The sequence below is a fragment of the Ammospiza nelsoni genome, chromosome Z (assembly GCF_027579445.1).
Source record: "Ammospiza nelsoni isolate bAmmNel1 chromosome Z, bAmmNel1.pri, whole genome shotgun sequence".
In the NCBI taxonomy this organism is placed as follows: Eukaryota; Metazoa; Chordata; class Aves; order Passeriformes; family Passerellidae; genus Ammospiza; species Ammospiza nelsoni.
In genome coordinates, this window is record NC_080669.1 from 25127328 (window position 1) to 25415685 (window position 288358).

At 42.0% G+C, this 288358-nt stretch overlaps 2 protein-coding genes across 7 annotated transcripts; both read right to left on the reverse strand.

Annotated features, from left to right (window-relative positions):
* Positions 1 to 41929: 41929 nt before the first annotated feature.
* On the reverse strand, positions 41930 to 220990 carry NRG1 (neuregulin 1). Of its 6 annotated transcripts, XM_059492729.1 has the most exons (13): positions 220821 to 220990; positions 189840 to 190017; positions 180200 to 180324; positions 172454 to 172504; positions 169549 to 169599; positions 73419 to 73548; positions 66611 to 66669; positions 60784 to 60807; positions 56237 to 56339; positions 52472 to 52598; positions 51820 to 51950; positions 51127 to 51330; positions 41930 to 47211 (listed from the first exon to the last, which is right to left on the reverse strand). In XM_059492729.1, the coding sequence occupies exons 1-13, from the start codon at positions 220969 to 220971 to the stop codon at positions 46560 to 46562; spliced, it is 1986 nt and encodes a 661-aa protein (XP_059348712.1). In that variant the 5' UTR covers positions 220972 to 220990; the 3' UTR covers positions 41930 to 46559. The 6 variants fall into 6 exon arrangements, with proteins under 6 accessions (XP_059348712.1, XP_059348713.1, XP_059348709.1 ...); XM_059492730.1 differs by lacking the exons at positions 169549 to 169599; positions 172454 to 172504; XM_059492726.1 differs by lacking the exons at positions 169549 to 169599; positions 172454 to 172504; positions 180200 to 180324; positions 189840 to 190017; positions 220821 to 220990 and adding an exon at positions 142124 to 142751.
* Positions 143203 to 143364, reverse strand: LOC132086813 (uncharacterized). The gene has a single exon (XM_059492732.1). The coding sequence runs from the start codon at positions 143362 to 143364 to the stop codon at positions 143203 to 143205; it is 162 nt and encodes a 53-aa protein (XP_059348715.1).
* Positions 220991 to 288358: the final 67368 nt, after the last annotated feature.

Here is a 288358-nt window from a genome sequence, read left to right on the forward strand (position 1 = left end):
TGGAGCAGGCAGATGGGAAATGCAGTTCATTGTCAAGATGATAAAATAATGAGGCTGAGTTCAAGGAGACAATCTAGGGAATAACTGCTACATTCAGCAAACATCATAACTAGAAAAGAGATTAAGGCAAAATAATTGAATCCCTCAGTCTGTTACAAAGCTACAGTAAATAAAAAGGCCTGTGAGGTATGTGCTTAAGTGCTGTAGTAGAGGTAAAGAATATTAAAGAAGATGCACAATAGTCATAGTATCTATGGCACTGCCTAAGAAATTGTCTCTGCTGCCAATTATCAGTATACAGAAAAGCTACCCTACCATTTTTCTTCCTTTCCTGAGAAGGCCTAGCACTGATCTGGGCAATGCAAGTTAGGAGAAAGGACACCTTGGTGTGGTTTTGTCTCTGTCTTTTCTTCCCGTATAACTGTGAGATCCCAGTTAGCAGATGGAGGTGGAGAACGCCTCCGTGACACACAAGCATTGCATACCCTCACAAGAGAGGACTGGAAAATAGTAATTGTTGCTCCTAGTTTTAAAAAGGGGGAAAAGGAAGGAAAAGGAAAAAGGGGAAATACAGACTGGCAAGCCTCACCTCTATGCCTAGGAAGATCATGGAGTGTATACTCCTAGAAAGTATGCTATGGCACATTAAGAGATGATGGGGTGATTCAAGGCAGCCAGCAGAGCTTTATTAAGGGCAAAATGTGCCTGATCAATCTTGTGACCTCTGGAGTGATGGCAGTGGCCAACAGGGAAAGACTGAAAGATGTCATCTACTTAGACCTCTGCAAGGTTTTTGATATGGTCCCACATCACATCCTGATGTCCAAACTGGAGAGACATGGATTTAACAGATGGACTCTTCAGTGGATAAGGAATTGGCAGGATGGATGCCACCAGAGCGTTGTGCTCTCTGTCCAGGTGGAAGCCGTGACAAGTGATGTCCATCAGGGCTGGGACTGGTGCTCTGCAGTGTCCTCACCAATGGCACAGACAGTGGGATGGAGGGCATCCCCTGCAGGTTTGGAGATGACACAAAGCTGAGCAGTGCAACTGACACAACACAAAAATGGCATGTGTTCCAGAGAACAAATTGGAAAATTTCGCCTATGAACTTCATGAAGTTCAACAAATCCAAGTGCCAGGTGCTGCACCCAGATCAGCAATCCCAGACAGGAGTGAAAACTGGGGGAAGTCATTGAGAACAGCCCTGCTGAGAAGTGCCTGTGGACTCTTGTGGATGAAAGGTTGGACATGAGCTATGCACTTATGGCATGCATGAAAGGCTGGACATGAGCCATGCATAGAAAGCCAGCTGTATCCTCACTTCAGCAAAAGAAGAGTGGCCAGCAGGTAGAGGGATGTGATTTTCTGCCTATACTTGGCCTTTGCGAGACCCCGCCTGGAGTGCTCTGTCCAGGTCTGAGGTCCTTCACACAGGAAAGATATGAAACTGTTGGAGTGAGTCCAGAGGAGGCCACAAGGATGACTGAAGAGGTGGAGTACCTCTCTTATGGAGACAGGCTGGGAGAGCTGGTATGTGTCAGCCTGGAGAAGGTTTCAAGGAGACCTCATTGCTGCCTTCCAGGACCTTAAGGAGGCTTATAGAAATTAAGAATAAAGACTGTGAGAGCATGTAGAGACAGGACAAGGGACAATGGTTTTTAGGTGGAAGAAAGTAGTTTAGATTAGATGTTAGGAAGAAATTCTTTACTCAGAGGGTGCTCAAGCACTGGAACAGGTTTTCTATAGAGGTTGTGGGTGCTCCATTCCTGGAAATATTCAAGACTAGTTTGGATGGGGCCCTGAGAAACTGGATCTAGTGGAATGTGTCCCTGCCTGTGACAAGAGGTTGGAGCTATATGATCTTGAAGTACTTTGCAGTCCTTCTATGATTCTATGCATCTATTATGAGGAGGAATATTTTGAGGATTCAGGTTAATACAATGGGCACATATTGCACTGTCCCTCTTCATAGAACATACTCTCACATTAATTAACTTCCTTGACAGTTCCTATAAAATTTGGAGATGAAAGTAATATATTAATTGATGACTAGTTTTTTTTACTCCCACAAGGGAGTGACAGGACATTATTTCCTACACTATAAATTTGTGGTCTCAGTTCAACAGTTTACCTATCTTAATTTCATCATTCTGCCCTTTAATTCTTACTAGTCCTGCCAGGATCACTCTGGAGCCAAAAAACTGATATGTTGAACACTTTTTGTTACAATACTATTGATTTTGATTAAATGCGCAAGATACTGAGGCTAAAGGTTTGATTTAATTTTCTGCCTTTTTTTTTTTTTTTCCAAAATCAACCTCCCTGATAAAACAGCTTTTGGATGTTTTAGTGGACTCAAGTTTTCTAATTTAACTGTGGTTTTTTTCTGTCTCCTTTGATGTTTCCCCTGTGAGGGCAATTACAGGTTATACAGGACAACACTGGCTGTAGCTTTTCCAGCATTTTCCTAGCCAGTAATTGCCTCATTCTCACTTTGGCAAGCAGGTGAGCAGGTCTGAACGCTGCTCTACCTGCACAGCTCTGGCAGGGAAGGGTTTTAATGCCAACAAAAAGAGTAGGTGGGGAAAATGTGTGAGATAGCAGTGAACACAGCATACTTGCTGTGAATCAGCAGGTGTGTGCCAGCCACATCTCTAAGCCCTTGCACTTTATATGGAAGTGTCTTTGCTGTCACATCACTGACACCCTCCTCCTCCTCTGGCAAAAAAATTGTTCCTGTCAACCCTTCACAAGAAAAATCATAGGGGACATCCACCATTCAGAAACTGAAAAAGGATCTGGAAGTTACTCCTGAAGAACCAACCCCCCCTCTCCCCGCCCCCAACAAATGTAGCTTTTAATGTTGAAAAAGAAGCAGAAGTATTGGAGAAGACCAAAGATGTTCTGTGACCTAAATGAAGGATGTCCCTTTTGCAGATAATTCTGTGTGAAAATGTCTGCACCCTATGTTGTGATCCAGCCTAAAAATCAAACAGAAGAATTTCTATCAGAGAAGTCCGTAACCAAGCAGTCCAAGAGTCAGCATTTCATAGATTTAAAGGTCAGTAGGGACCATTATCTCATTTAGGACGACATCCGGTAAAGCACACAGGCTGTAGGCTTCATCCAATTACCTCTGCATCAGCCTATAGCTTTTATATGCCTGTGGCACATTTCACTCTGGAGAAATGGTTTTCCCTGTCAGCCAGCTTCACCACTGAAAGCATGTGGTTTCTTAGGCATTTGTATGCAAATCTGCTGGAAATGCAGCAGTTTGCAGCAGGTCACATCCCCTCTGAGATTGCAGCGCAATTTGCAGGTCACACAGCTCTGGCGTCTGCAGTGTAGTGAGTGCTGAATGAGCAGGGAACAGTGACAAGAGGGAGGTGACTGTTTTTCATGGTGACACTGGGATGAGGCTCACTTGGACACAGCTGTATCTCTCAGAGGAAAACATCATCTGAGTAATAAATTACAAGTCGTAGTTTGGTCTTTATAGTGGTATTTTCAGAGTTTTGACACGCCTTGTTTCTTTCTCTGTGTCAGACAAAAAATGCTCATGAGACAGCGAATAGATTTCTAAACAAAGGACACACTAGTTTTTCAATTATTTCTTCTATCTAACAATTTTCTTTCAATATTTTCACATTTAAGGAGAAGTATGGTTGTGTTTTCTGATTTAAACAGCTGATAGTGATCTCAAACTCAACTAAGAAACAGACATGTTTTAAAAGTCTTTTGAAACAAAGATGGTTAGAATTTGTTGTCTTTTTGTGCTTTGTCTATTTTCAATGTAGTTAAGAATAAAATTCTATTTCACATGAAAACTAATGATAAATTGTTAATCTTGGTTAATTCTTCCTAAACAAAGTGATGTTTTTATTTCATGTATATATTTAGAAAAAGACAAATAACTACAACAGTTTAAGTATACTTCCATTTATGCAAAAAAAGTCTGTTTTGTGTCTGTTGAAATACAAGTTCTGTACCAAAAGGTTGTGATTCCTCAGGTAATGTTAACAGTAACAATAAACCAAGAAATTTGCCGAAAAGTCCTGTCTGGGGTGCAGAAATAGAACTGAGTATCATAAAGGCATTCACATCACACTAGAACAAGTGCACAGGTCCAGGGATCACCGGAGGAAGGATCATTCAAAGTCCATGCACAGATTTTAGGATTGGGTGCCATCCCTACCTACAAACTCCCTGTGACATATCTGATCACAGCTACTCATCCCTGGTAAGACCTTCTATGCTCTACCTAGCCCTCAACAGACAGCTCTGCTGCCAGGGACTCACTCCCTGGCACAAGAAAACTCCAGCCCCTCCTGGTCAGGCTGGAGTTTTCTGAAGTGTTCTATGGCTAAGACATCGCTGGCTGCTGTATACCAGTGCTTGCCAGAAAATGTGCCAGACTCCGTACTAGCTCTAGTGGAAAGATTTGGAAAAAAGTACAGAAAAAGAGGTGAAATGAATGAGTACACAGCAGAGATTTTCAAGGAAGTCTGTCTCCCAAGGACAAATTTAGGATGTTTCTGTGGACTGGACCAGGAGGGTAGAAATGAGTTTGAAGGAAATGGATGCTGAACAGAATTAAACGCTTGGAGACGTAGCTCTTCCCAAGCTGGAAATCCCAACCCCGGCTCTGCCCCTTCTACCTAAGGAGCAACAGTCCTGAGACAGCAGTCTCAATCATTCCCTCACCCTCTCTGGAGCTTGGAGCTCTTCTGTGGTTTTGTGCTTGTGTGAGCAGTGCGTTGGATGAGCACACTCCATTCATGCTTGCTAGACTTCAGCACTATGTGCAGCTCCCTCTGTCATTCAGCACATACATCCTCTCTGCACTTTCCTCTTGGAAAGCAAGTCTGGTCTCGTTAAGCTCTGCTGTCCCAAGGCAGCCTCATTGTTTACATCAGAGCAGCAAATCTACCAAGGAGGCCAATTAATTGAGATGTGTCTGTGGCCAGTTTGAAGCATCGAGCAAAATTCTTAATAAAGAATAATAGGGGATGGTGCAGGCCACAGAGATTATTTGGTTTCCAGGAAACAGCCTGCAACTGGGAAACCAATATGTTCAGTGCTGGGTGCCAAATTGCCAGCACAATCCTCCTGTTCCGTCCTGCAGCAGCTAGCAATCGGCCTCTGGTGAGCTCAGCCGGCCTGAAAAGCAGTGGGAGGAGCTGCTGTGAGCTCCCCTACCTTGTCACATTTCCAGTAATATGTCAGAGCAGTTGACCCCTGGATGACTCAGCCACATCTCATAAGGGAAATGCCTGGCAAGAAGATCATGCTGGAGGAAAGGTTTTAACAGCTGGGAGAAGAAGCCCCGTCATTGTGGCAGAAGAGGAAAGTAAGACAGCATGAAAGCAAGACAGCCTACCTGGACACCAGCATGCAAGGGTCAGGAGAAAATGGATGCCCCTATTGATGGTGGACTGAAGTTTTTGTTGGTCAAAGTCATCACAAAAGCCAGAGGGATCAAGCTCTGGATATGCTACCCTGTAAATGTGAAGTGTTAGGTACTTACATACATGTTTACTTGCAAGGATTTCAGATTATGATTTCAGAAATCATTGGCTATCTCACCAGGAAGATCCATCTGCTATGTTGCTGCTTCACGGGATGAAAGACATCAAGTGACTTCTTTGATGAGAGAGTGTGTGCGCTGCTTTAGCCTCCAGAGCTAATAATTTAGCAGTAATGGGGGTGAAACATGCTAGGGACTCCAATCTCTTCATGTCTTTTCCTGGATGGGGCACATGGTCTGTCAGAGATGAAAAGGCAGCACTGGGAGAAGAACTACTCCTGTTACAGCTGGCAGTGACTGGGCCATGGACTGTTGCCTGTAGCTATGGAGCCCATGTTCCCATGGCTTCATGTCCCATAGCTAAAGCACGCCCATTTGACACAGTGTCCCAACACTTCACTGTTTCTTACACAGATACCCTCTATCATCAGCTTTGGCCTTTTGTTTTCTTGATCATTTAGCTTGCAAACCATCCTGAGACCTGAGCAGAGACCAGAACAATGGTAATCCCACTTGTGAACAGTGAGACATACTCAGTGAACACGTGGGCTTTTCATTACATGTGCATATCTGTTTCCAAATATTTCAGTCCTCTGTGCCATCTCTGGTGCCCTTAGGGCACATCTTGAGTTGCTGAAGTTCTCACACAGCAAATAAAGATCCTAGCCAAAGGTCCAGACCCTCCAAGAATGAAACCAAAAGTACCAAACTCTTTAAAAGGGCAAGTATCATGTCAGTGTAAGTAGTAGTATTTTCTAAAAATAAGTCATGGTGGTTTAAACATCTATGCATACATATTGTTTATATATATAAGCTCTCTTATAAGCTCTCTTAAACTCCTCAGGTGGGAGAAAATTCTCCTGTCCCGAAATGTAGCTCACTTAACTAGGCTTACTGATAGCAGGATTCTACAAAAGTAACAAGCATAACAAAACCTCTCTCTGAATGTTTGGATTTCAGTGGCCCTGAAAAATGTCTTATTTAACAGCAGTCTATATGCTGCTCTAGCATCTGTTTGGAGATAGTTGGAGGTTTTTAATGTCTCTGAGTAAAAAACCAAGTGCCCTTAACCATGGTGCAGATGTGTTCCATTCCAAGGTCTTCAAAACTCCCATATGGCACAAGACCTGTCCATTTCTCAGAGCAGTGTCATGATTTGTTAGCCATTTGTTAGACAGCTCACACCTGACTTTTTGGGGTGATTGGAACACAGACCACAGGAAAAATATTAGGAATGCAGAAAAGAAAAAACCAATTTCCTTAATACTAGCCATTTACATCTTATTAGTGCTGAATAGTTCTAAAGAGTTAGTGCTGAAGAGTTCCAAAAGACTTACATCTGTGTTTAATTTTCTAATCAGAAGTAATTGCACTGGGATTAATGGGATTGTTGACAGGATTCTGCTTACAAATGCATACATAACTTTGAAGGAACAGTATCATTAACTGTATAATCACCAGAGGTACAATCCACATGTTGTAAATTTGTGCATTTGTCTTCCTCATCCCAGACAGACATACCTAAGTGTCATTGTTTGTTCAGGCAATGAAATCTTGTATTTCTCTGTGCAGAAGTTCAGACAATATAAAAGACTGTGTTTATCCCCTTGATCTTCTCTAGGATTTCCCCTGTGACTCACTCCATGCTTCTGAAAAGTTTGTAGTTTAATCCCAAATGTTATTTCTGTCACTCTTCTGGGATTAAACATTTCCATTTACCTTTCCCTTCAGTCATGAGTTATAGAGTAGGTGGCCCATAAAGACTGTTTATCTCTTCACAGTGTTTGAAGGCTTTAATTTCTATTTTCTTCCACAGTTGAAAGAGAGAAACCATTGTTGCTTTGCAACCATTTAAGCCTCTAATGTCACATCAGAAGGATACACTGCTCAGTAGAAGCAGTGATAAATTCATACCCAACAGCCTCATATTACCCAAAGGTTCATCTATGTGTCCCATGTTTGTTGTTTTTTGATAATCATGGCCTGGATTGGAATGGACCTGAAATATCATCTAGTGCCAACATCCCTGCCATGGACAGGGAGACCTTTTTTTAGGCCAGTCTTCTCAACATTTTATCAAGCTGACCCTGCACACTGATGGGAGGGGTGATGCCGGGGGAGGGGGTAGTGATGGGCATCCACAGTCTCCCTGGGCAACCTGGTCCAGTGTCTCACCACCTTCATGGTGAAGAATTTGTTCCTAAATCTAGCCTAAATTTCCTTTCTTTCAGTTTGTACCCATTACTCCTTGCCCTATCACTACAATTTCTGACAGAATGTTCTTCCCTGACATCCTTGTAGGACCCTTCAGATATCAGAGGTTGCTATGAGGTCTCGATACAGCTTTCTCCTTCCCAGGATGAACAGACCCAACAGAGGGGCAGAATCCCCTCCCTCCCCTGCTGCCCACACTGCTCTGGATGCAGCCCAGGGTCCCATTGCATTCCTGGGCTGTGAGTGCTCATGGCTGGGTCATGTTAAAGTTTTCTTCAGTCATCACCCCCAAGTTCTCCTCAGCGCTGCTTTCAATCTCCACTCAACATGTGGCTGTGTCTGGGATTGCCACAACCCAGGGACAGGACCCTGCACTTTGCCTTGTTGGACTTCATGGGGTTTGCACAGACACACCTCTCCAGCCTGTCCAGGCCCCTCTGGATGGTATCACTTCCCTCCAGTGTGCTGACTGCTCCACAGAGCTTGGTGCTGGTGTCAAACTTGCTGAGGGTGCCCTTGATCCCCCCTGTCCATGTCACAGACAGAGGTGTTCAGCAGTATTGGTCCCAGAACTGACCCCAGAGAGACACCACTGGTCACTGGTCTCCAGGTGGACAGTGAGCTGATAACAGCAGCTCTGTGTGTGTGGCCATACAGGCAGTTTTCTTTATCCATGGAGTGGTGCCCATTGTACCCAGGCCTCTGCAGTCCTTCTTAATGCTTCCCAGACTGCTGTTCGTACATATTTCACCGGCAACCACAAGGCACACTACTTACTAGTGGATAATAATCCTTGGGTTTAACTACACTTGAGACTGTCTCAGTGCATCGCTGATCTGGACTCTCAGAAGACAACACATCTCCCTTGAAAGCAGGTCAGGTGTAATATCAAAGATTAGTTATATTTCCGTGTATTTCTTCTCAACAACAAATTGGTAACAGAAAACTGCATTAATACTGCAGTGCTTCCTAATGCTCTGGCTTTGCAGAGCAGAATTGCCTGCATTATCACACTAATGTAATATAATGGAGGAGCATTAGAAATGCTCCAGAGATCCAAACTGATAGTCAGTCTAGTCCAGGGACTGCCTAGAGCAGTGGCTGGCAACCAAATGTTTTGGAGTAAGCAATAAAACATGTGTAATGTTCCTTTTGTCGCAAGACTCTTCAGCACAAGGGAACTCCTGTCCTAAGCCCTGCTGCAGATCATTATATTCCCCAAACAACAAGGCTAAGTACCTCACAGAAAAGTTATCCTAAGCAGTGTAATTATAAATGCAGATTGTATATAATGCCATTTAAGACATCTAATCCCTTTCTGGAAGTCTTACTGACAAATCTGCTTCTCTGCATGGCAGCACAAATTTAATTAGTCTCTGTTCAAGGGAAATTCCTCATCAGCCCGTGGTTGTTTTCTTTTTGACTCCTCCACCTGCCCTCTTCTCCCAGGGTGCGCAGGTAAATACCCATGGGTGCACAGCTTGCTTTTTCCCTTGCAGAATGAATCTCAAGGCTTTCATCCTGGAGATGCACACTCAGAACACATTCCCTGTGAGATTTGCATCCAGTGCCCCATCCAACCTCTTCAATGTTCCTTTCAATATTTTCAGAAGAAAAGTGGCTATTCAGGAGTTGCACACCTTCTCCTCCCACTGGGGCACACCCATTTTCCTGAGACTCTTTTCCTGAATTCCCCCTGGAGAAAAGCAGGTCTGGAGCAGATCCTTGGCAAGACCTGAGGACACCTGTCTGAAGGAGAGGCTTCTTGCTGGAAGGAAGCGAGGTCACGCAGTGGGGCAGGTGGGGAGCATGGCGGAAATGGGCTGCTGATGTGGGAAGGGAGGATAACAGGCTGTATTTGAAGAGCAGGTTGCTCAGCATCTGGGGCTTTTTTAGACAGGTAGCTTGAAAGTGTAAATTGTCTTTTTGATAAGCCTTGCTTTTATCAATTTTCCGCAAAGCTGTCCCCCACGCAGCCCCTTTTAAAATTAATTTTTTAAGTGTAATAAAAATAATTTTATCAAAATGCAACATCTCAGCAAAGGCTCCGATTTTTCACCTCAGTGTTGCCATTTTGCATATCATAATGCCATTCCAGTGAATGAAATTCATCATACCAAAAGCTCCAGCTTGGAAGAAACAAAATACCTCAATAATTTTCATAAAACCTCACATGTTCCTGTGGAATATTTCAATCTAATCAAAAGAGCATTTGCTGGATGGACAGGTGTCCAGTCAGAGCATTTCAACCAGCTCTGATAAGATACTTAGCAAGTAGCTTCCAACACACCCTAGAGAATTGGGCACTCAAGGCTCAATGCAACTTCAAAGAGGTTCTTGCTCCAAAACTGCTTGGTATTGATTTGTGTTAATACACTTCTTCCACTTAACACCAAAATAGTACAACAGATAAACAAAAAGCAATCAAGAAATTGAGGGAAAGAGTCTGAAATATCATCAGGGATTGGAGCTTCTCCACCCGAAGCAGAGCTGGCTGCTGTAACATATTTGGCCACATGGCTGCAAGAGCATGAAGGAAGAAAACAGCACTCAGCAGACAGCAGCACCAAAAAGAAATCATGGGAATTGGTAGTTATACTGGTTGGGAAAGTCTCAGTGAGGGACTCAGTGAGCCCTACCGTGAGCTCTTCTGGTGGCCAGGGAACTTTCACAAAAGACGTTGGAATGAGGAAACTATGAAACTGTCAAGACTCTGACAAAGCCCTGTAACATTGGAGCTCTCCCCTTCTAAACTGACATCCTCATGCAATGGACCTGAAGCCACTAAGCTGAGTGAACAAGGAAGGAGCCCACTGTTTGCACCTGAGGCTACGTGTCTGGGGCAGTTTATTTCATTTCTCATAACGCTCTATTTCTATACTCTTGCCATCTTATTTCTTTTTCTATCCCTCATCTTGAAGATTGTTCTGTACAGAGCTAAAAACTAAATGTATTCCAAAACACACTGTTAATTACATATAAGACCTTTGACTGCTCCAAGCAACACATGGGATTTAAATATATACTGTCATTCCCCTGTGGATTAGCAACACTTTTAAATCTGTCTCGAAATCAATATTTTGCATCAGTGACTAGAGAAAATTAGTCTGGAGCTGAAATTGAAACCTGCAGCTATCTTCATCACATCCTCACAGCTCCATCCCTCTAGGAGACTATGCCATCTGGTACATTGAGATCAGGCAACCAAATTGAGTTGAGAAGCTTTGGGTGCTAAGAATTCTTCCGTTCAGACTTTTACTGATATTAGCAATAGACCTTACACTTCATTAATTGCTGTAAAACCTTTCATGCATGCTCTTTCACACATCAGAACTTCTCAGGGAATCCGAAATGCCTTTGCACCCTGTTTCTGAGTTTGCCTCCCAAAAACGAAATTTTCCCACAGAAAGTAGCTCATCTGTAGTAGCTGCTAATGTCAAGTGAAGGTAGTACCTGAAATAAATTTCCTCAATGTGACCTTTCTGCAAGTCCACAGAGCACAGGCCCCAGAAGCATTTTAATTCTCAGTCAGGGAGATGCTGTGCCTGTTACGAGCCCTGTTACACCTCCATCTTCATTTGATCTGCTGCAGGCCACGTGTAGCTGGTAAGTTAGCTTGCCTCACTCTGCAGGAACACATGTAGCTTTCAATGAAACAATGATCCACTATTCCAGCAATTACTCTACCTGACAATCATTTCCATCCTCTTTTGTCTTTGCAGTTCTTGGATTTAGAAGGATTTTTCCCTCTAGTACTGTTTGCAAATAAAAACCCAATACTGTAGTATTGTTTTATTATTTGCAAACTTCTCTTTTCCAAGCTTTTAAATTTACGTACTTCTGAGCATTTTCCCCATACAAAAGCTGATTTCAGGCCAGCAAATTTTGAACTTCCAATTGTACTTTGTTATCTTGGATGGTCCCCTGTCAGTGTATCAGCAACCACAGGATGAAAACAACTGCTTTTAAAGAGATCAACATCCCATCCTTCTCCCTCTAAATAAACCAAGGTGCTTGAAGCTGTTACTTTAAGGCAGCATTTTCAGACCTTGCACCACTTATATATCTGTATTCTGAGTCCTCTGCTGTCCCATTTCATGTCGTTGCCTCCTCCAGCATCCTCCTCCTTGTACCAGTGATGCCCAGCTGACACAGTGGGGTAGGGGTGGTGCCACCACAGCTGAGGCCAACAGTCTGTACCTCCCTGTCTCTGCTCCTTGTTCACAGCCCCTGTACAGAGCGACTGGGCTAACCCTTACAGCTGGAGCCTCTCACCTAAAATTCACATTAAGGAAGCCTGCCAGAGGCACTTCTTTCCAAAACTGTCCTTTCCCTCACCAGAAGTTGCTTCTTACTGATTTTTACCATTAGCCAAACACAAAGGACTACATAACGGGCAGTACACAATTCAGTAATCTGGATTTCCCTGAGGAATGCTTCCTTAGCCATTCATTATTCCATGTATTCCTGTTTCTTCTGCAAATTTTATCAGCAATGATTTTCCTGTTTCCTTCCAGATTATTGATTAAAATATTGAACAGCCCTTGGACTGAAATCCGTCCTTCAGGGATACAACTAATATCATCTGCATTCACACACTGGTCCACTTGAACAATTACCTTTTGAGATCTATTTTTTGGTCCATTTTTAATCCATTTAACAGGACATTGATTCCTAGACCATGCTTATTTTAAGGAAGAGGTACTTTAGAACACAATGGAAACCTTATTCATTTGGGAAAGTGCATTCATTCTGGTCCTGGCAGCCTGGGGAATTGATGTTGACCATGGTGCTGACAACATAGCATTTCTTTGTGGGTTTTTTCCCCACTATTTCCTACCACAGTTTTTTGCTGTCCAGGAAAAGAGAGGTATGAAAATCACTGCTGTATTTCAGAGATGCTGTGCTTTACATCTTCTTCAAACCCCTGTTCTACAGAGGAACTTGCCTTCTTACTGGTAGGGGTTGTTGATTACCACTAGGGAGCAGCGTTTTATCCCTGGAGTCCAGAATTACGGCCAGAGAGTTTCAGGGCTATACCCAAATCTCTTTGTTTTTAAAAGGATGCTGGGAGGAAAATGTGTTATTCTACAGTTTGGTGCTTTTGAGATCATCCAGTTTTTCTTGACTGAGAAAATCTTTACGAACGCTATGTATGAGATAGCAGGCCAGTACACCTCTTACCAACAAATTATTTGTCTTTAGCTGCACTTAACTCCGGTTATGATCTTCATGCAGACAGAATTAGTTTTGTTGTGCTGTGGATAGGTCCTTTTTGGAGAGAAGGCAATTGAAATGGAATATTCCAAGCATGCTGAGGATCCAGGAAAAGCTTTCATTCTGAAAAAAAAGATTGGAAGGATATCTACTTTTAAGATTTGAGACACACAGAGTTTGTGTATGTAGGTTTTTGTAGTATTTGTAACCAAAACAAGCCCCAGCACCCAGGCAGCTGCGTAACAGAGAGCCTGTCCTGACCCTGTCAGAGAAATCAACCACAAATGGAAACCAAGTAACCTGTCTAAACCCAGGAAATAATTAATGGAATAGTAGCAAAGAAAATTCATTTTCCTCTCCAGGAATGCCTGCAAGGCACAGGAGCACAAGAGATGTAGCTGTCCATAGCTCATGCCATTGCTTGCCAGGTGGGGGGATCACTCCCCAGCTCTCACATGCTGACCCCTTACCCCAGAGACTGGTCTGGGCCTAATCAGTGGGAAAGAGGAGTTTATCCTGACATTTCTTGGACATGTCAGGGCAGTCCAATGCAGCTTTAGTCCTGCACTGCAGCTGTGAAAGGGATGAATCCAACTGAAAAATGAGAGAAATGGAGGGCACATATTGCACAAAGGACAATAGGTATCCCCACAGAGAGCAAGTTGCAGGCAGTTACAGTGCCTGCGTGTAAATAGCATGTGTCTGCTCAGGATATTGGAGAGGACTGCATGGAAACCTGCTTGGCAGATGATGCAAAGGTAGTAAACTGCTCCCTGTGTCTAGACAGGCCTTTTAGGGACTGCTGGAAAGGAGGTGATATTGATAGACAGTCAGTTGTGGTTGAAAAAGGGGTGGGAAAGAAAGCAGATTCTTTATGTGAAGTTTATGGCTTTAGACAGCATCATCTTTGGAAGTCCATTGGCCTATTCAAGGCCTGTCAGAGATGTGGAAAAGCAAAGCCTTAATGAATAGCTGAGCAGATGACAAATGGAAGGTGTGAGGGGGAGATATTCAGTTTCATCATAAACATTCAAATAATTGACTTTTGGCGTGGAATGTCTTCAGGTAATCCAGCATGGAAGTGGGCTGAGATGTCAAACAGCAAATCAGAAAATCAAAAAGCAGAAAAAGCAATGAAGTACAACAAAGATACTCTTTGGAATGTTGTGTCTGTAAGGGTGAAATGAGAGAAACTGCACCCTCAGAAAAAGAAGAGTGCAGTAGAAACTCATGGAAAAGAAAAGGAAAGGGGAAGGAGAAGATATCAATTCTCATTTAAGCAGACAATGGGCAATAGGAAATAAAATCATAGCATATAGATGCGTACATACATACACATATATAAATATACGTACATATGGTTGTCAAATATTGGTCATCCTAGAAATGTGTGGGACCTGAAAACATGGTTTTAAATGAAACTACTAATAAACAGACTGTAGCAGAAACTTAGTGATAATTAATAGAGTTCTGAAATGTCACAGCAGGTGACTATTCGCTGCTAGCAACATGCAAGACTCAGCTCAAAAGAGAAAGGCTGATAGGATTGAACAGCAGGGTAAAGATGCTATCAGGAAAAGGAAATAAGAGTTCCAATTGGGACCAAATGAGGACAGCAGGAATTCTTCTGGTTAGTCAGTTGTGAGCAGGCAGAACAAAAACCTTAGAGAAGCAACATGCCAAGGGCATATCATGTTACTCCACTCATCAGGAGAAGGATGCTCTTCACAGGCTGTGTAAAAGCTGTAGATGGTTGCAGAGGTCAAGGTGAGAAGATAAGGTCACAGCAGAAAACCAAATACATTCTTCGTGCCTGCATTAATTCAGAATGAGCTCTCTAAGGTTCACGGTTCATTTTCAGGCATATCTTTTGGAATATGCTCAAGGATTTGTATCTAAATAAACCTATAGAATAACCTCTTAAAATAAAGAACGAAAAAGTCTCCATGAATCTTGCCATTCATCCAAAACTTCAAAAGGAGCCCAAGTATGAAATTCCCACATCAGTTACTATGGTGTGAGAGCTACCATTTACAGCAGCCCCAGCGGAGGAATGGTGGGTGGCAGGTAAGGTATGTTTTAAAGACCTGTGGAAACAGATGTTGTGGGCCGTGCAGGTTAGAAATTCTGATGTCCATGCTGAGCAATACAAGGTAGAATTTATTGACATAACCAATAAGAGGAGCGTACTCGGTTTTTGTGGAAGGAAGTAATGTTTCACTTATTTGTGAGGGTTATTTTGGAGAACAACTGAATTTGTTTGTGAGAAAGATCCAGGTTTTCTTAGGACCTAAGGACTCTGCTTGACTGTATTTGTTGCATCCATACATTCTGTGATTCTCTACAGAATTTTGGAGACCTGAAGCTCTGATAGGCTACCAGCAAAAATGTATTGCCTAGGTAAAGAACAGGATAAAATAAAGGAAAAAAGTAAACGAATAAAAAGTCATAATTTACAGCATACAGATTGTAAATGAAACAGATCCAGACAGAAATGCATGTTGCACAGCTTGTTTACAGATGATTTTTAGAAGGGGCAGTTGCCTAATGAGGCAATCAACTTTGGCAAGCAAAGTTGGGGTAGTGAAACAAGTGGTACCGAGAAGGATTGTCAAAAAATCATAAGAAGCAAAATAACATAAGAAAAAGTTTTAGATTAAACTCTGGTATTTAATTCAAAGCAGTTACCATGTGGCAACAGCAGTGTCAATGCTGCATATAAAGTGATGAATTGTGAATTATACATTTTCCCTAAAAACCAGATTATTGTATTACTGTGGGTTGGTCTGCAGAAACATTTGCTCAGTAAATAGTAAAAATACAAAAAGGAACTAATCTAAAAGTTAGTAGATGGGAAGACAACAGAACAGGCTATATTACTATGTTAATCCATAAGGCCTGAGATATCCATATCCTGAACACCGACTCAAATTCATTCATCACAGAATTTCGTGCAGCCAAAGGAGCACCATAGGAATGACTGGGGTGTGGAGAGGCTGCAGCATGCAGGGTGATTAAATATAAGCAGGGTGCTTCTTCCTGAGAGTGAATATGCTGGAGCTCATGCTCACCATGACGTGTGATGTCCAAACCCCAGGGAAGCAGAGCTGCAGAGCTGGGAATGGATTCCATGAGAGGGAAATGTGTTTGGGATTTCTGAGCTGCCAGAACTTGTTTTGAATCTAAACTTTATTGTTGCAGAAGTTTGAGTTATTCGGCTCTGTATGGAGAACAGAGATGAGGGCAATGAAAGATTAGTGAAATAAGTTTTAAGGAATATACCTCCAGCTGCTGAAGAAAAACTATTCCCTGAAAGCCAACATGCACTGTTGCAGGACACACTCATTTCTCAGGAAATACAGTTCTGAGACTGACACATTCTTCAGCAGAGTTTTCTTATAAACTTTTCCTTTATTCTGAACAAGCACCAGGGCTGATATACAAAGGCCTTGAATGAATTGTGCTGAACTGCCAGATCTCACACTCATTACCATCTGAGGGGCAGCATTTGGAAGTGGCCTCTCACTGTGCCAGATGCTGCACAGCCGTAGAAAAGAAGGGCAGCCTCGCATTGCTCTACAGCAATTTCTCCTTGTTGTGGGTATCGAGGAGGCCAAGATGCTAAACATGAGTGACATTAAGGATGGGTACTGTCAAGAGTGAAGGAAGCCATTTACAATAATGAAATCACAGGCCCTCATTTTTGAAATTCATGAAATGTTTAACAATAAAGTTGCCCATGCAGCCCACAAATAATGTTTTCTACAGCCCTCTCTCCATATGTCCCCCCCCAGCCTCTTCCACCCTCTTATCCCCCAGTTCTCTTCTTTTTGAATTATTCAGTACAACTAAATGATCTTTTCTCTTTGCAGCAGGGTAGTCCTCATCCACATCACCCTAACTTTTCCACAAAACCTATCTTCTACTTCATCCACCTCAGTTTTGACTATGCCATGAAGCCCCTTGGATTGCCAGGTATCCTAACTGAGAAACACTTTATTTAGGGGTGCCTGAAATTCATGGCTTCCTCTTATTACTTCTGGACCTTCTGCTTTAGCACTCCTCAGTTTCATGTTTCTTTAACTAGATTGCTTTACCCCTGCACTCTTTTCCCATCATTAAAGCACCATGCTTATGTTATGAATCAATTCAGCTTTTGAAAGTAGAAGCAGCATTTCAATCTGAGTGTGTGAAAAATCCATAATGTGAAATAGAAAGGCCCTTTTTTCTGATGGTGTGAGCAATAAGAAAAATTGCAAAGTTCAGAAAAGAAAGAAATTGCAAAAGAGTAAGGAATTCTTTAAAAATTTGAAATTTTAGGACAAACACTCACGATGCAAAACCCACCAATGTGTTCCAAATATTTTTGTGCTAGCACAATTTGGATCTAGTGCTGTTTGTATGCCTGGTATCACTGCTGGACATGGAAAAGACTGTTGGGAGGGTGTTCCTGATGTTCACATAAACTTGCAAGATTATCAGTGTTAGGCTGGAGCTGGCCTGAATTTATTACTGATGCTAATTTTCATCAGGTGGACCACGGAATTATAGTATCATTTCAGCGTAATATTATTTGTACACACACACACACATTTACATATATGCAGTATAATACAATTTTATAATTAAAACCCCATTATTGTCCTTAATACATAGAGGAGCGCTGGACAAACTTCAAGAAGGAAATCTTGAAGGCACAGAAACAGGCTGTTCCTATGTGACAAAAGATTAGCCATTGGGGAGGAAGACTGGACTGGCTGAACAGGGAGCTTTTGTAGAGCTCATGGAAAAAGAGGGTTTATGACTTTTATGAAGAAGGGGCAGGGAAGAGTGAAAAAATGTTGTTAAGTCATGTAAAGAGAAAATTAGAAAGGCAAAAGCTCAACTAGAACTCAATCTGGTCACTGCTGCAAAAGATAATAAAAAGTGTTTTTTAATAGATCAGCAACAAAAGGAGTGTCAAGGACATCTCCACCCTTCTTGGACACAAAGAGGGGAATATTGTAGCTAAGGATAAGAAAAAGACTGAGGTACTTTGCCTTGGTCTTTAACAATAAGACATCCCTAGAGCAACCATTCCCCTCGGCTGCAGAGTAGTGGCTGAGAGTAGAGAGGGATAGGGAGCAGGATAGACCCCCTGCAATCCAGGAAAGAGCTGTTAGTGAACTGCTGGTAAGGCTGGACATCAGGAGGAATTTCTTCACGGAAAGGGTTATTAAGCACTGGGATGGACTAGCCAGGGAGGTGGTGGAGTCACCACCCCTGGAATGTTCAAGAAGCGCCTGCGTGTGGCAGACAGTGCCGTGGTCCGGTTGACAAGGTGGTGATTGGCCAAAGGTTGGACTCAATGATTTTGGTGGTCTTTTCCAACCTAAATGACCCTGTGATTGTAGCACCTTGAGGTTGGCAAGGCGTTTAAAATCATCAAGGGAAACCATGTACTCAACACCTCCAAGTCTATCACCAAACTATGTCCCTGAGTGCCACACTTCCAGGTCTTTTAATGACTCCACAGCCTATTCCAATGCTTAAGAATCTTTTTGCTGAAGAAATTTCTCCTACTATCCAGTCAAAACCCTAGTGCAACTTGAGGCCATTTCCTCTTGTCCTACTGCTTTTGAATTACAAGAGATTGACCCCAATGATGCTGTAACCTCCCTTCTGGCACCTGTAGAGAGTGATAAGGTTTTCCCGGAACCTCCTTTTCTCCAGGCTAAACAACTCCAGTTCCTTCAGCTGTCCCTCAGTCTCATAAGACTCGTGCTCTAGACCCTTCACCTTTTTTTGCTCTTCTCTGGACATGACCATCATGTCTTCAGCAGCACTTTGTTCTGACTTTAAACAGCCATGTCTTATGTTTCATTCAGTCTGCCAAATGGAAAGAGGCAATGTATAAACAGTAGCAGGAGAGGTTTAACAATCAAAACAATCTCAGCAAACGGGAGAAGCTCTTCACCGAATACTAAGAAGCCATACTTGAGTTGCACAGAGGGAATGGGCAAGTCCTGTCTCAAAGCCAGGTCTCCATAAGGGATCTGCATCTAAATAAAGGTTGTGTTACAGACTGACACCCTAAAAGACATTAATTCAGTTTAAAAAGGAGTGCCCAAGGTGGGAGGCCTTAAAAAGCTTCTTGGATTGGCACCTGACAGGGTATACAGGGCTAGAGCTGTGCTTGCTCTGAGGTGTGTGGCGACACAGTTGTGTGGACTGGCTGCACGACCAGTCTCTGAGGGGCCAGACTTACTGATAGCACAAATTCTTAGAATATGATCATAACTGCTATGACTCAGGATGAAAATGGCCAGAAAAATCCTCATGTGGAGTCTTGACCTTGTGTTTTCTGAGTATTTACATAAAGAAAGTGACTAAGGACTAAGTTGGAATCAATAGTGTTTCCCCTGTGCCTTCTCTCTATCCATAAACATACTGAAGAAAAGAAGGTATCAGAGGAAACCCGGAGAGATAAGAGCTATTTTCCCTTTACTCTAGTTGTTTTCACCAGACTGTGTAAGACTAGTCATGCAGCATGTGTGTTTTTCTTTTAGTTTTTGTGCTGTTCTGGGCTGCGACCTGTGCAAATGGAGGACATCACCTTTCCTCCCTTGGAAGCCAGAATTGCAGCTCTTCTCTTGGGACCCCAACTCCCAACATCTTCAGTCTCCCTACAGACCTATCTTTATGGACAGCATTCCATCCAGTCCGTGACCTTCCTTGCCATAGCGTGGGGAAGAGTCCAGCATTCAAAGGTCTCCAAAGAAAAAGAGGTAAAGCAGAAGTATGTTAAGTTTTGAAGAGGAGAAAAAAAGGCAAGGCAAGGGACTGAGGCAGTTTTCTTGCCGTGCCTTTCTCAGCCAGTAGACATCTGGGATAGGCCAAATCCCTTGTAAACAAAGGGACACAAAAACACCACACAAAGTCAGAGTTCAATCCGCTGTGAAAGCTCATAAATAACTTTCAGGTATTTTGTTTAGTAGGTAAACAAAATTCAGGAAGTCTGACTGTCTGTCTTCCCAGAGAGACTCATGAGATGGGAAAGTTGTAGGAAAAAGCCACTAAATTAATGAGAAAAACACAGCAAAACAAATTCATGAAGCAAGAAAAGGAAGTCTGGCACAAATAATAGTTTGGGTGTATCACCAGAATGACAAGGTTCAATTCCTCATCAGTTACAATTCCTCCACAAGGGTGTATTAGTATAGCACAAAATGCCATGGGTTAAAAGGGCTATGGATTCTTTATGGAAAACTCATCATTTAGGGTATGACCACACACAGTAAATTAGTTGAATGAGAGACAGTTCACATACCAGCCTCAGAATGGAGTTTGGAAAGGAAAAATAAGAATGAGAAACCCACTGTGTTTGAATTAAGTGGAGTAAATCCTCCACAATATAGGAACAGACACACTAGATAAATATGAAAGTTATCACCTTCTCTGGTAGCCTGGATTTCACATACATGTCTTGTTTCAGGAGGGATATGCACAGCAGACAACCATCTCATTAAAAATCTAATGACAAAAAAAAAAAAAAAGCCAGCTTGCTGGCCATTGTCTACCAGTTAATTCCTTGAGTATAACAAATGCAACTGAGATGTCCAGCCAGGAGATGGAAGAAAATCCAGTATCCAGTTATTACAGTGGTTGTTTTGGAGGGCATCCAATGTGCCAGCTGAAGTTCTCTGTCCTAGCTGAAGGAGACAAATAGTGCTGCAGTGGCCCTTTCTTGAGTTTGATCTCAAGAGATCCATGTCACTGAACACCTAGGAAAGGAATAGGGCAGCCTTTGACTCTTCACATCAGATGGAAGAGACTGAATTTTCCCAGACCCTTCCTTCCAGAGGGGGGTTAAGATGTTGGCACAACAAGTCTTATAGCCACGAACGAGCCCAGATATGTCTTGTTCACTTTTGGCCCATGAAACTCTGCCTGCAGTAACTGATAGGATGGCCAGACACCAGGTCAGGAGTTGGAATTGGTGATCCTTGTGTGTCCCTTCCAACTCAGCGTATTCTGTGATTCTGTGATATTTACTGGTGTTATGTACGGGCCAAGGTCATGCAATTTTTTGTGAACCTGAGATGGGCTGTCTGATAAAACAAATGGCCAGTACTTTGAATCAAACCTGGATAGTGATTTAGCATTTCAGGACCTTAGCATCTTCAGCATGCCCTTTGACATGCTTAGAAGAAAACCTAGAAATCAAATTTGGGCTACCTGTCCAAATGGCCCAGAGCCTGCTGACAGTTTCAGGTGGATTCATGTCACTGCACTGCTAAATAAGCCATATCCAGCCAATAGGAATTCACATAAGGCCAAAACTCTGGGCCAGTGGGGGGTCTTCCAGCTCCATGGCATATTTGACTGCTGAATTGACAAACCAGTCTTTGAAGGCCCAGTTGTGCCAAGCCATAGAGGCAATTCAGGCAGCAAACCTGAAAGCAGTATTTTGGAGAGTGTCTGTGCAGGGTCCCCCCCAGCAGAGTAACTCCCAGCCCATGAGCAGCAGGAGCTGCTGAGGAAAGGGGTTTTCTGCAGCTTGGCTTCTGCTGCTTACAACCCATCTCCCCTGCACTTCTAAGGGAACCAGTGTGATTGCTTCTGTTGTAGCAGCAGCAAAGACCAGGATCAAGGAATGTCCTAAAAATCCTTAAGCTGCTGTAGCTGACTCACTGTAATTCACCTGTCCTGGCTCTAAAAATATTTTTAAAAGCTTCCCCAGAGAAAATGGCTTATCCTGGGTTAACCTCAATTGATTGGTTTAGAGGGGCAAACCACAGAACTTAGTAAAAGCACTGACAGAGTTTTTACAAACAAATTTGCACAAAGGGTCAATTTCAGTTGACAATGGCTGCATACAGAAAAGGTCAAAGAACCAAACAAGAAAAGTGTCAGAACTTATTCACAAATCTAAGTATTTCTTTCATTCTGATAATTGCACTTGCCAGGTTCTATGTTTGTAGAGTCAAGAAAGAATTTAATTGCTCCATGAAAGGACAGATGGATTTCATGAAAGCTGGAAAAAAACAATTAAAACAGCCTCCTTATATTTTTGAGTTCCCAGTTTCAATGAAAGATCTTTTAAAATGAATCTGCAAACATTTTGATGGAAGTTGCACCATAGCATGATACATCTTTGTTTTCTTAAAAACTCACAGTTGTGCTATTGCAGATCACAGGCTGTCTTGAGAAAACTCCTGAGAAGTGGTGGAGCTTTAGATCACCACTGGCTACACGAGAGAGTGATGAGCTGATAGTCAAGGCAGAAAATTGTCATAAATCAATGGGAATACAGTTTCAGCTTTAATGCAGAGCAAGGCTCAAATCTCACCTGATTTGATCATTTTATAGCGACCTAGATGACTTAACTGCTCTTCCATCATCCTCTGTTAGCAGTCAGGGGAAAAAAAAAGGTTGTATGCCTGCAAGATTTGTGTTCTTAGCATGCTGTCACTCAAGTTCTCAATGGAAGTTTGCGATATTGCTAGGACCTTATAATTCCTTTTTGGGCTGAAACAGATATTTTTGTCTTTTGTCCCAAATGCCTAATTCAAGGTGACACCTCCATTTCCCACCAAGAGAGTTCCAGATGTGTCCTTCATCTTGGGACCACAGAGGCAGTGGGAACAGCTGGATTTCTGCATTTGTTTGCTCAGAGCGGTAATGAATTAGAGGAAAAAGGCAATTTGTCTGCTTGCTTTTCTTATCCTGGACAGGTGAATGAAGAGAATTAGGGTATTTAATTCCTCTCAGAAAGTCTATCAAACTAGCAGAACAACTAATGAAGGCATTTTTTTCACAACTCCAGTTCACTCTCCAAAGAAGATTCTACAGGATTTCACTCTACTAGACAGCACTGCTACTCTTCCCCACTTTGTCCCCATACACTACTTTGTCCCTACAGCTGGGCCTCAGCTGCCAGCTGGGAAGGTGACATTAGCCAATGAGGCAGACCAGGGGCCTCTGCTGAACTTAAATAACAGTCCTTTTTACAAAGGATTACCTACCCAAGTTTTGGCCTCCACAAAAAGTGGAAATATAATTCTCTGGTGAATACCTTCAATGACTATTATAGAACAGAGTGACTGATGGCAAGCAAGCTGCATGTTTTTATAGATCGATTCTTGACGAATATCAGATCAGGGTGTTTTTTGAGAAGGCAGTTCATCTTCATCAGAAGATCCATTTTCTGATACTTAAGGATTTTGACAAGTGAAAATAATTAAGAAAAGGGGAGAGATAAGCAAAAGTAAATTTCAGTGCTCTTAAAGGGCTCATGTCCACATTGCAAGAAATGCTATAAGTATTGAGAGTGAATGCAGAAATTTCTGAGTAAGGGTTTCTATTTATAATCTCTGCCATACCACTTTATGATTGGAACAAATCAATTTTCCAACTCACTCTACAAATAACCTCTTCTGCCTGCTGTCATCTTCGTTTGCCCTCCAAACTATAGAACTAGCTGGAAGTCCGCAGAGTTCCCAGCAGCAACAATGCATTACTTCTCAGTACTTGATTATTGTGAAGGTGAGCTGAATAGAAAGAGCTCTGCTCCAAGTGGCATTTGTCACTGTCAGCCCATTATGGGTGCAAAGCTTTGGAGAGGACTGTCACCTAGCTCCTGATGGGAACAGGCTCCTGGATGCTGTTGGATGCCAGTCATGATGTCATCCTTCATGGCTGATAACTCCCTTGTCACATCTTCCCTTGTACTTCAGGAAATCTGATACTGGATGGACAGACTTGTATTCTAGAAACACGTGGAAAATTATCAAAAATTGAGTTCCTTTCCAGAGAAAATGTTTTTCTCCACCACCAGCTGGCTTCCTTAGATGACTTCAAGGCTTTAACAACCACGGACCCCACAGCACATTGTCTTTTATTTTACAAATGTATCTACACCACATACTCTTGCAATACCCATGCTCTTAGAGTACGGGTAGGGAAGGGAAGTCTGCCTGCCTAAGGGGCTGAGTTGTTGCTCTATTCTTTTTTCCCTGAGAAAGGCTGTGCCTATCCAGGTATTCTGTTATTAAAAATGCCTCACCTGGGGACTGAAACCTACTCCTGAAAAGAACATGTACTGTGCTATTTCTTATAGCAAATGTCAAGCCACTCAGTGTTTCTTTGTAATACCCTCTAGGGCTGAAGTGTTGTTTTCTTTTTTCCAGAGATGGCAAATGCATCACAGTCCTTAGTTTCAGGGCTGTCATTGAGGGAGACAAGCAAAACACGGGAGCTGAGAAGAATGCTCCTTTTTCATACTCCCAGTGCACACATTGTTCTGTGCAGTGTGCTTCTCTGCCTACAAAGGGAGCAGTGCCAGATTGTTTATGTTTTACCTGGCGCTGTGGAACAAACCAGGCCTTTGCTTTGGCATAAAGAAATAAAGAATTCCATGGTGTAACGGAGGAGGACCTTCATGAATTCAGACAAGAGGGCCATGAGAGGAAGGTGGGGCATGAAGAAGGCAAAAGCAGGGACTGTATCCTTTAAGACAGTGGCACCTGGACAGTATACCTCTCCAATAACATGGTCTCCACCTGATGGAGGAGTTTTTAGGTTAGTTTTTCTGGAACCTTGACTGCCCAGGAAGTAACCAATAAAGGCAATTGCACATCACACAAATTTTTAACATGCTAGGGTTTTAAAACACATTACAACCTTTCTCAGTTCCCTTCCATACTCATTGCAGCCAGCTGAATCCGCAAAGGAGGGGACAGTGGCCCCTGGCAAATGATGTAAAGAACACATGATAGCAAAACTTAACAGAGACAGCTGCCTGTGTAAAAGATAGTGTACTCTGGAAAGGTGGAAGCCCTTCCTGGTTTTCCCTGAGTTTTCACCAGCACATTCAATCTCCAGATTGGCAGAGCATGGTAGCATAGCAGAGAAAGGCTCCCTGTGACTGCCCTGGCACACAGCAGACACAGGAGCCATCAGGACCAGCATGTCTGTGGATGCTGGTTTTGTTCCTAAGACTTCTGCAGTATGTGTGACACTCATTTCCACTGTCCTGGGTGGGGTCAGATATCTGTCACACTTGCCTGTCCAGAGGGCTCTTAGGGCACCAGCTATGAGGCATGGTTTCTTCTGGCTGCTGAAATGGCAACACAACTCCTCTGCAGTTTCTAGTGCCAGTCCTCTAGAGCATATCCGGCAACAAGTGAGCTCATATGACTTGAAAATCAGGATGAAATACCTCATCAATTTGAAATCCATTCTTCTGGGGTGCTTGTCTGGATGTAAGAAAAAAAATCCCTCAAAACCCCCCCTTTGTTTTTTTAAATCACTGACCTCAGAAAAACCAGTGGATAAATTATTTTTTTTCCTATGTCAACTGTTTGTTATCAGAGGAAATGTCCTCAGAGTCAGGACTAGCTGTTTTTTGTGTTTTATCTGTGCAGCAAATTCCATTAAGTGAAATCTAATGCCAAAGCTCTAAGATCTGCATTCCTGGGTAATGACTGTTTGGGGGGCATTGTCTTTGAATCAGGAGCAAACACAAGCTGATAAAACACTTGTTGGATTATTTAGTCATGCCATCTTGTGCTGGATAGCTAACACACACATACAAATCGCTAGAGTCAAAAATATTTCCTAAGTGGAACATTGATGATTCCTGAAAGATAAAGCAATGGTCTCAGGCAAGAAAGCAACCCTACTGGTGATTAAGCTGTTCCTGACATACATAACAGCCTGAACAAGATCGCCTTCTGCCCCCTCAGAGTGAAAAATCTTGTTTGTCCATGGCAGCATTGTGCAGCAACGCACAAGGGGAAAGAAAACATCACCCTATTACATCTTCTCAAAAATGTGGCTGTGGCTGATTCTTCATCGCTATGCATCATGTAATTTCGTAGCAACTATTTTGTTTGCCCTATCGCAAGAGACTTTTGCCCATCTGTAGAAAGAGGTGGCAGGGCAAGTTGGGGCAGAACATCTTTCTCTTCACAGGAACTAAAGGTCTGACATGATTATGAAGCCTAAGAGACTTCTTGTTAGGAAGGCGCTGCATTGCTTCCCTCCCTCAGACACTGCATCTTGCTGTACTTCTCAGACTGGAAACTCATCTATGGCACATTATTGACCAGAGGTGAAGGGCTTGTCTCTTTCTTCCCACTTCTCCCTTTTGTATCCTGTTATTTTGAGGATACAAAAGAATACACACACATAAGTATCGAATCTACTACTAACCTGGTAGAGCGACTCTCTAAAGACCCTCTTACAGAATTGCTATTTGTAACAGAAATAAAAGCTTTTGTTGTGTTTAGCTTAAGGTTGATGAGCTTTTAAAAATCAGCATCTTACCTGCTAGGCTGCAAAATATGGCTTGTTCACATGACTTGATTGCCCAAGTAACAAGAACTGCTGGATTTATTCACACCTAAGTGTTTGACCACTATTATTTTTTGCTCACGAATGGACACAATGACCAGAACTGTCTAATAACTGTTGAAATGCTACAGCAGCACAACTGCCATGATCATCCCAGGCCTATTGGTGTTCAGGTTACATGACTGATACTTACATGGTCTAGATCCAATTCTAAGACCACAAGCAGGCTGTTAAGTTTTGCTAGTGACTAAAGAGTTAACTGAAGCTCATACACAGAGGCAATAGAAAGACTTCTTTCAGAGTGTGACAATTTTATGCTTCTCAATCCAAGATTAGGCCAGACTTAGCCTTCTTCACCAGTCTGCCTTACTGAGGTACATGAGGTCACGAAGACAGAGAACTGCCCTACGGTTTCTTTTACAAACAAACTGTGTTTTCACAGACTATCTTCACTGAGTTGCCAGTGCTAAAACTGTTTCATATAAGGAGAGACAGAAAACCATGGATTGCAGCAAAGTTTTAGTCTGTAATATCCATTAATTTGCTACACTTTCCTGAAGGCCCCAATTTTCTCTTAAACAATTGCTCAAGTGCTATCATTTGGCTGAGGACATCTCTGCTCCGGTGGAGTGGCTGAGGACACTCCACATGGTGGAGTGATTGCTCGAGTCTGCAGAAAGAACTAAGTAACACACCTCCGACTCTCCTCTGCTTTCAGATCAGATGCAGAGACTTTTCAAAGCGATGAACAGAGAGACTTTAGCACCAGAAGAAAGAGGACAAGCTTACAGCTGTTTAAGCCTGGCACAAGCAAGCTGCAGAGGACTAGAGCAGAGCCGGAAAAGGTAACCTCTCTCTGGATCCCCAGCATAAACACTTGTCCAGCTCCCAAACAGAGTGCTCCTGTCTTTGCACAAGAGAGCACAGTCCTGTGCTGAGCAGACACAGACGCATGGCAGCAATATGGGTTGAGGAAGAGAGCAGCTCAGATCCCTGCATTGATGGTTCTATACCAGGTATGAGGCAGCAACTTTGGCCTTCCTTTCTCAAAGTGAAAAATAGCACTTCATGGACTGCCTTACTGATTACTCCAATGCAAGGCTTCTGCAATTTTCTCTGATTGCAGGGTACTGTAAGTGCCTTCACTCTTTTAAGGTCAAAGGCTTTTGCAGATAGACTTACTGCAAGTTGAAACTTGCAGCTGTGCAACCTGCCTTCTAATTGCAACTCAGTCCATTTACTCCCAAGGTGCTATCATTGTGTTTTGCAGATCCCCTGCTGGAGTGCTCTCTTTTTTGCTATTTTGCTGCCGTTCTCATGGTCTTGCAGCCTTGACTCTGTGCTGTGCAGGGCTCCTGCAGAAAGTGACTGCCACAAATCTGAGACTTATGCCTGCTTTCCCCATTTTTCCCTGCCTGTGGTTGCTTTGATTTATACTTGGGAGCCTGTTTTATGTAAGCACAAAGACGAATGTGCAGCATCCCATAAGCAGGGAGTACCAGGAGGGAGTCTGTGTGGCTAGTGAAAAACTCTGTGACTGTTGTGGTGAAGTGTTTCTGGGGATCATCTGCTGCCCTGGAGATAGAAACAGGAAAAGGACACTTGACTCTCCATTGCCTCTCTCCCAGCTGGCTGCCAGAGAGGTTTTTCTTACTTTTCCTTTCTTTTTGTCTCATTCAAATATTATTTTCCCCCCAGAGTTACATCTGCCATAACAGTTAATGCCTGTCAATAGGTACAGACCCTGCTAATAGGGACTGTGTCTCTGTCTCACCATGCTTTGTGCAGCATCTTCTATGCTGTGTGAATTTCAAAGCTAGGGAAATGCCAGTCCTTGGGAAAGGCCTTATCCAGGAGACACAGCACTCATTGTTGAACATGGGCATGAATTCAGGTTCTGCTCTGGGACTCCTCTGAGCTGCCTGCAGAGTAGCAGGTATAGTCTGTGAGACAGCAGGGAATCCTTGGGGGCCCTGGGGCTCCCACTGTGTGAGCAGCTGTGCTGGACACCTCAGTGCCTCATCATGAGAATGGCATGCCCAAATGTCCTTAGGAAATTGTGTGTGCTGGGCTGAAGGAGCACCAGGCAAGAAGCCTGATGGCCAGAAGTTCTAAGCAGCATTCTCATGCCCATGATAGAGTGGTAGTTGGTGTATGTTGCTACAGTAGATGCAGTAACACAAACCACTTGTGACTGCTTTTTAACCATGGCCCTGTAAACCTGCTAGAAAATCAGCAAGACAAAGATCATTGACTACAAGGGGTCCAAAAACCACTGCCTCTACCTCTGCTGTGTAGGGGCATCGCTTGCTCTCCTGTAAGGAAGGCTTGTGTTTGGGAATGTAAGTGTCCAGCTGGAAAGAGTGAGAGCTGCTGGGCAGCAGCTACTCTGTCTGATTGAATGAACACCACTGTTTTGATGAGCTCTGTTCCCAAGGTTACTGTGATCATGGTTGTTCATATTTTGTTGTAGGCATTTTTCATGGATTCGGCATTTGATTTCCACACTGTCATTAAACCCATGCTCAGGATCCAGAGTGCTTTGTCCTTCTGCTGACCTGGTGGCTTGCTGAGCCTACAGGGTTAAGGTGTTAGAAGAGACATGATTTTGGAAAAAATAGGCAGCTTGTTCCACAGTGGGTAGGAACCATCTGAGGCTTCATAAGAGTCAGACAAACACAGCAAACAGATGACATCAGCTCCAGATAATGAGACAAAAAGGACTCACATCTGTAAAGAAATGCTCAGGGCCAGCTTCTGACACCCTGTGAGCCTCCTGACTGCCTTACTTAGGCGCTGTGGACTTGGAAAAGATGCTGGCAGTAATTTCATCAGGAGGTACTCCTGTCAGGGGGGAGTGCAGTGCTCTGGGCTCAAGCGCTACTGAAGTGCTAATGCTCCGGAAGCGCCGGGAGCCAGCACTGTCCAAAGGATTAGTGCAGTAATTAACAGGCTCTCTAAACACCTCTGAGCTTCCACAAGTTCGGCTTTAATGACCTCACTCCAGAGGTCGAGGTTTCCTGGCTAGACTACAGCAAGTAGAGGTTATTTGAACTTTATGCAGTTTAGCTAGGTAGTACAATGATTTCAAAAACAGGAGTTTCCCTCACCACAGCATTACAGCACAGGATATGCCTCTATGTTCCAATGTGTATCTGCACTTTGTTACTGAGGCCAGCCTAGATTTACAAGGATCCAGAAAAGCATCGGGCTAGCTTTGGGAGTTGTTATGCCGGCACTGCCACTGGAACATGAAGATGGACTTCAGGAAGTCTCAGGATTCAATGCAACAATGGAGCTCTTCTTGATGGCACAGATCTCTCCTGTTTCTTCCACACCAAACCTCTCCCTGGCATCCTGGCAGGTCTGTGACCATTCTGGGGGCATCTTTTATTCCTCTCCCAGCGAATTATTTAAGCAGGAGCACGGCAGTGAGGCCACCTCATGGTTACCGCTGTGTGGCCACAGCCCTCTTTGATCAGGTGGTCGGTGCCAGCTGAAGCATCACCAGGGCATCCTGAAATCCTCAAATTGCCACTGAGCACCCCTTGCCAGCTCCCCAGAGCAGGCAGGGAGTTGTTGCCTGTGCTCCCCCTCTCAGGCCCCCTTTGAGCAGGCCTCCTCTCAGAAAGGAATCAAGTAATCATAGGTCAGACAGCACCAGGTTTTGGGTCTTAAGAGAAGTCGTCCCTGTTTTGACCAGGAGAGACAGCATTGCTAATGCTCCTGGCAGAGCTCAGGGCAGGCCTCTGCTTATTGCCTGAGCAAATTCTCCAGCTGTCCCCAGGAACGGTCCCTTTCCCCCTCCTGCTCTCTTGAACTCTGTTTGGTGGCTCTTTGTCCCAGACTATAATGGCCAGCAGTGCCCTTCTCTGCTTCATTCTCCCTGTCATTTTTCTGTCTCCTTTCCAAACCTCTTGGACTGCAGCAATAAACAAGCACAGTGGAGGCAGCAGGCAAAGCCCATCTCAGCCCTCTGGCTGTTAACAGAGGGTGCAGGGGCAGAAGGGCTGTCCTGTGTTCCCATGCTGTCCTGTCCTCTTCCACATGCTGTATCTGCCTTCTATCCATCCACAAGGCAATGATGACCAGGAAAAGTGCGACCAGTCTAGGGTTAAAGCAGTCTCTCATTCCTTCTTAACCCAGCTCCCTAGTCTTCTCCTCCCTGCCTTTCCGTCTCTCTCTCTTCTCCTCTCCCTAGGCTCATCTCTTTGGGATGCCCTTCCTACACGGCTGTGGGGCAGACTGGAGGAGCCCAGGGGGAGGGGAAATGAGGCTGCCAGCTCCCGCAGGTGCTGTCCTTCTGTCAGGCTGTTGGGGTCTGCCAGCAGGACAGCTGGTACCCTCAGCTGTACTGAGCAGCCTGAGATACTTAGCACAGAGTCTGTCATCTTTGGCCTGAGGGTGAATGCAAGAAGGGTGAAGGGGAGGGAATACCTCTCCCCACTGTGCACCTCTTAGAAAGAAAAACAGTTTGTTATGATGCCAGAGCACCAACCGTGTTATTGCTTAATTTGCCTTTCAGGCTTTTTGCAAGGCTTACATCATAGCCTTTCAGTTCAGAGCCATATGTTATCAGCTGCTAAAAGGACTAATCTGAAAAAAATCTGACACCATAACTCGCTGAGCTGCTGAAACAGTTTAAGCAGATACACCGTGCTTCTGTTAACACATATAGACACCTATAAAAATGGTAGTCACACAAGCAGACAGATATTTTTCTGCCCTGAAATCAAAGATTATGCCCAGTTTTGGGAGAGATGTCATCCTGAAACAAGGAAATAAATATACTTTTTTTAAAAAATAGGAATGGACAAAAATTACCTTTGAAAATCTAGGTCAACATTGACTCCCTTACCTACCTGATCATGTACTCTGTCTGATACTCTAGACAGTAGAAAACGGCCAATGTTTGATTCATGCCTTGCATACAAGTGCAAATCCAGCCCTTCAAGGTATTCACAGATAATCCCAAAGGCTGGGTAAAATTGTCTGGAATTTGTGGCCCTGTCAGACTCCACTTCCACTGAGTGTAATGTCATGGTGGATGAGATGTTTGCAATTTTGCTGTTTCTTTGCCCTTCTGTTTTGTCATGAGCACAGTAGATTTTTTGATCTTTATATATTTGGGCTTGTGTCTTTTCTCTGGTTAGTGCACTTGCTTTTTAACTCGTTCATTGTATGCTTTCCATCCCAAAGCCTCATTTGGGAGATGCCACCAACTTCTTTGCTGTATTTGTTTTCCAGGCATCAGCTCAGGATATTAGGGTGATTAATCCACAGAGTGAGCTTGAATTCAGACCACTGAGGTGAAAAGGAACCCTTCTGCTGGGGTTTCTGCATAAAATATGTCAGCCTGGGAGCCAGATGACATAGCATTTTCAGCTATAAACTGGTGGCCGAGTCCTGGAAGGGAAGAGCTGTGTAGCTGGCTATAGATACTCTGCTTTGAATAGACTGGGTTTGTTCAAGGCTGTAAGGGAATATTTCCATCCACTTGAAGCGCCTTATCCTAAAGTGCCTCAGTGAGACACCAGGAATGGGCAGATGCAAGGCAGCACAGTGCGTGCTGGAGAAAGCAGATCCATTTCTCCCACGCACTGGAGAAAGAAATTGTGCATTTGAAGAAGATAACTGAATTTAGTCCTTCCAGAAGGCTCATAGAGGAGATGCCTTGGCCAAAGCTGAGCCAGTGTCCTTGAAACAATTTTTTATTGTCTGCTATTAAACAGCCTGAGAAAGCTGACATGACTAAACAGACTAACACCTACCTTTCCAGTCTCTCTGCCTCCTTTTAGTATGTCCTTTCTATATGAGACTTTGCAGCAAACAGACCTTTGTCTGCTGGTCTCAGCATTACTGGGTTGAGTACTGAATCATTTGCACAATCCATATGTGCGCCGTCTGCATTTCTGCAGTCAGGACAGTGCCACTTGAGCAATACACCCAATAAAACATTTAATATAGCTGGTAAATAGGTTAAATACTGGAGAAGTAACAGATTTCTTTCTAAAGATCCCAATAATTTCAAAATTACTCATCTGGCACTGTTCAAAGACTGGATATCTCCCTGCATAAGACAGAATAAATACGCTACAGGGACTTGTTTGCAACTAAGACGATACCTTGGTTTTCCTTTTATTTTGTCCATAGCTTCTGGAAACCCTTTCCTACAGCATTCATTTAGCCTTCAGCACACTTAATCTGAAATTGACTTTGCCTGCCCTCTAGCAGAGTTTTTAAATGCATGAATAGCACTGGATAGGATAGGTCAGCATTAAAGCGAGACCAGCAATCTGATCAAATTTCTGACTTACTCTTATTGCCTCCAGCAACACTGTCTACACATCCTGAAAATTACTTTCTAAGGGGCTGCACTTCAATGCACAGTTAAAAAAAAATAAAATTAATTAACCTTCTTGACTTTTACCTTGCTTAGGCTATTTCCCACTTCTAGAAGGGTCTTTTATTTCTCTTGTAATTGAATGGAAACCAGAATTTAACTTAGCTCCTTCAACTGAAAAAGAAACCAGACAATACATTTCAACAGGATTAAGGCCTTTATGTTTCTTTTTCTAATTGCAGTTTCAAGTGAAAAATTCTTAGAATTGCAGATATGTTTTTGAGAGATGTTTTTAATGAAGAAGTTGGAACAAGGAAGCAAGGGACTTTCTGTTTCATTTCATGCAAATTAAGGTAGGGAAGCAATAGGGTATCAATGGTTTAGAGCAGCCTTCGCCATCATGTGACCTTGCGTGGGTCAAATTGTTGACAGAGATGCAGATTTTAGTAATTATAGCTACACAAATAGTATCAGATATAAATGCTGCTGGAGTCCTTCTTGTGAGACGGGGTTCAGAAACTGTGGGGAACAGAGGTTGTTAATGGTGAAAACAACAGGTATGGCCAAGGGGCAAGGCATGCCACTGAAGAACTGTCTGCGTGGGTCTATCTTCAGCTTTCACAGTGCCTGTCCCTGATTCAGCTTTCACAGTGCCTGTCCCTGTGCAGGTGGACCACTCTTTTCCTTGTGGCTAACATAGGAGCGCTTCTCTGGCCATATACACCAATTTGTTTTCCATCTATGAATACCTGCAGAGAGATGATGGTCTGTGAGAGCCTAGCTGAGCCTCTTGGCTGAGGCATGACCCATCCTATAGGCCATGTCACAGAAGTGACAAAACTGGCAGTGCCACAGTGCAACCTGATAATTACTGCCTATCCTTGCAAGACAGCCACAGCACACCTCGAAAAGCCCAGTTTTCCAACTCCCAGGGTCCTATGGGTCAGCAAGAAAATGTTACCTGGTCTGCTGCTAATCCCTCTGCAGGGACAAAATTGTTGTCCTCCACAGGGGAAAAGCTGCCTAGGTTGGGATTAAGTGTGGCAAAACAGGAACAACATTTTTCTCAGAAGGTGCTTTGGCTGTAGCCACCCTGAAGTGGAGCAGAGAAGTTAAGTGGAGATCACAGAGAAAAATTAATGGGCAAAAGATCAAAAGGCAAAACTTTGTCCCCATCTGAGTGTAAGGAACGGTTTGTTGTTTTCTAGTGTGCTTTTGTTGTCTGAGATCATCACTTAGGTGGTGTTTTGGAAGATGAGTGTGTTTCTACTCAGAAGCGGCAAGGATGCAGGAATGCTCTAGTGATCACCATTCAGATGTGGCACAGGCCTGCTGACTGGCCCACTGCCTGGGAGTCATTATTGGACAGCCATATAAACATGCCCCAGTCAATGAGTTAAGTCACTCTTTCTCCATTTGTAGAGTAAATGAGGAAAGTCTTCTGGAAGCCTACTGCTACCAATTGCTGAAATCCATTGTCATTTTTTTTCTGCTGTGGAGGGTCTCAGTGCCAGAAGGGAAGCAGACCTCTCCCTGCAGTGTGGCAGACTGCCTTACTGACCATTTAATTTCACATTTATTTTCCTCCATTTATTTTCCTGTGTGATGCTCCTGATCACACAGGGGTAACTTCTGTCATGCTGTTTCTGTGCATAATTGTTTGCAATGGACAAGAAACTGCTGCTTCTTCAACAGCAATCTTCTATCTAATGAAGCTGGATAATACAATAGTCCCACATGTTTTGTTCCTCCTTTTACTAGCCCTTGACATGCAGCAAATGTGCTCCTGTTAATGTAGGAGACAGAAGAGATGAGTACTTTGCACAGCCCCTCTAGAACTGGCTTTCTATTAAATAATCAAAGCACTTGTCCTGTCCTGGGCCACTGCACTCTGGCTGCTGCGTGTAGGTGTTAGGAAGATGAGCTCCATATGTGAGCTCAAAGCAGAGCTGCAAGTCCCACCTATTCAGCCCAAAGAACTGTGGTGCTGTCCCTAACAGCTGTGGGACATCCCTAAGTGTTAGAGCTATGCTGAATTTTTGCTCTCTCTCATCAGCAAGAAATTTATCTCACTCCAATTCAGTTACGCCTTCAGAACTGTTCCTGCCTTTCTTCCCCAAAGGTACTAAATACTGACTGCTGGTCAGCTTCTTGCCCTAGTCCACATGGAGAATTACTCCACGCAGAATTACTGGCAGTCAATAGAAAATGAGAGCAGCAGAGAGATGATTGCCTCCTTGCCTTTGAAGCTGGTCATGGCCTCTTTCACATGCACTCTAGAAAGTCATCTTCAGACATCATGGAACACAACCAGACTGTATTACTGAGCACTCCAAGCAGCTTTGTTGTCTTTCACCCACCAGCAGAAATATTTTCCTCTCTCTTTCTAGAAATGGCAATAGGGTCAGATAGATTTATTTTCTGGGGTAATTTCAAGTACTGCGACATTGCATGGGATTGGTATTTCATACTTCAAACAGGACATTTGCAGCTGAAACTTCCTGCAGATTAGCTGAGAGAGAACCCAAAAGCACGGTAACAAACTTCAGCTATATCAAGGTTATGTACTACATAGCACAGTGATATTATCACTGTCACTTATTAGTACAATTAGCAATCCTATTTTTAATACCAGGTGTTGAATTAGTGACTACTATTAGCATCACAGTCACTCACAAGCTGCCAGACCTTTGCAGCTTTGTGAATGAAGGCAGGGAATATACATTACATTTTGAGGGGCTTCAGAGTGCTCATCCGCACAACAAAACTGTGGTGCTACTGAGGCTAATCAGCACATGCAAATCAGGGCTACAATCCTTGTAGAAGGTTTTCTGCTCCAGGGCAAATTAATACTCTTCAAAGACCAAGAAAAGTAGTGAAGCTTCTCCTGGGAAGGGCAGAGGTGAAGACTGTATGCATTTAACCCAGTTCTTTTCATTTCTATGTCAAAAGCGAACAACTTTTTTTTTTCTTTAGGGATGAACAAAAGCTATGAGCATTAATGGCTCATAGGTAGGATTCTTTTTCCCCAGCTACTTGAGAGATTTTGCACTTTCCCAAGCCCCTCCTCCAGAATCTGACTTCAGGCATCTTGCTTGTTTAATGCAGTAGTGGAAAAGGCTGTTCCAGAGAGGCAGAATTCAGCATATACAATATAGGTAATTTTGTACTTGGACTGAGTAAAATATCTTGGTGAGAGAGATGGTGAGATAGCTATACTAGCCTCAGTACAAGACTGAGAGTTAGGACCACTATGTTTAGCCATAGAGATACTTCAGTAATTCCTAGAAATGTCATCTGTTGAGCACAAGTCTAGCCAAGTAGCCCTGTGGCCAGGGCATGCTTGGCTCTCTGCTGTCACTGCTATTTTCCTATCAGCAGCTAAGGGGATGTCCTGTCCAATTAGAGGGATACCAGCTTGCAAAATCTGGAGGACTCTCACAGAGAGATCAACTTTTGGAGTTACTAAGGAGTCCTCTGTGAGAGCCAGCAGTTGGACAAGTGCAGTTACGTGCTTTTGGCAAAATAAATATCTTGCATGTGCAGTGGATAATATCCTGCAAGTTCTTGCTACATAGGTACAATGTTTATCTATAGGTGAATGCAACAGCTGGTTACAAAACTGCAGTCACTGGACACTCATGTCATGATCAGATGTACAAGGTGTACAAGGGAGAGGTTCCATGTTGGTAGTGGGTGAGACCATCTGTTGCTGAGTGCTTTTTGTGTCCCCAGGCTTTGAAGGATGCTAACCCAGCCTGCAGGCTGCAGGTTTCCATTGCATTTCATCATCTCAGCTCCCACCCACCACCCCTCCAAGAAATCAGGGAAAACATTTGCTCTTTGGTGCAAGAGATTGTTCAGCTTCTAAGTCACCGGATGCCTGTGTTCTGAAGTAATTCTTGCTACCATAGCTGTCATAGCAGAGTATTGACACAGTGTCTGGTTTCAGGCCAACACACAGAAAGTCAAGCTGTGCATTTGTTTCCTCCCTTGGGCTGGAAGGAGCACTGCTGCTATCCTGAGTGTCTCAGCTTGCTTCAGGGAGAAAGCTCTGGCTAGGTGACTTCAAGCTGAGGGTCTTCCCTGCCAGAGTGGGAGCACTTAACACCCCTGAAAGCCAGCTGCAGCCAAGGATGGCTGACCTTTGGAACCTCCACACGTGCCAAGGGCTTGATGCACTTCAACGCACTCAGCCGTCTGTTTAGAGCAATGCTCTGAAATACTTCTGGAACTCCCGGGCACCCAGGCCTCTGGGTGACAGACTGCAAGGGGGGCCGAGCCTCTGCTCTGAAATTCAGCATCATCAGCTTCCAGAGGCAGTATGGTCCATTTCCCACCACTGCAGTTTGAGATGAAGAGTATCTTGCTCAGTGTATGTGAGGAAGCCAAATATGGACAATTTGGCAAAGCTGTTTGTCTTTTACTTGTCTTCTACGACACAGAATCTCAGAGCATCGGCTTTGTTATTCCCCCCAACCCTCCCCATCTCTTTTAATTTTTTAAAATCTAAACTATTTGGTGCATACATATGAAAATGAGGTGGGAAACAGACAAAATCAGCTCTTTTAGATCCTGAACCAAAAATCTTTTCTAAGAGCAGCCAGGAAGTTCGTGCTGACATTGATGATGTGATCCTGGTGTAATAACTAAGAAGGAGTGGAAAGCATGCAGTTCCCCTGCAGCTGAAGGCCTACTGCAATCACCTCGGGACCAAGCTGAGAGCTGCTCTGCTGCTGAGCCAGTACAGCTCTTGTCAGTCAAATGTAAGTAAGACAGAAAGTGAAGTTTGCTAAAATACCATGGTTTCCATCTTAAGCCCTAAAATGGCAATTTTAACTAATTTTGAGAGGCACAGAAATAATTAGATAAGCTCTGGACTGTATTGGACAGCAAAATAAAGAGCTGTGTGTAGAATCACTGTGATAATGATCCTCTTACCTGGACTTTATGTTACGTAAACTTCCATTCTGTTACATCAGTAATAAGAGTTTGTAAGTGGCCATGCAAGTTCTATTTGAAGGAAGCTGGCACTTGGAAATGAACCTAATAGGGTTACTACATAAGAGTTCCTTTCTGCTATTCCATTGATATGATCCAGAATTTGTGATTTAGTACCATGACAACTGAGAGGTTGATTATAAAAACAGACACAAGATAGCTGTAGTCTGCCAGTTCTTATTTGGAGTTTTATTATTTTCAGCTTTATTTCATAATCATTAGCCATCAGATAAATACTGCACGTTTTAGGTGTATATGATAAGATGGTGTGTGCAGATAGCTAACTAAGTTGACTGAATTACAGGGCATTTTTAATTATTAAAATGGTTCATGTATCACTAGGATTATTTTGTTTTCTGGAGCATTGATTAGGGGATGATTTTAAAACAGTATGCTGAATTTCTTGTTCCTGGATTTATACAGTGGCATTCATCTAAGTCATCTTTATTTCCTAATTGGCCTTTATTTTTGGATTACTGCTTTCACAGCACTAGTAGTTCTCTTTGCTTTTTCTAGGAATGCTGCTCTAGCCACAGGTCTTCCCATACACATGGAGCACAGGTCTTCTCATATACATTACTGTCTATTTCTGCGGAGGATCTGACTCACCTCACCCTCAGCTTTGGGCCCTTGAGGGTGAGGAAGGGGGCACAAAATGGGAACATCCTGAGAACCAGAATATGGGACAATAATTGCTCTTTGGATATTGTCTCTCTTTGCCACATATAGAAGGCCCAAGACACAATATTTGGGAATCTTTAGTGACTCTTTTTTTTTTTGTTTGGGATTGAATCCATTGTTCTAGGGTTATTTCAATGAAATGAGAGGCACATGGCCACCTCTTACCCTAGCTGGAGTCCCCTCAATCTTCCACCTTGCCAGTCCCTTCTCAGCTGTGTTCCTGTGAAAGCTCCTCTGCAATCAGTGACCCAGCCTGTCCAACTGGGGAAGAAAGAGGCATTCCCTTTCTGTATTTTCACAGCTGTGCAGGACAAATACCACCCTCGATTTTTTCCTCTCTGAGGTGAAAAATTGTTTTCTCTTGGATGCAGGCAGTTTTGCAGCTGCTGAATGGCCTTGTTGTGACATTTTTTCCTTTCCTGTCACCGAGCATGCACTGAACATCAGGAAATCATTACAGAAAATTGAGAGACTGTATGTGTGTGTGTACACATAGAGAATGCATAACCCAAACTGATGCAGTAATGTGCAGGATAAGTTAAAATACCTCCCACACAATATCTGGCTTCTGAAGAATGGCTCCAAATTGGCCATTACCAGAGTAATGACTTAATCAGTTGTTAACAATCGCTGTATTCCCTACCAACTGATGTGCATACAACCTTGCAAAGACTCCCTTGAAACCTCCTCTGCTGCTGTCATCAAATGAGCTGGCCTTATTTCAGGTGTTTGTTATGCACTGCTGCCAGGGTTCCTCTCTAGTTCCTAAGGCATTACATCCAGTGCAGGGAACTCCTGCTATCCCCAAGGGGGGAAAACCTAAGTGGAAACTTAGCAGCTGCCATTTACATTAGAAGTCCGGTTTCCAACTAAAGTTGGTGCTTGGCTACCTTCTGGAGTTAAAACCTTAGAGAGTAAGGTCCAGCTTTCAAGGAAATTATTCCATTCATGCTGAAGGCTTTGTCTCAGGTCTTGACAGTCCCTGCAATGCTTAGAAAGTGCAGCACTCTAAATACCTTCTGGAGTCACCATATTGTGCCACCCCCAATGACATGGCAACTTTTCCAGATGTGCATTGGTCTGATCTTGTTCCACCTCTTCTTTGCTGGAAGATGTTTAACTGCCCTTTAGTCCTTGTCTTCATGTGTGGAAATGGGGACATCAGGAGGACATCAGTGATTTATGACATTTCTACTGGCAGCTTTAGTCTGGAGACATGTGAAATAATTTTTGCAATCAGCAGAATTTTTCTAATGAGAGCTACTCTGAAATAACTCCAGCAAAAGGTCACAACATCAGAAATCCCTAAGGCTCCATTTTTATTTTTTTGGAAGGTAGAATGAGATTTAGCCCTGAAAGTGCCATTGTCAAGGATCTGTTGTCAGTAAAGAAGAGTTATCAGGCTCCTAACCTAGGCACAGTCCATGTTGCTTTGCTTCTGCTGCACAGGTTAATCATCACTGACAAACTGCAACCTCTCAAGGCATTTGAGATAGTTTTCTTCCCATCAGTTGTAACTGAGACAAGAGAGAATTAACTTTGGGAATGCATTCTCCAAATCATGTGCTCATAAGTGGGTGGAGTTGGCATGCTAAGAGCATACCCAGCTGTGGGCTGCAGAAATGAGAAGGGTTTGCCTGATTTTCCTGTAGCGCTCCCTGACGCCATCTGCTTCCAGACCTTGTGGAGAAGTGCAGAGGCAGAAGCTTGGCAGAGAAAGCCAATAGGATAAAGACAGCATGGACTGACAAACAACTTTTGCAAGGACAGACATTTGGGACACACAAGGATGTGTTCCCTAAAGCCCTATTGTGTGTATCAAATGTGTCATGAGGTCCTTGGCCCTGTTGACTCTGAGTGGTTCTTATGGTACTTAATTGCTTTGGAAATTGTCTACCTCCACTTCCATGTGTGAAAGGACAGTGGGAATGCCTGAGGACAGGTCTGTCCTCTCAAAGCAGTCCATTTCAACATCCTGCAATGGAAGGACCATCCTTTCCTCCATTGTAGCACTGTGCCATAATGTGCTAGCTTGGGGCTGACTGTGAGGTGACAAGGCCATATACAGCGAAGACATTCAGGTGAAGCAAATAGCCTAAGCATCCAGCCTTCCAGCCACAGGATCCCTCCACATGAAAAAGATAGCGAAGTCTGAGGGAAACTGAGATCAGACTGGACCACGAGGTCTTTACTCTCTGTGTTGAGAACCAGGGAAGAGGGAGAGTGACAGAAAACCCTTGCCAGTCATTTCCTACCTCCGTCCCTGTCTCTGTTTCTCCGTCCCTCCCTCCCTCCATCCCTCCCTCCCTGTCTCTGTTTCTCCGTCCCTCCGTCCCTCCGTCCCTCCATCCCTCCCTGTCTCTGTTTCTCTGTCCCTCCATCCCTCTGTCCCTCCATGCTCCCATTTCTCCCCATTTCTCCATCCATTCTCAGTTTGGCATCTCATTCTGCACCCACAGGTAGGCCTGGGAGCGCTAGCCCTGGGAACAAATGGATGTGAAACACATCCAAGACGTTTTTACTGCATTCCTCTCTCCTCTGCTCATGCCTAGATTTCCTTCTCTTGTTTAATGCTCGTTAAGAGCAAATGGCTTTACATGCTTATATCACGTAAGCACAGACAGATCAGATATCTGCCTTCCTTCTTTCCAAGTGTGGCAGAGTTGGAGAAGGGTAAGAGCAGCACTAGTATACACAATATTTCCAATTTATACAATCTCCACATGTTTTTAGTTCAGTTATTTCCCACATCTGATGTGTTTTTCATGGATTTAGTAGTCCTCATTGGATTAATGCCTAAGATCTGGCCCCCACCATGAACCCATGGAAACTTTTACAATCCACAGTCCCTTGCACCAAGTAATTCTCCAATTTTCTTCCCCTTACATGAAGAGCTTTCTGGGAATATGGTACCCAGGAGTTTTGATTGATAACTCCATTTCTTTTACTGGAACAGGTATTAAACATCCAGTCCTTTCTTACCTTCTACAAGATAAGTATGTTTCAACAGACCTGTAATATCTTCTCTCTGTGGTCCTTTCTTTCTGAATAATGATATTCAGCCTACCCAGTGCTCCCCAGACCTCACCAGCTCCAGATATTTTTTCACCTGGGTTGCCCTTCAAATCCTTCCCTGTAATACTATTTCTGTCTTGAAACAAGAAGACCAGGACCACTCATTATATTTACAACTGGCACAAATAATGATTTTATACAGTGGCATGGTGGTGTCATCTAAGAGTTCCCAGTATCTGCTTTGCTTTATTGACTGTTGCTGAACAGTGAGGTGACATATTTGTAGAGCAGCCTCCCACAGTCCCAAGACTGTGTCATTTCCGCTCCCCCAACTCCTCCCTCTCCCCAAACCCCATCCATCTTAAGTAGTAATGGTCAGGGTAGAGCTAATAATTCTAACTTAAGAAACTAAAAATGTTTGTAGGAGCAAGAGTGTCTGCCAGAGACCCCCACAGGGATGAGTCAGAAATCTCAAGGAACAGTGGTCCACAACAATAGAACAAGACCTTTACAACAGTGTTTGGATACAGAAAGATGGTAGCTAGTGACCTGGCACAGTCTGCTGAGCAGCTGGGCCAGGACCACACATAAGCAATTTAATCCAGCACCTCTTTTACTGAAAATGAATAACAAAACCTTAATAAATCGACAATTACTTATTGCTGTATTTGGGGTAATAAATTCTTTAGTTTATCAGTAGCTTGTGGCTTCCACAGCATGTTCTTTGAACAGTTTGCCTTTCAGTTACATCCCCTTTCTCTCCTGAACAATAAATTAGCATTCATTTTTTTTAAAGGAAAAGAGGGGAAAAAGAGGATATATTACAATTTTTTCAAAGCAAAAGGAAAAATGCAACATCTTTTTGACATATATCTTAAAATAATATGAGGATAACTTTCTCTGAGTGTTAGATGCCTATGCATAAATAATAAAGGATGTTATGTTATTTACAGTGTTACACAATAAACTAAGAGCGTCTCATTTAACACAATATCCATAAAGACAGTAAATAATGAAAACATCCACATATGTACAAGACATATTTACAATAGAATAGAGAATTACAAATGATGATAATTGGCCATGTTCTTTGTCTGCCCTTCTCTGCAGCATTTCATAGGTGCTTTTATGTTTCTTACTAGAAGTAAGACCCAGGTAATGGTAAGTAGCCACACTGCAGGGGCCAAGAAGTGCTCAACAGGCTGAGAGGTGTGTCCTTTGAGGAGACACCAGTTTGGTATCCTGGATGCTCGGGAAACTGCTTGCAGTGTGTGTGAGAGAAGCAGGGAGATGCAGCATTGTTGTTTTGGAGTACTGGAAAGAAGGAGCTTTCCTGTTTCCCTGATACAGGCAGTGATTGACCTCTTAAACCTGGGTGTGTTGGGGTGGCTCAAGTGAGGAAGGGAATAACTGGGCCAAAAGGAGGGAGCAGGCTTTTCTCTGTTGCATAAGAACCTGTATGGAGCTGTAATGATTTACACCCCTTAAATAGGCAGGCTGTACCAGGTTGTGCACAACATTATCTAGCTATACACTCTTGAAAGAAACCTTTCATGTTGGAACAATTCCTGCATATAAACACATACACAGGAAAAACTCATGGCTCAAACTAAATGACATGGAAATAAACCAGGACAATCTTAACAACTCTGCCACCACTGGAATATTTCCCCCCTCTTTAAAGTATGTTTCTTCTTGCCATGACTTTCAGCCAAAGAACTGGCAAGCATCACACAGTGATGGCTCAAGGGTGTTGGGACTGCCTGGCTCAAAGGTCTGGGAAACAAAGCAAAGATCCCCAGCAGGGGAGCTGGCCTTTTCTGTAGGCACTTGCTGGCTCTGCTCCATGCTGCTGCAGCCTCCAGCCCCTTGGCCAGCAGGAACTGGCTGCAGCCTGCCAGCAGCACCTGTGGCCAGGTAGACTCACTAACTTCTGGGCGTGGACCTGACTGGTGTGAAACACACTCACAGTGTGATAAACACAAGCTGAGAGGTGAGGGTCAGTGAACTCTTCCCGCTTCTGTGCGTGCCAAGCCAGGGCAATTCCCGAATTCACTGCTGCATGAATTGTGCCGTAAGGCTGGGTTCTTCACAAAGATCTAAGGGCTTAGGCAGCCATATCCCCAATTGTATTTTCTTGTTCTTAGGTCCATGTGAAGTCTCCAGCCTAATTTCATGCTTGCTCTATAACACACTGTTATATATTCCGAGGGGTAGGAATATCAGGAACTGCACAACAATTTGACTTTGAGGCACTGCAACACAAGAGGTGTGACATTTTCCCCTAGACCTATTCCAAACAAATCTCACATGTACAGCTCCCAAGTATGGAATTGCTCCTTCATTTTGTACTGTCCCTCCACAATAACAGTGTTAGTAGTCAAATAATCTACTCAACATCAAGGCTTGTTCCCTTTGCATCCTCATTAATCTGTCTGGGCTATTATAGATACTTAAACGAGAGCTGGCCTTGTGGTTGATATATGCTGGAGGAGTTTACAAAAGACCTGTCTTATAATCTCTATTCTGCCACTAAGATGGGTGATTTTGGGGCAAATCTCTTGTTTCTCTGCCATCCTTTTTCTGTCTCATCTGTCCTGCAAGGTCTTTGCAGTGTCAGAGGCCTTTCTGAAGGGAAGATATTCAAGTGCCCAAGGAAACTCAACAGTGCAAATCTTTTGGAAACTCGTGGCCTTCATTAGGAAAGCCCACCTGACCCTCTGTACTACTGAGTTGCAGAGTTACTGGAGAGATGGATATTCTGCTGTATGGGATTGCAGATAAATAGGCATGACTAAAGGGATGAAAATGAGAATATAGCGTATAGAATTTGTAGAGAGCTTTTGTTTCAGTCTGCAAAGGCAAAGTGTGTTCAAATACACACAGGGAAAAATGGCAAAGGGGACTTAAGTCCAGACAGTATGTATTTGCCATCTTCCACAGATTTCTCAAATAAGCAGTGCCATTTCAGCCACCACATAGCCCAAAGCTGTGCTAGTTTCCTAGCCTTTTGGTTCTACCACTGACATTCTAGTGGACAACTTGTTTCCTATACTAAGGTTTTTTTTTGTTATTTTTCTGCTGAATCTGGTGTTCAGGTAGACTCACTTGTGTTCTTACTAATGTGATATGGTTATTTATACAGTGAAGAACTCACTGATTTTTGTCATCCTGGCAAAGATCTTCTTTTGCTATACTTTGCTTTCAGCTTCAAATCAATAGGACACCTTGTTCAGCAAAACTCTTAGGCACATGCTTGACTTTTTGCATGTGCTGGATGTGTCAATGAGAGTCTAGCACATGCTGAAGGTAACTTTTGCTGGGATTAGCATAAGCATATGCTTGAACAATTTACTGAGTAGGGACTTTTTTGCAGGTTTGCATCTCACAAATTTTCCTTGATGTATTTCTCTTCATTTAACTAGGACCAGAATGTGGCCCAAAGGATGAGTGTAGTTTGGCTGAAATTATTTTTGTCTTGACAGGGCTCTTATTTAGAGCTCAGTAATACCTGTAAAACACATGTTCTCATTTTCAGAATCCCCAGAGTCTAGGAAAAACATTTGTTTTCCACATCAATCCTGAGTCAATGCTGTGCCAACTGAACACACAACAAAAAATCAAAAGTATAGAAGAGGCAGAGTGACCCTGACTAAACTGATAGGAATTCAGTGCAAAAGAGTCCATTTGTTTCTGTCTGGATGGATGCATCTACTCCAGCACTGACAGCATCCTTGTTCATTACTAGTCAATGACTTCAACACTGTCACTGGCTATATAAACACTGATATTAAATAGTCACACATGGGTTACTAGGGCTGTAACTCACATGGTGTGCTTGCCTTCATAAATGGGCTCTGCATCAGCCTTGCCTCTCTCAACCCAACTAATGGAGTCAGTAAAGGTGAGTGGAAATAAACTCCACACATCTGCTTTGTCCTTCCTACGTGCCTATACTTTTTAACCATTCAGCAAATCATGTTCTTCTTCCCTGAAAGGCCTTTCTTTGTCCAAGAGTAAGCCTTACTCCAACAGCAAATCTAACAAGGTATTGCTAGAAGCTTGTCAGGGTTCTTTCTGAGGAAGGAAAAAAGGGGAAGAAAATTGAGTGGAAACAAAAGAATAAGTAATGTATTAGAAATCAACATTAAGAAATAGAGGTGAAAACTGATTGCACTTTTATTAGTGGCATTTGTTTTCCAGCTAGATCTCTTCCTTGCTTGATTACAGATATCTATTATATTTGCCCCATTAACATAAACTAATATAAATGTTTTCTCTTTTTTTTTTTTTTTCTTTTTTCTTCTTTTTTTTTTCTTTTTTGTTTGAATAGAGTATTGGGTTCAAAGCCTCAGCTAACTTAAACCCATTTCCTAAGGGATAACTAGAACAATTAATATCTGGAAAATAATGAAATGGCAGCTCCTAGTGATTACAAGCTAACCTCTGATTAATAATATATTTGGTTTAAAATCACAGTATTACTTTCTTTCTATAAGTAACATTACTTAATGCAGGTTGGCTTTTTTTTGTTTGTATGTTTTTTGTTATCCTGCTGTAATTAATAGTAGCATGCTGTTGGACCTACTATTATCCCAGTGCTCAAAGAAGCAAACCTTTTGGCTGGCAGAGAGCAGACAAAACTCATCTCATATACGGAAAGCAAATAAAAGTTCTCATATAAGAAAATTTTTTTTTTTTACTTTTTTAAATATTTTTTTAAATCTTTTTTTTTCCTTTCTGACTCTGTGTGTGTGTATATGTGTGTTTTTCTGGTGGAATAGGGTGACAGTGCCATTACAGGGCTTTCTGATTTCGAGACTCTACAGCAAGCGACCAGAGGGACTTCTGCAATTCTTGCAAATCATACATCCAGTCATTATAATGCCGTGCACAAAAAAGCTAGGACAACTGAGGGCTAAAAGGTTTTGCAAAATACTATGGGACAGCCGTCATTGTAACTGTACAAAACTTGCTCTCAACTTAACATAACATAAAGGCACCATTGATATCTTTCCCCATTTTTGAAATACTGTAAAAAATTGCTACATATGGCACATAACACATTTGTACATACGTATATTTAATTTATAAAAGTTTTCTTCCCCTCCTGTTTTCTATCAGCGGAATTGCTAAAATAAAATAAATTGTTTAATTTAAAGGTGGAATACTTCATTATATAAAATAAAGTTTTACATGTGAATCTATGTGTTTTATGTTTTATACAGCAATAGGGTCTTGGTTAGCTATCACACTGGACAACCTTGCTTGTAACTCTTCAGGTGTGGAGAAGCGATTTGCCGGGTTAGTCCTGGTTTCAGCCAGCCGGAAGGCAGTGGCTGGCTCCAGACCGGCTGCCCCGGGGTTCGGTATGCTCAGGAATGGTGTATCCTCACCTATTCTTTCATCTTCCGTTTCGGTCTCAGAGCTGCTGCTCTCAGAGCTCGTGTCAGAGTCCACTTCCACCCTGCTGGAAATGTGGCCGTTGGGCTTTGTTCTTTTGACCCTCCGGCTGTTGGTGAGTTTCTTTGGAGGCTCCTGTGCTGGTTCGTACTCCTGCGTGGTCTCGTACTCCTCGTCCTCCACGATCCGCAGAGGACTTGGTGGCAGGCTGCTGCTCTCATGGGTGGCATTGTGGTGAAAGGAGTTGAATTGCTGAAGGTGGTGCTCATACTTCTCATGCAGCTGCAGCGGAGTCACCAGGAGCAGAGGTCGCTCTTCTTCTATGAAGGGACTCACCGCCACGGAAGGGATGGAGACGGTCAGGCTGGAAGCCGGGGGTGACATTGTGGAGGGGCGGGACTTGGGAGAAGTTGGAGTGTGAAAATCAACGGGTGACATGCGAGCTGGTGTGGTCATAGCTGAGACATACCTGAAGAAAAGAGATGGGGACAGGTTGTGAGCACAGGAGCAGTGGTGACCTGTAAAAACAGCAGCTCACGTGGACTGGGAGAGAAATGGCAAGGATTCCCTTAAGATCCCCAGCATCCTCACACAGGGCTACTAAGGAACCTTTCCTGTTCCTATTAATCCTATAAACTTCTGATTTCTGGGACTCTGGGCAAAGACATATGAAAGCAGGAGGAGCACAGCAAAACTCCCAGAGCCCAGCCATGGGGATGCTGTAAATTTTTTACCAGAATAACTTTTTGGAATGAATCCAAGAATGGGATTCAGAGACAGACAGGCTGCCAGAAACAAAACACATTTGCAAGTATTTTCTCAAAAGGAAAACAGCTGCTGCACTTCTGGAAAGACTTGACCAGAATCTGGGGTACATGCAAACAGACAGGGGGAAAGAAAGGAAGGGAACTGAAGGACAGTCCTCTTGGGGCTTCACCCTCTTCTGGCAACCAAACTGTCTCAGGCTAGGGAGGAAAGTAATGTTTGAATAAAACATAGAGCCAGATTCTGCTAATTTTAATCACCAAGAGTAGTCAGAGATGCATTTGTGCTGCTCCACTCCTGGGTGCTAGTTACCCTGGCTAGTAGATCTATCTGCAAAGAAGCACAGAGTATCATTTGTCCTCATATGGGAACAAATGCTGGAAGACAGGATTGTCTGGCCTAGTGCCCATGTCTTCTCTGCAAAACTTCTCCCTGTTCTTGTGGGAAGCATAGTGGTCACAAGCGATTTCTGAAAATGAAGCTCAGGTGCCATTGCAGGGTTTGTCCCAAAGAAAGAGAACAAAAAATGTGAAGCTCCCAACTAGTTTTAATCAGTAGACATGCTACGAGGTCATGTGGATTCATGCCAGGTGAGGATCTGCCTAAAACCACTCAATCAAAAGCACAGTGCCCAGCATGACACTTTGCATGGTTGGGCTTTGCTTTTATTCTTATCCTAAATTCACCAGCCTGAATTTCGTCTGTGTCTAAAGTTAAAATTGTTCTGAGCACCATCACAGGCCCATTGAGAAAAGCTGTATGTCTACGACTGATGTAGTTTAGTTTTCCATTAGTGGTTTATTTATCTGAGCCTGAAATTATCAAAATAAACCTGAATCCATCTTTCTTATCCAGCTATGACTCAGTTGCACATATTACACTTGACAAAAATGGAGTTACAGGAAAAGGGAGAAAAAGGGACGGATTCTGGACAGATGTGCAGCAGCATAAATTGATTTCACTAGAGCAAGAGAAAGGAAAAAACCAAACCTGGAGTTGTGCAAAGGAATTAATCAAGTTGGTTATAAAAAGGGCAATGAATAGGTCTGTGTATTGGATGAATTAAGTAATTTTTCTGCTTCCATGAGTGAGCCTTTCTATCCTTTCACATTTTTAATAGGCATTGTCTGAAAAACTGAAGCCTTTCTACTTTCCCAGTTGGTACACTGTTGGATATATGTGACACACTGGATTTTAGCTAAACTGTTCTGTTAACCCATTGAGTTGGTTAAATGTGTTCAATGTACTGTGCAGGCTTCCAACAGTGTCAACTTACACTGGAGTGTTGCGCATTCACACATTTCTGGTCTGTTCCCCCACTCCCTAACAGAGCAGTGCTAACTAGCTGCTGTCTGCAATCTGAGGCTCAGGAGCTGAACTTGTGCAGCTCTAGCCCATCCTGAAAGGAAGGTTAAAAGGTGATTGATTTATCCAGCCTCATGGCCAACTATGCTGGCTCAGTGAAAGGGGATCAGAGCGTACCCATGGCCATCCAGCACACATTAACTTGTTATATGCTGCCAGCTTCATCATATAGTCCAGCCTTTTGTGCAGAGATGGTGTTTTTTGATCTTCTCTCCTGTAAGACAGCTAAGGACATCCAAGACAAAACTGCTTGTGCCCTCTGCTTGTGTACACAGGTGGCAGGGCATGGGATCCAGCAAGTATATGGGTAATGCGAAACACCCCTTGTAATGTCAGTTCAATTTAATTTGAAAATTGAGGGAGTAGAGCCTTGGTCTACCAATTCTCAGTACAGCAACATGTGATGGCTTCAGGAAGTAATTTGTCAGCTCCTACATTCCTTTATGTTTCTGAGTAATTTTTAGTTCCAAATAACTCTCACTTTCTCCCTTATATGCACAAGCCATCTCAGGAACAATTGATGATGTATTTCTTGCTTGCTAAAAAACGATGAGGCCTGCCATTAATGCCCAGGGAACTATCATCTCCCATGTTCCAAATTTGTGATTGCTTCAGGCACAGGCAGGGATGTCAATGCCTGAGGAATTATCACAGAAATGTTGCTGTTATTGACCTATATAGTACAACCTTCAAGAGACAAAATAATTGATGAAATGCCTTCTTTCTTCTTAGAGAAACAAAAAGGAATATGGTCTCTCCTCTCCCCCAACTCCACCCCCCCAGTTAAATCTAAACAGTTTGTATTAGAATGATGCTTTGGGTGTCCCATGCAATGCAGGCAGACAGCAGGAATGGTCTTCACTTTCCACATGCAGATGCCCAAATATACTGAGCTGTACTACTCACCATTGGCAAGCGTGTGGCCGTGCATCCTGCTCGGTTCCCAGGCAGGAGACAACATGGTATTTACTGTTACAGGTCCTGATCCAGCAAAGCACTTAAGCACATGTTGAGCTCTACCCATGTGAGTAATCTTGCTGATTTCAGTGGGCCTACTTGCACAATTAAAAGATAATCTTGTCAAAGTGCTCTGCTGGATTGGAGCCATGGCTGTTTATGTCATGTGAGCCACGTATCTTCAAATTAAATTCCGTAGTAAATAACACAAAATTTTTAATGAGAGGGTAGCTTATTATCCTTGGTGGTACTACACTCAGGGTCCTTCCTCAGTGGTCCCTCTTCCTGCTGCTTAGCAGTTGTTTGTGTGGCAGAGGGAGCACCACAGAAATGACGTTTGCTGTATGTGCACATTCATTTTTATGAAAACCACAATTTGTCTCCTACACAACTCAGTCTCCTTGGGGATTGCCTGGCTGCATTTCTGGCATCATGGACACTCCACAAGGCCAAATCCCTTGTGATTTCGAAGTCCTCAGAGAATTGGTCCATAACCTTTTGTTTTCCTTTTATTCTGCCTATGATCCCAGGGATAAAAGCTCTTTTTAAATGTCTTGTTTCTTGTCAATATTTCTGTTGCAATTCTGGGGCCATCTTGAACTAAAATGCTAGTCTAAACCTGAGCAGGATTTTTTCAGTTAAAGTTTTTTTGTGACTGATGTACTTCTAGGCAGACCACAGCAGCTGAGGAACCAATCTTTTAAGAGAAAAAGAATTGGTTGGAAAAACTTGGTTGGAAAACTCCTGGCCAGGTTTATTTATAACTATTCCAGACTTAATAATGACCTGAGCCCTTCTGGCTTGCACTTTCTGTTTCTTCCTTTATTTAATAAAGGGTTAAGGGGAGTTCAGGAGCTGGAACAGTCCAGAAAGTGAGTGGTGGCATAAATTCTGTACTGCTTAGGAGTCCTTAGTGCCCTCCTCCTGTGGATCAAAACATTACTTTCTCACTGCAAAATCCGTCAGTCTTCTCACTTGCATCTTCTAAGAAATTGGTAAGTAGGCAAAGTTCTGTTAATAGTTTCCAATGGAAGTTTCTGACTAATTACTCCAATGGAGATTTTCCAAATGTGAACTGCTAGCTAATAGGACTAAATTCAGCAGAGGCAAGAAGGGAAGAAATGCTTTTGGTAGACTTTAAAACTGCTACTCAGCTCTCCACCTTTAAGAATAAGGAGATGCATGCCCTACATGAACAGCTGCACTGCCGCATTTTCTCCTGTGCTCCCAAGCTTTGAAACCACCTGAGAAAACACCAGGTCTTGCGAGCTGAAAGCAGTGGGGTGGTTCGTCCTACCTTTCACTGTGAGGAGAGTCTCGGTAGGAATCGGGGGTCTCCCTGGCGTGCCGGAGGAAGCAGTTCCCTTCCCGTGGCCCGCCAATGCCATTGAGACGGCCCCGGGGCCCTGCTGGGCTGGCGTGCCTGCTGTTCTCCATGGAGGAACTGACGAGCACCGAGTGGCTTTCAGAGAGGATGCTTTCAGTGTGGCCATTGCTCCAGCTGGAGAGCAGCAACCAGGGAAAGAGAAAGGGGGAGTGTGAGAGTGGGCTTTGGCGGTAACTGTGTATGAGCAGAAGTTTAGACAGGGAAAGGAGGGGCTCTGTTGCCACACAGGATATACCCTTCGGGTGGTTAACTGGAGCTGCAGAATTTAGAGAATCCACAGGAATCAAGGTGATTTTGCATGTATGGATCAAAGGAGAGGGAAGGAGGGCTTTGCAGTCATCAGAACTGTCACTGATTTAGCAATTTGCATATATTAAAATTCAGTGTGACAGTATTGGAATGACATTCAGAAAATAAAGGTCTTTGTCAATTCCTGGGAAGATAATTAGTTAGGTGATATGACATCAAATATTGTTAGCCTTAAAATGAAAACACTATGAAGGGAGCATATATCTCCCCTGCTTTGTTGTTTCACACATTTTTTGGTTTTACAACAGCAACAGATCAGACATTACAGCTGCTATTTGCCGTCCCCTCTAGTACCTGTGGCTAGATGTCTGGGTGACTGTCACAGAGTGATGTGTAGTTGAGGTGTAGTGGCTTGTAGAAAACGAGGTCTCTGTTTCTCGCTCGATGACATGCTCACTGGAGATTACATTTTTTGAAACGTACTGCTGAAAAAACCCAGACAAACCTCAGGTTTACAAACTGTAATTCACAGCACATTTGTAGACATAATTCCCAATCCCTCCTTCCCAGATTTCAACCTTTTACATGTGCCAAAGCACAAATTTTGTCATTTAAATACATGCAGAAACCATACTGACACACTTGAGGACATTCATGTACACCTCTGTGTACATAGCCCATTGAGACTCAAAATAGGAGGAGACAAATGATGAAAGTAGCAAAGGTCTGCATCACAAACAAGCTATAAAAACGTAGTTAACAAGGGAACGAGTCCCAGTAGACAGATGTGTGGAAAAGCAACCTCCCATTACCATCAGATACACCAAAAATACTATTCTCTGATGGAGAAGATGGCAGCAGTTTGTGATAGCAATTTTTTCTGTGTGGAGAAAGCCGAGAGAAATCAGTCACCAGCCTGCAGCAGCAGGTAGATGTTTAAAAGCTGTGGGGTGAGCTTTCCTGTGGCACTGGCAGCCTAGGCTGAAACAGGTACAGTGAAACCTACATTGACGAGCTGGACGTTATCAGGTGGTGGGTTGGGGTGGTGTGGCCCATTGGCCATGTTCATCACGTTGTTCCTTTCCGAGCGCAGGCTCTGACGAAGGCGATCATGCAGCTTTTTCCTCTGCTTCCTGTGCACGAACACAGAAACAATTTTAATAGAAAAAAGGAGAGCAGCTGCACCTCTCAGCATATTGATGTTGGTGATAATAATGTAACATCACTTTTTTTGCCAGAATTTTCTCCACTGCTGCTAGAGCTCAAAGTAACTCTGAAAACCACAGGCCTAATTGCAGCTGGAGCTGTGGGGACTTGCACAGGGGGAAAGATATTTGGGATCCCTTCCAGGAGTCAGCAGGACAAGGGGGGACAGGAATAAGTGAGAGGAAAAGGGAAGCCATTTCAAAGCAGTGCTCTGTCTTAGGAGGAGAACTTTTCTGCACTCAGAAGGGAGGGGGGAGATATTTTAACCCAGGCACTTTGACACCCTCACAAGGGCCAAGGCAGAGCTTCTGACAGCCCATCAAGTTACACCTCTCCGTTCACCACAGACAGCTGAGGTGTCTGTGCCTCAGGGCTTGCTTGCAGACACTGGAACATGGTCTTTGTGATGTGGCAGTTACACATTTTTTGGAGGGATTCATCACCTACATCAACAGTGTACTTCAAAGACATAAGTATGTTATAGAAGAGTGCAGACTAAGCCTCAGAAATCCAAAGTGAGAGTAAATGTCATAGGCCCGAGCCTACAGACCTCCTGGCAGCTCTGGAAGGTTTTTTGTTTCAGCAACATCAGATTTGCTCTGAAGCCTAATGATTACCAGGTGGATGCCATGGGTGCTAATGCATTTAGTAGAACTATCCATGTACTAATGACATGATCTCTGACTGACTTTGATGCTTCTACTGTCTCCTGTCCTTAGCTGCTGTTTCCCTGCTTGCTAACAACGTGCAAGTCCTATAAGGAGCGCCTGAGGGAGCTGGGGATGTTCAGCCTGAAGAAAAGGAGGCTCCTTCCTGCAGAAAAGGAGGGGTTACCTTCTCACTCTCTACAACTGCCTGAAAGGAGGCTGTACCCAGGTGAGGGTGGCCTCTTCTCCCAGGCCAGTAGCAACAGGAAAAGAGGAAATGGTCTCCTGGGCCAGGAGAAGTTCAGGTTGGACATCAGGAGGAATTTCTTCATGTAAAGGGTTATGAAGCATTGGAACGGACTGCTCAGTGGGGTGGTGGAGTCACCCACCCTGGGGTGTTCAAGAAATGACTGGTCACTTAGTGCCATAGTCCAGCTGATAAGGTGGCGGTCATTCAAAGACTGGACACAATCTCACAGGTTTTTTTTCCAACCTAAATGTTCCTGTGATTCTGTAATCCTTCCAGCTCTCCTCAGAAGAACTTTTCAGAATCATTACAAGCTGTCAGTAGCAAAACTTACAGCATAGTAAAACCTGGCTCTGCAGAACACATTAATTAAAACACCAAAATAAATAACCAGAGAAAGGGCTATTCAATTTCAGACTTAATTTATGAATGTTACCCAGTTTTCTCTCATTACACTGGAGAACTTCCACCACACTCTCACAGAATCCAGGGCAGTGAAGGGAGGATGCAGACTTCAACACACTCTGGAATGCATATGACTTTGGCTGTAGCAAAAGCTAAAATACTAAGCTGTATGCAGATAGCGATGGCAGGGTAGGACAGCGTAAGAGATAACTATTTTCAATCCTGTTTTGAACTCAAAGGGGACTATTTCAAGCTTTACAGAAAAGGAGGAATAAGGAAGTGCAATAAATATGTTGAAGCTTGACAGTAATGAAGCCTAAAGACAATGAAAACATGATTTGACATACAGCATTTCACATATTTTCTCTGTGTGTATGTGTCTGGATAGTGGAAGATGCTTAATTTATATCACATCACATGAATGGCATATGCAGATACATCTGTCTTGGAAATGCTCCTGTCTCAGAAGGATACACTCTGTGGTTCATGTGGACTTTATGCTTTGAGGATAACCAGGGATCATCTTGGGACATGTAAGCAGTTAAGGTGATAGAGATATTTGAGCAGTGCCAGGAGATATCTGAGCTACCCAAACACCTCCTGGGTTGAGAAGCAGCACTCAAGCAAGGTTTTAACTTGATTTAAAGCTCCCCTTCATGAGGCTCTGGAGACTGAGAACAATCTGAATTCCTGAATGTGGTAGAGAAAGCGAGTTCTAGAAGGAGTCTGAGTTAGTCATCCACAGGACTGAAATCCTGGCACATGTAATCTGGGAATCTGTCCCTAGAAATCTGCATTATTCTACCTTCAGCGACCAGTGTATTTGAATTTGCATGCTTTTATGTGTGCTGGTGGTCCTGTAGTAAAAGGACACTAACTAAAAAAATAAATTACTCTACAAAACTGAGATGAGAGAATAACAGGTAAGCTAGTGTGTACTTAAGAAGCTTATATATTCAATGTAAATGATGTGCCAATAAAGTACCTCTGAATTAAGACTTAGTATCTGAAGCTAATGCCTTGGCAATTTAGTAGCAGTATTTCTTGCAGGGAGACCAACAAAATGTAAGCTATTAAGATTATTACATTGGTTGTTCTAGCACCATTCCAAGATTTATCCTGGTTTCTGAGTTTTCCCCTATTTAGGGAAAAGAGCATATGCAAGTCACCTCACAGATACCAGTCTGGCATCACTGCTGCATTTGGAGGGCCATGTCCTGGCATGGGACGCTCATCAACTGTTTTTGAAAACAGTTAACTTTTGGTTCACAGTGATTGCTGATGTCTGGGACAAAAAAAACATCCAGACCCCTGATGGATTCTCTGGGCTCTTTATACAGAAAATCTTACTTCAGGATCTCAACTAAATGTTTGTTGAAATACATGGGGATGTGATTTCTAAAAAGCAGTAATTGATCTGATTTTTTATTACTGTTTCAGCTGCTCCCCACTGACCACTGGCACAAGGTTATGGGTAGGAGCAGCTGTGTGTATGTGTCTGGACTCTTGCTGAGCGGAACAAATCATCTCCCTCCTCCCCCACTTTTAACACATCCATTACTGGTGGGCCTTAAAACAAAAATGAACTGCCAATCAGGCCTTGAAACAGTAAATCAGGTTTATACAAATGTGGAATATTTATGATAAGGTCTTTCTGTGTTTTGGTGGGGAGATTTATAAAGGCAGCCAGTTTTGGCAGCAGAAATTCTGCTGATGTTCTGTGTAATTTATAGTCCAGAGCATCTCATGCATGTTTGAGAGTCACCCCCTGTAATTCAGAGACTCACAGAACACATTTAAATGCCTACTTTTGCACTGAGAGCGCTTTTGTGTTCAAATTTTTGGCCTTTGGTGTATAGTAACTTTTACCATCATTAATTGTGTCTCAAGTACAAACAAATTAGGCTTATACATAAAATTCACGGCTGGAAAGCAACGTGATTCCAGGGTTGGAGTTTGTTCCTTTTCAACAGGGGAAACCAGCTGAAATGGGTGATAGAAAAGAAAGAAAACAAAAAGAGACAAAAAATTTCAAATTATATTTGAAGACTGAGAATCTTTCAGATACCTCTCTTAATTTTGCTGTGCTGATGGACATGGAGACTCACATTCATCTGGCTTGGACCAGAGCACCCTGGTCACATGTTTGTCTCTTAAGCTCACCTCTAGAGAAACCCAGATACAACCTTATGCCCAGAGAAGCTACAGTCAACTGGGAAGGCCCTGACCAACAACCACAGATACAAAATAGAAGAGAAAAGTTTACTTGGTTTTGCAGTAGGCCACCACACACATGATGCCAACTACTAGAAGAGCAATGCAAATGCCAGTTATGGTCAGCACCCGTTTCTGGTACAGTTCCTCAGCTTCTAGAAAGGGACAAAAACAGAGAAAGTCACAACATGGAGGATGGCTAGGCAAGGAGCACACAGTCAACAGCTGTCATGCTACAAACCACCGCACAGATTCACACAGCCACACCAAGACACAGCCACCACACTTCAGGCAGACTCATTATTGACTGCAAGAACAGGACTACACCACAAACTATTAACACAATACTGGGGATGAGAACAATTACAGAATTACAGTCAAAAGTCACTTTTTTTTTTTTTTTAAAGCCAACAAGAATATTATCTAAGAAACAACTTCTTAGTTGAGAAACACAGCATTTGCTGGAAATAAAAATGAAGTGTGGTAAGGTAATAACAAAAATTTGCAAATGCTTTGAAAGTTTTGCAAAGACAGCTGGAATGAAAGCCATTTTTACAGGTTTTATGAGAAATTAATTTTCTTATTATCTTTTTTGGATTGTTTTCACATGCAATATCCCTCTGGTCCCACGTCAATTTATATCTCAGCTGTCTTTACAGGAGAAATTTTAAAATACTCTTGTACATTTGAGACATGAGCTTGGCTTGTAATTATATCACCAATGGAAATGAAGACAGGTTTTGAGCTCTGGTCATAAAATTCAGACTCTTTCTCCAGTGCTCCTCCTAAAACACAATATCCACAACCAGCAGTGCCTTGTGTGAGAGAAATGCAGAGTTTCAACTTGTTTGTGACCAACAAAGGAACTCTCTATCTAGGGTGGCAGCTTGCTCAGTGATGACAATTTGTTACCAATCTCATTCATCGGAGATATTTCACTTTTATAAAGGTGTTGGTAGCACTGCTAATGTTTGGGCTGGAGCTACTGATGCTTTCCAGCCTTGCTCGTGCTTGGCAGAGAGCAGTGCTGAGTGCTCTGCTGGGGAAATGTTACGTAAGGAGTTCTGAAACTCAGGTGCGTTCTGTGTTGACACTTTACAGATGAGGATTTGTGTTCCTGCTGTTAGGACAAAAATGGATGTCTAGTTTTACTCAAGTCTTGGTTTTGATTAAGCAGAGAGAACAATAGTGATCTGCCATATTAACCACAGTCAGAATACCAGCAGGTGATTAAAAATAAATGAATGAATTAGAACCGCACAGCTTTGCACTACCTTTGGGATAAATGTCAGCATTATTCCTGCTGGAAGGGACTTACATCTATCTGGTACAGAGGAGCACAGTGATCTCTCACATGTGCCATGTATCTCTCACATGTCCAAATGATGTGCTGTCATAAATGACACATCAGTTCAGGGGAAAATACTCCTTACTGAACAGGGAGTAGACTTCCCTTCTTTGTGTTTCCCGAGCTTGTCTAGTTTTATTTTAAAGTTGCTGGGGGTAAGTGGCAAATACTCCATGCAACAAACCAAAAAGCAAAAATAAATCTTAATTTCTCTGATACAATGCACCACAGCATGGAACAAATTTGTCTTACAAGCCAAACCCACTGTAAATCAAACACCAGCAAACAGGTCATGAGCACTGTCAGACAAAATTAATAGCACAAATTATTAACAAAGATGGGGGAAGAGGAAAGAAGAAGTGAGTGTGGTAAAACTAGGATGCTGCAAAAATTTATTAAAGAAAAATAAATATCACTCCAAGAACAGAAAGTCAAAGAAGAGAAGGAAGAAATGGCTGAAACTCCAACCATACCAAACTATGACAAAGAAAAAGAGGAAGGTGAAATAAAAGGAAAGACAGGAAAAAAGGATACAGAAGTAAACTATAGGCCTGGCACAGCATGCTTGGAAATGGAGAAAACCAGAGAGAAGAAATGCTTGGGGACAAAAAAAAAGGTTGAAGCAGAGTGTGAAGGGATTTCTCATACAGCATAACTCCTCACCTAGGCTAGTTAGTGGCACTGGATCCCCTTCCCTTTTTTGCCCCTTCTGAAAGCGCTTATTAGTTAGCCATGGAAATTAGACAAGGATGTCACAGGAAACAGAAGAATTGTGCTAAGCAATTCAGGGGCTAATTTGAAATGCTTTGAATTATTATTATTATTTTATTGTCATGCTGTCAGCTGTTAGCTTATGAAAGCAAAATGAATAATGATGTATCAACCTCTTTTTTTTTTGTTTTTGAGCACAAGGGAGAGGAAGTAGAAGATTAACAGTGGACACTCTGCTCAGTTTTTGTACTGAAGGAAAAATTGCACTGACTCTGGGGGGTTTGGTGCAGGCTGAGGCAGTTGCAAATGATCTGGGCAACTGGCTGGTGATGGCCTGAGTGAGTTTGCCAGTGGGCCGAGGCTGGTTTCATATGTGTGGGACTTTCTGGGTGCTCACTCACTGCAGGGGATGGGGGATGACGAGAGGGAGCAGGGCTGTGGGTGCAGCCCTGAGCAGTCCTCCCAGCACCAGCAATACTGCTGGGACTATAGGTCTTGATGGGCATGGGAAACTAAATCCCTGGATCTGCTTTCATAGCCTTACTTCCCTCCTGTGCCCTTTGAAACAAGGCCTGAAGGAAAAAGCAGCTTGGCATGGAGTGCATGAATGGTGGTGCTGCCATGCCCTCCCTCAAACTCCAGGAGCAAGGTCTGCCTAGGAAAGCACTTGGGCATGTCATGCCCAGCAAACCAGCAAGGTCTCATGTAAACAGGGCTGTGCTCCTGGCTGGCAGGGGACAGCCAGGGCCAAAGAGGGATGCCCAGGTATTTTGTGAGGCCAGTAAGGGTGACAGGATGCTGGCAGCTGGGACGTGACTGGGATCCTGGTCAAGGCTTTGCAGACGGCATGGTGCCTCAAAGACAAGCCTTGGACTCTGTTTAAGGGCAAGAAGAGTTTTGTGAAGAACTCCTGTGGGGCACTTGGGTTACACTACATCTTGTCCCAAAACTGACTTCTGTCTCTGACCAGCGTTAACGTTTATTGAGTCAGTTAATGGCACCCAGCTAAATTACCCATGCTGATTAAACTACCTTGAAAAAAATTTATAGCAACCTTGCAGGAAAATCTGTAAAGAATTTTATGTGCAGTGAGAATTTAGGAAAGATTTTACCCTGTTAAGTATTAAAAATAATTTCAATAATTTTTTTACCCTACAGAATGCTAGGAAAATCAAATCATAATAATACTTAAGTCAAGGTATTACATAAACAGCCTTTCAAATATTCATATTATGCAGTTAATTTCACATGACTCTAATTTATACATAACTGATGATATGTGAAGTCTTGAAGTTGCTCTGTTTTAAAGTTTTTCTTCTTACATATCTCTGGGGATTTTTAAAAGAATTTAATTCCAAGAGGTTGTTCTGCTAATGTAATTTCAAATATAAAGCATAATTTGCATGTCAGTCTTTTAAAGGACTTTAATTTAACTCCTCATATGCTAATGTAGCCATACGTCTTCCACTATAATCTAATACATGTGAGTGGGAATTACTGCTAACTTAGGATAATAATAACAACAACAAGAAGCTGGGTTGTGAATGATTTTTAAAATTTGGCCTTGTAATGGGTTTTCCACAGTTCACAGCTAAAGCTAATGACATTTTGTGGGGGCATTTTTAATAAGAACATGAATGAAAACTGCCTCACCATCTGTTTTTTTATATTTTTATTTACCAAAAATTATGGGAGATTCCAAAGTAAAAGTGACCTGAATTTCAAGTTAGCCTATTCAAGTAATGCATTATTTGTACCTCTGAATACAAATAGCTAGTCAGATAAGTACAGTCTATTCATGAATAAGACTTAAAAGATCTATTTCTATTATATTTAAAGCTGTGAAAACAGTATCCATTGCCAATGTTCCTGTTGAGCTTAGTTTTAGAAATATTCAATTTATTTGCTGACTTGAGGATCTGGAGTCTAGCTGTAAACTTCTACTTAAATTCCTAAATAACTTTCAGTCCACTTTGAATCTACAGACCTGGAAAGGAACGTATATATGCACCTAATTTACAGATATGTATAGGCAATTGGTTTACACATGATGTGTAACCACCAAGATGTGGGTTTAGACATGAAACTTGACTTGAAAATCAGAGCTCAACACTGCAAATTTGCATAATTTTAAGTGGCCAAAACAGTTTCTACCTTTTAATATGCTAGTTAGACATTTTGCTTAACACTTACAGTATTTCCAAAACCTGGCAACCCAAGAAAAACTCACCAAAAGCAGAGGTCAAAACTAGTCAAAACTATACATCAGAAAAAGGAATGTACACAATGTTATGATCACTCCGTAATTCCTAGAAACTCCTTAAGTCTATTAATATCCTATCAATATTTTGATGACCATTTTAGTGAACTGATCTCCACTAACACTTCGACAAGGGTTGTTGTTATAGCTGTATGATCCCTTTTAAAGCATAAAGAAATTGGTTAGGAATTGAAAAGGGGAAGTGGTGAAAAAAAAAATTAAAAGGGTTTATCTCTCAGGGTCTAGAATCTGCAGGCTAAAAGGAATGATTGTTCCATACCCATAAATTCAATCCCAAGATGCTCTGCCAATGCAGAAAGTTGTCAAAAAAAGAAAGAAAAAGGAAAAAGTTTCAGAAAAGAGCAATACACTGTACTTAAAAATAAATTACATATGAGAATTACAGCTATTCTGTGTCTGCACATGAAACAGGACAAAGGGCACATGGTTATGTGGACAGTGCTCAAGTGCACCTTTCTTAGCTATGTGACCAGACCTTCTGCAAGGCTTATACACAAAAATATGTATATATGGAGCATCTGAGCAGCCACAGTCCAGGGAACGCAACAGGAACCATTAACCCTTAAAGATCTTACTGAGATGAACAGGGCTAAGCATGCCATGTACAATGGCTGATTGTTTTGGGAACATGACAGGAAAGGGATGCTCTATGAAGGGCAGCATACCCCTGTAAATGGGTTGTGCATTGCTCTCCCTTCTGACCCTGCTTCTGTGCCCACAATGTGTACCCTTGCTCTTGAAGGCTGTGACCCAGAGGCGGCTGGCACTGATTACTCAGTAGTGGGAGTCTTCTGCTTTGCAAATGGACTGCAGCAGGCCTCTAGCTTCTGGAAAATGAGGAGCCAACCCCCTTTCCCTGTCTTTGGACTGTGCCGTGTTGGCAGAACAACTTGTTGACCAGCTGCATGGACCCCGGGGTGCAGGGGTCCTGATCCCTTACACAAATCACTGCCTAAATCAGCACACACAGGCCCCAGCACCTGTGGGTCAAGAGGAACACAGGTTTCCCCTCAGCAGGTACCTTAGGAGACCCTCCCCATGGGGCCAACACCACAGCCACAGTAGCTCTTGCCTTTTTTTGTTCTTGCATGCTGTGAAATTTACATCCAATGATAATTTTCACAGCAAATGGATTTTTTAATGTAGTTTGCACACATGGGGAATGTAAATTCTTTGTTGTCCATCAGTAACATTTTAAGGGTTAAGTACATTGGAATCCATCCAGGTCTCTTCCTAAAGGGCCAGTATCACATGCCTACCTGACCTCTGCTAATGATATACATTAGTTGTAGAGAAGGCTTGATTAAATCTTCAGTAAAATGAATGACATGCCCATGCACATATATTGCTGTAATTATGCTTGCTTATAGCTAAGACACCTAGTTTGAAGGTAATTTAATTTTAGGGGAGTCATTCATATCATGCAGTTTCTATTTCATATAATTCAATAGGGAGTTGGTATTTAAAATCAGAATATATTCTGTCTGGAAGGCCTAATAAGAAAACATGCTGAAGAAACATGCATTGCTTATTCAAACCTAGATGTTATGTAGCTCTGGCTTATCTATGGTATTCCCAGTTACATTCCTTAGATCTGATAAGCAGAACATCCCAACACTTCTCATTTTATAAACAGGTGATTATTTTCGATATTTTCCTACTTAGCCTGAAATTTTTGCACGCTTTTTACATGCAATGTGGCTTCTACTGAATATTTGTCTCTGGGTGCTTTAAGAATAAGTACAATTAATTATTTTTAACAACTCTGTTTTCATTCTGGTTGTGACTGGGTGGGGGATATGACAGACTTGCAGGAAAAATGCTTAGGAAGCAATTTCTTTTTCACCAGGGTAATTAAAAGCTACAACTCGTTGGATATATTGTAGCCTGCTGAGATGCAGGGTCTACAGAACAAGAGGATGGTGCTGGGAAACGCAGAACAGAATCCTTGAGCACGGCATGCTCTGTTCATGAGTGGTGCGCCACAGCTGCGGCTGAGGGGGCTGCTGGATTCAGGTGGGTGGGTAGCCAAGGGACACGGTGCTGCCCAGGGATGGGTGAGCACCACCTCAGGTGTTTGTAGAGAGCTTGCACCTGGCAAAGACAGGACCCATCTGGATCAACTGCAACAGCAGAGAGGTCCAGGAAGACCGATTCCAACTCTAAAGCACCAAAGTGTCATGTTTCTTTCCGTGGGTAATGAAAAATGCTAAAAATATAAGTTTTTCTTCATGCAATTTCAATTAAAAACAAACTCAAATCTCCTAAACTACCAAAGAGCAGACCCCCTGTCTGTCAACAATTTCTATTTAAGAGACTGGGATACAGTCTTTTTGTGACATTTAGATTCCCCTTGGATCCAAAATCTGGTTCATTTCAATAGTACTCAGGTTGCAAAACTGGTTTTGAACTTAATATATTAAGTTCAAAACCAATTTTTCAACCTGAGTTCTACTGAAATGAAGTCCTGTGGCTCCTGTAAAAGTGACCATTGGTTCAAATCTCAGGAGTGTGGAAAATTTGTCCTTTCATAAATGAAGTATCCTATCATAGCAATTTTATCACTTAGTGAATATTAACTGAGCAGTTTATAGTGAAAACCTGTTTTTTAAAATTCTGAGCAAAAGATGGACAATGGAATTTTTCAAACCTGCTCGTTCATTTAGGAGTCTTAGTCTCAGCACATAGAGAGTACAACTTAGGGTGCTGAAAGGCTTTAAAAAATGAAAATTTCAGGTGAGATTGTCTATTACCCTCATGCAAATGTGACTCCTTCTGCATGAGGGTAATAGAGAAATATGTAGAAAATGAGAAATACTGAAGTAGTAGAATAGCTAAAGGCAGACTTTTGAAGACCTGTACTTTATATGAAAAGGCTGAAAAATCAGGCCATCACACAGTAACTGCAGTTTTGATCATCCTTCTAGAACATCAGAGCTTTTCTCTTGCCCCCTTTAATGCCTCAGCCAGCTTCTCTGTGACAATATGAGACAAGGGCCATTATAATCTAAAAAGAAAATTCCTTCCACCCCTCTTGGTACTGTCCCTCTTGCTCATCAGGGATGGCAGAGCTGAAATGGACACTGTTTAAACTGGTGCCTCAAGCTGAAGGATGGCATGGACCATGTTCAGGTGACGCCCAAGAACGGCCACAGCCTGCCCCCGGCCAGTTCTAAATTCACAATTCATATATAATTGTTAACTAGTCAAGTAAGCAAGTGCATAGTCCCTTTGAGTGAGGTCCTTGGTCCATCTGGGGCATTTGAGAGGACAAAGGGTTCACCTGTGATTAAACTCTAGGGACGTTCCGTCAGCCTTCTATTAATTCATGGTTTTATCACTGTTTCTTATCCCAGGGACCATTCTGCACAGTGCTGCTGTAAGAGTTCTCTTGCCTAACTACATGAAAATTACCCAAAACTTTCAATGCTAAGTCATTACTTTTGCTCTCCTCCATTTGCTTTGATTCCTTGACTTCAAGGGGGAAAATGTGTGAATATTCATACGGAAAATGCATGGAATTGATGTATTTTTGCAACAATTTGTGGACTGCCTTCTGCTGTCTTATGGACCAGTGGTGGATTATGAGTCTCAAAGTCAAAGCAGTCACAGAAAAAGCTCAGGGCTGCACACCTGGTAGCAGCTGTGACTGCTATGCTCAAGGAAAGGACACTCACTACAAGGTCTGCCAGCCAGGCTTGTGAGATGAGTCAAGCTAGCCTTGCACTTTGTTGGGACAGGGCATTTCCAGAATGCCTAGTGGTGCCTTGTTCTCATCTGGCAAAAGGTCCTCAGCCCAGTAGCTTCAGGGCTCTCAAATACCAACTCCAGGGGAGATTTCTGAAGAAAAATTTTCTTTAACAGCCAAATTACGACAGTAACACCTCATCGGTAGGCACACTTGGCTTGGAACCCCACTGACTCTTTCTTTCCAAATGAAGAAAGACCCTTCTAAAAGCAAGTGAAATTAGATAGCTGTTTGGTTCACACATACACTTTTGTTTCCTACTACCACTTAAACTGTTTAGCTCCTCAGTTTACTCTGTACTTTGCAAAAGCTGCATCCACAGAACTAAGTTAATCATCCACAAAATTGGGTGCAAAATATGAGCTTGGCTTTAAGTCCCAGATGTAACATTTGCCTTTAGAGAACTAAGTCCTCTGTTAAATAACATGGTCTGGTTTGCCTTGGGTATGATAATAAAAGGTAATATAAATGCTTCTGCATTGATTTTTTTTTTTTGGTTAAGTATAAATGTGGCCTCAGTGGACCCTTTCCAAAAGTGTAATTTCAAGATCTTAAGCAGTATAAGAAATCAGATGTTGCAGTGCAGATGCAGGGCAGGCAGAAGTGCCAGACTCTCATAGCCATTGGCTGGGGCTCTCAGAGTGGCCTAAGGTAGGTAGAGGTGTGCTCTCTGCCTCTGGAGAGGAAGTGCTGACCAACTTAAGTACTAATAACTATGTGTAATTCTTGCAGCAAGGCAAGAGCATCTGTGCCTTTTCCATGGCGTCAACTTCAGAAAATCTCAACCTGGTGTTTTTAAACATCCCAACCAGGGTTAGGAAACTGAAAAAGAAAGGAAGGAAAACCTGCCTAAACTTTTTTTTTCTCCTAGGTTGGAAAATGAATTTATAGTCAACATACAATTCTTCTTTAGTTTTCAGATAAAATTCAGCAGCAAACAATGGATCTTATATTTTTTACACCACCTCCTTTTAAATTATTATTCTAAGATCAGAAAATCTGAACTGCACTTTCCACCACAATCCACAGAAAAGGCCACTGAAATCTAGCATTTGATAAACAAATACCATAACAGCATTAAAATTTTTAGTGCCATCATTACCAAAGGCATTTAACTATAACTCACATTAATAAAGCTTCTAAAGTAGGGCATAAAATGCACACTTGAATGCTGGAAGGTCCGGTCCCCAGTCAGCACTCTTGGGATTTATGTGGGTAGCTTCTTTGATGGAAAGTATGAATTATGTATGGATGTTTTTCATCCATCAGTATAAGAGAAAACCTGTGCACCTCTTCAGGCTCCAAAATGTCCAGCACATACTTACAGCTTTTTGTCCTATATACCAATGGAAATTAAACTAAGCTAGCCTATAGTCTTTCTGTGCTGGCAAGTAATCCATCAAAAAAACAGTTTCTATAATACTGCTTTTAGATCACAGTATATTCTGATGCCAGGAACAATCAAATGTAAGTAGTACACATGCATTTAAATGTAAGACCTAAGCAATTTTCTTGTATGTTACCTTTGATTTTGCTATAGCCAATAAGAGAAAATAAAGATATAGTGTACCTTCTGCTACATCCTTGTCAAATAATAATAATTAGCCCATTTCCCCATGGGAAACCTTATGGGATGTGACTACAGTGCTGGTTCTAGCAGTCTGTGTATATGTGTGTCTGACACTTTCATTTGGCCGATTAATCTTTGATCTCTTGCACCTGTTACTCACAATACCCAAAACATGTTAGACCTCATTGTTTAAGTAATGTCTTTTTTCTTTTTCTTTCTGTGCTCTCTCCACTGAAGCTTGGACAAGGAAGAGGAAGAAAATATTGATCCTGTTTGGCAAGTGCTCACTAGAAACAATGTAAGCACTTCAATTACATTTACCCTCTAGTTCCAAATGTCATATATAAGTAGAGGACTAGCTACCCATTCTTTGGTTGAGGGAGTGCTGGCCTGTATCGTGACTCTTAAGCTTTTTGTGGCAAATAAAAGGGGAGACTTTCAAAATTTCATTTTTGTACTTTTTCTGCTTGATGTCAGCAGGGAGTCCATATCACAAAGTCAGAATTAATTTCACAGCATTCTTGAGCCTTGCATTTCCCCCTACCCTCAATGCCCAACAATCTCAGGATTGCTTTCTGTTATAATTTGCAATTGCTTTTTGTTATCATTTTCATGCAACAGGCAGAGACAATCAATATTAGGCCTTAGGCAACAAATCTAGTTACAGATTAAAAAAAAAAAAAATTGGAGGAAAGATGCAGCGACAAGAAAGCAGCACCGACTGAGCATGCTTCTACTGTGGCACAGACAGAAAAGTAGTGGACGTACTGTAGAAGCTGGCCATTACGTAGTTTTGGCAGCGATCACCAGTAAATTCATTTGGGCACCTGAGAGGAAAAACAAACAAAAAAAATGGTAGAGAAAAAAACAGAGAAAAGAGAAGAGGTGAATATATGCTAAGAAAGAAGCTCCTTCAGTGTCAACTGATATGACTTGGTGAGTTCACTTTCAGAAACTGAATCTCGGTTTAGTGTGTTAAAATAGGTCAGGATGTTGAGAGCAAGTCATTTGCTCTGTGGAAATGTAAAGAAATACCCCCTGCAAAACCAGCCAAAACCAAACCAATCCAGATCAAAATGTGTTTCAAGATCTGAGACAGAAATTCACCATTCCAGAGACCAAGATTGGTTTTAGGATGCTCTTTCCACAAGGCAGCAAGACACAAGATCTGTACATAGTCATCTCCATGAGTTTGGTCTTTTAGGGTTGCACTTAGCTGCAGTCTCCCAAATAGGAAAACTGCCAGCGTGTGCAAAACAAATGCATCTGTGAATGAATGGAAAGATCAAAAATCACACAAACGAGAAATATTTTGGAGGTCAATAATGCCATGGTGTACAGATTGTACTTCAGAAAACCAGGTCACAAATTAGTGAGTAAAGAGGCCGGTTCCAGCTGAACTGTGAAAACACCAAGTACTATTGATTTTGTTGCTGTAGTTGGGGAAGAAAGCAAAGTTCAGATTATTTTAACATACTTTCTTGGTTTTGGATTTTCATGGGCAGAGTTTCAGTACATCTTGCTCCAGTGAATCCAGGTTGGCACCTAAAGGGCAAAAACGTGATAAGCAATAGTACACCAAAACCACTGCACTAACAGACTTACATCTGCTGGTCTATGGAGTGCAAGTGCATTAAGTGACCTCCTGGTTGGGTGTTACTGACAAATGATCAGAAGAGAGGCAAGAAAGTACAAGTTTTCCAGAAGATAAAACTTTGCAAAATTTACAGCAAAAATCCATCAGAGGAAAAAAAAAAGTATTTTCCCTTGTCTGTTTTGAAAAAGATAGAGAATCATGGCTAGCAAAAATGTGTACCAGCTCACTGCTTATTCCATCTCATGAAGGGCCCAGATTGAGTTCTTTTTAAAAACTTGCAATGCAGTGCATAACAACAATTTACACTGTTGCTTTCATTAGTCACATAAAATCTATGAAAATACCATGATTTTCTTATTTCTGTGGTGGCATGTTGTGTCTTCTGGTAATTTGCTTTGAGGAGGAATAGTTAGTACAGCGATCACCAAAAAGCTGCAAAAATCCAAAAGGTGAGAAGACAAAGTCAGACCCAAAGGGAAGTATATTCAATATGGCTCACAAGAAGGTAAAATAAGTCAGTCCAGAAAATAATAAAATGAGAGGGCAGAAGTGCTCCCAAGATTTGCGGCCCTGGAGTTATCTGTCCTTCCAGTTCATAAGCTCTTCTGCAAAAAACTTCAGGGCAGCTTTCTCCTTGATCATAGAGAAGGAATTTCTCTTCTATGATTTGCCCATCTTTTCTGCTGCTGCCTACCAATTCTTCCTTCACCTTCATTCTCCATGGTGGGGCAGGGCTCAGGCTCCCAAAATATCACCATAGACAGGCTTCCTATGCTTCAGACTTAAGTGTGAATGACTGTCCACATACTAAGGATCTACAGATTTCAATCTTTCCTGTTTCTGTTTCTTCTCTCCACTCTTACTCAGCATTAACCTGAAATTACCTGGTATCTGCTCCTGTGAAAACATTTCAGTTGTGTTGCCTGTCTTCGTGATGCTTTCCATGACTTCGCCATCATGCAAGAATCTCACACTCTTTTTCTCCTGCTGATGTCATAGGTGCTGGCCTCTTTTTCAAATTTCTTCATAAGTTGCTTGCCACATGCTAAAAAGTCTTACTATTTGCAAATACTTGTTGGTCAGAAGAATCCTCAATTTCTTTTATCCATCTGAGTTTCATGTGTGCTGAAAGCTGTCCCAATATTTTAAATTCTGCTTTTCCACAATTGCCTCTAGCCCTAAAAAACAGGGATGCTGCCCTCGCACAAGTGAGACTTTCAGAAAATCTCTTTGGGAAAGGATCAGTGTCAGGGATAAACACTAGCATCTTGTTCAAATAAACCATGCAGGAATGATATTTGCGTAATAAAGGTATATTTTGAGGATCTGAAGATGATTCTTTGAACCTGATTTGCTGCAACGATATATTTGTTTATTAAGGAAGAGAGTTTGGGTTCTTCAGAGCCAAAGTCACCTCTTTTGGTGAGTACCCAGTGTGGAGAGATCCCAGTCTCCACAGACATATTCAGATGAGAAAAAGCAACAAGGGTAATTCTGTCTTCAGAAGATGTTTTTGCTAGGCATGACAGAAGACTTTGCACATTTGAGAGAAGGTAAAGTGCTTTTGATAGAAAGAATTTTGATCTGTGTTAATGAATCAGCAATAAAAATATTCTGCACTTGTTAAATGGCTGTCCCTGGAAAGCTGGCATTTGCTCATGCTTGGCTTTCAATTCACAGGGTCCTTTACATTTTTGTCATCAGGCTAAATGCTATGAATTCCCAAGGAATGTGATTGAAAGCCTCATGTTTTCCTCCTGCCACTGGCTGCTGGTGGTTGCTTGCTTTGTCTGTACTAGTTTTCAGATGTTGGTGCAGCTGTGGAGGTGATGAAAACAACTTCAGCACTGGTATAGACAATGCAGAAATCACTTCCAGACCAAGCAGGGCCAGCCCTGTTGAGAAGGTGCCAAAAACAGTTCTAGTGTGTTTATACTGCTTTGAAACCATTGTCAGCAAATGGGCTGCAGCATCTGCCTCGAGAATGAGCCCAGGGCGGCACAGACGAGAGGAAAGCTGAGATGAGCCTGTCCACTTACGAGGATGAGTGAATGCTAAAGGTATTTCATTGCTCAGATGTGCACTGCAGCAGAGTTTCCACAGTTTCCAGTTTGAAAGGTTGTTTCCTGTAGACCGTACTTTTACAATCAGTTTGCTATGGTGTCCTTTCCCAAACACCTTTTCCTACTCAAAGTTTTCAGACATTATTTCTTGTTGTGGTTTTTTTTTTCTAGATCATTATCCATGTACCATTTTCCTTTAGGACAGCAGCAAAAGTTGAGGTCACACAACTTAGAGCAAAATGTATATGTTTGTGCTCTGAGAGCCTTGTAATTTTGTTTCTGCCTTAAAAAAAGGCTACTTGAACCATTTATTTCTTGTATTAACAGTGTAAAACCAAAATAACAAACCACATGTAACAGAATAATTGCTTTTTTCCTTCTACACACACTAGTTGCAAAGAGCAGCATTTGCACATGTTTGGTGGATGCTTCTCAGAACACTGAACACATATAATCAGACTGTTTTTCATCACAAGGGAAATGGCTGAATGGTTCATATTTCCATTTCATTCACTGCCTACAAACAAATGCATTGTGGGAGAGAATTTTTTTTTACCATGGGAAGTACTGTACTTAGTAATCCATTTCATGGCCTAAATAAGAACTAGTATTTCTATCCTGTCTCTTGAATGAATACTTCTCGAATCTCTGCTTGCAAACTTGCTGGTTTGAAGAAAATTCTGCCCATTTCTATTCTACAAAGGCCTTTACATGGAGACAGATGTAGAAAATGGCTATATCATTAAATAGTACATAATCCACTCCTTTGCTGTTAAGAAAAGCAGCAGCACACTTCTGTTAAGACAGTAGCATTTTTTTCACCCAATGAAATTCTGTTGTAAATTTCATTTCTTCAGTAATAACAAAACCACTAGAAAAGATGATGTCTGCAAGCTGGAAATCAATTGGTCAGATTATCAAGACCTTCATGGTATGAAGCAGAACACTCCAAAAGTGTAACAGATCTTATATTCACATAGATTTTTTTCAAGAAAGAAGGAAATGCTAGGAATTTTGCATTTATTGAAATCTTTTTTCTTCAGTGAACCTGGGGATGCATTTCCAACAGAATAAAAATTACTTAGGAATCCCAGTCTCACAGGAAGCCAGTAACATCCAGGCTTCTTAAGTCGATGATGTTTTAAAAATGGGACTCATGTTTTTACGAAGCTTCTGAAAATTTTATACACTAGTTTATTTAAATAGTCAAAGCTTCCTATTTCACCTGTCCTATTTTGAGAGTGTTTTACTCAGTCTTGGACTTAATTAAAATATGTGTGGGGAAAATACATGCTACCACAGATGCAGCTGTACATTGCTTTACTACGCCTTCACACATTTCTTGAGCATTTCACATGGTTACCTTGTGAAAGCAGGGAATTTTCTTGAAGTTAATACTAGTATCCAGAAGAGTAAGATCTGATCCTGTCCAGATCATCACTATGTATATAATAAAACTTTATTTTTTAATATGTAGCCAGATTTTAACTGAAGATGAATTTAGGATTTTTTTTTTTTTTAGTAGAATAGGGGATTTAAAAAACCAGAGATTACTTGGAAAATTCCATGGTTGTTTTGAATCTGAGTCATGTTTTTTTGGTTAGGGATAAAACCAATTTAGAATGATATGGCTCATGCTTTAGAAATTTTGTTTTTGCTCTTAACAGATGGACCATATGGAAAAATGTGAACTTGCTACTGAGGCAGAAATATGAAGAGCAAGTACCATATTTCAAGCATTCTGTTTCCACAAGCATGTTCTGGGAGTAGATTTGTTTTCTTAGAACAATGAAGACAATGTGTAGTAGTTAGATATCTATTTTAGATAACTGGGATGTTAGAATAAATAGGGGACATCTTTATTTTAAAGAAGTAAGAAGAAAACGGTATTTTTTCCCTTCATTTTTATCCACTTTCAAGTACTCACTTTTACTTCTTATGTAGCGGAATTGCATTGTACTACACAACATAAAATTTTTGTTCTGGCAAGTATTAGAGGGCATAGCAAGTGGCCCTGCAAAATAATGGTAGTCCTGACTGTTCTCAGGGTAAGAATTCTTCTCCACTGCCTTCTTGTAAATGAGATTCAGCCTGTCTAAGTTTACAGCTCTGATGCTTTTTCCAAATTGGTCTTGGACCACCCAGGCAGAGGCACATCTGCCAAATCTGGGAATCGTCTTTTCCTTAAAACACAGCCCCAGAATTAAAGGTTATTTCTTGTCCACAATAGGGAAAAACAGCCCCCACATTTTTCAAATGTCCCCAAGATATTTTATCAAAAAATTAGCCAGTCTATAACATCATTACAGAACATACACAGATGTCTGAATTAAAATGAAGAAGTCTTCATACCAGTGAAGATGGGATACCTCTGAAACTACCAAGACAATAGTCATGATTAGCAAGCCTGCTCAATGCTCAGCTCTGCCATTCACTGGAGTTTTCTGAACAGTGTTTGGATAGGAAGCTGAAACACACAGGCTCTTGCACATGCTTTGGAGAGTCATAGCAAACTGCTCATCTTGACTGCTGGCGTACAACAACCATGCAAATTTAACACAAATCTTTCTTTCTCTTTCTCAAAAAAGAATCCAACCCACAGCACATATAACTTTTCCAAATTCGCTTTAGTTAAAAATGATCCTAAAATTCAATTGAGCATTCATTGCTTTCAGCAGTACAGCAATCCATGAAAATCCATAGCAAAACAAAGCCCATGATGTGAAGGTAACATCTTTCTACAAAAAAAAAAAAAAAAAAAAAAAAAAAGAAAAAGAAAAAAGAAAAAAAAAGAAAAAAAAAAGAGAAACTTGCAGGTAAGCCAGCACATTGTGAGGTTTGGTGGGGTTTTGTTGGCTTTTGTTTGTTTGTTTTCCTTTAGAAAAATCTGAAGACAAAAACCCAAAAAAACTCAACGAAGACAAGCAGTCAATTTCTTCCTGGCCTAGGGAAAGCATCACAGACCTTCACCTAACTCACCTACCAAAGCTATCTTCAAAATTAGTGTTTTTTAGTTTTTAGTCCAAGAAGACTGAAAAATTAAGCAGTTTCAGCAAATGAGTGTCTTCACCAATCACTATCTCTTTGTCTGAAAACAGTAATATCCTCACAAAAGTGCACCCTTTTCACTCACCCCTCTTAGGTACCAAGCATGGTACCAAGGTTTAAGGGTTGAGTTTCCTCTCAAAATAGTGTGAAGAAGTCCCTATGACTAGTTCATCTTCAGGGGTAAAAGCTACATGACATGCTCTCAGACAGGAGATAAATTCCTGTCCTGCAGCTCTTCAAGGATGTTCTCTGATGCAAGGGACTATTGCAGCAGACAAACACAGCACAACCAGGACCTGAGAAAGGTGCACAAGCACCCCACTAAACAAAACTCATATGATTTCATGAATCAAGATCAGCACACAAAATAGTAACCTCCACCATGACCATGACATTCATTGACTTTATGCAATTAAATGCAACAACAGCTGTGAATCTGGTTTCACCAGAAATTGTTCAGTTACTACATCAGACAATTAAAAGAACAGCTTCTTCTATACAAAGTGTAATATTCAATGCAGTTTTCCACCCCCTTCCCTTTTTTTCCCCTAAATGTAGAATATTTAGTTTACAGTGTCTGTTTCACTTTTTTCTAACATAAGGATCAAGTTGTGTTACTTTGTGCCATATAAACACCAATAGAAGATGCTGTGCCATCACCATGTAGAAATATTTCCCAGTTAGCCTCTACTTTGTTTCATATGCCTCTGTAGAACACAGAGGTTATTCTTGGCATTCTTTCCACATCCACATGGTTAAAAAATGAAGAAATGCAAGTTCAGAAGAAGACATCTTTCAGGTGCTCCTCTAAAGAAAAAAATTTGTGAGACCTGATGGCTCTAACAAAGAAACAGATAGGATTTCTTACCTGCACAGGTATCTTGGGGGGTTTGGGAGGTCTTTAACCATGTAACACTCTCCCCCATTCACACAGAAGGCTTTCTGCTTTATGTCACATTTTGTGAGATGACTTGTCCCAGTTGTAGATGTGGAAGTGGCTGCAAAAGATAAGAATGAAAACACAGATCAGAGGCTGTTTTTCTTTCTGACTGGTAAGTGTACTTCTGTATGAGGGAAGAAGTAATGCTAGGGAGGATCTGTCAAGCCCTTTGAGCTCTCTATCTGCTGCTACCATAAGCACTAATGACTTGACCCTGTATTTTGCTGATTGCCAGAGAGAGTGGAGTTTAAATACATACATACAGAGACACACAACTCCATACTCAGCCTGGGAGGAAGTGAGGGTTTTCCTAGCCCTGTCCATGAAGTGGCCTAAAATTTTTGCAACACTCATAGGTGTTTCCTTGAAAATGTGTAATTTATGTGCAGTAATTTTTATTGCATTAATTGCATTCGAGTGATTTTGGGGTGTGACAGTCATTACCGATTGCTGATATACTGTCCAATGATAAGGTCCTGGATGATATTTCCTGCTGGTATTGCCTTGAAGCAGGTATTTTTCAGTGAAGCTTAACCTGAAGCCCCGTGCTTATTCAAGTCCAGCCACTTTGTTCTCCCCAAGGAGAGGGTGAATGGCTGAATTCTGACTGTCTCTTTTCTTGCTCATAAACGAGAGCTGTGACTTTTCTGGATTGACTCTCTAGGAGGAAGAGAGGCTTTGTTCCTTCCTGTGCATACACAATTGCTACCATTATGTCCACAGGAATCTTTGATCCAGAGGCCAGCCTAGCATCTCCTGCAGTTGGGCTCATCTGCTTGAGATGAGCATGAGGTTTTGGGACACCAATGCTGCTAAAAATCATTAGGAGTCTAAATTGCTATTAAATGAAAGGATCACCCTGATCCTTACAATACAGTGTTTTGTAGCTTACTCCCAGCTGGATTTAGGGAATATCTAGAGAAAGCAGGAGCATTGTTTATTTAGCAACCTTTAGGGAGGCTGCCAGGGAAGGATAAGCAATCACAGTCTTAGGATTTGCCAATGCAATTTCTGTCAAGGATATGCTTTTCATAAGCTCACAGAAAGCAACTCAACTTATCCCCCCAAGGAGAGGGATAAGCCCCTTTGGTGGTGATGGTCTGTCCACATTGATTGCAGGTGAAGCTTAAACTCTTGACAATATCCCCATTCGTTTTAAATGGCTAAAACTAACTGAAGTGACTACCTGCAAACTGTAAAACGTGGTGGAGATTCTTGCATGGTATTTGTTTATTTCCAGACATACAGAAGTTAGGAATTTTGCTACTATGATCAAAAAAATCTCAATATTTTTGTTTCTGACAGACAGTTTGTACCCTGAGGTGAAACAATGCTACTACCTATTGACTGATTTCACTGGAGTTGACTAGAAAGCTGCAAATACCTACAGAAAAGTTGTCTGATATTTGAAACCTTTTCTAACACAAAGGCACCCAAGGAGTATGCTTATAATAGGTGATGTGTGACATTCTACCATTTCCTGTGCACACTGAATCTGAAGGAAACATGGTTTTAGCAGATCAACTATGAACAAATACCACTTATGCATTTCAAACTATAGTATGATACAGTCCCTGTCACATTTCACTTACATGCATTTCATATTATCTTCCAAGTAAACGCATATTTAGCACTTGGGAGAATGCACTACCTTGCCTTCTCTCTCTTTCTTCCATGCTGCCTTGCTTGTATGGGGTGCTCTCCTTTAACAGGCCAGGAAAAACCCTCCATTGACCTCCAAAACTGAAGCTCCCTTCTGCTTCTCACTTGCATCCACACATTGTGTCACATCTCCACAGATCCTGGTCTTGACTGGGGCCTCTTAGTGTTAATGAAATGCAAACATGGAGTACAGATTCCTCTTAATAACACATTCCTTTTCCCTGGCCTCTCAAAGCATGATTTATATCCTCTCAGACCAGGATAAATTAATGTCTGGTCTAGGGGCAGGAAAAGGGGTCATGTTTTAAGAGTAGTCTGACACTCTTTCAGCTAGCACCAGTTCAAACAGGACTTTGCACCCAATGTTGACAAAAGGCTGGCCTACAGACTGCCATCCGTTCAGCAGTGAAGGGTCCTCTATATCTGATGCCAGAGCCTTGACCACCATCCTTGAGGATCTCCCCTCCCTTAGAATGGGGAGATTTGCCTTGTAGAAGAGACGTTCCTTCTCTGCTGGTTTGAAAGAAGCCTGGATTATTATCAGAAAGGAGATGCCTGACATGACAGGCTGTGTCATACCATGACCTAGGATGTAACAATGTGGGTGAACAAATTCCGTCTGCATAGCTAATGCATACTTTGAAGCCTTTGTGAGTCTCAACATGCACACAAATTAAGCTTATCATTGCTGATAAACTATCCACCTCTTAATGAAGGACACACTTCAAGCTGTGAGTCAAATACCTGAGAATATCCCTGAGCTCAGTGCTCAAATTAAAGCCAGTGCATTAATTTGAAAGGGGAAAACTAGCAATATTGTCCGCAACATTTTTGAAAAAAAAAAAAGAAACCCCACCATTTTGCCACCCTGCTGGCTAATGTAATGTTTTAAATTGAACATTGACGGTAGATACAGTAACAAGTGGACTTGTAGCTATCTGTAATTGCTCCATAATCTCACTTGCTTTTTCTTTACACAGAAGTTCAATCAAAACCAAAACACCATGGAGTTTCAAAGTTACCAGTGATTTCCCAACTGATATAAGTCAGATTTGGACAGCAGCAAGTGCTCCGAACTGATTATCAGAGACGGGAACAATCTGCAGCTCTCAGAGGAATCTCATGACACAAGAGCTTCATATATATTTGTGAGGAGTATCTTCACCCATGGTTTGGGTATCACATGTTCAAAACTGTTGTATAAATCTTGCACAAGAAGTTCCTCTGCATTACTGATCTTCTGGCACCATAGTCCCTGTCTGCCTGAGCTTTGTAATGAGTTGAGGGGAGGAAAAAGATCTACTGGGAATTAGTTCTGATATTAATTTTTCTTTGCAAAGAATGCATAGTTTTTATGGCATATGGCCAGTATTCAGTGCATGCACTGTAAGCCTACTTTGCCAATTAAATACAAGAAACACTAACTATGGGTTTGGGTTTCACTTAAAACCACATAACGGAAGAAATGTTGTGTTTGGGAGCAGGTGTTCATCAGAGCCATTTCATATAGTCCTTAACTAGACCCAAAATATGGCTTTTCAGTACAACTCTAGCAGACATGATCTTGGAAAATGTTAAGAGGGAATGACCAGCAGGGATGAGGTAAAGCACACAGCTGTAGAATGTGTATCTGTACACTGTTACTTCTCCACCTAGTCAAAATTTGTACCTACTTTCTTTTTTGAAATGTTTTCTTCAGCTATACAAGCACAAGAGAGAAAAGCTGTTTTTTTCTAACACAGCTTACTGCAAGAATTAAGTTACACACAGTACAGGTAAACCACAATTTGAAAATATCATGCATGAGAGAATATCTAAAAACACTGCATAGTTTACCTTCCCCTCTCCCCTCCCTGAAGGCAGAAACACCATATTTAAAAAAGCAGCTGCAGGCAGTGTGAACAAGGTCACTACTGGTAAAGCAAATATTCACACAGCACTGAAAAACAATGAGATTGGCTCCCATTCATGGGAATTGCCTAAAGACATTAACAAGAAGAAAAATAGAAGTTATTCCATTTTAAAAAAGCAGTTCTACAAAAGGTGAATTACTGTTGTAAAACTGCCTTAGGTTCATTTCATGTCAAACAGAAAAAAACTTCATGTAATTCTGTTCTTACCTGGGAAATCTCTGACCCTTTTTTTCTGGTCTGAAAAAGAAAAATGCATTCTCTTTCTCTCTCTTGTTTTCCAAAAAACCCTCTGATATTTAGTAGCTACAGCACCAAGACTCCCAGACCATGCACAGACTAGACGGTCCACTGAGAGGAGCCCTAAGGGATCTCTTAATTCAGACTAAGAGGGAAGAGCTTTGCAACCTAAACAGAATAGTATCCATGCCTCTTTGAATTGAGTTTCTGCAAAGGTGGTGTAAAATCAGAGGACACACTCAAAGTCATGCAAGGTAGCTAGTGAGATGCTTATGACTCAATGGAGGCAAAGTGGCATCTGCAGCACAAAGGAAAATTTGCCATTCTCACTGGAAAACCACTTACTGGAGCTAAATATGCCACCTTATTGAACTGCAGATGGACACCTTTCCAGTCCCCTTTTGTGACCATGGGGCTCATGCTGTTGGTGAGAAAGGGACCTGCATGGAGTGCAGGACGGACAGAGGGACAAAAAGAGGTACACACAAACATGCTTTGGTGTGGCAGAGTCTGCTCCCAGTTGAAAGCCAGTTTTACTAACTCATATTCCTACAATTGGAAGTTCATTCTTTCTTTGAAAGCACAGTCCAGCTCCCTCTTGACTTGCTGATATGCAGTTTAGAGATGCCCATCCCTGATCTGTAGGGTACGTTGATTCCCTGTGCAACCTTGGCTGTAGCACTTAATTCCTGTGTATCTCCATGAAAGCACCTACTTTCTTCCTGCTGAGTACTGAACCTCTTCAACTCACTCTGACTTCCCTGACGAATCCAACTTGCAAGGTACTTACAGTACAGAAAAGCTTGGCATTTCTTTTCTGCACTGAATGAAGAAAGCTGCTGGTCCCAGTGTAACTGTGGGCAGCAGAAGCTATATGCATACTTTCAAGGAGAAGAGAAGCCAAAACCTGAGAGCAATCAAAAGTTAGGCCCTTTCTGAAGAGACAACATCACAAGACTTTCCATTTTACCAGGTGTGTAAAAAGATGTATTTCATACAGTCCTTTACACTTAATTGCAAAGACCTCAAACTGCATTCATGTAGCTGTGAACATACCAAAGGTTTTAAACTACCAACACCAACAGATAAACACCAGAGGAAAAAACCCTCCAAAACAACCAAGTCTTTATATGAGACATTTACAGTATATTTCACGGGGCTGCTCCGAATTTTTCACATTGTTTTTGTGATTTAATACCCTAAACTGGCTGTTCAATCCAGTTAAAATTTGTTTCAGCTTCTCTCTTCACAAATAACATGCAGTGTAAGAGATTCCTGGGACCTCTACACGAGAGGAGGACTTGTTCAGCCAGCAGCTGGAATTGAGCGCTTGAAAGTTAGTGGAATTGTTCTCTGGCCCTAAGACAGTACTTTCTCACTTTGGCACTATCTCTATGAAGATCAGGGCCAGCAAGAAGGAAACAGGAAATCGCCGGGTCTGCAAGATAGAAACTTCAGGAAAGACTGAGAACATAAACTCTTGCTGAACCAAGGCGGCATGTCTCTCTTCCCCCTATGACACAGACTCAGTAGTGGTTTCCTTTCACAAATCCAACCTTAGCAAAGCAAAGCAAAAAAAAAAAAAAAAAATTAAAAAAAAGAAGAAAAACAAAGCACAGACGCTTCAGCTTGCTGCACCACCCGATCGCTTCCTCCCCGATAGGCCAACAGACTGACCCAGTTGGCAGGCGCGCGACGGCGAGACCTGCACAGCATCTGGCTCACCACAGAGGGTCAAGAGGTGACACATGCTAAACACTGCTGATCAAGAACAATTTTTGTTTGCTTCATTTAACTTTAAGATGGTAGATGGCATGGGCACAGACACATGAAGTTCACAAGTTGTTAGTGAGGAAATGCAATCACTGCTTGCAAAAGAAAGTTTTCAGAAGAAGGGTGGAAAACATAGGCTGTGGAAGAATACTAGTGAATAGAAAGACTTGGTTGAAACTGAGCTTTGAGACAAGGCATACTTTTTCACTACCATGAAAGATGGCAGCTTGCACTTGAGGGTGGTGTGATAAGTGAAAGGTTTGTAAGAGCATTTAGAAAACTTTCCCCACCTGGTGAAGGGAAACATGAATGGTGAAACACAAGGCAGTGACAGACCAGAGCATCCCTAGAGGAAAAAATGTGTGGGTGGTAGAAAGAGACAGAAGGTAAAGGAAAGAAAGGAGGCACAGAGGAAATATACATAGATTGGACCAATGCAGGAAAAACAGGTCTAAGCTCAGAAATGCTAAACTGACAGGAAGTGGTCAGACAAAGTGGTCAGACAAGCCAGACAAGGAAGTGCTTTCACTATTGGGAGACAACCTTGCAAGAGCCAGGAATGGGTGGGAGGGTCTGAAAATTTAGAGACCTTAGATTAAACAGACAGCAGACAAGTAGCTGAATCCAAATGTCATGAATGTTATTCAGTGAGGAGTCCTTTGCTGCACTGGAGAAGATCCTGTCATGCAGAAAAACCTGAGTGGCCAAATAAACTTTAGGAAAGTATTCCTGGCTCACCTTGTTTTGGAGGTCACAAGGCCTCTTTTCCATGTTCACGGCACATCAAGGTAAGGTACATAACTTATTGGTCTTGAAGTAATGGGCTAAATAATGGGCTGAGCCCAAACTAAACAACCATTAATACATTTGCTAGGAGATGCTTCATCATGTGTGTCTTATTCCTGTGTGTCTCACAGCTCTTCTACAGAGCTCTGAAAGGTCTCTTCAGGCTGCTGACCACCAGTGCAGATGCAGAGGAGACCATCAAAACTGAAAAGGGGACTTAGAGTGGAGGTGGAGCTTCACAAAGGAAGAACTGCCTTGGTTGTCCAGTTCCTCCCCTGTTAGCCCTGCTCCCAATGGAGCCATTTCACTTAGAAGGAAAAACAGCTGTTGGACAGGTGAGAAGCCATCTTCTGCTGAGTGCCAAGGCACAGACACCAACCTCAGGAGAACTGACTGCACCAAATCACTGGGCAGATCAAGTTTTCCAGTTGTTGTCATGACCCTGTCTAATCAATAAGAAAGGTGCTATTGCAACCATCTGCACCTGCATTGCAGCCTGGAGAGGTGACTGATTGGATCTATATGGAAATTAAACTGCTGGCAGGAGGTCTGGACTCAAGACAGTAAAGCAGAGAACTGAGGCTCTTTTCTCAAGTCCTAAATGTCCTGGTTCTGCAAGGCAGTGTGGGGGGCATCCTTATCCAAACAGCATTCTTTCTGTATGAACAAACCACCATACCCAAAGGTTTTAACCCAAGAAGAATTTTCACTTAAAAAGCAGGGAAGAACCTTGACAGAACTGAAAGGACAAGCACACAAAGGCTATGAAGATTATGAAGACAGATGGCTGTCCTTCAAGAAAATGTCCCAAGGGAATCTGAACATTATCTTAAGGCCCTGTCAGCTACCGAAATACAACCGCAGATTTGCATGGCAGGAAGCTTCCTGAGAAATGAGACAGCAAGTACAGCTGTATTACCACTGCTTCCCCTGTCTCGGGATGCAAACTCTGGATTTTTTTTCCCTATTACAGTCCACATATGATGTTTTCTGTGAGTGTTCATCATTTAGCTCACTTGTGCTGTAACCAATATTCAATTACTCAAATAAATCATGGTAGAAAATCTAGATCTGGTTAGCTGCAGTTAGATTCAGCTCAGATAGTTGTGCTGTCTTACTCCTCCTGAAAGTTACTGTGGCAGATTACAGATTCCATTTGGTACCATCAAGTTTGCCCTAATGGGTATGTAGTGATACTGACATAACTACCTCCTTATCACATTGAGTACTGAAATAATTTCATTCCATTATAACATAGTCAGTCAAAATCTATTCTTGTTCCTCTTTCCTCTGAAGGATTTTTGTTATTAATTCCAAGTCACCAATTATACTTGTGCAGATCAGTGCAAAATGGCTTTACCTCTTTAGCTCTATCAACTCACAGAGAAGCAGGGATAATAAAGAATATTTAGCAGCTTATGAAAGAAAGCCTGAAAGCTTTTTATTAGAAATTATGTTTCATATAAATTCATGATAATCCCTGTCATGAATCCTCTTTCAGAAAAGCACTGCAGCAAGAATATAATTAAAAATGAGCCAATAAGCCCACACAAATTTGAGATTGCACTCAAGCACCCACTTAATTTATTGTCACATTCACTTCCATGTTTCCCCCTGTGTCTTTATAAAGTTTTTCTGAAGGAGAATGATTTCAGCATGGTGCCTTAAGTGTTTAGTCTTGTTGAAAGCAAGATTTACCCACTGAAATATCTCATGTCAAATAAATTTGCAAGAAGAGGCTGTGTTGGCAATCTTTCCTTGAAAAATTTTAAATGTCCACTCCAGGATTCTTAGGCACCCATTAATTTGTCTCCTACAGCATACTCTGCAGTGAAAAACATATAGGTTACTAATTCCACAATGAAACAAGCTTTCATGAACTTAGAAGCACATCTTCAAAGTCATTAAGGACACGTTTCCTCCCCATGCCCCCATCCCCAAAGCACAGAAGGCTATTGGTTGCTTTCCTTTTTTGACATCTGCTTCAGGAAGGTGGTCATGAGAGGAAGCCTCTGGAAATGTGAGGCATGAAAGGGATGTGCTAATCATGAAGGGAATAGGAGCTTAATCTGTTCAACCAACCTGAGGACCCTGGGTGGTGGGGAAGAGCAGAGTAGCAGAGATTAGCTTTTAAGATTTAATTGTAGCCTTTTCATAAGCTCTGACACAGACTAGTGCAGAAATGTGCCTTCAGTTCTGAGTTGAAGATACAGCAAAGGCAACTTCTCTAGAAAACACAAAGGGCTGCTCACAGGGTGCCAAATATCTCCTTGATATCTTTGATAAGAAAGCATTACAATAAAAGATTCTCAATAGATAGACAGATATGAAGTTAAGCAAAGAACAAGAATGCTCATTAAAGACAGCTTCCTTTCTAATGCACTCAATTTATTTGTCAGTTTACCTGGATATTTGTATTACACCAGAGATTTCCACGACATTTATTTTTTACCTTTCCTTAGATTTAAAATTTCCTGTACAATTCAAAACAAAGTTTTGAAATATAACCTGTAGGCAAGAAGACAGGCTTTACTCTTTTGCTGTTAAAAATAATGCCTCAACTTGAAATGTGTCAGTTTCCTTGGAAAAAGGTATGATAAAATCTCAGACAGAGCTGTTAGGTCTCTTATGCAGGTTCTGCTAGAGAATCGAGTCTTCTGTCCGCCTTGGGAATTGCTCATTGAGACCACAGAGAAAAATTCTCTCAGGGTGGCTGCAGAGGGAAATTTTGACTGTGTTATCCACCAGCACAGCAATGGGACCTATTGTTTTGAAGAATACAGAGTTACCACCTCCCTGTTTGGAATTTCTCTCTCCAGAGAAGAGTGGTGGAGAGAGACATTATTAGGTTATGCCTTGCTTATACCAAGATCCTTTGGATTCTTTAAGCAGGGTCCTTTAATTGCAAACTGTCAAAGCCCTTAGAATTCCTATCAAAGAAAGAGCTTTCTGTAGCAAGGGAACATTTTCTCATTTCCCTCCCTAATTTCCTGCCTGGAGGTACGAAATTGTCACTGTTTATAGCGCTGCTTGAGCATGAGTGTGTGCGAAGTGGCACTCAGGGAAATTGTACTTGTGACAGTAAAAAGACATACAAGAATGGCCTAAAAAACATGAGCATTAGGGGAAAGTGGAAAGATTTCAGGTTGCCTAGCCTGAAAGAATTTTTTTTTCATAACTGTGTAGTGTAGTCCTGGTGGGACTGACTCCCACAGGCTTCAAAAGACTGCGTGATGTGTCAGGAGCAGTCACATTAGCAGGCAGCAGCCCGGTGTCCTCAGGGAACCCTGCCCAGGACCTCTGTGAACTGCTGCAGATGGCAGCTGTGACTGCAGAGGAGCAAATTCTTACACCCAGACCAGTCCTGACAGTCTGCTCTCTCTCCCCTGCCCTCACTCCTGCCACTTCTTCCACTGCCTGCATTAAAAGGTGTGCAGTAGTTCACCTTGGGCTCACTGACAAAGTTTTGCAGCAAAACTTCAGAAGTTCCTGCAAGAGCAGTGGAATGCTGTCTGTTACATCTGCTGTCAATTCAGGCTTTTTAAAAATGAATATAATGGTATATTTGTTGCAATAGAAAGGACTACCTTCATTCTATCAACAATACTGTTTGTTCTGACATGTATTTTTCACCTGCTAATTTTATTTTATTCAGCTGTTGTTTCTTCAGTTAAGCTGTATTTTAATGTGCTGGTACAGTAATGCCATTTAATCAGTTCCTGTTCTCAAGAAACATCAGAGAGGACTATGCAGTAAACATGTTACTGTACCAAACAGTTTTCAAATGTTTATGAAAAGATTGAAGTTTTTTTCACTTAAAAAGAAATACATGAAAACAAGCATAACATTATTTTTCTAGCCTCTAAAAAACAGTCTAGTAACAATCACTGCAGAAAAATAAAATGTGTTCTTGCTGAGAATAAATGGCACATTTTCTCCAGCAGCTGATTTCTACAATCTGGTTATAAATCTGTCAAAAAACAGATTTATAATGGAATGCTAACAGATTCTGGGCAGTTGCTCTGCTAATAGAGCCACTTTCATACTCATGTATTCATGCAGATACTGACGTGCAGAAAGGATAGATTTGCAGGAATGAGAAAATGGTTCAACAGTCTGATCAGGACAAGACAGGCTCTGAGTGAAGGAGAACATGCAGTGCAGATGAACATCATACTTTCTACAGAAAGCAAAGATTTTTGTCCACCTAAGGGAGGAAATGTGGCAACAATGCATGCAGCCACACAGCCAAAAGAACTGCCCTATGTACACCTAGCAATTGCCTTTCCAGCATAAAGCAAGTTGCTAAGGCAGTTGTTGGTGTCCTTGCTCTTCAGCTCTAAAAGGGATTCTTTGCTGGTATGGAGCATCTCATGTACAAGGAAAAGCTGAAAGAACTGAGTTTGCTCAGCCTGGAGAAGAGAAGGCTTCAGGGCGACCTAACTGTGGCCTTCCAGTACCTGAAGGGAGCTTACAAGAAAGATGGAGACTCAGCTTTTTTCTGCAGACTGAGCCTAATCTTTAAGGTTCCTTGCATGTGGTACCCTACCAATGACCTTCCAAGCACTCCATCTTCTCAGAATTTTTTGAGCCATTTGTTATCAAAATGAAAGTATATTTTCATTAGTTAATGTTAAGGTGAGTTTGTCTTTAAATCTTCTTTCAGTCTACAGCTGAACTGTTACGGTTTCTCAACTGACCCATCTGTTTTATAGTGCCACGAGGCATACATTTAAGAAAGAAATCTGTGCTAATGGGGACCTTGAGTATCAAATGTGTCACTGCCTCTTGCAGGTGACTCGGGAAACTGCTGTCCACCACCCTGCAAGACAGATCCTGGGGATTTCCCTCATCTCATTGCTTGTCAAACAGCATTATTCCATGGGTTTCAGCCAGCAATTTAACAAAGCCCAAAAGATAACCCAAAGACTGGAAGAAAATAGAACACCTGAGCCCAGCAAAACTCGGTGTTATTCACACCAAAAAGCAGAATGTGTTCCACATATTACAGTTATTGGGTAGATGTACCAATCTAAGGACAGAAAGAGAGAAGCTCCTGAAAGTCTTGAGGACAGGACAGAAATTTTGCACAAATCAGTGAAAAGGGAAGCTACCAAGTGTTCAGAGCCAACATCACAGGTGAATGCTTGATAAAGACAGCAGTGGAGCTCTCCTGAGCGTAGAGAGGACGCAGGTTTTTTCTTGAATAATAGTATCTTCTAATATGAGGTAAAACAAGAAGATCAAAAGTCGGAGCTCTTTTAAAATCCTGGGCCAATCTTAAAACACCCTGAGTTTAGTTTAGAACAGCAGGATATATATATATATATATATATATATATATATATATATATATATATATATATATATATATATAAAATAATTCACTAGATATTTTTATTGTTTTGTTGATAAGCCTTTGAGCTTATCTTGTATGGCAATCCAAACAGTTAGACTTTCCCTTTTTCCTTTGCAATCCATTGCAAACTGCCTGTAAATATTGCTTTCAAAGGTTCCTTGGCTGCTGTACCCAATAATGTTGCAGATTGAACTGCAAGGAGCACATTACCAGCCTGTGAAAGGATAAAGGATTTAGTAATGGCAAATTTTTTTATTCTTACAAATTTTGAGATAAGGTTGAGCCTTTTAACAGGGCAAAACTAGTAACTGGTTGGTTTTCTCCAGGGCTGGCAAGAGTGCAGGGGAAAGGACTAGGATGCCAGCCTGGCCTGTGTGGCAGTCTTGTGGCTGTGCCCAGACATCACATCCCTGTGCTGCTAGAGCTGCTGCTGTTGGCACAAGGCTGCACCTGAGACTGCGGGAGCTGCTTTTGGGGAGTGGTGCATCTTCCCTTTCTGCTGTCAGCCCTCTCCTGCAGCCTTCCTTACCAATCTGCAACCTGCAGAAACTCAGCAAGCTTCCTGGCACAAAGATCTCAGTAAACATAAGTTGAGAACATCACTTCTAGCCTAAACCTGTGTTTTAGAGGAATCATTTCCTTGCTGGAAAATGACTTCAAGGTCAGTGAAGACAAGTCAAATTTGAGTATGTCAGGGAAAAACAGAATGATTTTTCTTTCTTCGGGGTGATTTTCTTACAGCCAAGCAAAGCTGACTTCATGTCTTCTCCAACTTTCCTCTTGTATCAGAGGCCTATGTCAGCTGTCTATCTTATATAACCTTGGTCAGCAGGACACAGATAGTGCTGTGGCAGACATTGCTGTCTTCGTCCACTTACTCAACATCGCTTCGTTCCACCAAAGCCATACATTTTGTTAGTGGCAGCTGCCACATCGTGGAGGTAATGAAAGCCCTGGGTTGGCAATATGCCAATGGTGAGCTAAGTCACATGGCTTGTGCAATCTCTTACTCTCACAGTGCTGTAGATGTGACCTCTGGATGCCATTAATTTTCCATGGCCTTTATGAAACTCACTGAATGGGATGAAATTGCATTTTGCTGTGCAAGGAGTCTGCTTTGAGACAAAAGGGCAAACAGTCCAGGAGAATTTATCTGCCAAAGTCACTTATGACTTGAATGAAATAAGAAACTGATGCCACTGAGGGAGGGGGAAGGGAGACAGAGACATCTTCTCTCTGATGTTTTTGCATGATTCCTCTGCCTTTATTTACATGCACCAATGAAAATAAAGTGGAGAAGTTTCATTTAATGCCTTAATGCTAGAAGCAGCTCTTCAAAATAAATAGCTTGAGGCAGTGATGGCATGCAAACGAGTAAATTTGAGCATCTAGATGAAAATTTTCCTTTTTAGCTAGGGATGAAAACAAAGACTAAATTAGAACATGCACATGTGGGAAAGATAAGTCTAAATCAGTGGATGATAGCTCTGATTAAAGAGTTGACTAATGGAAAAATGAATTCACAGATAATAAACTAAGAATGATATGAAATACATTTGCTTAACTACTTTTTTTCCTCCTTGCTTTGGTCTGTTAGCTCTATGTGGTCTTGCATAAATTTACTGTGGCATAGGATCTTCCCTTCATTACTCATGCTGATCAGAAGAAATGTGGATATCAAAGAGATATCCATTAAGAGATGATGCTAGAAAAAAATAAATGAAAAAAACCCCTTTTTATATTTTGCAAAACTAGAAATAAGCTCAAGGAGTCCAATGAACATATTAAACAATTTTGTGCTTCCAAAATTGTGAGGAACAATTTTTCGGTTCTTGAGTTTTATTTTTAACTAGTAATCAAAGCAAAAAGAAAAGCTTCAAAAAATTAATGGACAGCAGTTATGAAGAAGGAGATCATGAGGAGAATGTTTAATATTTTAGAAGGTATTTGAAAATGAACAATTTGGAAAAGGAGTTGGATCAATATTTATTTTTCTACTTTCTTGAAAAAGAACAGGAAGACTGGCAGTCATAATTTTTGCTGCAAGGAAACAATTTTGTTTATGAATTTGCTCTAAATTATGGTGAAATACACTACATGAAATATTGTCAAAAAAGGAAGATATATATAGCTTTGAACTGAATAATTATAAAAATCTTTTAGGTATATTGTCAGGCACCTTTTTCTCTATCAGAGAGGTGCAGTATATGCTGCTTGTGTCATGAACATCATTACCTCTGTCTGAAAAGTAATACCAAATTTTCAAGAAATTCTATCAAAAATGCTTTCCCTCCTCTTCCCCCCCGACCTTGTTTTAGCATTCAGTAGTTGAGATAGTCAGAAAGTGGTTCTCCTAAAAAAAAAAGACAGAAGCATTTTGCTATGGCATCCTGCTGGTTTTGGTTAGACCAACTTGAGAAACTGAGCTGATCTTACCTTGAAGCTGCCTTGAATTAGGCAGTCCAAAACTGGAGGTACCTACAAAATCAGCAGCCTCTTCCTAAATTCTGAGTTTAAATGGCAACAGTATAAGCTCCTAGTAGAATTAGGAGTCTGTTGTCTTATAACTGAGATCAGTGTTTGGCCCAAAGTCAATAGCAGACACATTTTACTAATGAAGGAGAACAGGATGCCATTCATTAACTCCCATCTTTCACACATATTCAGTGTGATCTGGAAGAGTGTGTCCCATTGAAAAAGAAATGGAAGAAGCTATCACTTTGAGATAAATCAGGAAAAGCAATTTTCAGGGTTTCATCTATAACTGCTTGAAATTTGCTAACTAGACTGTTTCCAGTCTCAAAAAATTGTAATTCTGACTAAAATTGTACTTCTGACTCCACACAGAACTGAAGTCCAAGTCTGGCTCTCACTGTTGCAACACTGGACCTATGGAGCACATTTACCATTTCATTACCATTTAACACTTACCCTTTCAGTTTTCAGATCCTTTTACCCTCTACCCGATAGTTTATTTCAGGCTATGCCAAACCAGCAGTCCATTGTGTCTGTCTCTGTTTCTTGTCACAATTTTCCCTCTAGCCATCCCTACAGCCCTTCTCTTCACCAGCTGAAGCCACTTCCCTTTCTGCTCCCTGCCCCTCAGCATGCCCTTGGAGCAGTGGCCCTACAGGAGGCAAGGACAGGAGAGGTGTCTGTGGGGTGTCTCTGTCATTCGTCCACACCCTGACAAACGCTGACCTGCTCCTGCCCACGCCAGCCAGATGTGCAGCAGCCAGAGATGTGCTGGGATGGCAAAGGGACAACTTCTCTGCAGCCAACATGAACAGGGCTGTCCTCTTTCCCTACCTGCAGGTATGTGTCTGTCTGGAAGGAAGGAGAAGTGAGTAGTCAGGTCTAGAAGAGAGGCTGGGAGACAGTTTATGTGTGGGAGCAGGCTCGACACAGTAACCAGACCTATCAGTAATTGCATCCCCTGCATGTTCTGGTGTGCCTGGCTCCTCTCCTAGACTGACTGCTCTCTTGAGACAGGTCTGGTTATATCTTGATACAGAACATGCCCATGGTATTAAATAGAGAGTCACAAAGAAAAGCCTCAGTTCAGCTACTTAGTCAGAAAAAAAAGGTATTTTAGAGCTTATTGCTCTGGATTCACACTTGGAGATTCAGCTTTTCTGTGTATTTTTTTCCCTAGCACTTACCTAGGCCTTTCTGGATTTTCAGTAGAGAACAGAGAGTGACAGACCCATTATGAGAGGAAATGACCAAGCAATAGACCTCAAAAGAAGACAGGCAATTATCTGAGCTAATTCCAGCAATGAAGTAAGCAAACTGAAGAAAGAACCCCCCTTTCTCAGTCTGTTAAATAATAAACTTAATTAAATTTTGGGCTTCAACCCTATGCAAAACCTGGCACAGACAGCCGGCTTAAAGCACTACCTTGATGCAACATGCACACGTATCTTCCTTCCCAAAGGTGTACAAGGAATACCCACTGGTTTGCAAAGGGACCGAATATCAGTCTCATAGGCTTTCAATTGCCTTGAAAAGCCCTGCCCAGAGTCAAACTTCAGTGAGCAGATCTGGAGAAGCTCAGATCACCTGGTCCTGCTGTGTTCAGTGCCAAGCTACAGTCAGCAGAGCTGTGGGAGCATCCTCTGTGCGGTAATGCCAGCCCTGCTCATCAAGGACAGAAATTTCCCAGACATGCCAATCTTTCCTGCCCCTCCTGCTAAAACACAACCAGCTCAGTGCCAGGTTTTGTGCTCTGCTCCAGCTCTGCACCAGATACCCATGGAGCTGATTTTACTGTCTGATCAAATCATGTGCTGGTTCAGCCTATGCTTTCATACATTGCAGCCTACACAGTGCAGCTTAGTAATGCTCCTTCAGTCCCTCCCCAGTTATGATACAATGTCATTTTGTGAGATCATCTTCTCCAGAATTCTTTTAAATATTGAACAAAATTTACACTTACAGCAAACAAGCACGAATGCAGATCATGTCTGCCACCCACAATCATTTTACAGTGACCTCACAAGAAGTGGGATCTCAAAAAGTGGGATCTCATTCAGATCAAGCGAATCAAGCGAAATTTTCCAGCTGGTGGCATGCATAGAGGCAATGGTCTGTTGAGTGTGAGAGTCCAATGTAAATTAAAAACTACAAGAGATTATTAGCTCACAGAATTAAAGGCAAGATACTTATGTGAAAACATAAGGAAAAAAGTAGAAAATGTATCTCTGACCATTACAGTATGTCCACAATTATGGTTTTTTACTTTCTAAAGAGCATGTTCAGCCACTAAGCTTACAGCAGACTTCAGTGTTCTAAATATTTGTTTTGAAGGATCAGCAAACCCTGAAAAGGAAAAGACATATATGGGAAAGAGTGCTTATGGATCCCAAGACTTACAGATCTTCAGATCCTTTATGTATGACTATGATGCTATTTTTGTCCCTTGGAGTGCTTAAACTCATATGTTTGGTTTCCTGCCTTCTAAATATAATGTCTGCAAAACTTTTCTTAAATGAAAAATTGCACTTCCAGGTGGACATTTAAGCATATGGAAACACATATCACATGCAATTCCCAGTTCCCTGCTCATGAGTCTGGATCAATTCCCTCATTCCTTAGAATCAGCACATTACCACATTAAAAAAAAAAAAAAAAGGTTTGGCTAGATTTTATTGAGCATATTCCAGAATTCAGCTTTGCCCTTGACTCCGTCTCTATTTAAATATTTCTTCAATTAAATAATGATCTCATACAGTATATTTTTTCATAGGTTGAGTATGAACAGCTTTCACTGAAATCAAAGGCACTGGCAAGTGTTGATTACTTCTGTTTAATTAATCTTCTATGCTTTTTTTCAGACATACATGCACAACAGAAATCTCTCATGGCAGTAGTAGCTGGCAGCTCTCAGTGAAAGAACAATGATTTATGAGATGGATGGCATGTTGCCAAAGGCTTGCAGGCCCTTGACGTCAAGCACTGCTTTTGGATATCTGAGCTGATCAATGAATTTGAGCACCTGAGCATGCGAGTACACAGCTGGACTAACTGCAACTGCCCTCATCAGCCCTTTCTTAAAATGAGGCTGCATTACAGTGAGAAGCATCCTAACAGTTCTTCTATTTTCCTTCTCTTTCTTCTTATTTCCATGTAGCTCCCTGTGGTGACACTAAAAGTACATGAAGGTAAAGAATATAGGGACATTTTATAGTTACAGTACATCCAGACTCTCTAGCCTTTTCTAAGGTTTCTGTGAGGATACAAATGCTTATGCTGGGATTACTATCAGAATTTCTTCTTCCAACACATTAACAAGCCCACAAAAAACCCTCCTTGCAACTGCATGCAGCTATTTCAGAATAGATAAAATCTGGGCTTGATCTCCTCTACTGCACAAAACTCTAGGCTGTGTGCTCTCTTTGAAAGTACCGGAGTCTAAAGGGAAGAAGGAAATTTATCTGCCATACACGACAGATGAGATACTGCTAAAACCAGATGAAAAAGTGGCTGGGAAGAGACAACCTCATTTCTCTTGGGAAGCAGCAGAAGCAGATGAAACTGTATCTTTCCTCCACCTGCCTTCTTTTTTTCATAAGCCTCTGTGGAGGAGCCCTCAAAGTGATGAACAAATGTGGACAAGGATGGGGTGGAAGGGAAAATCCAATTAGACAAAAATCCTATTCCATCCATTGATGGTCCAAGGTGCTGTTGGGAGGGCATGGGACTTGCAAAATAGGTCTGGAGCCTTCCTCCTCCTCCTCCTCTTTCTCTTTCTCTTTCTCTTTCTCTTTCTCTTTCTCTTTCTCTTTCTCTTTCTCTTTCTCTTTCTCTTTCTCTTTCTCTTTCTCTTTCTCTTTCTCTTTCTCTTTCTCTTTCTCTTTCTCTTCCTCTTGCTAACCTATTCTTCCAGCCTTGCTATATCTCTCAGTGTGACCGACCAAGACCTCAAAAGCAGACGTGCAACAGGTACCCTCTCTGGCCATGGGCACCTTTGCATGATTTGCTAAGGCTCTGCATCAGGAGAAAGAGGAAAAGGACAGCCAGTTTCTTTATGGAGCATGGTAGATCTTTGTGCAAGGGTGCTGCCACCCAACAGCTCTGTGTATGCACCTGACACTTGTTCCTCAGAGATGGGTGAACAGGCAGAGCAGCAACAGAAGGCTCAGGCAGACAGGTCCATACAATCGGAAAGACTAGTGACACTCTGGTATGCTCCCCCTAAATCATATTCTGGGAATGTCCCCACCAGCTACAAGGAGTACTGAAAACAACTGGCTTCTTCATTAGCATGCTGAGAGTTAACATTGAGTAAACACATGCTTTTCTGCCCTTTCACCTCTAAACCAGGAAAGTAACTTTTCAGACTGCTTATAAAGGGCTATGAAGAGAATAAACCCTCTTATTTCAAGGGCTTCAGTCTGCCCCACAGGGGATGTGCAAAACATCTGAAAGACAGCAAATTGGTTAACACCAGCTGCGAAAGAGCCCTGTGCCCAGAGATTCAAGTTTCTGTATGCTGCACAGCCCTACCATGCAGGGACACAGGAAAAAACTGTCACATTCCAAAACTGTGTAGGCTCAAGCAGCTTTTGTTCCTGAAAAAACAACAAACATAGTTCGGCTGCAGGTGAGTATCAGCTCATGGACACCTGGACATCACTCTCCCACTGCCACGCTGGAGGAAGACCTCAACATGGGCAGCATCACATCAACTAACAGGGAACCCAATCACTGCCAGAAGATACAGGGGGCAAACAGCTGGTATCTGGTATCAGTCCCAAAACACTGAAGCAAAACAGCCTGTGCAGGGTCTTATTGCCTGATTGTTTTGTTTCTTCAAGCCTCTGAACAGCAAAAATGCAGGAAAGTAAAAACCTGCAGGGTAGATGAAGAAAGAAAAGGCTTTGCTTGCCTTCACCTGCGACAGTTGCTGATACGCGCTGGTACTAGTGTGGTTTGAGTCTCCCGGTTCCTCTGGCTGTTGGAGGCAAAAACTATCTCCTTCATTATATCTAAGTGTCTGTGCAATCACTGTTCTGTTTTGCTATTTTTCCCCCACCATGAGTACACATGTATTATTAAAGGAAAAAGATTCTTGAAAGGGCCAATGAATTTCAAGGCCGTAGAGAAGGCAGACCAAAAATTACAAATGTAAATTGGGATTGTACTTGGAGGGGTTTGTATTATTCCAACCAGAACTAAAATGTTACTGATTTCTTATGAGATTTATTCTATTAGTATTACAAAAAGTAAAAAAAAGTAATTGATTTTGCTTTGCAGCTATGGTTTGTAAGTGAAAACATATGTCAGCTCCTGTATCACACATTGATTGTACTTCTGTCTTACTGATTTTCAGCGTCCTAAGTCTGTTTACTTCAGAAAATTTGATCTGATAAGTTAGAAAACTTTATAATGTTTAGTTTTTTCTTCATAGTCTCTCTGCTTTACTTTTTGGGACCATATATTCTCTGAGTTAACAAAGCATACAGGAAGTTTTCTCTGCTCATCTGACAAATTATTTAAAACACACAAGCATGCTATTGAAAGAAATCTAATCTCTTGTTACAACATCCAAATTAGACTGTTTGATAAGGGCTACAGATGGTCTTGGTCTGCTAGTGCAGAGAAACAGTGAACATTTTTAATCCAAATCCACCTGTAAAGAATCAAGTTTCAAGTTTCAATGTGCTGTGTGTTTCTTTCTCTTTTTTTTTTTCCTTCTCTCTTTCTGGAGAGCAAAAGTCTAGTTAAATTTATTCCTAGCCCAGATCCACACAGAACTTGTTCATGGGAGCAAATCCATTCATTTTTTATCAGTCTGGGGCCACGACATAATCTTATAAAGAGAATTGTGTTTTCTGCAAATATCTACAAGAGCAGAGTGGAGTAACTGAAAGCAAACTCTGGGACTGCTCTCTGGAAGTCGTGAGATGTTCATCAGCTGTGACAGAGATCCCACAGCCTGAAGCAGGTTATTAGCTCAGCCTCTGCACTAGCCACAGCCCCACTGCTCACCTCTAGCTGTGCTGTCCCAGCTCCTTCATCTTGGATATGCAATTGCAAGGTGGTTGAAAGTGGAGGAAGACAAGTCTGTAAGGCTCAACCATCACCTGGCAGCAAAAGACAGACCCAGGAGAAAGGCCTGTAGGGAGAACTGCTGGTACATTTGCTGTTGTTACTCACCTCTGTACCATCCCTCTCTTGTTCAGTGGGTTGTCCTACAAGTTTCAGAAGACCTTCTCCTCTATGGGGATATGACAAACCTTGAGGCAGAAGATTCTTCTGCCTGTGTGCTTTGGGGCTGAAGGTGAAAGAGCTCTGCAGCACTGCCGTACATTCCTGTCTGCCCAGAAGCAGCTGGCTGGCTGCCCTTGGAAAGCTGCCATTTTTATCTCGTGATGCGGTTGACTGGCCTGAAGTACCCCAGCAAGCTTGGTTTCTGATAACCTGATAGATTTGCCAATGGCTCATTCCTTAGCTAAAGCATTTCCTTCTGCTGACCAGTCTCAACTGCATTGTTTCCTGGACTGAGCTAGTGCAATCTTCCTCTTCACTGCACATAACCTTGTCCTGAATTCCTATTTTGCTGCAGGATTTGAAATTGGCCAGATACTGCTATTTGTACCTTTACGAAACAAATGTTTCCAAGAAGAAAATGGCAGTTTCCACCAAGCAGTTCCAGTGCTTTTTAGACAATTCCATGATCAGGAACCCAGTTCAACAAATCATTGTTCTGGTTTCAAACTATGATTTTCTGTGGTGACAAGCTTCACATTTTAACTATAAGCAATATAGTATTGACTTTGATCAGCTTTTTAGTCCATCAAGCAATGTGTCTGAGAACATCCTTGCTTTTGTACTATTGGATAAAGAGAACAGAACCTCCTGTCAATCCTCTAAGGGCCAGTTTTAAAATCACCAGTCTCCCCAAGCTGTCCCCCAAGTACTTCAGCACAGAACTCCTCACACAGGAAACCCCCTTAGACTTATTCCAAGCCCACTGCTATTCCTCTAACTTCTTGCTGATTCCCTTTCTACTCTGCTATTTTAAATATGAAATGAAGCAGCAGGCAGCACTCCAGAGTACTGGACTCACCATTTTGTATTAAGGCATTATGACATTTTCTCTATAGCTTTCCTATTCTAATTTTTATGTTACCTAACAACTGCATGGGTCTTTGACCACAGTGATATGTGCAGAAGAGCCCTTTTTATGGCTTTAAAAATAACAACAACAACAACAATTACTGAACTACAGCTGTACTAAAATAGCAGAATAAACTTTGCATTTCAGAAACATCTGTAATGCAAATGAAGACTCATCCCTATGGTTCTTCCAACACAAAGTCAGCAGAGAGACAAAAGATAAGAGGCAATATGATAGACAGACGGTCAGTAGCAGAGACAGAGAAAACACTTGGTTATCCTGAGTAAAGACCAAGAGTGTGACTGAGTGCCGTGGTTCTGGCTTCCTCTTGGGAAATGGATAGTTGAGCTGATTACACCTATGTCCTTTATCACTTCAAGCAATCTAACCAAATGGGAGAGGAAGCATCACAAAGAACTGCTAGGAATACACCTGTTTCCCAAAGTCTGTTTTCTTGTATCCTGAGGCCTACCTCTCACACTGTCCCCCCAGAGGCTCTCTTCTTCCTCTTTTCTCCCTGTATCATGTATTATTTGCCAGATCTGTTTAATATGAATCAGGAGAAATAACTGTTTCACAAGCTCTGCTCTAACAGATCTGCACAGATACGGTCACCCAAGAGACAACGAAACTTTAACTGACCTACTTGTAGCCAAAGCTTAACTTTCAGCAAGGAAATAAGCAATGACTTTGATCCAAAGTTTTCAAGGAACAAAAAAAGAAGAAAACCAAAGAGAAAAGTCAGCCAGTTATTCCTGAAAGACATAAGACATTCTATAGTGTATTTTTCAGGGTAGAGGGGAAGGAGGAAATGGGGAGCTCTTAATTCATGTTCCTCATTCCACAGGTCTCAGGGGTTCTTTGAGTCTTACAGCTGGTCTGATTTATAAATAGGTATATCTCTCACTTTTTATTTCTTGCTTCTTTGTCATGTTCCTGCTGGCACATCTGGTCCAAGAATGGCCACTAGAGAGGAAATTATTGCAGACACTTTAATGAACTTTCTTATTAAAGTGACAGTTTTCCAGTTACCAGACTCATGTTGTTGAGACTGTGTGATGCTAAATGAAGAAGAAACCCTCTATTTCCTCCTTCACCCGTTTCCAAAATTGATTTTAGAATAGAAAAATTTCCAGTATTGATATCACTCTCTCTAGATTTAACAAAAGATTGCCTTGAAGTTTGGAAGAAGAAAATGAGCTCAATTTTGGCATCAAAATGTGCCAAATCTTGCAGCAATAAAGAATAACCTGATAACATGAGAAAGACTTTTCCAAAGACTGAAAAGCTGCCTGCTTCTACTACTAGTCTGATTTTCTCCAACTGTGGCTTTCTGTGGGGACTGTTTTCTGTCAGAGGTGACACTGAATGCTGTCTAGGGAAGTTCTCAAAACTGATTAGTGATGCTTTTGCTGGCTCTTTTGAGAAAACTTTCTGCCAACAGGTTTATCCAGATGAGTGGGAGCTGTTCTTTAAAACAGACATGCATTTTTTGTACATGCCTATTCAAAAGAAGAAGATGCATCTGAATGTTGGTTGAACTCCACCTTTTTTTTGGGCCAGTCTCCTCCTTGCCCACCTCTCCAGTACCTTCTCCAAACTCCTCTTTTCTTCTCTCCCTGCCCTCCCCATTGCATTGCTGCAGTTATACTCTCCCATCTGAAACAGAATCACAGAATCATAATGTTGGGAAAAAACCTCTAATGTCATGGAGCCCAATCTTTGACTTACCATCACCTTGTCAACTGGAGCAGCGCACTGAGTGCTATGTCCAGTCATTTCTTGAACATCTCCAAGGTTGGAAGCCATCTCATCCCTGGACAGTCCACTCCAATATTAAACAACCCTTTCCATTAAGAAATTCCTCCTGATGTCCAGCCTGAACTTTTCCTGCTGCAGGTTGAGGCTACGTCTTATCCTGTCTCTGGTCACCTGGGAGAAGAGGCCTATCCCCACCTGGCTACAGCCTCCTGTAGGGCACCTATAGAAAGTGATAAGGTCATCCCTGAGCCTCATTTTCTCCAGGCTAAACAACCCCTGCTCCCTCGGCTGGTCCTCACAGGACTCCAGACTCTTTCACCAGCAGCTCCAGTGCCCTTCTCTGGACACGCTCCAGCACCTCAGTATCCTTCTTGTAGTGAGTGGCCCAGAACCAGACACAGAACTTGAGGGGTGCCCTCACCAGTGCCCAGTGCGACAGTCACTGCCCTGGCCCTGCTGGCCACACTATTGCTGATACAGGCCAGGATGCCATTGGACTTCTTGGCCACCCAGGCAGAGCTGGCTCATGTTTATCTGCTGTTGACCAGCACCCACAGGTCCTTTTCCACTGTGCAGCTTTCCAGCCACTCTGTACCCTGCACTGCCTGAGGTTGTTGTGACATGAAGACAGGACCTGGGATTTGGATTCATTGTGTGTTTTAGCACTGGCCTTGGCCCATCAATCCAGCATGTCCAGATCCCTCTGCAGAGCTTTCTTACTCTACATGGGAACCCCTCCCTAACTCTTCACTAGGAACAATTAATGTCAACTGTGTTGATATGCTCTTCTTTCACAGGGGCTGTAGCTCAGTGACATTTTTCTGGAAGGTCCTAGGAGAAACCTAGTCTTGGCAAACCTCTTGCTGTGCTAGCAGAACTGGCACACCTCCTCTCCTGCACAGAACGTCCCACTGAGATTGCTTTAAAAATTAAAAAGCTGCATTAAAAATAAAAGAGGGTTTTGATTGGCTCCAGTGTTACAGTGGAAGAGGATGATGTGGCCTCTCGGACTCATACTGATGTTCATACAAAAAGATGTATGTGGTTAGGTCTCACTGAACTCGATAGATTACATCAGTATATGAGGCTAGGTATTAGGTTTCCTGCTATTGAGTATGGGGATAAGCTAATTTCTGTTCTTTGCTCACAGATTCTGAAGGGAGAAAACTCATTCTGCTTTCCCAAAACTTTTGCTTCATTTCTATTTAATTCTGAATTTATTTAAATAAAGGAAATTGTTTTTGCCAGACTCTGTCTGGATGTGGGCCAGTTCACCCAGTGTCTCCTCTCTGACAGTGGCCAGCATCAGTTGCTTCAAAGGAAGGTGCAAGGTACTCTGCTAAGACTCTGATACAGAAGAAGCAGGCCTGAGGGAAAATTTCTTCCTAAATCCTGCTAGCTAGAACTTGGCTTCTGTCCTGATGCCCGAGAATTCCTTCCAAGATGTCTTGTTTATTTTTAAGTATTAACTGTTATGAATCTGGATAATATTGCTTTTCATGTTATGCCTAACCCTGTTTTGAACAGGTCTGCAATCTTTGGCTTCAGTTGTATCCTTTGGCAGTGAGTTCCATAAGCTAATTGTGTATTATGTGAGAAAGTACTTCCTTGTACTAGCTTTCAATTTTTTGTCTGAATAAAAATTATTTCACCATTTTATCCCTCCTTCCCTTTTTCCTGTTTTCCTCACAAATATTCACCTCAGAGCTGGAGCAAAAGGGAGAGATATGTACTACTGGTCCAAGTTGTGCCTATGGCCCAAAACATAGGTGATGGGTTTGAGGGAACACATCTCCCAGTCAACCCCACACTTAGCCAACCCCAAGCAGTCTGCACTATGATGTGCCAGCACCCCAAAAGCAGAGCTTTTGTAAACAGCTTTTAGAGTCACAGATGTCTCTAGATCAAAAATTGTTTAAACTTTCTTGTAACAGCTTATAATTTTTGATATTTTAGTTCAGACATTTATTTATTTATTTATTTAATATATTCACTGCTTTATTACAGACCAGTATTCTTTAAGACCAGAATTGGCAATTGCAAGGGTAAAATTTGTTATTAGTCACCAGCCAGCATTCCTCCTCACTCACTAGATATACTTCCCCAGAAAGGAGACAGATGGCAGTGCCAGCAAAATACTTCCTTGGAGATTTTCCATCAAGGAAAACTTCCTTAAATTAAAAGCTGAGTTTTCTGAGAAATCAAGTAAAAAAGTCTGCATAAGTAACTTAGGACTTACTCTTCCATGTTCTTCATATCTCCTAGTATATGAAAAGTATATGAAAAAGTATATGAAAAGTATATGAAAAGAAAACTTTCCCACACTGCCTGTCACTGTGAAGGCTCTCTGTTGAAGGTGCAGAACTGCAAGTCTGCCAGTGGCCATCACTCACATTATCTCAGGCTGAATGGGCTCCACTGGCCTCCAAACAATAAAGATCTGTGAGTCAGAGATGTAAGTTTGCACTTATCCAAGGCTGCATGGATGGCTCTGCAGCAGCATCAGTGTGCTCCTCATGCAATGCAGAGGAGTATGCAATACAATGAGCATTGTAGCATTAACCTTTTGCCTTAAAAATCCTCAGAACTGCAATCTGTTCTGGTCACTGTTCTGACATTCAGATGTGTGTACCACAGCCTCTACTTTATACAGACTCTCTTCTCTGTCTTCTAGAAAAAACATATTTCAGTCCTCCAGGCACATTAATCACTAGCCAACCAAGCCATTTAACTAATCAAAATCTGGGTCTTATAGCTGATGCAATGTAATGAATCAATTTCAGTGCCACTGTGGACATACCAGGCCCCTCCATCATTGTCATCTTCTGGACTGGAGGAAGTGAAACTGCTTCATTTTCAGTAACCCCTTATTTAAAGGCAGAGTAGAAGTGGCATGGCAGTTTTATTCATGGATAGCCACTGGTCAGGGAATTTGAGGAAGCCAGCTGTACAGAAAGTGGAGGTGATTGCTAGGCATTCTATCTCATGAATGTGTTTTTGGGAGCTCCGGAAGATCACCCAAGCCAAAGTACAGGCAAGGTCCAGTGGTGGCCTCAAGGTTAACAGAGTACCTCAAAGAACAAGATGCTCATCAAATGACAATATAAACAGCTCAGTGAAGGATGGCACGGAAACAGGAATGACACTGAACTTTTCCTTTGCAGCTGCTCTCCATTCTTAGGCATTGCCTTGTGTCAAAGAACCAATGCTTCACAGCCCTTTTTCTAATAAGTGTCACAACGAAATAATTGCTTGAGATGTCTGGAGTCATGAACAGGTATAGCACCTCACTGCAAAACTGGGTGAAGTAGCAGAAGATATTTACCCAGTACTGGGTTCAAAGATAAAGATAAACAAAGATAAACAACACAAGCACAAGTAAAACAAAAGGCAGTGAAGAAGATGGGTCTTGCACAACTCAGGGTTAAGGGCAGCTGTGAACTGCAGAAAAGGAAGAACGTCTTTTGCACAACTCTCAAATGGTCTTTTGTGAGAAAGAGAGGTCTCCCTGTAGAGCCTGTAGAACTGTCTGCATTTGGTATCCTGTAGAGCCATAATGCTTTCTTGCAACCTTATTTTTTTTTATTTGGAAGAGAAATTGCAGTGGCTTTCATAAGCTAGTCAAGGACTGCAAAGAACATCCCAAAGAACCCATACAGTCCAGACATTGCAGTACCTGGGAGGAAGCTATGCATACCCCAAAGTCCAGCACCCAGCCATAGCTAGGGATCTGCCTACCTGTGTGATGTTGTGTTACTAAAAGGACAGCACTGAACTTCCTGAACACATTCTGCCTCTCCTGCTTTTCCACTTACACAGGTGCTTCCTGAATGGGGTATGGGCATGGAGTGGGTGGGAGGTGGCAGTAAGGGAGGGCACTGTGCAACATTCAGTCTCCAAGTGATAACAACATGAATGATGGCAGCAAAATCTGGAGAGGACACTCAATATTACAAGACTGCAAGGAGATACAGACGAACAAAGCAGGTAGCAACCTGCTTGCTGCAGCACCCTGATGAGTCACGTTGAACAGGTACGACAGCTTAGCAGGAGAGGGGGAGCTTCTACCATTGCCCGTTCCTCTGGAATGTCTCTTCTGAACATTGCTTTAGACTTTGAGTAACCCTCAGCTACTGTCTCCCAAAGGAGAATAAAGGACTGGAGCTGTGTTTGGCATAGTACACGACAAACAATTCCTGAATATCTCTCCCATTCACAGTCAGACTTCACTTGTTTCAGCTCTGAACACTCAAAGTTTTAGCTTTCACAAATACATAGTAAAAGGACAGTTTTCCATCTATTGCTGCATTGAAACACATCCCAAATCTCACACAGGAAAAGTGCACCAAGTAAGACTGCTCTTCATCTTAATTTTATTGTCATCAGAAAGACCTACATTGGGAAAATCGTGGAAGTACTTGTAATTTCCCGAGTGCACGCAGAGTGTCATGGGCACCCTGGTGACACAATTGGGTACAGAGTAATCTTGCCTGTATTGTACTTAGAACGTGATGGTGAACCACAGGAACCATCTGGAGAGAAAAGCAACTGCCAGTTGATTGGGCAGGAAGAAGTAACAAGATGTAGCAGTGCTGTAGGTGCAGCCAAGTCACTTGGAAAGGACTGACGCCTCACTCCAAAGGAGGAAGACTTAACAACTGCCTTAGCAAATGTCCCTAGCAGGTCTGAAGGCAGGCCCTAGCAAAATGCCACAGCTACCCTCTTGGATCTCCATGCTGCCCAACATTTTTTATGCATATTGAGCAGAGAAAGAAAGAGGATGACTGGCATTTTGAACTTAAAAAATTAAATGCTACCATGTTATTAGAAGAGGAGGTGCTTTCGTATGGGTTGATGCCTGGTTGTGCTTAAATGCTTTCAAAGGCAAATAAAGGATTGCTCTAATTCCAACATTGCCTGGACTACTAACTAGGAAGTCTGAAGCTGAAAGCAGTCATACTTTGCTATTGACACAATGCAGGATATTAAAAAAAAAAAAAATTCTAAGACAATTAAAAGACTGTAAATCAACCTCTATTAATATGAAGCAAGATTGTTACAATTTTTCATTCTCCTGACTTAGGGAAAAGCTATTTTCATGTTTCTACAAAACCCAAGCCAGAAATTTGGAAGAGTTTATTTGGTTTATCCATTCCTCTAGGGCTACTACACTTCACTCTTTACACAGACCAGTGCATTGGCTTTCAATTAAAACAACAGAAAAACATAAATCTAGGTCTCTTGCTGGAGTTGTTTCTGTAAAGCATCCTCCCCCTCTATCCCATCCAGTAGCCACCAGAGATATGAAAAAATTGTAATATTGAGTTTTTATGTATGACAACCTTCCTCCTCTCTCCTGTTCAATTATCCTTGACTTTCTAAAGCCGTTAGTACCTAGCAAGAATTACAAGTACATCACAGATGGACCAATTTCATTGAACCGTAGTAGGAGGGATTAATTCCAAGCTTAACATGGAAAGCTAATCCAACCTTAGCTACAGGGAGACCACCTTCTTTGTTCTGACATTGCAAAGCCTTCTTTTTACACTGACAGTGTCTACAGCTTACAGATTTTGAAACCATGGTGGTGGGGAAAAGAATCAGCTGCATGAATGCATCAGTTGCATCAAATGTAGTTTTGACAGAGCTGGCATTTCTGAGACTCTGCTTGTACACTTGCTTTTGTACCACGGTAGGGTACATTGAATGCCTTTGTTGTCATGATCTGTAACAGTGAAATGGAAGTGAGGAGAGGAAAACACAGAAAATTAGGGCTCTTTGGAGAAGAGCACTACAGTTTTTTTCATCAGAAGGCAAAATGTAAAAGTATTACAATAAATTATGACACTCTGACTTGATGAGGTTTCTCTGACAGAAGAGGATACAAAGAAATTCACCATCTCTATATTATGAGTTCTTAACTGTACTTCGAGATAACAGTTTTCACTTCAGAAGAAAATGCAATTAATTTAAAAAAACAAATGTGGGAATCTGAGGCCACCATCTACATACACTCTTCTTCCTGAACGAAGGCTGCAGTATTACCAAAATCTAACCACCACCTTAGACCATCTTTCTAAGCTCTTTCTTTCTTATATACAGGAAGTTGAAAAACTCCAGAACTATCAAGAACAATCACAAATTTAGCTATTCTGCAGAGGATTTCCAAAGGGCAGTTCAGGGCCAAAGACCAGAGTCATGAGAGACTCTCTTTCATATCAGGAAAGGGACATTTCAGCACCTTGGTGGACATGCTACTTTCACCCATTGACTGCCAATGTGACACTTTATTCCTCATGCCCATCTGTAGAAAATCCATTCTCAACTGATGAGCATTCATAACATGTGTGAGTCTACAAAAGATCTTTTGAAATCTGTGATTTCAAGATTTCAACAGCTCTGTCCGTCTAAACCAGTTGTTTGTTCCCAAAGACATTTCTTCCATCAGGGCCCATCCCTGCTGCTGCTAACTTCTGCTTGCATTGAGATTCCACTGGTCCTCAGCTTGGGCAGCCTTTGTAACTTCCCACGTCGCAAAGCCCTGATAGTCCCTTCTCCATAATTTTCAGGCTTATGGTGATGCCCCACGAGCACTACAGCCAGCTCCTGCCAACATGGGACTGCTGCTCCCTGACCAGTGCAGGGTTTGCAGAGCTGGTCTCCCAAGGCACCTGAACGTTTGCAGGTTTAGAGGTTGTTTGACCAACGGAGTTGGGTTTCCCAGGGCAGCAGTGTAAGGGTTACTATCTCTCATCTCTCAACAGAGGTTGTGAGGAACAGTAAAACCCCTTTCCTATTGACAGCACTACACAACTCCCAGATCTAATGCTGAACCTCCAGGCTGCTGGGATTGACATGAGAAGAAGACACAGGGTACACAGTGACGGACACCACGAGATAAGCAAGCCCTTAACAAAGCCCTGGGAGCTGCCTAAGAGCAGTTAGAGATACACTAACAAATGGTGCATTTTGCTTTTCATGCAGTCTTGCATGCCACACTGTTTGTAATTTTGAAGGCAACTTCATGCAATGGCCACAATGCAACTATATGAATCAAACACAACCCAGATCACATTGAATGTAAATCCGAGCTGTAATGCACAGCCCAACAGCAGTCTACCTTGTATGGCAGGCAGACAGAGTGACAAAGAAAATTAGCTAACTAATGACTAAAAGCCTCCACGCACACGCATGCGCCCACACACACACACACACACACACACACGTGCATGCAGTCACACAACCTTGGATGCAAAAGGCTAAACAACAGAATCATATCCAATGCCAGAAATATTGTATGCTCATTAAAATGCTGGCCAGACTGCTTTATGATTACTATCCCAGGATTTTAAATGATAGCTGAGTTTGAGACAAGCCCTTCAGAACAAAAACTGACAATGAATAGAGGAGGAAAGTGGAGACGAAGAGAGTGAAAGGGAGTTAGACATATAGGAGAGACTTTTCTCCTAGAGCAGCCAGAATTAGTTGACAAATAGCCACTGTTTCTAAGCCAATGTTCGTTCTTTTCTGTCTATTGGGGCATTATCTTAGATGACCAAAAAATTGTGGAAATGAATGAGAGAAGCATAGAAGCATAAGCTATTTAACATTGCTCAAAGTAACTCGTAGCAAATCAAAGGGGAAAACAGAAATGTGGTCTGTGCTACATCCTCTCAATGCAATTGGAAGGATCACTGATGATGCCAGCTCTTATCCTTGACTCTTTGGGGTGCTTTGCAGTTGTTAATTTTTAATTTGCTCTCCGTTTGCAGTTTAAGACTGCTCCAAATGAATGAGCTAGGATGTGTCTTTCAGCTGAAAGTAAAGCAGATCATTCATAAAATGAAAAAAAAAATATATAAGGAGATGAATAACAGTTAAAAAACCCAAAACCCATGCCTCAGGACAATGTGGTCTTTAGTCACAATTCCAGATATTTATTCTTCCAGATGATGAGTAACACCAAGCAAACTCTTCTCAACATTGCATACAATGCTGATTCACTCTGGGAGGCAGATCACCTTTATTTTCCCTTAATGGTGAATCTGTCAGCCATACCAAAAATGAAGTAAGATATTCTACTGTTTTCTCAGGGATCCTACTACTAGCTGGTACATACTTTCCCTCTAAATTGTCCCCTTATCCTCTCTCCACCCTTCTCTTTTGGGAAGAACATGGTTACCATAGTGAGCATAATCTCCATCATTTCCTATCAGGACCACACTAAATCAAATCAATCTGCTCTTGACATCTCTGTCCTCCCACTAATTCCCTGTTGTCTCCCCCTTTATAGTATTTGCGATCCACAGAGACAGAGGTATTTTAGACACACCTTGATCATAACAGCAACAAGTCAGCATCCCACATGGGTGCAAACTGGGTGTCACTAATAAGAAATGGCTGTGTGAAGCGGCTGAATGAAGCTGATGAACCACCAGGGAGCTGGCAGGCATCCAAAGGACTGGTAAAACTCTGCCTGGGGCAGACCTTCAGCCCCAGCACCAGTGACCAAGCCTGTAACCCTCACTGGGCTGGCAGTTTTGTACCTTGTCCAGATCCCACATGATTCAAACAACTTGCAAAACTAATAGGCAGAAAAGCAGAAAATGGAGGCAGGCAGATGTGAGTTAATGCTCACACAAAGACCTGAAAAGGAGTGACTTGCACATGCTAGATGCTGACTACAACCTGCTGCCAAAATACCTTCTCTCTTCCAAATGCTATCAAGGTTGATCTACCTTTCTGACAAGTGCACCGATAATGTAAATGAAACATAATTCTGCATATGGGTGCTTTGGAGTAGCGTCCCTGCTGCCACCATATAACTCAGTATCTAAAGAGCCAGCTTCACATGTGACTGTGAGCTCATCCCGTAGGCACTCACAAGATATTCTTTTGCACCACCAAACCTGTGCTGCAAAAATTTCCCTAGTCTGCCACTCAGAAAAACAGAAAACTTCTTTTCAGTGAAATTTTTCAAACAATGCTCTACCTACACCATGAGGAAAGGAAAATTTCCATTTGAATAGTGTGTAAAAGTTGGAAACAAACGACAGCATGGACCTGTCATGGCAAATTCCATAGACACCTAGCTACATGGCACTGGCTACTGAAATTTCAATATTTAAAAGAAAGTAATTTATTTTTGTTATGTAAGATTTCTAGGCAGTTGCTTTCTGTTTCTGCGCAGCACTGGATGGCCTCCTTTATGCTTAACACAGTGTAAGAGTGGCAGTGATGTCAATTCATTGCTGCAGAGGAAGTAAAAAGCTCTGAGCTTAGACCTTGGCAGGAAAAAACAGTTTTGCACTTAATCTCTAAACAAATGTTTATTTGAATAAAGTTTGTTTTACTTGAATGCTTTTCCTGTCAGAAAAGTCTGACAGGAGACTGGTAAACTTTCCCTAGGCACCCAGTCTCTGGACAGATGAAAAGTAAAGACAGAGCAGAGGGACTGAAAGCAGCCAGATGCTCTCAGCCCCATAATCAGGTTACAAACAAACCTCTCTTGACACCCTTATATCCTCCCCAGCACCTGTGCCTTTTCCAGGGCATTTTTAAAGAGGTGAACATTTCTGCAGCAGTGGCTTGTTGAGTTTTGCACCACGTTTACTTAGCAGTTTCTTACAGGACCACAAACTGCTGTGTACTTGAGTTGTCCTGGTCAGCTTCCTCCTCTGACCCTCAGCTCTACTGGTGGTGCACCAAAATATGCCTTTCTTTGGAAAATTTGGGCTGGAAACTCTTGCCTTATAACAGGCAAGATCTGTGACAGAGCTGAAGGTACTGCTGTAGTATGAGGCTTAGCAATGTAAAAGGACAAACCAGGCTAGCCTGTGTGACTATGATCTGTCTGAGATCTGAAACTGAAACATCACCTCATGGGAATGTGGCTGTGGCTGTGCTTCTTCACACCCAAAACAGTGACAGCACTAAGCACACATAAAATGCCTCTGGAGGCAACCTAGGAATCACAACATGCAGAAATAATTTGTGCCTGTAGCACAGTTAAAGGCAAATAGAATCAACAGGAAACATTGACTTTTTTGTTTATTTGGGTTATTTTCCTGGTAAGTGACATAGTTAACAAAGACCCATAATGAAAGTAATCTTAAATTTGGAGAATGACAGAAGTGAAAGAAAGTGGCACAACTCACTTTGATCACAGTTCACCTTTATTTTTTATTCTAATCAGGTTAAGTGATGAAAGCTCATTTGCCCACCATTGAGAAAGTGCACAGACACAAGGGGAGATGGGGGTCCTCAAACCATGCCCTGCCTGGCCCCTCCCAGAGCCATCACAGGAGCCTTCAGCCACACATCAAGGGATGAAACCTATCACTGTGATCCAATTCCTAACGCTTCCTGGTGCAGCTTTCAAACAGAGGGGTGTTGCTGCCTTTGGGTGTCTGTCCCACTCACTCATGGGATGTGAGGGAAGGACATGCTGGCATGGTACAAGGCTCAAGATGTTTAGTGAAGGAAGCAATGGCAGGGAAGGAGAGGGATCTCAGAGGCTTGACAGGGAATACATATGGGGAAACAGGGAAATATGAGGAAAATATGCATAAACAGGCACTGATCACTGTCGTTCTGTGGCTGCGCCTTGCATTTGATGAGAGCAGTCAGTCCAAGCTACCCATGAAACTCCATTTCCAACTCTTCTAATGGGGGAGTGATGTGCCTGTGTCTACAGATCATGTGTGTATGTACATGTGTCTGTGTGTGCACGCCTGCCATGAATGGGTGCCCAGTTTCACTGCTGCCTGGATCTAGGGCGCGGATCTGCTGCAGTCTCACTGCAGTGGGGCTATCAGATTTGTCCACTTACTAGCAAATAATATATTATATTGTCTTCAGGAGTTTGAAAGGTGGGCAGCATAGAGCAGAACAGTACTAAACAATTACGAAAAGCACGGTGCTTTGTATCATACACAACAACAAAACCAAGTTATTCTCTGTCCAGCTTCACAAGGTTCATACTTATCTAACCATTGCTCACTTTCGATACACATAGATACAATGTACATCTCCTTGGGATGAGGTAATTAAAGGAAAAAAATGAACATGCTCATCCTTTTTTTGTCCTATAAAAAGTTTTCCATAAAAAAATGACATAATACCTGTTTGAGAAAATAAGACTTTTAAACAATTTAGGGAATTAAAATATTTTTGTCATATAGAGAAACATTCTTAAAACTAGCTGGGTTGGTGGAAAATGCACTGACCATAATTGTAGAAGTAGAATGTTCATTTTTTCTGGTCAATTGTAAGGCTCACTGTGCAGATGTTCTTAGTAATAGGAGGTCTCTCAGTGAATACAAGATTTTTAAACTATTTTTTTAAACTATTTTTTTAAACTATTTTTTGGCTGCAAAACTTTTTTTGTTTTTGGAACACATCAGGGACAAAAAGCACACGTTTGAGAGGGGGGCGTTATGACTTAGGGATGCTGACTGCAACTTGAAGGCAGTAAACTTTAAATGAAATAAAAAGTAATAGAGGTTTCCTTTGGAGATGCTCAACTGAAAGATAGCCTGCAAACATGATGCTCACCTCAGATGAGGATGCAGTGAAGAAAAGAACCTTTGCAACACAGAAGGATAACAATCATTTTTAGGTAACCAAAATTCAGGGAAAATTGCATCAAACAGGTCACTCAGCATACCACCTTGTTACAGAAAATCCAGGGTAATGTCTCAGGTGACTATCACTCAAGTCACTTCTGCCAAATTCCTCATAGTCTGCCCTCTGACCTGTCTTCTATTCCAGTGCTCTTCAGGTTTGGAGGTTTGACATGTGACTGTTTGTGTTGGTGGAAGATAAGGGTGTCTTGGTGACAGGTTTTCCAGCACTCAGCTGGCCCATAGTCTTCACGTCTAGAATTCACAGAGGCTACTCACTGTGGTTATGGGAAAGCATCTGGAGAAGCAGGACAAGGAAAGACTGGTGGGGGTGGGCAAATCCATAGAAAGGAAACCCCACAGCAGCACTGGAGTTGGATCCTTTACCCTCCTGCTTGGCATTGTACTGCATATGAATTTGTTGGCAAAACCCCTACAGGGCTGCTAAGACTGTCCTGCATCCTCAGGTGGGAGAGGACACCTTGAAGATATTCTGCACTGAAGAAGGGGAGGTGCTATCCATCTGGCTGCTCTTCACTGGCACACAAACCCAGATATCTGGCAGATCTCCACTAGCCACCTTCCTGACTAGGGAAGGCTTACTTTTCTTCTCCTTTCCTCCCATTTTTAACAATTCCTTTTCATTTGTGCTTTGCTAAATATGGGCCAGGTGTAGACAGGGTCACTCCTTCAATAAGCTTTGTGGTATTTTGGATTCTTTTCCCTCCTGACTCCCTATAAACAATCAGTGAGTGCTGGGAGGGATCTCCTCCATCTCTGTTTTGGTGTCACAAGCTTTTCTGCTCTGACATTGCTGCCATGAACAAAGACTACCATCACACTCAGCAGTGTGGATTACTGTCTCTGTGCCTTCTAGTGGGGATAGATGCCTATGCTGTTTTCATGCGGGTGTTCAGCAAAAGATAAAATGTTGAATCCACTTTTCTCTGCATCAGCCTACTTTCAATTTGCCTTTGACTAAACATGAAGTATCCAGCTTCTTGCAAAGAGCATTAGTAACTAAAGTGTGTCTGGCTCCTCACTGTTACTGGTTTTGTACATTCCCTCTCTTTTCTTTCTGGTTTGCCTTGTTCTTGGCATTATTTGTCTCAAGAACACAGAGTACTATACACATTGCTCCTCAGGGACTTTCAGATTGGGCCATAAAACAGCAGACATACTCTCTGGTTTGGTTTTTTACATTGTGTTGTGGCCATGGCTGAGATAGACATGAAGATCTTGGGCACACTTTCATTCTCTTTCATTCTCTGAAGGTAATTCCCTGTCTTTTGAGGCTATTTGCTACTTTGGACATCTCTGGAATAGTACTCAGTTGACAGCAACCATGTCTTCCATTGAGAGGAAAGCTTTGATTCTTTCATTAGCATCTTAAAACAGAGGAGGATGTTTTTTGTAACCTATTTATGGATGTGAAACTTTCTTCGCTTTTCACATCTTTCCTTCCATTTTAAGCATGCTCCGCTAAATATAATGGGTGTATGCAATGCTTTTGATGTTTGCAGGAGATATCCCTGTCACACCACTGAAGATTTAATTGTACTTTTTGCAGTAACAGAGGTAAACAAGTAACCTTCTCCTGCCTTAGGGTAGAACCCTCTTCGTAACTCTTGTACACCTTAACTTTTAAATGAGTTAAGGTCTCTATTAGGCAGCAGTGTCTTTGGTAGACTGATGAACTGAATTGGAACAAGCTAGGCAAGCTTTTGAGCCCACCAACGTATTTTGAAGCCCCTACAGTTTCAACAAATGAATCTAATCCCAGTATTCTTATACTCCACAAGCATCACTTTCTGCTGGTGCTGAGACTTAACTTCACAAAGGTCAATGTGGCTTCCCACATCTGTGGTGGATATGGCTTGATGTATCTGTACATGTGCTGTATATATATTAGTGAGCCTCTCTTAATGAAACTGACTGAGCTAAGATGTCATGGACTTAGCTGTGGTCCCAATGTTGTGGATGCTGGGTTATCACCTACAGGTATTGTAAAACACAGTAACATGTAAGTGGCTAAGTTTGCTAAACTTGTCATATCTTTTGCCTTCAAACATTTCAAATGCTTCTGGACCACTTGCCCTCTGTCCTGATTTCTTTGTGCTGCAACCAAACCAAGAATATTTTTGAAAGCCTTACTGTTGTGTCCCGCCATCGCTCATAAGCCCAGCAATTCTGCTGCCAACACTCAGGAAACTGGGTACACTTAGTCTGAGGTTTGTGAATTGCCAGTCTGTCTCATCTGCACCTTGTGTCTCACCACCCTCAGGTAACGCGACCATACTATTTATCCATGGGCATTTGGTCAGAGTCAGCATCAGCCTACTGCCTGCAACATGGATGCTAACAAATAGCTTCTAAGATGCCTGTAGGTATGCAAGACCTCAGTTCAATGACGCTAACAGCTCTGCTTCATTCTTTGAGCTCTTTGCACACAGTTTCTCTTCTTTCCCTTCACTACTGCCAAGGATCACAGCAGTTGGTAGAAACAAGACACCCTGGGAAACCATGTCCTGTTTTCACTTTCTGGCCTGTTCTTGTGTGCAGGAATGGCAGGAACTACAACCGTGGTGACTTCAGACACTGCCCTGGGTGACTTCTGTGTACATCTCACAGCCTAGAAATCCACCCTGGGGCAGTCAGGGTAAGGAGCCTCATGCATGGAAATGGCTTTCCCAGTGAGTGCAGCACAACAAGTTTTAATATCTAGTTGAGTCTTCAGGGCTGGATCCTGTCCAGGCTCAGCAATGTGATTGTACATCACTGGCATTTCTTTCTGGCTGACTGGGGCAATGGGAATCTGCTGGGTCACTCCAGCTTTTCTGACACAGTCCCTCCATCTTCTGCACTGCTTGTGTTGAGTTGGAAATACAGACAGGTACAGTGCTTAGGAAAATACCTAAATGCCCTTAGTCGGCATGTTTCAGCTGTAAAGTACAGTTACAAACTTTAGAGCCATATTTTCCAGTTCTTGTATCCTCACCTCTCCTCATTTCCTGATGCTTTCCCTAAACTGTTCCATGCAGAAAAAGTTCTCAGACCCTCTGGGATCCCTGCAGAAGGTTTTGTGTATTTGACTGCTGGGACCTGAGGAGCAAGGCAGTGCTCATAAAGGAGGTGTCAGAGAAATTCCTCGAATGACAAAGTGAGCAAATAAGAACAAAAACAAACCCAGCATGTGCACCTTCCCTCCAGCCTGGGCTGACTCTTACCCATTCTGCAGTGCTTGTACTCCTCTATTAATGTGATGTTTCCCGGGAAGTTGTTCAGAAAGCCTCATGAGAAAGTTCTGCCTAGGAGAGATAGCTTTGCCTGGCCACTTTGACAAAAGCAGCTGCCCATACCCAGCACACTCTATTTGTAACATTATCTTAGGAAGATGCTCACAACTGATGTCTGCTCATAATAAGAGAAGAGTTTTCCTTTTCCTTAACTAGCACTTTGGTGGGGAGAGGAAAGCTTGCACATGCCTTAGAAGTGAACTGCTTGCCTGTGTGAATCTAAGACACAGGACTGGAGACAGAAGAGGGCAGAAGTCTCAGGAGGGCATTGCTTCTGGGCATGGGGAAGAAGTACAGCCAGGAACACTACAGGGAATTAGCAGTGCTGGCTGTGCTGAGAGTCACATGAGGCCTGGGAACAGCCGGGCTCTTGGCTTCAGTTACGGAGCAGCAGAACTGCACTTCAGAGACCACTTATCACTGCAATAAATCTTGCTTCTCACTGAGTACATGTGGAAGCTGAGACATTTGACAGCGAGGAGGGCTCCTGTAGGCAGGGGTTTGGCAGCACAGGCAGGCAGCAGTGTGTACAGAGCTACACACTATTGCCAGTAATGCGACAGAAGCAATACTCTGTGACTAAAGTTGCTGTTTATAAGTATTTTCTTTTCTTGTTCCTGGTGTGGGCAGTGAGAAGAGGGGGATTTAGATTAAGAAATCTCTTTATAAGCAAAGAACTGAAAACAAAATTTAAAACAAATCCACAGCCTCACAGCTTCTGTATAACACATCGTGCATCGTTTCACCCACCCAGTTACCCCCAATCCCCCTCACAGCCTCATCAGCAAGCTGCTGGCAGAGTGAGCCTTTCCTTCAGCATGCAGAGCTGGTCTTGCCATGCTCCCATATTTAATGCTGCTTTTGCTGCAGAGAGCATGAGATGTCAGTGCCTTCTTACACCATATCCACACCCTGCTGCACGCAGCAGTGAGTCAGCACCAGATGCTTGCAGGCCTGGGAGTCTCAGTTTCATCAACTGTAAATCCCTGCAGCTCCACTGGCTACAAGAGCTCCTCAGAGCAACACCAGCTGGAAACCTGCCCTGTAAATCTTGGGGGATGAGCTGCCCAAGCAGCTTCTCCTCAAGCTGGCCCTGCACAGGGGTCTCATTCTTCCTAGTTTCCAAGTCCATTTCCACTCCTCCTGAAACATGAAATGGCTAGGTGGAATTGGGAGCCAGGGTTCTTTGTTTAGACTAAGCATGCAGAGTTTGCTTCATCTGTAGTCTAAATAAGCACAAATGAAAGTCAGGAGCTTCTGTGCCTGTGTGCAGGGAAGCAGAAGGAGTGCAGCCTGCTTCTGGGTCTTCATGGGAAGAAAACGGGCATTTGTAAAGCCTACACACATCTAGTTTGGAGACTGAATATCCATTATGTGCGCACTATCAGCAGCCTATTTTTAGCCACTGGGCAGTCAGAGGGTATTTGTCAGTGTAGTGTTCAAATCTTATCCCATGCCTTCCATTTTCTTTCCCTCTCTCTTCAAGTCTTCACCCCTCCCCCAAACTTCCCCCTTCTTATGGAATCTGGGAGACATTTGGTGATGTAGGTAATGAGATTCCATCTCCACACAGACCACAATCAAGAAGGTTCATTCAATCATTCAAGAAGGTTTTACCTCCTTCCTCCATGAGTTTTCACAACAAACAGATCAACAGACAGTTCTATGATCACATAACAGGAATTTCCCCTTCCCTTCCCTTCCCTTCCCTTCCCTTCCCTTCCCTTCCCTTCCCTTCCCTTCCCTTCCCTTCCCTTCCCTTCCCTTCCCTTCCCTTCCCTTCCCTTCCCTTCCCTTCCCTTCCCTTCCCTTCCCTTCCCTTCCCTTCCCTTCCCTTCCCTTCCCTTCCCTTCCCTTCCCTTCCCTTCCCTTCCCTTCCCTTCCCTTCCCTTCCCTTCCCTTCCCTTCCCTTCCCTTCCCTTCCCTTCCCTTCCCTTCCCTTCCCTTGGCTGAAGCATGACCTTCTTCTCTGCATTGCGCCATGTGATACGCAGCAATCAGAATCTGAAACACTGACACTATTTTGTTACCACAATGACTTTGCAAGGGCATGTGCCTCCTGGTATCCCGAGTCAAAGTGAGATCATGGAGCCTGAGGGGTTAACAGGAGTGACACAGCCCTCACACGCATTGCTAGAGTCGGGGATGACAGAAGCAGCACACAATCTGCTAAGTGAAGGGCTCTTTTAAGGGCTTCATCAGCACACAGGGCCCGCAGTGTTGACATACAGGCACAATACATTTTTATTCTGCTATGTTTTATGCTATATCATATCCAAAAAACTACCTCAAATGGTCTGAGGCACCAGAAAGAAATTATAAGATTGGCAAAGCAATGAAAAAAAAAATGGATAGTGTTGCACTTACAAACAAAATCAGGTAAAGCGTTTCAAACAACAGCACAAAATAGGACTGTAACATGGTTACTACCCAGAAATGCTCAGATACACAAAACTGTTAACAGTCTAGTTATTTTAACAGCATAGCCTCTAAATAAGAACTGATTTTTCATATCAAATTCTCTTAAACTAGTATCTAAAAGAATTCCCCTCACTTAAGAATTCCCTTATTTCCCCTCATATTAGGATGGAGTCTGGACTACTTCCAACGTAACTCCATTATAACCAAGGCATCTTGTCCTCATCTGTATAGAGTTACCCCAAGTTAGTGCTGTACTTTCAGACTCAACTGTGAGTCCAGAAGGCTGGCAGTAAAAACATCCATAGGCAGTAATTTCCTCATCTACTCCAGCTCTGTCCCCAAAATATACAAGGCTTCACTGTCCCTGTGACTTAGAAGTAGGCAGACCCCAGCAGGCAAAAGCTGTTATACTGATGGAGAACTGAAAATATTCAAAGCTGTGAGTCTCCCCAGTCATTTACCTCTGAATTTCAATGAGTATCTCAACACTAAATCACTCTCTTCCAAAGTAAATTTATAACCTTTTTTTGTCTCTGTACTAGTACTCTAGAAACTTGTGGGCAGGCTAGTAGTTTTACAAGGCTGGTTCACATGTTTTGTCATCTAAAATACTACAAATAATCCTCCTATTCTTGTCTTGCAAGAGACAGGCAAGAGCTCCAGTGACAGCAGTCTTTCAGGGAGGGCATGTTACCAATCCCCTGAACTCAGTAAGTGATCAGAGGTACCTAGAGGCTTAAGAGTAATGCAGAATGAGGGTATTAAAACAGTCTCTGTAGGCCATGGACAGAGGAAGGTTACCCCAGAAGGGTGCCAGCATTCAAATGAGACTGCTGCACTCCTCCACTTCCTGAGAATCCAGCCTTTCTCATTCTGCTACATGGTGAGTTAGCAGGAACTGATGTGCTAACTGAGAAATGTCTTATAAATTACAGTCTGGAGATGCTACTGACTGAAAGCATGCTGGCGGTGGTGCCGGTGTGCTGCCTGCCTATTTGCTTGCTGTGTGAGAGCAGAGATTTTCTCTCATTTTGGAGATTTCACAATAGGACTTGTGTTTACCCAGAGGGCACCACCTGCCACCCCCACCACCCACCCCCTCCCGCTTCACACAGCTGTCTTTGGCCATGTCCACCTGGCATTCCTCACGTCTGGGGTAGGTATTTCTGCAATGGATCAGTTTTCATGCCAAACCCCAACACCCAAAAATCAAAAGCAGAGCTGTAGAAGCAGCAGGTTTGTACTCCTGGAAGAGGACATGTAGACAGTTCAGGGGGTGTTACAGAGGCTATTCACTCATGACTAAGCTATTTTTGATTTTTTGAGTCTTTTAATATTCAAACAACATTTCTTCCTTCACACTGTGAAGGATCACAATGTGAAAGATCACTATTTTTCAAACCACAGTGCCACAGACTCTGTCCAAGGGCATGAAGCACAAGAAAATCTGGATTTGTCTGTGTAGTATTTTGGCTTGTTTGCTTATTTAATGAGTTTTTGTTTGCTTATTTAATGAGTTTTACTGTTTGCATCTCCTCGATTTCTAGGGAAAAAAGCCTGTTCCAGTTGTGATGAAGATACTAACACCTTCCTAAAACAGGTGCTTTTCAGCAAACCTTCTGAGGGTCTTCATGATAGACCTGTTGGGCAGCTGGGATGAGGGCTGGCCCCTGGCAGAGCAGCCTGAAATCTTGGAACATATAGTGAGGAACAAATCACTGCACAATGGTTTATAAGCTGGTACACAGACCACTTTCAAAGGCAGATGCGCCCATTGCAGACCTGGGTGACGCTCTTTCTAATGGTGATACTACCATCTTGATACCCCAGAGTAGCAGCTTAAAAACTCATTAGAGGAGGAAACTCCTTGCTCAGCACTGGGCTGCAGCAATGAAACAGGACCCGATTTCTTGTGTATGACTGCAACTCAGTTGTTCATACTGTTGTCCTATCCTTGTAATAGAAAGGAACACACTGCAGAACAGTCCAAGACTAGTTCCTGCCAGACTGCATCCTAGAGGCAGAGTATGCCCCTTATTTCTAAAATTATCTCCTTCGCTGCATGGTTTTGGCCCAGGGTACTGCCCATGCATTCACATCACCTCCTGAGACCCACACACACACATCCTTGCTTGTGCATCCTGTTTCCATCAAATGCCAGGAAACATTACACATAATATATAATGTGCATAAAACCACAAGCATTGCGATAGGGCACAAAAGAAGATGAAAAATACATATCTATTTTGATTTGCTTGAATAAAATGGCCACAAATGAAGCTTAAAAACTAAAGAAACAAGACTCAAACTATGGAGAACGAGACAACAGGGATCTTATCCCTTCCAGTGTGGGGGTCAGGCAGATGTACTGGGGAGGTATGAACAGGAGGAGAGGGTGACAGATCTCTGATGCTGCCACAGCTACAAAGCAAGCTGTTCTCTCTGCCACACACTTCTCTTTTTCAGAGTAAGAGCTGTTAAGAATTACACTACTTGTTATGTCTTCCTCTCAAATCCTGTTCCTGCTTTGCATACTGCTTTTTCTGTATCCACAGCTATCCTTATTTTTCTCCCTGTAAATCTCTGGAGCATCTTTGCATTCTCCTCAGGTTGCCTTCCATCCTGGCTTAGGAAGTTAGTCCCTGCATTTCCAGAAATGTGTTTGCTGCTCAAGTTTGTTAACCCCTTGCTCACTTCCTCTGACTGCATACAACTTGTTCCACCTAACTTTCAGTTTTGGCCTGAAGGCCCTGTGTGTGGAAGGAGAATCAGTTCCAGCATCAGGGAAAGCAAGATACCAACAAGGCACAGGCCTTAGGGAGGGTGAGATGTGCATATCCAGCTGGCTGTCAATGTCATCTAAATAGCTGAAAAATCCCAGAGGGTGTGGATTAGCATGCGTAAGAGTTGAGGTGGGGTACTCTGCAGTGAAATTTTTTTAGGAAGCACTGACTTGTTGCAAACCAAAAGTCCTAATTCCTACAAAGTTTTCAGCTGGACTCGAGACAGCAGCCTTTTGAGAAAGGGATGGCTGGTGTGCTTAGCGAGGGCATAAGAGACATGGTATCAAGGCCCTTGTCCCCTGAAGTGGGAATGCATCTGCATTCCATGTACTGAACCAGATTATGTTCACTGTTGAGCTTCTAGTGCTCAGTGCACTGGAAAAGAATGAGTTTTGTTATGGTGCCCAACTGAAACACCTCAGCCAGAGTCCTGAGCAACCCAAGAGCACATCAGCATCTTAGGGCTTATATTCATGGGCGCTGCCTGTGCTTTTAGAAAGTGGAGGTGCAAATACTGCCACCTTGAGAGGGTGAGTCTGTGACACCAGCAGGAACACAGCAAGCCCACTTCTAACCCAAGTACAGAGGGGACAATAATCCTGGGCAGATGGTGTAACTCTTTTGTATGGTCTTGTGCAGGGCCAGGAGTTGGACTCAATGTTCCTTATGGGTCCCTTCCAATTCAGCATATTCTATGATTTTGTGGTTCAGTGACCTAGCCATTAACAACCTCCTTTCTCAATCCTCCTTCAAGTTTCATCCCCCACTGCCTGACTCCAAGAGCCACTCTCCATTCCAGGACTGGTCAGCTTTATAAGCAGTGCTGAACTGAGGGCAAGAGCAATGCTGGCTTATTTTTCTCACATGCAGATCCAGCACAATTGTTCCTGCAAAACTGCAGAGGGCTCTTTGCAGATGCAGCACAGGACTTCTCAGAGGACAAGCTAAAGGTAACTGTATGGAGCTGATGTACAAAAGTACTTTAATTGCTTTTGATGCTGCAGACTAACTTCATTAAGCCCTAGGCAGATGAGTCACAGTAGCAGGCTGTACTGGTGAAGGAAACACAATGGGACATAGGAAGAAAGTCAGCCTTTCCACAATAATTAGACAATTACTGTTGTAAGTGGAACTGCCTGCTATCTTGCCTTGAGCTGGACTTTAACAGCAGGTGATCAGAGATGTCCTCAAGGACCAAGATGTTAAACAGTGTCCAGCTTATCTGGCTTCTGTTGAAATTAATGAAGCAATGGTTTTCCCTCAAGGGGCCTAAGTGCCTTCAAAGCTCACACTTTCCTTACTTCTTTCCAGCAAAGAGAAAATTAGTACCACACAATCTACATCCACTGCCTTCACACAGTTAGATCTTGTTCACCTGGCTGAGCCTCATCAGTATGTGTAGGGGAAGAGAATGTCCTTGCTGCGAGATTGAACCTGGAAGACAAATCCTGCCACATTCACAACTCATCTGGCAGCAAAAAGGACACAGCACACTTTCTGCCATGATTGTGCCACGCTGAGGTCCAAGTTCTCTGTGCTATGGTCACTGATACACACCGTAACTAATGCAGGTGTGGGCCTTGTTCTTGAGATGCTGGTGCGATCTCCACTTGCCTGTCCAGAAATGCACCTGAGACAGACTCTTGGCAGGTGTCACCATGAGCTCATGTCACAAGAGCTCAGGCCTTGCTAAAACTGTGATGGCAAGAGAACTTAGAAGGAAGCAATCCAGAGTGAAGGCTTGCTTATGAATTTGGGTATCTGAAATTATTACTGTTACTTGTAGAAAGAAAAAGTTGTGATGAAGATCCTCCCGATGAGATCACACCATGAGACCTGCCTCACCAGCTACATGCACATGGGCAATGTGAGCTGACGGAAAGGGTCCCTTCAGCTTTTCCATCCACTGTGGTCAGCATGGGTCCAGCACTTAATAGACTCTGACTGCAAGAGGTGGTCCCCTCAGTGCACAACAAAGGGAAAACATGCTGCCGCCAAAAATGGGGCTGCAAAACGAACTGCAAGGTTTTGTACTTTTTTTCCCTTTTTTGGTCTGTTGACATAATACCTAGCCCTCAGGTGAGAGCGAATTACTTCTAGGCATTCATGCGCTAGAAAGCATTCAAACTCATAAGATACTCTTCTAGGACTCTGTTACCTATATTTTTGTATTGCAAACACATACTGTGAAGGCAAGAGCAAAAAAATTCAGTGAGTGCAGCTGAATTAGGACGGACCTACTCCTGACATAATGAGTTGTCTTACTGATATTGCAACAATGAACACTAATGTGAACATCTATTACTTCTTGTCCCCCCACTGTGAAGTAAATAGCTATATCCTGAAAATTACCAGGCTCTAAAATGTTATCAAATATTTGCATGAATGACACATTTTTCATGTCAATATTGTCCTGAGAAGAGTCATTACATAATACATTTGCAAAAAAAACTTTGCCAACAAACTGCAAAAGCTTTTTAATTTACCACTAAGTGCTGAAGTTTTTATAAAAATCTTGAAGTTTATATAAAAATCTATTTAAAATTCCATGGTATTGGAACTTTATGCTTCCCTATATCTTCAAGCAATTCATTAAAATAACCGTAATAACTAATGAATACATAGCAGTGGCTGTTGCTGTGCAGATCCAGTGGTAACTGCCGAAGCAAGCAGCTTTTTCAGAACCTGATTTTTATTAGAGTTTTTACTTTTTGCTGCAGAGACTATGTAGGAGCAGCTGTAGCTTCTTTGTGCAAGTCTATTTGGTTTCTCAAGGACTAAAATATACTTCTCCTCCTTTATGTTATAGTGTGTGGAGGCAGAGTGGGGATGGATTTTCAGCTAGCTATGTGTTTGTGCCCTGACTGTTCCCGGTGAAGCCTAGCTCAAACTCTGTTGGGGACAATCCCTGCATGTTTAACCATGAAAAATAACAAGTCTCATCATACATTTGGGAGAGAAGACAAATGTCAAATTTTGCTGAGTCAGTCTAAGTTATCTGTTCTCCCACACTGAGGACTTATTGCCATTATAATATCTGATTGTTGATGTTTTTGTAAGTGAGAATTACAAGAGACAGTATGGCTAGGGAATTTTTCCAGGTAACCAAACAGACATCTTTGAACTTCTTCCAAAATTCTTTACACTTCCCTTTTCCATTCTCACTGTTAGTTTATTCTCATAATCAATACATTTATGGAATGAGGGCACAGTGGTAGCAGCTTTCTAAAAACTACATAAAAAAAGCCAGTGCTTTCTTGTGGCATCCCATGAAAAGCAACGTTCACCAAGGCTCCCTCATTTCAATTGCAAATCTGGAATGTGGCAAATTTATAGAATGGGTGTGAGATTGCACATTTAAATGTGATCTGGGTTAAAGCTGCTATAAGACTGGTTCTATTATCCTGCCGACACATTCACTGGATTTGTGCTGGCATGGAAGAGGAGGGTGAAAGACTTTTTTGTGGGGCTCCCAGACTCCACTGTCACATTTATAATTGCACAGCTCCCAGGCCAGCAATACCAGTGGTCTCTTGTCCCTCTGCATAAGGGATGTCTTTCTGGCTCTCTCCCTGCCACAGGATGCATGCATTGTTTTCTGGCACTGTGCTGCTTTCTACCAGTTATCTCCAGAACCATCACTGAAGAAGCCACACGGATGGAGGAAGTGGTGGAACCCAATTAAGGTTTTGTGCTTTGCTGGAAGGGAAATAGAGCTTTATTCATGGCTCTGCTATATGCTTCCATTGCAATGTTAGCAAGTGAGGATGTTCTCAGACATGGACACTAATCTCATTTCACTCATTTTTCTGACAGCTGGGGCCTGATCTTTCCAAAAAATTGTGTCTTCTGAGAGCTGCTGGCAAGGGACTGAATGGGTAAGAGAAAAGCCTCAATGCTCAAACTCTGAGGGCATAAGGGAGAGGCTATATAAGACGGTAGCACATTTGCAAGTGGTAACACCTGGTCCAGTTCCTGTGGAGAGGAGCATGAACACCTGCAAAGCTACATAAGAGATCTCATATAAGAGCAAAATCAGTGGGGTAGTTCTCGTTTGGCCACTATCTCGTCCTTGAAGGTACCAACAAAGACTCTCAGCTGAGGATCTCTGACTTAGCCATCTGATAATTTGGCCACAGCCATCTGATTCCTCGGCCAAAGAGCCCATTTTGCAAATCACATGTAAACAAGTGAATGACCCAAACTGTTTTATGTGACTCATACTCTCTGGAAAGGCACTCTGTAAACAGTTTTTATGGCTAAAAACGATTATAATCTGTCAATTACAGCATGCTACGCAATGGGGCACAAGTGTTGCAAATTTTTGTCATTTGTCACACATTGCTATGGCTTGTGTCACACACTGGCAAAACTCTAAAGGTTGAGAAGTTTGGTTATGGTTTTGATAGTATGAGTACATAGCAGGCAGTCTCTTCATGAGAAAAGATTTTGAAAAACAGAAGAAGGATGCTGGGAACAGAAAGAACCAGCCACAAACACACAGGTAGGGATGAACAATTCTACAAAAGGATATCTGAGTCATTATGGATCACAAATAGTGGGAAACAACAAAGCCACAAAAAAATCATGTCCCATGGCATGCTGCATTAGTAAGCCTTTCATGGAAGACTGCAGTCCACTCTTTGAAGAAGGAAGATGTGGACAAACCAAGAAGAGTCCGGCAATAATCACCCCAAACACGAGCATGAACACATGAATACATGAATAGAAATGAGTGAATGACTTTAAGGTCAGAAATGCTGAAATGGGGCAACAGATACTATACACATTCAAGATGCAGACCTGGCCCTTAGCCACGTAACAACTTAATGCTACTGCTGCTGCAGATCATTGCAGACCAAAATATGACTTTGCCAGGATATGGAGGTTCCCTACTGATACCAGATACATGCTGTTTGCATTTGCCCTTTCAGAGCTCAAACTCTAATGCAGTTCAGTGCATAGGAGAGGCTAGCACCACAACAGGCCTTGTAATCCCTTGTAATTTTCAAGGAAGGTTTTTCAGATAACTTGCTCCATGCTTCTTCTGGTAGAAGCATATTAATTAAATGAGCCTTCAGCAAATTTCTTTCTGCAACCTTTAAACTCTTACGTTAAGAGCACTAGCACTAGACAACAGAGCTAAAGGACTTTAGTTTTTAGAGTAGGTTTACAATGCTTTTTTACAATTACAACACAAAAATTTCCAGTCTGCTTGGAGCAGCTGAGAAAAACATTTGTGTGGCTCAGAAGTTCTTTTTATACTCAAGAAGAGTTGTTATATTCCATGGACATGATTTTCTGAGCAACACAGGATATGCAAGTCTTGAGACAGTGAGGAGGAATTAGTAGGGAGTGAAAAAGATCCTGATACTTTGGCAAACATTTGGTGTTTGGATCACGGTGTGTTTGTGTGCATGTACATGTGCATATGAACACATGAAATTCTGTAAAGGGTTGAGTGGAAAGTAATATTTGCAATTCATCAGCTTAGTGTCATTTGGAGGATGCTTGATGTTTATTACTGGGAATATAATAGTCATTTCCTGTGGGAAAAAACTATTAATGGAGTAATTCCAAAAAGTTTAAAAGATTATCCAATGTGTTTCTGAAACATTCTAGAAGATTTTAAACATTTGTAACATCATGCAGATCTTCCACCAATAACATATATGGGCCTGTTTATTTTTTATTCAGCCAAAGTGGATACTTTTCAGAACAAGAAAAAGTAAACCAGAAGTCAGGCCTGAAGGAAAAAAAAATCTGTTGAAGTCTAGATTCCTGAAGTTGCCAAGATTTAAAGCCTGTGTTCTCAATAAAAGGTTATATAGTTCATCTTGCCAATCCCAAGTGCTGAAAAATCATGAAATTGGCATGAAATTTCTAAAATGATACACAAGGTTTGTCCTCTGGATTTTTGATCTTTAACTGTGCAGATTTTCAAACTTATTTTTGCAATCATCACAACTAGAAATTATGAAAAATAGTCTTACAGAGGAATGAAGTACAGATGCTCATGTAGTGTCAGAACTGAATAGGCTGATACTTTGTCAAGAAAGCTCTGAGTACCAAGAGTTTCGTGTCTGTATCTTAATGATACCACAAGCCATGCTCCATTGTTTATGTTTTAATTGCTACATCGGTGGAATATATCACTTGGTTACGAGCAACCTCTAAGCCAATTGTTCTGACAATCTATGTTTCTGAAGTGCTTTTTATTGCAAAACAGGTATCTCTAAAGAACTATTATCATAATTAACATTTGCAGATCTTTAGTCAATTGTCATTACTAATTTTTGACAACAGCTGACCAAATCAGGGCCTCGATCCAAGTAACAGATGACACCATCTACATTGGTTGAATTCACAAAAGCAGGAACTTTTATTGACAATCTAGGTAAATAATGACAGAACAGATGCTATGGGGCAAATGTGCTACTGCAGCAAGAGCCCCATATCACCTCCTTCTGCAGGCAGAAAGCCAATGGAAAGCAATGCTGGATTTCATTTTTGACAACAGCGAAATATTTATTGTGATGAAATAGACCAAGGCTAGAGATGCAGAAATTGTTTTTCCACTGGCAGAGCAACCTTTCTCTAATGCATGGACAAATCTTCAGAGGGATTTATATATGTAAATAAGGTGGTTGACACCTAAGGAGATTTACTAAAAGCATCAAGCTTTACCCTCGAGTAAAACACATCCATTCTTCCCTGTCTGTCTCCATCTCATAGAGTTTTTAAGAGGAAAAAGAGAGAGGAGAGCAAGGACATTTCATGCATTGTCCACAATTCCTTTTGCATATGGTAATTTCTATAATAACTTCATCTGCTACCAGTGGGTTCCAACAATTTGCCACAGAAGACACAGAAGACACATCCACCAGCAATAGCTGAGCATGTATCTTCCACAACTTTGAATGTCAGCCCCACTGCAATTCCCCCGGTGCCTTTCACTTCTCCTTTGGAGGAAGGTGGGGGGGTTGGGGTGGGTATTCTATATTAATTCCTCCCACAGGTCAGGATTTCACACCTGAGTATAGAGGGGTTACTTTGATCTATTCCCATGCATGAGTTGCTATGAGTCTGTGGGAGCAATATATGAACTTGCATGATCAAAGAAGGAAATAGCAAGAATTCTGACCATGTCCATGTGGCTTTTATGTAACAGAACAAAGCCTGTGCTGTGAGGCATTTTGCTCCTGTCCACTCATGTAAAGTCTGCCCTGATGTGTTTCTCATCTGGGGCAGGAGGGACAAGTTTTGAGCTTGGAGATGTGTCTGGTAGTGGGGAGGGAGGCCAAAGGAAGGAGGGACACAGTGGTCTTGGCAGAGAGCAGTTCTTATATTACACAGCATTAACTAAGTGCTGCCACACAAAATGAGCCAGCAGCTGCGACTTTGTTTTTGTAGGGCTTTTGCATAGAGTTACAGCCCAAACCAGCAGGCACTACAGACCAAGCCCTGCTGTTTCAGCTATTGTGCTCTTCCTTCTCATATGCCCATGAGGAGTAGTCACAAACTTTGCCCTTAGCTGGGCAGCACAGAGGACATCCAACATCCTTGGAAAGTGCTTTGTTTTTGGCCAGGCACTGGGGCTGGTATACTCTGCTTCTGCTGAGGCTCAAACCTGCAGCTTTCTGCACTGCTGCTCTGAATTCCTCCGACCTTTGTGCAGAGCAAAGCGAGGCTCTGTCACATCGAGATGCAGCCCTGAGAAAACAGGTCCTTGCTGTCCATGTTGCCCAGAACAGTGTGCCTCTCAAAACACCACTCTTGTGCTTGTGGAGAGAGCTGATTAGTTCTGTCCCCCATTCAGGTCATGTTCAGCCCCCGTGGCAGCACACAGATAATTTGTTGTACCTAAATGGGCTGGTCGATACAGAGTTGGGATGATTCCTGCCCTAGCAACTGCTGCACAATAACACACCCTTTTGTGATAATCTAGGTCCTGACTGGATTTCAGAACCTCTCCCCATGGCTGCATGGTCCAGATCTTGCAAGAACTCTATTAGTACCAGGAAGACCCTGTACTGCAGGAATGACATGGCAGCAGTTAGGCAGACAAATGCATTTTATGAGAAGCAATTACAGAACTAAGTGTATTTGCATGAGAGGAAGTGAGTAAAACATTACTAGAAAAGGTCTGGTACAATTGTCATCCCTAAGATTAGCAACACCCTGGAAAGGGGAGTGGGAGGCTGTACGAGAATCCTCATTTACTAGAGACCTCGCTATCATTTTCTGCAGATTTATGAACCTGGTAGCTTGCTCACAGTTAATGCCTTATACTCCTGAGAAGCCCTTTTTGGGCAGAATAAATTATGGCCTCCCCCACCATGGCAGGAACAGATTGTTATACAGTTCTCCAAAAGGACTTAACTGCACCATGAAAGATGAAACAGCATGACATTTCTTTTGAAGCAAAAGTAAAACTAGTTATACTCTTGGTGTATGGTCTTTCTTTTAGAGAAAAAAAGAGAGATGAATAATAGATGGCCCCCTGGAAAAACTGTCCCAGCAGCTCTTAGCTGGAATCAGGCAGTGCTAATATACTAGGGGCTTTCAGGATTATTCTATTTAATCTCTGTAACAATATAGTAATTTTAGCCCAGTGAGAAGCCATCGCAACTCTCCCATTTCCCCTATAAAGACCTTGAATTTCTAAGCAAAAGGAGTTTCCATGTCCCAAGGCAATAGATAAAGAGCCTTTAGCTTCCCTGTCACTCTCTAAAAGTGTCAGATAACCAGGACATACAAGGCATGCGAACAGGAAACCATATACCACTGAAATGCTTCAGAATGCAAGAGACCTCTTAAAAAAAAAAAAACTCAAAACTACCTTGGAAATAGAAAGTAGATGAAGGTGGCTGGGAGACAGTTAATCACAAGTATCACCTTAACACAACAGGACAATTAACCATGTTTACTACAGATGTTTTTGGTTTTGGGTTTTCAATTCTCTAAGAAAAGGTGAGAAGACACAGCTATAACATATAAGGCCACCATCTACAGCATGCTGAATCCATATTTCTCAATTATCTTCCAGATACTTAGATTTAATACCTGCAGAAGTCCACACAAGCCTCAGAGATCATCCCAACAAAGTAAATGAAAACAAGCACTTGACTGTTCCAGTGTGTTTGGTAAAAGCTTAACAGTCAGGCTTAAAATTACAGTTTCATTAATCAGGCATTAACACACACATGTACTCTATTGTACGACTAGCTATAAGAAAATTAATGACATTAATTCTCTCCTAATGATATTAACTCTCATGACAGATCTGCCCTCTGCCACATCCACCAACTCACTGGAAGAGTAAAAAATAGCCTACAGTGTGTTTGCTTTCTGCTCCAGTCTGAATGTGAAACAGGTCTATCACATGGCAGAGCATCACTCTGGCTGTTGGTAGTTTGTGAACCAAAGAGTTCTTCGGTGTCTAAGAGGCAGGCAGAATTTTACTTCATGCCTTGTGGACTGCAGCACTACACAAACTATGCAACCTTTCTCAGTAACAGAAGATACTGAGAAGTCTCAGAAATGTTGTTTCCCCACCTTACAATTGACTACTCATCTCATATTTACCAAAAAGCACTTGGGGTGCAAGAGTGCAAGATGGATATAAGCTGTGACCTGAGAAGGCGCAAAAGCCAGGAAAATATCTAAAAGAACTAATGGATCCTGACCCTCAAATTTTAACTATGTTGACATGATCATTCCCTGAAGAAGCACTGGGACCTCCTCACAGTCTGCAGTCCTGAAGAACAATCAACCAAGTATAGAGCCCTGTTCTGGAAGCTTAGCATCAGTCCTCACCTAAAGGGCAAAAGGTCAATTACTGTTCAGGCATCTCCAGGTTACTGTGTGAAACCACAATCTTGCTCTAGAAATGTCTCCTCTGGAAGGTGAATTTACAGCAGAGGGCTGCCACAAATGAGATGCTACGTAGCACATGGGAACTGGGGATATGGGAGCATGATGTAAGGCTCTGTACAGCACTCCTTGGTCATGGAACAGCATCACTCACCCCCTCTTGGGGCACCCTTCCAAACTAAGCATTCCCCCCGCTCTGCACAAATCTCCAATCTGACTGTAAGAATCTCCAATCTGACTGTAAGTAGACCCATTACAGCCACAGAATTTCCAAGTGGGTGCCCACTGCTCATGCAGCAACACTCATAAACTGAACTCCAAGGGCACTTTGAGATAAGACAGATGGAAACGGTTTGTTCATTCACTTGCACATCAGTCTCCAGAAAGTCAAGGACCACAGCCTCATGTAGGGGGTACACTGGTTGATAGTGTCAGTTTCTTCTCTGCTCTGTGGGCCACTGGAGAAGAGCTTCACAAAGCAAAGACAAAGTAAAGCTTGATCTCCTGACTCTGAAGCAAGGAAAAAGCCCTTAACCTCTCCATCATCACTGATGCTGGAGCAGAGGCCTGCTACCTTTTAGTTATCATGTGTTGTACCAAAAAAGTTGTGATCCATCCATTGCAGTGCACAAGGACCACATAGAGGCTTTTGTCCCTGCAGTAGACATCATGTGCTCTGCTCTGATTCCAGCAATTTCCCTGCAGTTCCAAGCCAGATGCTTTCCAGAAGACATGTTTCATTGTCAAGAGGGATTTAAACTGTTGTCATGGTGTCCTATCCTAATTGTGAAGCAGCAGAATAATTTGGATCATGGCTGAAAAAGTGTTTCAGTCTTCTGTAAACAGCATCATAGCAGAGCTGAACTCAGATATAAAGAGAATACAGCTCTGTGGGTTATCCCAACAAATGGTGACATGCTAAGTTTGGTACAGGAGATATCATCCCATGCAAACCTTCATTTGACCTCTCTTCTACAAGTCTGGCAGCGACCCAATCCCATGCATTTGTGCTCTGTACCAAGCTGTCTATCTGTAACAAAACCTATATTAACACTGGCATTTTCCACTCAGAAGCAACAGTATAAACCTGTTTTGGAGCTGATTTCATGCAGGACTCTGGGAATGAAGCGCATCTAATGTAATCAATCTTGCATTTCTAGCTGAGGCAATGCTTAGGTTGCTTTTTGCTAACAGCAGCATCTATATAGAACTGGTACATATTCCTGCTGCAGAGAAAAGAAAACTGGCAGGAGAAGAAAGGATTATTCCTGGCATCATTCTCCACCTACACAGCAGAAGACAGAGCTGTTTCAAACCAAGCAATTATCCTCAATTTATTATATTAATGACAATAGTGAAGGGCAAAGCTAAAAAATCTTTCTGGACAGGGCTGACAAGCAAGGAGGCAGTTTCTGCCAAAGAAATTGCACTTAGGCCTATAAGTGTCCCATGGGTATTCAGAGAATGCTTATGTCCCTTTTTCTCCTGCTCAAAGGGTCAGCCTTTTTGCTTGTTGAGCTGGAACTATCCTTGGGCTGTGTATCCATCAGACACCTGCAACCTCCCCAGTTAGTGCTGTAGGATTGCTGGCTCTTCTAGCCACAGGGCTGGCAACCTGTCACCACTGCAGCGGGGTGGTGATGCACAGCAGGCCCTTCACAGCTCCTCTTGCTCCCACAGCTGTGCTGCTCTATCTGGCAGAGTGTGGGTTCCTTCCTCCTCCAACCCAAGCAGGAGAAAAGGGGACATAAGCACTCTCATGGTGACTGTTGCCCAGGGAGAGATCCCTTGGCCAGTGACAGGAGGTGATGATGGTGTGGTCATGCCTGCAACCTTGCTTTGTGTGTGCACATCAAGGATGCTAAGTTTAATGGAGCTTCATGAGTGGCTGAGAAACTGAGGGCTGAGCCCATTCTATATATACAATGGACAAGCTCAAAAAACAGCCATTGGACCAGACAGTGCTCAATCAAATGATCATCCGATTTTGTGTATTTATGTACAAAAATTGAAACTAGCCAAGATTGGAAAGAAGCAATCAATTTCTATTTAAAACAAAAAAATAAACAAAACAAAATCACAAACCAGATACAAACACAAACAAACAGGCCATGCAGCTAGTTGAGGTTCAGATACAGGGTGAACAACTATTCTACAACACTCAAAGCTCTCAACCTAGGGAAATGTGATCAGCAGACCTTGGTTAACTAGTGCTTTGTCAGTTGTCAAAGAAGAGCAACATTGCTCCTTTTTTTTTCCCCTAAAGGGAGCCATTAGCCAACAGTCTATTATGTTCAGTGACAATGACACAAAAACAGTCTGACTTGAAATGTCAGGATCTTATTTTGTTTGCATTTATTTCATTCATTTTTAGTAATAAATGCTAGTAAGGCATTTTAACTGTGAAGACATATTGTCTTCCTATGTATTTTAGACAATATTTCTTTGCAGAAATGAAAAAGAAAAAAATCTTGCTAAGAGAAGGATTCCAGAATGATTTTTACTTTGTGGTGTCTTTATGCACATGCCTGTAAGTATAAGTCTACCCCTTATTTGTGAAATTTTCTTCCTGGATTTTCCTTAGTAGATGCTACTGCTTAAAGGGAGCACAGCTGCCTCTCAGTCTGGGGGACTTAATTTTTGGTGCTGCCAGAGGTGCTGCCAGATTTTCCTCTGTCGTACAGGGTAAATCACAGAGGCATCTGTAAGAGGGGCTGTTGGCACTCAGAGACTACGAATTCATCCAAGCAAGGCAAAACATTTGTAAACTGTCACCTACAATGTTATTATTGACTCATGCTGCGCAAAATGAGACTGGTATATTTCCTTAGCTCTCTCCCAGTCTTGTAATGGATATGAAAGTCAGCTGCTGTCAGAACGTGAGTTGAGTAGAGTTAAATGGAAAATAATTCTGGTTCTCTCCATTTCATGCTATGCAAGCTGGGGTCCCATCTGATCCTGGAGGATCCTTTGCCAATGCCAGCACTGATATTGCAGAGCTCATGGCACCAGTCCTGTAAAGATTACCAGGGCAAAAAAAGTCATCATTACCCCTGCAGCAACACCATTCTCCACTTGCTTGTCTGGATATTCCCACATGCGCTGCCCTGACACTTCCAAAGGAGGAGGTGATGTGCCTGCACAGCACAGCTTTGTGTAGTCCAGATAAGGAGCATCTCCCCTTATCTTTAACCTGAGCAGCTTCCAATCATTTCAGTTCAGCATGCAGCCTAGCTGAAAGGGCTGGCGTGAGCTGCAGTGACATTTCCACCACAGCCGCCATTTTCACATCAAACTGAAGCCCATTAGCTGCTAAACTGGCTACTTCCTGGCGCTCAGCTGAAGGAAGCACTTTGTTGGGAATATAATCAATCTTACCACAAAACTGGCTGGTGCTCTCTCAGGTGATTAAACAGTCACATGAGAGAAAAATGACACAATTCAAGGCTTGCTCTTAACTGAGCTAGGACATGAAAAATGAAAAGTGTCACTATAGTACTTACTATAACTATAACTCCCTTACATCACCACCCCCAAAAAGGAGCCATGAAATGCAGCCCTTCTGAAATGGACACATGCATAATTCAAAACATGAGATGCCTTAAGGAGCAGAACTCTGGGCCCAAGTCTGCTGAGAATTACAAACAGCACCAGCTTGAGAAGCAATGAGAAGGGCAGATCATTAACAGTGCAAGAAAAGGAAGCACAGGAAAGACTGAGGTTGAGATTATTGAGGTTGAAGTTGAGACGTCACAATCTGACAATTTTAAAAGCTCTCTTAACAAGTGAACATCCCCAGAAACTCTAATACTTTAAGAAATATCACTAGATTTGTAGCTCTTCTGCTACGCAGTCTTCTTATACTTCAGGAATATTCACCCTATGGGACCTCCATGAGGAAGGAATATAATGCTTTTTAAATAGGCAGAATTCAGAGCAGATTAAGTGTTAGATTTCAAAGCATTGTTCTAAGGTTTCAAATCATCATCCCAACATTTCTTCTATTTCTACATTTAAGCCAGGAGAGGTCAAACTACAACTGGAAAGGTAGACAGCATTTCCAATCCTGAATTCAACACAAGGTAAAACAAGGGTCAGTGTAGCTGAATTGCCCACTAGTTTTCAGTGAAAACTAGAGTCAGTGTGTAGGTAAAAAGTTGTTTCAAATAACTGTTGTAATCATGAAGAAATCTCCATCAACCCAAAGTTACCACAGGGAGAGATCTGAATTTGCCAAAGTTTTTCTCTTGATGAGATTGGGATATGAAACACTCACCTTAGGGTAGCAAGCTACTGTGGTACAACTGGTGACGTTGCTCTGGTTGATGGAGGTTAGTTAACCCCCAAAGGAAAAATTCCTGCAGTTTAACATGTTTATTCTTAAATGAACTGTGGTTAATTTCCAGTTTAGAAAATCTATCTTCAGCTCAGTCTTGCATGATGCAGATTTTCCTGCCACATCTGAACACTCCAGATTTTCTCTTATGTGATCAGGACACAGAAGTCCTGATCAAGTTGTTTGATTTTTCTCAATTGAATGACATGTTTAAGATCTCCTTTGAGTGGGTAGTACTTACATGACTTGACCAACATTTGCCAATAGTGCTTTTTGAACACTGTGTCTGAGTCATCATTTTTGATCAATTATCAGACAAAAAATGCCATTATGTCATCATCATTTGTAAAACAGAATAATGTATGAAAATCAAGATATGAATTAAATGTAAGTTAACATCAGACAGTAATGCTGGCGTACCCATTTGTTAAAAATCAATGTGTATTAGCATGCTGAAAGTATCAGTAACACCCCTGAGAAGACATTACAGATAATCTGAAAAAGTAAAAGCAAAGTATAGCCATGTATTATTCTGCAACTTGGGGAAGCTGCTAGATATGTTAAGGACAAGTAAATTTAGATTCTTCTCTGAATCCTGGTATATTGACATGCAATACACTCTGGATCTCAGTCCTGTTCAGGAAACGTCAGAATATTTTTCTGCCTTCATCTTCAGCCCCCTCCCCTGCAAGCTTCTGCCCAGCTAAGTGATTTTTGTGAACTGGTACTTTCTCTGATTCACAGCTAGCAAATCTGCTTCCCGGGCTTGTAATAGTTATCTGAATACACTTACAGAACATGTCATTTTAATCCTTCCTCCAAATTTGGAGAAGGAAAAGCTGCACACATTAAGCAATCTATTACCAACAATCAGGAAAATTACAGGGTTGCTTGAGAAGCTACTTATATGAAAGGCCTCTATGAATCTCTACAGTACAGCAAATTCAAATGCTTGGAGATAGCAAACAACAGAAAGGTTGTTAGCCACATTCTTAAACATTCACACGTTCAAATCCCATTTTGATGGCTTTACCTGCCAGATGCCATTTTATAAGCCAAAAGGAGAATTTTAAGGTGCCTTTCTGTTAACTGATTTTCAAGCAAATGTCTGTGTCCTAATGCATTCATTGGCCTTTTTATCCAGAAACTCAGCCTCTCTTTGCTCACAAAGAGAATGCATTAAAAGTTGCATGTCCCAAAAATTATGCAGTTGGAGGAATTTGCAAATATTGTCAGTAATGACATTCAAAATCTATTAACACTATACTAAATCAACACCTCCAAAAATAAGGGTAAGTTGACTAACCTCCATGAGGCAAAGGCTGGGGCACACTGAGGGGTTTTGAACAAAGTGATGGGAGGGAATTCAGTAACAGAGATATACTCTGCAGTGTCTGCAGAGGAAGCAGAGCAACTCCAGCCATTGGGGTGGCTGAAGAAAGCAGGGCAACTCCTTGGATCTCTCCATCAACAAAAAGTGTGCACTCAGCATGGCCAGATGGCAGGATGATCTGTCCTACAGAGGATCCCTTAGAATTGAAGGATGGACAGAGGGAATGATTGAATTCCTATATCAGATCCTAAGCAGGGTGAAAGCTGCTTTGCAATCTGCTGCAAGTTCCATGCAGGCTGTAAATACCTGGGGCACTGGAAAACAGATTCTTCCTGCTTTTATCCAGTCAAGAAAATATCAGACCTTCCCTGGTCTCCTGTTGCTTGACAGCTACAATCAATTCTTTGCAGTTTCCTGGCCCTTTCCTGGCTACTTAATTATGTTCTGCTCTTGCAAGTATGAGCTCAAGCTTATCCAAGATCCTGCATCAACACAGCAGGAAGCTTTTTGTCTTGCTTTTGATCCTGTACTCCTTAATTCCTAAAACCATAACACCATATTCAGTGGTTGGTTCCCTGATCAACTCAGGCTAGATACATAAATGATCATTCTTCTATTCCCCTATTCTTGTCCCTCTCACCCTGACACACTTTATTTCCCTTGCTAAGGCATTTTTACTGTCACACTGCTAACTGTCCTGCTGAACACACCCACAACCCAAGAAAACCTATTTTGAAAATATAAAAATGTCTTTAAAATACCAGATGTCTTGACATTATTACCCATTGCAACTTTCTTGGTCTATGATCATGCCCCATTATTCTCATGTCTTTTTATTATAAAAGATGCTCAGGCAAAATGAAACCCTATTATAAGTCCATTCAGCATATCCACTGTAGGACAGAAAGGAAAAAGAATCCATAAGCATCTTAAAGTATCTTTAAGCTGGGAAGACAGGAAAAAGGACCAAAATCCTGCATCCCACTAATTCATGCACTAGGACAGTTTCCACTTTTGGAAGGAAGAACTAAATGTTGGAGAATTTGAGATAATAAACTGAATGAAGGGCAAAGTAATGAATAATAAGCTGAATGAAGGGCAAAGTGATAAAATGGTCCTTGGGCCAACAGTGGGAGAAGTGTCAGTGGGGCATGGAGGGAGAAATCTCTGAAAGCATGAGCAGAAGTCAAGTGTAAGGGGAAGTCTGCACAGTTCAAATTATTGAGCTGGCCTCCTGTTTACCCAATGAGACTTGCTGAAGGCATCATTTGGAGTAGGACAGAATCAGATGTGGAATGAGGGAGATGAAACTCCTCCTAAAATGCACACAGCATTGCCACAGCTGGGCAATATTTGTCTTTTCTTCCCTTGACTGGCCCTTAGAATTATTATTCCAGTGAGAAGCGGTGTACAACCCTGGGAATTAAAGAAGAGGGTTGGTGAGGGTCCTTGCATGTGTGAGTCATTGGTCTTCTGCTCTGACTGGACTATTGATTTACTGCTTAAAATATTAAAAAGCCACTGATGATACTTTGCACATTTTGAGTACTTCTAAACAGTGATCAAGGCAATGAGCAGCAGGTTTTGTTGTCTTTGGCTGGGATTTTGCACTAGTCCATGTCTAAGTACCATCAAAATTATGTCTCTATTTATCTGAAAAATAAGAAAGTGTGAAGAGTGATGAAATAATTCATGGACTGAAAACGACTTCCTTCATGGGGAGAATCATAGAGTTCAGCCTACCTACCCTGTCAAAAAGGCTTACTAATGTAGAGCTGATTACAGTGTAAATGGATCTTCATGCGTGGGGAACACATGGCAGGAAGGAGTGAAAGGTGTAAATGAATGAGTGGCCAGAATGCAAACAAGTATTTTCAAAGTCAAAGTAAGTGGTTTTATCTAAAAAATATGCTAGAAAAAGGGAAAAGGCAGACAATGTCTTGCCCTCAGGTTTCACACCACAACTGGAAGACCCCTTAGTAGGGGTGACATTGTGTCATGTGCATTCCAGTGCTCTTACAGGTCTTACAGGGCTACAGATCTGAGAACCTTTACACCAGTGAAAATTCAGGCCATTTAATTCAAGCTGAAATACCAAATTAATTATCCAGATTAATTTAATATAGAGAAAAGCCCAAGTTTCTCTTCTCAATATGCTGTTCCAGTAGCCTTACACTGGCTTCCACTTACCTCCTTAGATGATTTAAGTAATCTTTTATGAGCTCAGAGATGTTTCATTTTTTTAATATGAGAAAAGCTTTTGAATGAGCTTGATACTCTTTTTTTCTACTTTGATCTGTCTAATCACATGAATTAATTGACTGTTAAAAATTGTAAAATTCAAACATCTTTCAGGAATTCCATACAAATACTGAACAATGTTACAAATCATGCTTAAGATCACAGCTTCATATACTTCCCCCAGTGCCATGTGACTACCAACCCAGTATTGATTTCCTTTCATCTCAAAAACGGAGACAATATTCATTGCCAAAATAAAAAGCTGTGTGAGTTATGAGAATGCACCGCCAGCAAGTTCCAGGATGAAGCAGATATATAAAAAAGTGGGGGAGGGGGTAGGGAAAGCATATGTGAAAAAGTTGAATTTACTCTTGTGAGAAGATATGCATTGAAATAAGGCTTTTGTAGCTAAACAAAACAGGACCAAATGTAACAGATGGATGCTGTAATACTACTGATCTTGTCCAGAGCTGAACAGACCTTGCCTCTGGTTTACCTTAGGGAAGCCTTTAGTGATAGCCAGCCACGTCCCACTGGATTTGTTCCTGCACATTCTTACTCAGCTGAAACCTTTTCTTTTGTCTCAGTGACTAAGACTTTAATGTGAATGGGGGAGAAAGATGAGACAAGTCAGGGTGTAAATAAGCAGAGTTCATATTACCTCAAAATAATGCATTTCTCCCTTGCTGCTCCCTAAATGCCAAACAGTGGTCATGCTCCAGCTCCTGAGTTTCATGTGTACCTCCTACTGTGTCTGGTACTTCACAAAATGTTTTAAAGTGAAGGATCAAGATGAGATTCACATTTCCAGCAAAGTGGTTGCCTTTCAGTATAAACTGCGAAGATAGCCAGTGTGCCTAATATAAAACCGTCCACAAAAGACAGGGCCTGTTCCTCTGTGTGGTCTGTCTGAGGAACAAGAGGGCAGAAGATTTTGGTAGAAGATACTCTAAACCCAACTATCCAGCTCCACAGTACACACCATGATTCAGTCCTTGATTTTATGTGGCTTGAACATGACCTGAAGCACCAAGATTTTTGTTGCCGCCCAACTTAGTACTGTGTAACAATAACCCAGCTTTGAGTCCAAACAGACCTGAATCCCTCAAAGAAAACAAATCTCTTCCTTTAGTCAGAAAAAGCCCTTTCTCCTAATTCCAGCCCATCCAAGGTGAAACAGGCATTTTCTTTTTAAAATTCTTTTATCACCTGCTATGGCATTTTTTTGGTCTGCCTCCCCTTTCCTGAAAAAGAGACAGCGCAATCTCTGCCCAGGTACTGTCTGCAGCAGATTGGCATCACATGTACTCCCCCTGAACCAGCTGCCTCATTGCATTGCTATTGATTCTGAGTTGGATTTCTGCAGCAAATCTATTGCACTTCCATTAGCAAGACTGCAAATGATGAAAACGCTCATTTATATCATCCCAGCTCTGCACCACAATTAACCTGCTACTTAGCCTCCAGCAAGCCAAATTGTGCTTTCTCATCTGATGCAGAGAAAGTTCCCCAAGGTTTCTCTGTAACCAGAAGTTAGGCACAGCAAATCTGAGGTAGGCTGCTGTGTGCTTTATTTGCTGTGCATTAACTGGAAATCAAACAGTGTAAAAAATACAACAGATACAGAAAGAGGATAATTTTAGTCCTCTGCAGTGAAAATCCAACCCTGAATTTTGTAATTACATCAATTATTAATCAGCTTTCCTTAGAAACTTTTGATGCAGAACAGTTGCAGATGTCATTTTTTAATAAAGAAATAATGGCCATATCTACTGTATTCTCTATACTCACATATCCATCTGTATATAATAAATGAGGAGGGAGAACATGCAAAAGGCTCCATGCAGAGTAATTACATTACTTACTCTCAGGGAAGTTTCAAAGCAAAATGAAGCTTTAAAAAACAAATACAAATGCAGACTACTGTTTTGTACTGAGAAATTCAGATTGTTATTAAGAAAAAACACTCCTATAAATGCTGCTTTTTCTCCATCATGTTCTGTGCACAATGAGTGGTTGATGAAAGGAAAACCACACCCATGAGGAAAATTTAAAAGCCATGAAATTGGGGTGCTTGTCCAAGAAAAAGAAACACAAGACCAATCCATACAGTTTGCTGCATGTCACACAGAAGAACTGTTTCCATGCAATCAATGAAAGCTAAAAAGGGGGGTGGTAGAGATACTGAAAGAAACAAAACAATAAATTTGTCTGAGTAAACTGTGCCTGCTAAGGACATTTTAAAGACAGTGCGAGCTAACTGGACTGGGGAGGGGAAGTCTCAATTATTGCTTTGCAAGGCTTAATGGACCTGAACTCCCTAAAAATTGCTCCATCTTATGCATCTCACCCCATCAGTCCCCATGAGTGCTCCTGTCACAAGTATATACCTCTAGGAGCCATCATGACCTTTAGAACAGCAGAGCAATACAGACTGGCTGGCTCAGTACAGTGGCACTTGCTTTATTGCTGCTTGTTAATGGAGGCCTGGTAGTGTCTCCTGGGCTTACTGAGATCAGCATCCCTTAACTACACTCCTGAGTTAGGCTCAAAACTTGTCTGGCATCTTAACCATGATTAACTGTAACTTCCCTGTGACAAGATGTTGTTAATCCACAAGACACATAAAGAAAAGTCATGGCTTTCAAAATTACTCCTCATATTGTGTAGTAGATATTTAACTTAGAAACTAAACTGCAAGGGTAGTCTCCCTATAGACCCATGGGGAAAGAGAGTGACTCCTGTTAAAGAGTCACTCTGGGAATTGTCTGGGGGAAGTCCCTCCCTTTATGCTGGATATGTAGCTGAAGGCTAACTAGCTTCCTAATGCACGCACTTAAGTGAGGTATCTGAAGCTAATCCAGTACTGTGTCAGAAAGGGACCAGCGTGTGCTTTAAGTTCCTGCATCATCAAGTTTTGGGGAAAAAACAATCTCTCCTGTGGCACTGCCCTGCAGAGCAACAGTGAGCACAGAAAAGGCTGAAGTAGAGCCTGTGCTGTATCATGTCCTCACCACTCCCCTGAGTACAGCCCCCTGCAGCTCTCTGAGACATCCCAGATCTTGCCACGTTCAGAGGTCGCCAGGCATGGACTCAGTCCTACTGTGTTGTGATAGGGATTTGAAATATAGCACATGGGTGGTTAGAATTAGTCTTTCAAGAATAAGAACAAACATTGCATGAAGATTCTATGAACAAACCCTCTGTCCTTAAATTGAAGTTAGAGGGCTGCAGCACTTCTAAGCAGAGGGAGAGGATCCCTCTAGCCTGCTATCAAGCTAAAGTACAGACCTTCTCAAATTACTGTGAATAGGAGAAATGACATCAAATGCAGAGCTGAGAAAGAATGAGTGGAAGTGAAAGAGGCAGGGAAAACATCTAATATTTACATTATGATACAAGGTACAGTACAATTTTTATTCAATTTTCCCCATCTCTAGCTCTAAAAGGACACAAGAAATTTAGCCATTGTGCCTCAACTTAAGACTAGTCTTGCTTCTTTTATTACACTACGCCTTTATCAATACAGAAATTTTCCTTTCCTTTGACTTACCTCTTGTATGTTAATATTATTTTTCCCTTGCTGAAAGAGAAAGGAAAGGTGAATGCTTTAAAGCATTTCCATAATTAGGGAGCTTGTTTGTCAAATTAGAAGGCGAGCTGAGACTACTTCCCAGGTAAATAGCCACTACCAGGCTTTAGAGGCAATCTTTTAACCTTTTTCCACTTAGGATGAGAAAGCAACATCCTTTGCTAATAATGACCCAGCACAGCTGAAGTGGAAGCAGAAATTAGAAACACTGGAAAGGAACTGTCCCTCAAGTAGTCAGAGGTAGTTGACAGTAATGTAGAACTCTTTTTCCACTTTGCCACATCCTCTAGGCGAGGCCCAGCAAAAGTGAGAAAGGAAGTACTGCCTGCCTCCCAAGGGACATGCACAGGTCCAGTGCTGTAATGAGATGACGATGTGCCTGTTGATTGTCTGCTGGCCACCAGCATGGCATGTGTGTTGCTGGCACATCAGCACATGGTACCTGAGCCGGCCAGGGAAGCCAGAAGGGAAATGGACGCAGGGGCTGCGTGGATGTGCCACCAGGCATGTGCATCCTCTGGGCCCTGCTCTCTGATGGTCCTCAAGCTCTGCTCTCAGGGAAATCCACTCCAGAAAACTCATGCTGTGGTCTGTCTCCTGCCCTGTCTCTTGTGTGCCCTGCGGCACCTGACAAAGCTATAAGAGTTGTGGTCCCAAAGCCAAGGCCTGCTTGGCCTGCCAGGGCCTACAGTGCCTCTGCGCGGGGGCAGAACCAAAGCACAGGAGTGCTGCACTGTTTTTGGCAGAGCCGTCACCCCAGAAAGGCAAGCTCTGCACAGGCCTTACTGGGAGTTTTGTGGGGAAGTCTTCTTAAATGGAAAGAGGAGGCTGTTGGAAGACCTTTAAAGAGTGGAATGGTTGGTTTGCAGATATATAAAAACTATTGTTACAGAAACACATTTTTTGTAGTACTACAGAACTGAATCTCTAACCAGCCTGGATAAAGGATGGAATTGTGTTTGAAGGTGATAGTGTTAGAAGAAGTGAAATTTAGCTCTTGAACTGAGTTAGTATTTTTACAATCTTCATGTCTTCTCAGAGGGAGGGAGATTGTAGGTTAGAGTGTATTATTATATCCTGCTTGTAATAATATCTTCTCTGGTGTAAATATGCTAAGATTGACAATCTCCCTGAATATGGGAATGCTTTAAAACATTCATCTTTCCTTTCTCTTTCAGCAAAGGAAAAATTACGTTAAAATACAAAAGGTAAGATAAATGGAAAGAAATATTTTTCTGTTGATAAATGGCAAAGAATAACCAAAGGAACAAGACCAGTCTTGAATCTAATACACCAGACACAACTATCAGGATTGTCTCTCTTCTCCTTTCTCTTCCAGGCTCCAGGAGAAAGAAGAATCAATTAGCCCTCTGCAGACTATGACCTTGAAGGATACAGCTTTAAGGGGAATATGCTGAGTAAGATGGAAAAGAGAGGAGAAGAGAAAAAGATTTGGAAACTCATGGAGGGGATAGGTTCAGAAACAGTACATCAAGCACAGAAGATGAACTGTGCTTTTTTTTTATTATTTCTGCACTGGAAAAAAAAATTTCAGCACATAAAGGACTTTCTGGGAACATATTACCTCATTCTGCCTGAAAAGAAAAAAAGGACACTGAAAGGAGAAGGGACAATCCAATTTGCAGATGCTACTTTTCAAGCCATGTCACTGAAAATTTTATAGCTGTCAAAGGCATTAAAAAAAAAGTTAGCAGTGATGCAATCTGTCAACCTCTTCAACAAATCTTGCTATACATAAAACACAATGATGTGTTTGAAATGCAGCTGTTTCAAAAACCCCAAGACAGTGCTTTAAGAGCTGTCCAAAAAAGTTCTTTTCATGCCTCTCGGAATTCTCAGGCAGACCTTCTGCTGTGTATTTTTCCAGCTAGATTTTCTGCTTTTTCTTTGTAGATAATCAGAGATGCTTGCCACAGTCAGAATTATGTACCACAGTTAGAAAAAATTCTGTCTATGCAACATTCTCCCCTAGAGCAAACCATCTTGATCTGCTACCAGTTCTCCCTCTCCTTTCAGTCTGTAGCTATGGAACTCCACAGTGCCTTAAAAACAAATTTATCTTTTAAAAATAAGGCCAAATTAAACAAAAACCCAAACCCCAAAAACTCCTACACACACAAAACCCCCAAATAAAAATATGAAAAAAACCCCTCTCAACCTAATCACCAAACTTCTGGACCACAATTTATTTCCCAGATGTAAGCAGCTCTGAATGCAGATAATGGCTGTTTGTCAGTGACAACTCCAAAGAATCTTTTCTGTGCCCCTCTGCCCTTTCCTTTACTTCAGAGATAAAGTAAGCATGTTTTTGAAAAAGGTTTGTCACATATGTGGAAATTCAAGAGGGGTTCTTGAGGCAATTATGACTGAATAATTTTTAACACATTTTACTTCAAAAAGTGACCAGACTGGTGTCTGGTCACTTTATGAAATAAAATGTGTTTAAAAAGTCATATATTTAATGTCAGAATGCTTGCACCACAAAAAAAAATTTATGCATCAGCAATATTTAAAAGAAAGCTCACTTAGAATAGTTCTATTTAATTGCAAAGGTGGTTAATTCAAGTAATACCACAGACAAAGCCCCCTGTCATTTAATGGTACAGCAGTATTTCTCTATTAGACTGTTTTCATCGGGCAAATTACTTTTGATCTGAAGGATGGCTGCCACACATTATCTAAGCAAGAGGCAGCAGGGTTTCTGCAGGAATACTCAGAACTTTCTTTCACTCATTCTGGAACTGCTGTTCAAGATTGACTCTCAGCTGAAAGCACCTCCTCTGAAATCACTGTAGTTATACTCATTTTCACTGGCAAGGGGGTTGGCCTAAAAAATTAGATTTAATCTAAACACCATATATCTATACTAAGTTCAGTCCCAGTCAGGCTAAACTTAGAAGTGAACTTCTAGTGACTTCAGAGCTCCAGGGTGAGGTCCAGAATGTGCCATCTTCAATGTGACAACCTGCGGCATTACAGGGAAGGCATGAGGGAGAATAAATTACATGGGGTCCTGCAAGAAAATTTGTGAGGAATGCATTTTTTCACTCTGATCATTGCAGCTTTCCACAGGGAGCCTCAGCCCTGTGCCCTCAGCAGAAAAGTGCGCTGTCTTCTTTGTTACTAGAGTTACACAGCTCAGAAATTGCAGGCTTGGTTTGATTTGAATTTGGTAGGTTAAAATCATGAATGTCAAAGAAATGACACTTCAGCAATGCAATATTTTGATTCTTTATGATTACCAAGAAAATAATATAAATACCTTTTTTTGTTTGTTTTTATGATGAGCAAGGACTAATTTGGAAATTGACTCTTCTCACAAGGCAAGAATGCTTTCCTGAAATGCCCCACAAAAGGCAGTAAGGCAATATATGAGAAACAAGTTAAACAAGAAGCAGCTCCTAGACATAGGGGAAGCCACAGAGAAATGTATGCTTTGCTCTTAAGAGAAAGGGAAAAACCATAAGCTAGATGCTAAATTAATAGTTCCCAGTTTCTAACTGCTTCAAAGCTGCTGTTGCTTTTTCTCACTGTTCTGAGAGTTTCATGAGGATGATAGGGATATCTGGCAGCCACAGACTTCAGGAAGGATGTACCAGAAATGCTCTGCAGGCAAGGCAAAGAACACACATGGAAGATCCAGCACATGAGACAAAGCCAATTTATAAGCAAAATACACTATGTGGAATAGCTATCAGATAAACCCTTGAAGCAAATCGTGTACTTCCCTGCAAGTGGATGCAGAGAAAAAGGTGGTACTAGCCCTTTACAGACATCCCAGATGAAGTACTGCACACTTCAGAATTAAGTTCTGAGGACTCTAGATGCTGTTCTCAGAAGGCAACCCATGCTATACCTTTCTTAACATGTTTAAGCTTCACAAGTCAATCACATGCCCTCCTTGTAGACAGTCACAGAACAGTTAAGTGCCTTTTTTTTTTTTTTTTAATGTGAAAGGGAAAAAAACCCAAAGAAACACATAGCTTTTACTTACAAAGTTTTGGAGTAGTTTGGAGATTGGTTTCTGTTGCTTGTGCCTGAGATGCTGTGGTAGGCTCCAGAGCGGGTGGTGACAGCGAAGGTGTGGCAGAGGACAACAACCCAACATCTAGGATGCGGTTATATAGAGAAGGCTGGAGGAATGGTTTGGAGGGTACAAGTGAGCTGTCACTGTGCACTGTCACTTCAGCCTTGCTCTTGGGGCTAGGTACGAGGAAGGGTGAGGCATACACCTCCGAAGGCACCCAGGCAGACAGAGCTGTAGGATCCACAGCACTCTTTGGGTCTTGTCCTATCCTCCCAGGGTCAAGATGGGTAGGAGAGTCATACTCAAAAATCTTGTCCACAAAGACCCACTTGAGACCAGCAATGCAGAGGCAAAGGCTAAGCAGGCAAGCCAAGATAGGGGCGATGCAGATCTTTTCAGAGTTGAGGCAGCCCTTCAGTCGCTCTGCCTCCAGGCACACACAGCAGGTTGCGGCAAGGCCTGCTATCCCCTGGACCCTCCTGTCCTCTCTTTGGGTCCCCGGCATGTTCTCCTCATCCGGGAGCCCGTTGAGGGACGCATCAGGGCTCAGCTGAGCTGAGGGGCTGGGGAAAGTGTCGGCAGCTACTTCAGACATGTTTAAGCATCAGCTCTCAAACAGCTCACCTCCAAAAGGCCTTAACTCTATCACAGTCCATTACTGTGAGACACAGACAAAAAGAGACGGTAGTAATAGTCACAGTGCTCCGCAAAAATCACAGAGTGGAAGTCAATAAAAGGTCGAAGCTCAGCAACATCATCCAAACTGAGAGAGGAGCAATGCACAGGAAAAATTAGATCCCCCCCCAGTCCCTGTGCCCCCAAGCCCTCTGTCACTGTCTCTGCTTCTCTGAACCGAGAATACCTTTGTAATTATTGAGCTCCTGTTTGCTAGACACTTTTATAATTCCTTAAACGCTTCTCAAGCAATTCCAGCTCTTCTGCAGAGGGAAGAAACATTCCCCCAAAAGCAAGCACAACAAAACAAAATAGGGATAAGGAGGGTCATGAGATAAAGAAAACCACAAACACTGAACAAACTGACCAGATTAAGTAAACCAGTAGCCCAGAGCGAAAGGCAAGACTCTCACCTTGAGCATCTGAGGCTGGTATCTGCTCAGACGAGGAAAACAATTGTCATGCGGTAGAAGGAGCAAAAGCAAAATCTCTAACAACAGCGGCAACGGTAGAAGTGACAGTAGCAGCAGCATCCTGTCGTGTTACAGCGGCGGCTGAAAGAGGCTGAATCATTACAGAGCAGCAGGTGCTCGCTGTCTGAGCATCACTGCAAACAATATCATTACAGAGAGGTTTGAAAGCAAGAGCGATGCCAAGACGGTGGTAACTCCCTTTATCTCCCCTCCCTCTTTGTCCTCCTGAGCGCTCATTCACTTTCCTCCGTTCCCCCCCCGCCCGCCCCGCTCCCCCAGCCCCCTCGCAGCCTGTTTCCCTGATGTACAGACTCGCTCCTTCCTCCCCTACCCCACCCCCCTCACTCTGCAGGGCTGCTCTGAGTGAAATCAGTACACCCAGCAATGCAGGACTGTCAGTGACTTCCTATTTTATCCAATTAGGAGGAATAAAGGCCATCAAATCAAAGGGAGGGAGCGGACAGGAGTTGCTCACCCACCCACTCCCTCTCTCCAGGCAAAGCGTGGCCAGAGGCAGCAGCGGCCATCCATGGTAAAGTCCTCCAGCAAGGACTGGGTGTCGGTTGGAGCTCTTTGGGTTGGACTGGGCTCGCCTAGGCTGATACTCGATCTCTCCCAGGGGGAAGACCTCTTTCCAGAAGCAGTTTCTCCCTGCCTGACACCTAGAGACAGCTTTTCTTTCCAAGCTCCTGAGTAAGTTTTATTTCCTAGGAATAAGGTTGGAATGTATCTTAGATCAAGCAGAGGAAATTAAAAACCCCAAGCCATTTCCACCTCTGATAAATTTTCATTCAAGCTATTGCAAAGAGGTTTGCTTTTTAAAAAATTCCATTTTCCAACCTCTTTCCAGACCCTTTTCCAAACACAAAAAACCCCAGACTTCACACTAAAGACAATTCCTGAATTCCTGAATGCACTCTTCAAGAGCTCACATATTGCCAGAACAGATCCTCATTCACCTTAGACTAAAAAAAAAAACAACTATTTTATTATTTTTTTATTATTATTAATTAAAGGCTTATACTTTGTTAAATTTGGCTGACATTTCTCACTGTCTCTAATATGTAGCACTACCATTGCCACCAATGCAGTATAATACAGGGGTAAATCAACAGTCCAGCTAACATAATGAAAGTAAGACTAGAATCAGATCTATTTCCAGTCTCTTTTGTCTCTTACAGAAAAATACACCTGTGCAACAATAAAGATGTGTATGAAAGGCAAGGCACTTAAAGCACAATTTCCAGGTCCTTGAACTTAATAAAAGCATTTGCATTGAAGTTTTGCTGGTGAGAATCCCCCTTTCTGCATAGTATGAATGGCTGCAGGATGCATAAGGAGACAAAGAATCAAGTGCTAAAAATTGCTCTGAACTAATTTTTGTTGGTGTCTTGTTTAGGCACATGAAAGGTAAATTCCTTTGTAGTTATCTATTTTTGATAGTGTCAAAAGAGGCATCTGATTCTATCCATGTTCTCTTTCTGCCTCCAACTCTACTCCCATCTCACCCCTCCTTCCATGGGAACATTAGTAACATTCACATGAAAAAGATTTATTAAAATCTGAATGAATCCCATAGTGTTTTTACGGACTGTCATGTCAAGGACTAATTGATGGATGTCTGATCACAAAGCTTCCTGTGAGGCGGCTGTAGCCCACTGAAGTAATCACAATGCTACTACAATCAAGTGCTTGGAGCATTTACCTTAAAGCACAGCTAGTGATAACACTCTCTGAAGGAATGTAAAAAGATAAATCATCTTACAATCTAGCCTACATTACCACTGAAGTGTCTGGTCCTTGGGTTAATGATGTGATCAGCAGCCTCAGACAGAACGAACAGCTTGCACTGCATATTTACATACATGGCTTCTCTTATTACAAAGCACATGTTCCCTTTTGCTGGTAATATCCTGCATCAGTGCAGTCTCTCTCGAGCATCTCAAAACCTATTTCAAACAGCACTGACAACACAACCTCTGTAGAAAGTGTAACAAAAAGCAGCATTGCCAGGACAGGTGCAGTGGTCTGTGGCTACAAGTAAGCACAGTTTCTAGAGAAAGGACACACCTTTCATTTGATCAACTGATAAATCTGGGAAAACCAGACACACTTTCACACACCCAAGTTGTTCCTCAACTATGAAGCTACAGCATCACTCTTTAAAGTGGAGTGCAAGTTGACAACCAGCTGGGAATATTCTATTCATTCATTGCACAGATGAGATACAGCATCTGAGTGCTTGGCAGAAATTTTTTAAAATTCCTTTTCTTCTTCATCCATGTCTAATTTTTCAACCTTCCTATTTCCAGTAAGAGAATTTTCCCTGCTGACACTTCTCTGAGCCTGTGTTTAATCTCCAGTCCTGTCCACATCTTTCCTGCACTGGTCTTCCTGGCAAACTGCCTGCATTCAATCTCCAGTAATCTTCGTGACCCTCCATCCTATCTACACTTATCTGCCCTCTTTATATCATGGTCCTCCTTTGCTCGCATCTTCCTGGTGCCAGGCTGAACAGAAAGTAACGTGGAGAACTTGCATCTTCCGTGTAAGGGCTGCCACGAAGTTAAACCAAACACGCAAAACACTGCACAGCTGGACAGAGGTGTGGCGGGCTACCTGCACGAGGGACGCATTCAGGGGCTCCTCTGCATGTGGGGGCATCGCCCTCTTTCATACCCGGCTGCCGCCAGGAGCCGTCAGCTCGCACGGACCGGGAATGGGCTCTTCCAAACGGCTCCTGCCCCAGCCCGGCTGGTTAAACTGAGGCTGGAGAGCATCTCTCCCCGCCTTTTTCTCCTCCACCGGCAGGCCCAGCCCGCCCGCAGCAGCTCCTCCCGGCAGGCAGGCAGGCAGGCAGGCAGGCAGGCAGGCAGGCAGGCAGGCAGACCCGCACCCCCGCCGGCTCCGCGGCCGCAGCGTGCCCGCGGTCCCTGGCTCCCGGCCAGGCTGCAGTGCCCTCCTCCGCTGCGGGTCCCTTCCCCCGCCGCACCTCCAGCCCTGGCGCGCTGCCTGCCTGCCTCAGCATCACGCAGCCGGCTGTGCCCAGACCTCCTCCCCCTCCTCCCCTCCGCAGGGAAGCCTGCAGAGCTGCTCCAGCCCCCCAGCTCCGCAGGGGCCACGGGGCCTGCGGCGAGGAGAGCGGGGCGGCACCCGGCGCTCTGTCCCCGCCTTCGGGGTGCCTGCCGGCTCCCGCTATTCCCCGACGAGAAGGGAGAAAAGAGGTGCTGAATCATCGCCCAGCCGGCTTCCCTGGCCCCGCTCCACAGGTGGCCAAAGCCAGGGCCAGAGCACAGCCTGCCCGCCATGCTGCAATCCTATTCCTTACGGGCTGCTTCCTCCTGGGACCTTTCGGACCAAAAAAACCTCGTACGCTCTACCACGTAGATGGGGTGGATACGGGAGCACATTACTCTCTGAGTCAGCTCTCGAGGCTGTAGTAAAAGCTCATTGATGATGTTCTCTCACTTCGGGTCTGAAAATAAAAGTATAAACTGAAGGTACAGGTCACTGACTTCAGGGGTCCTTTCCGTTCCTCTTGCCCCCAAAGCAATGCAGAAATGCTTTATCCTGCAGGCTTTAGCTTTTTACATTTCTGTAGAGACATGCTAGCAGTTGCATGTTGTGCTTAAACACGGACTCTGCCTGGCTGAAGGAGATGAGAGGCTGGGAAGAGTCAGGAACTGGCTCATTGGAAGGGAGGCCTGGAAAATCAAGTGGTGGCATGACCTTGAAGGTAATGAAGTTTTACTGGGGTAGCCCATTGGTGGTATATACAGCAGGATAAAGGAAGGAATTCACTTGCCTGTTTCAGTAAGGTCAGTTTCATGTGCAAAGCTTTATTCCTGATTCCCACGTAGCTTGGGTCTCTTTGGCTTAGAGGAAAATACAGTTTGACTCTACACTAATGAAGCTGATCTATGACTGAGCTTTGGGCTCCTGCCAAATAACAGGTTGAAACTAAGAGCCTTAGAAAACTGTAATTTTATTTCATGGAGTGTTTTTGCAAAGAATCAAGTGGGGTTTTTTTTGCAAAGTTTCACTCCCAAAAGGCTCAAGGAAATAACACAAAACAGCAGTTTTATAGGTGCTAAAAGGACGTGCACTTCAAACTGCAGAGGACTATTTTCTCTGGCCAGCCACAAAGATGTGAAGAGATGTGTGATTATGACCAACATCATCCTGCAAACTAGAGCACGAGTACCATTTAACTCAGCTTACCCTTCAGTCATACCATAATAAGACCCAAACCTGCTGAAAGTTCTGGAAAGTAAGCTTGGTGAGTCATTCTCATGGAAGCCATTGAATTTCAAATATCTATGTCCTTCAAATACAATCTCAATAGCCCACAAAAAGATTCCCTAAGAATTATCTAGTCTTGCAACTGCTGGGACATTAGGAAATTAAAATACCTCTTCACAAATGGTTATTCATGGCTCTGCTGTATAACAGCGTAAGAAAGAATACTCAGAAGACCATACATCAATATAGGACAAGTGATATGCACCCTGCCCCCCGCCCCCCTCCCGACTGGCTTCCTTTAAGAACATGTCTATTCTTCAGTAAGAAGCAACCAGCAACATGCAGCACCAACTGCTCCATCGTGTGTTTGATTGCACCCCTTTTTCTACCATATACTGAGAAATTAAAAGCATTGTAACTAAGAAACTAGGAAGAAAAAAAAAAAGTGCATGTTCATTAAGAAGAGATTGATGAGGAAGATAAAAGGATCACTTTTTATTGATTGCACTTTCTTCAAATTAAATAAGTGCACTATATAAAGATGGAGGAGTGACCCAAAGCAAGTGATCAGGCCCAATGAGCGACATTACTGCCAGCAGTCATGGTGTGGGAAGAGAGGCCATCACACACGGTAGAAAATGATTCATTTATTCATCCTTTCAGTGTTTCACCAATCTCCCTTCCATAATCCATTTCCCTTGGACTGATGCCAGCATTCTTTGAGTCCTTCCAAAAGCCCTTACTAGGAACCTCATCTCTCAGCTCAAATGGCGCAAAGAGAAAACTTCATTTTGCCTCTATACTGGTCCTGTCACTGAACTCAACATGTTCAAAGGGGACAAACTGTCACTTGCACACAGACATCCTATTTTTCACCTGATGTAAAGCAAATATAACATAGATGTTAGTGCTGCTTTTATGCTCCTGCCCATTTCCATCAACTTCTTTCCTTTATTGGTTTTAAACCCTCTGCCCATTTGTAGCCATATGTGAGTGAGGAGATGAAACATCAAGCCTCTAAGATAAGGCAAGAGAAGATGAACAATAAAAATAAGCACATATTCAGGCATAAACATGAGACTAAATGTGTCAATGTCAGCAGAATCATTAGTGTTAGCTTAATTTGGTTGGTATAAAGGATTGCTGTGGGAAGACCCCCTACTTTCAGACAACATAAAAGATGGGACATGGGGAAGCTATTCTAACCCTCTTTGTACCCTCAAGCCAAACCAACTACATTGGATGCTGGTGTTTCAGAAGCAGGTCCTCACACTAGTATGTTACTTGGAAATGTCTGAAGTACAGTATACAAACAAACAGCAGTGATTCTGAAAATGTTTGGGAGAGCTCATGTTGCCTCTGTAGCAGTATTTTCTGTATTGGCATCACATGTACACATTTACACCAAGCATTTACATACTGTAAGTCCAATAGTTGTGTCTTGCAGAGACAGTGATTTGAAAAAAAACAACACAACAACAATGGCTGTTCTAACAAGAGTTTATACTTTAAATAGCTACAGCCAGTAATTGAAACTGAAAACTGCCATAAAACGGGCTGTTATTTCAGGGGAACAAAAAAAGTGTTCTGAGTCTTTTCATCTTCAAGTGAAATGTAAGACACTGAGTTTCTTTCATCCTATTCTAAAGCAGAGCTAGTGGTACTATACCAGACACAGAAATAGGACACGAAACCATGAATATCAGGGTTTTTCATCAATGGCACTGACTCACTTCCCCAGCCTCTGCTAAGTCACAAAACGGGGATGGGCCCCACCACTGTTCAGGCTAATGGTAATTATCTCGACCATGTGGTAAAGGAACATTTAAGAGGTGCAAAGACAAGAAATGCACTCTGCTAGGCTCTTTTGCCTGAGGGCAGAAGCAGACAGAGAAAGTCTATGTGCAATTCAGATGTTTTTTACATTTGTTTGTTTGGGAATTGCTTTTTTTCCCAGATCTGATTTCTTCACTCTGTCATTGGCATCTCCAGCAAACCTGCTGGGGCCGTTGTGATTATTTATTTTCCCACTGAGGCAGTGAGCTGGAGCAGCAGTGAAGTCACAGGGCTCAGGCTTGGTCATTCACTCCCACCTACCTTAGTACTGCACTCCTGCTTTTGAACCACTTTATTCAGACAGAAAAAATTCCTCATGGTATTCATAGGACAGTTGCAATTGCACACACTGCTATTTTGCACAGGCTCAGCTATGCAGGATTTTGTGCTGTCAGCCTTTGTATTCACAGTGCTCCGACTGCTGGCAGAGTCACTGGACAATGATAATTTGATTGAAGGTCCTGAAAACCCTGAATCAAGGCATTACCCTTTCTTCACTGACACACAGTTAATAAAATACTTAAATGTGCATCTAGTTAAACAAGTTGGTGAAATGCCTTCCTGATTAGAGATGGGCTACATCATATATCTAAGTGCCTTTTTGAATCAGAGCCTAATCAGGAACTGAGAAGGCATTTTTGGAGCATAGTGCAGTGGTTTCATGATAAACAGTTTGGGTGGCAATATTATCCTTTTCTTTGCCACTCCTTTCTTTTTGCTCTTTCTGTTCTGTCACTTGCACTAATGCACTAACATTGTTCAGCCCTAATTCTCATGCTGATCCTGTAAATACCTATATATCTCCTAGGCTGGAAGAAAGAGAATAGGACCATGCTCCAGAGGCCTGAAGTCTTGATCTTGTCTTCTCACAAAAGACTTCACAGAGCGAAACCATGATCCAAAGCACTTCCTGAATCTGTGCATAATTTAGGTAGAGGCATGTACAAGATCCCAACAGGATACATATCACTCTGAAATATCTTGACTGTACTTACGGCATCTTTTGTTTTTGTTGTTGTTGTTTTGTTTGAATAAACAGAATTATTTTTGTACCTGCACATATTCTCAACAGCTGCTGTTTAAATCTTAAGGCACCATACTTTATTTCACTTTTTAATATTGTAACTGCTCATGGAGTTCTTAATAGAGTAACTCATTACTATATGTTCATTCAATAGTTTTGCTATTAGAAAAGCAAAGAGAAGTCAAAGGCATGGAGGCAGCCTACTGCATGGAGGAATTTCTGAATCATTAAATAAACATGTATTAATGATAGGACATTAACATATTTGTGGCTTGGACTTTTAAAGTACATCTTACAGTAAAGTAATACTTCAAGAATCTCCAAATTTCAGAATTCTGCTTGCACAAAATATTATGATTTCACCTCGAGACCTGGTTTGCTTAGCAACTTTCTACAAATACATCTAAATAATGAAATTAATCCACCTTATCCTAAATTGAGATATTAATTAAATTACACTTGTAAGGTTCAGTTCTGGTCATGTTTATATGTTGCCTGATTATGCACAAATTAGCAGAATTGATATGTCCACTGTTTGAAACAGATAATCAACAAGATATTTTTAAGTGCAAAAATTCAGCAATAACAAAAGCAACAGCTCTCACCATGCCTCAGAATCTTAGTACCTAGTACCATTTAATATTTAATATTCTTTCTTAGTGCATTCAGAAGGCCATAGAAGGCATGAATCACTCTGCTGAAATTGGCAGGAAAACTGTCAGTTTCCAGCAAATTAAGACTTATTCAAATAAGTATGACAAAGGATATTTCTTGTTTAGTAATGAGTTTGTAGTCTAACCAAATACACTTTTATTACATAGCCAAGTTTTAAATGCAAAGCCTAACGTGTCACATCTTTATCACTTCTGCACCTAGGCTCTTTTTTTGGTGCTCTGTATGGTCTAGCAGAAAAGCAAAACTCTCATCTCCCAGAAATCAATAGATTTAAGGTAGTTAACTTTTCTCACACACAGGACTTTAATATTTGTGCATCAGGCAGAGTCTTTTCAAGAGTAAGAGAGGAAACCAGCAAAGAAGAAACTCTGAAACCTTAAAGAAATGTTCATTTGCCTGATGCAGGTACAAAGCTACAGAGCAGACTCTGTGCTGCTCCAGACACTGAGCAGACCCCTACACCAGGGCAAAGCAGATTTATTACAAAAACTTGTTCATACTTAACACATGGACATACAACAGCGCTGCGCAATATTTGCTACTGAGTGATACAAGTCCTGTAATGTGGCTTTGGAAACATCCCCTTCTGCAGGACATTGAACAACCTAGAAATGGAGCATCAGAGGCAGTGACAGAGCTGATACACGTATACATATGTATCAGAATGAGTTTATAACTATAATTTCATTTGAAGGATTCATTATTCCTGCGGCATTTCCTGCATTCACACCGCAGGTCATGTCCACTGGGGGTGCATTATGTGTGCCTGTGTTTCACTGCAGAGGCTACAGAGTAGCAGTGAGACTTCAAAAACAGAATGGCGAGGACAGGCTGTCTTTTTCCTTCTTCTTGAGGATGTCTAAGGAATAAATGCATTTACTCTGAAAGGTTATTTGAAAAGGTGGTCCAGAGAGGCAGGGCTAAGATCATCCTGTATTCTGTGTTCCCAGCCAAGCTCATGCATATTAGCATCCAGAGAGAAAGTCAACTAAAATAGAGCTGTACTCATGTACATCATTGCAGGTATGCTAAGCCTGTGGAGAACAGTGGCTGCGAAGTGGAGAAGTGAAGTCTACAGGGCGACAACCAAAAGAAAAAGGCACTTTGTGTCTTTGGCCTATATGCACATAAATTAAATTGAGTCCCTAAATCCCCTCCTGACCAGGGCCACACTTTGAAGCCAGACCTTATAAAACTTTCTCTTTCCTTCAGAAATTTGCTTCTGCAGTGATGGGGTCAAATATCTTGCCAATGTGAGCAAGATTTCATCCTACTCAGCTATGGAAATAGTGAAGATCCAATACATTATTTCATCTGAGAGATGCTTTGTTCTTGCTTTAACTCTGCATATTGCTTAACTGTTGCTTAACTCCAATTAAATTAAAAGCTGCCAAAGGCCAGAAAAACCGCTCAGTGTTTGTAATTTCGCACTAAATCCTTTGTCCTTTCTTCTGGTTTCCAACAAAAGAACAACATTTTAACAACTTTGCACATGCTAGAGGACAAAACAAGGATGTGACCAAAATAGATTCCATTCTAAAGGCACTAGCTCCACAGGACAAAGATCAAGCTCCCAAGGATGGACCAGGCTGGCACCCATTCATAGGCAAAACATTTCTATGTATTCCAGAAGCCCTCAGCTTAGTTAAGGCATGAAATAACAGGGGGTCTTGAATTTTGAACTGCTTTTGCTCTGAAGAGTAGAGATTGTCCTCCTGCTTCACTGATGAATTTGAAATGATCCTCTGAATATTAGTAACATTCTCTTGTTACTAACACTTGAAAGATATGTGAAATTTGGTATACTGCATTCCTTTCCTTCATCAGGTATCAGTTCATGGTTTCATCAGGAAAGCAGCCCTGCGCAGCTGCATAGAGTTCACTCCTTGAGACTGCCTTGAAGAATACAATATGACTAAAATTCAAGTGAACCAAAAAGAATGATATCGTTTTGGCCTGCATTGCTGAGTATGTGCTAGTAACACTACACAGTGCAGGTGTAAGCAGACAATACACTTCCCTTTCTAAACTAGCCTGCTTAAGAAGTCCTAGTATTATCCCAGCAGTGACTATTAGGGTTAGACAAGGGCTAATTAAAAACCTATGCAGCTGGGTCTCATCAGCATTAATAATTACTTGTATCTGTTTCCACCACCTTTCACCCCCACTTCCATCTTCTTTCCTCCTCTAACAAAAAAAAAAAAAAAGGTAATCTCTGTGCATGTATGTAATTACAGGAAACATTATGCATTATTAATGCGGCTGCAGCAGACAGAAAATTCAGGTTTACTGCTTACCAGTGTAGAGGTAAGTTAGCTACTTACCTCTACTGGCAACAGTCATCTTGCCCATAATGAGACAGTTTCCAAGAGTTCCAACTGAAGAGGCTAAATAATATCAGCTATTTGGAAAATCACAGAAGTTGGAAGGCATGATGTATCTGAATCTACCATTGAGATGGACAACAAAGGACAACTGTAAGAATTAGTCCAGGAAAAATTAAGTTGCAACAATAAGATTGTGCATTTTCTTTGATCTATGAATGGGATTATGTTCAAAAGCAATTACACAAGCTACAGAGGCTGGGCAGAGAGGAAACAGGTACAGATAGTACCCCATGAAATGAAGCACCTCAAACAAAGACCTTTACGATGCCTTTTTCCTACCAAAACAACAGTATTCACAGTAAACTGGAAAAAGTATGCATACATGTCCTGTGATTTCAAGGAACATGGGACAGGTCAGGCCAGAAGTGCTCATTTCCTGGCACAACTGGTATCTGTACATTAATGCTGAAGAAATGCCTTTCAGATTTCATTTTCTGTTGCTCTGTACAACATATTATGGGGCACAGAACATGAATACAGAGCCAGAACTCCTGAAATGAAGGCTAAGAACAGCAGAAACATACTTTGTTTCTGCTGTGTGACTTGAACAAGCAATAAAGTTACAGATTAGATACACGGATTAAAGTCATGGACCTGCTTCCCCAGCAGGATGCTTTTGCGCAGTTTCAACCTGAATCACAATTTCTTTTTCCCCTCCTCAAGGGGTTCCTTTCTTTGTACAAAATTTGTAACTGCTCTTGATAAAGTGCCAAAAATATAAAAATTATAAAAAGCAGCAAGGAGCTGTCCTAAAGCTGAGGAGTCAGAAGCTTCTCCTACAGACTGCTGATGTATCTCACGGATTTAAGGGATCTGCCAAAAAAACTCACGTAGATTCCCTGCCCAGTAGGTCAGAGTGGAGGCCTCTGGTCTGCATTCAGAACCAAAGGGCTAGCTAGCATGAAATTTGGCACACATGCAATGTTAAAGCTTTGTTATCCCAGATCACTTGCGTGTTACTGAACAAGCGCTGCAAAGGATTGTCATGACACCTACCATTTGGGTTGTAGTCCCACACTTAACCCTGCTGTCTGACAGAACCTCCCTAGTGGCTTCAGGCCAAATGTTTATTCTTCCCACAATGGGAACAGTTGGGCATAATGGAGATTAGAGTAAAAAACTCCACAGTCTTGCCTTTGTAGATGACTTTCTCTGGTTTGAGTGGCAACAGTTAACTATGACCTTTTCAGCTACCCACGGCCATTGACTATTTCAGTACTGCAGACAGGCTTTTTAATACCACTGTGGGGAACAGCGCACAGATGACAGAAAAATCCTTTGGTAATTATTTGGGCTAATCCTATTAGGAAAGAAAGGCTTTCAATTGCAAAAATAACAAAAAAAACCTTCAAGAGAAGGAGCCCACCACTTCAAATTAAATCAATAGTCCAGGATAGCCTGATTATTATCATACATAAGAAAGGTTGTGTTAACTGAAATGAAAAAATATTTAACATTATAAGAAGTTTATTTAAAATTTTAAAAATGCATTTGAAATACTTACAAATTCAAGAGACTGCTTCCCTGCTTGTCTTTTATTTGCACTTTATTAGTCCACAGCTCTACTTGTACATTTTGCAAGACTTTTATAGAATGGCATAATTTTATAAGGATTTTGTTTAGGCTCCAAATTTATGCTACGAGAGAGGATACAATTTATGTTCCTAAAATTTTCTCTTATTTCAATGCTGTGGTACCATGACAGTGGTAGAATTAACTCTTTCATGTGCTCATCAGAAATTCAGCTAGAGTGTCTAAAATGACAGTAACTTGATTTACTGAGCAATAAGAGGAATTATTCTTCTATGGCCACCGGCCAAACAAGCAATCTTTTAATAAGGCATGTGCAGTCACTGCATTTCCTTTATGAGGGAGAAAAAAAAAAAAAGTGTACTCAGGCACTTAAAATGAACCTAACTTAATAAACAGGCAGATACAACCATGTGGTCTCAGGCATTATCATTTGCTTTCTCACACCTGCAGCTGTATGAACTGTATGTGTCTCCCCTCCATTCCTTACCCTAGAGGTTCCTTGATAAACCAGGATCCTGCTCAGATCCTTTTGTGATCATAGACTTCACCCAACACGTTAACAGAAGCTTTTGGTTGTATTTTAAAATAACCTAACATGGCTACCCTTTTCTCTCCCTTGAGAGTCTTCTTCCTCTCCTGAGATCACACTTTCAACACTGGCACGATAGACTGTTTTAGGAAGAAATTCCACATTCCTCCTGCTGAAGGAAGTCTCCTACTTTGCAGGAAATAATGACACATTTTTTACATCAGAGATGTGAATGTCACTGAAGCTTTTCTGAAGACTTAATGAACAGAGAAGACACATGGTGAACACTCTCACAGAAAAATAGTAGGTGCATTTAGATGATCACAGTTTAATGCTTTCCTTTTCTTTCTTTTTTTCTTTTTTATTTTTTTTCCCCTTCCTTAGAACTTCGAGGAAGCTCCTCAAAGGCAGGATCTAGGAGATAGACAGACGTGGAGACAACTTCCCATCTCCATCTCAGTAATCTTTAGCATGCTGGCTGTCTGCCTGGCTTCCCACTCAGCACATGATCATGGAACAGACTTTGGCAATTGTTTGGACTAATACTCACAAGAAATAATTTTAGTTTTGAGGCATCAAAAGTCTTCCTGGGCATCCATTGGGATTTCTGCACATGCATTTCAGAATTCACGGGTTGGTCCCTCAGGAGCCAACTGCTGGTCTGGGATTCCCAGCCTACATTCATACTAGTCCTAAGGCATCTGCCTAAGGCTGCTCAGGAAATTTTTCTTCTGACCAGTGTCTTGTTAACATCCTATTCCTAGACAGTCTTTTTTGAGAAGGAGAATATGTCACTGTGACTGTTGTCCCTGTGACAAGTTTTTGCATTTGCAGATGTACAACTTCCCTCAAGTTAGAAAAAATCTAATCAGGATTGCGTATCTGTTAAAGACTGGGAAAGAAAGACTGTTTGATGCCTGGGAAAGAAAGACTGTTTGACCAGCAGCACCAGTTGTCTTTACCCTGAGCATGAGTGTGAAAATGCAGGAGAAAGAGGCAGATGCTTTGTGGGACCTCTCTCCATTTATTTAGCAAATATACAAGTAACTGCAAGACTTCTTTACAGCCTTTCACATAGTGAAAATACAGCAAAATATTTTTCTAAGTGGAGGGAAATATTTTCCTAAGTGGTGAGAGAATGTGAGAATATTTAATAAAAGCTAGGGCCATCTGAAAAGTACATTGCTGCTGTCAGTAATTCATGCATGAGTTATAAAACTCAAGTAACTAATTTTGAGCCTGTCTTCTTTTGTAGAGCTGTCTTTCTAGCTGAGATCAAACACATTGTTTAGTGGATCAATCCCTTTCCCCTTCTCCTTCCCCACAAACAATCCTATTTAAACATCTACATTTTCTTATAGTAACATTATGCATTGTGTCTGAAATTGACATGATCATGGAAATTCCCAAAGGAATCTGGAGCATGGCTCATGTTGCTCTTGCTGCACAGGAAATGCAACCGTTCTTACTCATCCTTCCTCTATAATGAAGAGTCAGATTCATTGTCTTGCTGTGCTGAGGAGGAAATTGCTGCATAATCTCCTTTCACAGCTAGACAATCCCCTCTTTCCAAAGCAGGCTAAGCATGCAAATTCTCCAGACATATTTGATGAATTTCTAATCACAGTGGGTGAAACGACAGGGCAAAGGCGAGTGTCAGTGACAGAAGCCTTGTGCTAATGCCCTGCTGAAGACATTGTTTTCCTTGTATATTCACCCACATATTAATTGTGGGTGATACATATTAATTGTATCTGCTCTGGGACAACTAAACTATAATCAGGTCAAGCTGTGGCCAGTCTTAAGATCAGTTAGAAGCCTTGAAAAGACTGACATAGGGATATTTCTCAGCACTTCACAAAGTGAAGTGCAAAATGAAACCCCCCCAAGGCTTCCCAGTTTATGATATTACATCACCAGGGTAGTGAAGGGAGTGCTTTCAGAGAGGCAGAGTATACCCTTCCATCTCTTGAGCTAAGAGAAGAACTTTTGTGGACTGTGAGGAGCAGGCCAAATTACACCTCTGCAGCCTGTCAGGTGATTTTACAGTCCTCTGCAATCAGATTTTCCTGTAGGGGGAATACATTTATTTTTTCCAGACGGATATAGAAAAGAAAAAAATATTTGCCATCAAGAAGCACTTATTTGCTTAGGCCTCATTCAAGTAGAGTTCTTAGGGAAATTCTGAGAAAAGATTTGATAGTTGAACAGAAAATAGGAATATTACTCCTGCATTAACAAAACCAAATGCTTCTTATGCCCAGGCTAGTAAACCTCATGCTGTATCATATAGGCCAATAGTTAAGTGCAGGAGGACAAGGATGACATTTTCTAGGTAATGAAACAAGTCAACAGTTTTCCACAAGGACTGTTTTTGCACTTGTCTCTCCCTTTTTGACCTTGCCCATGGACAGTGGACAGTAATCAGTAAAGTATTGACATATAAATTGGAGAGGCCAAACAAGGCTACAGAAAGTAATATAAACAAGATTACAGAAGAGACAAGACTCCTCATAAACCTAACTAGAGAAAAATGGGAGTCAGAAAGGTTGAGTTCCCTCTCCTGGTCACAGTGTGGGAGAAAACTCATTTAGCAAAAGCATCATCTTTTTGCTGTGCCTTTCCCCGAGTCTTTGAGGCTTGTCCTTGAGCACCAGTTGCTACCTGTGCCTGAGACAAGAACACAGGGTTTGGTGGGCACTGGGGCTGGCCAGACTGTTTGCTGATGCATGTTTCTGGCTGTTCTGCTTCCCCACCATCTGTGAGCATGGGGTTGTGGCAGAAATTCTGCTCAGCATCAAATGCTGCCTTCCAGAACAGGTCAACTACCCTTTTGACTGGCTGACAGCTGGGGCTTTTGTTCAAGATACTTCAGTTTTGCAAGTTGGCATCGTGCGCAGAGATAGCGCTCAAATTTATTTGAAACAACTATTTTCTACTGAGGGTCAAGACATGATCCTTACTAGGACTGAGGAGTCATCAAAGATCAGAAAAGCATACAAAGCTCTTTAAAAACTCAGAAGGCCGTTATTAGTCGGTGTTTCTCACAAATGCTGTAATGTACTTTGTCACACTGACAATTTCTTATGGCAGTGTCTAAGAAGTCAGTGATGAGATTGACACAGAGGCTAAGCAGAAATGCCAGCTCATACTACCATGCTTTCCTCTCCTTTCTGCTTATACTATCTTTTCCTGTGATCCACTACCCCTTCAATACTAGCATACAGCAGATGAAATCTAGAGCAGAAGGTCAAAGATGTGTTAACCAATTCTCTGGTTGTTTCCCATTTCAGAGTTAGATGATGCCCATTTCTTCTTCCAAGTATTTTTAAATAATTCTTTTCTTCCTTAAGAAATCTCAAAATTTGCAACAATCCCATGTGAATCATCAGCTCTGGCTAATGTGTTTCTACTAAAGTTACTTGTGCCATATTGTGTTCTGAAAATTTGATGACAATAAAAATATTTGACTCTCTCTTTCTGACTTTGTTTTTCTCCACCCAGAGAAAATTTTTCATCCACTACTTCATGCATGATGCTCTCAGGTTGTTGTGAATGGCAATCTCATATTTTATAAGATATTTACAGATAATAAAAGCTATTCCTCAGGATGAAAGAACATCCACAGGAACAGATTCTTATCAAATTAAAAGGAAAGACTCCCTCCTCTGTACACAGCCTTCCTTACTGACCATCTGCTAATAGTGTCCATGTGTGTATGAAATTCATTTGCATATTTAAATTGAAAAGCTCCATTTGCTCAGCCTGCCTATAACTGAGCTTTCTTGCTGGGGTGAATATTAGGTCTCTGATGTATGCATATTATCTAGTGAACATATAATGAGCAAATGCAATCCATATCCAATTATCTAGAGTTTTACTGCTTATTTTCTACATGTAACTCAAGCTGTAAGTACAGCAGTACATTAGCTCTCCAGGTGTCGATTTAGCTGGAAGAATTAGTACGGTGCTGGCATTTAGCTCTTGACCTTGGATGTGTAATTCAGTCATGGTGTTGCTGCCAACATGAGAGGTCACTTACAGATTTGATGCAGGATGGAGACATTGTGGGTAAGACACAGAGAATTCTCTCCATCTAGCAAAAACATGCAATTGGTTAAAGTAAACAGTCCCTAACCAATGTCTAATTTCCTCTTGCCAGCCACCAGGAAGAAATTTCACCAGTGCACCGACCAAAAGCACTGGCTGATCACACAGGGAGAGGATTTCAAACTTGTGTTACCTCCCATGATGCTGGGGATTGATCTGCCACTCAGTGATCACAGCTACACTGGCATGACTACTAGTCCACCAAAAAAGATACAGAATCTGAATATGTTCACAGCATTCCTTCCCTGGATCTGTCTTAACCTGCTCCCTCCAAAGTGAGAAATATTTAAACGAGTTACAAGGATGTACTCTGCAGCTGCAGCTTGCCTGGTAGCCAAGAAGAGCATCTGACTTAGAGCTCATTACACTAGGGATCTGAAGCACGAGTTCTTCAAGACAGATCGACATGCATTTGAATGAGCTGCATCACTGCTCAAGGCAACTCTCCATCCTTCCTGCAAGATTAGTGTTTAAGATTCTTCTGGCCTCTCACAGTCTCTGAGACAACTGTTATCTCACTGTCTGTCAAGTATTAGTTGTCAATGTGTCAGCTAATGGGTTTTGCGTAGATTATTAAAATATTCAAGAACTATGCATAACCTTGCTAAGCCAAATATTTCCCCAGTGGGAAATGGAAGGAAAGAGCCATTCCAGGGAAATAATAAAAGTCATACTAACAGTATAAAAAGTACAGTGCAAGATCCAATCCTATTTCATCGTGTGCCCTGTGGAATCACTCCATATTTGTATTGTTTTAAATAACATAAAACATTTAGGAATGCAAAACAATCAGTGCAAGTTTTGGACTTTCTCAGAATGGAAAAAGGCGGGGGGGGGGTGGCATTTAATCAGGCAAAAGCACCAGACATTTAAAGCTACTGTTCTCTCAGAACAATAACTAAACTGTGGAACTAATGCCCCATGGCACTGGACGTCAGTGTTCGAAAGCTTACAACAGATGCTTAGCTACAACTGAAAGAACATTATCAGTTACTATATATAAAAATGTAGACATTTCAAACAAATAAAAGCATCATATGTGGTTAGCTTACTTCTAATTTGAAAAGACTAGAAAAAGCATTCTGCCACTGACAGTTTGTGCCACAACTGGCACCAATGAGTAGGTTTTTACAATGCAGGTAGCTGTGGCTTTCACAGCTGGCTATCTGCCTGCAAAATAGATATTATTAAAAAAAAAAACCACTCTAATATTTCTTTCCTGGATTATGGCTTATCCTTTTCTTTTAGAAACCAACCATTCCAGTAATACTCCTCATCAACTATGCTGACATTTTGGAAAGCTCATCTAAATACACTGTCAGACACCTGACTGTGTTACTAAGAGTCATATTTTGGATCATTGTGAATATTACCAGAAAGATATCAGTAACAGAGTTCAGATTCCACTTGATACACCTCAGAAAAATAATCACTGTTTTAAATTCTGAAGTGCTATTACTAGCCCATGTATAAATGGGAAACTTTTAGATAATCTCAATGGCACATGGTATTGGTAAAACTTTAGGCTGCAGAGCTGTGTCCAGTCAAATCCTTCCCTATTCAATATCAATTCTGGACATTAAATGCTCTGGAGCAAGGAGCTTTTCTGTGCTGAATAAATGAAACAGAAACAAATGGACAAAGAAAAGAGCCAAATGCTCAGGCTGGGGAGAAGCTGTCTCCTCTGTTGGCTTGGACTGCAGTAGGTGTTATCTCACATCTCTGCTCAAGAGCAGTGACCATGATTACTAAAGTTGGGAGGGCTGGGGTGTAATGCCAGGTGTTTTTTGCCCCACAAATACATGGTCATTGGGAAGGCCGGGATGGGATAGGCAGCCTGACTGCTCAGATGTTCCAACACTGCTCAGCAGGAAAGAAGACAGATCATGCTCTCAGTCTAAGGGCGAGCATGGCTAGGCTACATCTACATCACATAGCACTTCACTGTGGCTCTGCCCTTCATGAAAAATCATTTACATGTGTCTTCTTCCAGTTCTCAGTGTCTATATTGTGGAAAGAGTGAGTCTCAGCCCATCCAAGTGGTGTTTTCATGGCATTACTATAACTTTATGATTAATTCTCTCTGGCATAGTTAAAGACACCTGTGAGCCTTTGGGGGTTGCAATGTCTGTGGGGATGATATGGGAGAACTGCTCAGAGTGAAGGGAGCTGGGCTGGCAGGGTGGTACCCATACTGCCTCCTGGTAAAGCTCTCAGTGCACTCAATCCTTCTTATTGGCTTAGGTGTCCTGAAAATCCGTAGCTGGCATGGCCCGAAATGACACAAGAGAGCACCTTAATGATGAAATGGGCAAACACTGCTCCAGCACTCCATCTCGCTCCTCAGCCTCACTCCATATAGCACCCTAGGTTTAGCCTTTATGATCACCATAAATTAGAAATGCCCTACGCTATTTTAGCTTTCAACAGAATTGATAAAGTTTGGAAATTGGAAGGCTAAGAAAAAGTTTCCTCTTTTGCAAAAAGCAGATCCCTGCAGAAGGATAAACCTGGAATTTCTTTATTTACCAAAGGATCTCAGACAGCTGGATACACACTGTGATCAATATAAACTACCTGTAAGGCCTATGAGCTCTCTATATCCATAACGAAGCTGAAAGGACTAGAATGAAGTATAGGCAGCCAGGAAAAGAAAATCTTATGAGGAAATGCAAGAGCCTTTATATACATACATAGTCACTGAAAGAAGATACTGATGTCCATCAGACAAGAGTAAAAGGATAATTGCTCTAGGGCACAGCTAGCTTTTCAAAAAACCAGAGTGGGTGTTTTGTGATACTTGCCAGCTACAGTGGATGCAACTCAAAGTTACTGACTAGTTGGCTACTGCTAAATGTTTAGGAAGATGCAAACCTAGAAGGAAGATCACACTGTAAAAGGCTTCTCTTTAATAGCTGCAATGACTACAGCGATTCCTTCTCCTTTCTGTACAAGGGGAGAATGTCAAGAACAGCAGAAACCATTAAGAACCTCCGGGAACATTTTGATAATGAAAGTCACAGGAGATACAACTTTCCCATTTTGCAACCAATTAGAAGAGGTTACCAAAAGGCAATTTAGAAGAGATGTGGACATGAAGGATAGGATAATAATTTCTTCCCGAGGGTTTAGCTTGGCTCCCACGGCACTATTACAGCACTGCTAGATAGGAATGTGAAAGAAGACTATTCCTTTTAATTTACCTGATAGGAACTGCTGTAGTCTAAATTGAGTCTCAGCCAAGGAGTGACACTGTGTTTGTGGAGAAGCTAATGAGGGGACACAGTGATGGCTTTTCAAAGCCATGCATCTATGGAAAGCTCACATTTATGTGTTCAATACTCTCCCTATAGCTTTTGAAATACCATTTCTGTGATGCAGCCTACATTTTTTAAGAAGTAAATAGTGATTTATCTAGGGTTTTTTTTAAGTAAATGGAAACATTCAGAGCCATATACTTGACAAGTTATTCTGAAAAGTAACAGCTTACTTTTCTGTTCATCTTTTATCTACCACTGTGTTTTTCTTTGTTCCCTGTCCCTAGACATCACCATCTGCCTCTGTGGTTGACCAGAACTGCCCAAATTTGAAGCTCATCATGAAAACAAAGCAATAGATCCAGGCTCTTGACTCCCTTGTATTTCATTAAATTTGTATTTCTACTTCATGACAGACCTCCACTGCCAGTCCATGAACTTGAAACAACCCTTCATGGACCATGCTATGCTGCAGGGTGTCTGTTTACAGCTGAGGCAGCTTAAGATCCCTCCTGAAAGAATGTGGACTAGAAAGCCCAAAACACACCATCTAAGAAAGCCTGCTCTGTGTGCCTCCCTGTCAAAGGGAGCCAAGCAAGCTTTAGGTTTGATAGTAAAACTCAAATTTGCTAACTTAAATTCCCTTCAGCATTTTTATCTCTGTTGGACCTTTCCCTCTAAAACTGACACAAGAGAAACTCCACCTCTAAAAACAAGCAAGTGGGCTGTCATCATGTCTTTCTGAGGACAGAAGGGTCTCTCGAATAGCACAAAGCAACTTGCATAGCTTGTCTCTCCTGAGGTTAACTCAAGAGAGTGCCTCAGGGTTAACTCTTTGGGGGCAGTACACGGAAGATAAGGAGATGAACAGCATATCTGGACTACAGGAGTAAGTTGGGAATTCCTTATTGTATTAAAATACAAATACTATTTTGTACCCATGCACATGCTCATAATTTTTTGTTGGTTGAGAGTATCCATTGTTCATACTTATTCTGAGCTCTTTGTTTCTCTTATGCCTTCCAACAGAACACTGACAGTATTGACTACAGCATGGATAATAACATGAAAGAGATGCATGTTTCTGTCAAGGTTACAGATTCCATTTTATTCACAGATCGCTGTCCTACTTGCATGACCACCTGTTGTGTACCTTTACTCAGTGAGAACCACCCTGATGCCTCAGAAGAGGAAAGATTTTGAGAAGGCTGATCCAGTACCACAAAGTATGCTCACAGTTGCCACCCAGAAAGAGTATGGGAGGAACAGGAGGAGGCCAGGAGGAACAGGAGTCCTTGAGTACCTGTTTTTTTCACAGTGATAGTACCTGGGACTTTCTCAGAAGACACAGTGACCAAACAACTGCAATCAAAACACTGACACCTCCCTGTGCTACAAGCTCATATCCTCCAGTATAGCACAGGCTTTGCTGGCAGATCAGGAAGATGCTTATTTTGCTCTCAGGTGGGCAAATAGCATGTGTCATTTCAGCAAAGTATGAAGAAGTCTGAAAGACACAAAGTAATGCTCTCTTAGGAAAGAATTTGCCATGACTTGACTCTGTGAGAAGAACCTCAAGAGAAACCAGGCCTTACCAATAGACTGTTGAAGAAAAATTCCCATATGATCTCAGAAAAGAAAGTCCAGACATACTGAGGGTTCCTGAGGAAAGGCAGGGATGAAGCCCACACTTTCCAGCTAAGGACTCCACTGACAATGTGACTTTTGGACAGCTACCTTGGTGTGAGGGTCTCCCCTACTCCATCATGAAGGACACATACAGTCTTTAAAAATCCTTTTGCTGAAAGATGGGAGGAGTTTCTGGAGTTAGGATCTTGGAAAAGAGAGGATCCTTAACATGTTGAAGGCAATGTGATCGGGGCTTGAGAAATTCCTTTATAAATGCTACAGACAACAGAAATCTGTTACTTGTATTCCACCAGAGTAGACTGCCACATATTTGATAACACCTTTTATGGTGTAGTTCATGCTTTGGAAAGCACATCTTGAAATAAACAGACAGAAACCATTGCATTCACCAGCTGAGTGACAACACAAGCTCTCCTTCAGAGCAAGACTGAGGGACCAAGAATGCAACTACAGAAAACCCTGTGAGATTAAGTGGTTTGGGAGAAGGCATTTATTGTCACACCATCTTTAGACTGGGATCATACAAAAGATTGAAAGCTGTGTCTCTGGGAGATTTTACCTGTTTCCATGAGTTTGCCTTATCTGTAAAATATGACTATGGGAAGCAGGGTTTGTCATGCCACACAAAATCATAAAAGTACTGAAGTTACCACTGCATTGTCCATTATCACTGGTGCCCCCTATGAAGAATGAAACTGGAACATACTGCACACTGTGGTAGGTTATAACAAAGGACTGACACTTCATCACCGCTGCTCTTTCATTAGGATTTCACCTACTAGGAGGTCTAAACTCATTTCACATTAAATAAGAACTAGTTATCTAGTTCCCTTCCCTTAGTCACTCACCGTGTCCTTAGAACAAAGCAAAGTATTCTCTCCAGAGGCCATTATTAAGAGAAATAAACCCATAGAAAAATGCAAGAGGTGGTATTGTGTTTTCCTTTGACCCACTCTCCCACCATGGCCTTTCTGGAGAAGTAGCCTTTTAAGCTATGGCACAGATGAATTCAATTCTGATAGCTGAAGATGTCAGACTAATTTTTTACAAGAGCAGGAGCTGGGAGTCCTGCTGATAGCATAACTGCAACCTAAGTAATTGCCTTCCACATCTGAATTCCTTCAGCTGTATAAATTGGTTACAGTATTCTCCTCTTCTCATCCTGCCTCAACTGACTGTACACAGTTACTTACTATCTCATAAGAAAAATTTTGGTTTTTCACCCCAAAATAGCTGCATTTCAGAAGTTTCTCAGGTACTATCACTGTATTTAAATTTCATGACAAAGCAGCAGAAGTTTTTAGAGAAGAAGCTGAACATGTTTTAAAGAAGCTGAACATGCGTTTAATGGTTAGGCATTATCCCCTAGTTTTTTCTGATCCTTACAATGCGTGGCAGCAGTGTCAATCATATTATCGTCTTTGTCTCTCCATTGTAGAGGGAATACTATAAATTAAAATCTGTCAAACTCAGAATAAAACAAACAAAATACAGTAAATGGAATTCATGCAGAAAAAACCAGATATACTATATTTCACTATACTGCAAGATACCTAGTCATCAAGTCATGCTGTATCTTCAAGGAACTGCAATTCACATGGACCTCAGTAAGCAGCAAAGACTTTGCATCTCTGTTTCCTTGATTCCATAAGTTTTTGCCACACATGAAAGGCAAGTGCACTCCGGTTGGTAGGTAGGTATCTGTGCTTGAGCACCATTAAAAAATAAAATAAAGAAATCTAAACAAACTTTCAAAAATCAGACAGCAGGACAACTTAAATGGTCTGAGGACTTGATAGAAATCAAGGTTACCATTTAAAAAATTGCTTGAAATACCAAAAAAATTAGGTCTTTTCAGGTTTGGGTATTCCTAAGGCAGAAGAAAAAGCCACCTAAAAACTGTATCATTTAGGGTCCAAGCACTCTGTCTTCCAGAAGCTTTGGATAAAGTTTGTATGAGTTTTAGAAAATTCATGGTTTTTAAAAGTGGACTTCTGTCAGGTAAAGGGATAAGAATTGGGTTCACTTTAGCAGATGAAGGAAAGCAGAATTTATCAAAAACTTGACTTGCTTTTTAAGATTTTAGTATACACAGATGATTTATTGGCCAGGCTCTTTGCTTTGTATATGCAAAGATGCTCCTGTTAAAAATATACTGTAAACCAATGACCCTAGCAACACACCACAGAAGGTTTTATTGCTCAGCATTGACCATTTTTATCAGTATTGTACTAAAAAAAAGGTGACAGGCAAAAAGTTTTTTCAAACTTCCTTTCTATATGCTGTATCTGGTCATAATTTAATATACCTACTGGAATCTCTTACTGCATGACAAGAAGATGAAGTGTTAGGAAAGTGTTTTGCTGCGACAGGCCTGGAGCTTGTAAGTTAATAACTCCAGAGAGGAAGGATGAGCAATCCAAACTGGCACACTTCTTACCTAATTAATGTTTCTTTTTAAAATTTCTGTGCGGGTTTTAGAGGCCAACAAGAAAGTCTGTAAGAAAACAACTTTAAATTCATCTATGGGACAGATGATCAGCAATGAGTCTTTCTCTCCAGGAAAAAGCTAAACAAACCCATTCTGTATTCCTCTGAAAAAGAAGGCACAGGCAAGGTAGGATCAGCTTCCTACCTGTTCTTTATTCAAATTCTTGCCTACAGCTGGGAATCACATCAACCTGCTAGATGGAGGACAGGAGGAAGCACTCTGCAGAGAGTATGTTCCAAGTGATGGAGGGATGATGCTAGCTCACCATCTTGTTAAAACAGACAAATCTGAACTGAGAATCCCTGGATAAGACAATTACATCTGAAACAGGCAGACCGCATGGCATATCCAGTCTCTTTGCTCTTTGCTGGGGGAAGCGTCTCCACAGACATTTTGGGAGAAGCCCTTCATAAGTAGCACAAAAAAGTACGAGGGTAATGCTACAAGGTGCAGCTAAGCAAATGCTTCTATTTGACACATATTCCCATAGACTCTGTGCAATTTTCTCATTTCCTACTGCTATAAATGCTCAGCTTTTGATCCAGTATGGCTCTCAGAGCATGGGTGTCCAGACTGATGTTGCCCATAGACAGTACTGCTGGCAGCTTTAATACATGGTCTTTCTGAATGTGACAGCAAAATAATGAGTCAAGCCTTTCTCCTTTACTTAAGAATGGAGGTCCACACTCTCAAAGTGGACTTGATTTAGAGGAGTGTAGCAATATGTGAACATAAAAGGGATCTTCATGTTTGGGATGTTAGTTGTGGAGGGTCTTACAGAAGCGGGATTTTTTTCTAAACTTCTTCCTCTCTGAATATCTGTCACTGAAACTCCAAAAGAAGCAAAGCATGCCAAATGTCCGTTGTCTTGTGAAAGCCCTAGGGGAGAGAACCTACTGAGTCACTCTGCTGTTTTCAGGTCTTTCCCAGTGTCTGGCCAACAGTGACAGTGCTGGCATGTTGTCTAAACATCTGCTATTGTCTGAGAAGTGGAAGGACACAGTTTATTTTATCTCCTGTGGCCGCTACAAGATTGACAGGGACAAGTGTGAAATGGACATGTCACATGGAAATTCAGAAAAGAAAATCTCTAAAGAACTTTAAAATAAGTACATGGTCAACTCCCTCATCACTCTGTAGTGTGAGTAGACATTCACATCTGTTAGCAATAAATGTTGGATCCCTCCTGCTTTTCCTACCCAGCACAGGCAGCAATATCCAATATTGCCCTCTCTCCTCCATAACTTATTTTAGTGACTTGAATGGTACTAACTGCAGTATACATTAATGCTCCTGAGAACAGAATGGCGAGGATCTACTGTTTTAAGCAGCTCCAGAAATTATTCCTGCCTACTCTGCTGCTAGTCATCAAGGGGAAACAGAGGCCAAAATCCAACTCTTCTCACCTTGCTGTCAGAAATCTTCTTAAATAACCCATCAAATTTCTCTAATTCTTTCAACACACACTTAAAAATTATCAGCTTAGATGAAAATCTAGAAAAATACAGAGATATGGCTTTGACCTTTCCTTCTGGTGCTGCTACATTAGCTATTAAATGTGAGTTAAGGGCATTCATGTATAGTTTGCTATAAAACACATTTTTTAGCAGCCCTGAAACTGTCAGAGTAGATCAGACCATTGGTCTATCTCACCTGCCATCCTATTAGCAGCTGGTAACACTTACCGGTTTAGGGCAAGATTAATACCCCACCTCCCACAACCCCACTGTGTGAAGTGGCCTTCCAGACTGCTCAAAACCAGCCTGATAGATGGTAGATTTGGTTCTAGTAAAGAACTGGAAGGCTCTTCCTAAAGGTTCTCAATTGCACAGGATTATGGCTGATCCATAAACCATAATGCCCGGGAAGCATCACTTCAGAGGAAGAAAAGAGTCACTTTCCCCACTGGTACCTCTGCAGTTTCCAGTGTGCTCCTGAGAAAAGCAGAGAGATACTCTCTCCTTCCTAGGAAAGAACCATTTCTGGCTCTCTGTCCCAACTGAGGGAAGACGCACTAAATGATGTTGTCACCTTCCTCATTTTCTTCCCAAGGGTAGTGGGGCATAGAAGAAAGAGTGAAAGAACTCTAATAAGCACAGCTGGCATACAGACGGAGGGAAATGCACCCAGGTGGGCATGGCTGGACCTGAGAGTGCTCCAGCTACCCCAGGACCAGGGGATGTGGAGGCAGAGGAGACAGTATTTGAAGCAATACATTGTGTGGGGAGGGCAGGGACGGGAATTCCAAGCAGGAAACACTGGTGTAGTTTCCTCCTCCTTTGCCCTGCCCAAACCCACATTTGACCTTTCTGAAGGAAGGTGTTTGAGCCTCAATATACAAAAAGCATGTCTCTGAGAGTTCTAATAATACATAACAAATAACGATTGCACCGATGGTTCAGAAATCCCACTCAGTCATTCCTGATCTCTTAATGCACTTTTTTTTCCAGAGCTAGGAATAATTTAAAGGGTTTTGCCAGCAATAATTTAAACAACTTGCATATACTTACAGGAGGAAGTGTTTGTTCCTTCTGTTGAAGCTTGTATCCTAAGCATGGGTTCTGCAACACACAGAAGTAACAATAAAGTTGTAAGAATACAGCCACAGCTACAGCACTATACTGGAGGAGCCTGAACATCTTTCCCCCAGTAGAGATTTCTTTAATTTTTAGTTTTTTTCCTCAGTAGTCAGAAACCCAGCAGAGCAGAGATAAAAAATTAGATAGCTTGAGAAAGCAAAGAACTTCAAAGTTGGTTCAGCATGTCCCAGGCGCACTGTAAATAATCAATTATAGCAAAAATGCTCCACAGTCCTGGGAGGAAAGGCCGTGAGAAAACTGGCAAAGACAGAGTAAAATTTTCAGCTGTTTCTGACAGACAGCATCAGAGGAAAGTGGAAAGCAGTAGGTCTTGAAGCTCCATATGCTGACCCAGGAAGCACTAGTTTCTTATCTTCTTCTCACATAACTCCTATTAAACAGTAAGGAATTTCAGTCAATCACAACTATAATTTAGGACTTCTGTGGCTTGAAAGATAGGAGGGTCTATGAGTGTCATCACCTCAGCAGAGAGCTGTAGATAAAAGGGAAAACAGAACACATTCCAGACCAAAATGGGACATGGCACCAGCCCCAAAGTGGTTACAGGAACAGAAAAAGAATGGTAAATAATCTTGTAGGATAGTGGAAGGAAATGGACCTCAACACAAATCACACAAAGGAAGCAATCAGAAAAGTTTAGAGAAGAAGCAGGTAGCCTGAATCTAGGTCTGAACTATAGGAAACCTGAACCACACAGCAATTAAGAGCCATGTGTTTGGGTGGCTTCATGGGCTTTCACTATCTAACAAATCATATATGGTGTCATGCATGAAAAAAGAATTCCAGAGAAGGCTTGAGAAGTATTATCAACTGAAAGTAATAATTTGAAGAGAGAATACTTTGCCTAAGGTTGCAATGTAATGTGCTGGTGTGGAGTAGAGGTGGCTAACAGCCAGTCTGTGAATTCTAAGGAGCAGGTCAGGCATACTGCACGCTCTGTAGTGAAACATTTAACATTTCATGTCACACAGAAAAGATGAATCTGTTGCCTAACAAAGCCTGGTTTCAGGCAGAAAAAACCCACTCTAAAAACTAAGACTGCTCTGTAATTCCTCCTATCATCAAAACGTAACTGTAGCAATACTTCAACAGATCTACATCTTGGTGATTCGAACACCAGCACTTCAAAATAGTCTATCTTAAAGTAAAGAAACAACACACTAATTAATTATTTTCATTTGAAAGTCCTGGAAAAAAAACAGTGCCCAAAACCCCAGGCACTACGGGTCATCAGGAAACTCATGAAGTGTTAGAGAAAGACATGGTCTGGACAGCAGGAAAAACAGCATCTGTCTGGGTTTGGTCTCTGCTCCAGCCACATATCAAAGACCTCCTCAGAGCTCCATGTGGAGACCTCCACAAGCAGCCACTAAACATACTGCTTTTTGCTGTTCTGGGGACAATACCTTGATGTGCTGCTTGGCATGAAATCTGCCAGTGCAGAGATTCATCAGGAATGCAGCCAGCTTTTTGAACATCCCAGCTTCCTCCTCTCCAGCGGCACAATAGCAGTAAAGAGAAGGACAGTACTGTAACAGCAGGCACTTGAAGGGACATAAGCAGGGAAAGAGACCGCTCAAGAACAAGAACTTAAATCCATGGGAAAGGAGGCAGCAAAGTAGAGGGACTACATTCTTGCTGCACAAGGGAGAATGCAAGGCAAGCCCAGCGGAGTCAGTGACCAGCGTGTCACCTTCTTTGAACAAAAAATGGTTCCAATGGTTACAGGACACTTGCTATTAGCTATGTGGTCTCATATATTTCCAGTGAAGCACCAGTGACAGGCCCCACTGAGAACATGAAAGAATATGGGCACAGCCAACGTCTCTTCTGTCAGGCAGCAATGCCAAGATTTCAGAAGTAGGTCGCCACACACACAGATGCATCAAAGAAAAGGCTGCAGGCATGCTAAATGCAAAATCTGGCAATCACACTGTTTTCCTTGATCTAGCCTACAAACACTGTCATTTCACACTAAAACCTGTCCCTGCCAGACATAGCTTTCCCAAAAAAGCTAGCAGGACCCCAGCCTCTTTGCCAAGGAGGATACGTGCATCTTGTAAATCCTTGGGTTGCCCGGCTTACACACGGTTATCTACAATTGTCTCAGCCAAAGCCATCAGTAGTGACAAGTACTTGTATTGTGGCCATATATAAAGTAACTCTTTACAATTAAGGAATGAAAGCAGCTTCTCACTGGGGTTAATTCCAGCAGTATTGCTACTCTGGAAGTATGCAATCTGTAACTGCAGGAAGGATGCTGAAAGCAAATTCCATGAGCCTGAAAGGAAACCACCTGGAGAAGGCTCCTAGTATGCCAAGGCAGCTTCAAAAGTGGTTAAATTACTGACAGTGACCTGTCTACACTCACAGACCCTGCAGAGCTGCCAGGAATTGTATTTAGAGTCCTGAGGAACAGAGAAGTCTAGGCAACAGACTTTCCTGAGGGCACATCAATATGCCTGTACACTCAGCAAACTCACAAGCAGCTGCTAGGATTTATAGGAGAAGGAGGTAAGAGCTTTTTTAAAACATAGCTCCTAACAACACAAACACTTCTTCAATTGGGCTGCTGAGGCCTGACAACTGTAGATTTGCTTCCTCAATATAGCCCCAAAATAGTAAAATATATGCTTAATCCTTCTTCATTCATTTCTTGGTCCCTGAAGTAGCTCAAGGTGCAAGGTGATATGCAGAAACAGAGCTGCTGGATGTAGAAGAATCGTTCTCTGTTAAGGAGCTGTTTCAGAGCTGTAGAAACAATTTCAAGAAGAAATGAAAAGAAAGAGACAGAAAGACTGTTAATTCAACTTACGTGAAGAAGTTTTTGTCACTTCTGTTGATACTGGTATCTTGCTGGTACTCTCTGGAAAACACAAGAGGCAACAAGAAGTTATAATATGGTGTCAGATGATCCTCAAGCAGCATTCAGCTCCAGAATGCCCAAGGTAAAGAAGAAAAAGGTGTTCAAAGAAGGAAGTTTAAATTTTGCTCCAGTGGGCAGAGGCTTCAATCAGATATCAGCTTGCAGAAGTTTCTTTTCAGGGAAAAAAACAAAAAATGATGGTGCCTACTAGCAAAACTGAAGAAAAAAGCCTACTCCTGAAAGCAGCCAGTTGTTCAATCTCTCATTTTCCTCTGGAAGTAACTGATCAGTGGCAACAAGAGAAATCATGCAGATGGCTGTGTTTCTGGAAGACGTCAGTGTGAGTATTCACTCCTTATGCTTCTAGACAGTTAAATTTTGCAAAGACGTGTCTCTGTTCATATCACTTGAATTGCTGGTAAGTACACCCAATAGTGTCACTTGCTGCTTCAGGGAAATCTTCTGAGCCACACATGCAAACCCTGTCCCTCATCGTCTGCTGGGGGCTCAGTGATAGAAATCAAACAGTTGTTTTGCTGAAGAAATGCGAAAAGTTGTGCTTCCATACTGGTCCTCTGTAGATGTCCATACACTGCTGCTACTTACATACTGGCACGGACGGCTTGCACTCACTGGTTGAACCAGCTGATGGCTAAGGGGGATGATGTTGCCATATTCAGATCCTTGCTAATGCAAAACGCGCAGATGGGAGAACGCAAAATGTAGAAAGCCTTTGTTTAGGTTTCACAGACTTGCACAGAGACCTTGTTCCAATGACAGCATTGATTTGCAAGTGCTCTGCTGTCCCCACAAGCCACAACTGCAATTTTTTAGGTGTGAACGAATCACTCTTCAGCTGTATTCATCAACAGTCTTGGACTTTCCCAAGTTCTCAAAACACATTTCAGACATTAAGTGGTGCAGTTCAATGCAGCTGCACAAGTTTCAGCTCCACAGCTGGAGAAAGGCCCTGAATGCCAAGAGAAAAGTCTTGCCCTGAAACCTCAAAGCACACCAAGAATCCCCAAACAGGTCAAACACACAGAATTTTAAAAATACCTCATAAGAGATTTAGGAAAGAGAAACTCCAGAATGTTTTTATTCTGTTTTGTGAATCTGGATTCCAATGGTTCTCTGCTCATTGTCTCCAGAGTTCACAGAAACTTGACCAGAGACAAAACTAGTCCCAATGCCTTCCCTTCAACTTCCCTCTTGTTAAACTTTAATATTGGCTCTACATTTTAACTTCTTACTTGCTTGCTCTTATTTTGTATTTTTTTTCCATTTTGGTACAGCTTTCTTTGGCAAATGTACTATTTGCCTAGTTAGTACATCCCGGTTTCATCTCACTAATGGGAGAGAACATGTTATGCAGCATTTCCTTGGCAGCCAGCAATGCATGGCATGCAGTGTGTATCATAATTAAAATTTTTAAGATCAAAACCTTTGCATTAGGTCTTGGAACACAGTGGCCTGTAGCCAGGCAGCTTTCAGGACCATTTTTTGGGTATAGCGGCAATTTCTCTATTGTGCAGTTGGGTTGTCTGAGCAATTAACCTTTCTTAGTCACGTCAGGAGATGGAACAGGTCTGACAGCAGCATAGCTCAGCATCTGGCACTACTGGAGCAAACTTTTCTTTCACAATTAAAGCAACCATGTTCCATTTAGTGCCTGTGCGGAGCTTGATGAAGCATTTCTTACTGGCACCTCCCCAGCCCAGCTGTGTTAGTACAAACGCCGACGGGAAGCTGCCAGTGGAAAAAAAACCACAGCCAGAGCCTCCTACACCTGAAACGTGCTGAGAAACACATTTGGAAAACATGTGGCAAAGTCACACTTTACCAAGCCCCACTAATAACATTCGTGTTAGCAACAATAACAGTGGATGCTAAAATTTGGAAGACACAGCAATTGTGCGTATTACTGCACACAGTACACCACAACCATAAGAAATATGTTTTACAGTGCCTGGGAAGGCTAGCACAGATCCACATGGCAAGCTGTCTGAACACAAGAAACATACAAAAAAAGAGTCTTCTCATAGCAGACCATCAGTACTTGCCTGAGGTGAAAGAGCTGGGACCATTTTTCAATCATAATACTTTTACTGCTGCAGTCTGCTAGGGTATGGAGATGGCAGCCTGCAGCCCTGTCTTCATCATCACATTTAAGTTCCGAGGAGGAGCAGCTACCTCATTATAAACAGTTCTGTCTCCTGGCACTTAGGAATACTAAATCTTGGTGAAGTGCTTTGTCCTGAAACTGTATGCTTGTGCAGGGGCTAACTTATATAAAAATACTGAAGGATCCATGAGAGATCCTTGTCTGGGGATGTTGTAAATAGCAGGCCTCTGCAGCTTCTCAGTCCTATTTCCTTAGTACTCAGGCCATCATCTTCTGCTGTTTAGCCTGACATAACAGGGAAGAACTCCTTCATAACATACAAGACTCCCAGTAACCCCATGGCCTTGATATGTTTGTTGATCCATCTTTCCAGATAGGGAACTTAATTTGGGCTGCTGAGAGGACTTGTTGCATGGGCAACAAGCTCTGCTGTACAGCTGTCAGGCAAGAGGTCCTTCTCCTCCTCAGTCAAAACCTTTTCTCCAGGATATTTAATATTTATATATTTATATATTTAACCAAATATTTAAGAGCCTTACAGCTGCTGCTGTGAACAGCTCTATGCATGCCCTCACAGCTTTTTTGCCCCCAGTTAGTTTGTCAGAGGCCTAATGCAAAAAAGGCTGCTTGAGCAAGCTGAAGGAATTTTGGTTGAGCTCACAGGTTTTAGTTCAGCACTTGCAGGTCACTCTGAGAACCCTGACAGGAACAACAATCTGGGCTCTGAAAAGAATTCAGACACCATAGGTCATTGGAGCTGCAAACAAGCTTTCTGTCATCCTGAGATGTACTTTCTGACAGTGATGTAAGTTTTAAGTCTTTTGAATTGTTTGTGTTGTTAGGGTGATACCATCTGAATTATACAAACAATGACACAAACTAACATACACCTTGAGGAAAGGGGAGCACTTTCTCCATCTCTGTCACTTGGTCTATAGATGCCAGAGCAGAGACTTGTGTAGAAGGCTGGAAAGGCTGTAGTCAGGGGCCTCAGAGGCATGCAGGCATATGTGGTAAAAGACACAGGGTGATCCAGTGGCTAAACTAACTTTTAGGTTCTTAAAACTACCATACTTTTCCCCTTTTTTCCTCCGAGAAACTACTGACCAGAGTCAGATTAAAAGAACATTGCCCTCAGTCCGAGTATGTCAAACTGCAAGGAAAGGTTCAAGACTACTCTTAGGGGAGTTGCAATACCAAATTGAGTGATGGCCACATTTCTTTCTAAGACCAAATAAGTGGTCTAAGCATGCTGATTTACTCCAGGTGAGAATCTGACTCATTATGCCAGCCAGTCAAAAACAAACTATGTCCCAGATTGCCTGCAATTATGCTAGAGAGTACCCTGATCTATTTTAATCAAGTCTTGAACAGAAGAAGGGACTTTTTCTGCACTTGAAGTATTTCACCGTTTGTCACATGCTCCATGGGTACTAGATATAAGATGTTTTTACTTACTTATTTCTCAGTCATCTTCTTGAAGCTAAGCTACTGTCTGTCTTCAGAAGAGGAAGAGCAAATTAAAATTGAATGAATGATGAGTGTCAGATTCTTGTTTATTATTGTATGACTTGGAGCTGTTACTACTACTACAAGTCCTATGGATGCAAAATCAAAAGCCTGCATAGGCCACTGTGTAGCTAATGAATTTACCAAGGTTCACCTCTGCCTGCAATTGAGATACATGAACAGATCACCTGAGTTAACAGCACCATCAATTCAGGCAGAATTGCCCCAGCCATTCAAAATGATGAGTCAAACTACATCAACTCACTTCCCAACAGACAGCAAGGAATAGCGTTCACCCAAAACCCAGCACACAGCCCACCAGAACCAGCACTGCAGATTTCTGGCTTTTGAAATATCTCTGCATGAATCCACCCTTTTGTACCCTGAAACATGCTGGGCACAGAAAACATCCTCAGAGAGGCATAAGAATCAGGCCAACAGGTCTTAATGGAAAAGACTGACACCACGTGCAGATAGAGCATGCTTGACTCTTTATCAAAAAGATATCACTTAGCTAGTTGCCTAAATACAGAGTTTTGTGAGTAAGTTGAAAGCTTTGGGTGTGCTGTGAAGTATTCTGTCAGTGTTATTCATCAAGTATAATGAGGTCCTATGCTGATGAGAAAATCCCTGAAAAATTCACCGCAGAATTTCGCCTGGGTAAAGTAAGAAATGAGGATGCACAAAAAACCCAGTTACTATTGCATTAGCAAACTTGTGTACTATTTATACACCACCAGGAGAACTTCATGCCTCTCTTCTGACCTCAATTACAATCTTAGGTGAGCATATATGAGTATGAGTGAATGAAAATAAGAAGGCAGCTCATATCCTGTGGGCAAGTTACACTCATTATAAATTTAAAAGAGAATAGCTCCTATCACTTGCTATTAAGACTGGTAAAAATTGTGTTTGTCTAGCTATTTTTATATTTGTTACATTTTTAATCCACACACGTGGCTCTATCTACAAAGATTTATATATCTTTCAGTAAAACTGGAGAAATTTAAAAGTCTGTGTAGATTAAAACTGTTTGTGTGGGATGTATGTTCATGTTTATGTGTAGCAAAATCTTGCACAAAAGCAAATTTGGCATTTTTAAATAACAACAATGTTTATAATAGTAAGAAGGAAAGGAGTTACTATTGCACTGAATATTACTGTTTTAGACAGAAAAGTTTACCTGGGGAATGAGATCAGGAAAAAAAAAAAGTCTTTGCTCACTGAAAACAACAAAAAATATTTTACAACTGTTTTATCGAGAAATAATTAATTTTTCTATGCTTGGAGCAGAGAATTGAAAACAGCAACCTTAGTGGTAGAAAATGTATGGCTTTTTGTATTCTTGGGGAGAAAATACCGACACATTTGCCTTGTTCTTCCTATGTTTATTCCTAATGTCCAGTGGTTGGTGATATTAGAGACAAGGCCTTTGGTCTGGCTCTGGGGTTCTCTTTCATGGCATATGCCAGTAAAGAAAATTTCAGCTAAAATACTCCTAGTTTGACAAAATTCTAGGGAATTTAAATGCAGATTTTTATTTTTTAGATGCTGAAAAACACTAACCTTACAGTGGAAATAAAAATAACCCCATTCCTAGAAAGCCCATTACCTTGCCTACCCTCACTCTTAAAGCAACCAGCACAAAGGGAAAGGAAGATCTAGTTTGCAGACAGCAAGGCATACATAATAAATATGACCAGGTGAGTCACTAAATTAAAGGTCATAACTTAAGTTATGGTTCACACAGCAGACCAGACCAGTATCACCAGACCAGTATCATAAGAAAGTCAGGCCCTCTGGCGCATTTTTCTTTACCTCACTGTTACCCTACCTGCTGGAGTTAGAAGAAAGCAATCTCTCTGCTCACTTTGAGAGACTCAGCATTCACAGAAACCTACAGTTTAGTTTTCTACAGGGACTCCTGGACTACACTGGACCCCAAGAGCTCCCCCAAAAGCCCATTAACAGGTAATAACAAGAGTAAAATATACTGGATTTTTGTTTGCCATTTTGTTTTTTTTCTTTTAGTTTTAAATTCTTTCTTATGAATATTGCAGGACCTCCCAGCTATACAGGACCCAAGTAATGACTGCCCTTCAGGGCTCATTACCGAGTTTGGATCCCAAATCTGTCATTAAGCTAGCGAGGGGAAGAGGTCAGGGAATGCAGGGGAAGGAGGGGTGAGAAGGTCACCCATGCAGGGGGTCCATCCCTGTTTGCAAGGCAGATGTTGCCCTTTGAGGCCATAAGGATCTATTGCTCTTAAGTAACCAGATGTTGCCCATGCTGTTTCTCAAATCCAGGTGGAAAATTCCACCATTAGCAGGAAAATTATGAACAATTTTATTGGTAATTTATGAGGAACAGTAAGCAGAGGGGGCTCAGATGTATGTATAGCAACCAAATATGCATGATTGATTTATTCCACCAATGAATGCTGCCATGCCTGAGTCTAGATGATCAAATAACACTGAGATGTTCCAGTCCAGATATCATTGAGTTTCCAGTTCAGATCTTTACAGACAAGAGCCAGCTGGCAGGTTTGGACTGGATTCCAGTTGGCCCTGCGTTGGCATGCATGGCTGTATTTTAAACAACTTACACTTCATAACACAATTAGATAGATTTTAACATATATGTTATGGATGCACATAGCAGGGCTTGCCACAAATACTTTCTACTGGGACCAAGCTCCCACCCTCTAGCAGCAGGTGTGTTTTGCAGCCATTCAGCATAGCCCAAAAGGAAGTTCAAAAATCCATGTCACATAGCAAAGGAATGAGGTTCCTGCATGCACTCCCATGACACTGCTCCTTGTCTGAGAAAGCAATAGAAAATGGTCAAGCTAGCTTTTTTTTTTTTTTTTTTTTTTTGCATTTATCTGTAACACTACCTAGGCACAGTGCCTACAGTTGAGTTACGGAAACTGTATAGGAGCTTTCCATGTAAGCAGCTAATGAGCAACCAAAATTTGTATTCACGGAAACAGAAACACCTACCTATTTTCCCTCTTAACAACATTCCAGTAAATAACACTTGATCTTTTATATCAGTCTCCTGACATCTGCTTATGATTATAATACCATACAGCTAGAATGAAATTCTAGCACTTGAGATTCTTTAGTTGATGAAATAGAATAGCAAATACACAAAGTAAATACAGTCAAGCAATTGCTGTGTGATTACAAAACAACAGACAGACAAAGACAAATCCCACTGGAAAAGGTTTACATTTGGTTTTCTGTTTATGTAAATGCCTATCTCCCACTTAAGAGCACAGAAATGTGGAACAGAAAAGCACGCCTGGTAAATTCACATTGCTATAACATCTTTAACTCATATATGATATGTAGAGAACTTCAGCTTTGTTTGCTAATATGGATACGTTTTTTTCTTTTCATACTTCACAACTGGCTGGACACTGGTGTTTGAATTATGGGACCTGAATTAGCCAAAGCCACACTGGAAAAACATGATTTCAGTTTAAACCAACCTCAAATTACAATACCTGAATTAAAGCATCTGAATCACACTCAAGCCTTTGAATAATTTTCCTTCAGATACATTCATGCCTTTGTGTTTATTGTTTTAGAAATCAAAACAAAAACATATCAACATATGTGAAAGTAAAAATGGTGGCAATCAGAGCAATACAAATATTACTTAAAGTGAGAAGTGCTGGTTTAGCAGTTCAGACTGTGATATGTTTTAGGTTAAATGCAACTTCCCTCACTGTGCATAACAGGAATTAGAATAATATTCCTTTCATCATTTTTTAATCTTGACTAGACTGTGTCTTAGACCTGGTGTTACACAGAAAATGCTCATCTGTCCTGAAATGTGTAGGAGACAGCCCATTTGCCTATAAGGCAAATTGAACATCTCAACCACATAACAGACAAGTCAGGCTCAACTAGTTTTCTTAGTATATCTAAAAGATTTCAGTGCTTCCACGTCATGTGCCAAGCTTTGTCCTGCTTCCAAGCCCTTTGTCCAGTTGGCAGCTTAAACACATGGTCTTTCTGAATGTGACAATAAAATAATGAGTCAAGCCTTACCATTGGTGTCTGTGATGACAACACTGGCTTTAGTACTGTCATTTCCTAGCTTGCTGCTCACTCTGCACACGTATTCCCCAGCGTCGGCCAACGTGGCTCTGTAAATGTGAAGCTCAGAGTATTTCCTGTGAAATCAGAAAAAAACCATATAAACATCCTATACTGGAATAACAGTCACTGCATCAACCAAAGCACTTTTCTCCCCACCCCTTTCAACAGAGGGTCTTGTCTTCCATTCTTACTGACAGATAAACACTATCCAGGCTTGAAAGAAGGGAGGATAATAAAAAAAAATCTCCTGCAGGCTGCTGGAAAACAGGCATATTCATGAATCCAAATGAAGATACTTGCTTATGCTTTTCTGTATAAGAGAAGTCTTTGCTTTTAAAGAAAATCTGGAAAATAACCATCCAACAACCATCCTCTCTCAGACAAACTGTTGGCTGTCCAGAAGCCACCAAGATGGGTGTAAGACTAAAACAGATTACCCTTCCCTATAGGTTCATATTACCAGTAGTAGAGTTCTGGACAAGTACTGAAGTTCCTAGCATCTGACTAAATAATCATGAGATTAGAACACACTTTTAAACAGCCACTGAAGCCCCAAATCATTCTCCAGTGCTAACAAAAAGAAAAAAAAAGGGCAAGAGCACAATTTTCATGAAGCTACATTTTGTTCCTGGCTCAGAGATGTAATTTAATCAGTCTCCAAGGTTTTAAGATTAGATTTTCAAATGCAGAACTCCTGCCTACCCATTAATTTTGTAGGAACATGTTCTAGTGTCATTCATGGGGTCCCCAACTCACAGGATGGCAATAATCCCATTATCTAGACTGCACAGAATGACTAGCTTGGTGAAAATGGACACATTACTGCTGTTCCCAGTTACTATTTAAAAGAAGTGCTCTGGGGAAGTTTCTGCCTATCATAAAACCTGATCTATAGAACAGTCACTCAGAGTGCATGAACGTTGCCTTCCCTAAGCAGGCCCACCCTTACCTGAACGGCTGATCCCCAGGAGGCAGTGTTTGCTCACTCTAAAAGCTCATAGTAACCACCATGACTGCTGAGACAAACAATGTTTGGGGAGATGCTTTGCTTCAACACTGCCATGTCTCCTAACTCTCCATGCAGAAATCACAACTGGTTATCCCTTCTGCAAATCACTGAGCAGGGCTTGGTTCAGACCACAAACAGGTCTGTCGTAGCAATGTGGGCTTCTGAAGCAACCAAAATGTCCAATGTCATTTTTCAATACATCCTTGTGAGCCACCCCTACCTCCATCACAGGACATTATCCGATCCGCTATCTGCTGTCCACACCTCTGCCTACTGGCAGGTCAGTCTTCCCTGCCTCTATGTGAAACTCCTACTCTTTAGGAGTCCCCCATGGGATGAAAGCAGGGTGCTAGGTGGACCCCTCTCTGCCAGAAACCTGCATCACAAGAGTTGCCCCCCATGTCCTGAAAGAAGACTGATTCCTCAAGGCCACTGGGCTTGGAAGAGGGAGGAGGAACCAAGCTAGGATTATCAATTTACTCAAGTTTTCTCAAATGGTAATGAATAGCTGAGTATTTGGGCTCTCTTCTCAGGAAATGTTAGGAGTCCAGTTCCCAGTGCTGAATTAATTAACTGGGCTGCACTTCAGATGGCATACAAGAACAGATTCTAGCTCATGGCCACCATAAATATGTGAGAAAAAAGTGGTAAAGGCACTGGCAGAAACGTCCAAAAGTTAAATGCTACCGTATCTTTGTGTGAAAGTAAAAACTGACAATGGTCCTGCATATATATCTCAAAAATTGGCCACATTTCTAAAAGAATGGGGTGGTTGTCACATCTTTGGTATTCCTCACTTTCCCACAAGCCAAGCAATTATTGAAAGGGCACATCAGACATTAAAACTCATTCTAGATCAACAGAGAGGGGGAGTAGAGGTAACACCACAGATGAGGTTGAACAAAGCTTTGTATGTTTTTAATTTTTTAAACAGTTCGGTTGCAGAACATGATACAGTGATTTTTAGGCATTTTTCAAATAACACACAGGCAAAACTGAAAGAAAATCCTCCTGTTTTAATTAGAAACCCTGAGACTGGACAAATTGAAGGTCCTTTCCGATTAATCACTTGGGGCAAAGGGTATGCTTCTGTCTCTACAGGTGCAGGAATTAAGTGTGTCCGAGCCAAAAACGTCAAACCATATCGCACTCCAGAACATATTGGTGAGTCTGAAACCGAGGAAGCAAGTACACAGATGTGAGCCGAACAGAGGGATCCCAGGGCACGCCTGACGTTCCTTGTGCATCGGTGGAACCTGCAAACTCTGATTTTGTGTCTATGTTATTTATAAGTGCGTCAATTGTATGTCAAATGTTTGTTTCGTAGAGTTGATTTTTGGCAAAAGTGTGGGTTTTTTGTTTTTGTTAGGTTGTAGATCCCTTGTATTAGATGTTCAAAGTCAAATCTTATCTTAAGGTCAAAAGCAAAGTTCTTAAATTGATATATGTGTGAGGATTTTGCCAAAACTTAAGTAATGAACAGAATGGAGCAAAATCAAATTGTATGTTGATGTTGGTGGGTTTTAATTGTTTTCTGTTGTGCAGCTTTGCCTGTGGAACAACCAAAACCAAATGTTTGGGTGACCTTAGCCAAGGCAGCTGGCTCAGACACTATATGTTTGTCTACTTCAGAACCAGAAAAACCTTTCTCAACCTGTCTGGTTGGTGTGTCAGTAAAAGATTTGCCTTTGGTCAAAAAACAATCCAATGGTGAGCCAGATGAAATTGACAATGGGAACAATCCTGCATTGAATTGGAACGTTGGGGCCAAAAAACTTCCCAGAGCAGTATCTGAACCCCAAGAATTGGAAATCCTTAGTTCTTTAACAATGGATTTTTGCTTTACCTTACAGCTAGTGGTTGGCGAAAAGTGATCCTCCAAAGTACAATGTTACTCCCCATTATTTTGCATACAGAAACTTAAGGTTTTGGTGTAATTTTTCAAACAGTTCAGATGTGCTTTCTGAGGCTGACCAATATCCATGACAATTTCCCAAGGGATATTGGTTCATTTGTGGAAATAGGGCTTGGCAGGGCATTCCATCACACCTTGAAGGTGGCTCATGTCGCATTGGGATGCTCACTGTAACTACACCCACTGCCAAAGTGGTCATGAGAAAGAAACAAAGTGGAACAAGATCTGCTCGTCATTGTGATGAGAACTGTAAAAGTGATTTCATACCTTGGAATGCTGCAAAAAGGGTTTCAGCAGGTTTTTTTTTACCCCAATTGGGCTTCAGCACTGGCATTGAAACAATTAGATCGGGTTGGATGTTGGCTGAGTAAACAAAGTAATGCCACACCCACTGCAATTAGTGACATGTTGACCAATGTTGATAGTGTTAGACATGCTACCCTTCAAAACAGAGCAGCAATTGATTTTCTTTTACTGGCACAAGGACATGGTTGTGAGGAATTTGAAGGATTGTGTTGTATGAACCTGTCAGATTATTCTGAATCCATCCACAAAAGCATACAAAAACTGAAAGATTTGACAGCCCAAATTAAAGAAGATGGTGGGTCCTGGTTAGATGTTTTGTTCCAAGAATGGAGCTTTGAACCTTGGCTAAGGGAACTTTGCAAGATAGGTCTCTATGTATTGGGTGTTTTGGTAGTGATATTAATAGTAATACCCTGCATACTTCAGTGTGTGCGACGAATGATGAACAAAATGGTCAAAGAAGATTTATCATACAAGAGAGAGAAGTAGGAAGTGGATTCACAGAAAATGCTCAAATCTCACAGAGATGGTGGATGAAGGTACAGAAATGGAGGAAGGTTTTGAGTTAAGACCCTGGAATCAACAAGAGTTTTTTGAACAATGACTTGTAACTATTGTCAGGCATGATTTATGCCCTTTCCACTGACTGGACCTTCACAGCATTAAACTGCTGTGCTGTAATATAGCAATGCTTAGTGTCAACAAGAACAGGCTTTAAGCAGATAATAAGCAAAAATATTATAGTAAGGCTATGAAACACAAGTAATAAACGACACGATTATGAAGGTTTCTTTTTGGGTGAACAGAGAGGGGGAATTGTGGGAATCCATAAAATTCAGAGGGTTTTAGGAAAACTGCAGAAGGCAGGCCTCAGATGCAGCAGAATTGTCAGTGGAGCTAAAAGCAACAGTTATGAGATAAGTCAGCAGAAAAATTATTTAAGCTGTAGAAAAGACATGGGCAAATAGAACAATAAAGCTATGTATTAGTGCTTGTCTAGCTTTCTAAGTTGCAGAAAGTTTGTCTAGCAAGATATTAGGAAGGTTAAGCTTATGAATGGAGCTCTGTGCGTTGTCTCTTATAAACGGGTATTGTATTTGAAATAAGCAAGCATTGTTTTAACCAAAGCTACGTGTGCTTATGGTGATTGGATAGAATTACTGTCAATATGCTTTTGCTTTGTGTGATTGGTCTAGAAGGTTATAAAGTACGTTGTAACATTAAGTTTTCCGGCCTGCTGCCTGGGTTGTGAGCTGTTAGCATCATTCCCTTGTCATAACTATGTAAGGAGACTGATGCTGAAAAATAAACAGCTTGAGACACTCCCAGCAGCCCCGTCCTGTTCACGTCTGTAAATAAATTGCTGGCGTCATTGACTAACAGCTATGCTTATACAAGAGTAAAAGTGGCCTGCTTTTTAATTTTCCTGCCAGCGATTCACCTTCACAACAGCCTGTTGAGGGCCTGACCAGAACATGGTGCGGTGTTCTACACCACCTAACAGCTTGTGTGGACATGTGCTATTTCCTATATTGCAACAAGTTATCTCGCAACCATAATTGCAGACACTTGTCTAGATGGAGAGCAAGTTGTAACCTTAGGAAGCTTCAATTGGCAATGTAAACAGGCTTAGTGATTTTAAGAATTTGCTGTAACCCAGTGAAAAGGAAGGAAGCACAGCTGCAGCTACTTCACTTTAATGTGGGCACCCATTGTATACTTGCTGCAGTCCTCTCTATACATTGATATTGATGCAAAACACTTCCAGGGCCTGCTTGGCTTTATGAAGAAACTCTTTTCCCTGCACATTTATTTTTATTGTTTTTGTTTTCCTTGGTACATAAGGGAGAATACAAGGAATTGTGTCTTCCTTTTATGATTTTATTTTCATATTAAAATAGGTGAAGCATCAACATTTCTTAAAAATCCATTTCCAAAAAGCCAAATTTACTCTTGGTTTTAGGAAAAAACGCTGTATGGAGTCTCTGAGAGCAGGAGAAATAATATGAATATTTATAGCCTTAAAAATATCATTAAGAGGTATTGGGACAGATTTCAACAGTCAGAGCAGAAGATGACTCATTAATGGCTGTAAATGAAGCGGTTTCCTAGCAATGCAGTACTCCAACAGTACTGACTTAAAGCCCCTGATAAGGAATTTTATTTTCAAAGGCTTGTCCTTTTCTCAAACTGTACTATGCTACTTCAAAAAAATGCCACTCCCTGTAAGATTTGCTTCTGCTGAATCTTGAGCTCATTGCCACTGTGACACTGCTGAGGCTGTATTCATACATGAAGGCGAAAGAAACACGTCTGACGTTATCTGGTTGCTTGAATTCATTTTGCTTCCAGTCTCCATCTGTCATTCAGAATTGCCTGTCTGCAGGGAAATATCCAGGCTAAGCTTGGTACCAAAACCTCAAGGTACGGGGCACTTACACACGAAGTTTCCTTGTGCACTGCTGCACCCAAAGCCATCATCTAGAAGTGGCAAACACCTTGTCTCTGCCACAAAAGAGCCCAAACCTGATAAGGGAGTCTCTCTACATGTAATGAAGAGCGCCTGACTCATACAGCACACTGCCCAAACCAATAATATACAAGTCTCATCTGCATTTGAAATCAGAGAAGGAAAATGAAATGCTATCACAGTGAGAAGACAGCCATGGGAGAATTAGCTAGTAGGTGAAATGCTTTGTCTGAGACCTGCTTTTCTTTGAATGTCTACTGTCACGAAGAAATGGCTTAGAGCCTGGACACACAAATGAACCAATCATGGCCTCATCAATCATCAGCAATCATCAGTAGAAACTCACTGACTGCATGCTCTTACTCTGACAAATCTGAGGTAAAAGTGAGTGCTTTAAATGCATTACATTAAAATTTAAAGTCATTCAATTTCTCTCGACTCTCCAGTGTAATGAGAACAAATATAGCCATTTAGTGTGATTCACTTGCCATACTGTCATAGAAGTATAAAGTCAGAGTAGCTTGGGTTAGAAGGGTCTTTAAAGGTCATATAGCCCCAACCCACTTTCCATGGACAGGGACACCTTTCACTGGATCAGGTTACTCAGAAAGCTTCCAAGGATTTGGAATCCACCACCTTTCTGTGCAATGCGTCAGCGCCTTCCCACAGTCACAGTAAAAAATGTCTTCCTAATATCTAACCTAAAACTACCCTCCTTCAGTTCACAGAGACTCCCCCTTGTCATGTTACTCCACGCCACCATATAAAAATTCCTTCTCCAGCCTCCTTGCAGCCCCCTTTAGGCAGTGAAAGGTGCTGTAAAGATCTTCCCAAAGCCTCTTCTTCTCCAGGGTGAACAGTTCCCAGTCTCTCAGCCTGTCATCACAGGAGAGGTGCTCCAGCCCTGTGATCAACTGCTCTTCTCTGGGCTCACTCCAACAGATCCATGTCTGTCTTGCATTGGGGGTCCCAGAGCTGGATGCAGTAGTCCAGGCGGGGCCATCACATCTTGGGGCTCTGCATCCTCTGAATCAACCACCCTGAAACTATCCGAGGGAGCTGAGAGAAGTGAAGTCATTTGACATGCAAAGGAGTCTTTGGAGGCTTTAGGCTTTGAGGAAGCCTGCATTGCCACAGGGTCTTCTAAACTCTCAAAACACTAAAAAAAGTCAGCATGTGCTCCACTTTAGCAAATCCTTTGATCCAGTACTATTCACACTGGCTATTGTGCCCAAAACACCAAGCTGCTGTATTATCTTTTCCTTGACTACTTCAGGTGTAAAGCTAAGGTCTTCATTTCCAATTACTGAGATAGATACTTCATCATACTGCCAGCTATTTTGAAGTTTGTTAAAAAACATAAAGCTATTTATCTTTAGCTCTGGCTACATAGCCAAATAAAAGACCTTTAATTATTCCAACAATAAACATGTTTTATTCTGCCATCACACAAAAGGAAGGGTGATTTCTTGCAAATTGATAGAAATCAGTGGTCAATGAATAATAACACACAGAAATAAACTTTGTGAGCTTTTTGCAAATGTGTTAGAAAGTGTTATTTTCAAATGTTTGGATTGAAGGTGCCAGTAAGGCTGTGGTATTCTGCATGCTAACAGTTCTTCAGAAACATAGCCTACTTTTTATGTAGACATTTGAACTTTAAAACAAACATTAATCCTAGACAGCTTATCAACTACTCTAACCTTCGCAGCTGATGTTCCTCAACCTTGGTAATAGTAAAAAATTCACACTAAAATGCTTGTGTAACAATACAGAAGCATATGAACATGACAAACACTTATCAGCATGCTATCATGAAAAAAAACCCCAGAACATAAGTGGGGAAAAAAACTCCTTGATCTCTGATACTGCTCTAATTTGCAATGGGATCTTCTAAACGTGGTTTTGCTTACTGAAATGTGCGGGTCTTTTATGCGTTCATTTACACTGCATTTCCCCCACCTCTTTTTTAGCTTTACAACACCTTTTATCAAAATAAAATCTACTTTCTCTTAAGGTGTTCACTTCTACTCACTCCCAGATGCACACATTAACAGCAAAAGAAGAAATGGCAAAGCAGTGACGCATCCTCAAACTAAAATGTCAAAGTAGGAAGGCAAAGAATATCCTTCAGATGTCAGCAGACATCCCTTGTAGTTTCCTTTTTTGTACTCGACATCTAGTGACTTTCATGTCTCTAACTAGAAGTGCTTCTCCATTCCACACTGACATTTCTAAAACACAAGAGAGAAACTCCAACAGTGCACGGTATCATTGTGACTGGGGAGGCACAAACATGTGAAATACAGGTCAAAGCCTGCACCCTCTCCACTTACGGTGAGTGAAGATGACTTCGTATTTCTATCTTCCAGAAAAAGGCACAATTTTAATCTTTTTCATTATGTATCTTTTGGGGAAGTTTAAACACTTTTTGGCACATCAAGCTGAAAAAGAGTCTCACACTTCCACATGCATCAATATCAAATCAATGGCTATCAGTTTCCCTTCTGACAGCTCCTCAAAGATTTTTGTGGCAAAAAAACCACAAAGAAGGGATCTGGCAAAAGGCACTTCCTTGATTCAATGCTGAACTGGTGATGGTCAGCCCCACAAGGTAAAATCCTAGCCCCCTAGCTCCTAGTTTGGTCAATCAGCATCAGCCAAAATGCAAGTGGAGGAAATACTGATTGCCCCTCACAGGCAGCACCAGGTTGCTGGGAAAGCTGAGGGCTAGGCTCTGATCTGAACATTTTCTTTACAGAATAGACTGAAAATACAACTCTGACGGAGACATATGGCTCTGCAAATGAGTCCAGACAATTTGCCAGGCTATCTGCCACCTGGAACAGCTCCATTTTGCAGATACTGAAAAGAGACATCACAGGTTCCTTCTTGACATCTGTGCAACTGTGGCATGGGGGCTGTGGTGGTACTGCTCTGTCCCTCTTCATATTTCATCTTGTGCCCCAGGCTAGGGTATAAGAAACTGCCAAGGAGGGTAGGACTTCTGAATTTTAACCGGAATAACTCTAAATAGTCAAATATCTATTTGTTTATGGCTTGTTTCATCTAGTGAAGTGAGCCCTGACACAATGTATGGGGGCACTGAACACCTTTGAAAGAAAAACCTCTTGCATTCCAAAATTTCTGTGACTTGAATGAAGGGAAGGCATGGCATGGTGCACCAGAGAGCTGCTGGGCCTACTGAGAGCAGAAGTGAGAGTCAAAAGACTGTGTTCAAACAGATTTTCATAGCTGGTGACAATTACAACTTTCTAATGTAAACAACAAGGCAAGACAAAACAGCAAAAGCCTTCTCCTGTCTCAATGCAGTAAAAGCATTGTGTAGTTTTCCCCTGCAGTAAAAAGGCACCAGTCTATCTTCCAGCGCTGGTGGGGAGTCACATGTGGGGAGAACTTACCACCAGACAGGCAGATAGGATTAGCCTGCTTTGCTATTTGGCCGACATCTCCTACAGCTGTGCCCTGTTCTGCAAGTGCAGGAATGCCTCTGGTAAAGGACTACTGCATGCTTGCAAAGACATTCAGAGCTAATGAGGACAGCATTCAGCTGTTCTAAAGGATTAAACTGCTGGAAAAAAAAAATCACTAAAATATTTCAAAATCTGTGATCCTTTGATGAATTTAAGCATTTGATTTTAAACAATAAACAAAAAGTATCTCTATTCGTGTTAGCAGTTTAAAAATGGCCTGTCTCCAAGGTTTACTAGTTGAAATCACAGCCTTTGGCTATCAGAAAACACTTCCTCTGTAACTCATAGCTTTCAGCTTTGTGTTACTGCATTTAACAACCTCAATGCTTACGTTCTGGTGAACATCACTTCCCAGCCCTCCCAGCCCCACTTGAAAGATATTATTTTGTACTTACTTTTGTTTTTTTGGGATCTTGATATTTTCCGGTCTGTTTTTTTTGGTTATTTCCTTCCCATTCTTCAACCATTTGAATCTGAGCGCAGGATACTCTGAAGTGGTTTCACACCTTAGCACTAGCTTCTGACCCACAGCAGCCTCTTGGTTTTTCATTTCCTTCAATTTGAGGGGCACCGCTAAAGAAATAAAAGAATGTGGTGGTGATTAAGCCATCCTCAAAAGGGAAAACGCTTACTCAAGTTGAGCTAGGCAAACCATGGACAGTGAAACCCCAACCAGATGGCAATACTTCAGCAAAAACCCCTGAAAAATAAAGATCTGTATTGTCCTTAAAGCATAAGGGCACATTTAATGACAGCCCACTTCAATGCTTTGGAGATCTCCTATGACAGTCTTACAACTCACAAGCCACAGTGAGAACCAAAGTGCTGGTTCTGAATATAGCATGGAGCACTAACAACATTATTTGATTGTGTGCACCTAGGCACAAGACAGCACACTGTGGCAGGCACCTCTGACTGGTAACACGGAAAGGCAAAGGGAGGGTACCTTGCTGCTTTACTAATTTCAATTGCTATGAGTTAGGGACTACCCAAAGGCTCCAGGTGCAACTGATCTGACAGGCAGTTAAAAGCATAAATATAAGCTCTACAGCCTCCCTCATGTCAGGGAAAGGCTTTTGTCCCAGCCAAACATTACAACCCACATTATACGCCTACCTCAAACCTCAGCTTGGTCATATCCTTTCCCTGAGGCAAAAGACAACAGGCCTGGAAGCCCATCAACAGAATATCAATTAAGGGTATTTTGGACCCAGAAGGGGACACTGCATTGAAAAGGCTCAGCCAACACACTGTAGGGTTCCAGCTGAAGCGTCTCAATTTCTACCGTGTCGTAGCAATAACGTTTCTTCTATGTGTAAACCTCCAGCCATTTCAGACTTTCTAAGTTATAGACCTCTGAAATTCCACGTGGCTACTGGTCTTTGAGGAAAGGCTTCACAAGAAGATGCAGTCCTTCTGTGAGAGGCTACTCTTCATCTGACCCCCATGCATTAGCTGTAAATCAGCCACTACTGTGCTCCAGTGCATAGGTAAAACACCTATACCTGAACTTGCTTTCCCTGAGGCTTAACATAACACCTTTACTACACAACTGGGGAGGGCTAATATGGAGTACTGCAGCTGGTCAGCTGGTGGGCGATAGCCCCTAAGTCCACCCTTGCTCAGCTGTGCCCTGCCTGAGCCTCCAGGGAGTCACTATGGCCATGCAGTGCCTCCAGCTGCAGGGCATTTTGTGCCTTGAACAGCTGTAATATTGTTCAAGGACACAAATGGCCACTGTGGTCAAATAATTCTCCATAACATGCAGACTTAAAGAGACACAAAGGGTCTCCAACAGAGCCCTGTGCAAGAAAATATCCGAAGAAACTGGACACTCTTGACCATGTTTTGGTATCTGCTCCTTGTATATTTGCGGAGACTTACTGACATCAGTTGCCCCTAATTATTATTCCAGTAAGACAAAAAACAAGTAGCACCATCATAATCATAATTATGAGAAGCCCAAATAAAGGACTGATATGCACATGTCCAATAAGTGGGTGACTGCTGAAGGCAGCAGCATGGCCTATCCCTCATGTAAGGCAGCCTTTCTCACCCCAGGAAAGCAGAGGGAAACTTTTAATTTCCTGGAACTGAGCCCAGAGCAGCATAAACAGTGGTGTTTGGGAAAATGTGGTCTGCAGTGACTGACCAAATGAGGTGATACCTGCTGTGACATCAGCAGAGAACAGAAAATGGACAAGTCTTCCATAATTAAAAAACTCCTGATTAACAGGAAGGTGACAACTTTGTCCATGCACCTCTGCTGGTGTGGACAACAAGTTTCTGGCAGAAGGTGCTCTAGACATGAACAAAATGTCTGAGAGAGAGACTTCTCTAGCAATGGCATCCAAGGATGTGGTACACACAGGGCAGGCACATCTGTCAGGGTTTCACTGGGATGGATCAGGTAAAGGCCCAGCATTTCATGACAAGAAAATCTTCTCATATGTTGGTTTTCATTTTCTCCCACTGTCCTGAATAATTTTGGAAATTTCAGTGTGCTCTGAAAACACTATGAAAACAACTTTTGATTTCAGAAAAACAAGTGCCCACACACCATCCTGAAACCAATATGTTTAAATAAATACATACACTTTTATAAGTGTGTATTTATATATATATATATACACATTTATATAAGAACACATGTAAATATTGTCTGAACATAAAATTTTAGGTTAATAATGTTTAAAATTTCCAAGAAAAACAATTAGCATTAAGTAAGAGCCTTACTACTGAGGCTTGTGCTAATAGCTTCATTCTGTCATTGAAGAGTTAAATTTATAGTCTTTTGTCACTATGTAAGAAAAGGAGATGCAGAGGTTTGAAATACAAAGGCATTATTCCTTATTTTACCATCTTTCACTTGTAATAGTCCTAGTCTGTATCTTGCATAAATTAAAAGCATCACCACAACTGCAAGGAAGAAAATTTTTGTGCTAAGGACTTCAACTAGTTATTGCCTGTTCCTTCAACATAGCAATATGAAACTGGGAATAAAAGAGAGATGCCATTTTGTTCCTGATTTTTATTTTAATTCAGTATTATCTGCTCAAAATGACTTGCAGATTTTTTCCTCCATCAGAGCTGTCAGTGAAAAAAAAGAAAAGCGTTAAATTAATATGCTCAACTCTTGCCATAATTCAGGAGTTACCGGGAAACATAAAAGAGGATTTAATCAATGGCAGTGACCCTCACTAATTCACAGTAACTCGCTGTCCAAGCATGCAGGCTCTCCAGGGAAAATCGTAAAAGCTGTTCACAGACATGACAGAAAAGAGATTGTTTCTTGGAGTTTTTTTTTTTATTCTTTTCATTTACACGATGTTTGTTTCCTTTCAGTTACAGTTTTGCAAAAGTTAATCAGACCTGCCAGGCATATGAGAAAGCTTGTGCTGATAAAACTACAGCATTGTACACTTGGATCAAGATCAGCTACAGCTTCAACTGTTGCAAGAGGTAGCTGAGTTCCATCACAGTCTGTGCCAATTCTATGGTGCTGGCAAGACAGAACTTTGTCTGCAGGGCAAAAATGCTTTTAGAAGAGACAAAAATGCTTATAATTATAACTAGACATTGCTCTTCCTGATACCACCCTCCCCTTGCCTCTTCACCCCTTCCCTCTTTGTCCCCTCAGCATCTCCTGCCAGCTTGGCTCCCTTCCTCTTCTCCTTGCTGTGCCTGTCACGCAGCAGGACCGCTCCCGCCGCCAGCGAGGTTTCTGCCCATTGTGTGAGACTGCCCATGGCAGGCAGGAATGAGGCAGGAAGGGCAACAAAAACACTTACTGCATTTCCTACATGTTGAAGTGCCATTGGGGACACAAGGACTCAGTTAAAATGAAAATGGAAGGGAGCCTCACAGCATTTCCTAGAGATCACTATTTGAGCAGTGCCTTTGTGAGCAGCTCTGGTATGGCACCAGCAGAGGTGTTACACATGCCATCCATCACAGAATGACAAAGGAGCAAACAAGAACAGACAAATCCTGAAGAGAAACTGCATAAACTAAGTGTGGAAGTACCCAGAAAGAGGAACTGCTTGAATTAAAGATCTGGTGGGGCATCTACTTTATCTGTATTCCTTGTGCCAAAATGTAGTAGGGCCTCACATTTAAGAGTCAATTAGGCACACAGAAAGGCACCCAGGCTTCTCACACTACCCAGTCAAGATGTCTCTCTGTGACCCATGGACCTCCCCTGCTTTGACAGACTTTCTAAGAAAGCAGCAAGGGTGATAACAGCGAGAGAACACAAAGCAGTGGAGCAGTTGTGTCAGCAAAGCCACACACAGTTGGAAGGGTTTAACAGGCAAAAGCAAGCAAGGTGTTAGATCTTTCCTTATTAACATGGCTTGAATAGCTGTCATTTTGTTAGCAATTTTTTTCAGAAACCCATGTCTGCTGGCCTGCATAATATCATTGCAGATGAAGAACACAAATTTCCATATTCTCTCTGCAAAAGACTCACTGATAATGTATGAGTGCAGATAACTTCTTCTCCCTGGACTTGCGAGTTTGGCAAAGAATATCAATCTCCTCACTTTCAGTGCTTGATTGTATAGTTAATCTGCATGGAAGCTCAACACATTGAACAAATTAAACAGGAAACCTGCAAAATATTATCACACAACCACACTCAGCTGAAATTCCATGAGTGGTTGTTTTTATTTCCATGTCTTTTCTTTCCCTAGGAAGGCGCAAAGCCTTTAGAGAGCCTGAGCACAGGAATGTATTAGGCATGCTTGCCAGTAGGCACATGTGCAGAGTTTGCTGCACAGAATTGTGACAAACAGCTTGGTGAGGGGTAATAGAAGCCAAAGCAATAACATCCATTGCTTTGGCCTCAGACTTACTGTCTTTTTTTCTTTTCTGTTTTTTTAATTTTCTTTTTTTCCCCTGTATAATGCTCAAGGCAGGGAAGTAATGCAGGACAAATTACATTATTTCCAAAAGCCTTCTCCCCTTGCATATGAGATTATAATCAAGGTCAGACTTACCATCAGGTCAGAAAACCATCAGGTTTTCTAAACATATAAGCTGCACTTTAAAATGCACACTGCTCCCGCTCAGACAAAAAGCCTCACTGCAAAGCCCCCCAAACCTTAACCAAACAAATAAACAAAACCACCAAGCCACACAGGAACGAAAATCCACAAAAAAATAAATAATTAAAACCCACAAAAATTTGTGTTGCTTCTCTTGGTTTTAATTCTCCTATAATTCTCTCAGGCAACATTTGAATTCTTAACACTTTTCAAAATTGGACTTTTTCCTGCAAACATCTCTGCAGGAAGTCTCTGTGCAGATTACCTACAAGACAAAACTCTGTACGAAATGAGAGAACACCCAGCTCTCCAAAATACCAGAGTAACTGAACACCAGCTGAAGGACTCGTGTTCAGTGAAAATCCAAACAAATGATTTGGCTACTTAATGGGAAATTCTGAATTATTTTGAAAATACTGTCAGATGCATTTCAGGTCTGGGTCTTGATATTTGTATACTTGTGTCTGCACAGACAAGAGCAAAAAAGAAAAATGCAAACCTGACATTTATCTTGAACTACACATAAAATCAACATCCACAGAATATAATTCTTTCTAGTGATGCTAAAATGAAATCTTTACAGAAATTTCAGGTATTGCAAAAGCCAAAATAAAGGTGAGTACCAAAGGAATGCCTAGCAACATGGTCAGGAGCCAAGAAATAAGAGAAATAGAGAGAAATAGTGCTATAGCTGTGCTCTTTAAGCGCTGGAACAGCATGGAAGCAGCAAATGCCTCTATAAATCAAAGTAACTACTCCCAAAAGCCAGTCACAAAGACAGCTGCTAATCTGACAACCAGGTTTAGGTATGATGGTACTGAAGTCTCACTTGGTCCTGTCAAAGTAATGCTGCACCAACAAACCCACAGATCTCTACCAAACATATTTGTTATTTGGCATGAGATGCTTTCAAGTGCATGCTGTGTCATGCCAGTGTTCATGGATATTTATCCCTAGCCATGAAGCTGCTCTGGGAGCTTGCGTAAATCTCCTCTGCATTCTCTCTGTCACAAGCCCAGTAAACCCTGCCAATGAGAGTACCATGGGCCAATTCATAACATGGCCTCGGGAGGGCAAGATTTTCAACAGGACACTGAAAATGGGCACATGGAAGAATTACTATGCACAAAGAGTAGGTCTCTCTCCTGCCCCCACCCCCTCCTTCCACTCAACAAGCAAAAAGCATCTCCAGTAGAGTGAAAAAGGATGGTAGTGACAAAGCAGCATGTCTAGAAGTATTGTGTCCAGGAGGAAAGCCTGAGAGCATCCATTTATTCAGTGTAACATGATAATGACAGGCTGTCCATTCTCCTGCAGACACTCAAGATATCAGGTTCTGAACTTAGGCATCCTCAGAGACAGAGAATTGTGTTCAAAGCAAAATGTAGGTTTTGCAAGGGAAGCTGGGTGTGAGCAAGTGTCTAACCTAAAGATTATTATTTAAAGGTCAACACCTAATTTATTTACTGATGATCCTGTCTGCAGGAACACACTGCCTGATCACATTAAATACTCTCTCCTCTATTCTCAGTGCTTCAGCTACTCCAACTGGCTGCATCCCTGGTAAGCTTTGATTATCCTGTTAGACACTGTCAATACAAACACCTGATCACACAGACTGAAAATGTGGGACGGTGTAAAACAAATATAGTTGATATCCAAAAAGTGATTCAGTGAAAACAGCTTGTAAAGTTCATGGAAGAATCTGCAGGTCCATATTTTACATACCTAAGTGCATAAACGGGGACTCCAGAATCTTTACTTGAACACTAAAATTAAAGTAAGCCAAACACAGAAACTCTGGGCAGGGTAAGTCCCTTGGACTTCAAGGGGATTTGCAGGTACTTGGTATTTTTTTATTTTTTTCAAATGAAGCCACTTTCAATTTAGGAGCTGAATTTCAGGACTGCAGATTTAAAATAGTTTGACTCCGGTTGTGTGCCTTGAAGTGAGATGAAAGAAGGAATGATGTGGCAGTTTGCCATACCATACATATATCTCTTCTCTTGTTTGCTCTCCAGTGTAAGAATGTTAAGCACTAATTTCTACTTTTCCTTGAAAAAAAGTCATTCAGTGACTCATTAAACAGAGGGCAGTGCAGCTGATAGAACCACATAAAAGCAAAGGCTGCAACTACACTGTTAACTTGTCTGGGTCTCAGCCTTCACTTTATGGCCAGAGCTGTAAGGTTCAGCAGACCACTGGACTGAGGAGCATGGAAAATTTAAACTTTGGGACTCCGCTATGGTACTTGTAGCTACAATGGTATGCCCTAAGATAATGTTGGGAAGAAAAACCAAACAAATGGTATAAATTCAGAAGCTATTTCTCTGCATTAATGATGAAAATCCAGTTCTTTGGCAAATCCTTTTTTTTTTTTCCCTTTTTTTTTTCTCTTTTTGGTAGAATTTAATTTTTTAAAATAGCTTCCTTAGAGCTTCAGCCTCTCAGGCTTCAGGGTCTCAAAACTGCTGTGGCCATCTCTTCCTCTCCCTCTCACATTTCATATTCTCTGGTCTACTCCTGTTTTGACATCACCAGAAAACACAGAGATTTCTGTGTGTCAAATCCTGTAAGCTTTGCAAATCCTATGCACTATACTTTGTAACTCGTGTTTTTATCTCAGGCTGCCAGCTGCTTCTCCACCCTTTCAGCATTTGTCCACCATGCTCTTTCTCTTCACACTGTTCCAGCAAAGCTGGGATTCTCACATGCAAAGGACATGAGTGTGGAGAGTTTTGTGCAGACGTGGCTTGAGGGAAAAGGCTATGATCATATACAGCTGGTTAAGCAGTAAAAATGCAGCTGTAAGCAGTAAGTTCTCAGCCTTTTCTTTACAAGAAAACAACAACACCATGCTCTTGAGCGAGTAACTAGAAAACAACAACACTGTGCTCTTGAGCAGGTAGTAAGACAACAGCAAGATGTATAAACAGGTACTAGTCTCGACAGAAAACTACAAAGCATCTTGAGAATGTAGCTACAAAAAAGGAGTTGACATTTAATCTGTAGCTAATGATGAGCTTAGCTTTTGCAATATGTATGAGCTTAATTAACACTACTATAAAAGCATGTAAGCTGGATCAACAAATTTGAGACTTGCTGATCATCGGATGTGCTTGCCTCCCTTCGCTCCATCACATGAGTCATTGCTTTCTTCTGATCCTAGTCACCCATTTTTGCTTCTGGCTTACACTGTTCTCTTGGCTTTGCAGCATTTTCTGATTCTGCAATAGTTCCACTTCCCAAAGTGTACCATGACTCAGCCAATAAATGCCCAGTGTAAATCTACCCATGGCAGGCTTTCACATGTCTAAAAATCCTCCTCCTCCTCCTGAGGCTGTGGAAGACTTAAGAGAAGTAGTAACAATACACATCCAGCAACACGGCCAGCACACTTTTAAATCCCTGGTCAGAGGTCTTTCTCATTGAGTAAGGCACATTGTCCCTACTCCAACAGTGAGAGCTCAATCATATATGTATAGGAGAAACACCCAGCATCAAGCAGAATTTCAATAACATCAGACAATATTATGGCCACTGTATGCACATAAGCTTTCCCAGTATTAAAATAGTTTTCCATGTTGAACAAGAAAGCCAGAAGGACCTGCTGTCCACAAGGATATCGTAGTAAAAAATGAGAAAATACAGGGAGTAGGGAGTGCCAAGACAGGCGAAATACATGGAAATGGTGGTCAGAAGGCAATACCCAGAATGTGGAATGAAGGTTACCTTAATGGTCACCACTAACCAACTTCTCCTGTATGGGTTCACAGAGCTAGTCACTGCCACCCCTAATAAGGACACATGAGTAATCTGAGTTTAGGGATATAACCACTGGAATGAATAATTAGCATACAGGAAGAAACAAAATGGAATTCCCCAAAACAATTGACTCCCCAAAGACCAAAACAATCTCCCTCTCACTAAGTTCACACAGAGGCCAACACTTTTCACAAATTAATGAGAAAACGTCTGGATATCCCAAGACACAACTGGAAGTTTAGGATGTTCATTTGTCCGCCCTTGTTCCTCTACACAAAGAACCACTCATCTATATTGAAGTTTTGGGGTGGGAAGGTGGAAAACCTAAGCTGAAACCTGTCTGCTGGCTTGCTTGACACGAACAGAAAGAAAATAAAATCACAGAAATTAATTTGGGAAAACCAAGATTAATTGGAGCATCAAAATGAAGAAGTTGTTGCATTACTGGCTGCATAAAATATTTACAGCAGTGTGAAGAATTTTGAAACTTTCAAGACATTGATTTGCTTAAGCACAAGTCAAATTTAACACTGTGGGTGGGTATGGTTCCTCATTCGTCACTTTCCTTCCCCTCCTCTCCTTTAAATTCTTTGTGGTCAGCTCTCCTAGCAATACTCCCTTTCTAGGACTTGTGTGGGTGTTCAGCACAGGCTGTAGAAAGATATAGGCCTACAAAAACATCTGTATACTAGAAGACTGCACAGGCTGGAAAGCAACAGTAGTTCTTCCACTGCAATCTCAAAGATTTTCTAATAATTTTCTTCTGGTGTTGATCACAGATAGAGCAGATGACTTGCCAGCCCCACCCCAGCTATATAACAACTGAAAATTCAATGTTCCCTGCCCTCTACTCAATTTGAAATATGACTGCTTTTGTACCTGCACACTAAAGGAAAAATCATGAGGTCTGACAATTCCAGAAGCGACACACCCAAAGCAAAAGGATGTGTTTTTACCCAGGGACACAGCACAACTAGTCCAGGTCACTGAAGCTGACAAAGTGGCCATTGCTTGGAAGAACCTGTTGGAAATTTTTTTCCTGTTTTTTTTTTTAATTTTGTTTTGAGTTTTTTGTGGGTTTTTTGTTTGTTTGTTTGTTTGTTTTGTTATCAGGAGGAGTGCAAACCCTTTAGCCAATGAGACAGAAAGCCATTTGCCACATTTCAGGAGTCAGGGAACTGGATACACCTGGGCATTGGAAAAAAAATCATGAACTCAAACCCAGCTCAGCAAAAATTTAAACATGGAATTTAACATTATGGACTTGCACAGTAGGCAGAGAGATTTCATCATGTACCCCTCAATATAACTTACTTCCAACATACTTGAACTCCAATTTATACTCTGCAGTTGTGGCAAATCAGAAATGGAAACTGCAGTGAAAAGGAAGCATTTATGCCACAACTGTTTGAAAATGTACATGCTATCTTCAGACAAATGAGAACTTGAACAGAATTCTTACAAATGCTGTGAAATACTTGCAATTTGGAACAGCTTGCAAAAATACATAATTGGAAATCTCCCCATTAGCTAAATTATTCTACAAGATTAGACATCCTTTTAAAGGCCAACCTCCAAAAAATCCATAACCACATGATAAGTAAAGTGCAGATACATGCCATGGTACAGCCATCACTTGAGGAGGGACAAGACAAATTATGCACTCTGAAATGGTTTTGGACTCTAGGTAAAAGTTAAAAAATTATATTGGGAAAATTATATGGCTTTTTAAAGTATATTCCAGCACCAGGAGGTGCTGGAATTGCATATTGAGAAATGTGTGTGAATGGTAGGAAGTGATCCAAATAGGAGTGGAACCTTCACACAAATATAGAAAAACTGTGACACAGATCTCCAGGCCATCAAGTCCAGCCTGGGGCTTCTGTCCACAACAACGCAGTCCATGCTGCCAGTTCAGCCTTTCCTCAAGATCTCTCAACGGCCTCAAAATCTAGGAGTCCTTGAAAAAGACTAAAGCATGCAAGAAACAGTTGGTAATTAAGTAACACTCCAACCCCTGTGATCGTGGCCACCAGTAGATACTGTCAAGGAGGAATTACAGATTTTATTGTAGAACAATGATATTCCTTATGTAGAAGCTACCAGTGAACCTTGTGGACCAGCTCAAATATATGAAGGGCAGTAAGCAACATGTATCATTTGCCAAGCCTATTCCCCAGTCTAGAGGCTCCATCAGCAGAACAGCATTTATATGGTAAATTTTATTTAAAAAGGAGTTGGAGAATAAATTCCACATAAATTCTGAACAGCCTGCTAGCAAAAAGAATAAAGACATGGTAAACCAAGTAAAACTCACTTCCCCCACTACATTTTTTAAACTTAATAGTGGTTTCTGTGTGTTACTGTTTTGGATAAAATCACACCCAGAAAATTGATTATATCAATTTTCCGGTATCCAGGGCTTTACTTACTATATTATAAGAACTGAAGGCCCAGCACAGAACTAAGGTAAAATTCAGGCCCTGTGAAAATAAAATGCTTTGTCATTGATTCGTTACAGCTAGACTTTCACCCCAGAAGATGGAGGAATGTACTACAGTTTCACTGAAGGAAAATATAGAGACCTTATCTATATCCAAATTTGCAGCGATCTAATTAAAACATTAATCAATTATATTTAGGCTGATGCAAAGTCTCACTGTGAACACATTTAAACCGATTTAAAGCTGATCTATGATTAAACTCACATTAAAATCAATTCCTTAATAAATTAAGTTGAATCAGAAGCTTAGCTTCTGGATTAAATTAGTCCTAACAGGTCTTTCTAGAGGCAATGCTCTGTCTGCCTCAATAGCATTAAGAAATCTAACTTTAATGACAACAACTTTTGTGTGCCAACACTCTTGCATGCATTCAACATCCAGGGCAGAAAGACATTAATGTGATCATAAACTTCTGCACAAAAGGACTAATCAGAGCAATGTCCCAAACCTTTCTTAGCTTCCATTTTATTTAATTCTCAGAGAAAATAGCCTTGAGTACAATATGATAATTTTCCTACTGCTGAGTTGGAGATTTTTGTGTATCATCTTCTGCGATTTATCTGTTCCATATAATATCTACCAGAAGTTTCAGTTTGTTGTAATTTGTGCAACAGGAAACTTTTCCGTTTCTTTTACTTCCAATCCAAGGCACCAACTTCAGTCATAAACCATGTGGACTGCATACACAAAGCACGCAGCATAAAATGTGCTTTTTTTACTGCTGAGGAAATACTGAAGAGCACTAACAGAACCACTGCAAACCAATCTGCAGCAAAGCTGCTTTCACAGACTCACGCCAGACCTCAAGCCAGCTCTGTACACGTTTGCACAGGTGAGCTCCAAGGAAGGCAGCCATCTACATAATCCCTACTATATTAACAGAATAGAAAATCTCACACAAGAGTACCCTGAGACAACTGCTCAGGAAAAAGTCCAAGTTAGGAAAAGCCAAAGGCTCTCACCCTGTGGTGTTGGTGTCATGCTGCAGCAGCCTGGCAGATTGCTTACATCTTTCTTGGAGAATCAGAAATAAAATAAATTCACCAGCCTCATCAAATGTGGCCCCTGTGCCTCTCTGAAGCTCTCTGAAGTAAATAACTTCAAAATCTGTTAAGAGGAAGGGCTGTTCCTTATCAGGCACAGGAAGGATGCTTCCCTAGGCTAGATGAGATCAAGAATGGAAACAGGTTCAAATCTCTCTTAGGGACTATCTGCATAGTGTTCAAACCAATTTTTACACAGTGCCAGTCTTTTCTTTCTTTAACTAATCTTTAAAAATGCCAAAAGAAAAAAAGAGAAAAAAATAAAAAGGAAAAAGAGAAAAAGGAAAAATGGAAAAGATACAAAGGAAAAAGAAAAAATGATAAAGAGAAAAAGGAAAAAGGACAGGAAAAAGAGAAAGGAGAAAAAAGAGAACAGAGGAAAAAAAAGCAGAAAAATGCAACTCCCCGAGCAACGAACTAACAAACCCACAACAACAAAACAAAAAATCCCCCACAGACCAGTCTTTCATTAACCAAACAAAACCACTTTATCCTAAAAAGATGGTATCATGTCAAATTACAATCTAGATTTTCACTGGAAATAGCACACAACAGTTAGAATGCCTAACTTTCTCCCTAACTGTGCTGAACTCTAGGGGGTTGTCAGTCATCTCTTTTGTCCACATTTTCTAGAAGACATGAGAATGAAACTAATATTACATAAAAAAATCAGAGATAAAACTTTGATCCCAAAGGGGTTTCAAAACACAGGGGTTTATGAGGGAAACTTATGCAATCCCAGCAGGAGAACTACCAGGTGTATTAAGTTTCCTGTAAGACTCAGTCCAGTAAGGTGACATGACAACAGATAACAGGGCTGTCTCAGATAACAAGAAACCTGGTGGCAGGTAGGGTTCACTCTTTGCTATTGTGCAAAACTGAGTCTGCTGTTTACCTAAAATAATGTATGTACAAACTTTGTCTTTTCTACAGATTGTTTTGTTGTTGTTGTTATTTTTGGTTGGCTTTTTGGTTTGTTTTGTAATTTTTTTAAACTTCGGGCTATTCTCTCACAGCTTGTTCCACTGCACATGAAGCAACATGCACAGCTCTGCTTAAAGATGCTCATTTATTCTCTTTCGTCATGAGCTAGACTATGGTCTGAAATCCATAGAGCAGACCAGGACTCTCTTGGGTCCCACACACTCTTATGCTTGGATATCACAACAGCCAATAAAACACCCTTATTAATTACAGTCCAGGATCCTGCTGGCACACTGAAGGGAAGATGTACCCCTGGGGAGATGCAGCAACACATGGGCTGGAAACTCCTATGATAAACAGATGAAGAAGTGATACACCAAACCACCTCCTGATGGACTGGAACCTGATTACAGACATGTCCAAATGTCCATTTCAGTATTTCCTTCTGCAAGGTTTGTCCCACACTGCTAAGTACACAATAATGAAAGCTATGACAATGACAGCCATAAAGATTGATGGAAGAAGCCCAGGAAGAATCAGAACAGTATCAGAAAACAATGTTCAGAAAAAAAGAACATAAAGGACAAGTTCACCGCGTCTGCTGAAATTTAATATCCTGAGTCCCCCTTCTGGCTGCAAAGGGAATTCTATGTAGGAAGTAACCAAGCTGGACACCATTACTGTTAGGGGAAATGGAAACAATCAATAGAGCAAAATTCTTTGTAGATGATAAGCATTCTGTTTTCAGAGTATTAACTGATTCATAATCTGTATCTGGCTACTGAAAGATGTCATAAAACCCAATGGCTGAAAAACATGATAAAAAACCCCAGCAGTACAATTACACTGAAAGTCTACCATATTTTTCCATTTTAATCAGTGTTTCTGGAAAGAATTTAGGGCACGCTTTGAACTTTGCAAGACGGTATTCCCAGGTCTGATCTTTTTACATACTGCTTTTTCCAGGAGCTTCATGAATTTCCAGTAGTAAACTAACAGATCAAGGATTGAGGGAAAGCAGCATCAAATTAGTGTTTTCATGAAGCCCATAGAACAATATTTGCAATGGAGGAAGTGAGCACACACTGTGTGTTCAGGGATTCTCAGCAACAACTCTGACACGAGTTGAGAGAGAACAGAAGAGGACCTAAATCCAGGAAATCACCAACAAAGTGATTGTCTCGTCTGGCAGTGCAAGGCACCTCCATCTGTAGCCTCTGCAGGCCCATCCAGGGTAGACTGAACATGCACCAAACACTGAATGCAGTCATGGAAGCCAAGGTTTCCATACTGAGAAAGGCAAATAGCTCCAGAGCCAGGTACCCTCTTTCTCACAATATTTTCATCCTAGCCTTTCCCAGTAGATTAAAAAAAAAAAAAAGTTTTAAATTGAATTCCTTAATATTATCAGTGCTCAGGGGATGGCATTGGTTTTGACAGTACTGAGATGTTTGACAGCTGTTTATCCTCTTGACTTGTTTCCCCAATCAAAACATTCTTTAAGTAATCAGAGGAAGCACTGAATTTAAACAAGAGGTTTTAAACATCTTTTTCTTTTCTTATACATCATTCTTTCTCCAGAAAGAAGGAAAAAAAAAGAAAATTTGTCACTGGCTTCTAACTCTTATGACACCCTTATTCATAATTAAGCATAGACCTTAATTTCAATTTGATAACTCAGTTTCCCAAGTTCTGAGGATATTCTATGTCTACAAGAACAATATAAATTCTTACAGTTTTGATTTTAGGTAACAAAATAATATGTTATCTAATGTATTAGTTGTCTTACTGATTATTCTGCAGAGTGATAGATAAAGATCAAAATACAGAAAAAGACAAGGACTTGGCATTAGGGGAAACTAACAGACCCCTAGTGAGAGAGGAGAAAAGCAGAAATTTTATTAAAAAATGTTTTGAATTCAGACTCAACAGGATCACTAAACAAGCAAGTACTAGGAGTGACTTTATGAGTTACATTTGAGTAAATGGTCATCACATCCCAAAAAAGTCACCTCAGTTTTAGGCACAAATTGAGAGAGAAAAATACTTCCTTTTTTTCCTGTTTTAGCTCTTGTTCAGCAATTTCACTGTGACTTGGTCATCACGTGGAATTAGATGAAAAACAGTGCAAAAACTTTTCTGCAATCACCAAAACAGATAAGCCTAACAATCAAAAAAGATCTCAGGCAAATCTCTACACATTTGACTTTCCATGTGGGGAAGCTAGTTAGTAGGATGGGATGTGAATTCACAGAACTCTGGTCATTTTACACTCAGCCACCCCAGGCATTGAATTAATATTGACTGACGTGGCTTAACTGTTAAACTGTAGTATCATGTTAGAAACCACTGACATGAATGGTCCTTCACCCCTAATACAGAGTCCAAGTGAATCAGAGAAAGGTACAGAGGGTCCTTCACATCATCATGCAGGCACTCTGCCTAGCAGAATGCTTGTACTGCACCCCTTCTTATGAGGTGTGATGTGAAATACTGTAAAACTGGATGTCTAGGCAGGGAGTTGTCCATCAGGGCTAACATTCAAGAAAATCACTCTAAGGCAGGCACGTGGGATGTGGGAGGGCAATAGAGCTCAGGAAGAAAAGGCATTCCCCTTAATAGAAGTCACAGTAGACTTTTGATGGAATAGCTGCTCGGGGACTGTTTGGAGTAGGAACAGAAAAAAAGGGAGAAAAATGCAACAAAACCTCAAAATCAGCACTGTTTTCTCCCCAAGCCCCAAGATTCATTTCTATGCAGACCCAAACCCCATATCCAGACATGACAAATGCTGTGTAATGTGACCACTCCTCTCTCCCACATATCCCAGGTATCCTGGGCAAAACAGCGCAACACTGGTGCAGCTGGGTGAGGACTCAATTTCTGGCCATTTTCCATGCAAACTGTTACCTGATCTCCAGCAATGTTTTTGTACAACCTGTCTTAAAGCGCTTCTCTTCCACTCGTCTCAGTACACTCTGTGGTGAGGGGTCCAAACAAGTCCTTTTGTACCCCAAGTGCCCGCAAGATGCATGAATGTGGTCAGTGCAGACTGGTGGATATAGAAGTAAGGGCAGGCAGGGGACGTGTGTAAGGAACTACTAAGGATTTACCGAAGGCATGCATTTTTCTTGGATTGGTTAAATCCAAGAAAACATTGAAGTGAAAATGGCTCTTCCAAATTTGTGTGGCTTTGGTATAAGTCACTCAGAATGATTCATCTCTAAAATGGAGCCTCCACTCCTGGCCTTCCCACAGTTAAACTCATTCACTTCAAATGTTAATACTTTGAGTGCCTTGCCTGGACCATCTGTAGGACTGATCACCTGGAGGGTCTGTGCAAAGCAACCATTTGGCCCCAAACAAAGTTTAGCTGACTAATTTACTCTTATAGACAAGCAATTGTTTTGGCATAAAAGCCTGATCAGCTAAATCCTATCCCTCTCTTAAATGCTTATTCAAAGTTCTGCTCTGGCCCATGACATAACTCAAGGGTTCTGGCTCCCAGATCTAAAATAATTAGTCTGGGGAAATTAAACTGTGCTCTCTGCACACCTGTGGCTGGCTGGGCTCCCCTGCCTGACAGCAGTGCCTCTCCCACACCAACACAGGCCGGCTGTGAGCACAGCTCCCACGGCTGCCGTGCCCAGGATCCCCCATCACAGGAACCCGTCAGGAAGAGCCACGCTGCTCCTCATGACACCGAATGGAACCACTGGTTTGGCAAAGAAGCTGCTCACGAGGGTCTCTGCTTAGAAGATTTATATTTTAAACAGGCAACAGCTAATATCAAGGGGGAACAGATACATTACCAGCAAGTCATTTCCAAGCAGCTAATAACTGTTTCCTTACCCACCAGATCCTAGGATGCATTTTCAGGTTTAAACATAACATATACATTGTAAATAGCGGAAACATCTGGGGTTTATTATAACACCACTTTGCTAGCCTTGGGCATTGTACAACTCCCTCAGGCCACGGTTCACCCTTGACCTGCCAAAGACGATTACTGTACTCAAGCAACTTCCCCTGCTCCACAGCTGCTTGCCTGCCCCTCCCCTCTGTCAATACTCACCACCACTATCATTACAGCTACCATCCCAGGACAGCCAGTCAGAAACTTGGGTTGCCACGGTCACTGCATGGCAACAGCGTGGCTAAGCAGGCGAGGAGAAGATGATGAGGGTGGTCAGTGAAGTCACTCTGCTGGCTAACCCCAGGGGAAGTAGGGCTGCCCAACACCATCTGTATCGACAGCCTTTTTTCCTCTCCCACAAGGCCACCTTCCTTCTCTGTTCCACTCATTCCACCCTTGTTGTGGGTTCGGTCACATCTCAGTTTCCCCCCTTTCCCAACTTCCAGTCTCCCACTGAGCCAAAAATGACCATGTGCTTCTCCCCTGCTCTTCCTCCAGCCTTATCTCCCAGACACATCGTGCTCCCCAAGTTCTCTGCCCTCACTCTCCTCCCTCCTTTTTACGTCTCCACTGAGGACCTCTTATTCACTCATTTCCCCACTGCTCAATGTCCAGCCCCACAAATCCCAGCCCTGTCCCTTATTTTCCTACAATTTACCTGTTCCTTTGAATATGGTCCCAACATGACCTCTCCCTGGTCACACCTCTCCCTGGGAAACATCCCATATGCAATACCACAGCAACACTGCAGACTGGGCATCTGGTTTCCCCTGGCTAGAGCTAGAAACTTTTCTAGAAACTAGGGCTCATCAGCAAGGGGAAGGCATTTTAGGGCCGTTGGTGCAAGGGCAGACTGCAAAACTTTTGCTGAACTAATGCAAAGTGTGAATCTAAAGTACTTCCATTACACTTAGGTGAGAACACACCTTCAGAAAAATGTCACCTTAATTCTTTCTGCTTTATAGCTAAAAATAATAAAAAACCACAAATGATGATCCAATATGACTTAATGTATGCACTTTAAAGCTCATTTGGATGAGCTTTCCACGTGCCCCTGTATAAGCAGACCACTGACCACAGACTCTTCCCTTCCAAGCCGTTTTTGCCTGCATTCGATTCTCCCTGATGAATGCCTGAACAAGTGGGTAGAGTGGCAGCACTCAGTGGTTCTGTTTAGAAACACAGCAGCAATAAAATACAACCTCAGTTCCAGAAGTGCTCTCTACTGCAGAGCAGACCCAGCAGCCTCACAGCCAATCCATGACCAGCTGCACCCCTGTTTACAGCACACAGGAGAGTAATGCCCTTTCATAGCAACCTTCTGGTATAAGAAGCCTCCCTGAGAGGTAACAAGCATTCCAGCAACAGTACATACATTTGCAGAGTGGTACAAAGGCTCTCTGCCACCCCATCTTGAGCAAAGCCTACTGACTGATGCTATACCCATCCTGAACTCCTGAGAGTTCACATGCTAGTTACGGGAGCATTTCCTCTCCCCATTCTCTGCAACACAGAGGTAAATTTATGAAAATAAGCATCAGAAATTTAAGGTTTTATTACTCAGTAGTCTGGTAAAATCCTATTTCTTAGGAAAAATTATATGTAGCATTGTCTTACTATTTTTTTATTTCTTAATTTGTTAAGTTCAATCTACTGATCAATTTAAACATCATCCTAGAATTATGCTATAGTAAAACAAATGCACATTTAGAGAATAAGTGGAATTGATTATCTTCTGGAATAAAAGGCCTTACTAAATGACGTATTTAAATACAACCCCTCAATCCCTCACTGAAGAAGCACCTGGTAATTCACTTTTTGGATCAAATTGCAACTCCACAAAAACTTTATGACCTCATGTGGTCTTTCCACCCCCACATTCCTACCTAGAAACATTATATACAGTATGCTCCAGGCAAGAACTGAGCTAGAAATGTGGATGGTGGTTCTGGGGAAAGAGATATAGCAGACACAGGGCAGAAGCCCAGCACTGAGAACATGATAAACAGACAACTGCTTAGGGAAGATGCCCTGTAGACTCATTCCTGGTCAAGTGATTATCCTCCCCTCTTGTTTGAAAAACCCTCCACACCCAATAATTTCCCTTGTCAAGCAGGCCTACATCACTTCATCCTGAAGCATATTTTGTTATTTATAAAAATAACCATTTTGATCAGACAAAAAGCTAAACTATCCCACCTTCAGCTACAGCTGATTATGAGTGACAGGGGAAAAAAACCCCAGCAATCACTGGCTGTGATGCTCTTGGACATAGTAAAGCCCTACAGGTCAGCAAGCTGCAGTGGAAGCAGGTGAGATGCTTGGGAGCCTTTTTGGTGTGATGTAGATTCAAAAGCTGCCGCTTGTTCCTCTGGTGCTCTCTTGGCGGTGGACAGAAACCTCAACAGGCTCATAGGCAGGACATAGGTCTGGTGTCGTGGGGCTTTCCACTGTCATTCGTGACGCCAGCCCTTGAGCAGACTGGACAGACATGTGCCCTGTTGATGGTCAGGAGGAGATGTGCAAACACTGTGAGGGTAATCCTGTCTTGTGCTTTTTATCTTATCTACTCCCCGGTGTAGAGTCAGCAGTCACCATGGTTTTCTGCATGGAAATAGCCTCACAAACTAATTCCAGTTCTAAAAACCTCAAGTTGTTCCTTATCCCTCAACTCCAAAGTGATTTATAGCTCTTATTTGTACCTGGAGTCCTTGGCATTGATATGAAATGAACTAAGCTTTGCCATGAAACTGATAGCAAGAAACATCATGAAATTTGCCATAAAACAAAGCGATTCTGAGACTGCTTGGTATTTCTATAATCTGTTAAGGAAGCTGTTTACTAACTGCAGCTTTAAAAAAAAAAACAAAGTGAACTCACTACTTTGGACATTTCTACATTTCCCTGATGACCCATGGTGAGATTTTCTGGTTTTCCATGAAAAGTTGTTTCCCTGCATTATCAAAAGAAGATGCATCTTTTGCTCTCTATCACATTAATACAGAATTAAAAGGGTTACTTAGGAAAATACACTGCCTTCTCACAGAGGCTTTCAGTTCTATTCTTTAAGGACAGCAGTGTTTTCCAAATTTGTGCCATCTGGCTGTCAGCATATTTCACAGGACCGCTCCCCAAGGAGGTCTTTTCAGGAGCTCCATAATTTTTATGGAACCATGAGTTAAAAATGTCTTAGAAAATAAGTCTTTTCTTGACACTTCTCCAGTGGATAAATTCTGTGTTGCAATATAGCTCTAGGAGGTCTTGAAATTCAAATAAGCTCCTCTCTTGCTGCATTTCTGATGGACTGGAGTGCATGTGTATGCACAACTCCACATATATGTTTACACTAATATTGCTCTAACACGACTCTGGGAAAACAAAAAAGAGCTGGCCTTCTCTTTATGAAAGCTAAATATTTTAGAATAGAATGAGTAAAAGCTATCACCTTGCTGTTATAAAGAGGGTAAGATGAAAAAGATGCCAAAACAATCCCAAATGTACAGGTACCTGATTCCACACATCAGATGAGTTAACAGCAAATATTAGACGTAACAGCAAACCTCAACAGTAAACATTAGATGTTCAATTTAATCATCTTTCTCTGCCTGTTACCTCTTGGCCAGCAGACACGACACAGTGCATTATATAAACTTCTTCCATAAATGGTTCTTGTGGGTCCTTTCATTATTCTCAGTTTAAATAACTTGCAGTGTGACCAAAGAACACCTAGGATGGCCTGCTTAGAGTTTAAGATATATGGTTATCTGTGTAGGGCAAGAGAAGGGAAAACCTACACCTAGGCACACAGCCCCAGCTAGTTTAATTTGCCTTAGGAAAGTGCTTAAGCTTTAGTGTGCAAATACTTCCAGTGATGTTCAAGGAGTTTAAATGCATTCCTTAAAGGTCAAATTGTGTTTGTAAGTAAGATGGAAGATAATTTTCCTTTCAGGGTTTAGGTGTGGACACAACAGACGGATACACAAACATGGTGACCTCAAAACTGTGACCTTCATCACAGACTTAAGGGGTAAAAAAGCCATGAGCAAATCAATGACAGGATACCATCTGTAGCAAAATCACCTGTGCAGTTGAGAGGGAACATCAGGCAGAGCAGTGGACACCATCTCTCCTACCCATTAAATGTCCTCCTGCCATTTCATCTCATTTTCATGCTGATTCCCTCTTGTCAGTGCCATGGAGATACCTTCCCACAAGCTCACTGTGGCAGCAATCGCTCAGCACAACTTGCCACTGGAACAAGTCTGACCTTGACATCAAAATGGAAACAGACACGAATAACTCAAACTAAAGATCTATATAGCTCTTTTACACAGAAAAAGAGCTATATAGACCTAGCAGCTTACTTCAGCAGCTACTTCAGCAGCTACTTCAATGGCACTTGCATACAAAGTAAACCTGAGGAAAAATTATGGGAGCCTAGAGTGAACCATGAGAAGCATTTAAAAATCCAACTTGGGACTAAAGGACTAAGCAATCCTCATCCACCTTTGGTGCCCTGGGAATCTGTCTTTGCACCTCCCCTCAAGAGGAAGCAATGTCACTGACAGCAGCTGTGCAATCAATTCCATACCTTCAAAACAAAATGCCTAGATGAAGCTACTTCTCTCTCAACATCTCTTAGAAGTTATATCCCTTCCCTTGGTCTTTTCTTGTGGACTGAAGCGACAATCTCTCAACAACAAGCTCTGCCTTCATCCTGCTGTACAAGACGAAGGTACAACTCTTACTGCAGCCAAAGAATTGGTTCCCCTCATGCAATCTGCCTAGAAACTGGATTGTTCCATGCCTGAAACTGGCTGGATCATTGCTATCAGCTTATAAGAAGCAGGTGCGAGCTGGAGAAGGGATAAGAGAAGCTGGCAAATTTGGGGATGGAAGCAAGAACACTGACTGCTGAGACCAGCGGGTTCTGTTATCTAAGGAACTGACACAAGCCTCAAGAGAGACCTTGCAGCTATAATGAGGGATGATGGTAGGATGGTCCCTACACAGAGGCTTCTCCCCCAGGTGAGGTGGTCTTCACTCTATGTGTGAGGACAGAGTGGACAGATCTTCACTCACAGATGGGAAAAAAACCCAAGGCATATCAATGCCAAACAACCCAGGAATGTAGCTGAGTTAACAGGACAGTTATTTATTTTAAGTCCCTCTCTCTGACCTTGTTTGAAAAATCTTCCTGCTCTTGCTTCAGTTTGTTGTTATTGCTCTGAAATAGTTTTCCAATTTCTGACCTTGCTGGCACTTCATAACACCAGGAAAACCTGTGCTTAACATCAGTTTCAATCTGGTTGATAATAAATCTCTTTTTTTCCACAGTTCATCTTATCATCCAGCACTTACACTTAGCCTTTTGTACACTTGCTGTACCTTCTCACATGCCATGAGCAACATGCTTAAGTAAAACTTGCATTTAAATCAAAATGTACCAAGATAAAAAAGATTGTGCTAGGACTGCTGGAATCTAAAACACTAAGTCTGGCTCAGAACATCTGCCAGACTAGAAGCTTGTAACAGAAAAAAAATCTCACACACTGATTTCTGCATTCATCCCATACCTTTTGGTTGAACTATAGCCCATCTTTCAAAAATTATGCCAATCTTCATCTCAGATGCTGTGAGGGACGGAAATCCTTCACCTGCCCAGGCAAGCTCTTTCACTGCACAACTGCCTTGACTTTTTAAAGCACTAGCAGCTGCATTAGTCCTCCAGAGCTTGTCAGAGAACACACTCTTTATGGGGCAGTTTCTACTTCTGCATTTCCAGTCTACTCTTTCCAAGAATAGGGTCAACTAGCAGCTACCATGTTTTCAGGTTTGTTTTTCAAAGGCTTAGCTAACTTGTCCTAATGGGACTTCTCTTGAGATGATCAGATGATGATGCCCCAAAGCGGGCATGGATCACTGCAGAATGGGCAGAAACAAGAAGGAGGCACTGGCTGCCCTGGAACACCAGTTTTTGCAGGTCAGATTGTTCCCACTGGAACGGGGAAGTTCTGCATGGGAGGTTTCTCTTTCATTCTTGCAAAGGTACATACTGTCCTTGGAAGCAGCCTGCTGGAAAACTTTTAATAAAACCTTTTCTCTGAGGGTTTCTCACTCAGGGAGAGTCCTGCCAGTGACTCTCCCTGAACCTGCAGGTCTGGCACAACGGCACAGCTGACATCTTCTCTGATGCCCTTCATCCCCTATTCACCCTGTAGAAATAGCTCCTACCATAGGGCTGCACAGCTCCACTGGGACAGCAATGTGCCTGCTACCTAAAAAGACCCCTCCTCTTCCTATGTCTCCTGCAGCAGACATATCAACTATGCACAGCGTCCTCCAGAAAACTTGTTTTCACAAAGAGAAAGGAATCTTTTTGACAATTAAAAAAAAAAAAAAAAAGGGCAGGTGACAGGTTTGTGGTACACATATTTTATGGCCATGTGCTAGAAACCATGGTGGATAGAAGGGAGAGGTTAGACTGAGAGCCAGGAGACTGTGGTTTCTGTGATCAGACTGATCTGTTGTGATCCCAGGCAACAGGAGCTTCTTCCACACAGGGTGGTTTGAGGACAGAGATTTCAGCTAGACCTCAATGACTGTGATGACACAAACATTACCAGTTTATTTGGTGCAATTCAAGAGGACATGCAAAAATATATTCACAGAATAAAAGGGCCACCCATTCCAAACATAGTACAATAACTTGGAGCAGTTTTCAGTGCTGTTTTGTATACAGGTGCAATATGGCATTAATATGGCATTACAGGGGCAAATTATGGCCCCTTTTTCTCTCTTCTAAGTCCAATGGACTTCCCCAAAGGAAAACTGAATAGACTGTAACTGCAGAAGCCAACAGTCACACTAAAATATCACACCAACATGAGCTCACACGCATATACACACACAAATACATGCAAATTGGATTTATAATTTAACTCTTCCGGCAGTAATGGCAGTGATAACAAGCCCTATCTATCACCTCCACAACTGGATGTTACTAGGGACTCTGTTTAGCCACCTTAAGTATGCATTCATGCCTTGGTAACTGCCTTCAAAGGGATTAACCATTAGCCATAGGACATGGCATGGGGTTGACTCAAGGGTGAAATGGAAGCTGTTAATGCAGGAGAAAGGCATCGAGCAAAGCTCAGCCTGAGTCCATGACTGAATGCCAAGCCCAAACTCCCTGATCTGGATTCCCTCTGCTTACAGAGGTGGAAGGACAATCAGCTCATAAAACCTGAGGAAGAGATGCACCGAGCGAATGAGTAAAGGCTCCCAAGTGAACAGTCACAAGTGGATTAACATCTCCCTCTTCCTCCCTGGGCTGTAAAGCCTGTGGACTTGGTTGTCAGAGCTAGGATTCAAAAGGCCCACAGTGAACAAACTACATAACATGGTCAATTTCTCCCCAAATCTAATGCTCCCACAGAAAATTACACAACCAGAAACACAAAACCAGACACAAGTAGTATTCTACTTCACAAGTCCATAAATGAAAAACTAGCAGTTACTCCAGACAGGAGGTTACATTAAAGACCTCTATCAGTCCCTTATGAAATATCTTAGTCTACTTTCCTTTCATTGTTTTTTTTTTTCTTCATTAACAGAAATAGAGCACATGGGATAGGCAAGATGAAGAGGGAAAAAAAGAAGGAAAAGGATGGAGAAATAATAGAGAATAAAGAAAGATGGGAAAAGAAAGGAGGGAGAAAGAAAAGTATGGAAGAAGGACAAAAAGGGATGCATAAAAAAACAGCAGAACAGATGGATGGAAAGGAGAGGGGAAGAAAGAAGGGAAAGAGAGAAAGGACAAAGAAAGGGAAGAAGAGGGATAGAGGAAGTGTGGTAGGAAAGGAAGAAGATAATGAACAAGAAGCAGACCATTCCTGTGACCTCACACTAGGTGACTTCATGGTCATATTGCACGAAATCAGAGCAGAGTGTTTTTCAGGACCCAAGTCTCCCTCCCTCACAGCTTCTCTACCTGTTTACTGCACATCCACTGACCTTCAACACAACACAACACAACACAACACAACACAACACAACACAACACAACACAACACAACACCGCAGGCTGAAGAAGGCCCGCTCGGAGCACCCCCCCGGCGCTGGCGGCGCCCCTCAGGGCCCGAGGGCCGCGGTCGGTGCGGCCGGGCTCCGCCGCCGCGGGCAGAGCGCTCCCGCCGCGCCCCCTGGCGGCCGCCGCGGGCACCACAGCCCAACCCCCGGGCAGCCCGCTCCCGCCTTCCCCGCAGGCCACCGGCCGCTCTTCTCCCCCTTCACTGCTAGTTCGATTGTTTTCTTTATTTCTAAAGCAGCACGTCCATAGACGCCTCCGCACCGCAATCCGTCTCTTCTCTCGGCCGCGCTGTCCCTGCGGCGCCGCTGCCGCCGCAACCCCGGCTCCGGCACCGTAACTCTCCCGATGCAAGCCTGCCACTGTGGACTTTGCAGACCTGCAACAGGACCCCCTCCCGCGCCAAGCCCAGGGCTCCGGGCACCTGAGGTAGCAACTGAGGGTTAACTCAACCACCTCAAGCACACTCGAGCAGCACTTTGCACAACTAGAATGACTCATACAAAATACTGACACTTGGTTTGTTTTCTTGTATCATAACGGAACACGATAAACTATCAGTACTGTTAAAGGCACATTCACTCTTGTTACTTTGGAATGTTAGCAAAACACTGATTTGGTAAGAATTCATAGCATTTCCAGATCCTGACACCCTGAGACACAATTGTTCTCCACTGTTTTGCTTGTGGTTACAACCACCTGCCTCAAAGGGCTATCACATGCTTGTAGATAGATTGAAAGAGGGGAGGTAGGGAAAGGGAGATGCTTGGAAGAAAGTTTTCCACAGCTCTGCATTTAACTGGCCTTACTTTAAGAACAACAAATTGCCGCTTCGGTGCCTAAAGTCGAATGTGTTGTCAAAGATCCTCTATGGCAAGGCATTCACAAACCAGGCACCCAAAAAGTTTTTTGTGAAAACTAAGTGACTCTGATTCAGTAGAGAAGATGAAAAATGAGCTGCCCCAAATAGAGAGTGCTATACAGAGAACTATTCTGAAATATCAGCTGCATAGGATCTTTTTTCTTTTTTTCACTTATGAGTGCTCTTTCAAACTGCCTCCTTCAACCTTTTCCCCCTCCTTCTGCAGTTACTGCCTTTCCAGAAATCTGAGAAGCCCCCAACTACAAACAGACAAGCTTAGATTTAAGAGTTAGCTCACAAGCTTTGCCAGAGGTTAAAGTTTTTAAATCCATGCATATCTTAGCAGGCTTTGGCATTTCTACATGAAAGATAAAAATTTTGTCCAGCCTTCCCCAGCCATCAATATTTGCACAAAGCTCAGAACAGTTTCTGGAATTATTTCACAGGGGAATGTCTTTCTATACACATGCAGTATTTACTGGACAACGGTACTGGTATGTTCTCACCATTCTGTTTGCGTTCCCATGGCTGCAGTCAAGTAGTACTTCTAGTGTTAATTCAAAAAAGTTTGAATGGTGACTAATCTCGTTTATTCAAAAAAAAACATGAATGCACTCGCATGCTTTTTAAAGGATTCACTCTCAAAATTACTCTGAAGATTGTGTGGAATGTTTGGAGAATGCAGGCATTGCACACAGGTAGAGAGGCTTTCCTCACAGAAAAATGTACAAGCATACCGCAGCACATAAATATTTTGGATTGGAAACACCAAAAGAAATTGTCACTCCTTCTAAGCAATAGTTTATCTCTAGAAGTGGACTGGTTTTGTCAGAAATCACGGTTCCGTTCCATCTCCCAGACTCTAGTCTTCAATCCATGATGAAACAGTGATCAGTCTTCTGATATCTCTTTATGAATACTGAATATCAATTTAAATTTAGCAACTGTCAGACTGAGCTCTAATCCTCCCAGTCAAGCTCTCACCTGCAGCTTGGTCTTTAATATGATAAAAACCATTTCTTCCTCTGGCAACCAAGCCTGCTTCCAGGATACGGTCAAACACTCTGCTCAGCCACACTCATCTCATCTGAACTTCGTGCTGCTTACTCTGTCAAGCAGTATTCAGGCTCTGGCATTTTATCTAATTCTAAATTAAACCCACCAGGAGATACTTATTTTCTATATCAATGACCACAGTCTCTCTACTTTGGGCTCTGTTAGTGCAGATATGTTCAGAACAATGCTACTGAGGTCACTTCACTGAAATGGTAATTGAAGACCCATTTGATGGTCTTTCTTCTCTCTGTTTTGGCACCAGATGCTTGTGAAGCCTTGCTCTTCGTACCACTAGAGAGTAGCTGACAAAACCCTGGGCCAGAGTTTGCAGCACTACCAAGTCTTCACACACATCAAGGTGTTTTCCTCAGAAAGGCTTCACTTCTTCTCACACTTTGTCCTTTCAAGCCCAGCAACCTCACCCTGGTCTTCTCTGCTGAGCAGAACCACCTGAAAACTTACATTCCCCAAGCTGTCTGGAAAGAGCAAAGGGGCTGGGCTGATGTGCTGGTACCCCACCTTGCTGACACAAACACAGCTTCCACAGGGTGATTTTTCCAGGGCTGACCCCTCTCTCTCAGCACACAAGCCCCACGTTATGCAGTCCAGCACTAAAGCTGGGTACGCAGAAGGCTGGGCTGACACAGGGACAAGGGCCTATTTCCAGCCCCTGTGCTCCTGCTCTAACAGCACCTTAAATCAGGAGCAGTGCCTATGTGAGGGGCAGGTCTGGGGACCTTGGATGCCCAACCTCAGCCTTCCTGCACAAGCTTTCTCTGCCCAGGCTGGAGGCACTTTCTGTGCGCTGGCAATGCTCTAGGAAGCCCTGCTGGCAGATTTGTGGAGCTGGTCTGCACACTCACTTGGCAGGGCAGTTCACTGACATAACTTGGAGAAAAGCTGTAACCCTCTGTCCATTTATAACATTTATAACACTCTCTTCTTCAGTCTTCCATGCTTTGCATTTATCATGGTCCACAGTGCCCTGCTAAAGGAAGCCACAGTCACTCTGGTCTTGACACAAGCCAGACACTATCAGTTTATTCAAGAGCACTTGTAGCAAAGGTGAGCATACCTCCTTAAACTCTCTCTCTCTCTTTTTTTTTTTTTTTTTTTCTCTCTCCAATAACTAACTTTCTTGTCCAATAGTAGCTTTGGAGTTTCTGGGTAAGTTATGACAGAATAGGAAAGATTTTCTTATACCCTTTCTTCCCAATTAACAAAGCTGATTCTCAATCCATTGAGAAATTACCAAAACTTCCGGACCCAGGATTCAAGTGCATATGATATACTTTGACAGCCAGAAGCAAACTAAGTTGCAAGGAGCTTTGGTCAGAAAAAACTGCGCTAAGCAAAAAGCTGAACACCTCCTAAGATTTCTGTGCTAGTGCCAGATCTTAAAACTGAGGACTATCTGCAAGCCACTGCTCTTCAGGAAAACCCTAAGTGGATGAAAACTCTGTGTAGACAAGAACACAACAGAGAAGATGATAATTCCTGACATAATTCAACTAAAGAAAGCAGGTAACTAAAAGAAAAACTGTTTCATAACCTCTCTGCACATCCTAAATATACCAAATGACAACAGGTACGGTTGCAAACCTATATTAGCAAAAAGGAAAACTGCAGTCCTGTCAAAGTGAGAAGGCCTTCATAGAGTGCCCAGTCAATACTGTTAATCAATATGAGTAGACGAGTAATTAATTCAAGGTCTAATATGCTTGAACAGAGGGAATAAAAGCCCATGGCTTGAAATGCAAAATTGCTCTCTTGTTACTTTTTGCTTTAATCACTCTTTCTGCTCTTTCTCTTCTAAGTATCATTTCTAGTTCTAAATGCCCCTCCAACCAGGTAATACCCCTAAGTAACAGATTAGATAAAATCTGTACGACATTGCCAGTGTGACATTAACTGATTCAGAGTAAAATTTACAATCATGCATTATGCTGTATTTCATTTTCCCATTAGAGAGACTACATGGGTTAGCTACACATGTGAACAATCCTGCCACATACACTCATCTTGGAAGGAATGGGATTTTTATTACATAAGATAGAAGAATGTTCAGTTCTTGCCCACACAGGAAACTTTTGACTAGTAATGTCAGGTATGGATGAAGGCGGTACTCCTTCATACCTATAAAAACATACTGGTGCTTTGGAGACCTGAGGTAAGCACTTGCCAGAAAAGTGGTTCATTTCTGGTTCAAACACTGACATATTTTGGCTTAGTAAAGACTTAGCCTTCTGGAGTTTTAGCAAAGCCTTAGGAGCTGGCATGATCTGAGACCTGCCCTGATGAATCTCAATCTACATTTGCTACCCTTCATATTTGCAGGTAAAATACTCACCATGGCAGACATAATCAGACTGAGAATTAACCACACTTAAATACCTAAACTTAAGGTGCTATTTACCTACATGGATTTTTCTGCTCTTCTAGCTCCCTTCTACAGAGAAAGAACACCATCTTCCCAAAAATCTCTGCCTAGTTTAGAAGCTGACTTGGTTGGATTACTCAAAAAAATGCCCTCTGGTTCACAGCTCCTTTCATTACTCCCTCAGCACCCCGCTCCACTGCAAAAGGAAAACTGCACAACAGGACAAAGAAATATCTCCTACACGAATGGGATGGGATGCTATAAAACTCTGAGGTGCACAGTGAGAAAACGTGTGTCTCCTTGACAGATCTTTCCTATCACAAATTGTCCAACTTGTCACTGTCTTCCTGTTTTCTGTCAGCCACAAAAACAAACAAAAAGCCTTGCAAACACTTCAAACAGCCCAGCTGTCACAGATAAGTTTGCCAGAGGTTTTAATGTTTTAATGCCAGAGGTGGTTAGTTTTAGCAGGAGATGCTTACACAGTGTAACAGCATTATAAAATCTGTGAAAGAGAAAAAGAAGGCCAAAAGAAGTGTTTGTCTCTATCTTCGCATAACAATGGAAACCTCCTGTGCTGCACCTGAAACTTGTTTACAGCCACTGCTGAGCAGAAGCTGGGGGAGCTGCATCTCCAAACAACCTAGAGAAGAGGACGCAGTGGGCAGCGCTAGTTTGTAAAAATTAGTAGCCTAAAGGGATATCTGCTGCTGTTGAATCACACATATCCTCCCTGATGGCTGATGACTGAAGTCAAGGGCAGCACTATGTTGGCCATGATACACTGAGCAAAATTAATGTATGTATATTTAGAAAGTTTTACCCTACTGGGCTTTATGTTAATTTGTCTGTTGGGACAGGAAAACAACACAAAGGGGGAAAAAATACACAACCAAACAAAAAACCTAAAACCAAACCACAGGCAATTGACTGCTTTTCCCATGCTTCTTTCAAAACAATTTCTCACAAAACCCCAAAGAATTCAAAAGCAGCTATACATTGCTGTTGCAAAAATCTAGAAGTATCCATAGATAGTGCCAGGCTTTCTGATAAACTAGGTGGCATAACACAAGGTCTCTATGAAAACCATCATGCACTCATATGTATTTGTACTCTGCACTAGGAGTGGAGCTTTGGCTGACAGAGACAAGTAACTACGGCGGGTGGGGCAGCACTCTCACCTGAGACCACTCTTTTGGGTGCTGCTTCTGGACACCTATTGAGGAGGACAAGGGTATCACTGGCATGAATTCTTGTGCCTAATACTGAGAAGGCACGAGAGGAACAACACGTGCTGCTAAGTGAGCGAAATGTCCTCTCTGATCATCCCTGAGTAAATAGATGCAAGTTTAGACAAAATACCCCATATGAAAGTTGGCCATCTGTTCAACTACGCTAAGTGATTTCTGGGGAAAGGAAGGGACAGAAAACGTGTTTTGTAACAGGAGAGATAGCCTCACGCCCTCCAAAAAATGGAGGGAGGGGGGCAAAAATATGAAGAAAGCAACAGCTGACCGAGAGCCTCTCTGGAGTTCGGGGCCAGCGGGAGGGAAATAGGGCAGCAGACCGAACCGTGGTCGGACAGCCGAGGGGCTCCCGGCAACGCCGCCGCCTCCGCCGCTCCGGGAGCTCTGCGAGCAGCCGCGGCGGGGCGCGGAGGTTCCGCCGAGCCGGGCAGGCTCGGGTTAGCTGAACAATTGTTCAGCTGCCGCTGCCTGCGGATCCGCGGCCGCGGAAAGGGCGCGGAAGGTCCGCGCGAGGCAGCCCCCGCACCTGCCGACGGGCTTACCTGCGGCGGAGCCGGGCGCCTCGCCCTCCTCCGGCGGAGCGGGCTTCTTGCCGGGCCCCTTGCCTTTCCTGCCCTTCCTGCCGTTGCCGGCTTTTTTCTTCTCGGCCATCCCGGCTCCGGCCGGCACCGCGCTCCCCGCTGCCGCCGCCATCCCCGCGGTCACCCCCTCTGCCGCCGCCGCCGCCGCTGTCGGCTCCCGGAGCGCCCGAGGCTCCAGCATCGCTCTTGCCTGCCGCTGGGACTTGCAGCCGCGAGTTCCTTGGAAGTTTTCGGAAACTCCTCTTCGGGCCTTTTTTTTTTTTCCTTCACCCCCCTCCCTCCTTCTCCACCCCCTTTTTTTTTTTTTTCCTCCCCCCGCTTTCCTTTCTTCACTACTACTACTAACAAACTCCAGCCCACAAACACACCCCTCGGCACACGCCTCGCTAACGCCCGCCCCGGGCACCTCTCGCTCGCTCTCGGGAGGAGCCTGCACGGCCCCCAGGGTGCGGGGCGGCCCGGCCCGGCCCCAGCCCCGGGGAGGGCGCAGGCACCGCGGCCCCGGCGGGGCGGGGCGGGCAGGGGCCGGGCAGGGCAGCACGGGGCGGTGTCGCCGCCGGAGCCGCCCCGCCGGCCGGCGCTGCCCGGGGCGCGCCGAGGGGGCGAGGCCGGGGCCGGCCCCCCGGTCAGGGTGGCCCCGGCGCGGGGTCGCAGAGAGCGTGAGGCGGGTGCGGTGTGCATCAGGGTACTGACATGCTGCCGCTCAGGCACCTGCTTAAACTGAGGCTTCCGCTTAACCTGCGAGCTTACCGGCAGTGCCGCCTCCGCCCCGGCGGCGGGGATGCTCAAGGGATGGAGGGTCTGCGAAAATAGCGTGCGCTCCCGCACCTGGCGATTTGCAAGGAGGTCCTGTCCCGGGGAGGTCTCACTGTTCTCAGTGTGCCTCCCTTTCTGCTTTGGTACCTTCTCACGGGGCTGGTCCCGGAATCACCAGTTCTCACAGCCAACAGTTGGTCAGGTAAAGCCTTGGTGCAGTCCGCAGACGAAACTGCACCCAATACAGCCATACCCAAGACTACTGTGAAGCCGCTGATAACAGTGTAAAGGCACCAAACTGAATTCCACCATCAGCTGGAAAACTTCAGGACTCTGTATATAATTGTTCAGCTAACCTGAACCATAGTCCCTGATGGTGGAGATAACAGTTACCTATAGGACTTGCACTTACACATTATTGGGTGGAAAACAGAATTCTCAGAAGTTATAGAAAAGATCAATACAAAGTACTTGAAGTCTCACAATGGAGGGTCTTTCCTGGAAAAGTCATGCAATGTGGAAAAGCAGACTGAGTCATAATCTAAAACTAGGTTTGCTGCTTCACAGCCTCTGGTGATTCCTCCTCTTGAGGAGAGTTGTGCATGTGCCTTGGACATCAAACAATGACCATCATGCACAAAAGGTGCTTTAAAATTCTTCTTCGGTATTCTTGGACTGAAGACATTAAAAAGATCTTCCCAAATCAGGCCTAAAAAAGACAAAACACTGAAACCCTATATATACTGAGTTCCTCATCTTGGCTGAAATTTTTGAACCCAGTTTTTTCAACATACTCTCCTGGTGTGAGAAGGTTTTGAAGAAGCAGTGACTAGCCAGCATTTTGGTTTTTCAGCATTTGTACTTTGAAACAAACAGAAAAAAGCCCAATGTTGGTCTAAGTCCTTATCTGTTTGGTAAAAGAAGAGCAGCAAACAACATTGACTGCAAAACATCAAGGCAAAAAAATTATACCTCCTAAGTGGCCTGGTGATACAACTTTAGTGAAAAATCAAATCAAGATGGGACGGGGAGTAAGGGGAGAAGACATGCATACGATTCTTAACACGAAAAGTTACAGATGCATTTGTGTCACATTTTGGGTTTCTTGACAGAGAGCGTTACGATATCCTTCCTCAAGTGTGCTGAAATGAAGTTGGGGCAATAAGCTCCAGGCCGGGCGGGGAGGAAAAGCAAGCCGCACGGAGGAACAGCTGAAGATGGGGAGATAGCACTGGCGGCAGTAGCTCGGTTTTTCCTTAAGGGGTCACTACTTAGCAAGGAGGGAGCCTGCAGCGAAATGGAAGAGACTGTTGGCTAACGAAGTGTACTTTTAAATATTCTCCAAATAACCTGGTTTTCTGTACTCTGAAAAATCTAAATACTCAAGCATTATCTTCAGGCTGTGTTCATCAGTATTAAATCGTCATTCCAGGGAGTTATCAGCACTGAGGCACCATGAGCAAGACACAGGTTGCACCCCCACAAAAGATGCTGGTTTTGACGGCGAGATGCTGTGGAGAGACTCCAGCAGCCCAAGAATGCATTCAAACTGACAGGCTAAAAATGAAACTCCAGACGAATTCCTGCACCTTGTCTTTCAGAAGAGGGAAATTTCTCAGAAAAACATACCAGAATTTCTGTTCCAGAAATAAGCCTATTATTCCGAGAAGAAAGATCGTAATTCATTTTATACAATGTGTCATAGATCCACTGCGGAAGGGTGTGATTTACTTCTGTATACACCAATGCCAAAAAAGGTGGTGTTCTTACACAGGTGAGTCTGCTTCTCTTTCTCTGCTGTTGCCATCTGTGAGATGCTTGAGCAGAGTGGGTAGCAGCTGATCTAACACCACGTTAATGCAGCCATTCTAACCCCCTCAGTGGCAGAACTCTACAAAACAGCTAGCTTAGAGATCAGTCAGAAAATGCCCAGTGTACATCAATCTTCTGAGCTAGTACAGCTCAGTCCAACCTACTCTAGTATTTCCAAATCTTGAAATACTTTACCTTTTCCTACAGCTAAGGGCCACTTTGGACTTCTTGAACTAGAGAGATGGGACCATTTACATAATTTCAGTGGAAGGGAACCTAGCTCAGACGTGTTGCATAATCTCACAAAAATTGCACCGTTACTTTCAGAACAGCAGTCAAACATTCATGTGCATCAGTTCAGAATAGGACAGGTAAAAAGGAGTGCTGCCTGTCACCAATACACAGGTAGAGACTGTGTATGGAGTTTTACATCTCTTTCCTATTTCCATGTCAACTTCTTCAGTACAAAAATTAAGCTCTGCCTATTCCTAGGCTCATCTCATTGTTGTTAGTCTGGCTCTTCTGGACCTCTGCACTATGTGAACTTGCTTATTTGCTTGTGAAGTGAATGCAGAATGCTGTTAAGTCTAATATTTCACTCATATATACATCTCTGCAAACTGTAATGCAAGCTGGACAAGACAGATGAGTAAACAAAAATAAACAAAGCATGCTCCAGAGTAACAAACAGTTGAATATAATTTTAACAATCTGATTTTCTTTTGTTTCTAAGTCCATTTTTACAAATACGCTGACTGTAAAAGAGACCTAATTACAAATACTTTGGAATTCCAATGTATTACCAAGAGAGAAAAAAATTGTTTAAGACCTTTTTTTTCTGCATAGAATATGTACTCATTCAAAAAAATCACTTCCTAAATTGATAATTAAGTTCATGGTTTAATCCTGTTCTTATTCTTCTCTCAACTGAGGACTGGCATTTTCTTTTTCTTCATATTGTGCTCCTTAAAACCCATGAAGATGAGTAGAAAACTATTTGCATGAACTTCAAAACTGCCTGTTGCCCTCCACTGGTGGCTAGAAAACAGTAAGAACTGTCATCCTAAACAGACTGAAACGGGAACGATGTATTGTAAACATAACTGTGAATGAAACACATTCTTATCTTAAGTTTGACTTGAAATTTTGTCAGCAACTAAGCACCAGGTCTTTGACATCAACTCAGCTGAGTCAGGACAACAGTACCTTTTGTTCTACTGACATTTTGAAGATGCAAATCTTGATTACACAGAAGTGTCCTAGCAGTGGTTTAAAGGTCAAGGCAACATCTTTGGCAACAGCAGCAACTGTGACAGGTGATGACGTCTCATTAACGTCTCTTTTCAGGAAATGGCACATTTCGGAGTTGTTTGAACATGTATCTGTATATATCTTACTATAAAACAAGACCTGCCTCCAATTTGCCAACAAATCTTACCGACTCAATTTGTGAAACTTCAGGAGACTTTCACAGCAAAAGAAATGGGTACTTTAACATCTAATATTTCAGAACATTTTATGTCATTCAGTTCCCATGATAAATATATGCACACACACACACACACACACACACAGTGGTAGCCCCATTAATGTGTGAGACATTGATGCTGTTTGGTGTGGGCTGAATGTCTCTACAGACTACAACACTCCTGAAATACATCATTAGTTATAACCCAGGATATGGCCTCTGAAAATACCTAAGCAAAAAGGCATGGAAGGTGAAAATCTATTAATAGGAATAATTTGGCTTTCCCTGTTTGAATCCAAACTATTCCAGCTCTGGCAGTGAGGACTGCTCTGAAGATTGACAGCTCTCTCACTTCACTGATGTGACTCCACTGACTCATGTTTAGTCCAGACATTTTGTTCTCATGGAAGTAAATCCAAATTAATTTTTTAAATGTTTATTAAAGCTTCATTCAATTTGTGTGTGGGTATTCTAATTCAAGACTTTAAAAAATATGAAATTAGGTTCAGATCAATTCACTTGGTAAGGTAAAGAAGACCAATCACATTAAAAGAACCTTTGATTAAAAATGCTGAAACAGAGCTTTAATGTGGTTTAACAAATTCACATTAAAGGCATAGCTGTTTTGGATCCAGACTGATTTCCTTCTCTGTGGGCAAGAGTTTAGTGGCCAAGCATGATAATCCCCATTGTCCCAGTGCACGTGTGAGGGACCAAAAGGTCTTCCAAGTTAGACTGGCACACTGACTGGCATAAATCCGTGGTGAATTTGTACCCCGACAAAATCAGCCCCCAAATCTCAGAATGAATGTTGGTCCCAGCCCCTTCCCAGCCTGCTCTCTCATGGTCAGCGGTCTTGGAGTGTGCTCAGCCCAGTGGGGCTGGAAATGCTGTTCTGTCTGTGGGCCATCATGTCACACAGGTATGCTTTGTGTTGTCTTAACACCATGACTTCAGGGGAGTTCTGGCTTCTCTGATTTCCTGCAAGCCGCCTCTTCTGCAACCACAAGCTGGCCTGTCCTGCAGTAAGCTGGCTGAGAGAGCACAGGCACCAGCATGCATCCCTGCCATATTGCAGGAGCAAAATTTCTGCTCCTGGCAGGGTGCAATTTACTGAAGCATGTTTTTATCCCAGTGTCCCTGTTGAAATCAGTTGGCTGAGGGGTCTCCAAGGCTCCACTTTGTGCTACCTTTCCTCCACAGGCTCTGTGAAGAAAACAACTTCCTTTTGGAACCAGTCAGTGCAATACAACGCACTCTGGAGCATGTTCTGCCCACAGCATCATCCAAGGTGTTTACAGGAATCTCTATGAGATTATCTCAGTGGTATGCAATCTCCACCATATATCATCTTCAAAGTAACCCTGTGGGAGTGTGGCAAAGCTGCTGGCTTCTTTCCTTACAGAAGGGGAACAGGACTTAAAGAGTATTTAGACCAAGCAAAAAGCTCTCTGCTTCGGAGCTCCAAGCTCGTCATAGTCTGGTCATCAACACAGTCTCTTGAGTCAGGCACACAGGCTTCACATTCATCACCTGAGGAGTGTTCAGTGTCTGAGGGTGGGAATCACAACTGCCATGGCTGCTAAGCAAGAAACTAACAAAGTGTTAACAATAAAACAGGATTTTTCACTGAAGGTTTGGAGGCTTTCAGCTCCCTGTGGCAATGAGGTGCCTTCACAGCCCCAAAATGAAACAAAAACACCAGAGAAAGAGAAGATACTATTTGTAAAGGTTAACAAGGGACTGCTTTCCTCTTGCATGTGCTTACAGTTCAGTGGTGGCAAATGCCCTCTCCCCAAGGATTAGAAACCTGACCTCAATTTTTTCATGTGCCTGAAGAGATGCGAGTGTACATGTCTCATCTCTCAGGAGACCGTCAGGCTCTTAGGAAGCTTTGCCAGAAATTTTGGACTGGTAAAATACTTCGGAGAGCAGGAACTGGAATTGAAACCACCCTTTCTTTCACATAAGTTCTCAGACCAGTGCCATGCTTTCTCTTTTTGTCCCAGTACAGGATTGGACAACTTAGACTAGACTGACTAAGGATATTCTCTTGTTTAAACATACCAACAAATCTAGCACTATAGACCACACATGCAGATATACATTTCTTGTATGTATTTCACTGAGAGCTCAGCTAAAAGTCCTGCAGTTAAATGCAGGAATTGTTTGGATCCATTCCGTCATTAATATACAAAATGAAGGATGAGACTTCCCCTATGTACATACCTACTCACACACACTTGCTCCCAGCTACTGCAGAACTGCCCTGATTCAACTGGAGTTTCAACATTTTTGCTCATGAAAATCAGTTAGATGACCAGCTGTAAACAAAAATATATTGCTTATGGGGAGAGGGCTCTCTGTGTGGGCTTTATTTTCCCCATAACTCTTCTTACTTAAATCCCAAGCAAAAATTAATAAATAGAGTATTAGGGAGGATGTACAGTCACTGCAGTTTTGTTTTAAGATTTTTCATCCAGCAAGAAAATTAGGATGTGTCTAATCAAAGCCTGAAACTGTGGTAAGATTCCCTGCTGTGTCTTATCTATGTAAGAAATTTATATCGATAGCTAGCAAATCTTGACTCTTTGAAGCTCAGGCTTCAAAAAGTCATGTGATTAATTGCAGCATCCCTGGTAAAATCAATGGTTTATCAGGCATTATATCAGGCACAAGAGTATTTCTATAACAACTCCTTTGCTTAAAGCCAGAAACACACTTAGGTACCTTTTATAAATGGGATTTGGGAGAAATTGTTCGTTCAGAAAGTTTTCATGCCTTTTCCTTTCTAAATAAGTAGAACTTTGGGTAAAGTGTGTCTGATATGCCGTTCCTCCTATCAAAGTTTCTCAGCTGCAACCTTTACTGAGAATTTTCTATGAGCAATATGTTGTTTTCACTGAGTTGTTTCAGAAAGTTGCATTCATTTCCCATCACATCCAAGCAAAAGATAATTTTGGTAGACTTGCCTTAAAAAGAGAAATATGGTGTGCAGGGGTATCATTTCATGCTGTGAAATAAGGATTGAAGTGAAAGGTTAAATAGGAAACTAGTCAAGTGGTAAATTAAAGCCCAGGGAAATCCAGTTATTTCAAGCCTCAAAAAATAATGTTTTGAAATTGTGTTTAACACAGTGCACTGGTGGGTAGGGTGGAGGTGGGGTTTACCTGCAGACAGGCCAGTGCAAAACTGTGTATTTGTCTGTTTTGAACCCTGCCAAACATAGCAGGCAGGGAAGATGAGGGGGAGAGCAGTGGGCGGAGGGAGAAATGGACCCCAAATACATCTAGGGACTCAGTAGTTATCCCAAGAACAGAGCACTAGGCTGAAATATGGGAGTTGGGGGCACAAATCCAGAAAATTGCTCTCTACATGCCTAGTTCTTGTAATCTCCTTTAGGAGCCTGCTCCTGGCCAGTATTAGAAAATGGATATTAAGCTGGATGGGACTTTAGTTTGACCTTATATGACCAGTTCAGTATTCTTTAACTTTGCATTCAATTAAATAAATGTCTTAAGTTTCAGGTCTCTATGAGACTTCATAATACTTTTGAAAGCAAGTGGTGACTTTAGTGATCTGTGATCTGCTGGTTTAGAGTTCATAGGAACTTTTTACTTCTTCCCAGACTAATTACTTTCTTGGTCTTCCACAAATGCAGAGACATAATGCAAAGGCCTCTTGCCTTAGCCTTCTGTCACATTTGTGGTGAGTGGACCCTCACTGTCACTGTCTCATAGTTCCTAAGTTTGTGGCACCAGAAATTACAAAGCTGTACACCTAATAAAAGCTTGCCAAGGTGGAGTTAAAGCTACATATTAAATGCTACATATTGGTGGTTTGGGTCTTTCATAATTGTTTTTTGTTTGGTTTTGTTGTTGTTGTTGGTTGGTTGTTGTTTGGTTTTGGCTTTCTTTGGGTTTTTTGTTTGTTTGTTTGTTTTTACTGGCTTTGCAGAATCAAAAATTAAGGTAATATGGGTTGAATAATGGTGGTGGGAAATTTGAATTCAGCATAAAATATCAGACAAAAGGCTAAATACAACTTTGTTTGGCAAAAGATGTTGTAAGGAAGGTGGTGAGTCTAATGTGAAAGTCGAAGAAAAATCCAGACATCAGACGTCTGAGGATTGAAAATTAGTATGGCTCCTTTTAAGTCCATGGAAACAGTGATTTTCATGCCTGAAAATTTGTCCCTAATACATCGTGGCTACTTCTAGTTGACCCCTAGTTTAAAATATATAGATAACAAATAGTTTTCTGTTTGCTGACTAATTCCTCGCTTTCCAAAGGAAGTCTGAATATGGAGTCAGGTGGGAGAGCCTCAGCAGTGTTAGTGTTCTGATGTAATCAGACTGGTGTGATTTCCTCTGTGGATAAAACTTTTGTGAAGTATTCTTTAGACAGAACTCTTTCCAGATTTTTAGGCCATACACACACACACACACACACACACACAGAAATACAACTCAGAAGGTGCTGTGGGGCCACACAGATCCCAGTAAACACAATACTTCAGCATGCTTGAAGACCTAACTACATGTATATTTAGGATTCTTTTGGATCATTGAAAAATTCCTGCATGCTGTACTGCCAAGTTTCAGTGCTTAAAACCACAAATAACTGGAATCTGGGTACTTCCTTTTGGGGCAAAGTTTTTAAAAACCTTCTTTAATCCTACCCCTATGAAAACAATGCAGAACACAGTTGTCAGGGAATAAAATGTGTGGTGCCTCTGTCACTAATATCTTTCAAGTGGTTTTAATTGACTCATAAAACATTCAAAACTGAGCCAAGACAGGAATCCTATTACCCTAAAAGTACTGGTTCTATACAGCTTGCTAGTAAAGCACTGAAAGTTGTGGGAGCACCTCACTGAGCAGAGAAAGTATTTTAATGGCAATTCCTCCTGCAAGTTTACTCATGAGTTACAATTGACAATGAATATGCTATTCCACAAGCTCAGACCTTTGCCTGTTCATGATTAACCCACAGAAAGACTGCAAATATGTTGGTAATAGGGGAGCATATGAAAGTGGTATTTGTTAATTTGATTGCTATGTGTAGCTCTATGTGGGCTCATTATGCAAACCCATTTAATCCTGTAGTTTGCTCCTAAACTATTCCCCACAACTGCCACAGAGAATTCGGTAATCTAGAGTCACCACCTCAGCTATGGGACTAGTAACCAAGTTCTCATAATTTATATCTGGAGGTGGGAACGTAACATTTATAACAAAAACCAAGGTCTGAATCTAATCAGAGGGCAGAAAACAGCCACTGTTTCCACTTCATACTGACCTCTAGTCTCTGTCAAGGGGTATGAAATATTCTGTCTTCTGTTAGGTTTCATTCTGCAGGTAAATGGTGGTCAGCTTCTTATTAGCATTCATTCAGTTTGCCACTTTAGTTGTATGGTATTTCCAGAGGAAAAGACTGTATAGCAACAATTGACCACAGCCCGATGATTTAATAAGAGTCTGTCAGTGAAAGCTATTGCTTTGAAATATTCTGGGTTGTTCCAGTTCCCGATGTGTTCCCACTGAGTGATTGTAGGAGAGCACTCGTGATAGCAACATATTGAACAAAGAAAACTAAGAGAAGATATTTAGATCAAGTTTCTTCACAAGGGGTCAGTTGCCCAAGGACACTGACCAGAACGACCAACTCCAAAGTACCTTGAGAGACTATGCAAGTAAATCACCCGAGAAAATTACCACTGGGGAATGCACACTTCCAATACAGTACATTAAGAATTACCAAAACAATACCTGCAATTTGCTTCTCTCAGGTAAGAAGCTCTCTTCTTATACAGCGTAAAGAAATTAAAGACAATTGATTTGCAAGTACTAAACTCAGCTGTACAGTTCTCAGTGTTGCAGGATCATGGTAAGCAACAAAACAAACTGGAGGCATTCTACTCTCAGCCTGTACTGCAAGGAAATTATCAGGTGATTACAACATGACTTTTTCATGCCATTCCAGAAACATGAACAAAACCCAGAGCATGAGACAAAGGCAGGGAATGAAAAAGAAAATAGTCCGGAAAGGAATAAAAGCACTTCTGCACTCTGTGCAAGAGTTCTGAAAATCTAGGCTGTCTAGTGCTGCAGCGCTCACTTTCCCTGGCTGCAGGATGAGCAGCACTCAGCATGCCCCTCTGCCTTGCAGGCCTCCCCATGCACTGCTTTCAGCCTCTGGAGCCAGAACTGGAGTCCTCTAATGTTAACAGCAGAAAAAAATCAGGTTTAGCCTGTGTTTTTCAAACACCTTCTGAAAAACCTTACTACAGCCTCACTGTACAGACAGTTACCATTTAACAAAGTGCAAAGTAATGGATAAAGAAATCTCTTGTGTGCGTGGGTTGAATTGCAGTCTGCAATGGCAGATGGTCCAGCAGGTGCATGACTTGTCTACAGCAACAGGATGCAAAAGATATTAAAGAATCTGATGAAGTGTCTGATGGTCAGGGACACCTCAAGAAAATAAGTCACATTGATACAGATCCCAGTGTTCTGGCAAAAATGAGCAAGTAATGAGAGAACTATCCTGAGTAAAGTGCTGAGAGAGAGAGGATAAGCTGCACTAGTTTGGAGGAAATAATTAACTAGCAAGAGTTGCTGTAATAAAATCGAAATAGTTAAGGATCAGCAAATGCAAATGCTGTTCCCTGTGAACAACTGGAGAGGGCAGGCCTAGTTTTGAAAAGTCACTTTTCTGAACTTACTGTAGTTTCTCAGGTAAGCTAATGGTTTTGGCAGGCTGTAATGTGATGAAGAGAAAGAAACTGTGCTGTGACTTCCCTTGGAGCAGAAGAGTGCCCTAGCATCCAGGCTGACCCCACACTCTGCAGCCCAAGTTGCCTGAGGATCTGGATGGGGTGGATGCAGTGAGCAGGCTGAAAAAAGACAGAAGTATCAACATTCAGCAGCTTTTGGTGTCTGAAATGTTTGGGGAATAGTGTTTAATCTGCTGTGATTACAGTGTAGCTCTGTATAAATGCAAAATTTGCTCAAGAGGGGGAGAGCGTTCTCATTCCCTTGTGTTTACTGTCTTTCATTCATGTGTTCAGAAGGATAATTTAAAAACCTTTAATTATCTGCATTTTGGACTAGAGTCCACAATAAAAAGCCTTTTTCCTCACTTCTCCTGTGTTCTTAAAAAACCTAAACAGTCTTCCAGCAAAATTCCCCCTTGCATGTCCATTTCTTCCAGCTCATCAAGACACACCTTTGGCCTTAAGACAGCTGTTTTGCTCTTCTTCATTCTGCAGAAACCCTCGGGTTCTTTTCTTTTTCAGGCAGGAAATGCTCATGGCTTGGAAACTGCTGATCCGACCTCTCAGCCTCAGTCAGAGCTGCACCCATTCACCCAAAAGAAAATCCAACCCATGCTTCAGACATTGCATGTAGTGTTTACAGGTTGTGGTTACATTTAAAGCAGTTTATCTTTGTTCTTACTAATCAAAAATGTGAAGAATTTACAGCAAGTTTAAACAAAAAGGTGGGATGTGAGTCAGCTTCTTCAGTCATCTGTGGTTTTACATGGTCAATTAGCTACTGTTTACTCTAACATCCATAGATGCCTTCTGGTAATCAGTAAGGAAATGACAATGTTCACCTCCAAGAAATAGTAGCCCTGTGGAAAGCACCTGGGGGTCCAGGTGGACAACAAGCTGTCCATGAGCCAGCAGTGTGCCCTGGGGGCCAAGAAGGCCAGTGGGACCCTGGGGTGCATTTGGGAGAACATTGCCAGCAGGTTGAGGGAGGTGATCCTGTCCCTCTGCTCAGCCCTGGTGAGGCACATCTGGAGTGCTGTGTGCAGTTCTGGGCTCCTCAGGACAAGAGACATGTGGAGCTCCATTGGGTCCAAGGGAAGCAATGGAGATGATGGGCTGAGAGGAATACCTCACTTGTGAGGAAAGGCTAAGGGAGCTGGGCCTGTTCAGTCTTGAGAAGACATTGAGAAGGGACCTCAGAAATGTCTAATCTGAAGGAAAGGTGTCAGTGTATGGAGCCAGGCTCTTCTCAATGGTGCCCAGCAACAGGACAAGGGCTAGACAGAGCAAAGGACAGAGACTGATGCACAGGAAGTTCCGTCTGAACATGAGGAAGGACCTCTTTAGTGTGTGGGTAAACATGAATTGGAACAAACTGGTCAGAGAGGTGGTGAAGTCTTTCTCGCTGGAGATATTCAAGATCTGGGTGCGATCCTGTGCCCTGTGCTCCAGGGAGACTCTGCTTTAGCAGGGAAATTGGACCAGGAGACTGGGGTCCTTTCCAATCTGGCCCATTCTGTGATTCTGTGGTTCTGTGAAAGTGAGGTGCAAGGGGCAAAGTCCTGCACCTGGGCCAGGACAGTCCCAGAGACTCCTACAGGCTGGAGAAGTGATTGAGAGTAGCCCTGAGGAGAAGGACTTGGGGGTGATGGTGGATGAAAATTCAACATGACCCAGCCATGGACAATCCCTGCCCAGAATGCCAGTGGTTTCCTGGGCTGCATCCAGAGCAGCGTGGGCAGCAGGGGAGGGAGGGGATTCTGCCCCTCTGCTCTGCTCTGGTGAGACCCCACCTGGAACCCTGCAGCCAGCTCTGAGACCCCTGCATAGGACATGGAACTGTTGCAGTGAGTCCACTAACTGACCAGGAAGTTTATAAGAGCATATATAAGAGGACTACAGCCCCTTCCCTACAAAGACAGACTGAGGAAGATGGGTCTGTTCTTCCTGGAAAAGAGAAGGCTGTGTGGGGACCTCATAGCAGCCTTGCAGTATCTGAAAGGCTCTACAGGGAAGCTGGAGAGGGACTCTGCATCAGCAACTGTAGTGAAAAGACAAGGAGTAATGGGCACAAATTGAAAGAGGAGAGAAATATAGGTTAGATACTGGGAAGAAATTCTTTCCTGTGGGGTTAGTGAGACACTGGAACAGGTTGCCCATGGGGCTGTGGGTGCCCCGACCCTGGCACTGTTCAAAGCCAGGCTGGATAAGGCCTTGAGAAATCTGGTCTAGCGAGAGTTGTCCCTGCCTGTGGCACCAAGAGCTGGGACTAGATGATCTTTAAGGTCCATTCAAGCTCTTTAACATTCTATGATTCTGTGAAATAGTAACTGTTCTTGGAGATTGTCAGCAGCACCATTCCCTGGATTTAACTGAACTAAGTCTCTGCTATTAGGGCATTCTTTTAATGACTCCTATGGAAAAGATGTGAAAACTCAGACATGATACAATGGGTCCATTTTTTTTCAGGAAAGCACATGAAAACTATGGCAGAACCATAAAGATGCCAGATGTTCAAAATGTTTTTTCGTCAATCTACAGAGCTGTTTTATCTGATGTCTTTACTCAGGACACATGACGCTGTCTTTTTTATTTTTTTTTTTTTTTTTTCAGGCTGTGTTGCTGGTAAAATCAGGTGGTCCCACTCTGAGATAGGGTGTAGGACACATGAGACCTGCTCTGGCCTTTTTGCCAGCCTGTGAAGACAGGCTACTTCACACATGGCCTCACCCACAATGCACAACAGGCCAAAACCTTTTTGAAGATGGCTGGCAACTTCGATTTTATGGTAAAAGGTGATATCTGTTGTTCACAGAGAGAACAGTGACAGACTATTATTGCAGCCTTGCACCAGCCACAGAAAAAGTTGTTGATAGGGAGAAAAATATAACCAGAGCAGGGCCTTTATGCTTTGCTGGACTAACTATATGTCAGCTTTCAGAAATGTTGCTGCTCTCTGGGACAGGTAAAACAGTGAGAACTGGTTTTGTTCCCTACTCATGGACAAGGATTCAAGACAGCTCTGATTTGGCCCCACCAGTAGCACCCAGAGGGCCAGATTCTGCCCTGGGTGGCAGCAGGTGACTCCCAGCACAACAGGATTGCCAATATGTGGACTCACAGCTCCTGCTGGAGCCATTTTACTGGAGCCAACAGTATCCATAGAGGTTGGTCACCACCATAATGAAGGTTATAGATGACTCTGTGCACAGAGGGGATACTTCATTCCGTCTTTCTGTTCTTCATGTGCTCTCTCTCTCCACAGTTCTTCAATGCCTCTCAGTTTTCTTGGGAATGGACATGCTGAGGTAAGTTACTCCAGAAGCTGAGTTTTGGGTGTTTGGCTTAAATGTGAAGCCTAAAGTGATCAGTAGAGTTGCAGAAAAAAAGGATTACAAAGATGCCATAAAATTCTCCACTCAACAGGAAATGAATGAGGCATAGTCCTCATTGACCTATCGCTGCATTGTTGACAAAGAGGAGCAAAATTTGAAATGTGTTAGGTGCAACTGAAAGGACATGAGAGCAGAACTGATATACCCCAAAGGAGTATTCCTGGAAGCCAGGTCAGCTGAGATTAGAAGGCAGGACACTGGAGTGGAGGTAAAGGGATTGGAAGATTTCAGATGAAAAACTCTTCCTGACCTTCACCAGTGCATGGATTTCATGGTTTTTACTGGTACATGGGTTTCAATGCATTTGAGTTTTAAACAGATACCTCTATATACAGCACAGCTGGTGCTCCACCCAAACAGCAAATTCTATGATAAGAATTTTTGGGAAAGAGAAGGAGAAGAAAACAGAAAACATCTCTCTGCCAAGCATGGTTTACAGCCACATTAAAAAACCTCAAGCCACATGCAGTTCTTGCTCCTGCTTCTGCTCTGGGTAAAGTACAGAGAACAAGACAGACGGCTGAAGGCATGCAGTCTGGTGGATGTGGTGGAGTCCCTTGCATACAATATAATTGTTATAGAAAGACAATTATTAGGGAATTATTGAAGTAAGGAAATCAATAAAACAGAAAGTGGCACGAACACAAGCCCTGTTTGAAGTATGAAAAGGAGTACGTTTTCATACATCATTTAGTTAAATACATTGTGGAACTCCTAATCACAGCACACTGTAAAGGGTTAAGATTTGCATGGAGTTCAAAACCAATCTGATAAACTTAAGGACAAAAATTGATTCAGGTGCTGTTGCATCTAAGCCCATCATCCATGAGAGTCAAGTTCTTGGAAGCTGGGAAATCATTCCCAAAAATCCCTCTCTGTGTGCCTCCTATGTCCTTATGCTCTTTTGTTGGCTAGTCTCTGGGGCAGGATACATGAGGTATCCCGAGGTACATGGTCTTCTGATCTCAACAAAGTTGAGGCAAGCCATGTTCTCCATATCATTGTTTTTGCTGTGATTCAGCTTGACTATTTTTTTATTTTTCAGTTTGTAAGTCCTACAGGGCAGATGGATTGTGTAGGAGAGATCGATGGTCCCCTTAGCTCAGGGCCCCTCAGACTTCATCCAGGCATTGAGTTCTGTTTGGGCCCCAGAGAGGTGACAAAACAGAGGGGTTCCAGGAGGCCTCCGGCTGGGTGGGACTGGAGGAGGGACTGGTTTGCTCTGGAGAAGAGATGGATTTGGGGCACATGATAGTATTCTGGCAGTGGCTGGTGAAAAGGGGAGTGACAATGGGCATAAACTGAAGCATAATGGGCATAATCTTAAGCTAGAGAGGTTCAGGCTGGATATAAAGACACGCTTTTTTCCCACATGGATAACCAGGCAGGGCAAAAGGATTCGCAGGGAGGTTAAGTCTTCTCTAATCCTTGGAGGTTTCTAAGACCCAATTTAAAAAGTCCTTGTAAAGCCTAGGTAAAGTTCTTAGACTCTGTTTCCACTGAGCCCTCTGGGCCCAAAGATAATATACATGCTAATGAAATACCATAATTTTGGTGTGTCAATTCTCTTAGCTTTTGAAATACATGTGTTCAGGCCTTGGCATTTATACTCATGCAAAAACTGATGTTAACTTGCTTCCTCCTTAACAATAATTACCATTAGACCACTCCATATTAAGAAAGAATAAGAAAACATATTAACTCTGGCAAAAGCAGAGGGCAGGTTTTCAGCTGTTGCAAGTCATTGCAGTGTAACTGGAACCAAAGAGGCTGTGCTGAGCTGCACCATTTCAAAGTCTTCCCTCACAGACCTCGAATGTCCATCCCTCACCATCCCCTCTCACTCGCCGGAGTGTGGGTGGGTGGTCAGGGAAGCTGCAGGGTGCCCGTGGCTGTAGAGACAGGTAGATGGGCCAGGAAGTGGCTTGGCTGGGGCACAAGGCTGTGCTTGTGCTGGGGGAAGAGTGCTCAGAGTCCGCTCAGTCTCAGTCGCGCTGGCAGAGCGTCTAGCCAGGCGTCTCACACCGGCACTCGGCACAGGAGGAGGAGGTGGAAGGGAAGCCTGGTGCTGTCTCTGCCTCTTGCTGAGCTGACAGGACCCTCCTTTGCCTTTGGAGGGAGCTGCTGGATGTGCCGGTGCTGGGCAGTGGGGTGCAGGCACGGCTGTGTCAGCGGCTGTGCTGCGGGGTCCCAAACAGCACACCACAGAGCGGCCTTCCGACTGACAGGGGGTGCTGGCATGGCTGCACAGCTTCCCTTTCTTACTTCAGCACTAAACATGCTCTTTAAAGAGGAATGGCCCTTGCCTGGGATTTGCTAAGTCCAAACATCCATCCTACTCTGTATTGGAATGACCAAGACTAATGGGCTAGATTATTGCCGCCATTGCCACAGGTGCAGTGTAATGCCAAATTTGTCTTAAATAGAAATAGCGAAAGTCCTACCAGCGAGCTCAGTGTTAAACTAGCTTTGGTGCTCTCTATTGGCCTAAAAAATACTTGTGCATGCTTTAGACCTTATCAGTGTCACTCTGCTTGCTATCCATATCCAAAACAAAGCATCACCAGGCACCTGTTTTGCTTTGTCTCTTTTCCCAAAACAAAGTGAGGACACAGACAATACAGTGATGAAGCATTAAATCCATGTTCTCTAGCTGGAGCAGAAAAAGTAAATGTCCTGGCTGGCAGCAGCAGCTGTGCTTAGAGGAGGAGCTGGAGCCTGCCCTCTATGAGCATGGTTTTAATGATGAACAGGCTTTAAGTCTTCAAGCTAAATTCCTCCCAGAAGGAAGCTCCCAGCTGTAACACATCACTGCCACCCAGCAAATCAGGGTCTTGAGCATGATTTCTTAGGCTCTCCATTTCTCTACCCAGCTTTATGCTGCTGTTTCTCCTGCTTCCCTTTCCAAACTCCCATTTAAAAATGAGGATATTAGCTGGTAGGCACTGCAAGGTAGTGGGAGACATATTTTCTCATTCCCAGCAAAGCATGAAGCAAGGCAGGATGTACTTCCACAGAAGGACCTGTGAACACTTGCACTGGCTGCTCATGGTGCACACTCAGCAGAGAAGAATTTCCGTACACATTTTGGTGTTCCACCTGTGTCCAACCTCTTAACTGCAACCCAGAGTGATTGAGTAATCTCATTTATGTTAGTGGGACTACTTACTATAGCACTACTCATCAGGAAAAGAGTTACTCCAGGCAGGCCACAAATGCTTAATCATGAGCATGCTTAAATTTGTGTGTGTCTGCTTTAGGCATGATTTAAACATGATGCCTTAGAACAGCCACAAGCTTCTGAAAAGTCAGAACAAAAAATGTTAAAAGTGTTTCAAGGAAAAAAAAAAAACATAGGCCAGAGAGAAGAACAAAGAAGACATTGCAAAGAAGAACAAAAATCAAAAGAAAAAAAGCAGGAAAGTAAAAAAAATTGCAATACATGGCTGGGTTTTGAGCTGTTCTATTAGTACCAATGAGAACATTCCACTTTTTTAATATAATAGACTGCTTCAAAAAGCATAAAAAATTATGTTCATGAGGTACATGCCCTGTGTACATCACCTGCCTATGTGCAAAATAGTTACTGAGTGGGAAAGCTACCTCTATTTTTATTGGAGAACTGTAAACCAGGGAGAAGGGGTGTGTTCCCTTGTTCCCTGAATAACAAAGCTCTCAGACTAAGACTGCATGTCACTAATACTGTTCTTGTGAATTGTATGGATTATGACTTTTATGAAATGATTTGTGAAGAAACCTGTAAGATATTATGTTCAAATTTACTGTCTTTATCTTTGTATTGTCATTATATGTCCAGATTATTTCTGTTTTGCAGTTCTGCTACATATCTTCCTAGTGGACAGTGACAGCAGTATATGGTCACAGTTCAAGCATCACAGATGCTTGTAAATCATACAAAGGTATTTCAAATTTCAGCAGGGTGACTCAGCCCCCACTGCCAAAGAGGAGAGAGTCTCTTCTCTTTAGCTTGGTCAGATGGGCTTGGCATTCACTCCACAGGCAACTCATGTCCCGAGTGATTTCTTGGAAGTGCCAGCATTTCCTTGTGGAACTCCTTTCACCTCAAACAAGCTCACACCCTTCCTGTATGGCACACTGCAGGACACGTGCTGGGGCCAGTTTGTGCCTTGCAGCAACATCTCAGCAGGCACAGGAGTTACCTGGGATCACACCACTTTTCAAAAGACTCCCGAGCCAGACAGTTTTCAAAACCATGTTTTGAAGAGCCAAGAACATCTTCCCTGGATCGTGAGCAGCTTTTCCTATCACCTTCATAATTTGCAGTGTGTGTCCACCCCATGAGTATCCTCCTGCTTGGACCAGCTGGATGACAAAATTGAAAAGGAGGGAGGCAAGAAAATCTTGGGTTCCGAGTGCCAGGTGAGGAAGGCTTCTGAATCTAGAGTCTAGAACCAAAGTCTTCCTTAGTATTATGGAAGATGAATTTTACACAGGGCCCTGGGCCAGCTGAGGGGATTTACAAAAGACCTCACTAATTTTTCAGTTCCTCTTGAAATATGTCCTTTCAAGAGCACAGGATCCTGCTGCTGTCTGCCAGCTCTGCTGAGGAAGCCTTTAGAGTGCTTAGTAGCACCACTTAAAGGAACCTGAACAGAAAGTGTCAGACTAAATGAATCCTGGAAAATATTGACCTGAGGCATAGCTAGGAAGAACAATATTTTTGCTGGACAGATGTGCATTTGGAAGAGAAAAATAAACATTTTGGCTACTTTTTTTATGATCCAGACTCTTCTTGCATAGACTTACTTCAACTGGTGCCATGTGTCTGGGCACTGATCTTCTCTCTTTGCAGATACCAAGGCTTGAGTCTGGTATAAGTCTCAAGCCTTCCCTTCTCCCTTCCTTCCCTTCTACCACCCTTCTTTTTAAACCTTCTTTCTGAATTTTTTTTTTTTAATCATAGGAGGGATGACCAAGGATTTCAAACTGCAGACTCTTTGGAAAAAAACTGCTAATGCTGCTGCTAAAGTTCTGGTCCAGATCTGTCAATTGCACTTTTCATATCTGGGTTTTCTCCCTGATGGTGCAAAAGAGTATGCCTGGCTGTCTCTCATAGCCAAAAAATTCAGCAAAGCTAAATTCAGCCCCAGCAAAATCCTTACAAGAAACAGCCTCTCAAAGGGTGCTGGAACTCTCAAGCACCGACCCAGGCTCTCTTCATGGTAGAATCCACCTTGATTTAACATGCAGAGAACTGGCAACGTGGGTTTTTTATTTGTTTGAGCCCGGGAAACAGAAGAGAGGTGTGAAAACCATAAAGATAGTAATTTTCATAACAAAGATGAAACATTTGATGATCGCTTCTCTTTATGAGTGCCTAGTTAGATGCAACTTTAAAGCTTTTATTTTTAGTTTACAGAGAGGGATCTTTTCTTTCCTTTACTTTCTTGTGCCATCCAGCTGATACTTGTTCAGGGTGGAAAATCACTGTTTAGACTTACTTTGAAGGTACATAAACACTCACATTAAGAGAATGGCCTCTTAGGTAGCTGTGCATGCCCTAGTGATCAGGCTCTTTTTCTGTGCCTTTCATTCTGTACTTGAAGTCCAGTAGGAATCAGTCACTCATAGTGGGGGCATCCCCCTCTTTGTTTTGGCAGACAGGGAGCAGACAAAAGGGGCAGGCTTCCCATTCCCATGGCCCCAGCAGAGCCATGCCTGAACACTAGCTGAGACATCCCTACCATGAGCAGGAGAAATTGCCGTGGGTCAAAGGCAAAACTGATGCAGCCTCCCTGCCATAAAAGTGAAAAAACTCAGCTTTCTCTTTTTACATGTCTTTGGTGGTGTTTTGAAAAGTCTCTGCTTAAACCAAACTGATCACTTCCAAATTACCTGTTGAAAGCTGAGCACATTAATTCGTGTCAAGCCCTGTCCATTTTGTGTGATTATTGACAGGCATAGCTGACATTCCAGTGATGTAAGTGAATGATGGCACCTAGAACTGTACTCAAGGTGCCATTTTGGATTCTTACTTCTGCAGGTAGTCAATGGCAGAAGTATGTTTAACACCTTAAAATTTAATGAATTTATAACCAGTGATATCATCCCTTCTGTGCCCTAGGATAAAACAATGTCTCCATTGCCTCAGAAGCCTTTGAGCCCTGAGGAAAGCAACACATTGCTTGAAATGTGACTGACTAAAATCTGCACTAAAACTTAGATTAATGTTTTAAGAAAGAAGTAGGATAGGAATTAAAAGCAAGGGTGTGCCACATCCATTTTTTAAATTTTTGGGCATGTTGTAGAGAACATAATCCATTCAACTGCCTTTTACAGTGTTCCTTACTTTCCATTAAATGGTCTTCAATTCAGTACTGCTTAACCCTTTATCTGAAGAACTGATATTTTGTTTACTTCAAGTCATGGAAAACTTTCCTCGTGCTTTAAGCAATATCCACAAGCTAAGCCAATTTTTGATACTCGAAGGCTCTTATAAGTGAGGTTTAATTTCCTCTCACCAGCAATCAGGATCAGATTTCTGAAGACATCCTAGTACTTTTGCATTAATATTAAGCTGTGGTATTCTTCTTAAGGAAAGGATCAGAATTCCTGAGATGTGTTTCTCTAAAGATGAATACTGGATCCAACCAAAGAGGCCTAAAAGTCAAGAGTTGTAGTGAACGCAAAAGTCACAATGGAAAAAAGAGTTATTTCTGACTCTACCATGAAGGTGCTGTCTAGGAAGTTGAACAGACAGGTTATGGTCCTAGAACTACTTTGTAGTTTTTGACTTTATAATCTTACTGTTCTTTCAATACAACTTTTAAATGTAAGCTGATAAAATAATAATATTAACGCTAGTTCATGTCACAAAAAGAGGCTGTAGATAATTTCAGAAAATACTACAGAAAATACCAGATGGACAAACAGGTAGGACTGTGTTGTTACTGTGATAATTTAGGAGTATAAATGGGTCAATGATTGAAGGAGGGGTTACCGTCTCTTAATTGAAACAATTGATAACAGTAGGAAAAAACTGATGAGCTAGAGAAAAAATAGGCCTGCAGAAGTTCACTGTATTTTTATATATATGAGTTACTCTGATAGAGGATTTGACTTCTCCATAGAAACCATGTCAGCTAAATAGGCTAAGGAATTGCTTTCTAGACTGATTTGAAAATTTTTTCTTGGATCGCCCTGCTAAACCATGGGACTTGTTCTCCTGTTGTCTAGGCTCTTCGTGTAATGAGGAACACTTTGCGTTCCTAAGTGCAAATTACTTATTCATAAAGGTCACAGCAATGCCTTTAAATCAGACCAGTTTTGTTATCTGAACAAGACCTGTTGGAAGAGCAAGCAGCTCTAGCAGTCAGATTTTCCCTTGATCTGAATGATTGCTGTATTTGTTCATACAACAGATGGCCAAGATAGGACTTGAAGAACTGAGTTAAAATAACAAGTACAGCTTTATCATTAATTGAAAGCTCATGGAAATCAGAAGCCCGTGTCGGTCACAGTGACATCTCTGTTTGGTGGCTTTTCAGAGGCAGCATCACTTATTTATTTCCCTTTGCAGCACAAAAAGCCCAATGTGGGCATCCATCCATGTCTAGCATGTGATAGATCTGCACAGCTGAATGATGACATTGAAATAAGCCTTCCCTTTCCTGCAGTCAGGTTCTCACTTAGGTAACAACAAGTGCAGAGCTTAATCTGTCCAGAGAATTTTCAATGACAGAGGTATGTTCTCTGCCCTGTCCCTACCAGACACTGAGCAAAAATGCAAGAGTGGGGACTGCATAGTAGCAATTGTGAATCTGGTGCTTCTCAGCTGCAGTGGGTTGAACTGTTGGGTGAAACAAGAACAAACACATGTTCACTCAGCTGTTATGTCAGTGCTCACCAAGAAAACTGTGGATTTTCTGCTTATTTCAGTCACACCAATCTTGTAAATATCATTCAGCCTGTCGTACACGACTACAGCTTATAGACTTTTCCCGTGAACTCCTGTCTTTCCTTAGACCCTTGATGAACAGAACTGCTCATCTGCAATGGTGCCTCTCAATATACTGGAAAATCTGACAGTGTCTGATAACAGACATTTCTGGATTCAACTGCTGTAAATAATTTTGGGAATAAAAATAATTTAGAAGATTCCAAGTGTTCAGTGATAGCACACCTAAGTATTTTCACCAAAAATTTAAAATAAGTAAGCAGTCCAAATATTTAATGAACACAAAGCCAAATATCTAATTTCAATATATACATGTAACAACTTATTTTCTACTGCTTTGCTTGGACTTTTGAAAGTTATGTTAGGATAAAAATAATATAAGTTAAAATTGTGGTTTTTTGTTAAACATCCTAGGAATTTAACTTATTTTAAAATTGCAATTCAGTATTAAAATATTTTTGCCTGAGGAGGTTTCAGGCAATTCTGTATAATGCCATATGTGTCTTTGTCTCTTTCCTCCTCAACACCATTCATCTCATTACCTGACTGAATGGTTTGTAGGACCTTCTCTCTGTTTATCACAACTGGATGTCTTGGTCCTTCCTGGATTGCTGGTGCATGAGCAGGCAGGGAGCAGGGTGAGGCAGAGGGAAATCAGGGTAGAACCAAAGCCTGCTGGCTCTTTCTGCAGAGATCTCTCACTAGGAGTGAAGATGGAGAGGGGAAGGAGCTGTGTCCCATGTCCCTCACACCCCTTCTCAGCTTCCAGTGCCACCTGCAAGGTGGCGCAGGTCTTTGCATGTAAGAGAAGGAGATCACCTTTTCAGGTGGTATATGCTGCTCAAGCAGATATGTCTACCTTTTCCATAAAGAAAGGGAAGAGAAAACAGACTATCTCAGCAGGGCCACCTTCTACAACAGCATGTCAGAAGACCTAGGTTACTGCCTGATTGTCTCTACCTAAAGGCAGTCTCACAGTAAAATTTGTGTGTTTAGGCCTTGGTCATTTTGATGGAGCAAAACCGCAAATAATACATTTGACCTAAGTGGATATTTTAAAAGACATAGACACAACCCTCCCCCCGCCCCCCCAAATCCTGCCAAGTGCATGACAAGCAGTGAGTACATAATAAAGTCTTCTCCCACTTAGAGGTGAAGTCTGGAAAAAAAACCCAAAATGGAGAAGTACCCATTTTGTTTATGTAGCTTTATGTTATTATGAGACATCTGGTAGCTTTTCTGAGACCCTGCCCCAACATCAGCTTCACCAGAAAGAACTGCTTCAGAGACCATTGAGTAGTCCTTTCAATACTGATGTTCTGGCTCATCTGGTTGTGGTTGGAAGTCATAGCCATACAATCCAGAAAGGCACATTTCCTTCTCCCTCTAAGGATTTCCTTTTAAGATGGCAGTTGCTGGTGGATAGACACTGTTATTTTAACAAATGAAACCTTAGAAGAACAGATTGAGAAAGTTCTTAACCACTTAAAGTGCATCAGGGGCAGCTTTTCCATGTTGGTGCTTCCATTTACAAAAACCCTTACCAAAGCTGTCACAAAGATTAAATACAGATAAGCCCCCCTGCATAGGGGCCAGACCATTCTAAAGCTCACTTTATTTTGTTGCCTTTTTTCTCTGATCATGTGACTGTTGAAATCCATCTGCTATGCCTTGTCTTCCAGGTTGCAGGTTTTTGCTGGAGTTTTGTCCCTCACAAGCTGCAACATTAGGATCATTGGTACATCTTAAACTCAACAAAGCTGAGGGATACCTTTCAGCAACATCCTCCTGCACAGGTTTGGAGAGGCTTTGAGAAATGTCATATTGCAGATGTGTAACATGGCTAAAATAACCATGTGAAGAAATTCCATTGGAAAAGTTAAGATATTTGAAACCATTTAGCCAGCCTAAGCAATCTGTCATTATAGTGGAGGCTCCCAGCATTCATCATGACTCTTAAATGTACTTAATTTTAACATTCGCTGTGCTCCACCTTGCACAGGTATAAAGAGCAGCCAAAGGAGTAAGTCAGTGACATACTCCCCCCAACACTTCTTTTTAGAGTGAAGCATACTTTTGCTCCTCCTGGATTTATTTTCCCCTAAGGCAAAGATTATGTTGACTTAAAGCTGCAGTGCTAGAGGTTATAGAAACACATGGACATAGTGTTTGCTTTCTCTTCCACATGCCTTGCTCTGCTAAGTCTGTCTCTTAAAAGGCAACACCTTTGTTACAGAAACACGTAAAGGGAACTTGTGAGTGACTGCACTCACGCTCAGGCAAGTGGGAGAGGGGTCATAGATGTCATTGTGCCCAAAGCAGAAGAAAATTCTTCCAGAAGTGAAAATCAGCATGTTCAGACAAGCACTGCAAGGGTGGTACTTCACTCCAGCAAGGATCTCTCTATATCAGCAGATGCAAGCGAGGTAGTTTCAGCATGTGGGCGTCAAATGAAACCTAAAGTATACGGTGGACTTAGTGACTCTCCATTTGTTAGCTTTACAGACCTGAGTTTGCAAACAGTTTGGATAATTCTGTGACCCAAAAGAAAAGCCAGCTGTTTCCAGGCTTCACTTTCAATCACTTCTTCCTACTCTCTAAAAACAGGAAGAGGAAAAGAGTACATAAAAAAATAGAAAAGAAATTTAAAAACCTGCTTCCTGTCATAAGAGACTTCAATTGACACTTTGCTTTGTTTGATAAAAATCAGTGTCCTTGTTCCCTAGGGATCAGCAGACAAATGGCTACTGCCCAGCAGGGAGAACTGTGTGCCACAGAAGAGATTTATGATGTGATGTCCCAAGGATTCAAAGGATTTCTCTTTCTCAATTCTTCTCTGGAGTCTGCCCTACCAGGAATACGAGGTAAATCCCCTACTGATCTCTCCAATTTGGGAATTGCCATCAGCTATAATGGGGAATAAGACTGGAGCAATCCAACATCCAAACATGTATAAGTGGTTATAAAGAAAACACTCTGCAAGTGTTTTTTCAGTGTTTTTGTTTTCCTATTCTGGATCTCAAAGGTCTTTACAGGTAGTTCTCACCATGTATCACTGAGAAAGGTAAAACCACGTCCACAATGGCATGACTCCTGAATAGGCCAAATAATTTAAGAGCACTGAACAAAAAATCTAGAGCTGTCAATGTCTTGTGGGTTTGATACCACCATGGGGCATATCAAAATGAAAGTAAAGAGCCAGCAGGCTCTTTACTTCAGAATTTTGAAACAGCATCCAAAAGGGTACTTTTGATTTGAACATAATTTCTCTTTCGTGTTCATCTCCCCAGCAAAGGTGCGCCTCAGTGGGTAGACCTCACTCCTTCTTTTTGCCATTATATAAAGGAAGTTTCTTGCTGTATTAATGTGAACTAAGAAGCCATGGAACTAGGAATGTGTTTGAGCCATTCAGTGAGGATTTCCTGCGTGGAAATGCACGAGACAGAAATAGGATCTGTTGTGGGACTGGGGCCGTGCAACCTGGATTTCCATGGAGCCTGTTTCTGAATGCAGAATCACCTTCAGCCAAAAAAAGAATTGCATCTCAGGATGATTTATAATCCTTTGGCTGTATTGTGACTCTAAGTACAATAATGAACTCTCAAGGCAACCATTTATTCTGCTAAGATACCCTTTTGCATCACCCTGACAGCATATTGTAGCTTTATATTGGTTACACATTATATTTACACCCTCTTTACACTCCTGCAACAATGTAAAGAGAACACACAGAAATTAGAACCTTTTTGTTTTTCATACTGAGGGAATGTAATATTCATTATGAACTTCTACTCCAGTTCAATGTTAACCACACAGAAAGCTGGTTTGCTTCTGGATACACTTTTTTGTGTTGCCCAACAGACCCGGTGACTTTGGCCACATTTTTTTTAAAGTGATTGTGATATGAAGGAAAATGTGACTGCACTGTATTTAAAAGGTGACTGTACCTTTCCACCATTCAGCAGCTTGTCATAGGTGTGTCTTGTTCTTCTGTAGGTGCCAAATTCCATGGTATCACTGCACTGAGCCACTGACTCTTTCCAGGCACAGCTGAATTCAGGACCACCTGGACTTTGAAGGTCCATCTCTGGTTGCCCCTAGGCCTCAGTTTTCAAACTGATGTCTGTATGGACAATTAGGCTTGGGATCAGCATCCCCAAAACCATCTGAGAGGTGTGCAGGAAACTGTATGAATATGATGCTTCTAGACTTTTCCCCTTGCTAGCAAAGATGGTAACTGATTTCCCAAGCATCACAGATAGTCCTGTCCTTTCCAATGTTAAGTGCCCAGAAAGGTGCTGGAGTCAGCATTCCTGGAGGTGTTAAAATCTGGTGATGTGGTTGAGGGGTTACAGTGGTAGGGGTAGGTCGACAACAGGATTTAATGATCTCAAAGATTTTCCGAATTCAATGGAAGTTTGATGGATTCTGTTGATTCTATGATTCGGAGCAACAACAAGGCCTGTGGGTGCTCTGCCTGTCTGCCAAAACGAGAGTTTGATTTGGTTCAAGTAATCTGTCCTTCAGCTTCCCACCTTATGAACCCTGTCTTTCGTTTGCACCTGCACACATTGACTGCAAAGACCCATTTTTGCTGCCTCAAAGGTAAAATTGCCTAAATAAAAGGCTACATTAGACCTTGGAGCTCCCATAGCAATAAAAGAGACACTAGTCTGCTTCACTTCAACAGGAAAGAAAGGGAAAATCATCAATCAGACTGGATATTGGACTGGACAATTGACTGCTAAGTCATCTGTCCAATCGATTATCCACTTGAAGTAGTCAATCTCTTTTGTAGAAAGAGGAATACATGCAATTTCCTCTGACATCAAGCTGGTAGATAGCTACAAAAGCTTCAACAAACTCTGAGGAAAACCATGCAACCTTTTTTAATGCACCTTGAAAGCACAGCAAATCTATGGAGAATTGACTTTAAGGTTTTGCTCAAAAAGTGAAGAGAAGAAATGCACTAGAGATTTGGTAACTTTTAAAGAAAACATATCCAATTCAGTTGTGTCTTGTAATTTTGAAATACTCAAAGCAATTGTTGGTTTTCCTTCAGATGCTTCCAACTACCTCATGCAAGGTGCATATGAATTCTCTACACAACTGGAGCAGTTTAGGTCACTGCACAGATGGATTTCTTTTAAATCTATAAAGCTGAAGTTATTCCTAAATGGACCAGGAATGTCCTTTGCACTGAGGTGCAGTAGCGCTGCTCCTGTAATTGTAGGAAGCCATGAAGGCCATTTCACACTACCATGAGGTGCAGCTAGGATATATGTCTCTAAATCACAAGCTCTGGTGGTTTCATCTGCTGTAGGTTAAGAGCAACCATGCTCTGCCTTCCACCCCCCGATTTAAACTCTGTATTCAGTGGGATGTGGCATAGGCATGTTTCTCACTCCATCATGGGAGTAGCATCTTCTGACAGAGAAGCAGTATAGACAGCTGGGAGCAGTAAGTTTGATTTGCTGCAAATGAAGATACCAGAACTCATGGCTTGGAGTGCTGACTGTAACTTAGAATCAGACTTATTTATGATTCACCTTCAGGTTTTGTGCCTGATTCTTTTATGCCATGTTATTCGAGGCACCAGAGCCCTAAGGGCAACCAGAGGAAAAAAAAAAGGCTACAAGCTCTTTACAGACACGATAATGATGTATATTTGTGATTACAAGAAAGGCTGGAAGGTGCTATGGGGTCAGTTGTACTTTGCTGTCTTCTAGCTCAATACCTGCTCTAATTATAACTTTTAGATTGCCGGTCCATTTAACAGAAAATATTAGCAGAAGGGCAAATAAAAAAAAATCAATACTGTATTTTCAAGAAATCAAATCAGTCTTCAAGGTTGAGAAGTTATTTTCTTAAATAAAAAGACACCAAATAGAATTTGGGCAGAAGTCACAGCAGACCACTGATGAGTCACACTGCCTAAAGATGGTTGTGTACTGAAGCTGAATAGCTAGCAATATATCAGGCTTTTAGCTTCCCATAGGGCAGAAGGAGTGGGTTCCCAGCGCAAGGAGTCAGCAGCCCCCCTCAGTCTGTGTGATGCCTGCTGGCTGGCAGGCCAGGTGCCTTGGGAGTGTTTCAGGATCTTGGGCAGATCCTGCACCTGCAGGAGGGCAGACGTGTCTGGTTCAGCAGTGTGAGGGTCAGCCCTCTCTCAGGGAATAATCTCTCTCAGCCCACATGGAAACTGGCTGCCTTTGCCACCAAGGCTGGAATATATGGGGACTTGGATTAACAGGGCAGTCAATGAAGAGCAAGCTGCTGGGAAACATCAACTTCTTTTACGTCATGTGTGCAGAAAACATTTGTCCCATTTGGTTCCTGTTGACAATGAAGAGACATGATTTTCCATAATTTTTTGAGTCCTGAGGCCATGGAGGTGGCTGTATATGGATACCTAGAAAAAATCTATTGGCAGAAAAGACAAAAGCTAATTTGAGGCTACAGTTTACTAAATTTTAGGGGGTGGATGACTGCTGGTAGCCAAGTTGTTTCTGGATCTTCCACTCCTTTTGTTTTCTGGCTGTATTTTTCTTCTGTGTTACATTACATAAAAGTATGGATAATACTGCCTGGCTTCCACTGAAATTGGTGTTTTGCCTGGTGGCTGTGAAAACTCTGCATTTATTTTCTTTCAGAGTTTTGAATTTCCCAGTTCTGACCTCTGAGAATCACACCAAAAAAAAAGAGCACACTTCTTTTTCAAACTTAGCACGAACTAATCTTTAAAAATCACCAAGAAATACAAGAAATACAAGCGTTGAAGATGGGTAGGGGTGAAGATCAAAATCACCAACATTTCAGTCCAGGAGATGGCAAAAACTGCAAGTGCAGATCTGTGCAGGCTGTTTGAGAGTGGGTCCTGATACACACTAGTTCTTTTTCTAACTAGCCCTCCTGCAGATACATTCACATACCTTCTACAGGATTCTGTGCTCTGCCTGTTACACTGCGAATTCCAGCCATGCTGTCAAGTGTCTTGTAGGCACAGTTTGTCAAATCTCTTGAGCAAAACTTCTCCTCATGTTATGAACTGTTATTAGTATTTTGAGGAAGGGAACCTGCTGAGTCAGGAACGAAAAAAGGTCTTACTGCAACTCTCCTGGGACACCTAGCTGTCCTGTGAGAAGAAAAGAACACCATAGTCCCCAAAATAGTGGTTTCAGAATGTTTATAAAAGGACCCATATGGTCAGAATAAAAGTTGAAAAAATAGAAGTCTCCCTGTTTCAATGGAGTTTTAATTTTATTTATCCTTTCTTGGCTGTCATATTATAGATTACTTTTTTCTTGGTTCTCTGTCAACAATTTTAAGGTGTCAGTTCTGCTTGCACATTTTTCCAATTTGGATCTTGAAGGCCAGGTGCAGGGGAGCCATTGTAGCCAGCATGATGGTGCTGGTGCCATGCCTTACAGCTGCACGCAGATTCTGGCGCTGCACTGAGCTGAGCCAGGTGATGACATTAACATGCCCAAGGGGCTTAACACCACCTCAAGGAAAATCATCCAGGTTGGTTTACACATGTAAACCACATGGCTTAGGCTTGCACTATGCCAGCTGTTTTTGCCTACAGCATGCCAGGAAACCTCTCTGCCAGCAGAATTGCAGAAGTGGCAGCTTCCACTGGGGTGATGCTGACACCTCCACCTGAACAGCTGACTCAAAAGAGTGCCTGAACAAAGCTACAGAAGGCATTTCTGATCCAAAGTGTAACGTGTGGATTCACTATTCAGACACTAAATTTACAAAGATATCTCCGAGGATCTAAGCCTCATGTAGTGTAGGGCATTATTTAATTCCATTCTTAAACTGAAAAAAACCTTTCTGTATACCTTGACACAAATGAACTTGAAACGAAGAAATAGATTTCTTTGAGGATAACCATCACAAGGTCTTTCCCTGTGCCTAGGTTCTGTTCCCATCTTCACACTACATAGATAGCAGCTCCCATGTCTTTATACTTTACAGTATTGTGTATCTAAAACCAGCATTTAGGCTCATCTTTATGCTACAAAAATGTGCCTGATTTGTCTGTCTTTTGTTCCATTTACTTCTCAGGGATGTCTTTTGTTTCCTTTTGAGTCTCCTTAGGTTGCTTAGATGTTTCAGAGAAAGAGTGCAGAACAAAGGCAAAGGAAGGGACTAACTTTGACAAGATTTATCCTACCAAGACAGGTCACCAACTGATATAAATGGATTTCTTAGGGCTTGGCTCCACTAAGGGAGCTTTATCCCCAGAGATGCAGTATCTCCAGAGAAAGTCCAAAGGTGGAAGCCAATCAAGCTGTGCTGGGTGACTCCTGAAGGGCCGCATGTGACTGCCCCACACCTGCAATAAGGCCATTCTATACCATTTATCATGGAAATTTGGGTTATTTTGATGGTTATTCTAGTTCTTACTAGTAATATGTATTTGTCTCTCTTTTTTACCATCCCTTTATCATTCCATTACCATAATTCCTCAGAAACAATGGAATCTTCTAATGATTGTATATGTGGACCCAGACAGGATATAGAAAGGATCCATTACCACCTAGTTTTAGTAAGCAAATACTTGAATGTTTATAGGGCTTAAATTAACCAGTATTTTTACAGTCTTAATCACATAATAAATTTCTCTATACCTTGATTTCTCTTTCACTCCAGACCTTTGTCTGACCAGTCTTTTGAATATGTTCTGCCCTTTGATGTAGGGTTGACATAGCTCCCATTTTTCCTAAATGAGCCCTGGTTTAGTGTCAGTTTAGTCTTTGGTTGTTGGTTTTGAGCATCTAATAAAACCTCTTCAAAATATTCAGCTTCAAATCCAGGTGACATAGAAAACAGTACCTCAATAATAGCCATTTACCAGAATCCTTCCAATTTTCACTTTATATCTCTTTTCTTTAGAAGCACAGTCCAGGATTTGTGCTGAAAACTACTTGTTGATTACAAACGAATGAATAATTCACAATAAGTGAATTACTGTATGAGTTTTAGCAATTTTGAGCAGAATGGCCACTGGCACATAATTTCTGCAAATGCAATTTATATTTCAAATATGTTTGATTAATCATGGCTGTTTGATCAAATGAGTAATTTTTAATTTCTGATGAACCTCATAAATATTATTAACTTGAACAGGGACTGAGGTATGATGGAAACATAAACTTTATTAATGGATTCAGCAAAGTACTTGCAGACACACATTCTAACTTCCAAGAACTTGCATTAGTTTCTTAGAAATCAAGAAGAGTTAGGAGGTGTTAAACATCTTCCTGAATTAAGACCCAAGTGTCCAAGTATGAACTTGTATTCTGAAGTGGGGTTTGCTAGGTTTTAGTGCTTGTCCATGGTGCATGATAAAAGCTAAGAAACTGAAGTCTATATTATGAGGAATCCCACACGCAATATATGCTTGGAGAGAAACTGTGCTGAGTCATTCCTCATTACTGAGGCAAGACTGCAGAGTGATTACATTACAGAAATCCACCAGAATCACAGAGTCACGGAATGATTGGGTTGGAAGGGATCTCTGTAGATGTCTAGTCTAATCCCACTGCTAGAACTAGTTCATCTTAAGCAGATTGCTCAGGGTTGTATCCAGATGGGTTTTGAACATCTGCAGAGGAGGACACTCCTCAAATTCTATGAGCAGTCTGTTCCAGTGTTCTGTCACTCTCAAAGTAAATAAGATTTTCCTCATCTTCATATAGAAATTGTTGTGTTTCAGTTTATGCCAACTGGCCCTTGCCCTGTTGCTGAGGACCCCTGAAATTAGCCTGGATCCATTGTCTCAATACCCTTCCTTCAGATACTTGTATGCTTGATAAGGTCCCCTCTCAGGCATCTCTTCTCAAGGCTGAACAAGCCCAGCTCCCTCAGCCTTTCTTCATAGAAACATACTCAAATCCTCCACTCTTCCCTGGCCTTCTCTGGCTCACCTGCAGCTTCAATGGGTGCTGTCAATAACCTTTTTATTTAGAGGTTTTATTGGCAAGAGAATGGAGAGATCTCACAGGCAAATCATCCCCATGAGGATCTTGAAACCACTGCAATAGCTCATTCACAAAACAGTCCATCCTTCCACTAACCTACCACTGTACTCTGATAAAGGGAGCATTGTCACAAGATGACTGTCAGAATGGAAATTCTTCGTGTGATTTCTTCAGAGAATGGTCACTAGGAGTGTCAGGGTGGTAGTGTGGACACACATCTGAGAGTGTGTGTGTATAAAAACGCGTATATTGTATGTATGTATATACTAGCCTTTGTACTTTTATATTACATACACAGATATATTTGTATGTAGATGTAAATTCATACATCAATTGATACATACCTGTTTAAAATTATGAATATATAAACTAGATAATGTTTTTCTTCAGCAAAACTTCATAGAAAAATGTCTGGACAAATAGATTTTTTTATTATTCCTAACTTTGAGAGAAAGAAAGAAAAATAAGAGCAGGATTAATGATTCCATGTTATTTCAAGAGAGAATTGGAATTAGCAAACAATAAAATATCTTTCCCTCCAGGAAGGATCAAAGGCCATAAGACACAATCAACTATCCTGTATATCAGAGATAATTAAGTTGATCTTTCGCTGTATAAAGAGGCATATTTTAATCCTGCTAACTGAGCCTTTCAATCTGTATTTAACAGTCTTTTTCTTGCCAACATATTGCTATGGGTCTGGCTATGATCTCAGCAGTGTCTCCAGGTCAGCAGTCTGTCTTCTAGGTAGCAGTTAGCTATATGTTTATGACTGATTGTTTATAACGGCACTGATAGCTCTTCCTCATCAGCTCATCAGCTAAAGTAAGCTTGGAAAATCAAATAACCCCCCACATTTACAGCAGCTAGAAATCACTCCATTACTACCAAAGCCCCTTGTCTGGGCTGGAGAGAGAGTTGAAAAGTAAAATATATAACTGCTCAGTCTAAATACTGGCCCAGGTAGCATGGTCTTGAAAGGCTACGCCTAGACTAAAATAATTTATAAAGACTAGGAAAACATCCATATGATTGAGACTGAACTGTATTTTCGATCTAAGATGGTCCCCAGCAAGCTCTGGTTTTTCTGTAAGGCCCTCATTGACAGGGTTTCTCAATCAGAGGAATTCCTCCAGGAACTTGGCAGACGTCATGTATACCTCTAATAATTTGTATTAAAGGCTTATCCTTATCCAGTTCATCAGCATTTTCCTCATTTCATGGGAGATGCTCCATGACATAGAATATATTTTCCTAAGTACTACTTCAGTAACAGAAGAACTTGTGACACTGAGGAGGTTTAATGGGTTGGGTGCTGGTCAAAACCTTGGGAAATAGCTCTCTAAAATGTTTTTTGAGGCACAGGGACAAAAAAAGGACCAACACAGTGAAGACTGCAGACTCTACAGTAGTGCAATCCAGAAAGTCCTTTGCTGACAGCAAAACACCAGCTGGTAAGGGCTGATTTCAGGGCAGCATGAGAGAGGCTACACCCACCTGCACATGAAAGTCACACAAAATTACATGGTCTTTTTTGAGTGGCACATGCAGAAAAAGACAGGCATCAGATCCAGCTGTGGAGAAGACAAAGTTAAAGAGCAAAACCAATGACATGGGATGAGGATGCTGGCCTTCTCCTTTTTATTTGGTCGATTCTATTTAAATTAAAGATTTTACAAGCAGATGTAATTTGTTGGCAGTTCAGTGCTCTACAGAGTTTACCATGGTCAGACAGCCTTCTTGATATCATCCTAACAAAAAAAGCAATCAGTTCAGCATGTTAATAAGTGAGGGAGAACTCTCAGGTGAAGACAGCTGTCTTGTTTACAACTGTCCTTATGTTCCTCTTGCTAATGAACACTGATGTCAGCCTGAAATGCACTCTTAGAGCGCTCAGTTTTGTGAAGTAACAAAAAATGTGGGGTTTTTTGTTTTTGTTTTTTTTTTTTTTTTTTTTTAACTTCAGGCTGTCATAGTCACAAGCTAGGTATTTGTCCTTTTCCTCTCTATGGTCCCAAGGTGAAAGCTCCCCCTCAGGTAACACCAGGCTGCTGTGAACTGCTGCTGAGTGGAGGTTGACCAGAGCTGTGAAAATCCCTTTCACCAAGGTAAGTGACTTTCTAATGTCTTTCTAATCTTTCTAAGACATCTTTCTAATGTCCTTCCCCACCTGTGTTGGCAGCAAAGCTTGGTTTCTTACTTGCCAACATCGCATGTTTACAAATCCTAAATCAGGGCGCCAAACCTCACAGGATGTTTAAAAATACCTTGGAACACCAACTGGAACCAAGGTCTTTTCTGTCCCATTCCCATACTAGGACCATATAATCCAGTTAGAGATTCCTAGTTTTCTCTGCAGCATTAAACAGGATAGAATATAATGTCAAACCAGAGCATGTTCCTAATCTCTTAGAGAACGTCTTGATGGTGATAAGGGCTGTTTTGACCCTTGTCATGCAGAGGAGGAATTTGAGCTAGAGACTCCAAGGTCTCCAACATGGAGGGCAGCTGCCAGATCAAGTCTCTTGGCAGACATGAGGGAGGTGGCATGTCCAGTTCCCAGCCTCCAGGAGAGCAGCATCCCGCTCTACCTCACTTTCAGCCAGTGGCTTAGCTAGTGGAAAGCCCCAGTCAATGTTTTACTGCTCACCATGACAACTGACACTTTCCCCTACTGCAATGCATCCTGGATCTAGGGCTGTACTGAAAGGCATTTAAATCCACATCTTAACATCTCCAGTAAAAATAGGGGGGTGGAGAGGGTGGGGGGAAGAGGGTGGAGGGAATGCTGGTGGGATTGCACTGTAATTTTACACGGAAAACTCTGAATTATCTGTTTAAGGACGCAGTGATAAGGAAGAATCCAGATGTTGCCTTCCAGCTTCTAGTACACCCCATTTCTGGAGTTACCATAAATGTTTTAGGCTGGTGTCACAACACAATGTCAACAGCAATCTTTTAAATGACAAACCATCCCTGCAAAATGACCACGTTTCTCTGAATTTTAAGGCAAACACTTTATCTCAGTTAAACCCTTAGCAGTCCTCTGGTTTTGCCCATCTCCTCAGGAACATTTAAAGCACTCTTCTTCTTTTAAACAGTTTAAAATTGTAATGGTAAACATACGGGCCTAAAGCTAAACTTCCATTCCTTACACTTGCGTTGGTTATTTGCAGCAATACCAGAAATGTTTACCAATCCACCAGCACAGTTTACATTGAAATCCCCCACTAATTTACCTCTTGTGCCATGATTAATTGTTGGCCTAAATGAAGGAAGTGAAAGACAAGGATATGGCTTGTGCACCAGATCTTCTGCTGACTAAACTGCTGCTTTCAAATATGATTCAAGAAATCAATTCTAGACTCAGAGCTGTAGATTTATTCTGGCTTTTCCAGTAGATTGCAGGGCTTTTAGTAAGTGTCTCAAGAGCTGCTAAAGCACAGGAAAGACAGTGGTGATAAAGACTTTGTGAGGGATAGCACTTTCTGGACAGGTAAAACAGGTGAGATGCTGGACAGCAGCTTTTAAAAACTGCACTGTATTACTTCCTAGAGCCTTCTCCCTGTTGCTGTGTACTGTGCACTTCTGGCACTAAATTGAAGTTCACTATGCATCAGAACAGGTCACATCAAGATGCCTTTCAAAGGACATAATGGAATGTGAGTCCCAGACATCACAGAAAGATGCTGTACCCCCCAAAGAAAACTGTCAATGCAAGATTGTGCTTTCCTCTCAAAGAGGATTTCAGGTCTATAACTTAACAAATCACGCTTTCCAGCCCTAAGTAGCAAATACAAGTGGGGTATAATTAGGATATCATTAATTTTCACCAAATACAAGGGCAACAGACAACCACATCACTGTTTAAGACAAAACTGGCGCGGTTATCAACAGCAGGGCAGTCCTGCAATAAACATAATAGGGAAACAATGAGAGTTGGAAAAAAATAGCCACAACTGCAGAGAAGAAGCATGCAAGTTTCTAATTTTAATTAAAACCCTCTGTCTAGTTTTTCAGCAGCCTTAGAAAAAAATACTGGGTCTTTGCTGTAGATCCTAGTGACCAACAATATGGAGATATTTCACAGTAAGTTCAGTAAGAGCCTTCTAGGTTTTTCTTTGATTCCTTGAAACAAAACATGAAACAAATAAATTATTCCTGCAGTTGATTCAGATAAAGAACCATCTCTGAAAGCCTACCATATAGCACCATTTTCACAGAGTTGCTACTTCCAGGTGATGAGTGTTAACTGGAAGAAGAAATATTGATTTCAGAGGGAATCTGGTATGTAGTCCAATAGAGATCTGGTTGTATTTCCATAAGACAAATGCTATAACCTCAGTTAAAATTATACCAAGCATTGCGTAAATTACATCTGCATAAAGCGTTGTCTAACCATGGGTCTACTGTAGTAGAGTCCATTAGTAATGGACTCTAGAGCCATCTTTTGGAAATTTCCCTATAATTTATATTATTTTAGTCACTACAATTCAAAGTTGTAACTTAAGTTTACTAGCTGATATCTTTGTCTGTTAGATATATGAGTATTTCCTAAGCTTCTATGTGATGGATAGGTAAAAAAGGAAGTAGCAATACGGACCCATCCTCGAAAAAAGGCCACTTCCTAATGATACTGATGATTCCTATTAATACTGGTAAGCAGTATTTTGGAATATTTTGGGTTTACCTCCCAGTGATTGTCTTTATTTTAGGTTGCAGGCTGTGATTTTGAAGAGTGAGCACAACAGACACAGAAATCAAGATGTATTTCCTTATGCCTTGAACAGAAGCCAGATTATAAAAGCTCCTATTTAAAAATAAAGAAAAAAAGGAAATATCTTTCCATTTTCCAAGTGTCTACAATTAGTTTAGCCGCTCACATTTTCCAGGAGCTTTTGTTTTCTTTGCTTTTCAAATGTATCTTTTTTTTCCAGAACCCACACACAGGAGTTCCACAATCTCATCACTGCCCTTTTAGGGCCATTATCACCTCTTTCCAAAATGCCTCTGTCCTAGAGCACTCCCAAAGCACATCCTGGAGAGTTCATTTCCTCATGTGTCATACATGTATTTTTGTCCTTGTGAAAATGGATTTGGAGCTCTGGACTAGATTTCTACCAAAAAAACCCCAGTGACCTTCATTCTATTTCCTCCTATTTTATAGTCTCTTTGCTTACCTGCAAGAACCTAGCTCATTCTTACTCCAATTTACTTTATTGCTGCTCTATTACTTTATAAAGATTTTATTATATACTTACTATGTGTTTCATAAAGTCTCCTTAGAAGATTAGAAATGTAAGATTGCTGGAAAAACTTTGCCTTGCCTTTAGCCGTGCTCCCATCTTTGGAAGTGGTGTTGCTGCTGATACAGAGCAGTGTAATGGCAATTTAAGGAGAGGCTAGGGTTAAGCACAGGCATCTCCTGGTGGAAAATCATGGTAGGATTAGTCAGTTCCTCTGCCCAGACTCCACTTTTTTGGGGGTAAGCATTCTAGAGGCAATCTAGCCTTTGTGAAAAGGACAGAGATATATCTAGTAATCCACACAAAAATAGTTGTTAGCTCCAAAAGTAAGAGAAAATACAACATTTAAGAGACCCAGCAAAGATCTCAGGGCTAAATTTTAATTATTAAATTGTATTGTAGGATCAGTATGAAAATCAGTATGAAAACAAGCACAATGTATACTCCCGACATGAATAAGGGGGAGTCAAGATTAAGGGGGCTAAAGAACTTTTGTAACATGTAACAAGCTGTTCGGATGAAAGACACACTGATCTGGAGCAGGCAATGTAGAAGAAGGAGACATTAAAGGCGTTTGCAGTGGCATCTAGCTATATCTGAATATAGCACATATTTTGTGGTTTTCCTTGCTGCTATATGAAATATGAACTCCCATTGCTCATGGGAGATTACAACTGAGAATGAAATATATTTTACAGTATTAAAATGCTTAGAAGTCATCTCACCTGTGTCCTTTTCCATATGAAGGCTTAATCAGAACCACATGCACACATGTCAAAACAAAAGAAAACAAAACAATTTAATCTAAACTTGCATTTAATTTGCACATTGCTGTGTTTGTTTAATGCATTAAAAGTAGTCCAAGCCCATGCAAACAGTTATGGGTCATTGGGAATCACATAAATTACAAAAAGAAAATACAGGCTGATTCTTCTCCAGGACATTAAAACAACTCAGGCAGTTTCTTCACATTGAAAATTGTTTATACTCACTTGGATAAAAGAGTTACTTACAGTAAGGCCTCAAAGAAGACAATAGTTTTCCCAATAGAATTTGGTTTTGGTCAGGTCCCTGCTCATAAAATTCTCAGTGGTTTGGATAGGGTTCTGAAAGCATGTACATGGAAGGATGCAAATGGAGTGAGCCAGCACCTGGCTGGGATTTTACCCATGGCAGATGAGGGTCAGGCAGTATGAGCAGGGTACCAACCCAGGCCAATCTGTCTGAGGGACTTGCACAGGGCTGAGTCTCATTGTACTTCTTACTTTTCCTCAAGGCATAAGCATGCTCCCCCTTTTGCAGCAAGGGGAAGAAGGTGCATCCGCTTTCCTGCAGACGCTTCTCAACTATAGAGCAATTTCAAAGTCACCTGCCTTCCCATTTCTGTCCCCTTCATTTCTTCTTGAGAGGATCTCTGTAGAGTCTGAGTGAGTGCTATCTTATAAACTTTTTCTTGTGCTTTTTTCACGTACCTTATTTGTTGCATTGATCATGCCTGTGATTTATTTGTATAAGGGAACAAAGAAAGTTATCCCTACTGCATGAAAATATGCAAAGCTTTGTCCTGATGTAGGTTCACATATGTATAGGTAATAGATATTTTGATATAAACCTGGGATATTCATATTCCCATCCATCTGATCTTTAAAGAAAAATTACCCTCGTCTGACTGGTCCGCTTGGGTCTACACTCCTTTGAAAAGTCTGTATAGCAGTGACACAAGCATTCATTCTATTGTATGCTTTCTTATAATATTGTCTGGGGAATGCTGCTGGCCCATCAAATCTTTTTCAGTCTTTCTTTTCCATGCCTACTACTTTCTGCTGAAAATTTTCTAAGAGGACACCTAAAAGAGGTTTGGGACTTCTTAAACATCACAATTCCCTAGAAGGCCACAGTTTTTCTAGGGAGAATCCCTGGCAAATCTCTCTTCACACTAAAACAAAATAACAGCCTCTACCCCAGCATTATCTTCCCAGGAGAGAGACACCACAGGTGCTCCAGAAAATTCCATGGCCCAGGCTAGCCCTAGTGTGTTGCAGGGTATAATGTTCTCTGAGACATCCTGATGAGAAAAGAGACCCCACAGAGACTCAAGCAGTACCCCCAAGCTGTATCTTATTTTACACTTTCAGTAGGAGTAACCTGATAATTGAGATTTGCTAGACATTTTCAGTGTAAATATTTTTGACACTTAGACAGAAGGACAAGCACCACATCCTGATGCACAGTTTGGTGTTCGATGCACAGTAATGCAGTGGAAGTGATGAATTCTCAGGGCACAGGATGTGTCTGAAGAAGATGGTACTGCAAAGGGGAGGTGGTGGGAACTGGGAAGAATAGAATATGAGAAGGACACTTCATATGGGGTTGCAGTAAGTTCACACGCAATTTGCTCTTTTACCTAAACTCAAGAGGGGACAAAACCACTTGATAACTCCTTAGTTGTATTTATCTGTATGAAATAACATCTTCTGTTTCTGCACTACTGTAGAACTTCCAAGAACTAGCAAACTTTGCTAAGCACTAAGTGCAGATACACTGTGCAGAAATACAATACCTGCTGAGAGGGGCTTCCAACCACAGTGGATTTCTGTTTACTTTGTGACTGAACCTGTTTACCTCAACATTTTTTCACCTTCTGACATGGAAGAATATGTTTTCAGTGAACTACAAAGGGACTTAGGATTTTGGGATCTAGTTATTTCTCATTAGGTCTCTCCTGTATTTTATGGTATATCAGAGTAACAAGAGGGACATCTTGCTGCAGGAAGCAGTACAGTGATCTAACAGGGAATGGTACCCCAGGGTTAGGAAGTAAAGAATTTCACCTTGTACAAAGGTTTCAAGGAAGATGCAAACATGATTTTGAATAGAGAGATGAATGAAAGCAAAAACTAAACTCTATTTTTGCTCCAATTACAACATTTAAGCATTTGAAGCAAATTGTACCAAGAGCATGTTGTCAGCCAGGGATTTGCATGTATGGGTATTTTCTTAGCCCAGCACTACCCACACCTCATGGATGGCTGTGGGGAAAGCTACCACGAGGGACAGAAACGAAACTGGGCCCTTATGGCAAAGTTGCTGCAGTGACTTCCTTGAAATAATTAACGGTTAGGAGGAGGCTGCCGCTGCTCCACATGTGAAACAACAACAGATGGGCAGCGTTATATTTCTCTGATAATAAAATGACCTAATGCTCTATTTAGAAAACTAGAATACTTCTCCCTGACTGTTTACAGATTTTAGAAATATCATGATAAGCAAACCCAGAGTTCAAAGCTGTGATATAAAGGACAAGTGGATAAATAATGACCCAAGTTTGTTACGAAACATAGTGGAACTGTTGTATAGTTAATATAAACACAGATGACCTTTATTTTTGCTCATTTTTCTTCCCTGAAACAGGAAACAGAAGATAATCTTTGTCAACCATTAGAATCTTCCACTTCGCTTCGACTTTGGAACTGTGGGGCAGATTACCATGCTGTGTTTAGGAGTATGACAATGCTACTTTCTTTTCCAAGCACACACTGAAAAAGTTTGAGTTTGAGGAGACAGATGTAGATACAATTTTGGGTAATCCAAGGACTGCACCCACTACATCAAAAATTACACACTCCTATTGCTCAAAAGTGGGACCTAACTAAAACTACCACTATGATCAATTCACACTTAAGTGGTTTGTGTATAAAATAACCAAGGAAAGCAAATGGAAATAACCAAAGAAAGCAAATTCTACAGCAGGAATTATTTATGTTCCTTGGAATGAAGAATTTAAGTTATTCTCTTTGTGAAGGTTAAGACTGATATCCTGCAATATGTTTCTAAAGAGGTTGTGCTGCCCTTCTGCTTTGGTTTTTGGTCCCTTCCTTGTATTGACAACAAGGGACAAGCAAAATAATGTGACAAAGAACAGACCCTGAAAAATTATTCTGAGAGACTTTGAGTGCTAACTTTCAAGGCAGATCAGCTCTCTGATCTGTCTGGTCATATGTACATGGCACTGGAGTTGGTATAAGGTACCAACAAACAGTTGGGAACAGGACCATCTCCTTATTTTCTACACAGACCTTTATTGCCTTCAAGAAATGCTGAAACTGAGATAAATGACTAATTTATTTCTACTACTACAAAGGTGAGGCCTCAGCCAAAAATTGGGTTAAATAATTCTGGGAGCTGCTAAAACCCAGAGCATGCCTCAGTCTGTATTCTGAAATTCTGGCAGAAAACCTACTGGAGAGTATGCATGATTAGCTCTGTTTTCAGATGGGACACTGTAGTTGGGATACCTGTATTCCTTCATAAATTTCTTTTGAATTTCTTGATTATAGGTACCAAAGCAAACTAATGGAGACCCAGGACAAAATCAAATTTTCCACCACATAAGTCCAGTGCTTTAATATTAATTTTACTCAGAAAGATGTAAAGGTGAAACATTGTTATCTGGTGGGACTTTTTCTCAAGCTTGCGTTGAACAAGTGCAGCTCCTCCTCCAGGTTGAAGTCCTCCAACGTAAGGGTGTAATAATACATTTTGCTTCCTAAATTGGCAGGAATATGCATTAGGCAGGCCAATCAACCCACTTTTGGTTGCCCTTCAGAAATCCTAAAGTACAATGAAACACAGACAATGGACTTGCTGTATGACTCCCATACAGACCTCCCACCACTTCCTCTCTCCCACCAGGCAGGCAGCAGGGCTAAAACAATCCTGCCCTTTCTAGAGATGCCAGATATCTTGGAGAGACTCATGATATCTGAGAAAAAGTGGACAAGAAGGCAACATACAGTCTATGGGTGGAAGGCGGATCTGTGTGTGGGACTGGAAATCACAGTCTAAAGAAAGACACTTTTCTCTACACCAAGAATCAGCAGCTGTCATCTGTGATGTCTTCCTAGGGTGTCAGTTCAGTCAGGAAGATATCTACATCACTTGTGGAGGTCTAGTGAACCTGACCTTCAGGCTATAATACCTGCATCTGTTTGAAATGTCATGTTCTTGGCCCACTGGGGCCAGATGCAGTGCAAGGGATGAGCACTGCGTGCCCATCTCAGCTCTGACCAGGAATGAAAGCAATGCTGTTCCCAGGGGGCGGTAGTCTTTCCCATCAGTAGGAGAAAGTGGATCCAGAAAGTGCAGTTATTGCCTTTGTCCTGATACATTCAGCATTGTGTTGATATCTCCTGCCACAGGTGCTGCACTCTTTTTCACCCCTGGTTGAACTGAGCTGTTTTCATGTTTGCCTGTGCGCATAATAGAGCTGCTTTGGCAAGTCAATTCTAATTTTATGACAAAATCCCTGAATTGTGAGAAAATTAATTCTGCCTCACTCCTGTCGCCATTAAAATAATTTAAACTATCTGCATAGGGCACCAATTAATCCCTAGTGGAACAGGGCAGAGTGTCAACATAAGCAGGATAGGTCCAACAACATAGGAATCTGCTGAAACATGAAATGGATGCCACTTTAAAGTGGAGGAAGCACTTTAGAATAAGAATTCTTTGAATGCACCAGTTTCCTGGGTTCTATGTTAGGAAATTTCCAGAAAAATAAACACAAGCTGCTCAGAGATTAATCAGTTCTTGATGCAATGGAAAATAAACTCCATCATTTGACTGTGTTTGCCACAGTGACGTGGGGCCTTAGAGTCATATCAAACAACCACAATTGCTTCCAGGACACCAGAACCTCCCAAATGAGTAATTCTGCCAGTAAAGGTTTGGCCTTCACAGGCTGAAAGTGACTTTCTCTTAACATTTTCAGTTTCACTAGGTAATGGGAGATGCACAGAAATGAAAACAAAAATCCCAACTGAACCTACGTGAAAATTTATTTTTTTATATATCCCAAAATGTCCAGTTCCCATTGGTTTGGTTAAAACCAAAGCATTCAGATTCATTCTCTGTATCTAGCAAAACAAGTAGGAAACACCACTTTTCTGTTTTCAAAAAACAGGGTCATGATGGAGCAGTTTCAAAATGGGGGTGTTTTATTTTGATGGTGGAATAGGGATCAAAATCCTTGGAAAGCATACTGCTATTTGTGAGAGTTCAAAAATCAAAAACTGAGTCACTACTCCCTTGCCTCATCCCCTTCTGTTTTGAAATTAGCCTGAGAAATCATAAACCCACAAAATACTATTCAAACTTTTGTAGTGGCTTTCAGGCTTTTTACCAGATTGTATTTTAAATATCTTCTCCCAAATCACAGGTATGAGCTAATTTTTGCACTGACCTTCACCCAGTAACTGGGCCAGGGGAGCGGGGCTTAGGAGAGGCACCAGCGGCTTTGGCTGCAGCGCTGCAGCTCTGGGTCAGTTTGTAACAGTTTGTGTCCTGCGAGAGCCACAATAAAAACACAAGGTGGTGGGAGGAGTGCTGTCCTTTGCCCTGGATGGAAATTTCCTATGTTTGTGCAACATCCTTAGCACTGTTAACAAAGATAAATGACTATCATTTTTGCAGAGTGTACTCAACTCCTACGGGCTCTGCAAAGTTTCCTTGTACTTGAGCCGTTACTGATTCTAGATAGTGACCTTGCCACTTTCAGAGAAAAAGTGGGAAACCAACGATATTTCAGTGAAAGACATGGGTGCAGTGCAAGCCACACAAATTTTGGATTTGCAGAACTTTGGTTTGATGTTGGATTTTGCAGTGAATGACCAGCTCTAATGCTATACCAACTTAATCAAGCCCAGCACAGGCATTTCAAGGTGCTCTGGGGCAGCTGCTCTCTGAGGTATTGAAACTGTATCTACCACTCCCATTGAACAAGATAGTATAGAACTATCACTTTTTATAACTATCACTTTGTACAACCTGAGATCAGCAAAGAAGCTGCATGCCTGCTTCAACAGTAAAATATCAGCCAAAGACTCAGACTGAACCCGAAGCATTTTGCTGCCTCAAGAGAAGACGATCAGACAGTCCTAAGATTTTGGGACAAGTTCCTTGTGAAAAGTCTTTTAAATTTAAAATTCATATTTTGGAGACTTAGACCAAGGCAGAGGTCAACCCTCAAAGCCTTTCCAGTGGAGTCCATACGTGAGGTAAACCACTTTGTGCCGTGTTTATATGAGGAGCATGTGTTTGCTCTTCTGTGATTTTTGCATTTGAGTTTACTATAATTGAGTTGGAGCATAGATGGTAATGGCAAATAAAATGTACTTGAATAGCTTGTAGTCAAGGCTACAGAAACCTATATGGTGTACTTTATTTTTGTCTTTATTTGAGAAAAAAATAGTTCACTTGATTCTGATGTGTATTCTTAGAATAACAGAATGATTCAGGTTGGGAGGGAGGCTAGCCCAACCTCCTGTTCAGAGCAACCACCTATTAGTTCAGAACAGGTTTCTCAGAGCTTTGTCAAGTCAGGTCTTGAAAACCACCTCCAAGAGAGACCTCACAGCCACTCTGTACCCTGCTCTGATGTCTAGTATTTCTTGCAGTGTTTTTCTCCATCCTGTATATCCAGTTACAAACTCTCCTGTTTCAAATCATGACCACTGTCTCTCCATCTCCTGTAGGCACTGCTGATCCCCACCCCGCAGGCACTGGGGTGCTAATACAAGCCCAAAGTTGCTCCTGCTCCTGGCTGAGCCAGACACATCCCAAAACCCGTTTTTGCAGGGGGAGTGCTCTAGCCCTTTCTCAATTGCCTCCATTGAATTTCTTCCCGCCAAGTCTTTCTTGGAATACTTCTATATTTTTAGCCTTGATTTCTCCGTTACTTATACTAAAAAAGAAGAAAAGAGTTGAGAGAAAAGGAAAAGGAAGGGAAGGAATAAGCATGAATATAAGTTAAAACCTAGGAAGAAAATGGTACCTCACTTGAAAAAAACTGGCAAAAAATATAGGCAGAATACAATTTAATCTCCTCTGGATAAATATATCAAATTGAAACAGAGGATGCACTGAATGGCCACATTGCCTCATTTCTTCTACTTAGTAACATTGATCACGCAAAGAGCACCAGTGTAATTTCATTGCACATTTCCTTCCACATTGCTTCAGAGAAATAAGACTGATAATTTCACAACAGGCTGAACTGAAGGATGGATGGAGCCAGTCTCCTATTATTTCATTGTGTGACAGAGTGAGAGATTATCCAATGAATTAGTTCAGTGGTGTGTAGGAAAGCTGGATAACTTTCACTTTGAAATTAAATTCCTGGTGGTTTATATGTAAACTACAACTGAATTCCCAAAGAAGGGAGGCAGTTTTTGGTGTAGACCTTAAAATTAATTGAAAAATTGTGTTTCAAAGATCTGTTCCTCAGGTCCTGACATCAGACTCAGTGCAGATAAATGACTGTTCCTGCAACCCAGCAAAGGATCGAGTCCTTATCTTGGTACCACCATATGGGACTCCTGATTTATACCTATGATGCGCAACCAATGGCAGATATTTGTGTGTTGACTGCTTATCGCAGGAAGGTGTAGGTGGCACAGAGGAAAGACAGCTCCTCTTTCCATTGCGTTGTCCATCAACTAGGAGGCAGTTATGTGACTTACTTAGCTCCTATCCCCTCCCTGCTCTCTTTATGGTACCTCACTCCCCTAAAAAAAGACAGAAACTTCACCTTACACAGCTTTGATCTTTGCAACAGATGTGGAGGAAACATCAGCACAGGACATCTGAGATCTCAGGATCTACAGGAACACGTGTTTCTCTCAGTAATACTATGACTTAAATCTGTCCATGTTTGGTATGGAAATTGTGACTTCTTACTTAAATATAAGCAACATTCCTTAAATGTACGGATATGTTGTAAGTTTCATCAGAAAGCTGCAAGAATTAAAATGATGAAGCTTTCTGTTTGTGCTGAAGTTTCAGTAATTTGCTGGTTTAGAAGAAATCAGCCTGGGATGAGAGAAAGAGCCCTTGCAAAATACATTTGTATCCAGATCCAAAACAGTAAGAGACTTAGGTAAAGTTTTTTTTCTGTTAGTTTCTTTTGTCATTTAACAAATAAAGAGAAAAAGAAAAAGTTCTTTTTATCTAGTTGAGAAATGGAGAAATTTTCAGGTGTGCAGACCTTGAGTCCTGTCTTTAGGATAGAAGTGCTCTGAGTTCTGGACATTGTTAATTTCATTTTACTTTGCATTGAAGCCCTTTGTCTGCCTTTATCAGGACTGTCACAGTTGGTTGTTAAAGTGTGTGCTCTACACATCCCGCAGATCCCACATCATTTACCAATGCTCAACTGTTGCTGAACTGGGAGTGCAAAGTAGCACTCGATCTGTGACACAGATTTCTCCTCTGTTTCAGTGCAAACCTGGTGTCCCCATAGCCACAACAGAGAGCTGCTGTTGCAGTTTGTCTGTGAAGTGCTAGCATCATTTCCCTCATCTCCTCACTGACTGCCAGGCTGTAACTCTGGGTGAACATCTTTGCCTGTGTCAATATGCAAGGTGTCAAAAGATCTCTTTTCCAGCCCTACAGTTTTCAAGCCCATTCGCTGCACTGAGAGCACAAAGGTCAGCTTCTACAATTGTAAAAAGACTGCCTGTTTGAAAAGAAAGTACTCTTCACCCTGGTCACAGGTCTGCTGTGAAGATGCTTTGCACAGTTTGCCACTCAGGCTGGCAGGAGAGCACGGTGCAAAGAGAAGGCTTGAGTAGCTTGGTGGAGTTCTGTATTTTCATAGAAGCACCAGGCTTAAAATAAAACTTGTTAAGGAGCTAACCTCTAAGTCTCATTCTCACATTAAATGGAGTCTACCAGAGAGTTCATGATGGGACAATATGAACAGATGAAGAGGTGCTGCTGGCCAATCTCTAAAGCTGAAAGCAGTGGGGAAAATGGAAGAAGCAGTGAAGAGTGGTGGGTAATTTCCCATCACTTATTTTTTGAAGGAGAGCTTTTATTGATTCGGAAGTGAGCGTAATTGTCTTACATGTTGTTTTCAGATATTTCTTTCCAGCATATCTCCCATGAAACTAGACCAGGGTGTTAAACAGAGCTGTCTCAATTGTCAAAGAGCAAAATTTGTTAATGGGAAGAAAACCAAAAGAGATATTACAGAGGCAGAAAAAGAATGTTTCACATTTTCCCCTTTCTTTACATGGTAGTTGATAAAAATGCCCACAAACTCTCATACATGATGCTTTATCCCAAGGGGTGAACAGGTGAACAGACTATGAGTTAACACAGAAATGCCACAATAGTTTATTCTTCATACATTACAAGCACCATCTGCTTTGGCCTTAGGAAGTCTCTAAGAGGACTCATTTACTCATCTGCTACATTTTGCAGCCTCTTATGTCAAACTCTAGTGATTTTTGCAAAGCTAAGCTGAAGTCTGCCTTTGATGCATCCAGTGCAGGGTAATGTAGAGGAGCTGGAAGGTATTTGAGTCAAGGCTTGTGGCCTGCAAACATCCCAATGTCCTGTGCTCTGAACACTTACTCCTAATTCCATTTTGATGCCTTTCCAGGCAGGGGTCTGTAGGCACTTAGGAACGAGTATCTCCCTGACAGGCAAAATGTTTTAGTCTCATAAGCCTGTCATTTTTCCAAATGATGGCAATAAGTCCTAAATCACTGAGATGGTTTAAAAACATTTCTTTGATTTTCTTGCTTTGTGTGGTCCATATCATATCACTTTCTTGCACTTGTTTTTCCAGCACAGACAGTGAATTTGCAAGTTCCTCTTACAGACCTTTATTTAGAAAAATTACACACAAGTTTGGGCTCTTTACTACAAAATGCTTTTGGCAGATCTCACAGTTTTGCTTTTTTCCTTGAGCTTCACCAATGTTAACATATTGCTTGTTCCTAACCATTTGTGTTCCTCACCTAGGTGCAGCTCAGTAAAACATCATGCTTAGATCACTTTTCAAGACTGCTTTAGAGTCTAGAAGAGCCAATTTGTCTTGTCTAACATTAATGACTTTGTTTCCCAGATGAAGACAAACAGCACAGGTCATTCCTTTTAGTGACACTACAGGAATCAGAAACAACTCAATGGGTCATACAGGTCCTCATCTGTTAATTTCAAGCTAACCCTGAACACATGTCGAGATCTTGCACTGCCTCATTAATACACAGCAATGCTGCCTTGTTTGTCAAGCTCAACAAAATACAGCTCACATAAAACTGGAAAAAACCAAAAAAATGAAAAACACATGTCTCAGGGAATGCATTCACATCCCATTATGAGATGCCAAGTGAAGAGCAAGGCCAGGGAAGGAAGCTGGGACTGAGAGGTGTGGTCTAGAGCCTGTGGGATGCCACAGGAAACATCCATTGCTAGGTCACAAGTATGTTGTACTGTACAGACATTTGCTGGTTACTTAAAATTACATCACAAAATTATCCTCTGTATATTTACCCAACATGAAACTTGGGACCAACAACCAAATACTGCAAACTTTCACCATTCAGCCATTTGGAGAGGCATCAGACCAGAGTATCGAGGGGAATATAATTAGTAGTAGTGGGTAAGAACCTTCTGAATGGTGTGATTTTTCTTTCATCTATCAGTATCAGCTTTGCATTTATCAAGGCTGAAACTTAAGTGTTTGTGCAGTACTACCTCTCTGAACATTAGAAGAAATCCCTGTGCAGGCTGGAGCTGAAGAAGATTCTGTGCTTAACAACAAGCATAGAACCAAGTTGCATAAGTTCCTTCGTATATTAAGATTCCATTTATAAATAGTTTATAAAGTATTAATACATTACTAATAGACATTAACCAACAGTGATAAAGTTTGACAAGTTGTTTATAAACATTGGCTTAGAATTAGCTACATTACCTTTCCCTGCTTTGTTTATAGTCATTTACAGCGTAGACTGATCGTGCCTATAACAAGCTCAAAGCCTTCATTAATCACATCATGCTCTTGCAAGAATGTAACTTTAAAATAAAGCTTGGGCAGCTCTTCCCCTTTTCAATTCTGCAAGGAAAGAAGAGCCCAGAAGTAAGAAGCTGGTTCTTGTACAGCTAAGTGCTGCACTATAGGCAGTGCCTGGATTGAAAGGGCTTCAAACTTGTTTTCAAAACTACCAGTACTGATCACAAGCCATATATTTCTCTGAGCCAGCTTTGTTTCCAGAACATGGTAACATGGCCAGTTTTGGACATGACACAGGGACATAGACAAACAGTCATATGAAATCACAAAACACTTTCTGTGACCAAAAGTTACACAAGAGCAAACAGCCCAAAAAACATTTTGGAATAACAGAAGCTCAGTAGATTTTACGGAAGGCGAAAAAAGAGTGACAGCTTCTCTCAAGTGAGGCTTTTTCCAGCCTCCTCCAGACCACAATAATTGCAGCAAGCACGTGTATTCCTTATAGCTGACATTCTAAGTGATGAGGGTCTGTGAAGAAATGCTGAGGCATGGACAGAGGTAATTTACCAGAAAGCCAGGTCCATGACTATGGTAGAACAGTGTAAGCCTGTGACATTTATAGAGGGTCTTCTCAGACATTGGGGCAACACTGAGTTTTACCTGAAAGTGAGCAACAAGTGCTAGACCAAGGCAGTGCTGTTTCTGCTGTAGGAAGCAAAGTAACTGCTGAAATTGCAAAACTGGTCTGGAGACTGCAGCTCCCACTAGTACGGGCAGAGACAGGTGCTTCTGGGAATTTCTGTATGCCTAAGCCATGCGTCTGAGTCCATCCTTCCTCCAGCAGCACTAGCCAGTGTCACCTGCCATCCAAGGTGTTGGCACAAGGTAGCAGGGTCAAAGATGATGATGAATGCACACTCCAGCCATGGCTGAGCTTCAAACCTCTCAGGAAAATAAACCCAGGGATGCACACGCTAACTAAAGGCTGTGAGATGTGACTTCAGAAGCCCACATCTTTTTGAAAGCATAAGTGAGAACCATAAGTTGTCGCCACTGAGTGATAGTCCAGAAGCCAGTTCTGAGCCATGACTAGCTCATGGGCCTGCCTGGCTGGACAGAGAGTTACTCCAAGTTCAAGTCACCTACAGAGCTCTGGCACTGCACTTGTTCAGCTGCAACTGCAGCTCCCTGCAGTGGTGCTGCAGCACAGCATCACTCACGCTGCTGTGCAGACACGAGCCCTTGCTTACCAGGCCATGCAGAAGCCACTAAAATGCACCAAAGAACCCCAGCCTTAGACATCATCACTTTGCCAGAGGTACAAAGAAAATAATTTTTTTTTTATGCAAGAGCTGCCATCTAATAATTTAGAGCTAAATCCAGTGCAACTATTTTTCCTTCTCCAAATTAGTGTTATTGCTACTTGCAGAGCAGCAAGTGCAAGAGTCAGTGAAAGCCTCCGTATTTATTTAACCACGGAAAGAACCCTTGAGATGTATACATAGCAGATTAATCAAACTGAACAGAACAGACTGAAAACTACTGTCTTGAGATGCCTTGATTCCTTTCTGATGAACTCTGTGGAGGAGTTATCAATGCAAAGGAAAGGAAATCTTTTAAAAGTCATGGATGCTTGTAAAAATTCTGCAATAAAGTCCACTAAGTTAAAAGTGTTTAGGGGAAGAATGTAATTCTAGTTTCTAGGCACTATCTCAAGACAGATTTATAAAGACTCATAAAATATTCATTTGATTATATATTGCTGTGTTGTTTTCAGCACCCCTATCATGGAAGAGTCTGCTGTCTTCATTAATGCCTACTGCAAACTTTCAAATGCTTTTGGACACGACAGCTTATTTGTTTTGGCTTTTCTAAAATAAGCTGTTTCATTCTAGAAGTAAAACAGTGCTTCACTAGTAGTAGATGGAAGTTAAGAGCCAAATATTTCTGTTCCAAGATGTTTTTCTAGAGTTAAAAGTACATTAAGATGGAATTTGATATACAGGTCCAAACAGATTTTTAACTTCCTGTGATCCATTAACTTATTCTTAGAGATGCTATACATAAAAGTACCAAATGACATTTTTTAGACTTCTTACAGAATAAAAGACTTATATTATTCTCAAGAATAATAGTCACTTAATCCTTTGTGTGGATGGCTGCTCTCAGCAATTAGTAGACAAATGCAAACAGCTGAATTATTTAACTTTGCAAAGTGGCTGATGTTAAACTTAATGGCTGAACTGTGCAATCATATGTCTGCTGAAATTCAGGGCAGCAACAAATGTCAAGTAAACAGCAATTATCCCACAAATACTTGGCATTTTAGGTATTTCTCATGTGAACGTGGCAGTAATTTTAGAAGGTTTACAGATTTCAAGTAGGATGAGTTTTTAAAAATGCACAATAATAAGGGGCTTGGTTAAGATACAGACTTGAGTTTCCAATTTCAAACAACATTTATTTTTTTAAAGATTTCTTCACTGAAGTTTGGATAGCATTAAGTTCAATTTTTTTTTTTTACATGGAATGAAAATAATTGATAATTTAATATATAATTATTGGTAAATTTAATAATTTCTTCTTTTTTTTTCCACTGACAACCTTCCACTCAAACTGCATATTCTTTGGATGCTGGTGTAACAGATGTATATGTCTGGAAAAACCATGTCTTTTCAGCTACAGCAGTGGTACTCATTTGCAAAGTCCTCTTTCTGTCTCAGTGACAGTTCTGAAGGATCTCTGTCCCCTGAACTGTTTTAGGCAGGGCTTGTTCATGCAGAGCAAATAGTGCAGGGGAGGGAGTTTCCTTTGCATATTCTCATGTGCCTGCTGCTCTGCATAGCACAAACACCTTTGTGACAAATTCCCTTGCAAACCTCCAGGTATGCAGAAAGTGAAGGATTGGCATGCTTGTATCTAGTGTCTTCACGCAGGGATATGGAGGCAGCTCTTCCACCAGTGACAAAAACTCCAAAGACAGAGAAAGTAAGATCACCTAATTTTGAAAATTGAAGCTATGATATTCATTGAAAAATTAATATCCTTAATGTTCGTTGCAGTCAGTAGTCCTTACTGTAACTTCCCTTACTTCTGATCAGAGGAAGTATCTACAGAGTGGTTGTTTCTGTTGTTGTTAGGGGTTTTTTTGTGGTGTTTTTGGTTTCTGGTTGGGTTTTTGTTAGTTTTTTGGTTTGTGTTTTTTCCTATTCACTACATAGGAAATGGATGGAGAAGGCTGCTTTCCAGAAACTGCATTCAATCATCAAGTTATATGGAAGGACCTGCTTCTGGAAAAGTTATGACTAATAACCGTGAGAAGGAAACCTTACCGTAAGAGATTTCTGAACATCTCTAAGACATCTGAATCACAATGTTATTCATAATATGACCTAAAATCTGATAACTAAATATGGGGTTAAAGACAACTTTCTGCAGAGTTTTGATGGGTGCTGTCCCATAAGGCTGGAAGACGGTTTAGTAGTCAGCTACCGATGAATAACCATTCTTAGTCACTATCCAATGACTCAGCTTGTAAAATCCCAAAAGGCTGTCATGTCTTCTTTGTATACTAGTGAATAAACCTACACATCTGGCTGCCAGAACATCTTGTAGGCAACGATGCTGTTTATGAAACAGTCTTTGGACACAGTGAAGCAGTCCTTAATAGGTACAATGTGAGGTCATGGCAGTCTAGTGCATCCCTTATCTTAGAGATGTAAGCTGTGCTAAGCACACACTTGGAAAAGGGACAAGGAAAGATCAAAAAGCCCAGAAGCCCAATTTGGATCAGACCTTTTCCCTGCATTCGTCCCATTCTGTTGCAAAAGTAGGACTGGGAAATCTCAGTCAAAAAGCATTGCCCATTTTCTTGAAGTTAAGTGTGAAACTGTAACATAAAAGAAAAACAAGCCATGCAGTCAGCTCTGCCAGGGGGTACTTAGGAATGCTGGGTCTCTAAGCAGCCCTTGAGGCAGCTGGGAGGGAGGTACATAGTGCTCAACAGGATCAGCTGTGCTCTTTTGCCACAGTTTCAGGCAGAGGTATGAAGAAGGACAGTCCCTACTGACAGAAAGCTCCAGGTCACCCCCCTAAAGATAAAATTAGATTGGAAAAACTAGAATATAGCCATCCTAGCCTGTGCCAAATGTAGCAATGGAAAAAGACAGTACTCCTCATACACTGATGCAAGTAAAATACTGCTGGTGTAGCTTTAATGTGTCTTTTAATTAATTAATGTATCTAAGCCCTTTGGAACAGGAAGAGTGATTCTTCCTATGTCCTTACAGTGCCTATACAGTTGGAAGCCATATTTAAGACCATAACCAAAGACATACATTTCTAAAACTCTGAAGAATTTTTTCTTCTGACAAGGTCAGAAACACCACAAAAGCTACTAGTCACAATAATGGATAGTTTTGTTCTCCTAAGAGAGGATACAAAATATAAACTTGGTTTATAAACCAATAAACTTGGTTCCTGGAGAGAGTGGAAGGCAACCAGACACAGCCTATAAGGGAGCCTACCAGGGCTGGCCCAGCCAGACCTGCTGCTCACAAACAGGGAAGGGCTGTGGGACATGTGGGGGTCAGAGACCACCTTGGTGGAATCAGTCATAGAGTTTTGGATTCTTGGAGAAGTAAGGAAGAGAATCAGCAAAATACTTGGACCATGGACTTCCAGAGGGTGGACCTTGGCCTGCTCAGGGCACTGAACATGTTCAGGGACAGAGCATTTAAAAACAAAGGGGTCCAGGAAGGCTGGGCATACTTTAGGAAGGAAATATTAAAGATGCAGAAGCATGCCATCCCCATGTGCCAACAGATAAGCCGGCAGGGAAGAAGACCAGGCTGGCTGAACAGAGACCTTTAGCAGTAACTCAGAGAAAAAAATGTTTATGACCTTTGGATGAAGAGGCAGGCAGCTCAGGGAGAGTACAGGGATGTTTGTAGGTCATGCAGAGAAAAAACCAGAAAGGCAGAAGTTCAACTAGAACTCAATGTGCTGAAAACTGTTGTAAAATATAATAAAAATAATTTTCATAAATACACTAAAACAAAAAGAATGCGAAGGAAAACACCATCCTTTATTGGACCCAGGGTGGAACACTGGAAAAGTAAAAGGCCTAATGCCTTCTTAGCCTTAGGCCTAGCGCCTGCCAAGTCTTTAGCAGTGAGACCAGTTATCCCCAGGGCAACCAGCCCTCTGAGCTGGTCAGGGGGAAATCATGACTGACCTCCTGTGGCACTTGGCCCTCACAATCCTGTGGGACTGCATGGATTCCTCCAAGGGAATTGAGGGAGCTGGCAGAAGAGCTCACCATCATTTATCATCAGTCCTGGTTAACTGAGAAGGTCCCAGATGACTGAAGGTTGTCCAGTATGTTGCTCATTTACAAGGGTTGGAAGGAGGATCCCGGGAGCTACAGGCCTGTCAGACTGCTCTTGGTATCTGGGAAGGCCATGGAACAGATCATCTTGCATGTGATCACAAGGCAGGTACAGGACAGCCACGGGATCAAGCCCAGCCATCACAGGTTTAGGAACAGCAGTCTTCCCTACCAACCTGATCTCCTTCCATGACAAGGTGAGCCATCCAGTGGATGATGGAAAGGTAGTGGATGTTGTCTATAAGGATTTCAGTAAAGCCTTTGACACTGCCTCCCACAACATTCTCCTGGAAAAGCTGGCAGCCCATGACTTGGACAGGAGCTCTCTTTTCTGTGTTAACTGTCAGGATGATTGAGCCTAGAGGATAGTGATAAATGGTGCTGCATCCTGTCGGTGCTGTGCCTCAGAGTCAGTAGTGGGACCAGTCCTGTTTAATATCCTTACTGATGGCCTGGATGAAGGGATTGAGTGCACATTCAATAAATTAATGGATAAGACCACATTGGGTGGTAGTGCAGATCTGCCAGGAGGCAGGAAGGCTCTGCAGAGGGATCTGGGCATGCTAGATCAATGGGCTAGGCCAAATGTATGACATTCAACAAGGCCAAGTGCCTACACTTCCTACACTTCATCCACAAAAAATCCATGCAGGTTTAGGACAGAATGGCTAGGAAGCAATTCAGTGGAAAAGGACCTGGAGGTGCTGGTTAACAAGCAGCTGAATATGAGCCAACATGTGTCTAGGTGGTCAACGGCATCATGACTTATACCAAGGACAGTGAGGCAAGCAGGACCAGGGCAGTGATTGTTCCCCTGTGCTTGGTGCTGGTGGGGCCACACCTTGAGTGCTGTGTTCAGTTCTGGGCCCTCACTGCAAGAAAGATATTGTGGTGCTGGAGAATGTCTGAGAATGGAACAATGTTGGGGAAGGGTCTAGATTATAAATCTTATGAGGACCTGCTGAGGGGGCTGAGGTTGTTTGGCCTTCAGGAAAAGAGGCTCAGAGGTGACCTTATCACTCTCTCTACAACAGCCTGAAAAGTGAGTGCAGCCAGGTGGGGGTCAGCCTCTTCTCCCAGGTAATAAGTGGCAGAACAAGAGAATATCGCCTCAAGCTGCCCTAAAGGAAGTTCAAGATGGGCACCAGGAAGAATTTTTTCATACAAAGGGTTTTTAAACAGTGGAATGGACTTCCCAGGGGCTGGTGGAGTCACCATCCCTGGGGGTGTTCAAGAGATGACTGGATGTAGCACTTAGTGCTCTGGTCCAGTTGACAATGTCTTGATCAAAGGTTGGGCTCAATGGTCTCAGAGGTCTTTTCCAACCTAAATGTTCCTGTGATTCTCTAATACACATCCAAAGTATTCTGAACTTGCCTAGGTCTGTGAGAAGATTTTGGGGTCCAGGGTCTCCTGAAAAGGTACGCAAAAAGAGCAGAGTTTTATTCTCATTTAACACAGATTTATTTAACTGGCAAAGGCCTAAAAGAAGTTGGGAAAAGCTGTTTGTACAACTGTGTGTAGCAGTGAGAAATGGCAATTTCTCAGTCAGAATCAGGAACTTCAGTGAAACAGTCTTTGTTCATGTTCTCCTGAAATCTCTTCCTCAATGACTGCATTCACCTGATGGGACAGGACCTGGGGAGCTCTTGCCAAGGCGAAAGCATCAGGGTAACTGATAGTCAGATGTGGCCAGTTCCAGGGAGATTTGGGACAGCTCTGCAGAGGAACATCTGGCATGCCACAATGCAGTAGAAAAGTGTCTCCTTTTTCTTGCTCTAAACCGTGTTAGTCCCAATGAAGACCATGTGCTAGTACACTGTGGTGGTTCAGGCCAGTGCCTGGCAGGGATAGGGAACATTCATTTACCCTACAAAATCCCTAAGTCGCAGGTCAGGTGGAATATCCCTCCACTGCCTGTAAAACAGTACAGTAATTTCAGCAGTGACAATGACTCAGGTCACAGGTAGGAGGGAAATGTGAATGTTAACCCAAGAAGGTAGATCTCTTTGTTTGTATATGCCTTGAAGATAAATACATGCAATAAACAAACTCATCCCATCTTAAGAGCAGGAAGGCAGTCTCCCGACACACAGATGGTGTGTTACAGCCACAGCCCTGCTGCTGGCAGTGCTGAAGAAAGGGCAGGATCCAGGCTGGCCCATGTTGGCTTCTGTCACCCTAGCAGAGTTGAAAAGAGCACACAGGTAGGCATGAATATTTATCCCCACCCAGTGCAACACACATCCTTCATGAATCACATGGATTCTGCAGATAAAATCTGTAGGGAGGACAACACCAATAAAACTACCATTAAATCAGCACTCGGATTACTTCAACAAACTTCCCAATTTCAGTTCTTGCAAGGTCCTCCTAACTGCATGCACCTTGGAGATACGGCATCTGGAGTTTTCATCTTGGGGTCTCTGTTGCCATTAAAACTTTGTGACAGAATTACAGCTGTATTAATCACAAATATGAGATTATCAAGATCTGTATCTCAAAAGTAAAGAGGAACAATATTAAGCTCTTATCCTCAGTATTATTTTTGTATAGACAATCACACAAGAAGAAGTTTAAACTTGCTTTATTAAACACTGATTCCCCCACTTGTATGTTTTTTGTATATGGATCCCAATCTGTGCTTCAACAGCCTGACTTCAGATTTATGTGGTACTTAGGAGAAAAGTAATGTGGTTTATGCAGTAAGAATATATAATATTTTCTCATTCCAATGTGTGGAGTTACCTCCATTTTGATGCTTATACATTTCCCTTTCCCTGTTTTCTTTCACTCTCCAGTGGTTACAAAGTATTTAAAATTGGATGAAAATGAACTGCTATATATTTCCTCAATTATTATGGCTTTCATTATTCTATTATCTGAAAGCTTTGTAAACATGCAATTATCACCCTGATGACACTAGAGGCTATTATCCTCTTCTCACAGTGGGGGCTGAGAGGAAAAAAGGTAAAAATATGCTTAATGTGTGCTGTTTGAGATAGGTTTGACCTCTGTGGTGTATCAGAGAGATTTGTGTTGTATACTGCTGTGAGACCCAGGCCTGGGTCAATGTTAATTCCCAGGAGCTTAGCATACTTAAAAACCAGACTATTAGCTCTCAAAATTGATTTTCTCAAGGGAAGGGAAGGGAAGGGAAGGGAAGGGAAGGGAAGGGAAGGGAAGGGAAGGGAAGGGAAGGGAAGGGAAGGGAAGGGAAGGGAAGGGAAGGGAAGGGAAGGGAAGGGAAGGGAAGGGAAGGGAAGGGAAGGGAAGGGAAGGGAAGGGAAGGGAAGGGAAGGGAAGGGAAGGGAAGGGAAGGGAAGGGAAGGGAAGGGAAGGGAAGGGAAGGGAAGGGAAGGGAAGGGAAGGGAAGGGAAGGGAAGGGAAGGGAAGGGAAAAGTGCAACCTCCGCACCTTTCCTCTAAACCAGGCAAGCATTGTCACTTTCTGAGCTCACTTTTTCATCTGTCAAGGAGAGAAAATGCAAATTCCCGCACCCATGATTTAGTCTTGATCAACACTTCCTTCATTCCCAGTGTTACTTGGTACATCTATGTTGCTTCCTGGAGTAGCTGAGGGGACTTCTTGAGGCTGATGGAGGCATGATAGGAGGGGAATCATAACACCTGAAACAGCAGTGCCACTGCCACCACTTTCATTAACTCACTAGATGAGACAAGAATGTTAGAAATAATTTGTGTCTGTCAGGGAAATGCCCCAGTGAAAACTTCAAAACATGTAAGGGAGATAAACTCCTCCAAACCCTGCTTATTTCCTTAAATGTATTTGGGGAGAAAAAAGAGCCGGCCATCAAAAACATTAAAGGGAATAGTTTAACCTGTTACTATATTTTCTGAGGATTTGTGCAGGGTCAGCAGGTAGACCCTGTTGTGGAGACCTTGCCCCACATGCTTTGGGATATTACTTTGTTTTTAATTCTGGAGCTGGCATATGGATTGTTACTGTTTCCTTATTAAACATAGTCACCTGAAGTAAAGCTACTTGGCTTAATGGACCTCTAATCTGATCCTCTGTGTCAGTAGTGATGTTCAATTATAAGCAAAGGAAGGATTTCCAAAGAAAGGCTCATAAGATTGGAATTGCTTGCGTACCAAATACTTATGGGGAAGAGAAACAAACCACGCAATGATGTGTCCTCACTATGCTCCCAAGTGTTTGCAACACTGGCAATTTTATATTTGCTTTTGAAACTTTCTCACGCTTTCCCCGCTGTCTCAGACCCACAGTAAGTATAATATAGACTGCATTGATGTATCAGTTGAAAGTTGTGCCAGCATGGAAATCCCAGTTCAGTGGCACCAGAAGGAACCTAGGGTGTGCTTCTCCCAGGACTCCTGACAAAATTCTTTATTAGAAACATTCCTGTTCTTCTTTCAAAACATGGCACCCTGACATAGCCCAGTGCTATGAAGGTATCCAATCTGGCCATAGCAGGTGGCCTGAACTGCAGGCAGCACTGTCTATCTGTTTTCCAGGTGTGCCTGCATTATATTGTGTTTCCTTGATTGGAGAATTCTCCAATTCCAGTTTGTGGTAAGCTGCCTTTAAGCTGTTCTGTAACCTATAGAAGTGTAGAGACCTTTTGTGTGAAGCATAGGGAATGAAAATGGCTAAACTCTCAAAATGAGGGACGACATTGTGCCATCTAAATGGTATCAGCAACCCCAACATTTTATAACCTTTTAAAACCAACTCAGAGAAGAACGTTTTTTGCAAGGCACAGTAGCGTACTTCATTGTTTTCTAATAAGAAATGGCAAATATGTGATTTAATGAAAATGAGTTATTCCCAACTGAGAAGTGTAGATAAGGAGAAGATTATAATTTCAGATGTTGTGTGGTATGATCCCAATTTCCCCTGAAAATGCAGCCTTGGAGGGTAGATGGTGTTTAAATTGGAATTCAGTCAAACTACATAGCTGCACATTCTGCTTCCTTGGAATTTCAGTCTAATTGTCTAATGGTTCACCAAAATAAGTGATTCTTTCTTCATCTACACATTGTTACAAAGGTTACAAAAGGTCAAAAAAGGTCAATGGTTTATAGTGATTAAGAATTTAGGTATAAGAACAAATTTGCACTAACAAGTTTCCAAGCAGTGTCAAAGGATGCTTTTTCAATGTCCGTCACATAAATATTGCAAAGAGTATCCTTGAAGTTTGTTAGGGCAAGCACTCATCTTTAGATTGCCATTTGCATCAGACCAGCTGTGTGTAAACTGTGAAGAATCTCCTTTTTTTTTTTTTGTGGTAAGTATACTAATGTTTGATCTCAGAATCCTTTTCATATTTGTACGACTAGCGTTCTCGCCCTCTGAAGGAGGACCTGCAATCTTTGCCCAACATGACTAATGTAAGTTCTAGCAAAGGCTACCGTAAAGGAGTTATGCCTTCCAGAAAAACCAAACACCTGGCTTGACTTCTGCCATTTCAGAGACTAGAATTTCCAATGCTGGCAGCATCGTTACAAGCTCAAGAAAATACATTGCTTCTGTTAAAGCTCTTTCTACTAGTTTTAGTTACTACTTGAAAACTGCAGCTTTCTTTTTACTCAGAAACATTTAACATTTGAGAGTTTTTGACAGGATCTGTAGAATGTAGAGGGGCTTCAAGTTGCAATTCTTGCCTTGCCCCAGGATGAAAATTATAGAGCTACATAACTATAGTTGGTATTTTTGTATGGGGGAAAAAAAGGAAGAAAAAGAAAGAGTTCATCAAAATGCATTTTGCTGACATTTTTTCTCACTAGAGGAAGGAACCTTTCCTCCTCACATCCATTTCATGCCCAGGTCTATAGGTCTGTCTATACATGGATGATTAAGAAATTCAGTCACATACCAAAAGTTCCATAAGCTTTTTCACCCCTTAATACCCAACAATGTTTATCTAGTTATGTCAATTTTAACATTACTTCTTTATCTCTTTTTTTTGTGTGTGTGTGTGATGGAAATACACTGTTGACATTTGCTATGGATTTTATCTCTTGTTTATTGACTGGATGGTAAAGATTTTGAGGACCACTGAATCTCTTCTGTAGTGAGTAGTGTTAGCGTTTTAGACTTTTTCTGTAGTAACGGTTTGGTACAACTGAAGAGCATTTCAAAGGAACTGCACTGTTTGGTATATCTGTTTTATAAACAGCTTATTTTTCTCAGGAAACCCTGGAAATAAACAAATAAAAAAAGTGAGGTCATTTGTAAGGGAGTACCCAAGTCTTCATTTAGAATTGTGGCATTTGATTCTCACAGCCGGAGAAGATTTCACCAATGAGTGATGTATCTGAGAGATGTGTCTAGGGACATGATTCACACTGCGGGTGACCTGTGTGAAGCAGCAAAATATCTGATTTCAGGAGGTTTCACATTTAGCTAACAAAAGCATGAATTAACAGACAGAAAGTGATAATGAGGGAAACCAGGATGGCAAGCATGAATTTACTAAACAAATAACGCAGCTGATCCCTTTAACCATCTTACTGTGAGGCCTGTCACAATACTGGAAGAGCAACCATCTGCCCTTTGCTCAGCTTCAGATCGGTTCCCATCTCAACCATGAGGCAACATTTCAATCCTGCCATTTCAATACCTGTATGAACAATTGTGGAGAAGAACAATAATGGAGAAGAAAGGATCTTCAGCTCTGGACAGGTCTTCAGCAGTGGGATAAAAACACCCTTGTAGTTATGGTCACATGGGTCCCCATGTACACATTTTTGCTCTTCCTGCCTGCAGTGCTATGAGTCTTCACCTTGCCCCTGAACTTTGAAAGAAGTCAGGGAAATGCTTTGAAAAATATCTGTTTGGTAGGCACCTTGGGAACTCTCCTTTATCTCTCTGTCATTCCCTGACTTCATCATGCACTGAGTAAAAAAACCAAATAACTTAATACTAAAATGGTCTGACTGAACAAAACTACAAACCAATGTTTTTATAATTCTATACAAAGTCAATAGTCAGTTTTTCTGGCATTCCCTCTATACCCCTGTGAGAAGTACATGAAATTCAGTCAAGTAATTTCCATATATATATATATATATATATATATATATAATTAAAATTTATAATATCCACAGGGCTATATTTTCTTTAGTTTTTTCTTTGCTTTGGTCAATTTCACTCTACAGTACTGAGAACCAAAGACTCTGTGGTGACCTCTGAGACTGTTTGTTTTTGCTTTTACATATTTCCCTTGGTGGTTGCTGGCCTTCAAATTGCAGGGGCAGTAGGAGGGAGGTGGGAAGTAAGGTAGTAAGAGGTATATGTATGTTGTTATGTAGCTTCATGAGATTTTTTTAGGCATATACGAATCCAAACACAGAGATTGGCCTGCACATTTAAAGTCATACAACATGTGTAAAGAGTCCGTGTGGCTCTTTGTGAAACTTAAAATCTTTACCAGATATTTTACTCCCGAAGGATTTACTACTTCACATTAACAGGCTTACAAGTGAATCTTTTCAAGGAGAATTATAAGTCTTGGACATATGCTTAAGTATAAGCAATTAAGCTCTTTCTTTTTTCCACCATGTGTTTAATCATGTGTCTTGCTGTCAATGCATGCTTCTTATGCCTCAGAGCAGTCAAAAGAATATATGTGTTGGGGACATGGCAAAGGGCTTTGTGAGTTGGTACCATTGTCATGATGAAGATGTAGGATGATGTAGGTGATGGTTAAAAGGCCAGTCTGGGCTCCTAAAGTAATGACTGGAATTCCCCACATTCTTGAAATAAAAATGTAATTTCCAAAAATGTCAGAGTTCCTGAAAAGCATGCATCCCACCGAACTGCAAGGTCTTTTAGGTGTTTTAGTACCTAAGAGCATTTGAATGTTTCATCCTGTTTTACTTTTTAATCTTGTTGCTTAACTGTCTGATTACCTGTTCCCTGAGGCTGGTATCGCAGTTTAGTGTATTCCAAATATATTAATCTCTACAGATGCCAGGAAAAGGCAGCATGCAAACAATAGTCTCCTTTCAGAGTTGCAGAAGCCTGGGAATGCAGCTAATTGTGTCGGCATAGCTCCCTCTGCTGCTTCAGGACTAAAATATTTTTTTCACCCAGAAGCTTCAATATCAGTGTATTGCATCAGAATTCATATCAAAAGCTTTGAAAAACAAAATTGCATTGGCAATTTTTTATCTATAGCTTTTTGGATTTAGGAAATCCAACTAAGAATTTCTGGTTCTCCTGTCTATTTGCATACGCAAAGCATATAATCCAAAGCTGATTTAAGAACAAATGCTTTGATCATCTTCTTGTTAAAAGTAAATACAAAATCAAACCATGCGCCTAATCCCATGAGATGTGCACTTGAACCAGAAAAACAGCATGTTAGAAAACACATGTGTGGATAAAAATTTTAAAAAATGTTTTTGTCTCAAGCTACTAAAAATTATTACAGAAGATAGTGCTCTTACAAAATTTCACATAATCACAGAACTATGAAATCACTGGTATGGGTAGGGACCCTTGAAGATCTTTTAGTCCAACCCTCTGCTAAAGCAGATTGCCCAGGATCCCATCTAGGTGGGTTTTGAACATCTTCAGAGAAGGATATGCAACAGCCTTCCCCAGGAGTCTGTTCTGTCACTCCCAAAATAAGGACATTTTTCCTCACCTTCATATAGAACTTCTTGTGTTTCAGTTTGTGCCTAGGGTCCTTGCCCTGTTGCTGGGCACCACCAGAGTCTGGGTCCATCCTCTGACACCTCCCTTCAGAATCTAGTATGCGTTGATAAGGTCCCCTCTCAGCTGTCTCCTCTCAAGGTTGAACAGGCCTGGCTCCCTCAGCCTTTCCCTGTAAGAGAGATGCTCTGGTCCTCTCTTCAGCCCCCTGCTGGACCTTCTAGAGTAGTTCTCTGAACTGAGGAGCCCAGAACTGCACACAGCACTCCAGATGTGCCTCACCAGGGCTCAGCAGAGGGACAGGATCACCTCCCTCAACCTGCTGGCAATGCTCTCCCAAATGCACCCCAGGGTGCCATTGGCCTTCTTGGCCCCCAGGGCACACTGCTGGCCCATGGACAGCTTCTTGTCCACCATGAACATGAAGGACCCCCAGGTGCTTCTTCACAGAGCTGCCTCCCAGCAGGTCACCCCCAGCCTGTGCTGGTTGTTCCTCCCCGGGTGCAGGACCCTGCACTTGCCTCTGTTGAATTTCAGATGTGTCTTCTCTGCCCAGCTCTCCAGCCTGTCCAGGTCTCACTGAATGGCAGCCCAGCCCTCTGGGGTATTGGTCACTCCTCCTGGCTCTGTGCTGTCAGGGAACTCGCTGAGGGAACTCTGTCCCTGCCTCCAGGTCACTGATGAATAAGTGGAACAAGACTGGACCCAGAACTGACCCCTGAGGAGCCCCTCCAGCTACAGGCCTCCAGCCACCTCCTGTGGCACTGGTCACAGCTCTCTGAGCTCAGCCATTCAGCCAGGTCCCAATTCACCCCACTGTCCTCTCAGCTAGCCAACACTTCCTGAGCTACCATGAGCATGTTGGGGAAACAGTGTCAAAAGCCTTTGCTGAAGTCAAGGCTAACAATCACTGCTCTCCCCTTCTCTCCTCAGCCAATTGTCCTACCACAGAAGGCTACCAGACTGGTCAGGCATGATTACAGCTTGGGTGAATCTGGTTACTCTTGATAACCCTCTTTTCATCCACATTCTTAAAGATGACATCCAGAATGAACTGTTCCATCAGTTTTCCAGGAATGGAGATGAGGCTCACTCACTTCCTGGGTCCTCCTTCTTGCCCTTTTTGAAAGAGTGACATTGGATTTTCCCCAGTCCTTGGGGATCTGTGATATTCTCCATGACCTTTCAAAAATGATGGATACTGGATTAACGCTTGCAAACTTCAGTATTCACAGGTACATTCTATCAGACTTCATGGTTCTGTGAGTTTCGAATTTGCTTAAATGATTTCTAAATAAATCCTCCTCTACCACAGAGAAGTATAGAGTCATTTTCCAGACTTTCTCTCTTGCCTCCAGGGCCTGGGATTCCTAAGGATAGGCATTAGCTGTAAAGAGAGAAGTAAAGCGGGCACTGAGCAACTGTCTTCCCTCTCTCCTTCATCACAAGAGCACCCACCTCATTCAGCAGTGGGCCCTCATTTTCCCAAGTCTTCCTTTTGCTTGCCTCCTGTTGTCTTTGACATCCCTTGCCAGATTCAATTCCAAATGAACCTTAGCACACAGCCCTGCATGCTTCGATATATTTGCAATATTCTTACCAAGTGGTCTATCTCTTTTTCCAGACTCTGTAAAATTTATTCTTCTGATTGAGTTTTGCCAGAAGCTCCTTGCTCATTAATAAAAGCCTTCCACCCCCTTTGCTTTCTTTCTTACTCAGAAGTATACAATCATCTTGCTCCTTGCCCATGGAGAGGGTGATGCTTTAATCACAACAAGCTTTCTTAGGTGTGTTTTCCCTCCAGGGCTTTTTCCTATGATACTCTATCAAGCGTATCCATGAGGAGGCCAACGTCTGCTCTCCTGAACTCTAGAGTATTGGCTTGATGTGCACCCTTCCTGACACTATAAGGATCCAGCCAAAGCTCCCACTGGTCCTCACATTCCACACCAGACCCTCCCTGCTGTTAAGAAGATCCAGCATAGCATCTCTATTTGTTGGCTCCTCTAATGCTTCCAGAAGAAAGTTATCATCAACACAATCCAGAAACTTCCTGGTCTGCTTGTACTCTGTGTTGTCCATCCAACAGGATTGAGGTAGCTGAATTGCTTATCTGTCTAGATGAGAGGGGCTCATCTGCTCAATGTTCCTGGTCAGGCAGCCTGTAGTGAGCCCCTGCTATAATGTCACCTGTCTCTGCCCTGCCTTTAATCCAGATCCATGAGCTCTCAGCTGGCTCCTCATCCATCCCAGGGCAGAAATCCATCCACTTCAGCATGTTCTTGGCACAGACAGCAACACTCTTTCCTTGTCTCTCCTGCCTGTTTTCAAAAGGATCTGTAACCTCTCATTCCAACGCTTCATAGGAGTGTTGGCTTGTAGGAGCCACCCTACCATACCTTTGTGGTGCCTCTTAGCCCATCTCTAACTCCTCTTGCTCATTCCCTGTGATGTCTGTGGCATAAATTCAGTCCCTGATGAAGCAGACCTACTGGCTGGAGTGTCAGGAATTCCTTCATAACTTTTCATGTATTCTCCTCCTGACCCGCCCCAAGCTCTGGCCATGTCTCGCTGACTTCCCATCAGACTGGAAGGACTAAGAGGGACTGAGGTTCCAATCCCCTGACACCTTGAATTCAAAGCCCTCTTCACCAGCCTGGCAAGCCTATGGCTGAAGATGCTCTTCCCCTTCCCTGGCAGACAGACCCCATGAGCCCTCAGTACACCCAGTTTCCCAAGGTGAGTTATGTGGTCCAAGAAACCGAAACCTGGACTGAGGTACCAGCCTGTAACCATTTGTTGATTTACCTGCCTGACTGGCCCTTTCAAACACCTTCCCTTTGACTGTGAGGATCAATGAAAACACTGCTTGAGCTCCAGAGTCTCTTACTGGGACTTTCCAGGGCTCTGCAATCATTGATGCTCCTCAGAATACTTTTGGCTCCATCACAGGTGCCCACATGCATCAACACAAGCAGCAGTTAGTGATCAATGGACTGGGCAAGCCTTGGTAGTCTCTCAATGACAATTTAAGAGGAACATTTAAGCTCAACACACTAAAATAAAATATTTTAATTCAACTACCTATCCACATTGGAATACTTCAGAAAATATATGCAAAAAAAAGTTCAAAAGCTGCCTACTGACCTATTTCTGAACTTTTTGTTTCCTTCTTAATGGTTTTATTCTTCCCTAAGAGACATTCCAAGAATTGTTCTATGGAAGACAGCAAAAATCTTGCTTTCTGTTTGCTTTAGATTACAGAGTGGTCTGCTTCCTTAATATTTTTCAAACATTAAGACCCTCCTAGACACTGTAGGCTATCCAAAAGAACATCTGATGTTTTGTTCTGATATTTATATAGTAGTTTATATAATACCTTTTTTCTTTCATTCCTTTGTTCAACCCAACCCTCTAGCCAGACCTTGGGAAACAATTCCGCATTGACCAGTGTTAGCAGGAACGTCTTCTGGGTTTTTGCTGCTGCTTAAATTTTTTTTTTTTAAGCTTTTTTTTTAATACCCATTTTTGAGATAGAAAAAATATACTGTTGCTACAGTGCTACATAGTTTTTATTAACAAAAACATGTCTGCAATCATGCAATATTTTTTAATTCAGTGAATGCTTAATGCAAGAAAAGTTTAAAAATATTTGTGTGGCATTTCTGGATTTTCAATTCTATCTCCTGCAGGAATGCATGCACAAAGGGCTTGAGCTAGAGTGGTAGTATTTGACAGTGCGGAAGAACAGTCCAGTACCAAATTCATGTATTTTTTGCAACAGATTTTGGCTCTTAGCTGATAGTCTGTAGTGAATGAATTAATTTTCTTATTCCTTGTCCCTTCTCTGCCATGCTGCTGATGAAGTGATATTTGCATGAGAGAGCCTGTGATGCAGTACAGATTGTATAATTATCCAAAACTGCAACTTCAACCTTAAGACAATCATCTTCCCTTTCCTGTCTACCACCAGCACTTAATGATGAGTTGAAGGCTTGGAGGTGAAAATGCCATCTACAAGACAAATTTTCTGCTTCTCAAAAATATATTCTGTTACTCCCACCAAGCCAAAACACAGAAAAGACACAAGGTCTTTGGTTCAGCATTGCTCTGATCTGAGGGCACCAGGGGGGCAGGGAACTGTCAGTGACACATGGGAAGGGGAAAACAGGGTGAGGTTAAAGATCCACGAACCACCATGCTCTGCTCCTGCACTTTTCCTGCTGTTCCAGGACCAGAGCCATTAGAGGTGTAACCAGGAAACAACCCTTCT

Coding starts and splice junctions, on each gene's coding strand:
- NRG1 (XM_059492727.1), bottom strand. CDS start 142,751: ATGTCTGAAGTAGCTGCCGACACTTTCCCCAGCCCCTCAGCTCAGCTG. Junction 73,549..142,123: donor CCAAACTACTCCAAAACTTT/GTAAGTAAAAGC, acceptor TATCTTTTGCAG/CCACTTCCACATCTACAACT. Junction 56,340..60,783: donor TCTTGGGATTGAATTTATGG/GTATGGAACAAT, acceptor GTCCCTTTCTAG/AAGCTGAGGAACTGTACCAG.
- LOC132086813 (XM_059492732.1), bottom strand. CDS start 143,364: ATGCTGCTGCTACTGTCACTTCTACCGTTGCCGCTGTTGTTAGAGATT.